This window comes from Paroedura picta, chromosome 3, assembly GCF_049243985.1.
Source record: "Paroedura picta isolate Pp20150507F chromosome 3, Ppicta_v3.0, whole genome shotgun sequence".
Classification (NCBI taxonomy): Eukaryota; Metazoa; Chordata; class Lepidosauria; order Squamata; family Gekkonidae; genus Paroedura; species Paroedura picta.
In genome coordinates, this window is record NC_135371.1 from 4,643,790 (window position 1) to 4,923,271 (window position 279,482).

Sequence of the window (279,482 nt, forward strand, 5' to 3'; positions counted from 1 at the left end):
TAAGGCATGAAGTAATCTCTGGCTCTCGAAGGTTGCCAGCAGGCCTGGAGGAGAAACTGCCCTCTCCTTTTTAGTAAAAGCTTTGTGGGCTTCTTTTTGACCAGGTGCTGTTATTCTCCATGACATGAAAAGCTCCCCTTTTAGAAGAAGAAGAGTTGGTTCTTATATGCCGCTTTTCCCTACCCGAAGGAGGCTCAAAGCGGCTTACAGTCGCCTTCCCTTTCCTCTCCCCACAACAGACACCCTGTGAGGTGGGAGAGGCTGAGAGAGCCCTGAGATCACTGCTCGGTCAGAACAGTTTTATCAGTGCCGTGGCGAGCCCAAGGTCACCCAGCTGGCTGCATGTGGGGGAGTGCAGAATCGAACCCGGCATGCCAGATTAGAAGTCCGCACTCCTAACCACTACACCAAACTTAGCCTCTGCACAGGAGAGGGAGTATTTTTTTTTATATCCAGGACTGTTGGCAACCGTGGCAAAGACTTCTTCTGCAATGTGTTTTGTGAGTCTTGACGATGGGCAGCCCCGCTAGTCTCCCTGTAGCCGCAGAGAAGAGCAGGAGGACCCTCAAACCCGGCAGAATCCGCGGCCGGGGCGGCGCCTTCGTGGCTCTCCGCTCACTGCTCCTGAGCCTGGAAGCTCACCGCCTTCCCCCCTGTTGGGTCGGTCCTGCAGGCGCTGTGGGAGCCCTGCCGTGCTTTGGCTCCCCCGCCACACCTCCTTCCGGGGATATTTTTTTGCAAAGCGCCTGAAGCCTCCCCGCCCAGCTGCCCGCGAAGCCAGCGCCTGGCCCTCGGGTCTTCAATGGTTAACAGGACCATAGAGACTCGGTTCCTAGAGCGGAAGGGGGGGAGAGAGAAGAGCGGAAACCGGAAGTGTCTTTTCCTGACCCTCAAGCGAGCCGGACACAAAGCGGCCACGTGAGTTTCCTGGCGTAGGTGGAGGTGAGTTGGCGCCGGGGTGGATTTCGGGGGTCTGGCCCCTGGGGGAGGGAGAGGGGGAAGAAGCAGGAGACCCTCCCCCCAAGAGAGCCGAGAGGTGGAACTCTGCCCAAGGACCGGCTCCCTTGGGAGGGATCTATGCTCGGGATTACTAGGAAGGAGAGCGAGTGTGAAATGCCTTTGCTCTGTGCCTGGAAGGTACTTATTTACTTATTTTATTTCTCCTATTTATTAGCCGCCGCTCCCAGAGGCTCGTGGCGGTTTACAAATGTCCAGCTTAAACCCATTAAGACCCCCATTAAAGTGGACTGTCACAACATCCATAACAACAACAATCAAAGCAGCAAAGGAAAGATGGCGGAACCCTCAACCCCCTCCCCCCACCACCACCACCACTCATGGAGAAGAGAGGAGAGACAGGTCAGAATGGTATTCGTTGTTGGCATCAGATACAATTCCATCTTTTCTTGCCTTGCAGGGAGAGGACTGACAGCAGAGGCGCTGAGTGGAGTGGAGAGGAGAGACAGCAGAGGAGCTGTTTGGAGTGGCTCTTCCTTACTCAACAGTGAAGCCTACCAGTCATGCAGCAAACGCAGGTGAGGGGGAAATTGCACCGTGTGGGAATGCCTGGGAATGTTTGGTTAAACATTTTTCAGCTACTCTTAGCAAAGAATAATTTTAGGAGCTGCACAGGGTCCCTTGCGGCGCAGGGTGGTTTACATTGGAATTTGGAAGCATTCTTGCTCCTACATGGGTGTCTCCGGAAGACCCCTAAAAATTCACCAAAACATAGCCCCAGTTCATACCTACAAAACAAATATGCATAATAGAATAATATAAGGTCTAATATAATATGCATCTTGATTTGAATGATTTGAATTTGAACATTCTGAGATTTGCAGACCCAGATCCTCAATCTCTCCATGCAAAGTGAGAAGAGCAGCAAGCTGCCCAAAAGAATTAATAGTTTCATTTAGAAGAGAAACAGCTTTGTGAATATGGAAGGAGATATAATCCGAATTGGCCTGTCATTCATTCATTCTGCCTGTACTGGAGGCAAGCAGGGAGGACGTGTGCTCCAAGGAGCAGGAAGTCTGCCGTTGAGCTACTCAGGACCTAGGAAGAGACTCTATGAAAAATATCAGGATGTTCATATTAGGGTGAGTGCTTTGATGCAGCTTGGCCACCTCAGTGATCACTGAAGCCCAAGGTGGCCAGCACTGTAGAGAGGAGGGGCAGCGGTGGTGCACCAACACTCTGTTCCTGTGTGTGGCTGCCAGCTGGCATGCCAGCTGGTGCTCCTCCCCTCTGCGGTGCAGTGCTGGCTGCTCTGGACTTCTGTGATCTCCGAGGTGGCCGAACTGCACCAAAGAGCTCACCCCTAGTTCATATTCTAGCTATGCTGACACATCTTTTCCAATGCCCCCAGTAGGATAGTCTTCAGATCCTTTTGAATCGTGCCCAAGCGAGATTGTGCATATTACAACACCACAAGGGGAGGGAAGGTTCTGGTCCCTTCCTTTCTGGAACGATTCACGAGGATGCAAATTGTTCTTTGATTTCAGAGTCTGGTGTCTTTCAAGGAGGTGGCCGTGTACTTCTCCACGGAGGAATGGGCCTTGCTGGATCCCTGCCAAAGAGCACTGTACCGGGAGGTCATGCTGGAAAATTATGGGATGGTGGTCTCCATGGGTAAGGATCCTGTAAATGCTTGTTCAAGGGACAAATTGCTTTGATGAATCAAAAGTTGGGGAAATTCCATAATGGCACCTGCCTCTGAATTTTCTGTTGGTAATTTTCTCTGCTCTCGTGGTGAAGCTGGAGCCCTGGCTTGGGAATGTCTGGGATAGAGTGCAGCTATCTTTTCTTTAAAGCCTCTTAGTCAGAATGGCACTTAGGCGTTTTTAGTTTTTAATTCCTGTTTAAAGGCCTTTACAGAAGTTTACAGGCTTTTCTTTCATGTATTACAATCCTTTTAAGTTTGAGTTTCTTTGTGTGTGTGTTTATCCCAAAACATGTTTCTGGTCTATCATCTTAGACTTTTGAAATTCCCCTGAAGCCCTTTCCTGGTTCTTATAAAGAGGGCACACTTGATTTGTGCTACAACTTTCTCCCTTCCTAGATGACCCAGCCTCCCATTCCCTTCTGAGGTAACTGGCCTGTCTCCCAGGAAATTCACCCCTGATTTCTCCTCACCAACTCAGCAGGGATCCACCTGACTACCCAAATTCTCTCTGCCAAGAGGTCTGCTCTAGCTCAGAGGTAGTCATCCTGTGGTCCACCAGATGTCCATGGACTACAATTCCCATGAGCCCCTGCCAGCAAACGCTGGCAGGGGCTCATGGGAATTGTGGTCCATGGACATCTGGAGGACCACAGGTTGACTACCCCTGCTCTAGCTGACCAAATGTTGCATGGTTTATTTTACAATCGAAATCTCAATCATCTCTCTAGAGTTTTTCTTCCAACGAGTTTATCAGGATCGACTAGACACAGGATCTGAACCAGAATCTGAATGAACTAAATTGCCTTTCTCTCAGCAGGCAGCCTGGAATAGCCATGCCCCCTCAGCTGTTGCTGGCCAATCACAGGTCTCAGAGCAGCCTGTAGCCCTGCCTTTTATCTGCCTAGTGAGGAGTTTTTAACTTTTCCCTCAACCTTGCAGTTATCTCAGCACTCGGAGCCTCCTTTTTTCAAGTCCTCTCCATCACAGGCAGTTTCTTATCCTTACCTGTTTTTGCTTTGGAAGGACGACAGGATTCTACACCTGCCCTCATTGCCTGGCTGAGGGAAGAAGGTGACCTTCTGCAGAGCTCCACGGAAGAGGTCCAGTCAGCAGGTAGGTGCTTCCTTTGCTTCGGGAGGGCAGCTGAGGCAAAGGGATCCATCAGGCTTAGGGTTCCCTCGAGTGTCCTCTCTTTTGATTTGTAATGCTGTTACAAAGGTTGAACACAATGCAGTAAGAGCAGGATACCACGCAGGGAGCAGGAAAGGTACAGTTGATACAATTCACAATCTTCCAAAATCTTTCCATTATCCTATTGCCTTTATCAAAATGGCCTCTTGAACTTCTTTGTTTGACATAGTTGGTGGAATGACAAGAAGCTGGAGTACTGTGTGCAGTTCTGGAGGCCTCACTTCAAGAAGGACGTAGATACAATTGAAAGGGTACAGAGGAGAGCGACGAGGATGATCTGGGGCCAAGGGACCAAGCCCTATGAAGATAGGTTGAGGGACTTGGGAATGTTCAACCTGGAGAAAAGGAGGTTGAGAGGGGACATGATAGCCCTCTTTAAGTATTTGAAAGGTTGTCACTTGGAGGAGGGCAGGATGCTGTTCCCATTGGCTGCAGAGGAAAGGACGTGCAGTAATGGATTTAATCTACAAGTACAATGATATAGGCTAGATATCAGGAAAAAATTTTTCACAGCCAGAGTAGTTCAGCAGTGGAATAGGCTGCCTAAGGAGGTGGTGAGCTCCCCCTCACTGGCAGTCTACAAGCAAAGGTTGGATACACACTTTTCTTGGATGCTTTAGGATGCTTTGGGCTGATCCTGCGTTGAGCAGGGGGTTGGACTAGATGGCCTGTATGGCCCCTTCCAACTCTATGATTTTATGATTCTAAGCATGGAGGCTTTCCTGACTTCTCCAGAAAGGTCGTTCCACAAATGAGAGCCACAACAGAAAATATGAGTGTGCAGTTGCTGATTTTTCCCATTGGTTGGGCGGCAGCATTAGAAGCCTTGAGTTAGTAAATTCCAGAGACAAGAAGGTAGTGTTTTCAGTGTAATCTATAGACCGCTCCCTCCCTGCAGAGCACACTTGGGGCAGCTGTGATCATAAAATGGATTTAGACAAGACTAAAGTTCTAAACTATCATGAGCCTCTTGTGGCGCAGAGTGGTAAGGCAGCGATATGCTGTCTGGAGCTGTCTGCCCATGAGGTTGGGAGTTCAATCCCAGCAGCCGGCTCAAGGTCGACTCAGCCTTCCATCCTTCCGAGGTCGGTAAAATGAGTACCCAGCTTGCTGCTGGGGGGTAAACGGTAATGACTGGGGAAGGCACTGGCAAACCACCCCGTTTTGAGTCTGCCATGAAAACGCTAGAGGGCGTCACCCCAAGGGTCAGACATGACTCGGTACTTGCACAGCGGATACCTTTACCTTTACTACCTTAAAGTTCTAAAATTAGATGCTATCCAACCATTAGTCATTAAAAATATAAGATCGGAGCAAGATGGGAGAGGCCAAAAATTTATCAAATCAATCACGTGGGGGAAGCAGAAAGGGGTGGAAGGAAGCCCAGTTAGCTGTTTCATGGCTCATGTTGGCCTCAACGATATAGGAAAATATATACCGGGAGATTTTGAGCAAGCAGGACCCCGTCTAGGTGAGACTGGGAACAAATCCGTACCTAGCTTGGCTGGTCCTGAAGATGCTGATGCAGACCCTGGTGCCCAGCCCATCTGCTCCGGTAAGAGCTAAAACACCGGCAGTGTTTGTGGGAGGAACTCCCATCATGGCTCCAACTGGAGCAGAGACGCCATAGCTGTGGTTACTGTGGGCAAAGGTTAGAAGCGGTTGCTCTTAGCCAATACAGCATAGAATCATAGAGTTGGAACGGTCCTCCAGGGTCATCTAGTCCAACCCCCGCAGAATGCAGGAAGTGCAGACCCACCTACCCACCCCAATTCCATGCCCACAAATGTGACGGTTGCGTCTGTCATCTGCCCCGTCCCTTTCCCTTCTTAGGGGGTGCGGAATTGGGTTAGCGATAGGTCAACGATATGCCTGGGAGAATAATGACAAGGACAACAGCAACGTTGCTTTCATCGCCTGCCCTTCCTGGTTGGCTCAAAGTAGGTAACAGCAAGCCACGTACACGTCATAAAGTGATATTGGTGAATCTACCTGAATACTCAAGGAGAAAATCGGCAAGTAATATTGTATAAATAAATTTAGAAATAAATAAATAATAAAAGACTAACCACCATTTGTACTCATTTCCCCCCCTCCCCAATAAAAATGTTCTGGCCATGGGCCTGTGCTCCAGCCACCCTCCAGGATCAAAAGTTGACAGCGTCCTTCTATGTTGAATAGTTAAAAGTGCCCCAGTCTCTCCCAGAATCTGCCAGTTCCGCACTCTTTCCGAGTAACAGAAAGAGCTGCTTTGTATTGAAGCACTGGGGTGCTCTACCGTTAGTGACTTTTGTCCTAGATTTGCTCAAGTGAAGGAGAGCCTGTATTGGGACACCCGGGTCCTAATGAAGTCCCTAGCCGGGCCTGGCGGGGTCAGCCTTCTTAGTATATTTCAGACATCAGTGGGAGAGGTGCCCTCTGGGTTTTGCTTGTCCTTGGACACAGTCGAGCGGTATTTCCCAAATGCTTCGATATGCAAGTACCCAGAGAGAAGGGAGAGCTTTTGAAATTTCCAGGCAGGGTTTTGCTGTAGTGATTAGATATTTATTTGTGGTATGCTTTGTTAATATTTTTATTTATTGTATAGACTTATTGCCCGCCACTCCCATAACTGGCTCATGGCGGGTTACAATTGTCCATATTAAAAGCCCCATTAAAACAATTCCAAACGTTCATCCATATAGAGTAACAGACTCCTAAAAACTTTTTTAAACCACGGTGGTCTACAACCCACTACCCCCCCCCGAAATCTACTACAGTGGGAGGAGGGAGTGCAGATCACACTGGGGGGCCCATCAGATCTTTCTCGCCACGCCAGCCTCAACCATAGACCTGGCGGAAAAGCTCTGTTTTGCAGGCCCTGCGGAATGCTGAAAGGTTTTGTCAGAAGTATCCATATGCTCGGCTCTGATGCTGTCAGACAAATTGTAGGTTCTGAAGTGTTCAAGCCTGTAATTGATGCCTTTGAAGATGTCCCTACTAACCGTTGTTTACCTCCTGGTTATCTGGTGTGCATCACCCATAGATGGCTGGGCCAAGAGGCCTTACACACCAAATTATAAATAAAATAAAGAAATACAGGGTGTTACATGTGTGAATTTAAAGCTGGCTAGCTTTACATCATCAAAGGGAGATGCCCTTGAAATGTAAGAGGCCAAGGGAGGTGGCCCATCATGGCCCTTGGAAGAGCCTTGGTGTGAAATGGCAAAACAGTCCCAGACAGTGGTGTTCCTTTTTGTTTGCTCATGAACAGAGAATCTCTTTGAGGCTTAGTCACTTAAGAAAACCAATTGAGCCTTTGGGCAAGAACTGGAGATTCCAGGCTGGAGAAAACTTGGGACACCTGAATTTCCATTGAATTGTTACGGCCCTTGGTTAAGGGTCTATTGACGGTCATTGTGCTAGTTTGGTGTAGTGGTTAGGAGTGCGGACTTCTAATCTGGCATGCCGGGTTCAATTCTGCGCTCCTCCACATGCAACCAGCTGGGTGACCTTGGGCTCGCCACGGCACTGATAAAACTGTTCTGACCGAGCAGTGATATCAGGGCTCTCTCAGCCTCACCCACCCCACAGGGTGTCTGTTGTGGGGAGAGGAATGGGAAGGCGACTGTAAGCCGCTTTGAGCCTCCTTCGGGTAGGGAAAAGCGGCATATAAGAACCAACTCTTCTTCTTCTATTGTTTTAATAGATATTTTCCGTTGCTAAAGGTATGAATGTTTATGGTGTAAAAATATCTGAGGGGATTAGTCTGCGTGCTTTTTGAAACATTCATTCATTATATTTATATACCACCCTCTCCAAAGGCTCAGGCCGGTTTACAGGGAGCAGGAAAAGATACAGATAACATATGGTAACAGGTGATCACAGTAATAACATTATAACAACAATAACTTAACATGATCATAACAATAACATTAGAAAATGGAATAGCAAGAACCTCAGCTTAACTCTTACTGGGACCCAGTGGGTTGGGCAGATTGGTGTCAGTCGTAGTAGGGGGGGGGCTTGGGGGCCAATTGGAAGCGAGAATTATCTGGCAAGAATACCATGGTTCCCAAACCTGTATGGCTTTGGAACCATTGTGTACCAAAATTATAGACTGCTTCTGGTGAGAACCAATATGTTTGCATAGATCAGCCTTTCTCAACTTTTTTTACTCTTACGGACGCCCTGAAACATTCTTGAGGCTTTGAGAAACCCAGAAGTGACGTGATCGTGCAGAATATGGTTGGTCCAGAATATGGTACAACTGTGTACATGGCTCACATTAGGCCCCTCCCCACCCACTCCAGGCCCATCATTAACCATTTTGGGAGGAGCGAGTGGGTCGACATGACTCACCCAATAAATGTTTAATAAATTTTGAAGATATATTAAAAAATTAACTAACTCCCACCCATTCAGGAAACCCTTCCAGGGCCGTCCAGAAACCCCACGACTTCTCAAAACCCTGGTTGAGAAAGCTTGGCATAGATGTTGTGAACCGTTTATCCAAACCCTCATCCTGCTTATTTTGTGATGCGTTGATGTATTTACTTATTTTACACTTTTTCTGGAAGTAGTCTGGGTGGCATAAAAGTGATGTCTGTTTATAGAAAATCTTTCTTCAGCAACCTAGGTCTTTCAATATTCCCGTTCTTACTTTGCATTTCCCAAATAAATCTCCAGCCGCTTGCCACATAATGGATTCCTTTTTTGACTGAGTGCATGAATGGGGCAGAGTCAACATAACACTTTTCTTTTTCTCCTTTCTTTGCTTCAGATGATATTTTGGGAAATGAAATTAAGGAGGAAGTTTCCGAGACGTCACTCAGGGAAGTTTCGCACAGACAGAAGTCGGGCCATGAAGATGGAGAAAAGAAGCAGATAAAGATGGAAGATTCCTCTGGAGATGGCAAAATGGAAATTCAAGGGAAAATATACAATGGAAAAAGGAGGGTAAAAGTCACTGACAGTATCCTCAAAAGAAAGAAACTTTACCGATGCCTGGAATGTGGACAGAACTTCAATTGCATCTCGCACCTGATTTCCCATCAGAGAAAACATAAAGAAGAGTGTGCAAAGAGCTTCAATCAAAGGGCTAACCTCACTTCCCATCAAAGAATTCACACTGGAGAGAAACCATGTGAGTGTGCACAGTGTGGAAACAGCTTGAGTCAGAGTGGCCCCCTCACTTCCCATCAAAGCATCTATACAGGAGAGAAACCATATCAGTGCTTGGACTGTGGAAAGAGCTTCAGTTGGAGTTGCAACCTCACATACCATCAACGAATCCATACGGGAGAGAAACCCTATCAGTGCTCCGAGTGCGGAAAGCAATTCAGCCAGAGGGCACACCTCACTTCCCATCAACGAATCCATACGGGAGAGAAACCCTACCAGTGCTCCGACTGTGGAAAGAGATTCAGATGGAGTAACAGCCTCGCTTCCCATCAAAGAATCCACACGGGAGAGAAACCGTACCAGTGTGCCGAGTGTGGGAAGAGCTTCCTTCTGAGTAACGCCCTCAATTGCCATCGAAGAACCCACACAGGAAAGAAACCATACCAGTGCTTCGAGTGTGGGAAGAGCTTCAGCTGGAGTAACAGCCTCACTTCCCATCAAAGAATCCATAAGGAGCAGAAACCCTATCAGTGCTCAGCGTGTGGGAAGAGCTTCAGGGACAGCAGCTCCTTCACTTCCCATCTAAGAATCCATACAGGAGTAAAACCATATCAGTGCTCGGACTGTGGAAAGAGCTTCACTCAAAGCGGAGCCCTCATTTCCCATCAACGAATCCACACAGGAGAGAAACCCTATCAGTGCCCAGAGTGTGGGAAGAGCTTCAGGTACATCGGCTCCTTCGCTTCCCATCAGATAATCCATACGGGAGTAAAGCCATATCAGTGCTTAGAGTGTGGAAAGAGTTTCAATCGGAATTATAGTCTCACGTCCCATCTAAAGCTTCATACAGGAGAGAAACCATATCAGTGCCCAGAGTGTGGGAAGAGCTTCATTTCTCGTGCGCGCCTAACTATCCATCAAAAGATCCATGCAGGAGTAAAGCCATACCAGTGCTTGGCATGTGGAAAGAGCTTCAGCCGGAACGATAGTCTCACTTCCCATCAAAAAATCCATACAGGGGAGAAACCATATAAATGCTCAGAGTGCGGGAAGAGCTTCACTCACAATTCCTACCTCACTTACCATCAAAGAATCCATACTGGAGAGGAACCATATCAGTGCTCCGAGTGCGGAAAGAGCTTCACTCAAAGTGGCTCCCTCAGATCCCATCAAAGAATCCATACTGGAGTAAAACCATATCAATGCTCAGAGTGTGGAAGGAGCTTCACTCAGAGGAGCACTCTTATGTCCCATCAAAGAATCCATACTGCTGTAAAGCCATATCAGTGCTTAGAGTGCGGAAAGAGCTTTAATCAGAATTATAGTCTCACTGCCCATCAAAAACTCCATACAGGGGAGAAACCATATCAGTGCCCAGAGTGTGGGAAGAGCTTCATCCATCATGCGCGCCTCACTTCCCATCAAAAGCTCCATACGGGAGAGAAACCATATCAGTGCTCAGAATGTGGAAAGAGCTTCAGTTACAGTACTGACTTAATTTCCCATCAAAGAATCCACAAGGGAGAGATGCCACATCAGTGCTCAGAGTGTGGAAAGGGCTTCAAGCATAGATCACACCTCACTTCCCACCAACGAGTCCATACGGGAGAGAAACCATACCAGTGCTCGGAGTGTGGGAAGAGCTTTTCTCGGCTTGACACCCTCGCTTCCCATCAAAACATCCACGTTCGTGAGAAATCTCATCAATGAGCAGAATGTGGAATGGGTTTCAAAAGTAAAAGAGTTTCTCTAGGAAGTCAGACTTTAATAAACATCTAAGAATCCACATAGGAATTAAGTATGGAATGTGGAAAGAGAAATGCTTCAACAGCAACGAATCTCTTCGTGTCAAAGAATGAATACTGGGAAGGGAGTATTTAAGTAGCCGTTCCAACTTAGGCTATTCTCAGAAAGCAAACCCAGCTGGACGACTAAAACTGCTAAGTTTGAGAACCATACAAATGCTTAAGCATGGGGAAAGCTTCATAGTACCTTGCTTCTTATGTCAGCATCTCAGTATCCATATCAGAGAAGGGTGAGGAAGTCTAGCTTTCGAAAACTAGGTCTGAAAGAACCTCCTTGCTTTTTCAGTGATGAGAGACCTTTCAAATCTTGTAGCAAGGTTTCTTAGGAATTGTCTCCTCTACCATCATGAAAGGGCTCTTTGAGGACCGTATCATGTAGTCACTGCTTGTGGGAGAATCTTTGTGCTCAAATGTTACGTTCAAAACTAAAAAGGAGAAAATATCCTGACCCAAACTAAAGTCAAGAACCTAAGAAGCTCAACCAAGGAAATGTACCTACACCTATAAAGGGTTAGACCACAAATTTTAAAAGTATAATAATAAAATACCAGTATTTATTAACCGAGTTATCTGAGGGACCGCCTATTGCCCTATGCCCCCTGCAGGGCTTTGCGTTCTGCGGGTAGTAACCTGCTGGTGATTTTGGGCCCCAGGGAAGCTCAGTTGGCTTCGACCAGGTTTGGGGCTTTTTTGGTCCTGGCCCCGACCTGGTGGAATGAGTTGAGGGCCCTGCGGGAGCTTTTGATATTCTGCAGGACCTGTAAGATGGAGTCCTTCTGCTGGGTCTATGGTTGAGGCCAGCCCAGGAAGATCTGATAGCCTCCTGGCAGAGAAGAACGAAGATCTTGAATTGGAAGTCCCCACCAGCCGACCATTGCTGTGGGTGCTGGGTCAGTGCTCAGGGTCCCCCCTGCGACCAGATGTTAGCTAGCACCATGGGATTTGAATTGTCACTGCCAAAGGGGTTTTATAAATGGGTGTTGTAATGGGACAATAAGTTCAAAACCCAAGGCTTTTTGCATAAAATAAAATCAATAAAATAAAATCATACTGATGCCTCTACTAACTAAATGCATTTCTGCATTGCTGTCTTTATCAATCAAATAAAACAAGCGTACATATACAACGAATACAATAAATGCTTTAGGCAGTTGACTCCTTTACATTAAAAGATACATTCCGAATACTGTGGACCTGTAGTCAATTCTATGGACCAGAAGGCCAGATAAACAATGGGAGACCTCTAATATTTCAGGAAGAGGCCCCAGTCAAAGCAAGCTCTTTCAGTGTCCAGTAAGTGTCTTGTAATCATGAGCCAACCATCAAAAAGAAGGTTGGCTCCTGATTACAAGACATTTATTAGACTCTGCTGACTCCTTGTTTTGTCTTCAAGCCCATCATGGATCATTTTTCTTTTGGAATGTCGCTCGTGTGCTTTGGACCGAAATACTTTCAGATGGTTCAGGCTGGGCTTGTGCCCAAATCACTGTTCATACAGTGTGCCCTTGGCACATTTTTTTGGGTGGCTTGTTCTACAGATAAATATGGTACCAAATAATATTAGAATGTATAGTGAACTTTTTGAGTAGGGCTAATATATGCATCAAGATGGGGAAAAAACACTAGATGAGCTCCCTGAAGAGATCAGGGCCCTGTCTGAACTTCCACAATTCCACAGGGCCTGCAAAAGGGAGCTCCTCCACCAGGCATTTGCTTGAGGCCGACTGATTCAAGACATCTACAGGTCCCCGCACCCCCAGGCTGAGAGGTCATACCTACCTAGGGAATGTCAATTTTATTGTTTGTTGAAATACAGTTCTAGTTTTTACGCTATATCATGATTGGTATCCATTAGATGTTCTATGTAAACGTTCAATATTGTTTTACGTAAACTGCCTAGAGCTGTAGGGAAGGGCGGTATAAAAATCTAAATGAATAAGTCTTATGAACTGGCAAAACAAGATGGCTACAAACACTACAATGGCAACACATATCTGATGCACAACAGACTAACATCAGACTTCAGAAGAAAATGGAATCCTATCTTAGACTGCATTAACTATACTGATCAGGAAAATGTTATAGAAAGGAATAACTGAGTTTATACAATGTAGTAGTATTAGTCTTTTCTCCTGTATTCAAGAAAGAGATTTTTTCCCTTTGTTTTGTATTATAGAACAGTAGTTTAATGTTTTTATGGAATAATAGTTCTATAATATGGAGTGTATTACTTTTAAATAAAACTTGCCTTCTGTGTGTGAGCTTATCTGACATATAAGTCTGTTGAAGGTTGTAGACGGCAGCCGTTTTTCTTCTCTGCTTGCTGGTCTATCCTTGCTTTCCTAGCTGAAGAGCTCCTGCTGAGCCCATAACCCTGTTGGCAGAGTTTCACTATGACCGTTTATGCACTGGCCACTTTACTGCCCCAACTCTCGTGCAGGAACACAAATAGGGGGCAGATGAGGTGCACTGGGCCAAATGCTCCCCTGTGTGGGTGCAGGAAGAGGTGGGGCCACCTGTCACGACTAAAACTCCAGCCTGCAACCCAGCATGAAACCTCCAGTGCATAAACGGTCTATGCAGTAAAGCTGAGCACAAGCTGCTTAAGAACAAAACAGATTTATAGAACAAAAGAACATACTTTATAGGAAAGGGAAGAGATTGAAGCCTATCTGTCTATACTAACTAGGAGAGAGGAAGTAACTCTGTTCTCAGAAGAACCAGAAAAGCCTCAATAAACCTATCGAAGACAAGAAGGGAGGAATTTGAAGTGATAGGTCCTTAACCTTGCTAAGCTAGCTGGCTGTTTCCTTTACTGCCCCTGCAGGATTTTCCAGTTATCTTTCTGTATTTATGCTGAGTGGATCTTGTATATTCTAACAGTAGAGACTTACAATCTTGACCTGTAAAATCTGCTACCCTCCCCTTTTTAATGTCCAACCTGATGAAGTGTTCTAAGAAAGCCAGCTTGGTGTAGAGCCCAAGGTCACCCAGCTGGTTGCATGTGGGGGAGGAGTGCAGAATCAAACCCAGCTCGCCACATCAGAAGTCCGCACTCCTAACCACTGCATACCCAAATGGCCTCCCTCAGACCACCCTCCCACAGGAATCTGTTCCTTACCTTGGCAGCCCGGTTGCTTGCTCCACTGCAGCATAAGGAGGCGATCCAGGAAGGTTCTCTGCCACCATTTTGCTGCCTGCCAGGGGATAAAAGCTGGGCTACTGACTAAATAAGGAATGAGACCATCAGATCCTCCTAGGAAACTGATGAAAAACAAAAAGGGGACAAAAAAATCCAACCTGAGAAAACCAGTCGCGAACCCAAAGGCTGAGCAACAAAATATATTAAAATTAAAATACAAATACTTATGAAGTTCACATTAAGAAGATTAAAAAGGACATTAAAACGTAACAATCTGAGTCTGTCCAATATTGCACATACAGTCTCAATGGTTGCACGCCGGATAGCCTTATACCAGTGGTTCTCAACCTGGGGGTCGGTACCCTTTTGGAGGTCGAACGACCCTTTCACAGGGGTCGCTGCAGGGCAAGCAGCTTGGCTGGGGGGAGGTGTGCCATCCACACAACAACCTTGCGGGGTAGATCGAGATAGAGCCTTTGTCTGTCTGGAGCAGTGGAAAAGAGTGAGATCAGCATGGTGGGACAGGAGGCAGAACTGGACTGAGAAATCCTGGGGAAAAAAACAATTTATCTTGAACAATGGATCTTCACGCCATTGGTCAGTTTTGGTTTAATTTCTGTTAAAAATGGTTGGGGGTCACCACAACATGAGGAACTGTATTAAAGGGTCACAGCATTAGGTAGGTTGAGAACCACTGGCTTATCCCAAAGGTTTTCCTACCCACAGGGTCATTATACGCACACATATAATGATACAATATTACACGATATTACAGTAAGACTTGGGTTGTTGGTGTAAGAATCATAAAATGTGAAGCTTCCCAAAAATAGAGTAATAATTCTAGATGAGGAAATAACAGTACAAAAAAATCAGAATTGTCAAGAACGACCACTCTGTCCAAGGCCAAGATTCAATCGCATCACTTTCTTTTGGTTTACACGTGAGGAGGCACACTCACAGCAAACGAGGGAGGGGGAGGATCAGGAGGGATGAGGTCATTTTTCTAGAAGGTGCCGGAAAGGATACATCGTAATTGGTAGGTTATCATTGCCTGGTCTCACTTGGCCAAAAAGTTCTCACTGGGCCCACAAATTAGAACTGGGTTAAGAAGTGTAACTAGAGAACTGGTTTGGGTTTTGGTGAACGAGAGGCCTACACCTATGGACGGCTTATTCCTGAACAAACCACGTTACTTGAGCTGAAATTCCACAACCGGATAACACACTTTAACATGTCAGGGAGTCTGTGTCGCTCACTAATAAATTTATGTCCTAAATAAAATGTGTTTTTTTGTTCCTGCCAGCCCTGGGAACCCAGCTTGGGACTCCTTTGATCCCCAGTGGATCAAAGGGTGAGGTGCTCAAGACGCGGATGGATCCCCTGGAGTGGAGAAGGTGGGCATTAGGGGCAGTCACATGGTTCCCTTTCGGCCAATGGTGCCACCTCCTCCCGGAGAGAGGGCTGCTGAGAGATGCTGTGCAGCTTTGGGGGGAAGGGACTGTCCTATCGTGTTTTGCAGTCCTTATGAAAAATACAAGTTTATGTTATGTGAGAGATTCAACCCAGTTGAAAAAGAGCCTGGTCTCTTCTGCTTTCGTCCAGTGGAGGCCCAGTGCTATATTTTTGGGAGTGCTGGCCAAGTGTTTCCCCAGAAAAGTGGAAATTTGAACCTGGTTTTGTGAATCCTAGTCCATACTCCCAGCACTCCCTCACAGACAAGGGTCGAAGGTGGAACTCTTCCCCAGCCAGAGTGAACTCAGATAAATCCCACCAGAGTGGTGTAGTGGTCAAGAGCAGCAGCTTCTAAACTGGCAAGCAGTGTTCGATTCCCTGCTCCTCCACATGCAGCCACCTTGGGCTCAACGCAGCCCTGATTCTGTTCTGACTGAGCAGGAATTATCAGGGCTCTCTCAGCCTCACCTCCCTCCCAGGGTGTCTGTTGTGGGGAGAGGAAAGGGAAGGCGATTGTAAGCCGCTTTGAGCCTCCTTCAGGGAGAGAAAAGCGGCATATAAGAACCAACTCTTCTTCTTCAGTAATCTCAGGGCTCTCTCAGCCTCACCCACCCCAAAGGGTGTCTGTTGTGAGGAGAGGAAAGGGACGGTGACTGCAAGCCGCTTTGAGCCTCCTTCGGGTAGAGAAAAGCGGCATATAAGAACGAACTCTTCAGTAATATCAGGGCTCTCTCAGCCTCACCTCCCTCACAGGGTGTATATTGTGGGGAGAGGAAGGGAAGGCAATTGTGAGCTATTTGAGATACCTTCAGGCCAAGAAAATGTGGTATAAAATCCAACTCTTCTTCTTATCAGTCAGATAAATCGCCACAAAAAATGGGGCGTGGGAAGTGTTCTCCCTTCTGATTGTATGCAGAAGTGATGAATCCAGGGCCCTCACTTCCCAAGACCTCAGCAAGGCTGTTTACGATGGGATGTTTTGGATGTCATCCATTCTCACATGGGAGTCACTGTACACCAGGATAGCTTGACTGTATTTAGATTTTTATACTGTGCTGTCATAAATGGTCATAACACATGCAAACAGTTCCTGTTGTTATTTTTATATTTATTAAAAAAGAGATTACATGATATAGAATATAGAAAAGAAAAATAAATTACAAGTTTCATTTACAGAACTATGAATATTAAGCTGATCCCACAAAATTGCCCATATTTTCCCAGAATACCTACTGTTCCCCCCTTCTGAGTTCATATTTTCATTGTTGACATATGCCTCACATAAATCAATGATTCCTTTCCATCTGATTTTATCAATCAATGTAGTCTAATACCGAACTCCATTTTATATTAAAATCTAATCGTGATTTTATTTTTGTCGTATATGAGTTTTGCCCCTTACCGGTATTCCATTGGTTTATGTAACCACTCTGTAAGTTTATTTTTTCCATTTTGATGCACATAACAACCTGGCAGCTGTTGCCGTATACTTAAAAGGTTCAATCCCTGAGAAAGACTGTTCATGATGGGATGTTTTCGAGGTCATTCACTCATACGTACGATCAACACACTATTGCAGATAACACATATAAACAAGCCCTGTTAAACTGGGGCCTAATATTTCACAGCTTCTCTTTAAAACGTATCCTAATACGTATGAATTGATGTTGAACTAAAATTCTCCGAATTTCTTCCCCTATGTGGAGTCTTTGACATAATATTTCTGTGGTACTCTAAATGAAGCTGTTTCGTCATTCTGAGCATAGATATGGTTTCTTTCCAGTATGGATTCTTCTAACGGAAGTGAGTGAGCCACTGAGACAGAAACGTTTTCCGCATTCTGAGCACTGATATGGTTTCTCCCCTGTATGGGTTCTTTGATGGAAGTGAGGGGGCCACTCTGATTAAAGTTTTTTCCACACATTGTGAGCACTGATATGGTTTCTCCCCTGTATGGGTTCTTTGATGGGAAGTGAGGGGGCCACTCTGATTAAAGTTTTTTCCACACATTGTGAACACTGATATGGTTTCTCCCCTATATGGGTTCTTTGATGGGAAGTGAGCTTTGAACTCTGACTGAAGCTGTTTCTACATTCTGAGCACTGATATGGCTTCTCTCTTGGTATGGATTTTTTGATGGGAAGTGAGGGCGGTACACAAACTGAAGCTCTTTCCACACTCCGAGCACCAATATGGTTTCTGTCCTGCATGGTTGGTTTGATGGGAAGCGAGGTCGCCACTGTTACGGAAACACTGTGCTGTATATTAGAAGAAATACGCAGTATCAATGGTTTATTCGTTTTTAGCATTTTGGTTTCCAATTTCTGTCATCCTCTGCGACACATGCAGATTATCCTCTGCGACACATGCCGATTATCAAAAATAAGGAAGATGTAACAGAACATAATTCTAGATTCAAGTGGGCATCCATGTTGGTCTGAAGAACAAATTTTGAATCCAAGGTCACCTTTAAGCCCAGCCCAAATTTTATGCAAGGTGTGAGCTTTTTGTGTGCATGCACACTTGCTCTGAAAGCTCACACCTCGAATAAAACCTGGTTTCCCTTGAAGGTGCCATTGGACTCCGATTCAGAACATTATTAATTAGTTTTGGCCTCAAAGCATCTAGAGAAGTTGCCTGCTGAATCTCTTTACAACTATGTTCTGCACCTTCTTCTGATCAGCCACTCTGTAGCAATATTTTGACGGTATCCTAACTTCTCTTGATGATCATGCAAGGTTTCGTACCGGCAAAGGAGAACCCAGGAATCATCTAAACATTTACCTGCTGTTCAATGGACGTCAGGATAAAAACAAGACAGTCTCAGAAAACTCAGAACAAGAAAAAAAAAAGACCTATCCTTATGGCATTAAACAATAATAAATAATAAAGAATATTTTCAAACAATGTCCTTTCTTGAGTTTACTTTTAGAAGAAGAAGAAGAGTTGGTCCTTATATGCCACTTTTCCCTACCCGAAGGAGGCTCAAAGCGGCTTACAGTCGCCTTCCCATTCCTCTTCCCATTCCCATTCCTTAGTTTATTTCATTCCAAGGACGTCAGCCAGAACGATTTTCCGGATAAACTCCATTTCCTACTACCTTTTCTTCAGTGGCAAGTCCTAAATTGTAAACAATCACAATTAATAAATCATTTTAAGTTTTGTTACAAATAAATAATATTTAATATAATTCATCCATACTTATACCATACCTCTCTTCCAAGGGACGTCTGCAGAGCTCCGGAGAAAGAGGAACCCTTCTCTGAGCCAGGAGATGAGGCATGGAACTGCAGAGTCCTTCTGGAAACAAAATGAGAGAAGGATAAGAAACTGCCAGGGATTGACCACTGGCCCTTCCTGCCCAGCTCTGAGGACTACCCTAAAGTCATGGAGAGTTGCGGCATTTCCAAGTCATCTTCTCTGTGATCCTTCTTACTACAGATGCTGAGGATGTAATTGGGGACTTTCTAAGAGCAAGCCAGGTTCCTCACCCCCAAGCTTGGGCCCCTTCTCATAACCACTGTTTGTTTCTTGCAATCTAGTTTAGTATGGGACTCAGAGAATCTGATCCTTCTTTGCTCTCCCCCACATGCAGCCAGCTGGGGTGACCTTGGACTCACCACAGCCCTGATAAAGCTGGTCTGACTGGGCAGAGATACCGGTGCTCTCTCAGCCTCAACCACCCCACAGAGCGTCTGTTGTGGGGGTGGGGGGAGCAAGGGAAGGTGATTATAAGCTGCTTTGAGACTCTGCTCAGCCCCAAAAACTCTCCACTTGTAATATGGGGGCAGTAATGGTAGCCTACTCTGCAGGGTACTTGAAGAACTGCAATATGATCCATGTGAGGGATGAACTCTCAAATGTTAATTGGCAGATGCCTTGGATCTTACATGGAAACACAGGACCAGGGCTCCCCTCCACTCTAAGACACTTCAGGAAATGGCTGGCCAGAAAGGCCAGAGGAGGAAAAGCCTTTTTCTTACTAACTCCCCCCCCCCTTCTTCCCAGACAACCATAACAAGAGAAATATGTCTCCGGAGCAAGCATTCCAGGGATTCTTACCCACAGAGAACACCATCCCATAATTCTCCAGCATGACCTCCCTGTAGAGCACTCTCTGGCAGGGTTCCAGCAAGGCCCATTCCTCCTCGGTGAAGTACACGGCCACCTCTTCAAAAGACACCAGTCTCTGGAATCAGAACACAGTTTCCTTCCTGATGCATCTGGATGGGTGGGCTATGTGTGACCAGGATGTCCCACCCACACACAAGGAGGATGTTTCTTGGCAGGGTCACCTCATCAGTGGGGAAGACCAGAGGAGATCACACCAGGGACCCTTTGCAGCCCCCAATATCAAGACAGGAGAGGGGTTTCTCTAAAGCAGGGGTAGTCAAACTGCGGCCCTCCAGATGTCCATGGACTACAATTCCCACGAGCCCCCTGCCAGCATTCGCTGGCAGGGGGCTCCTGGGAATTGTAGTCCATGGACATCTGGAGGGCCGCAGTTTGACTATCCCTGCTCTAAAGGCTGTACCTGAGAAGGGACTCCTAAAATCATGGGCCCGCCTCCCAGAGGAAACCTTCCCTTACCTGAGCCGGCTGCCCAGATGTTGGCTCCTCTGCAGCATAAGACAGAGGCGATCCAGGCAGGCTCTCCCCCAGCATTTCACTGCCTGCCAAGGAAGATAAGGTGGGCCAGTAATTTGCATCTTTCACATATACGGTATTCGCATCGGTTCGTCTCCATCAGTCTGGGCAGTTCCCCTTCGGAATCGGGTGGGAACGGCACATCTCCAACTCTCCCTCTATACAGAACAGGTTTCTTTCAAGACTGCCTGACTTCGACATAAGAACGGAGAGCAAACTGGGGTGTGATCCTGAATGGATCAAAAGGGAGAAGTGCTTGAGAGGCTGAGGGATCCCTCTGGGTGTACAGATGCTCTGGAAAAAACAAAGAACTCTGCCCTGAAATGCTGAACTAATTCAGTGGTGTTGGGCGGCCTTCCCCGCCCCCCTCCATCCTGGTATGCTTATGTATCTGTCAGGGTTTCACCAGCTCATCTCTGTCCTTTACCTTTACTGTGTTGAAGTTGTGGGAATAATCCTGCAAAGAGTCATGGGTGGGTGAGAGAGTCCAGATTGCTCTTGTCCCCATTCCAGTTTCTGCTTTGCCCTCCGCTTCCTCAAGTAGGGGGGTTTCCTAATTTTTTTTAATTGACTGATGAATCTGTCAATCAAGTTTCCTGAATCCCCAGCTTTTCTGTAAGAAGGAACAGTATGCCTTCGCCCTTCTCTCTCTCCAAGTCAAGGGGCTATAGAATGTCTTTAAAATTAAAAACGGGAAATCCAAGTTCTTGGGACATTGATCAATCTAACGTTCCCATAATTTAAGGATATTCAAACAGTAGAAGAAAGCAAGAATCCAGGAGCACTTTAAAGACTAACAATATTTGTTGCAGGGCAGGGGCTTTTGTAAGTCACTGCTCATTTTTCAGAAGCATCTAAAGAACTCAGCAACAACTCACAGAAGCATCTCCCCTGCCATATATTTGGTTCATTTTAAAGATGCTCCTGGAGTCTTGCTCTTTTCTACTGCTAGTGACAAACTCGCAAATACTGAGAAATTAAAGAAAACAATGCCCCTGCGGGGTAGGAGAGAAAATGACTGGTGGGGGAACCTTAAAGACATCATGTGGGTGAGAAAATATCCCCACCCCCAATTTTAGCCATCCAAGTTTTCCGGAGCTCTTCCTGCAGCAAACCAGGTTTGGGGAAGCTCAGAAAGCAAGCCCTCTGCAGCTTACCTTTTGGTTCCCCATTTCCAGTTCACTAAAAGCCTTTCTAGGAATCCAAAGAGGGGGAGAGATTCCCCTGCCAGGGGTCCCCCCCCCCTCCATTTGCTGCTGGAAGCACAGGACTGGTGGGCAGAGGAAAGGGGGAGATACAGCAGGGCTCGCAAAAGGGTTTGGCCTCCCTCCCTCTGGGGATGCCTCTTCAAACTTGTGGAGGGGGGTCTCCCATCTCTCACCCTTGGAGTGAGCAGAGGAGGCTCCTTCAGGGCACAGAGCAGGGGGAGGGGCTACCTTGCCAATCCCTTGGCTGACTGGGTGGTCCAGCACCCTGTGGGATGGAAAGGGGGGAGGACAAGGGTTCCTGGGCAGTCAGGTGTTCCAGTCATGGGGGGGGGGGGAGGACCCTGATCAGGATTGCATGGGTTACTCCAGCAGTCCAGGAAAGGAGTGGGGAGGGAATCCTTGCTCTCTATCCCATTTTCTCCTCTCTTCTGTTCTCCCCAAGAACACCTCTCTCCCCACTCATCATCTTCAAGACCCCTCCAGAGCCTGGAGGCTCACGTGGTCACTGTTTTCTTCCCAAGGGGAAGGGAGGGGAAACGGCACTTCCTGTTTTCTCCCTTCCTTCCCTCCCACCTGCTCACTCTAGGACTTGCACTTCTGTGGTTGTATGAAGCCTTGAGAAACCAACCCACACCTCTTTATTTTCCTTGAGAAGGGAGTGTGTGTGTGTGTGTGTGTCAGGGGGAGGGGGTGTCACTGAGACCTATTTCTGTAACAGACCAAAGTTTGAGTCCACCACCACATTTAAGATCACGGCAAGCTTTATTGGGAACCAGCTTTCCTTTGCATCTGAAGCACAGAAAGTGCGAATGAAAGGCTCCACCAGAAAATAACCCTTGTTGGCCTTAAAGATGTCATTAAAGGGATTCTTACCCACAGAGACCACCATCCCATAATTCTCCAGCATGACCTGCCTGTAAAGCGCTCTCTGGCAGGGATCCAGCAAGGCCCATTCCTCCCCGGTGAAGAACACGGCCACCTCCTCGAAAGACACCGGTCCCTGGAAGCAGAACACTTCCTGATGCACCAGACAAGTGGCCTAGGTGTGAGCGTGTGACCAGAGTCTTCCACCCATACCGAAGAAGATTAAGTCCATGAGAATGTCTCCAGGCAGGATTACCTCTTCAGGGGGGGAAGACCAAAGGAGATCACACCAGGGACTCTCTGCAGCACCATAAATCATGGCAAGAGAGGAGTTTCTCTAGAGGTTGCACCTCCCCTGACATCAGGGACCCCCTCCCACAGGCATCCTTCCCTTACCTGAGCTGGTCGCCTGCCTGTTGTTTCCATTGCAGTGTAAGAAGACCTCTGCTCAGGGAGCAGAGTCTCTGCCTTTTGGGGAGACACTGCATGCCTGTGTGCAGCCTCATCCTGTGTTCTCCTTCGTCGCACCTCACGGCGTCGCTGGTTTTCGGCCTCGACCTGCTCCGGGGTGCGGGCGGCACGGCGTGCCCTGTCATAGGCTGCCTTGCGGCGTTTCGCCTCCGCAATCTCTTTCGCAGTCCATCGTCGTTTTGGTCGGGCCATGTCAACATGAGGTGCGCGGCCAGTTTGTCCGTGCCATGGAGCAATCGCGTTAGCCAATCCTGCCAATGACAGAAGTGGAAGCATATATAGTGGATGTGCTGGACAGCCAGGGAAAGCTGAAGGGAGGGGGGGGGGGAGGCACAGGCAAACAGACCAAACCGCACCTGGTCCCGGGAGCCCCCTGGTGTAGGTGGGCTTGCGCCGAGCAAAGGCAAGCAGGAGAAGGGGCGAAGGGGCAGGGGGATTAGAAACCACCACAAGAACCAGCTTGGTGTAGTGGTTAGGAGTGCGGACTTCTAATCTGGCGAGCTGGGTTTGATTCGGCACTCCCCCACATGCAGCCAGCTGGGTGACCTTGGGCTCGCCACGGCACTGATAAAGCTGTTCTGACCAAGCAGTGATATCAGGGCTCTCTCAGCCTCACCCACCCCACAGGGTGTCTGTTGTGGGGAGAGGAAAGGGAAGGCAAATGTAAGCCGCACTGAGACTCTTTCAGGGAGAGCAATCGGCACATAAGAACCAACTCTTCTTCTTCTGCTTAGCCACTCCACCAAGCTGACTATTCCACCATCCCCTAATATAAGGGTATCCACATACTTACAGCAGAAGAGAGCAAGAGGCCAGGAGCCCCTTCAAGGTTATTTTGGCAGGCGACGAGCTTCCATCGCAGCTGCTCTCTCCTTCAGAGTCAGGAGAGCTCCCGCCCTGCCCCAAAGCCTGCCGGATCAAGGGGGAGGGGGGGAGCCGGAGAAGCCCCGGCGAGGCAGGCAAGAAAGCAGCAATAGCCCCTCTGCCCAGATCAGGGGCCCTGACTGGAAATGCCCCCTGCAGCTCCCCGCTTCCTCCCCAGTTCCCAAGATCCCCTTCCAAGTCCCCCCCATTGGGTGCGGGGGGCATTCAGGACTGGGGGGGACGGAGGACCGGGGGGGGGGGCTCCAGCTGAGGCCAGGCCCGAGGAGACCCCGACTCTCCGCCCCGCTCTCCCCCTGCCGCCTGGAGGCTCAGGGCACCCGGCCTTCTTCCCCAGCGGAAGTCGCTGGAAAGGGCACTTCCTGTTTGCTTCCTCCTTCCCCGCTCTTCCGCCCGCTCTAGGACTCGCGAGTCTGTGGTTGTTTGGAGCTCTGAGAAGCCCGTGAGTGGCGCAGATCTGTGGCTTTAAGAGCAGGGGGTAGTCAACCTGTGGTCCTCCAGATGTTCATGGACTACAATTCCCATGAGCCCCTGCCAGCGTTTGCTGGCAGGGGCTCATGGGAATTGTAGTCCATGAACAGGACCGGGCAGCTCATGGTGTGGCTGTTTTCCAGCCTCGACCTGCTCCTGGGTGCGGGCTGCATGGCGCGCCCTGTCATAGGCTGCATTGTGACGACGTTGTGTGACGTCTCTTTCGCATTGTGACGTCTCTTTCGCCGCTTTGGTCGGGGCATGCCAACACGGCAGGTGTGGAACAATCACGCTAGCCCCTCTTGCCGATGACAGAAGTGGAAGCCTATATCGGGGGTAGTCAACCCGTGGCCCTCCAGATGTCCATGGACTACAATTCCCATTAGCCCCTGCCAGCAAACGCCGGCAGGGGCTCATGGGAATTGTAGTCCATGGACATCTGGAGGGCCACGGGTTGACTACCCCTGCTCTGGATGGCCACTTAGGATCGTGGCTGGAGTCGTGATCCCTGCAGATTGAGCCAATGTGGAAGCGTCCCAACAGAGAGAGAGCGAATCACTGGACTGTGACTCTGTTAACGAGAGAATATGATCTGCATGCACCTGGGGACCTGTCAACAATTGCTCTGCATGGTGAGGACATGCTGCTGTCATGCTTGTTGTCACAGGGGAATGTCCAGCTTGGCAGGTGGCCTGCAGCCACTGGGGGGTGGAGAATGCAGGGTGGAAGAAAAAAGAGAGATGAGAAGATTCAGAGCACTCAAGAAGTAGGCCCTTGCCAGTTAAGAGTCTCTCCGAAGGCACCCAAGCACTGCGCACCTCCCACTTAGAGCACCGTCCTGGCAAGGAGAGGACAAAAGCCTGATTTCTCCTTTGCGTTGAGATGATGGCTTCTGAGCCCCCGCCCCCAAAGGAAAACTTGCAGTGTCTGGGTGTTATGGGGGAATAAAGGCAGAAGCAAGCTGTTTGGGGGGCTGAGTTGCTCGGCTTCTGGAGACAGTCACTCCCGCTCCCTTCCCTCAGCTTGATGCACTGGTTAAAGACGAGCTGGGTTTGATTCCCCACTCTCTCCATATGCAGCCAGCTGGGTGACCTTGGAATTGTCACAGTCCTGATCGTGCTGTTCTCACTTTGTACAATGTGTGTGGAAGGCTGCTTTGTGCAATGTGTGTGGAAAGTACTACCTGGATGAGAGAGAGAGAGAGAGAGAGAGAGAGAGTACCTTTTCATTTTCTATCCTTCCCCACCCCAACCTGAAACACAATATTTTTTATATTCTTCCTGAATACCTTTTGTTTCCGCCCCTCCAGCTCATATTTCCATGGTTTCTATATACCTCAGATAGATCCACTGTTTCTTTATCAATCAATACAGTCTAATGTTGGGCTCCATTTTCTGATAAAATATGATAGCAATCTGTTTGGCATCAAATATGTGCATTTTCCCACTGACCCATTGGCTTACTTAATCACTCTGTAAGGTCAGGTAAGGATTATTTTTTTCCATTTTGGGACGTATAAAATCCTGGTGACTTTTACTATGCATTTAACCAATTCAAGCCCTCACTTCCCAAGACCTGAGCAAGACCTGGGATGTTTGGGAGGTCATTCATTCGGACGTAGGGTCACCAGGATAGCTAGACTGTTGCACATAACATATACCAACAGGCCCTATTAGACTGCAGACTAATAGTGAAACTGATTCTCATTAAAATGAATCCTAATATGTATGGATTGATGTTGACCTGAAATTAGTCTGACTTCACAAGACCCTATTGTCCGTTCGCTGGAGTACCCGAGAACTGGCAGAAGGGAGTAATCTTATCTGCTCTCAGGTGGTGTACAGATTTCTGAAGGGGGCACAAGAGGTTTCCTAGTTAGGGCATGACAATCAAAAGGGGCAACATGAATACATAGCACATTCTTATTTATCTTTAAACCGCCCGTGGCGCCACGGACTTAATAATTCGCTAAGGCCTGCCGAGGCGGGATGTGTCCGTGATGAGGAAGGGTCCGGATTGGACCCTTCCTCACGACAGACAATCGGAGGGACCAATCGGCAGGTGCGAAGCGCCTGCCGATTGGTCCCTCCGATTCCCAGTTCCAGGAACTGCGATCCGCGCGCTGCGCGGCTCGCAGTTCTTCCCGGCCTGACGCAGCGAGAGGCGCGAAGCGCCTCTCGCCGCATCAGGCCACCGACCCAGGGAGCCCCCGGCAGTCGCGCAAAGCGCGGCTGCCGGGGGTTCCCTGCCTGGCGGCCTGACGCGGCGAGAGGCGCAAAGCGCCTCTCGCCGCGTCAGGCCGCTGCCCGAGAGAGCCCCCGGCAGTCGCGCAAAGCGCGGCTGCCGGGGGTTCCCTGCCTGGCGGGCTGGCGCGGGGAGAGGCGCGAAGCGCCTCTCGCCGCGTCAGCCCGCCGCCAACGAGAGAAGCTCGCCGCCGCGGACCAGCCCGCCGCCGCCACGGACCAGCCCGCAGCCGACCAGCCCGCCGCCGCCGCGGACCAGCCCGTCTGAGGTTAGGACCTAGCGCCCGCTGCATTCCCCTGCAGCGGGCTTGATTACTAGTTTAGTATATTTGGGAGGTGGTGAAGATAGACACGCTGAAATAACAGCAGTTGTAAATCCAAGCCCCACGAGCCAACTCTCCCTCATGGGAACAGATAGAAAGAGGGATGCAGAATGACACCCAATTCCCTTTCTCCTCCGCAGCCTCCAGTCCAGGGCTGAGGGTGGAGCTCATACCCAGGTGGAACCAACCCAGTCAGATAAAGCCCACCCTTCCCTTCCCGACAGGTCTGTCAGATGTGAGGTTTCTGGAGACTGCTCAATTAACAAATCCTTGATTTGGTGCAAAGATCGATTTAATGAAGATCAACAAGTAAACCAGGCCAGTACTTTGCCAACACTGGCAAACAACAGCAAAAACAGGTTCTAACAGTCCTCCAGGCCTGCCCCCCTCCCCCGCGATCCAGTTTCAAGAGGGAAGATGGCCTGGGAACATGAAACACACAATAAACAGGCGCCTTGCCAAGGACAGGGTGCCGTCCAGTATGCAGCATTTGTAAGACAAATGGAGTAGGGGGTCAGGACGGGCAAGAAGGGCAACCTAATAGTGGGGCAATAAAGAAAGGCCCCCTGTAAATCTACATACCAAAGACTAGATCTACATTGCAAACTAGAGCAGGGGTAGTCAACATGTGGCCCTCCAGATGTTCATGGCAAACACTGGCAGGGGCTCATGGGAATTGTAGTCCATGAACATCTGGAGGACCACACGTTGACTACCCCTGAACAAGAGGATATATGGCAGAAAAGGCACTTCTGACTTCAGGCAAGCCAGATCCGTCTTCTCCCCTTTTCTCACCCCAGACAGGAGCACAAGGCTTCCCCCTTCTTGATCTGGCATGATAAAGTGCCGATGGGGGAACTGAGCACAGTCTGAGGGGCCTGAACCTTCCCTCAATGTATTTCTACCCTGCCTTCCCTCTTGGCTCAAGGAAGCTCATGGGAAAGAATGTAGACAGTAGAGTTTAAGGCTAAAGCAAATGTGGTTGATAGTCAAAACCTGCAAAGCATGGCCCACTGAAGAGTTTCTCTTTGCCTATTAGTCCACAGTAGTGTGTGTCTGCATGTGACAGACACAATGGATGTGTTTGTAGGGGAGAGTCATGTGCACGTCAAAATAACTGACTGTTTCTGGATGTTGTGCGAGTGAAGCGAAGGGGACAGGGAGTGTAACGGAAAAAAGGACCAGGTCTTCTGCAGAAGAAACAGACTGACATGACCTCCTCCCAATCAACCCAGAAGGGTGGGACAACCCACAGGGGGAAGGGAGAGAAGGGGCTGTTGCACTGTCTGTCAAAAGGGCCAGGGACTCAAGCCTGGGAGGACAGGTTAACCCTTCTGCTAGATAAGCAGCGTCAGATGTGGTTTCTATTCTGTATGTATTCTTTCATGGTAGGTAAGGTATGAACTGTGGCGGAATTTCTACCACATTTGGAGCATTTATATGCTTCAATTCTTGTATGGATCCTTCAATGTCTACTAAGGACTGACTTCCAAAAGAAAATCTTGCCACGCACTGAAGAGCCAGGGATGGGCACCAACTCCGTCTTGGCAACCAAGAACCAAGCCATGAACTTCAACTAACCAGGAGGTTGGTTTGTGAACCAATATTCTTTGCATGAACTCATAACTCTTCCATTAAAACCCTGCTTTCTGCTGGCGGCTGAAAACTTACAGCGATCAGTCAGGAGCTATTTATTCCAAACAACTCAGCTGTTGTCCATGAAGAGCAGAAAACTCTCTGCATTCTCTCCTTCAAGAACAGCCACAAACTCAAAAATCATAGATGTTTGAGGCGATTCTTCAATTTGCAAATGTCACTTCCTAAAAAGGTCAAGATCTGGGACAAACTTTAGTATATCAGCCAGTATGTGCTCATTCCTACAAGCAGGTCTGCATTTCTTCCCGTGTGGAGTCTTTCACATAATATTAGTATGACACTCCAAGTAAAGCTACTTCCTCATTCTGAGTATTGATTCTGCCCTGCATGTCTTCGTACATGGGAAGTGAGGGAGCCACGCTGACAGAACCTTTTCCCACACTCTGAGCACTGATATGGTTTCTCCCCTGTATGCATTCTTTGATGCAAAGTGAGGGAGCCACGCTGACGGAACATTTTCCCACACTCTGAGCACCGATACGGTTTCTGTCCTGTATGGATTCTTTGATGCAAAGTGAGGGAGCCATTGAGATGGAACCTTTTCCCACACTCTGAGCACTGATACGGTTTCTGTCCTGTATGGATTCTTTGATGGTAAGTGAGGGAGCCACTCAGACGGAAACTTTTCCCACACTCTGAGCACTGATATGGTTTCTCTCCTGTATGGATTCTTTGATGGTAAGTGAGGGAGCCACTCAGACGGAAACTTTTCCCACACTCTGAGCACTGATACGGTTTCTGTCCTGTATGGATTCTTTGATGGTAAGTGAGGGAGCCACTCAGACGGAAACTTTTCCCACACTCTGGGCACTGATATGGTTTCTCTCCTGTATGGATTCTTTGATGGTAAGTGAGGGAGCCACTCAGACGGAAACTTTTCCCACACTCTGAGCACTGATATGGTTTCTCTCCTGTATGGATTCTTTGATGGTAAGTGAGGGAGCCACTCAGACAGAAACTTTTCCCACACTCTAAGCATCGATATGGTTTCTCTCCTGTATGGATTCTTTGATGGGAAGTGAGGGAACTACTCACACGGAAACTTTTCCCACACTCTAAGCACCGATATGGTTTCTCTCCTGTATGGATTCTTTGATGGGAAGTGAGGGAGCTACTCACACGGAAACTTTTCCCACACTCTAAGCACTGATATGGTTTCTCTCCTGTATGGATTCTTTGATGCAAAGTGAGGGAAACATTCAGACGAAAACTTTTCCCGCACTCTGAGCATTGATGTGGTTTCTCTCCTGTATGGATTCTTTTATGGTAAGTGAGGGGGCCACGCTGACGGAAACTTTTGCCACACACTGAGCACTGATATGGTTTCTCTCCTGTATGGATTCGTTGATGGGAAGTGAGGGGGCCACTCTGGTTAAAGGTTTTTCCACACTGGGAACACTGATATGGTTTCTCTCCTGTATGAATTCTTTGATGGGTGGTGAGGCCTACACTGTATCTAAAGCTCTTTCCACACTGTAAGCATTGATATGGTTTCTCTTCTGTATGGGTTCTTTGATGGGAAGTGAGCTTTACACTCTCACTGAAGCGTTTTCCACACTCTGAGCACTGATATGGTTTCTCTCCTGTATGGATTCTTTGATGGGAAGTAAGCTTTGCACTCTGACTGAAGCTCTTTCCACACTCTGAGCACTTATATGGCTTCTCTCTGGTATGGATTTTTTGATGGGAAGTTAGGTATGAACTCTGATTGAAGCTCTTTCCACAGTCTGAGCACTTATATGGTTTCTGTCCTGTATGGTAGCTTTGATGGGAAGCGAGTTCGCCACTGTTACGGAAAGACTTTCCACACTCAGAGCATTGTGCTGTACGTGAAAATAAATACGCAGAATCAATGGTTTATTCATTTTCAGCATTTTGGTTTCCAATTTTGTCATCCTCTGCAACAAGTAGGTAGCCATGTTGGTCTGAAGAACACATTTTAAATCCAAGGTCACCTTTAAGCCAACAAGTTTTATTCTAGGCGTGAACTTTTGTGTGCATGCACACTTGCTCTGAAAGCTCACACCTCGAATAAAACTTGGTTTCCCTTGAAGGTGCCATTGGACTCCAATTCAGAACCATATTAATTAGAGAATTAATTATAAGCTTCTAGAGAAGTTGCCTGCTGAATCTCTTTAAAATTATGTTCTGCAGCTTCTTCTGATCAGCCGCTGTATAGCAATATTTTGATGATATCCTAACTTTTCTTGATGATCATGAATGTTTTCGTACCGGCAAAGGAGACCCCAGGAATCATCTAAACATCTACCTGCTGACCAAGGAATGTCTGCAGAGCTCTGGAGAAAGAGGAACCCTTCTCTGAGCCAGGAGATGAGAGGAGGCATGGAACTCCAGAGTCCTTCTGGAAACAAAATGAGATAAGCATAAGATACTGCCTGGGATGGACCACTGGCCCTTCCTGCCCAAGTCTGAAGACCACAAAGGGCTCTGTTTCCCCAACATCTTGGAGAGATTGCAGCATTTCCAAGTCATCCTTTTTGTGATCCTTCTTACTACAGATGCTGAGGATGTAATTGGTAACTTTCTATGAGCAAATCAGGTTCCTCAACTCAAGCTTGGGCCCCTTCCCATAAACTCTGTTTGTTTCTTGCAATACAGTTTAGAATGGGAACCAGGGAATCTGATCCTTCTCATCTTCAACACAGTCTAGATAGCATCGATCTGATCTTTACACAAGTAACATGGTAGGAATGCAGAACTAGAAAACCAGGGGTTCAACCTCTGGCACATCCAGTTAAGAGAAGTCCTGAGAACTGGCCCCAAAGATGGACGCAGCCTTAAAATTTTCAATAGAAAAAAAGGTGAAAAGGAGCTAAAGAAACAAAAAAGGAGTTACATGACACAATTATGGGTGAACCAGAAGCATGAAATTACAATGGCATTTGCTTCTGCTGATATACATTCACCTCTCAACCACAAAGTGGCAATTGGCATTTCCCTGAGCATTTGGCAATTGGCATTTCCCTTTTATGCATTTACTAGCTTCAAAGAACGGGCCTTGAAAGGGTCCCCTCCCCTAGCCCTTGGCCAGGCAGCTTACGGTGGTTTTGGGCGGCAGCTCACAGCCAGATCAAGTGGGGTGGGTGGGGGCTGGGCAGCTTGTTAGCAGGGCTCCTTAGCCATCAGCTAGTCAGCTCCTTAACAGTCCTCAGCAGGCCCAGCCTAGCATGCCAGGAGGCCCTCGTTAGCAAGCCCTCCACCATGACCCTTTGCCCAGGGCCCTCTCACCTGCTGCTGGCTCCAGGCACTGAGGCATCTGAGAGCAATCAGGCTAGAGTCCAGGGACAGAAGGTGGGAGCTGCAGGGGCAGGGCCAATCAGGACAAAGCTGGCTGCACCCTGATTGGGCCAATTCCAACTTGGACAGCCGGACCCCCTAGGCTGTTTCATAAATATATAGAGGAACAACAATGGATAAGGATAATAATGATGTTCCATTTAATGCTGATTCTCATTCTACCTCTGCATTTCAATATATTTAGGTACTGAAATCTTGTCCGGTTCCTGTCCAACGGACTGCGTAGGGCTGGTTAGGATCGAGACAGTTTGACTTCTACCAACTCACAAATGGCTTTTAGCCAAACTCGTATTCCCAACATCCCCCCAAAACTCTCCACTTGTAATATGGGGGCAGTAATGATAGCCTACTCTGCAGGGTACTTGAAGAACTGCGATATGATCCATGTGAGTCATGAACTCTCAAATGTTAATTGGAAGATGTCTTGGATCTTACATGGAAACACAGGACCAGGGCTTCCCTCCACTCTAAGACACTTCAGGAAATGGCTGGCCAGAAAGGCCAGAAGAGGAAGAGCCTTTTTCTCACTAACTTCCCCCCCCTTCCCCTTCTTCCCAGAGAACCATAACAAGAGAAATATGTCTCCGGAGCAAGCATTCCAGGGATTCTTACCCACAGAGAACACCATCACATAATTCTCCAGCAAGACCTCCCTGTAGAGCACTCTCTGGCAGGGTTCCAGCAAGGCCCATTCCTCCATGGTGAAGTACACGACCACCTCCTCAAAAGACACCGGTCCCTGGAAGCAGAACAGTTTCTTTCCTGATGCATCAGGATGGGCGGGCTATGTGTGACCAGGATGTCCCACCCACCCACAAGGAGGATGTTTCTTGGCAGAGTCACCTCATAAGCGGGGAAGACCAGAGAAGACCACATCAGGGACCCTTTGCAGCACCCAAAGTCAAGGCAGGAGAGGGGTTTCTCTAAAGGCTGTACCTGAGACAGGACTCCGGAAATCACGGACCCCCCTCGCAGAGGAAACCTTCCCTTACCTGAGCCAGCTGCCCAGCAGCTGGCTCCACTGCAGCATGAGAAGGAGATGATCCAGGCAGGCTCTCCCCCATCACTTCGCTGCCTGCCAAGGGAGATAAGGTGGGCCAGTGAGTTGAATCTTTCACACATACAGAATTTGCACCGGTTCTCCTCCTCCTCTGGGGAGTTCCCCTTTGGAATCGATTGGAATGGTACATTTCCAACTCTTCTTCTGTATAGAAAAGGTCTCTTTCGAGACTGCCTGACTCATTCGAGACTGCCTATACCTCCAGAAGTGTGCTACGCTCCGCCACGCCACTTCCAACGAGCTGTGGATCCCTGGCTCTAAAGAGGCACATCGGACCTCAACACGGGCCAGGGCCTTTTCAGTCCTGGCCCTCACCTGGTGGAATGAGCTCCGCAAAGAGATCAGGGCCCTGCCAGAACTTCCACAATTCCACAGGGCATGCAAAAAGGAGCTCTTCCACCAGGCATTTGGTGGGGCCGACTGACCCATAACATCTACAGGTCCCCCGTCCCCCCCCCCCAGACTGGGAGATCGAACCTACTGAGGGAGTGTCAAAGTTAGTGTTGAAATACTGTTCTAGTTGTTCTAGTTGGTATGTCATTGTTATATTGTTATATTGATTTTGATAGTGTTCTATGTAAATGTTCCAAAATGTTTTATGTAAACCGCCCAGAGCCATAGGGAAGGGCAGTATAAACAAACAAACAAACAAACAAACAAATTTGGAGTGGCAGACTTGGAAAATAGGGTGATCCTGAATGGATCCCAGGAAGAAGTTCAAGTTCCCTGAATACTCAGCTTTTCCTTAAAAAGGGATGCTATGCCTTTTCCCTTCTATCTCTCCAAGGAAAGGGGCTATAGAATTTATTTACAATCCAGGAGCACTTTAAAGACTAACAATACTTTGTTTCCCTTGAGCAGGGGGGTCATGAGACCCATTTCTGTAAGAAGTGAATGTGCGAATGACAGCTCCTGCCAGAAATTAATCTTTGTTGGCCCTAAAGATGTCATTAAAGGGGTTCTTACCCACAGAGACCACCATCCCATAATTCTCCAGCATGACCTCCGTGTAAAGCGCTTTCTGGCACGGATCCAGCAACGCCCATTCCTCCCCAGTGAAGAACAGAGCCACCTCCTCGAAAAACGACGGTCCCTGGAAACAGAACACTTTCTGATGCACGAGACAGGTGGCCTAGGTGTGAGCATGTGACCTGAGTCTTCCACCCACATACAAGGAGATTAAGACCATGAGAATGTCTCCTGGCATGATCACCTCTTCAGGGTGAAGACCAGAGGAGATCACCTCTTCACCTCTTCAGGGTGAAGACCAGAGATCACCTCTTCACCTCTTCAGGGTGAAGACCAGAGGAGATCACACCAGGGACTCTCTGCAGTACCATAAATCAAGGCAGGAGAGGATTTTCTCTAGAGGTTGCACCTCCCCTGAAAACAGGGACCCCCTCCCACAGGCATTTCCCCTTACCCGAGCTGGCCGCCTGCCTCTTGTTTCTACTGCAGCGTTAGAAGACCGCTGTTCAGGAGGCTTAGCTGCCGGCTTTTGGGGATACACTGCATGCCTATGTGCAGGCTCACTCTGAATATAGTTCGGTCTTGACCTGCGTCGCCGCTCACAGCGTCTCTGGTTATCAGCCCTGACCTGCTCCGGGGTGCGGGCAGCACGGCGTGCCCTGTTATAGGCGGCCTTGCGGGATTTCTCCTCTGCAATCTCTTTCTCAGTCCATTGTCGCTTTCGTCGTGGCATGCCAACACGAGATGTGTGGCCAGACAGTTTTTCTGTGCTGTGGAGCAATCGCGCTAGCCAGTCCTGCCAATAACAGAAGTGGAAGCATGTTTTGTGGAGGTGCTGGACCGTGATCCAAGTGGGGAGGGGAGTATCGACTGGGCTGGGGAGGACTTAGCATGGTGTCCTCTGGATGGCCACTTAGGGAGGATCATGGCAGGCAATGGACACCTGGCAACCCAATCTATTGAGGCAGCACAGCTCCCCCCCCCCAGACACGTAGAGAAGCTGAGAGGGCAACAGACACACGTGCACACTATATGGGGGCTGAGAGAGGGCACGATATGGGCCGGCCACCTTGCCAAGGAGAAAGAGGCTGCAGGGAAAGACAGAGGGCACAGGCAGGTGGCAGCAGACGGTGGTTTGCGCTGGCAGGAGCCTTTTTCTGTCCCCCACCCCAGCAGGCCACAACGCACTATTGGAGGTGGCTTGCTCCCCCCCAATATGTAAATAGGAAGCTGGAAGAAGCTTCCAGTGGTGTGAAGAGACAACTGCGACTTCTCCCTGTGGGCACACCCCCTTCCCCTGAGCCAGGGCAAACTGCAGGAGGGGGGGGAACACTGGCAAGCAGCCCAAGCTGCACCTGGCCTCAGGAGCCGCCTGGAGCCCCCTGCCACAGGAGGGCTCACCCGAACAAGGGCAAGCTGGAGAAGAGGGGAGGGGGGGGAACGCAGCCAGATTAGAAACCACCGCTCTGAACCACTCCACCAAGCTGATTATTCCACCTATACCTAATATGAGATTATCCACACGCTTAAAGAGCAGGAGGCCAGCAGCACCTTAAAGCCCTGAGCCTTCGGGGAGGGCGGTATATAAATCTAAATAAATAAAAGGCGGTTATGGCAGGGAGCAACCTTCTGTCAGTGCTGCTCACCTCTTCAGACTCTGGGAAGCTCCCGCCCTGCCACTAAGCCTGTTAGATCGGGGAGGGAGGCCGGCGAGAGAGCAGCAGAGGCCCCTCTGCCAAAAAAAAACCCCCAGGAGAACTGCGTGGGAATGGCCTCTGCAGCTCCCCCCAGTTTGGGTTTCTCCCCCAGTTTCGGTTTCGCTTCAGGCCTCGGCCCCTTTGGCTGCTTGAGGCATTCAGGACTGGGCGGGGGGGGGGCAAAAGAAGGGGGAGGGGCTCCAGCTGAGGCCAGGCCTGAGGAGACCCCGACCCTCCCCACCAACCGCCGCCTGGAGGCGCAAGAAGCCGTTGCCTTCTTCCCCGGCGGAAGTCGCTTCAAAGGGCACTTCCGGTTTGCTCTCTTCCTTCCTTCTTTCCTTCCCGCCCGCTCTAGGACTCGCGACTCTGTGGTTGTTTGGAGCACTGGGAAGCCCATCGGTGGGTGGGTGGGTGGGTGAGTGGGGGGGGGGGGCGGGAGTCGCACAGATCTATGTCTTTAATGGTCCAGTAGCGCTTCTAGCACCAGCGGAGTTCAATTTGGGGGGGAGAGAACTTGCAATGGATGTCTGGGGGTGCCCAGGAGAGCTTCTACCCCAAATTAGGGTTTGTTGTTTGCCAAGGTGCCCGCCGGACCCCAACTTGCAATGTCAGCTGTGGCTGGGTGGGTCTGATTCCCCCGTCTTTCGCCACACGCAGCCAGCTGGGTGACCTTTATCCAGTTAGTCCTGTCAGGGTTGTTCTCAGAGCAGTTCTATCAGAGCTCTCTACCTCCCAGGGTGTCTGTAGCAGGGAAAACAATAAAACCAGAGTCCAGGGGCACCTTTAAGACCGACAAAGATTTATTAAAGGCTTGAGCTTTCGAGTGCAAGCACTCTTGGTCAGGAGAGGAAGGGAAGGTGATTGTAAGCCACTCTGCGACTCCTTCGGGCAGGGAAAAGCGGGGTATAAAAGCCAACTTTTTCTCATCAGTCATATAAATCTCAAAAATGGGGGGTGGGAAGTGTTGCCCCTTCTGATTGTACTTGGAAAGTGATGAAGCCACGGCCTCACGAGACCGGAGAAATGGATCAAAGCAGCACCGTTAAGATCATGGCAGGTTTCATGGGGACCCAGCTCTCCTGCGCATCTGAAGATGTGTGAGCACACAGGAAAGCTCCTGCCGGAAATGAGACTTTGTTGTCCTTACAGATGACCCGGACTCTGTCTTTGTTTAGTTACTTGGGACGAACACGGCTCGCCACCAGAATCTGTTTCTGCAACAGAACACCATTTGAATCCAGGGGCACCTTTAAGACCAACACAGATTTTTTCAAGGTAGTTTTCCTATGAATGCCATATCTGAATAAGGACTCAGGCTAGCCTGACCTCATAGGATCTCAAGATACCAAGCAGGGCTGACACTGGCTAGTATTTGGATGCTATCCTGACGTGGAGACAGGCAATGGCAAACACCTCCGAATGTCCCTTGCAGAGCTACACTACACATACCACATGAAAAAAAATATTTATTTAGATTAGAAGATTTATATATCGTCTCCCTTATGGTTCAGGGCGATTTACAAGGAACACAAATTACACAATAGAGTGCAATATAGTTTGGTAACGGTGTCATTAACGATGCTGCAGCTTCAACAATCATAACAGAATGTGGGTTACAGCAGAACATTTAGTTGCAGCAACAGTATGGTCACACTGCCATAGAATTAGCGTATCTGGATGGGAGTTCTGGTGGCTCAATAGTGTTATTGTTGGCCTCAAGCAAATGCCTAGCGGAAGAGCTCCATTTTGCAGGCCCTGCAGAATGTGGTAGCTCTGGCAGGGCCCAGATTATTTCTGGGAGCTCATTCCACCAGGGGGGGACGACAGGAATTATAATAACCTGGCTCTGGTTGAGGCCAACCATGCTTCTTTGGGACCAGGGATTATTAGCTGGTTGGCATATTAAGCTGTTCAATAAAATTAGAGAGAGGAACACGCCCTGTGTGGTGAAATGGTAGCAATTTATCTCCAATTGCTACCCTCTGTCTGCGACCCTAGAGGAAGGAGATCGGCCACTTAAGGGCTGTCCCCTGTCTACAGCGTCAGCGAGGCAACAAGCTAAGACTTCACGATTGACCACGTCAAACACTGCTGTGGGGGCAAGCTGCTGTCAAGTTGTCCGTCAGGGTGACCAGTGCTGTTTCTACCCCATGGCCAGGCTGGAAACTTGACTGGGATAGAGCTAGGACTGAAGCTCCATCCAGGAATGCTGGCAGCCAGTGAGACTGGATGGTAGTTAGTAGGCTCCTGTGGATCCAGAGATGGTTTTTTCCAGTTGCGGACGTACTACTGACTCTAACTATCCCTCCAAGAATTCTCCTGTTGGGAAAGAGAAGTATAATATGTCCCAGAGGGAAGCCCTGATCCTCTAATCTTGCATTTTCAGTAGCCACGGGGAGTGGGGGGGTCTCTCTAGTGGGCATGTGGTCAGCCTTACCTAAGCTAGCATGCTGTCCGCGTCTGTCAGCGTGAGTCGTCTGAAGTCACTCGGTGTTCCCTCCAGAGGTGGCCAAGGGGCCTCTAGTTCACTTTGTCCAAGGTTGGTAGGAGGTCACGGAGGAGTCTCAAGATTTTATCCGTGAAGTAGCTCGCAAATGCCTTACAACTGATTTCAGATTGGCTATTATTTTGGTGCCTTTCCCCCCAAGGCGGTGAGTGAGCAAACTATTAAGGATACGATGGAAGTTGAGTAAAAGCTAAATTTCACTGACTTTTCCGCCGTCTCATAGGCTTTCATAAGCGTCTTATAAGATGTTCTTGATGCTTCATTGCGAGCCTTTCTCCAAAGTCGCCCTACTTATCTCAGTTCCCGTTTTTTCAGTGCCCAACTGTGAGGGTGTTGGCGTTTGTAGCAGAGCCCTCAAGGCACAATGGCGGGACCATGGGACAATGTTTGCCACTGTCAGCTTCACATCCATCCCCATGCCAAAAATGAGGTCCAGGGTGTGACCTGCCTTATGGGCAGGGCCAGTGACAAACTGCAAGAGCCCTAGTGTCGCCATGGTTGACACGGGGTCCCACCCATTTCCACAGGACAGCCACTGAGCATGGACATTAAAGTCTCCCAGAATTAATAGTTTGGGGAACTGTAATGACCTGGCTGCCGCTGCTTCCCACAGGGCATCCGGTGGCCGTTCAAATACATTTTTTTCTCTTGCTTCAGATCAACTCAGCTGCCCCTTTGAATCTGGGCACATTCACACGTACCAAATAATCCTAGATTTCATTGCGACTGGATAAGACTGTGTGAACTGGCCAAATCCACTTGCCAACAATCACTGAAGTGGATTTAAATGGTGTCATTTGCCATGTGTGAAATTGCCCACTATTGTTTGTAAAATCCTGCCATGGAGCAAAAATTTCATGTTCAAATAGTAGGATGTCCTGGGAAATATTTTCTCATTCCCTGCTCTTAAGGTGCCTTATACTGAGTCAGACCATCAAGGTCAGTATTTTCAACTCAGACTGGCAGACTGAGGTCCTTGGTATCACCTAATGCCAGCGAGATGTTAATTGGCCTCAACCCAATGCCTGGCGGAAGAGCTCCATCTTACAGGCGGAAGTGACACAGTTCCGTCAAATCCTTCAGCTACTCTTGGAGCTTATTCCACCAGGTTGGGGCTAGGGCTGAAAATGTATTTCTTTGGGCCAGGGATCACCAATATATTTGCACTGGGTGATCTTAATGTCCTTTGGGGAGCATAGTTAGTTAAGCGGTCCCTCAGATACACTGTGCCCTGACCACATATGGCCTTAATATCTGATTAAACATAATACAGTATTGTTCTGACCAATAAAGACCCGAATGGCATATATATATATATAAACAGAAACTAAACCAAGGATAAAAGGAACTAAAGGAGCTTCCATCCAAGTTGTCATTCGTTCTACATAATTTAATCCAGTTCTAAACAGTATTACATACATCGCCCTGATTCAATATATAGACAACCACTACAAGCTACAGAGGAGAGTACGATAAGACCTAGAGTGCTCTTAACCCCTCCTCCATCAATCTGAGGCCTGTCAAGGTCTCCAAAAGAAACACTGGAGGTGTATTTGCACTGCCCTGAGGGTGTGGAAGATCCTCCCATTGGCTTACCAGACTGCCAATCATGGGTGGCCATCACCCAACCCCAGTTGAGCAGAGGCTATGCTTCTAAAGGGGCCTGTACAGGTAGGGATCCGATCTTCCTGGCTGAACCTCAACCAAATGAATTCCTGGCAGAAGAGCTCCATCTTACAGGGCCTGCAGAATGCTGATAGTTCTGTCAGGGCCCTTAGCCCTTCCAGGAGCTCAGCCCACAAAGTCAGGGCCAGGACTGAAAAAGCCCTGGCCCTGGTCGAGGCCTGGTGTGCCTCCCAAGGGCCGGGGATAACCAGCAAATTCGAACCCGCGGAGCAAAGAGCCCTAGAAGAAGAAGAGTTGGTTCTTATATGCCGCTTTTCCCTACCCGAAGGAGGCTCAAAGCGGCTTACAGTTGCCTTCCCATTCCTCTCCCCACAACAGACACCCTGTGGGGTGGATGAGGCTGAGAGAGCCCTAATATCACTGCTCGGTCAGAACAGTTTTATCAGTGCCGTGACGAGCCCAAGGTCACCCAGCTGGTTGCATGTGGGGGAGCGCAGAATCGAACCCGGCATGCCAGATTAGAAGTCCGCACTCCTCACCACTACACCAAACTTGCTCTCCTATTGGGGGGCATAAGAAAAGCAGTCCCTCAGATATGCAAGGCCCAGGCCACGGATGACCTTAAACGTAAGAACCAAAACCTTGAACCTGATCCGGAAGCTAATTGGCTGAAGCAATGAAGCCACAGCCCGCACTTCCCAAGACCATTGTTAATGATGGGATGTTTTAGAGGTCATTCATTCATAAGTAGGGTCAGTGTATGCCAGGACAGCTTGGTTACTGTACAACACATATGAGCAGGCCTTGTTAGACTGGGGGCTAATAGTTACACAGGTTCTTATTAAAATAAATCATATGTATGTATGTATTGGCAACATTAACTTATTATGACTGCACAAAGCAGGCTCAAAGCTGCTACCAAATGACAATCCAACAAAAGCATCCAAACATACTAAAGCAGTCCAGAAAATATCCTTTTGCTGGAACACTTGAGAGGTGTATAGATTCTCTCTAGAGAAGTGATTACCTCTCTAGAGAAGAAGAGTTGGTTCTTATATGGTGCTTTTCTCTACCCGAAGGAGTCTCAAAGCGGCTTACGGTCGCCTTCCCTTTCCTCTCCCTACAACAGACACCCTGTGCGGTGGGTGAGGCTGACAGAGCCCTGATATTACTGCTCTGTCAGAACAGTTTTATCAGTGTTGTGGCGAGCCCAAAGTCACCCAGCGGGCTGCATGTGGGGGAGTGCAGAATCAAACCCAACTCACCAGATTAGAAGTCCGCACTCCTAACCACTGCACCAAGCTGTTTCCAAGCTAGAGTATGAGAATTGTAACAGCAATAAGAGTACACATTCTAATTTAAGCCCTTTCATGCCAGTTGAGACAGCCTCTTGTGGCATAGAGTGGTAAGGCAGCAGACATGCAGTCTGAAGCTCTGCCCATGAGGCTGGGAGTTCAATCCCAGCAGCCGGCTCAAGGTTGACTCAGCCTTCCATCCTTCTGAGATCGGTAAAATGAGTACCCAGCTTGCTGGGGGGTAAACGGTAATGGCGGGGAAACGGGGAAGGTACTGGCAAACCACCCTGTATTGAGTCTGCCATGAAAACGCTAGAGGGCGTCACCCCAAGGGTCAGACATGACCCGGTGCTTGCACAGGGGATGCCTTTACCTTTATGCCAGTTGATGAGGCATTTGCTAAGAAACCATTTCCCAACTGCGGAAATGTTTATCAGAACTTTCCCGGTCATCTTCAGGGGCCAAACATCTTGGCCCTTCGTTGGCATGGAGAATCAGGCTAGATGGGTCACTTCTAGCACACTCCAAGCATTTCTATGATTTCCTCGGTCAAAGTGTCCAGTTAAGTTTTATTTCTGAGAAAAGCCTTGATCACAGCAGTTATATGGCTCTTCCCCAGTGCACCTGCTTGGCTGTGAAGGAAGATTATCTGCCATTGAAGCACATCGGTCCTCGACGAGGGCCAGAGCGTTATCTGGCCTGGCCCCTACCTGGCGCAACGAGCTCCCTGAAGAGATCAGGGCCCTGCCCAAACTCCGACATTTCTGCAGGGCCTGCAAAAGGGAGCTCCTCCACCAGGCATGTGCCTGAGACTGACCACAGGTCCCCCCTCAGACATCCCCTCAATAGGCTGAAGCAGTCTGACCTCTCTAGGGGGTTTAGCTAAGTTTCTGTTCTTGTTATGTTGTTATTGTTGGGAATACTGAAGTTGGGTTGTTGGATTGTTATTGTTGTATATTGACTATGTTGTATGTTGACTTGTTCCATGTATCCCCCTATGATGTTGTATGTAAACCGCCCTGAGCTATATGGAAGGGCAGTATAAATCAAATAAATAAATAATAAATACATTGAACTCCACGGAGATTCAGACCTTGCACTGCCTGGAGGCCCCACCTCCCACTCTCCAGAAACATTCCCTCCAGGGATGCTGTTCTTCAGGTGGGGCCACTGGATTCACTGGAATTGCAGGTCATCTCCAGCCTAAGGAGACAGGTCCCCCTAGAGAAAATGGCTCATTTGGAGAAGGGACTACATGGAGTGAAACCTGAAGAAGGCAGGCTACAGGAGGGATGCGTTGGGGTCCACCCTCCAGAGCATCCATTCCCACCCATCCCCAGAATTGATCTCTGCAGTCTGGATGGGAGGTGTGATTTCTACAGACCCATGGTCCCCACTGGAGGCTGGCATCACTATCAGAAAGGCAGAAGGTCGGGCACACGCATACACAGTATTATTATGTGAAATGATTTCAAGTTTTTGATGTAAAATTCAGTATGTCAATCCAGAGTTCAATCCAAGATCTTTCCACTGAGTACCAGTATGGTTTCTCTCCTGTATGGATTTATTGATGCAAAGTGAGGTTTAAACTCTGCATAAAGCTCTTTACACACTCTGAGCACTCCTTCCTGTATGGACACATTGATGAGAACCCAGATAGCTACTCACAGGAAAGCGCTTACTACAGTCTGTGCGCTGATATGGCTTCTCTCCTGAATGGATTCGTTGATGGGAAGAGGGGGCACCACTCTCACGGAATCTCTTCCCGCACACTGAGCACTGATATGGCTTCTCTCCATTATGCATTCTTAGATGGGAAGTGAGGTGGTCACTCCGGCAGAAGCTCTTTCCACATTCTCAACAGTGATATGGTTTCCCTCCTGTATGGATCTATTGATGGGAAGTGAGGGAGCCGCTGTCACAGAAACTCTTTCCACACTCTGAACAATGATATGATTCCCTCCTGTATGAATACTGTAATGGGAAGTGAGGCTGTGATGTTGATTAAAGCACTCCACACTCCATGCACTGATATGGTTTCACTTCTATATGAATGTTTAAATGGGAAGTGAGGTGCCCACTCTGGCAGAAGCTCTTTCCACACTCTGAGCACTAATTTGGTTTCTCTCTTGTATGGATTCGTTGATGGGAAAAGAGGTGGTCACTCCGACTGAAGCTCCTTCCACACTCCGAGCACTGATATGGTTTCTCTCCTGTATGGATTCGTTGATGGGAAAAGAGGTTATCATTCCGACTGAAGCTCCTTCCACACTCCGAGCACTGATATGGTTTCTCTCCTGTATGGATTCGTTGATGGGAAAAGAGGTGGTCATTCCGACTGAAGCTCCTTCCACACTCAAAGCACTGATATGGTTTCTCTCCTGTATGGATTCTTTGATGGGAAGTGAGGCTCTGACTTTGACTAAAGTGCTTTCCACACTCCATGCACTGATATGGTTTCTCTCCTGTATGGATTCGTTGATGGGAAGTGAGGCCCCCATTCTCACTGAAGCTCTTTCCACACTCTGAACATTGATATGGCTTCTCTCCTGTATGAATTCTTTGATGGGAAGTGAGTTTATTATTCCGACTGAAGCTCTTTCCACACTCTGAACACTGATACGGCTTCTCTCCTGTATGGGTTCTTTGATGGGAAGTGAAGTTGCTAGGGTGACGGAAACTTTTTCCACACTCTGAGCACTGATATGGTTTCTCTCCTGTATGGATTCGTTGATGGGAAATGAGGGAGCCACTGTCACAGAAACTCTTTCCACACTCTGAACATTGATATGGCTTCTCTCCTGTATGAATTCTTTGATGGGAAGTGAATCTATCATTCCGACTGAAGCTCTTTCCACACTCTGAGCACTGATATGGTTTCTCTCCTGTATGGATTCGTTGATGGGAAAAGAGGTGGTCACTCCGACTGAAGCTCCTTCCACACTCCGAGCACTGATATGGTTTCTCTCCTGTATGGATTCGTTGATGGAAAAAGAGGTGGTCATTCCGACTGAAGCTTTTTCCACACTCCGAGCACTGATATGGTTTCTCTCCTGTATGGATTCGTTGATGGGAAGTGAGGCCCCCATTCTCACTGAAGCTCTTTCCACACTCTGAACATTGATATGGCTTTTCTCCTGTATGAATTCTTTGATGGGAAGTGAGTTTATTATTCTGTCTGAAGCTCTTTCCACACTCTGAACACTGATACGGCTTCTCTCCTGTATGGGTTCTTTGATGGGAAGTGAAGTTGCCAGGGTGACAGAAACTTTTTCCACACTCTGAGCACTGATATGGATTCTCTCCTGTATGGATTCGTTGATGGAAAGTGAGGTGTTCACTCCGAGTGAAACTCTTTCCACACTCTGAGCACTGATATGGTTTCTCTCCTGTATGGATTCTTCTATGGGAAGCGAGACTATCATTCTGACTGAAGCTCTTTCCACATTCCAGGCATTTGTAACATTTTCCTCTTGTGAGAGTGCCCTGATATCCTTCAAGACTGAAATGATTCCTGCATTTAGTACTTTTTCTGCTCTTCTTTGCATTGTAATTTTTGGCTTGTAGTTCATTTTTCTGATCTTGTAGAGCTCTGGATAGATCTCCCTTCTTCTGAGTCCTCTTCCCCTCCTGCCTCTTTTCTCCATCACTGCTCAACTGTTCTCTGGCTCTTATTCCACCAAGTGACAACCTTGAATGTTCCCCTTTCATCTTGATATCCCAAACCTCACCTGAAAGAATACAAGGAACAGAATTAAGTGAATGGAAAGAACTGCCCCAGGCCTGCTTGAAGGGAGAGGAGGTAAATAATACAATAAAAATAAATTAATTAATACATTTCTTACCAGGAAATAATGTCAATTTGTTACTAATGAGGATAACAGCAATTTTTAAAAAGTAATTGTTTATGGCCAATTTTCAAGAAATACCAAGGCAGAACTTCTAAAAGGGACAGATATGAACTAGGGCTGCTAGTTAAACATCAAACTGTATATGTCAGAATAAATACACAGTATTAATGTTTTCTTAGTTTGTATAATTTTGGTTTCTAATTTTTGACTTCCTTCTGCAACAAATGCTGAGTTTTCACCAAATAAGGAAGACATAACATACCATAATTAATTTGTATCTACTTTGGCCTCGAAGCACCCATCTATAGAAGTGGCAATGTGCATCTATTTGCAGTTATGTTATCTGGCTTCTGATCAGCCTATGGTGAGTAATATTTTGATTATACCGACTCTTCTTGATGAAGACACATGTTTTCCTGCATGGAAAGGGGTTCCCAGGAAGAAGAAGAAGAAGAAGAAGAAGAAGAAGAGTTGGTTCATATATGCCGCTTTTCCCTACCCGAAGGAGGCTCAAAGCGGCTTACAGTCGCCTTCCCATTCCTCTCCCCACAACAGACACCCTGTGGGCTGGGTGAGGCTGAGAGAGCATCCAAGCATCTACCTGCTGAGTGAGGGTCTGGTGAATAGCTCTGGAGAAGGAGCCATCCTTCTCTGAGCCAGGTGACTACAGGAGACATGGAAGTCCAGTGGCCTTTTGGAAACAAAGAGATATAAGAATCAGACTGTGAGGCATCTCCTACTATGAATTGCATGAGCAAAGTCTGAGAACTCCCCACGGGGACTTGTCCTGAAGTTGCTTTGCTCACCTCACCTCACCACCACCACCCTGCCTTTCTGTTCCCACGCTCTGGACCACCTGGGCTCCCTGTCACACCCTTCTTTTGGCTGTTTCATCCCTGCCAGAAAGTGTTAGCTGTAAACTGTACCTTTGATGATGAGGATCGCATTGTGTGAAACTGAACTGTGTACAGATGAAGGGGCGGATTTCCCTCTCTAATTGCTCTTCGCTTCCTATTGCCCTCCACTTTGCCAACACAAGAGACTTGTTGTGCCATTGGTGCTCGTCTGAATCAACTGCTGAGATTCTAGTCAGGACTTTTTTTGCCAGAACACATAACATAGACTGCCGGCCCATCCTGTCCAGCACTAAGAATTCTAAAGGCCTCTGTCTCTCCAACATCTCAGTCGGAAAAGCAGCATTTCCAAGTAATCCTCATTGTGATTCTTTTTATCTAATGATGCTGAGGATGGATTTGCAGACTTTCTATATGCAAATCAGGTGCTCTGTCCACCAGCTCTGGCCCCTTCCCATAAATGCCCACTATTCCTTGAAATTTGGATTAGAAAATTATACAGGAAATCTAAACTTTCTGGCCTGCATTACACTCTAGAAAATCAAGATAAGAAAGCAAATAAATAGGGCAAAAAACGTAGGGCTCAATAAATCTTGTAGTTAAATAGCAGAAGAATTACTGTCTTCCAACTATGTTAACATTAAAACACACATTCAGAAGTCCTTGTCTTCAGATTCTTTAACAATATGCTCTGTATTCTGGCTTTTGAACTCTGATGCTGGAGAAGACTCTTGCGGGTCCCTTGGACTGCAAGGCGGACAAACTGGTCAGTCCTAGAAGAGATCAGCCCTGACTGCTCCTTAGAAGGCCAGATCCTGAAGATGAAACTCAAATACGCTGGCCACCTCATGAGAAGGAAGGACTCCCTGGAGAAGAGCCTAATGCTGGGAGCGATCGAGGGCAAAAGAAGAAGGGGATGACAGAGAATGAGGTGGCTGGATGGAGTCCTGAAGCAGCCGGTGTGAGCTTAAATGGACTCCGGGGAATGGTAGAGGGCAGGAAGGCCTGGAGGATCTTTGCCGATGGGGTCGCGATGGGTCGGACACAACTTTGCAACTAACAACAAGAACAAAAATTCTATTCCCTAGAGATCTTGAGCTGTGTGTGAATTTTTGGGTAATCTGCAATATATAACATATTGTTATATGCCTGTTAGGATTATACAGTTGGTTTTGACCTGTTTCTGTGATCTGTTTCCTTTTTGTTCTATACATGGTGGTATCTTGTTCATATTTTGTTGGCCCCAATTAGCTATACAGTAAGTTTCCACAGAATCCTGTTCCATGTTATCGTCTTGCTCCGGCCTTGAGTGGCTGAAGTAAATGGATTAGAATTTTGTGCGGACTAGCATCACTTTTTGTGGGCTTCTAGTGTGGGACTACTGCTAGACTTTGGCACCTGGCCTTTACACAAAATGCAATGTTATTTACTTCTGTTGATGCAGATTTATACTCTGTAACAGAAAACAGAACCTATCCTGGGCTATACTAAACAATTTCACAATAAATATAAATAAACGTTTTTTATCTCTTCTTTTATATATATATGTATATTAGAACAACCAGAACGGCCTCTAGATTGAACCGTTTTCAACTGGGTTTTCCTCAGTGGTTGTTTTTCAACTTATTGTATTGTTAATGAAGTCCTTCAAAAGGATCAAGTTTTCCTCTCAGAATTTAAATTATATATATGTGGCCTTTGGCTCCCAAGTCCGGGGAGGCCTAGTCAAAAGACTCTTCCCCAACTTGGGAACTTCCCCAACTTGACTAGACCTCCCCGAACTTGGGAGCCAAAGGCCACATATATATAATTTAAATTCTGAGAGGAAAACTTTTGAAGGACTTTTGAAGGACTTCATTAACAATACAATAAGTTGAAAAACAACCACTGAGGAAAACCCAATTGAAAACGGTTCAATCTAGAGGCCATTCTGGTTGTTCTAATATACATATATATATATAAAAGAAGAGATAAGAAACGTTTATTTATATTTATTGTGAAATAGTTTAGTATAGTCCAGGATAGGTTTTCTGTTACAATAATTTTGAACCGTCCTTTTTTTCGTGGTGCAGATTTATACTCAACATTTTAGATTTCATATTTTGTAACTAATCTATTTTAAATCTACATTGGTTACATCTTAACTACATATTTGGCATTATATATTTTGACACCTTTATTTACTCACTGTAACTTTTCACAATAAGTATTCTATGAAAGTACAGAAAATAAATCTATTACATATCTCGTGAAAAGAAAGTAGAAGAAAGCAGAAGGAGGAGGAGGAGGAGGAGGAGGTTCTTATATGCCATTTTTCTCCACCCAAAGTATTTATGTTTAAAACTGATTCTTCTTCTACTTGTATATTTTAATACATTTAGGTGCTGAAATCTAGTTTAGGTTATGCCCCCTGGAGTGCGTGGTGCTGGTTTGGATAGAGACAGTCTGGCTTCTACCAACTCATAAGCTGGCCAAAGTAATGTTGGTCTACCCAGCAGAGTTCTTAAAGAACTGCAATATGATCCATGTGAGGCATAATGAACTCTCAAAAGCACCTCACAATCTGGGAACAGCCAGGACACTTTTTCACGAAACGTTTCTCTTTTTCTTGTTATCTTAAACTTTAAACTTTTCATTTTATTATTTCTGCTCTTTCTTGAATAATGAAAAAACCTGTCATAAAAAAAACATTTTTAAAAAGTTTTTTTTTTTACTTCTTCTGCAAAAAAAATATCAAGAGAAATCTGTCCCCTGAGCAGGCATTTAAGGGATTCTTACCCACAGAGACCACCATCCTGTAATTTTCCAGCATGACCTCCCTGTATAGAGCTCTCTGGCAAACATCCAGCAAGGCCCATTCCTCCACGGTGAAGTACACGGCCACCTCTTCAAAAGACACTGGTCTCTGGAAGCAAAAAACAGTTTCTTTTCTGAACAATCGAGACAGGTGGGCTCTGGAAGTGTTGTTCCCTATTTATGGGATCCAGAATCCTCTCTCTTGAGAGCCTCTGCCCTGGCGTCCACGATTGCAGATTGGGAAAAGGCAAATAGAGGGCCGCCCACCATGTCTGAGCTGGCCAGAGAGAGAAGGGCAGGGCCCAACCTGAATCCTGAGTTCAAAGGCTAACCCTCCACCTGTGGATCCAAGACTCAAGGTTTGTGACAGCCTGTCTGCTGTGCCGTGACGGACTTCCTTTTCCACGACACTGAAGCAAGCAGGAGTGGACAGATCTCAGCCCCGTGTGCTGACGAGAACTTATATCTCCCTGTGAACGGCGAGCCAGGAGGACTTGGGAGTTTTCTTTTCCAGCTTACATTGATCCTGTTACCACTGATTCCTTTTGACATCGCTCTGCTCTTTGCATCTGGACCAAGGACTTGCTCTTTATAGGCTAGTTTTATGGCAATGCTGTTATACATGTAGCCCAAATTAATATTTTTTTTTTGTTTTCTCCCTGTTTATTCTCAGAACAGAAATTCTGAGTGGCACGGGTGTGAAGAAGCACAATAAAAGAACCCTTCTGCATATTATCTCACGAAGGGGGGCGGGTAGCACAGGGTATTTGGGCTTCATTGTATGTCTCTCATGTTACAGTAATAGAATTTTTATCTAGTAAAAAAAAAAAAGGTAGGTGGGCTCTGTGTGCGTGTGTCTTACCAGGATCTTCCACACAAGGGGGAAAACCAGAGGAGATCACACCAGCCCCAGAAGTCAAGGGCAGGAGAGTGGTCCTCTAGAATTTGTGTCCAAGAGAGGACCAACCAATTCCCCCCTTCAGATCCCCTTCCCACAGGAATCTTCTCCTCACCTGAGCTGGCCACCCGGCCACTGGATCCATTGCTGCATAAGCAGGAGGTGATCCAAACAGGCTCTCTGCTGTCATGTCACTGCCTAACAGGAGAGAAGAGGAGGGACAGCGATTTGCATTGTTCACACATACGGTATTAACTAAATCTACCATAGGCCGTGAGTGTAATTCAGCAGAAGATCCAAGATACAGGCAAACAGCGGGATATAGCTAGAACTCCTGGATTCCAGGGGCCAGCTAGAAGTAAATATTTTATTGCCCCAGCTTCTTATTTACTTGGTCTGAAGAGCAGCAAATACAGAAAAGGTTTTTCTCTAGCCAGATGTTTAGCCCTGCCCACAGCAGTATTAGAAGGCTGTTGTAAGAAAATCCCTTTATCTCAAAGATTCTGTCCATGTGCCAGTGGGCAGACAAAAACAGTCGAGCACTTTGACTTTATTGCCCTGTATATGGAAGAAGAAGAAGAAGAAAAAGTGTTGGTTCTTATATAAGGTGACCAGATTGTCCCACATTTGGAGGGACATCTGGGGGCACCTGGCAAATTGTACTTATGTGGAAATTAAATATATATATATATTGCAATACTATTTTTGCATTCTATGCATTCTATGAAACTTTTTGTTCCCCCAGGTAGACCAAATTTTTAATCAAGAACCCCCTCCCCCCCCCGGGTCAATGGTGTCCCGCTTTGCCAATGTTGAAATCTGGTCATCTTATTCTTATATGCCACTTTTCTCTACCTGGAGTCTTAGTGGCTTATAGTCGCCTTCCCTTTCCTCTCCCCCCAACAGAACCCTGTGAGAGAGGAGGGTCTGAGAGAGCCCTGAGATTACTGAAGAAGAAGAGTTGGTTCTTAGATGCTGCTTTTCTCTACCCAAAGGAGTCTCAAAGCGGCTTACAGTCGCCTTCCCTTTCCTCTCCCCCCAACAGAACCCTGTGAGAGAGGAGGGGCTGAGAGAGCCCTGAGATTACTGAAGAAGAAGAAGAGTTGGTTCTTATATGCCACTTTTCTCTCCCTGAAGGAGGCTCAAAGCGGCTTACATTCGCCTTCCCTTCCTCTCCTCACAACAGACACCCTGTGAGGGAGGAGAGGCTGAGAAAGCCCTGATATTCCTGCTGGGTCAGAACAGAACCTGGCAATGCAGAGCACCTGAGGCACTCGTTTTGACAACACTATTTAGACAAAAAAAGCCCCGGGATGTGTTGAGGGGGGGCGGGGAGCGAGGGGCACATCCTGCTCCCCAACAGCCTCCAGCCCGGAGCAGGTTTCTCGGGGTGCAAAAAGGGCCACTGGGGCGCCCCTCTTCGCCCCCCTCCCGCCTCCTTTTCCCCAAAAGCCCCCCCGGGAGCCCTATGAGTGGCGTGGGGGGGGGGGTGACGGGACCCCCTCCCAACTTCCCGGGTCTGCAATTTTGGGCAACCGAGGACTGGGAGGGGAGGGGGTTTCGTCTTCCTCCCAACAGCCAAAGGGGGGAGGGAGGATTAGCCTCCCCCACACAGAGGACGGAGGGGGGTCCTGGGGCTGCAGGAGGCGCCAAGCGGGGAAGGGGCGGGGGAGCAACACCTTTCCCCCCCCCCGTTCCCACCTCCCGCGCCCAGGTGAGGCCGACCGGGAGGCCCGCCGGGAGGGTTGGCACCGCAGCAGAGGCGGGGAACTTTGATTAAGGCGGGGGGAGGAAGAGGAGGGGGTCTGCCCTGCCCCCTCTTCCCTCCAAGGGCTAAGAGGCCGAGCCCCCACCCCTCCGCCCCCCACCTGCAAGGCGCCCCGCTCACCTGGCTCACGCGGCCACTTTCGCTTTCCCAAGGGGGAGGGGCACACAAAAGAGGCCCTTCCCCCCCTTGCCATCCTCCCTCCCACTCTAGGAATCGAGACTCCGTGGTAGATGGAACCTTTGGGAAAGAGAAAGGACTAGAACAGGGGTAGTCAAACTGCGGCCCTCCAGATGTCCATGGACTACAATTCCCAGGAGCCCCCTGCCAGCGAATGCTGGCAGGGGCTCATGGGAATTGTAGTCCATGGACATCTGGAGGGCCGCAGTTTGACTACCCCTGGACTAGAAGCTTCTAATCCACTCTCCCCCCCCCCACACACACACACACACATACACACCTGTTTTTTTAAACGTGTCTTCGGATTGTTTCCACGGGAATAATTCCCCCACGGGGACAGTGCCAGGGAATGTTTTGCTAACGCCCTGTTCATAGAAAGCCAAGCTCTCAGGTTTGGGCTAGCCACCCCCCCCCCCGAGGAATGCCAGCCTCCAGGTGGGACCTGGGGATCCCCCAGCCTTACAAGTCATCTCCAGAATAATTAGGCCAGTCTTTCAGGAGAAAATGGATGCTCCAGAGGGTGTGCTCGAGGGCACCGTGTCCCTCTGCCCTCCCTAGGGTCCATGCCCAAATCTCCAGGAGTTTCCCAGCCGGCATCTGCCAGCCCTGTTTCCCACTCCCACCCCTTGCTGGGGGCCAGGGAGGATCATAGACAGCCAGCATGCCACAGTTGATGCAGCATTGCTACAAGACTTACTATGGAGAAATGCAACCCCACTAAAGGAATCACCGTAGAACAGGGGCTCATGGGAATTGTAGTCCATGGACATCTGGAGGGCCGCAGTTTGACTACCCCTGCCATAGAACATCTTAGAGCTAATATAAGGTGACCAGATTTTAACATTGGTAAAGCGGGACACCATTGACTGGGGGGAGGGGTCTTGATTAAAAATTTGGTCTATATGGAGCAACACAAAAGTTTCATAGAACACAGAGAACGCAAAAATAGCATTGTAATATATTTTTAAAATTTCAACGTAAGTACAATTTGCCAGGTACCCCCAGATGTCCCTCCAAAAGTGGGACAATCTGGTCACCTTAAGCTAATACTGTACACGCTGGAGCGAACACAAAAGCTTCTCCCCGGACTTAAGCTGTTTTGGTTTTCAAGGTGCCACTGGGCTGAAATTTCATTGTGCTGAATCAGACCTATACTGCGACCCTGCTGATTGTATCACGATGGAAAAGAAATTCAAGTCACTAAGAAAATCAGAGCAGAACCCCACTTCCCTGTCAGATATTATTAACTGATGTCCAACACTTATACCACACTTTCCTTCCCACTGGTGACCCAAAGTCTTCATTCTCTCTCGTCTGTGCTATCCTCACAACACTCCTGTGGGTAGGCTCGGCTGAGATAGTTTGGCTAACCCATGCCAGGCAGCGAGCTTCTAAGCCAGAGCAGCGACTCGAACCAGAAGTCCTCCAGGACTCATTCTAACTGAGATATAAGGATTCAAACGCTCTCTTTGACACCCCATTTTCTGGTCTCACAGGTTTTGACCTTGTCTGCTGTGCATTGCTCCCCTCTTCTCTCTGCCCCCGGGTATTTTTCAGCTTTTGGGTCTGTGGCACTTCCCACAGAGCTGCTTTCAGCCTGGCTGAACCTGCTTGGGCCTGCATCATCCGCTCCCGCAGCCCAAGGGGCAGGGGGACCCCAACTCTGTCTCGTTTCCTCCTCCCCCTCACCCGCTTGTAGACATGGCCGCGGCCTCCTTCCCAAGTGGAAGGGACAGAAAGGGGCACTTCCAGTTTTCTCCCTTCCCTCTGGCTCCCTCGCCCGCTCTAGGACTCGTGCTTTTGTGGTGATTCTAACCTTTGGGAGCTGCAAAGACTGGGGGAAATTTCCATAAGTTCCCAGCAGCACCACTGGGGGGGAGCGCTGCTAGCGCCCGTTGCATTCCTGCATGCAACAGGCTTAGATGCTAGTAATAATAATAACGATCATGTTTAATGAGGCTTGATTTGCAAAGAAAAGGCTTCAGCCTGAGAAGCTCAGAATGTGGACAAACTATATTTTTGTGTTTCAGTTTATGGTTGATAGATGAACATTAGTTCGTCAGCTGGTTTGTGCCCATTTCAATGAGCAGTTATGAAGTCACTCCCTTAAGTGAAATTATTTCTGCATTCTGGGAATGGATATGGAGGTTCTCCCATGTTGGTTCTTTAAAACAGTGGTCCCCAACCTTTTTATCACCGGGGACCACTCAACGCTTGACAATTTTACTGAGGCCCGGTGGGGGGGGGTAGTTTACTCCTCTACTCTCAACCGCTGCCCTAACGCTCTCTGATCGCTATGGTAATGTTTAAACATCCCTTCAAAATAAGATACAGACACGCCACAACAATGAACATAAGGAACATTTTATTTTCATGGAAATTTTGACTCATGACCATGACAAATCAATGGGAACCCTGAGCTTGTTTCTCTGAAACAAGATAGTCCCATCTGGGAGTGATGGGAGACAAGGACACCCAAAGTGTGTTGTAAAGGGCTGGGGGGGGGGGGGAGAAGGCGCCCTTCACGGCCCACCTCCAATTAGTTGACGGACCACATGTGGTCCGCAGCCCACAGGTTGGGGATCGCTACTTTAAAACTCTTTCCACAGTCTCGGCACCGATTGGCTCCCATCCTGCATGGATTTGTTGATAGTGAGGTGAGGTGGTCACTCTGACTGAAGTTCTTTCCACACTCTGAGCACTGGTATGGTTTCTCTCTTGTATGGGTTCTCTGATGGAAAGTGAGGGAACCATTCACATGGAAAGCCTTTCCACACTCTGAGCAGTGGTATGGTTTCTCTCCTGTATGGATTCGTTGGTGGGAAGTGAGGATGTTAATGTGAATGAAACTCCAAACACTCAAAGCACTGGTATGGTTTCTTTCCCTCATGGATTTGTTTATGGGAAGTCAGGCTGCTACTGCAACTGAAGCTCATTCCACACTCCGAGCACTGATATGGTTTCTCTCCTGTATGGATTCTTCGATGGTAATTAAGGGTGTCACGCTGACTGAATTGCTTTCCACACTCCAAGCACGGATAGGTTTTCCCTCTGAGAAATCCATCAAGTCTGACATGATCCCTGCCCTTAGTATTTGTTCTCTCCTTCTTTCCACTATATTTTTTGTCTTGACTTTCCTTTGGCTGATCTTGTAGGGCTCTCAATGGATATCTCCCCTTCTTCTGCATCTTCTTCCCATCTGGTCCCTTTTCTCTCCCTTCACAGCTGAACTCTCCTGATTCGGCTCCTCCACCAAATGACATCCTTGAATGTTCCCCCTGAATCTTGGTCTCCCGAAAGTAACCTGAAAGAACAAAGAGAGAATAAGGAAGTAAGTGGAAAGAAGACCTCTCCCTTTCTCATTAGGAAAGAAAATGGATTTCCTATTCTAGGAATAGCAGCATCCCTTCTTATAGTAATTGTTTCGGTCTTTCAAACAATAAGGGGGCTGCAGCTATGAAAGGGACAGGTGGGAACTTTAAATTCACCTTACAGAAAATTGGTAAAGTTGCAAAGATGAGAAGACTTAACCCCCAATCTGTACTATAAGAATAAATACACATCATGAATGGTTTCTTAGTTCTTAGCATGTTGCTTTCTAATTTTTGTCATCTTCGTACAGGAAAATAACAAAGAGGTAGGAAAGCGTAATTAATTAGTTTCTCCTTTGGTCTCAAAGCATCCATCTGGAGAATTTGCCTGCTGCTTGTCTTGATCACTATGTCCTGTGGCTTCTTCAGATCAGTCGAATATTTTGATTATATTCTAACTTTTCTTGGGGACCATGCAGGTTTTTCCTGCAGGCAAAGGGAGTCCACGAAGCATCTAAGCACCTACCTGCCGAACGAGGCTCTTCTGAGGAGTCCTGAACTAAGAGGATTCCTTCTTGAAGGCAGGAGATGAGAGGAGGCCTGGAACTCTGACATCCTTCTGGAAACATAAAAGGTAAGGGTAAGAAACTGCCCGAGATAGACCCCTCCCAGTCCTGCCTGTCCAGACTCCCCCACTCTCCCACCTGCAACAAGTTTGCCGGAGTTTGCCACCCTAACCACACCCATCATCAAAGCCGCCCTGAGTCACTTTGCCTGCCTGCCATACCGGCAACCTTGCTCCCTTTCTAATCTCTGTCCTAAACAAAAAGATGCAGGAAGAAAGCCTACAACGTCTCCAGCATTGGTGTTATGAAACTCCAGGTGAAGCAAGAACAAAACGGCCACTCTAAGAAATTGCTTCATGTAACGTGAGGTCAACCTGGCCTGGGTGATCAAGATCTGGATAAAATAGTGTGACACCATAAACCTAAAAGAACTAACCCTGCCTGGCTTTTCCTCCTCCATCAATTGCGGACCAAGAACTTTAACCGTTCCATAGGGCCTGGGAAAAAGAGCTCTTCTGCCAGGCTTTCAGCTGAAGACCAACAATGGAGGGCCTCCTGTAGCCTGGATCCAGCCCTGTCAGGCAGCCCCACTGCCCCAAGCTCATGGTCTCCACCTTCTCAATTGTTGCAGTTGCTCCTGTTCCTAAGTTATGTCATTGTTGCCTATTAACTGAAATGATTCTTAAGTTCTAGGCTCAATTGTTTTATTGTACATTCTGTTTTATTGGTTCTATGTACACCACCCTGAGATGTCAAACTGAAAGGCAGTATAATAGGGAGGGAGGTTGGTAGACAGATAAATGGATTCTTACCCATAGAGACCACCATCGCATAATTCTCCAGCATGACCTCCTTGTAAAGCGCTATCTGGCAGGGATCCAGCAAGGCCCATTCCTCCATGGTGAAGTAGATGGCCACCTCCTCAAAAGACACCAGTCTCTGGAATCAGAACAGAATTCCCTGCCTGATGAATCTGGATACACAGTCTATGTGGGAGTGTGTGACCGGGATCTCCCACCCACACACAAAGAGATGCAGACAAGGAGGAGGTTTCACATCAGGCTCACCGCTTCAAGGGGGAAGACCCGAGGAGATGACTCCTGGGACCCATAATTCTAGAGTATGGACTCTTCTAGAGGTAGTCCTTGAGAATGGACCACCTAAATGGCTCCTGCGGACCCCCTCTCACAGGAATCTTTCACTTACCTGAGCCATCTGACCGACTGATGGCTCCACGGCAGTGTACGAAAGAGGTGATCCAGGCTGGCTCTCTGTTTTCATTTCACCGCCTGCCAGGGCTAGTGATTTATATCTTTCACACATTTGGTATTCAGACTGATTCTTCTCCTGGAGCTCCCCTCCAGAAGCACTTGGTATGTTCCACCTGGAAAACAGGGCATGAGGCAAATTCTTGTAGTCACAGCTCTGTTCTGGCTTCAGCTCATCGGTCCTGACTTTTCCAGGCCACCAAAACTTCTACAGAGGCTTAGAGGTGACTGGACTCTGCTGTAGTGGCAAGGAAGACCTGTGAAGACCAAGGAGACCAGGGTCCAAATCTATGCAGGCCACCAATCTTCACTACTGGAGTGGTCTTAGGCCAGTTACTCTTGCCGTGAAAACAGGGTGAAAGTGAATGGAAGCAAACCAACTGGGAAACTTCAACTTGATGCTTCTGTAAGTTTGTATACATATAGCCCAAATTACCTATGTTTTTTAGAATTATAGAATAATAGAGTTGGAAGGGATCTCATGGGTCATCTAGTCCAACCCTGCACTATGCAGGGCACTCACATCCCAATCACTCATCTGCTGTAATCTGCCACCGCTCTGCCTTCACAGAATCAGCCTCTCCCTGAGATGGCTACCCAGCCTCTGTTTAAAGATTTCCAAAGATGGAGAACCCACCACCTTCCGAGGAAGCCTGTTCCACTGAGAAACCGTTCTGTCAGGAACTTCTTCCAGATATTTAGATGGAATTTCTTTTGAATTAATTTCACCCCATTTGTTCTGGTCTGTCCCTCTTGGGCAAGAGAGAACAATTCTGCTCCATCCTCCATATGGCTCCCTTTTAAATACTTGGAAGATGGCTATCAGATCCCCTCTCAGTCATCTCTATAGGCTAAACAGACCAAGCTCCCCCAGCCTTTCTTCATTATGTCTTGGTCTCCAAACCCCTCACCATCTTTGTTGCCCTCTTCTGGTTTGATTGCCCTCCTCTGGTTTTTGTTTTCTCGCTGTTTACTCTCAGAAGTCCTGAGTGGCAGGGATGCAAAGAAGTACAATAGAAGAAAACTATTTATTTATTTATTTATTTAGATTTATATACCGCCCTCCCCGAAGGCTCAGGGCGGTTTACATTAAAACTAGTCAACGATACATGAAACAGTCTTCGCATATTATCTCATGAAGGGGGGGGTGTAGGTGGCACAGAGAATTTTGGCTTTATTGTATGTCTCTTTAGTTACAGTAAAGAGCCTCTTGTGGCGCAGAGTGATAAGGCAGCCGTCTGAAAGCTCTGCCCATGAGGCTGGGAGTTCAATCCCAGTAGCCGGCTCAAGGTTGACTCAGCCTTCCATCCTTCCGAGGTCGGTAAAATGAGTACCCAGCTTGCTGCTTGGGGGTAAACGGCAATGACTGGGGAAGGCACTGGCAAACCACCCCGTATTGAGTCTGCCATGAAAACGCTGGAGGGCGTCACCCCAAGGGTCAGACATGACTCGGTGCTTGCACAGGGGATACCTTTACCTTTACCTTAGTTACAGTAATTGAACTTTAATCTAGTAATTCTTTGAAGTGTGCCATTTATCCAGGTTAATATGCCAGAGTGAGGCTCAAAAGGTGTTTTGTGTAGCAGCTCTCTGAGAGAGGTGTGTAAGAGGCAAACAAATCTTTTTGAACCTTTAATGGGGAACTTTAAAAGTGAGTGGTTCTTGTTTCCCTTCCAGTTTTGTATTCAAACTCCTATAACAGTACCCCAACTGGCTCCATTAGCCAATAAATCTGTTTCATATGTGCTGAATCTATGGGGATATAGGGGAAGCTGCTATTCCCCACACCCAACTTTTGATCATTTTCTGGGTCTTGGTATTGTATTGGTATGATATTGTTTGCACAGTTAATTGTGTTTAGGCAAACATCTTTCTTTTTGTATGGGATTCCCAGACTCCACCTAATTTGAAGTAATAGTTACCCCCCATGTTTATATTATTGAAGAATCCTCTGAAGTATGTTTTGGCAGTGGCCAGCAGCGGCTTACAAGTATAAAATATAGTAAAAAAAGAAAAACAATGCTAACCTTTAATAAAAACCTCCCCCACCACCCCACCCCAACAAACTCCATCTGAATTAGTGAGCAGTGTCTCACAAAAACTTCTACCCTGGCATCAATTTTACCAGTTTAAACATACTCCTGCTCTGTTCTTTTCTGCTGCTACGGACAGACTTACAGACCTATCTAGAAAACAACGTCCTTTACTGGTGGGGGAGCTTATAAACACCACCCTCCATGGCAGCCATCCAGGCTTTTCTGCAAGAAACCAGGTCAAGGGAGCATTAGACAAAGCCTGGGAACCCCTGGAAACACCCTCTGCAGCTTCCCTCTTCTTTCCCCATCTCGGTCTCACTAAAAGCCTCTCCGGGAATCCAAAGTGGGCTGGCGGGGAGAGATCCCCTACCAGGGACTCCCCCCCCCCCCCAAATTTGCTGCTGGAGGCCTTCTCAGGACTGGCAAGCGGAGGAACGGAGTATGGGGGGGGCTTCCAGCTGGGCTGGGGAAGGGGATCGGCCTCCCTCCCTCCCCCTGGAGACGCCTCTTCTAAGTGTGGGGTGGGGGGGCTGCCGAGTAATACCCCCCCCCACGGGGAAGAAGAGGGGGAAGCGCCCAGTCTCCCACCCCGGGCGGGGTAGGGGAGGCTCCCTTAGGGGGCGGAGGGGGGGGGGTCCCTGCCATCCCCCCCCCAGCCGACTGGGAGCTCGCGGGAGGGGCTCCGGTCCTGGGGAGGGGAGATCCCGGCTCCTCCCCACCGCCCCCCCCTTGACTCCCTCCCGCCGCCGCCGGGACCCTGGAAACTCACGTGGCCGCAGCCTCCTTTCAAAGCGGAAGGGAGAAAAGAGCACTTCCTGTTTAGTCCCGTCTCTTCCGCCCACTCTAGGAATCACCGTTCTGTGGTTGTTTTAACCCTTGGGAAGCCCAACGGTGCAAAGCGCTTTGCTTGGGGAGGGAAGGGCGATCGCACATATCTTTAAAAGTCGAATCGTGAATTTAGCTGCCGCCTTAAAAATCAACGAAGTTTCCTGTGTACGTGAAAAAGCGCGCAGCACAGAAGAGTTCACGCCACATGGAAAAGAAATAACCGGACTCCAATGTTGTTCTCTTGCTGCAGACCAACTCAGCCGCACACTAAAAAGTCTAATTTCCAATTTCACTGCAACTGGTGTTTACTGGCCAGATCCACTTGCAAACAGTTGCTGAAGTGGCTTGAAACTGCATCATTTAGCATGTGTGAAATCGCCTTATTTCTGTAATGGGTGGCTATAGCTTGTTTGAAAGATCCTGCCACAAATTAGGATTTTTCTGGGAATTCTTTTCTCATTCCCTGCTCATAGAAAGCTAGTATCTCAGTTACCAGTGCTCCTCCAGTTGGTGATGCAAAGCTTGCCTTATACCGAGTCATACCATCAAGGTCAGTCTTGTCACCTCAAAGTGGCGCACTGAGGTCTTTCCCATCACCTACTGCCTCGTCCTTTTCACTGGAGATGCTGGGGATTGAACCTGGGACCTTCTGCATGCCAAGCAGATGCTCTACCGATAATTGCTTTAGGATGCTTTGGGCTGATCCTGCTGTTGAGCAGGGGGTTGGACTAGATGGCCTGTATGGCCCCTTCCAATTCTATGATTCTTTGATTTAGTCCCCAGGCCCTGAGTGCACTGGATAGCTCTTGGAATATTAACAGATGGATACCAGTGGAAGCAGGGGACCTATCACACTGGTATTATGGACTTTAGGTAAGGACATGGCTGAACTGAAATTCAACAAATGCTGTCTGGAGAGAAGGCTTCTTGTTCCAGTTACTTCCAGTGAAGTTCACCATCCTCTGATTCTCTGTAGGTTAATCACCCACGCATCCCCACACAGAAAGACATTGGAAGTTACTGGTCCCAGCCATATGCTCAGGCCCGTTAATGACATCAGGCCATTCAGTTGTGAATGTGGTTCAAAACAGCTGCTTTCACAACCTGGAAAGTGCTAGGAATACCCCTGAACAAGGAGGAAGGTACACAGCTTAAGTCAGATACCAAACCAAAATGCAAATGGTTAGGCAAAATCAAGATTCATTTACTGGGAGCTATCACTTAAACCCTGCCCTTGAGCTTCAATGAGCCTCTTGTGGCGCAGAGTGATAAGGCAGCAGACATGCAGTCTGAAAGCTCTGCCCATGAGGCTGGGAGTTCGATCCCAGCAGCTGGCTCAAGGTCGACTCAGCCTTCCATCCTTCCGAGGTCGGTAAAATGAGTCCCCAGCTTGCTGGGGGGTAAACGGTAATGACTGGGGAAGGCACTGGCAAACCACCCCGTATTGAGTCTGCCATGAAAACGCTGGAGGGCGTCACCCCAAGGGTCAGACATAACCCGGTGCTTGCACAGGGGATACCTTTACCCTTTCCCTTTTATCACTTAAAACACCACACATTTCTATATTCAGGAAGGATAAGAATGTTACCATAGTCCCCAAACTGTACATAGTATGATTTCAAAGGGAAAAACAGCGCTTCAGACAGCATGGCACCACAAGAGGCTCACACAAGGATAAGAATATAGTTTAGAACAGTGGTCCCCAACCTTTTTATCACCGGGGACCACTCAATGCTTGACAATTTTACTGAGGCCTGGGGGGGGGGGAGTTTACTCTACTCTCAACTCAAAGTGTAAAGGGCCGGGGGGGATGAAGTAAAGGGCCGGGGGGGGGGGAAGGCGTCCTTTGCAGCCCACCTCCAATTAGTTGACGCACCACATGTGGTCCGCAGCCCACAGGTTGGGGATCGCTAGTTTAGAATAAAGAAGAAGAGTTGGTTCTTATATGCTGCTTTTCCCTACCCGAAGGAGTCTCAAAGCGGCTTACAATCACCTTCCCCTTCCTCTCCCCACAACAGACACCCTGTGGGGTGGGTGAGGCTGAGAGAGCCCTGATATTCCTGCTCGGTCAGAACAGTTTTATCAGTGCTGTGGCGAGCCCAAGGTCACCCAGCTGGCTGCATGTGGGGGAGCGGGGAATCAAACCTGGCATGCCAGATTAGAAGTCCACACTCCTAACCACTACACCAAACGTTTTTCAGTCATAGCAATAAAGGAGGTTTTCATAAATGTGGACTGTTTGATGAGAGGAGAACACCTGTTTGTCTTTCCACACACTTAGCACTGATACGGTCTCTCTGCTGTATGTAACATTTGATGGAAGGTAAAACATGGACTCTGCCTGAAGTTTCAACCACACTGTATGAATTAATTCATGTGCATGGATTAATTCTGTATGGATTAATTCCTGCAAAGTGCAGGGGGTTGTACTAGATGACCCAGTAGGTAACTTCCAAGTCTATTATGATATGCTTCTATGTATAATGAGGCTTGATTTCCAAAGAAAAGGCTTACTCCAGCCTGAGAAGCTAGGGATGTGGACAAACTACATTTTTGTGGTTGGGTTTATAGTTGATGGTTTATGCCCATTCTAATAAGCAGAAATGAAGTCACTCCCTTAAGTGAAGTTATTCCTGCATTCTGAGAATTGATACGGAAGTCAAAACTCTTTCCACAGTCTGAGCACTGATCTGGTTTCCTGCATGGATTCGTTGATGGGAAGTGAGGGAACCACTCAATCGGAAACTCTTCCCACACTCCAAGCACAGGTATGGTTTTTCTCCTGTATGGATTCGCTGATGGCCAGTGAGGTGTGCATGCTGAATCTGTTTCCACACTCTGAGCACTGATATGGTTTCTCACCTGTATGGACTCGTTGATGGGAAGTGAGAGGGCCAAACTCACGGAAACTCTTTTTACACTCTGAGCAATGGTATGGTTTCTCTCCTGTATGGACTCGTTGATGGGAGGTGAGGTGTGTTCTCTGACTGAAACCCTTTCCACACTCTGAGCACTGATATGGTTTCTTTCCTGTATGGATTAGTTGATGGCAAGTGAGGTGTTTGCTGACAGGGGCTCATGGGAATTGTAGTCCATGAACATCTGGAGGACCACAGGTTGACTACCCCTGTTCTAAAGGACAGGAAAGAGCGAGAGACCAGGAGTATCTGATAGTTTCAGATGGTTGGAATGATCCTGCCGCAGAGCAAAACATAGTGAGGTGTCTTGGGAATTTCTTTGCAAATCCCCTGCTCTAGAAAGCTAGTACCTCAGTTCTGAGTTACCAATGCTCCTCCAGTTGACTGTGAGAAACTGCCTTACACTGAATCAAATCGTAGCCAATCAAGACCAGCATTGTCTACTCAGACTGGCAGCAGCAGTCCAAGACCTCAGACTGAGTCCTTTCCACTGCAGATGCTGGGGATTGAACCTGGGACCTTCTGATATTGATAGGAATAAAAAATCCAGTATTACCCTCAGTATTTTTAACAGTAAACCAACCTTGTCAAAAGCCTTACTGAAATTCAGATAAACACCGTCCCTTGACATAATAAGTCTGTCACTTGGTCAAAGAAAGAAACCAGGTTGGTCTGGCAGGCCCATGTACAAATGATCGCATTTTGAACCAGTTGCAGTTTCCAGAGTAGGGATAAGGGACGGCCCATGTAGAGCGAGATACAGTAATCCAGCCTAGAGATGACTGTTGTGTGGGTCTCAGTGGCTAGGTGACAGGTAGGGTGCTAGAAGTTTAGCTTGGCAGAGATAGTAGAACCCCAGCTGAGCTACTTTCATGACCTGAACCTCCATTGATACAGACAGCACATTAACGCAATTACATTCAAATACTTGTAAGAGCAGAGAACAGCAAGAGTCCAGTAGTACCTTAAAGACTAGCATTTGTGGCAGGGTAAGAGCTTTTCCAAAGAAGTGAGCACAGACTTGGGTAAGCCTCTCCCCTGCCGCTTTTCAATTTCATTGCAACTGGTTTACTGCAACTGGACGGGCCAAATCATCTTGCAAACAGTTGCTGAAGTGGATTGAAACTGCATCATTTAGCATGTGTGAAATCGCCCTCTCTTTCTGGAATGGGGGGCTTCAGGTGGTTTGAGAGACTGTGTCACAGAGCACCTACTGCCTGGTCCACTTCACTGGAGATGCTAGGGATTGAACCTGGGACTTTCTGCATGCCAAGGAAATGGTCACTGTTCTCTGATTCTTTGTAGGCGTAAGTCACCCTCCCACCCACCCTTATTGGAGGTTACGACTGGTTCCAGCTTGTTAATCACGCAATTGCCAGGGATTCTCCGAAACAACAAAGGAGAAACATAGTGTAAATAAGACAGACACAAAAACAAAATAGAACACCGTGTATGCAACATTGAAATTCATTTATTACAAGCTGTAATACCACACAAGTATTTATTCAGTAAGTAAAGGATAAGGACATTAAAACATTCCCCAAACTGTCCATAGCATGACTTCAAATGGTCAATTGTTGCTTCAGCATTTCTGCTATGTCAGTCAGGTGCTGAAACTGTTGATAAAGAACAGCATCCAAAATGTACAAATTTAAAGATGGACTCCAGATAAAGGCTGTCTTAGAAATTGTCAGTTTGTCACTAGTTCTCTTAGCCAACGTTCTTCTTCAATAGAGGCATTTCAAGCACTGTGGTCAACTTAAGTGGGATTCAAGCCTTCCGTGCTGGTCTCAAGCCTTAACCTTTATGACAGGAAAATGCCTTCTTAGCTTCTACACAGGCCAGCCTTTCGATATTCTTCACTGACACACCCAACCTCATCAGGGTCAGGCAAGGGAGGAACTGTGAGTAGCCCTTTAAGCAGCGTGCTGGAGGAGGCAAGGCAGCCATTTAAAGAAGGCAGAGAGGAAGGCTAGAGGGCAGCCTAGGCCAGTCATACTCAGCTGGCATTACCTCCTGTCAATCAACCCAGGAGGGTGGGGCAACCTCAGGGGACAGAAGGAGAAGGGGCCATCGCAGGCGAGACAGTGTATTTCAGAAGGACAGGGGACTCAGGCCTGGGAGGACAGGTCAGCCCTCCTAGTGTTATTTTTTAAAGTTATATTACAGACAAACAAAAAACACACCAGAAAAACACAACAGGGCAAATCCATCCGATTACACAGATGGATTGTTCTGACCACGAAATTCACAAGCAGCATAGAAATAAGCAAGACAAAACCACAAACTAAACAAAAAACAAAAGGAACTAAGCTTTTGTCCAAGCTGGCATTCTTTCTACGTAAAAAAACTGAATCCAGTTCTAAACAATGTCATATACGCCAACTGGATCCAATATTAAAAAAGACACCACCACCTGCTACAGAGGAGGGGAAGAGAAAGAGAAGGGGAAGACTATGTCCATTCTCCTCCTTCCCCACCCCAAAAGCTGTTGGTTAAATAGCCAGATTTTTGCCTTGTTGGAAGTACTTCTTCCTGCAATTTAATCCAAACAGCTGAGTGGTGGGGAGCTCCCCACTAGAAAGCTCTCTTCCACCATGAACTACATCAAAATACATGGCTGTTGCGTCTTCAGTTTGCAAACTTTGCATTGCAAACTGCAAAACAGATAAATTGATGGACGAACACTATGCCCATTCTTACAGTTTTATGAAGTCAGTTCTTTACACAGCATCCTTAAAATAATATTGGCATGCTATTCCAACTGAAGTTTTTTTCTGTATGCCGAGTATTCCTATGGTTACTCCCATGTGGTTTCTTTGAAACTCTTTCCAAGCTCTGAGCACCAATTTGGTTTCTATCTTGTATGAACTCCTTATGAATTCTTTAACGGGAAATGAGGGTCAAAATGTGAGTGAAAGACGTTCTATACTGATATTGATATTGGTATTGATATGGTTTCACTCATGTATGAATTCTTGGATGGGAAGTGACAGCATCACTATGGCAAGGATTAGTAGAAATTCACTGAAATTATAGGAAACGAGATTCCACTTAAAAATTAGAACGCATTTCTGATCAACGCTGTTCACAGATGGAATATGCTGTATACTTCTTTGAATGTTTTTAGAAGGAAAATGGATGAGCACATGTCAGAAATGTATGGTTTTTAAGTTCCCGAGAAGTTGAGGGGCTACACTGGATGACTAACTGTGGTTCTCCAGATTTTAATAGAATATAATTTCCATAAATCTCTGCCAAGTTGCCACAGTTTGGCCACCCTTACCCTTCTAGCTCTTACTCTTCTAGCTCTGTGTGATTATGGGACTCTAATTTGTTCTCATAGAAACTCTTCCCACAATCTGAGCACTGATATAGTTTCTCTCATGTATGAATTCGTTGATGGGAAGTGAGGTTGCTCTTCCGCCTGAAACATTTTCTACACTCAGAGCACTGATATGGTTTCTCTCCTGTATGGATTCTTTGATGGGAAGTGAGCTTCGCATTCTGACTGAAGCTCTTTCCACACTCTGAGCACTGATATGGCTTCTCTCCTGTATGGATTCGCTGATGGGAAATGAAGTTGCAACTCCGACTGAAGCTCTTTCCACACTCTGAGCACTGATAGGGTTTCTCTCCTGTGTGGATTCTTTGATGGGACGCGAGGTATGAACTGTGACTGAAACTCTTTCCACAGTCGGAGCATTTATATGGTCTCTCTCCTGTGTGGATTCTTTGATGGGAAATGAGGGCATCACCCCGAAGGAAACTCTTCCCACACTCTGAGCAGGAATATGGTTTCTCACCTGTATGGAGTCTTTGATGGGAAGTGAGGCCACTACTTTGAGTAAAGGTCTTTTCACACTCTAAGCACTGATATGGCTTCTCTCCTGTATGGGTTCTTTGATGGGAAGTGAGGGAGCTACTCACACGGAAACTCATTCCACACACAGAGCACCGATATGGTTTCTCTCCTGTATGGATTCTCTGATGGGAAATGAGGGAGCTAGTCTCACGGAAAGTCTTTCCACACTCAGAGCACTCATGTGGTTTCTCTCCTGTATGGATTCTTCGATGGGAAGCGAGGGCACCACTCTCACGGAAACTCTTTCCACACTCTGAGCACTGATACGGTTTCTCTTTTGTATGGGTTCTTTGATGAGAAGTGAGGATGTCTCTCCGACTGAAGCTCTTTCCACACTCTGAGCAACAATATGGTTTCTCTCTTGTATGAATTCTTTGATGGAAAGTGAGTTGTGTACGCTGACTGAATTTCTTTCCGCAGTGGGAGCACTGATATGGTTTCTCTTCTTTATGGATTCTTTGATGGATAGTAAGGCTGTCACTTCGACTGAAGCTCTTTCCACACTCTGAACACTGATATGGTCTCTCTCCTGTATGGATTCTTTGATGGGAAGTGAGGTGTGCACTCTGAGTGAAACTCCTTCCACACTCTGAGCATTGATATGGTTTCTCTCCTGTATGAATTCTTTGATGGGATATGAGGTTATAATGCTGACTGCAACTCTTTCCACACTCTGAGCACTTATATGGTTTCTCTCCTGTATGGGTTCTTTCATGGGAAGAGAGATGCGTAGTGTTACTGAAGCTCTTTTCACACACTGAGCATTGAAATGGTTTCTTTCCTGTATGGAGCCATTGATGGGAAATGAGGGGAGATCTGTTACTAAAGTGCTTTCCACACTCTGCACACTGGTATGGTTTCTCTCCTGTATGGATCCTTTGATGGTAAGTGAGGGCATTATTTCTACGGAAGCTCTTTCCACAGTCTGAGCACTGATATGGTTTCTCTCCTGTATGTATTTTTTTATGGGAAGTTAAACTTGAACTCTGACTGAAATTCTTTCCACATTCCAGGCATTTGTAACATTTTCCTTCTCTGAGAATGCCCTTATGTCCATGTTTTCTGCTCTTAGTGCTTTTTCTTTTCTGGTGTTGGACAGCACTGGATGGATCTCCCTTCTTCTGACTCTTCTCCTTCTCCTCCCTCTGTCCTCTGTCTTCACTGCTCCACTGTTTTCTGTCTGTTACTCCACCAAGTGACATCCTTGAATGCCCCCCCTTTGTTGTAATCTCCAAAGCATCACCTGAAGGAATACAAGGTTAAGAATGAAGTGATGGGATGGAAGACTTGTACATCTCTCTTCAGGAAAACAAGTGATTTTTAAACTATATTTTTTACTATATATATCATGATATATGATATCATTTCTAAAGGAAAGGAAGTGAAATTGGCCAGCCTTGGTCCCAGTCTGCTGGAATGCTTTGCCAAAAGACAACAGGGCCCTACAGGACTTAAACCAGTTCTGCAAGGCCTGTGAGACAGCAGTTCTACCCAGCATATCATTGAGGTCTGGAACTTTCTAGAAATTCTGAACACCTCAATCCATTTGAATATACATTGTTTAGAAGACACAAATTGTTTTAGATTTTTGATGTTCATAATGTTTTTAATGGGTTTATTATTGTATTGTTACCTGCCCTGAGCCCCATAAGAAGGACAGAATAAATTTGTTCATATTGTATTTACGGACAATTTACACATAAATGGAAGGAAGCAGCTCCAAGAGGGACAGAAGTGAGCTAGGTCTGTTTTAACTGCTCCAAACAGAATAGTAGATAGCTGGAAAGGTGAAAAGTGTTTCCACCGTGCCTGGGGGAATGAGCTCCCAGAAGAGCTGAGGGCCCAGACGGAGCTATCAACGTTCCACAGGGCCTGTAAGATGGAGCTATTCCTCCAGGCTATAGGTTGAGGCCGGGGGTGGGGGGAGAATCCCGGGGCTGATTGATCGATCTATGACACCTGACTGCCTTTATTTCCATCAGATGCTGTTAATGGCATGATACGAGTGGCGGCATTGGAACTGGGGAGTTGTTTTTAATTTTCGTCCGCCATCTGCCTTGCTTGGTCATTAATGGGATTTGATTGTTATGTTTTAATTGGTGGTGGTGGTGGGAAATGTTGTTTTTAGTGTTTTTATTGCATTTATTATTGTAACGGCTGTTTGCCTTTTATTGTAAGCCACTCTTAGCTGACTTGTCGGTAGGGGCAGGGTATAAGTTTAATAATAAATAAATTAAATAAATAAACTCGCAAGCTGTACTGCATTTGAAAATAAATCCATAGTATTAATGCTTTGTTAAATTTTATCATTTCGGTTTCTAATTTTGATATCCTACTACAACAAATGCTGAGTATAAACAACATATGGAAAAGGTAACAACATAATTAATTAGTTTCTTCTTTGGCCGTCAAAGCATCCCTTGAGAGAAGTTGCCTGCACTGTGTGTGTGTGTGTGTGTGTGTGTGTGTGTGTGTGTGTGTGTGTGTGTGTGTGTGTGTGTGTGTCTGTCTGTCTGTCTGTCTGTCTGTCTGTCTGTCTGTCTGTCTATCTATCTATCTATCTATCTATCTATCTATCTATCTATCTATCTATCTATCTATCTATCTATCTATCTATCTATCTATCTATCTATCTATCTATCTATCTATCTATCTATCTATCTATCTATCTATCTATTCATTATATTTATATATCGCTCTCCCCGGACGCTCATGGCAGTTTACATAGAATGTAGAAACCATACAAGAAACAATCCATAACGTATAAATAACCATAACATTAATACTACTAACTGATAATTGTAAGAGTGGTAACATTACGAAAAGTACAACAGTACAAACACGTCCAGAAGCAGAACACAGCTATGTTCTGTCGATTCCACAAATCAGCCGATCTTTAGAAATATTTTGATCATTTCATGATCGTGTTAGCAAAACGGTTCCCATGAAGCATCTAAGCACCTACCTGCTGAATGAGAGTCTTCTATGGTGTTCGGTAGGAGGAGGCTTCCTTCTTTGAGCCAAGAGATGAGAGGAGGTGTGGAGCCCCAGTGTCTTTCTGCAAACAAAAAAAGTCAAGGATAAGAAACTGCCTGAGACAGACGCCTGGCCAATCCTGCCCAGCACTGAGAAAAGGACCCCCTTCTGAGCTAAAGAAGCTGAGAATGACTTTGGGGACCTTTTGTGTGCAAACCAGGTGTCCCACCTCTAAGCTCTGGCTCCCTCCCATAACCACTGCTTGTTTCATGGAATCTCAATTTAGTAAATAATTCAGTGAATGTGAACCTTCTTGTCTGCAACACAGTCTAGATTAGCGATCCCCAACCTGTGGGCCGCGGACCACATGTGGTTCTTCGACTAATTGGAGGTGGGCCCCGAAGGACACCTTGTCCCCCTCCCCCGGCCCTTTACTTCATCCCCCCCCCAGCCCTTTACAACACACTTCATTGTTGTGGCGTGTCTGTATCTTATTTTGAAGGGATGTTTAAACATTACCATCGCGATCAGAGAGCGTTAGGGCAGTGGTTGAGAGTAGAGGAGTAAACTACCCCCCCCACCGGGCCTCAGTAAAATGCGTTAAGCGGTCCCCGGTGAGTGGTCCCTGGCGATAAAAAGGTTGGGGACCACTGGTCTAGATAGTATCACTCTAATCCTTATACAGGTAACATGGTAGGAAGGCAAGACAAGAAAGCCCCAGGCTCAATTCCTGACACATCCAGTTGAGAGGAGTTGTGAAAACAGGCCCAAGAAAAAACTTGGCCTGAAATCGTGTCGAGTTGCCCAATGGAGTGCATTGTGCTGGTTGGATGGAGATGGTCTGGCTTCTATCCACTCAGAAGCTGGCCTTAGCCAAACTCGTAGTTTACTGCCCCCACCCAAAAACCCTCCACCGGTAATATGGGTACAATAAAGGTGGCCCATTCTGCAGGGTTCTTAAAGTACTGTAATGTTATCCATATAAGGCATTATGAACTCTCAAAGGTTCCTCATTAATTCATAATAGTCTTGAGCCTTACACGGAAGCAAGAGATCAGGGCTCTCCTCCGTTGGAAGAAACTTCAGAACATGGGTGGCCAGAAAAGCCATAGGAGGAACAGCCAGGGCATTTTTCTCAACAACCTTTTGCCACTTCTTCTCACACAACCATAACAAGAGAAATCTATGTTGGGATGCTTGTTCTTGCATCCTTGCATGCACACACACAGATATTCAAGTGATGCATAATGGGAGAGTTCCGTTTCTGTTAGCTTTGGCAGGTAATGAATGCCTTGTGTGTTAGAGGTGGGAGCTAGACTGAGAGCCTGTTCAGGTTTATAAATCAGTCAGAAAATGTAGAATAATCCCTGCTTCTGTGTTGTGAATGTTACAAAGGAAACAGTATAACAGTACCAGATTTAACTTGATGTAAACGGAAAGAAAAATGTATCTCTGAAGACCAGTTTTACCTTTATGTTTGAGAATGTTTTACTAGTATGCACTAGGTAAACACTTAAACTTAATATCAGGGCTCTCTTAGCCTTATCCACCCCACAGGGGGTCTGTTGTGGGGGGGAGGAAAGGGAAAGTAACTGTAAGCCGCTTTGAGCCTCCTTCGGGTAGGGAAAAGCGGCATATAAGAACCAACTCTTCTTCTTCTTCTTTAAAAACATACAGGCCCAGAGGGAGGTCGCAAGATGGTACGGGGGCCACCTGAGGGGGGGGGGCTAGATTTTAATCCTGGCCTCAACCGAAGACCTGGTGGAAGAGCTCCATTTTACAGGGCCTGTGGAACTTTGACAGCTCCATCAGGGCCCTCAAATCTTCTGGGAGCTCATTCCACCAGGTCGGGGCCAGGACCAAAAAGGCCCTGGCCAGGGACCTCTAACAGATTAGCTCCTGCAGAGCTAAGTGCCCTGCGGGGGGTATAAGCCAACAAGTGGTCCCTCAGATAGGTAAGGCCCAAACTGTGGATGGCCTTGAAGGTCAAACCCAAAATCTTAAAAGGACTGTAGATTTAAAACTGAAATTACCTGCTAACCATAATCCTGTGGTTTGTTATACTGATGCAGACTGGACAGATGATTGTATGAACTACACATCAAGAAGCAGATATTTATTTTTGTACAGAGACAGTCCCATCTCATGGCCCAGTACAAAACAAGAAGCAACACCTTATCATCAACTGAGTCTGAATACATTGCCACAGCAGCGGTGTGTAGAGAACTACTAGGGCTGAAAAAAATTGCAAAAGGACTTTGTAATATGTGAACTAAGTCTCATAATCGTGATAGAGGATAATCAAAGCTGCATCACATTCTCCCAAACAGAAAAAAATACAAGTGCAATAACACTTTGTACGTAATCTAACAAAACAAGGCATCGTACAGATGAAAGATTGTCCTACCAGTGAAATGACGGCTGGTATTCTGAACAAGCCTTTACCAAAACCCAGATTCAAGAACTTGCATACAAAGCTTGGACTTACTGGGTCCAGCATGCAAGTCTGAGAAGGGGTGTTGAGATTCTTGTTCTTGCCTCCTTGCATGCACATCCAGAGATGCTGAAGTGTTGCATGATGGGAGAGTTCCATTTCTGTTAGCTTTGACAGTTAGTGACTGTTTAGTGTTGGAGAGATTGGGAAACTGTGTTCCGGTTTATAAATCAATCAGAAAATGTAAAATAATCTTTACTTCTGTGTTGTGAAGGTTAAAAGGCAACCGTGTAACAGTACCAAATTGTAACTTGATGTAAGCAGAAAGAAAAAAAAAACGTATCTCTTGAAGACCAGTTTTACCTCAGAAGAAAATGACTGTTGAAGCTTTGTTTGTATGTTGTATGTTGGTAAGCACTTAATCTTACTAAAGAAGACTATATAGTTTATTTTCAATTAAGAAAATAGCCAAGGAAGAGCTATTGTCATCTGGCAGTGATAACACGCAATTTTCCTCATTGCGCTCAATAAACTGGGAGGTTAGTGCGAGTTAACCTTCACAAAATGTTATAATATTTGTTTACAATTAAGGTATTGATAGAATTGAAATTCCTAATATCACCCTCAAGATTAACCATTCGACAAGAATCTATCTCCCGAGCAAGCAGTCAAGGGTTTCTTACCCACAGAGACCACCATCCCATAATTCTCCAGCATGACCTCTCTGTAGAGCACTCTCTGGCAGGGATCCAGGAAAGCCCATTCCTCCACGGTGAAGTAGATGGCCACCTCCTCAAAAGGCACTGGTCCCTGAAATCAGAACAGTTTCCTACCTGATTAATCTGGATAGGCAGTCTGTGTGTGAGTGTGTGACCAGGATGTCCCTCCCACCCACAAGGAGATGCAGACAATGAATAGGTTTCCTGGCAAGTTCACTTCGCCCACTTCAAGGGCGAAGACCAGAGGAGATTACTCCAGGGATCTATCATTCTAGAGTAGCTCCTCTAGTGGTTGCCCCTGAAAAGGAACCACCCAAAGGGGCCCTGCAGACCCCCCTCTCTCCGGAATTTTTCCCTTACTTGAGCCGTTTGCCTGACTGGTGTCTCCACAGCAGCATAAGGAGGTGATCCAGGCAAGCTCTCTGCCATCATTTTGCTACCTGCCAGGGGAGAAAAGGTGGGACAGTGATTTGCATCTTTCACACACACAGTATTCAGACTGTTTCTCTTTTTTTTATGTCTGGTGAGCTCCCCCTTAGAATGGGAAGTGAAGTCTCCATCTCCATCCCTCCTCTGTACGTAAGATGCCTCTTTCAATACTGTATGTCTCCACACTTCAAAGCCATTGGGGTGTTAGGCTTCGAAAACAGGTTACGAGGGAAAGGACTCCCTGATTCCTCGGTCACAGCTCCGTTCTGGCTCCAGCTGATCAGTCTTAAAAGCTTCAGGCCACTGGAAGTTCTACATGGGACTGCCTTTGAAGGTGATTTGAACTCTGCTGTATTGCAGTAGCTACACCTGAACAAAGACCAAGGAGACCATGGTCCAAATCCTTGCAAGCCACTACTGAAGTGGTCTTAAGCTAGTCACTCTCTCAGCAAAAATGAACTGAAACAAACTCACTGGGAAACTACAAATGGATGCTTTAGCACCTTTTCCAGTCGTCTCAACATTCAGTGGGGTTAGGAAACCTTTCCCCCCCTCGTTCCCACAGCATTATGGTACGTCCATGCACCTCCCAAGGATTCACCAGCTTTTCTGTCCTTAACTTGTGTTGTGGAGAAGTATACGGAAAGGTCCATTAAACTTTCATGGGTGATGCGTGGGCGAGAAACTCTGGATTGTCTTGTGGCTGTACATGTTTCTGTCTCCCCACAATGCCTGAGGGTGTGTGTGTGTGTGTACAATTTTAAGACTGAAGATACGGAGGGGGGGGGGAGCTGTACGTATCAGATTAAGGCCTGTACATTTTGTATAATATAATTACAAAATAATCGGCAAGCAACCAGATTCGCCAGTTTCTCCTCCTCATCAAACTCAACATAATTCTCCCTGCCTCCTCCTCCTCTATGTCTGAATAATAGCCGATATTAGTAAAAATTGTTGTTCCCACTATGGTAATTTCTTTATCATTACAATTCATTTCATGGTGCATCTTATTGCGTTCTGTGAAACTTTTGGTTGCTCCAATATAGACCCAATTTTTAATCAAATCTCCTCCCCCCCCCCGGTCAATGGTGTCCCGCTTTACCAAGGTTAAAATCTGGTCACCTTAGGTCTCGCCAACATGGAGCCTAATACACCCCCCCCCAAAAAAAAACACACACACAAAAGCTTCCCCCCCACCCCACCCCCACTTGCTGCTGGAGGCCTTCCGAGGGGAGAAAGCTCCGCCTGGGCCGGGCAAAGGGCTTATCTTCCTCCCTCGGGAGACGCCGCTTCCAGGCCGAGGCGGGGACAGGCTCCTGTTGAATCAGCCCCAAAGGGAAGAGGCACTCGCCCTGCGCTTCTCTGGAGGCCTCCGCTCATGGACAGGGGGAGGAAGGGCCCTGCTCGGACCTGCAGCGCCCGCCCGACTCTCCGTCCCGCTTCTTCTTCCTCCTTCCGCCAACGGACGACCCCCTCAACGGCTTGGAGACCCCACCGGAACCTGGAAACGCACGTGGCTTCCGCCTCGTTCTCGAGCGGAAGGGACGCAAATGGGCACTTCCGGTTTGCTCCCTTACCCCCCCTCCCGCCCGCTCTAGGACTCGCGGCTCTGTGGTAGTTTGAAGCCTTGGCTGCGGGGAGCTCCTCGCTGGGAGCCTCGTTGCTTCTCTTGGCTGCGGGGGGCGGCGGGGGGGGGTATTTCCTTCCCACAGACGTCTTTCTTGGCTAGGGCAGGCTGAGCCCACGAGGCACCTCCAAGCCCAACCGGGTCGGATTGGGGGGAAGATTCAAATGAGGGTTGGTCTGAAGTCGCCCAATAAAATCAGAGTCCAGTCAGGCACCTTTAAGACCAACAGAGATTTAATTAAGGTGTGAGCTTTCGAGGGCAAACACCCTTCGTCAGACTATGATCTTTTTACATGACAGGGAATATATAGCAAAAATCAGTTCTGTTACATCTGTGTCACAGCCAATGGTAATCCTTTGTCGAAACACCCAATGAATCCCCTAGAATTCAGTGTACTTTGCAAAGAGAAACCAAAGGGCCATTCCGCACAAAGTTAAAAGTGGCTATTTGGTTGCCGTTTGTGAAATCGCTAAGTAGCGAAAATTGCCCGTAATGCACAGCTTCGGTTTTTGCGGAATTTGACACTTTCACTTCTCATCAGTTTCGTTACCCACAGGGTTCCGGTCTCCGTCTTATCGCCACAAAGTGTTGCTGGTAGAGAGATCAAAGGCTATCACCTCCCCATACCATATGTTGCTTGCTCCATACCAAAATTCCATTACAATGCCATATCATGCAGTGATTGGGGGAAATCAGCTTCCGGGTGCATCTGCGCAGGGAAGTTTATCCCTCGAGTGAAACCTTGTGGAGAGGTACCAGCGGACTCAAACTGTGTTCAGTGGCTTCAGAGCAACCCAGCTGCCTGGTGGAATCTTTGTTTTCTGTCAGAGGGCAAATGTTGAGGCCAGTGGTGCCTGTCAACCAATTTCTATTCAAGGTTCCATGTCCATGATGTCGCTGAAGAAGTGCGCATGCACATTACTGTACAAATCAATACAAAAACCTTTAATGGCATCCAAAATATAAAGCAGTGTACAAATTAGTTCTGTAACACAGATCCATAAAACCATAGAAATCTCAGCAGACTGGGGAACAGCAAATACAAGAGAAAGCCAGTGATGTTTACTGTTTTATGCGCATGCACATTAAAGTGTATCCCTTTGATAAAATGTAGCTGGTCTTCAAGCTGCCACTGCACTCAGATTTCCTTCGGTTGCTTCAGACCGACAGGACTTCCTCACCTGAATTGATTTCCGGAATGGGTGGCTTCGGATTGTTTCCACGATCCTGACAAAGAGCAAACATTCCCTACAGCGCTAGTGGATTGTCCTGGGAATGCTTTGCTAATTACCTGCTCATAGAAAGCTAGTATTAGGCAAGTGTTCTTTCACAGAAATTAAACCAAAAACTGACCAATGGATTGAAGATCAGTTGTTCATGATTGTATGTAAATTGTTTCCCCCCCCCGGGGTTTCTCAGCTCAGTTCTGCTTCTTGTCCCACCATGCCCTTCTTGCTATTTTCTGCTGTTCCAGACAGACGAACACTCTCTTGATCTACCCTGCAAGGCTGTTGTGTAGACGTTGCCCCCCAACAAAGCTCCTTGCCCGGCAGTGACCCCTGTGAAAGGGTCGTTCGACCCACAAAGGGGTCCCAACCCCCAGGTTGAGAATCACCGCTCTAGAGGGTCAGCCAGTGGCGCAGTGGTGCAATTCATTCTCAAATGCCTAATAAGGTCTGATTTCTGATAGAAGGCTGAGCAGCTATGCTCTCAATGTATGCCTTCTTTGATGTTCATAAAGGGCAAAGCTGAAGTCCGTCACCAGGAACAAAGTCAAGAACCAAAGCCAGGAATCAACCAAGCGGAACTTCACTGGAGCAACCTGGAACAAGTGAGCATCTAGGTAGACAGGCAGGGAATGCACATGCTGCACTCCCAGAGAAGGTTGCCTTAAGCCTCTCCTTAAGTACTCTAAGGCTGGGTGAAGTAGCCTTCAGCTGGAGGGCTTGCAGCTGGGTCTGGTCCTCAACTTAGGAAGGAGCCCCTGCTGGGCCCCATTGAAGCTGACTGCATGCTGACAGCCAAGCTGATCTTCTGACAGCTGTCAGATTTGTGTGACACCGTCATTGCTGAGGTGAGTCTTCCTGACTGGATGGGGTCTTTCCTCTAGGTCTAGAGCAGGGGTAGTCAACCTGTGGTCCTCCAGATGTCCATGGACTACAATTCCCATGAGCCCCTGCCAGCAAATGCTGGGAATTGTAGTCCAAGGATATCTGGAGGACCACAGGTTGACTACCCCTGGTCTAGAGGGTGATGGCAGGTAGGGCTGGGCCCAGGCTGTTCATCATCTGATGGGTTGTGTGGGTGTTGATCATCCACCAGATCCTTAACTGGAGCTGACACTGAGAATGATGCATTGGTGCCGAGTTCCTGCTCTGGCTCAATTGCGTCTTCTGGCGGTGTGTCCAGAGGCATGGGCAGCACGGATATGACAGATTCTCAGTAGTAATACAAATCTGATGCTGTTATGAAAAAGCCTTTTCATGTCAGTCATTTGCGAAGGAACCAATTCCCAAATGTTGAAAGGTTTGTAAGATCTCCCTTAATTGGTTATTTCAAGAGGTTCATTCAGATATGATTTGTAGTGGACAAATTTCCTGGCCCTTCTCTATCATGGAGAATGAGGTATTGACTGAAATGCATGTTCAGTGTGGCCCTTTTCTGTGGTTTGTCTGCCTTCTGCAATTCTAAGTGTCCTGTATCGCTTGCTCTCTAAGAAAGGCCTCAGTCTGAGCATCTATATGGTTTCCCCAGAGTACCTTCTTGGATGCAAAGAAAGAAGCAGTCCTTAGTCTCATGTGCAGTCTTTAAATATCAATTGAAGCTACTTCCACATTAGAATAATAGAATCATAGAGTTGGAAGAGGCCATACAGGATCAGCCCAAAGCATCCTAAAGCATCCAAGAAAAGTGTGTATCCAACCTTTGCTTGAAGACTGCCAGTGAGGGGGAGCTCACCACCTCCTTAGGCAGCCTATTCCACTGCAGAACTACTGACTGTGAAAATGTTTTTCCTGACACATTCTGAGTACTGACATGGTTTTCCCCATATCAACTATTTCCACCCTGCGCACTTATTTGGTTTCTACTCTATATTGTTTCTGTGATGGGAAGTGAGGTTGAAAATGTGTCTGAAATATTTTCCACATTCTGAACTCAGATATGCTCATGTAAGAAGTTTTGGGAGAGAAGTAAGGTGTGAGTGAGTGAAGTTTATTCCACACTATGGGCACTGCTACAGTTTCCCTCCTGGATTGATTTTTTGATAGGAAGGAAGGGATCTACTCTCACGGAAACTCTTTCCACACTCTTAGCTCCGATATGGTTTCTCTCCATTATGGATTACTTAATGGGAAGAGAGAGAAAATTCCCATTTATACTATTATCACATAGCACTGATATGGTTTCTCTCCTATATGGATTCTTTCATGGTCGGTGAGGTTGTCATTCCGATTGAAAGACTTTCCACAAGCAATATGGTTTCCCTCCTGTATGTATTCAGTGATGGGAAGTGAGAGTGCTACTTTCATGCAACGTCTTATAATCTTAGCATTGATACGGTTTATCTCTTGCATGGATTTTTTTATGGATCGTGAGGATGTCTCCTCGACTGAAGCTCTTCCCACACTCTGAGCATGGATATGGTTTTTCTCCCGTATGTCTTCTTACATGGTAAGTGAGGTGTGACCTCTGATTGAAGCTCTTCCCACACTCAAAGCACTGATATGGTTTCTCTCCTCTATGTCTTCTTTCATGGGAAGTGAGGACTGAACTCTGAATGAAACTTTTCCCACACTCGGAACACTGATATGGTTTCTCTCCTGTATGGATTCTTCGGTGGGAAATGAGGTTGCAGTTGTGTCTGAAGCTCTTCTCACATTCTGAGCACTGATATGGTTTCTCTCCCGTATGGATTCTTCGATGGGAAATAAGAGAACTATTCTGAGTAAAGCACTTTCCGCACACTAAGCACTGATATGGTTTCTCTCCTGTATGGCTTCGTTGATGGGAAGTGAGAGCATGACGAACGCGAAAACTTTTTTCACACTGTGAGCACTGATACGGTTTCTCCCCGGTATGGCTTCGTTTATGAGAAGTGAGGGTGCCAATTCGACTGTAGCTCTTCCCACATTCTGAGCACTGATATTTTCTCTCTCCGGTATGGATTTGTCGATGGGACGTGAGACCATGACGATCACGAAAACTCTTTCCACACTCTAAGCACTGATATGGTTTCTCCCCTGTATGGATTCTTCGGTGGGAAATGAGGGTCTTATTGTCACATAAATTCTTTCCACACTCTGAGCAATGATAGGGTTTCTTTCCTGAATGGATTCTTTGGTGGGAAATAAGGTCCGAACTCTCACCAAAGCTTTTTCCACATATCAAGCTCTTGGAACATTTTTCTCCTCTGAGGATATCTTTCTGTCTCTCAAAATTGACATGACCCTCACACTTAGTACTTTTATTCCTCTTCTGTCTATTGCAAGTTTTGACTTGAATTTCCATCATTTGATCTTGTAGGACTCTGGACAGATGTCCCCCGTTATTCTGTGTCTTCCTCCCCTCTTGCACCTTTTCTCTGTCTTCACAGTTCAACTCTTCTCTTTCTGTTAGTCCACCAAGTGACATCCTTGAATGTTCCCCTAGAATCTCCCAAAAGTCACCTGCAAGAATGCAAAGAGCATAAGGAAGTGATTGGGAAGGAAGACCTCCACATTTCTCATTAGAAAAGGAAATGGATTTGTAATTATGGGGATACCAGCATTTCTTTTTAAAGTAATTGTCTTTCAAACAATAAGTAGCTCTGAAAGGGACAGTTGTGTACTGAGGTCACTTCAGTAGGTCCAGATAGCTGCAGAGGTGCTAAGAATTAACCCTTTAATGGTGTGTTTCTTTTACTATTTTTCTGTCTAATTTTTGTCATCCTCCTACCACAAATGCTGAGCATCAACAAAAAAAGGAAGAGGTAACAGAACATAATTAATTAGTTTCTCCTCTGGCCTCAAAGCATCTATCTAGAGAAATTGCTTGTAGCATATCTTTTTGATTATGTTCTGTAGCTTCAGTACAACTATGATCTGTGGCCTCTTCTGATCAGCCTATCTGTGGCAATATCTTTATTAGATCAGGATTTCCCTTCATGATTACGCATGATCTCCTGTAGGCAAAGGGGCTCTTATGAAGCAATTAATCATCTACCTGCTGACTCATGGTCTTCTGTGGTGCTTTGGAAAAAGAGGCATATTTCTCTGAGCAGGGAGATGAGAGGAGATATGGAACACCAACATCTTTCTGGAAACAAGAAAAAAGGATAAGATTCCAGCTCTGAGGACTCCAAATGCCTCTGTCTCTCCAACGTCTCCAGTAGACAGCAGCATTTTCAAGCCATCCTTTTGTGATTATTACTGTTTATTTATTTAAATTATATATTGCCCTCCTATACCGTGTAGAATAATACATTAATAAAATCTTAAACCAATAAATATCAGAGTATTAAAATCTCAACACGTTAGAATCTCAGCATCTCAGCAGTACCTATCAGATTACATTCTCCCTGGGGGGGGGTTGTCTGGGGGAGGTCCATTTGATGTTATGGAATCACTGGACCCAACCACATGCATGGTTTAAGAGCTCTCTCTAAGACAGGCCCTGAGGAACTGAGACAGCTCTGACATGGCCCTGGTCTCCTCTGGGAGTTCATTCCACCAAGTGGGACCCAGGACAGAAAATGGCAGAGGCTAGATGTATTTCCTTGGGGAAGTTAATTTTAACTAAAGATGCCCAAGATGGATTTGGGAAACTTAAATGTGCTATTGAGTTGCCACACCCTGAAACTATGGCTAATTTTCAAAACCATTTCTTGTTTCTTGTCGTTTGGAGTAGGAAATCCTTCAGCAAGTCCAAGCCTTCTTGCCTGCAACACAGCCTAGAAAGCTTCACGCAGGTAGCATAGTAGGAATGCAAGATTAGAAAGCCCCAGGTTCAATCTCTGAAGCATCCAATTAAGAGGAATTGTGAAAACAGGTGCAAGAAAGGCATTCAAGAGATTCTTACCCATAGAGACCACCATGACATACGTTTCCAGCATGACCTCCCTGTACAGTGCTCTCTGGCATGGATCCAGCAAGGCCCATTCCTCCATGGTGAAGTACACGACCACCTCCTCAAAAGACACCGGTCCCTGGAATCAGAATACAGTTTCCTGCCTGATGAATCAGGATAGGTAGCCTATGTCTGAGTGTGACCAGGATCTCCCACTCCCAAGCAGGGAGATGCAGACAATTCCCTGTAGGTTCACCAAATCAAGGGGGAAGACAGATCAAGACAAGGAATGGGACTACTCTCCAGGTTGTCCCTGAAAAGGAACCACTCAAATGCAGACCTCTCTCTCACAGAAATCTTTCCCTTACTTGAGCTGTCCCCCTGACTGGTGGATCCAGTGCAGCGTCAGAAAGAGGCAATCCAGGCAGGCTCTCCGCTGTCATTTTGCTGCCTACCAGGAGAGAAAACATGGACCGGTGATGTGCATCTTTCACACACAGAGCATTCAGACTGGTTTTATTTTTTATTTCATTGTATTTATATCCTGCCACTCCTGGCCAGGCCAGCTTGCGGGAACTCTCAGCAATTTAAAACAATATAAAAGAAAATATACAAAATCAATAAGCATAAAAACAACCTACCAATCCCCTTAGAAATCTACCCCATTGCCTGCCAATCCCCCAGTTCTCTTCAAGTCTGGGAAGCTTCCCTTCCGAACCTGCTCTTTCCAATCGGTCAGTCTCCATTCTTCAAAGCAATTTGAATGTTAGACTTGGAAAACGAAGCGTGAGGCAAAGGACTCCCTGATTCTTCCAAGGGGGAATGTATGTGGTCACAGCTGATCTGTCTTGAGTATTCCAGGCCCCTGGCACTTCTACATGGGATTGTGCTTGAAGGTAGATTCTTCTGTTCTCTTACCCTTTTCTACTGTTACAGGCAGACTAACAGGGCTACCCACCTCAACTACTTAGTAATAAAAGAATGCCTTCTATTGGTGAGAGAGGAAACGGTGGAGGGGGGCTTTTAAGAACCATTCAGGTGAGAATATCCACCCCCCCCCCATCCATACCAGCCATCCAGGCTTTCCTGAGTTCTTCCTGCAACAAAGCAGGTTTTGGGAAAATCAGGAAAAAACCCCAGAGAAGGCCCTGGAAATGCTTCCTGCCGCTTCCATGTTCGCGAAAAGCTTCACCAGGAATACAAGAATGTGTGTGTGTGTGTGTGGGGGGGGGGAGAGATCCAGGTCGTCGTCCCCCTTTTGCTACTGGAAGCATCCAGGACTAGCGCATGGAGGAACGGGATGGGGTGGGGACTACGGCTGGGCTCGGCCAACCTCTGTCTGGAGACTCCTCTACAAACAGGGGTAGTCAACCTGTGGCCCTCCAGTTGTCCATGGACTACAATTCCCATGAGCCCCTGCCAGCAGGCAGGGGCTCGTGGGAATTGTAGTCCATGGACATCTGGAGGGCCACAGGTTGACTACCCCTGCTCTACAAACCCGGAAGGAGGCGCCTGATGCAAAAACCCCGCGGGGAAGAAGAGGGGAGGGGGGTCACCAGCCGGCCTAGGGAAAAAACCCTCCGTCTGTCGCCCTGCGTAGGCTCGAGGGGAGGGGGGGATGTCCCTGCGCTTCCCTTCCCTCTCCCCGCCCAATGGGAGCCCGCGGAAAGGACCTGGGTCAGCCTGGTGGCTTCGGCCATGGAGGGGGTGGAAAGCAAGGCAGGACTCTGCTCAGAATTGCATCGGGGGCTCCAGCAGACCCGTTTTCTCCCCCCCTCCCCCCTCCCCCCTCCCCACCCCCCTCCCCACTCACCGCCTTGGAGTCCCCTCCGGAGGCTGAAAAGGGCACTTTCTCTTTGCCGCCTTCCGCTCTAGGACTCGCGCGTCTGTGGTTGCTCGAAGCCCAACCCCCCTTGGGCTTTGCACACGGCGAAGGAGGCGCGAGGCCCCCACCAGCTCCTGCGCGACCCGGGGAGCCTGACCCGGGGGGGGGGGGGGAATGAGCTCGCGCGCCGCTCTGCAGAAGCGCGCGCCCACGAACGCTTTTGCCCTTATAAGGCGCCGCTGGACCCCAACTGCCTTCCCTCAGACCCACGAGCGTTCAAGAACAAAGCTGCGCCGCAAACGGAAAGTGGGAGGTGGCGGAGGGTGTATAACCCGGAGCCCACTAGGGGAGCTGAAGAGGCGGGGGTCTTCCTTATAAGGAAAAAAAGGCGGGATTTTCCCTGAGGGTGATGAGGTCCGTTCCGCACGACTTTTAATATAGCGCTAGTCTTGCATTTTGTTTTCGCCACTAAAACTATGTTCCGCGTGACGTCGTGAGCAATCTGCGACACTCCTGCAACACTCGTGCCAAAATCGCTTCGTTGTGGTGATTTCCGGGGAATCCGGAAAAGTGGATACGCCCTCAGAAAAGCGCTACACTCCTGCCAACAACCTGCAACATTTGCGGAAAAGACCTGTGCGTTCTCAATGTAGCGGTTGCAACAAAGTCCCTCCCCCTGGCTCTCTCCTCTGAACTTCCGGCGAAGCTATCGCCATTTTTTCCCCCTCGGAGCAAGCGGGAAAAGCAACGAACCAGCGAGACTTCATTCACCCAATGAGGCTTCTCTGGCTACAGTACCTCCACAGAAGTGCTTTAAAGCTCCCCCAAGTCCCCAAGCACAACACAGCCCCCTGTTTGCCAGTTCCCTTTAATTTCGGCCAAAAAAACATGCCCAGGCGGGGGGGGGATTTTTTCCCCACTCAGGGGAGCATGGTAATGACTCGCCAGCTCACACGCCAGCTAGATGGGTCTCCACTATATTTCTAGATATCAAGGCATATTCGTTGAAACATGTGTTTTTTGTTTTTTTTTAAACCTGTGCTTAAAGGGAAAGGGGCTTTTCGGGAGCATGATAACAACCGGCCATTGGCTGTTAGTTTGATTGACGGCCAGGGGCGGGAACAAGCAGAGAAAAAATCACTTCCTTTCTAGCGATTCCTGTGAGACCGAAAACCTGTGGGGAACGAATGAAACACTACTGGATTCCACTATAAATGAAGGTATGCGGAACACCGAGATTCCACAATTTAAAGTAGCGTTATTGCTTTGTGAAACCAATTGGCAGCATTGGTCCTTGTGCGGAATGGGCCTGAGGGCTGGAATTTGCTGCGGGTAGCGGTCTCCCCTCAGAAGCGCCCCTTAATGGAATACTATGTATTTGTATTTTAGGCATGAGAATGTCTTACACTAATGACTGCAAGGTTGAGTTTATATGAATGGGGTGAAAGATTGTATTTTGATTTCGGGGACTATTTTAAATGGTCATTCTAGGCAATTTCTCTTGAGGAATCGGAGCGCCTGAAGGGGCCACTGGACCCCAACTGCGTTCCTTCAGACCCACAAGTGTTCAAGATCAAGGCTAAGACTGCAAATAAAACGTGGGAGGTGGGGGAGGGTGTATAACCCAGAGCCCACTAGGGGAGCTGAAATGCGGGGTCTTCCTTATAAGGAAAAAAAGGCGGGATTTCCCCAGTTTTGAGGGCTGGAAGTTCCAGGGAACAGCTCTGTCTCCTCAGAAGCGCTCCATGTATTAACATTTGAGGTGAAGAATTTTAGCATCATCTGTATCCTGATCCCATCGATCTGGAGCATTCCACAATACCAGAAACGATACCCGAGATGAACAGAAGACTTCCCAATGGAGGGCCCCGCTAACTGCCAGTCAGTGCAGCAGAGACGACCCGTCAGCCGAAGATGAATAAACAAAGGAATTTCCAAGCTGACAATGGCAAAAAACTTTATTTTTTTCCCTCGGTATAAAACCTTGTTTTCGTATTTTACTTCTTCAGTAAACTTATTTCTGAATTGGTTGTTTTTTTTTCTTCAGGGATACAAACAAAGTCTTCAACCCACTACCTAATTCTTATATTTTAAGCCATATAACTGGGGTCTATTAGTATCAAAGGACCATAAAGGTAACTATCTTATAATTCTGAGGACTGAAAGGGAGAATGATTCCATTCAGCAGTGTAATCACAGTGCTGCTGGTCTTCCCCAGAGAGAAATCCCACAGGGGAAAAGAACTATGCAGCGCTGTCCACTGAACAGATGGCAGAACAAGCCCTCTACACAGGTCTAGGAATATCCACCGATCATGCAACATAAAGAAACCCCTCTGAGTGGACTAGGCAGGTGCCGCCAATCAGGCCCCCTTCCACTTCCACCATCCACCGAAAACCAGCATTCAGCTTTTCCAATATAGCAGACAGCCTTCCAATTTTCAGTTGGGACCTATTAATCTCTCAGAATTATAACAAATCAGTTCCTGAGGAGAAACTGTCGCCTCTGGAGGGTGGAGTCTTCGGCATTTTACTTTGCTGAGGTCTGGATGAAATCACCATAGCTAGAAATCCCAATTTGTTCCCAGAAATCAAATTTACTACCCAGCGTTCAAAGTGGAAACTCCATAGTATAGTGCTGAACAGAATAGTTCAAGGCCCAGTCATAATTTTTTTTGCTTTCTTTCCGTTCTTAGAGGCCTTGAACAATAAGACCAAACAATTTAAATAAAACTCATGCTTAAAAACACCTACATTTCTCTGTATAACCAGACAGATGAGTAGAAATCCACTCTGTCTTTCTGCCTGCACCCCAGGTTTTTTCTATAAATTAAATTACCCCTACTGGAGTACCCCCTCTGGGGTTCTGGAGCAACTCTGGTTGAGAATAACTGATCTAGAGCGAGGGAAATTATGATACCACTCGATTCTGTATTGGTTAGACCTTACTTGGAATATTGTGTCCAGGTCTAGGCACCATTCAAGAAGTATAGTTTGAAAATGTTCGGAGAGAGGCAAACAAGGATGGTAGGAGAGTTGGAATCCATGCTTTACAGGTATGTGTAGCTTGGAGGAGCAGAGAGCTAGGAGTGATATGATAGCTGTGTTTATGTAAAAGGTAGACATGTTGAAGATGGGACCAACTTGTTTGTTGCAGCTGTAGAGACAAAGATGAGGAGAAATGCATTCAAAGTACAGGAAAGGAGGCTCCACTTAAATATTAGCAAGCATTTTCTGATGGTGAGGATTTCATAGAAGGAATACGCTGCCTCAGAAGGTAGTGGAGTCTCCTTCATTGGAAGTTTTTAGGAGGAGATTAGATGAGCATCTGCCAGGTATGTGTGATTATTAAGGCCCCAAGTGGGGGGAGGGGAGCTGGACTGGATGCGAATTCATGCTGTGTGTGCTTCTGAATCTCCAGCTCTGTGTGCTTCCGATTCTCCTTGATGTGCATCCTTGATGTGTTTACTACGGAGTGCTCTCCAACAAAAGCTCTTCTCACATTGTGAGCACTGATAAGGTTTCTCTCCCGTGTGTATTCTTTGGTGGGAAGTGAGAGTAGAATTCCGAGCGAAGGTCTTTCCACACTCTGAGCATTGGTACGGTTTCTCTCCTGTATGGATTCGTTGGTGGGCAGTAAAATTTGTTTTCTCAGTGAAGCTCTTTCCACACTCTGAGCATTGGTATGGCTTCTCTTCTTTATGGATTCTTTGATGAACAGTCAGTTTAGAAATATGGCTGAAGCTCTTTCCACACAGTGAGCATATGTATGGTTTCTCACCAGTGTGGATACTATAATGGGAAGAGAGAGCAGATCTCTGCATGAACCTCTTCCCACATTCTGAGCATATGTATGGTTTTTCACCAGTGTGGGTTCTTTGATGGGAAGAGAGAGCAGACTGCTGAATAAAGTTCTTCCCACAAGTTGAACATATGTACGGTCTCTCACCAGAGTGGATTCTTTTATGGTAACTGAGGGAAGAATGCACAGGGAAACGCTTTCCACATTCTGAGCATACGTATGGTTTCTCACCCGTGTGGGTTCTTTGATGGAAAGTAAGGCTGTAGCCCCGACAAAATCTCTTCCCACACTCTGAGCACTGGTATGGTTTCTCTCCTGTGTGGATTCTTTCATGGGAAATGAGGCTAGAATTGTTACTGAAGCTCTTCCCACAATCTGAGCACCGATATGGTTTCTCTCCTGTGTGGGTCCTTAGATGGGAAGTGTATGTAAAACGCCTACTGAAGCTCTTCCCACATTCTGAGCACTGATATGGTTTCTCTCCCATGTGGATTCTTAGATGGGAAGTGAGTGCAGAACTGTCTTTGAAGCTCTTCCCACAGTCTGAGCACTGGTATGGTTTCTCACCTGTGTGCGTTCTCTGATGGAAAGTAAGGGTGCTATTCCGAGTAAAGCTCTTCCCACACTCTGAGCACTGATATGGTTTCTCTCCTGTGTGCATTCTTCTGTGGGAAATGAGTGCAGAACTGGCTTTGAAGCCCTTCCCACAGTCTGAGCACTGGTATGGTTTCTCACCTGTGTGCGTTCTTTGATGGAAAGTAAGGGTGCTACTCCGAGTAAAGCTCTTCCCACACTCTGAGCACTGATATGGTTTCTCTCCTGTGTGCATTCTTTTGTGGAAAATGAGTGCAGAACTGGCTTTGAAGCCCTTCCCACAGTCTGAGCACTGGTATGGTTTCTCACCTGTGTGCGTTCTTTGATGGAAAGTAAGGCTGTAGCCCCGAGAAAATCTCTTCCCACACTCTGAGCACTGATATGGTTTCTCTCCTGTGTGGATTCTTTCATGGGAAATGAGGCCAGAATTGTTACTGAAGCTCTTTCCACATTCTGAGCACCGATATGGTTTCTCTCCCGTGTGCATTCTTTCATGGGAAATGAGGCCAGAATTGTTACGGAAGCTCTTTCCACATTCTGAGCACCGATATGGTTTCTCTCCCATGTGGGTTCTCTTGTGGGAAGTGAGTACAGAACTGTTTGTGAAGGTCTTCCCACAGTCTGAGCACTGGTGTGGTTTCTTACCAGTGTGGAGTCTTTGATGGTAAGTGAGTCCATTATAATGTCTGAAGCTCTTCCCACAGTCTGAACACTGGTACGGTTTCTCACCTGTGTGGATTCTTTGATGGAGAACAAGGCTGTAACCCTGAGAAAATTTCTTCCCACAGTCTGAGCACTGATATGGTTTCTCACCTGTGTGCGTTCTTTGATGGAAAACAAGGCTGTAACTCCGAGAAAATCTCTTCCCACACTCTAAGCACGGATATGGTTTCTCTCCCGTGTGGATTCTTTGATGGTAAGTGAGTCCACTATAATGTCTGAAGCTCTTCCCACAGTCTGAGCACTGATATGGTTTCTCACCTGTGTGGATTCTTTGATGGAAAACAAGGCTGTAACCCTGAGAAAATCTCTTCCCACACTCTAAGCACGGATATGGTTTCTCTCCCGTGTGGATTCTTTGATGGTAAGTGAGTCTACAATAATGTCTGAAGCTCTTCCCACACTCTGAGCAGTGATATGGTTTCTCTCCTGTATGCATTCTTTGATGGGAAGTGAGGTGTTCACTCCGAGTGAAATTCTTCCCACACTTTGAGCAATGATATCGTTTTTCTCCTCTATGGATCCTTAAATGAAAAGTAAGTTGTGATTTCTTATTGAAGCTCTGTCCACAGTGCAGGCATTTGTAATGTTTCTCTCTTCTGATAACCCCACGAAGTCTCAAACGATTGCTACTGTCGATGCTTTTCCCCCTCTTTCCATTGTGCACTTTCACTTGAGTTTCCATATTACAATCTTTAAAGCCTCTGGAGGTCTCTTCGTTCTTTGACCTCTTTTTCTTCTGCATCATTTCTCTGTCCTCATAGTCCAACTTCTCTATGTAGATAACATCCCTGTATGGAACGCCTGAAGGTTCCCATTGAATTTTTCTTTCCAAAATATCACCTGCAAGAATAAACGGAGAAAAAGAGAGGCATTACACCAGTTCTGGAAAAAAACGACAACCGGTTATGGTAAGCAATCCTCTGATTTCTTTAGGAGTTCTTTTTACGACACTGAAAGAGGCATATCCCAAGAGAGACCAGAGCTCTTTTAATGGCTTGACACAGAAGAACGTTGTTGTTTGTTGATATTGGTGAACAACTGTAATGTAGCCCAGCCAACAGGGAGAGGTTGTGGGGCTTTTATGTCTAAAGTAGCTCCTCCTCCTTCCATTAAATTTTTTTTTTGTGAACAGGAGGAGATGAAGACATACCAGATGGGAAACCAGAGGGAGGAGGAGAGTGAGCAAGCGGCATGCAAATTATTTTGATTACAGCACTGGGGTTGTTGTGTATTCCTTCACTAGTATCACTGCCTTTCTATGCTGTTTATTTAACAATCCCAATTTGTTTTAGAGCTTTCTTATAATCTCAGTTGAATGCACATCCTGCCCAAATCTGAACACAGTAGGAATAGGTTGTTAACACAGTCCCTAAATATTTTTGGGCGTCTCATCACAAGCTAGTTTTACTATATTATTATTAAAATAAAAACAAACACCCCCACCAAAATTATCTTATAATATGCCCCCATTCCTTTTATTTGACAGGTTCCCTAACCATATCATTGATGCTGCAAGATATTTCCATTGTTTCAGTGTCGCTCCTTAAAAGAAGGCGTTTCCTCTGCTCAAGTCTTAGTCCTGGAGATTTATTTCTTTATTCTTTATTCTTATTCTTCTTATTATTAGAGTAGATGAAATGCATAGGCTGCCCCTCTCTGCAATTTATTTACATTTGAACTTTTATTCCTCCCTCATCTCAGCCAATTCAGGGCGGATCACAACACTGGTAAAATCACGCAAATAAAACTCTAAAAATACAAAAAATAAAAATCTAATTCATTTTAAGATAATACATCATAAGATTAAAATACTACTATTGCCCGTAGAAATGTGTTTATCATATGATGAAAAAAGAGGTGGAACAACTCCGTCTTGCAAGCCCTGTGGTTCCGCAGGGCTCTGCTGTCACTTGGCAGAGTGTTCCACCAGGCTGGGGTGGAACACTCTGGACACATCTGGTCATAAGGAGGGGTGAGCAATTGAAGGAAAATATATGGTACCCTCAGACTTGGGGGAGAGTTTTAGGACATGCCATGAGTTACAGGAACCAAGGCCATTAGCCTAGGGATCCCCAACCTGTGGGCCATGGACCACATGTGGTCCGTCGACTAATTGGAGGTGGGCCGCGAAGGACGCCTCCCCCCCCCCCCCGGCCCTTTACAACCCACTTCGGGTGTCATTGTCTCCCATCACTCCCAGATGGGACTATCTCGTGGCAGAGAAACAAGCTCAGGGTTCCCATTGATTTGTCTTTGTCATGAGTTAAAATTTCCATGAAAATAAAATGTTCCTTATGTTCATTGTTGTGGCGTGTCTGTATCTTATTTTGAAGGGATGTTTAAACATTACCATAGTGATCAGAGAGCGTTAGGGCAGTGGTTGAGAGTAGAGGAGTAAACTACCCCCCCACCGGGCCTCATTAAAATTGTCAAGTGTTGAGTGGTCCCCAGTGACAAAAAGGTTGGGGACCATTGTCTTAGCCCATGGTGTGAGGGACCAAGCAGTTGAGGATCCAGCAGATTCACACAACAGACTTCAGTCTTGGGCTTCAGGATGAAGCTTTAAGTAAGTCTTTATTTGGAGAATCAGGACAAAGATCAGCACATCGCATAAACTCTTAGACAGGGACCTTGACAGGGACGCTGGGGAAGGGGACTGCAAAGCTTATATACCTTGGTTTGAGCAGGGGGACAAGGGGCAGCATTTGGCGGGGATATAGAGTCACACAGAAAGGGCAATATAGTTTTCTCTGGTCTACAAGGTGCCAAAACATCCCATCTGGCCAGTTAGGCCAGACTTGTGAGAAGAGATAAGACAAGGAATGCTGGAGGAGACTTTGATATGCAGAGGGGAATGGGAGAGGCACTACCCAGCAGGCTCAGGAAGTTGCCAAAACTTAGCAGGAGATCCGGGAGTCTAGAAAAATGAGGCGAACCTCAAAGGTGACAAAAACCACGAGTCAGGAACGAGGGGTTCATGACAAGTGGCTGGAGAGTCAGGGATTATTCCATGTGTCATTCCTCCTTCTCCCCCCCATTAGTTCAGCAGTGGAATAGGCTGCCTAAGGAGGTGGTGAGCTCCCCCTCACTGGCAGTCTTCAAGCAAAGGTTGGACTAGATGGCCTCTATGGCCCCTTCCAACTCTAGGATTCTATGATTCTATGATGCTAAACTAGCTTCTTTGCTGTAGGGATGGGAAGACCCTGAGGGAATTTGATACCTTCAGGAGGCACAGGAAGGGCTAGGAGATAGAGAGCATATTCCCATGGGCTTCATCTTGCAGATTTGGGTGGGTTTGCCAGAGAAGAGTTCATTAGAAAATCCCAAGAAAACTTATTCAGCAGTCATGGTCTTTCACCAAAAATGACATTTCTCTCTCTGCCCTAGATCAACCCCCAAAGAAATTGATTTCCAGAGCAGTCCCTTTTTGCTCCCAATGAAGCATCAGTTATCAGTACTTGCTCTCTTTCCCACCTTGAGTTGGGAAGGAGGAAATCTTTGCTGGGGATACTCTTGGTGGGGTTGCTGGTTCTCCTTCTAACATGCACCTTCTCTGTGGATTTTCGGATGTGCTGGCCTCCGTGACCTTCTGACTCTCTTCATTATACATTTGGAAAGACGAAAGAATGAAAAAAGGGAGGCAAATTTCAGATGTGGCCAGAAAAAAAGTTGACATCCTCTCGAACTGTTTGGAGAAGTCTTGAGCCAAAGGCCTGCAACTTCCAAACACAGAAAAAGAGATCCTTTCAGTCCTCTGTTCCCGTCCCACTTTCTCTGAGGTATGGGGGGCCCAGAGTGCTTCATGAGAAAAACTTTGAGCCAGAAGACAAACCAGATGAGCGAATGGTAAGCCTACTAGATCACTTCCTTCGGGGTGACGTCAAAGAGGAAGGGAGACAAGGACACCTTCAATCTGACACCTCAACTCCTTCCTGAGACAGCAGATTTCCATGATGCACGTAAGCCCCTACCTGCGGACTGAGCCTCTTCTATGGAGCTCTGGAGGTCACCTTCTTCCTTCAGCCAAGCAATGACGATAGGCATGGAACCCCAGCATCCTTCCCAAGCAAAAACAGATAAGGATAATGTTGGAATAGGCAATGTGCACAAAGATAAGAAGAGAATAAGACCCTGAAGGGGACAGCAAGAAGGCTGTTAGGTCAATGAGTTCAGGACATTTCTCTCCTGTTGCTTCTTGTCTGTCTCTAGATTGCTACTCTTAGGGGCAATGTCCTCCTCCTTCTTGGAAGCTTCTCAGATTCTCTCTCCTAGGCAGCCATGTAGACAGACACTATCTCTATCTCTTCTCTGCACTATCACAGTATGTCGGTCCATAAATAAATCCTTTTAACTCCTTTACGTTAAAATACAGCGCATGCATATCTAGGACTTATTTACCCTTCTAGCAAATGAGAAACCTCCTGGGACAGACAGGCTCTAAGTGCTGAGGTATCAGCAACAGTGAGGGAAGAGTTAAAAAAAAATCCTTACTAGGCAGATAAGGGGCAGGGCTACAGGCTGCTCCGAGTCTGTCAACATTTCCTCCTAAATGCTCAATGCAACAAACCCCAGCCCCTTGGCCCACTCCTTTGGATCTAACCAACGAGCTTCCAGGTCACGACTTCCCCTTCATCAAGAAACCAGAGACAATGGCTCACCAGGAAATTCAGAGCAAGGTGATTAGGGAGTTTCCCCAAATGACCTTTTTAATTCATCCACATACAATAATAAGAATAATTTGTCCATTGGAACAAGCAGAGATCCTTACCCAGGGAAACCACTATCCCATAATTTTCCAGCATGACATCCCTGTAAAGCGTTTTTTGGTAAGGATCCAGCAAGGCCCACTCCTCCATGGTGAAGTACACGGCCACCTCCTCGAAAGACACCCGTCCCTGGAATCAGAAAACAGTTTTCATCCTCATGGATTGTTCCAGAAAGGAGGGGCCAGAATCCGCCCTCCCCTTCTGGTGTTGTAATAAGCAAGATCTGCCGTGTACATTAGCAGTCCCCAACCTTCTTGTAGTCGGGGACTGCCTCTGAGGGTGGGAGAGAGCTGGCGGCCCGGCCACAGCAGTTGCACGTAAACGCGCACAAGCAGTGGCCACGCATGCGTGTTTTCACCACTAGGTGGCACTAACACGCACGCGCAGAACAGCCGCACGTGCGTGTTTTCGCCAGCAGGGGGCGCAAACACGCATGCGCAGCGGCTCCGCGCGTGCGCATTTGTGTCGCTGGCGTGCCAGCGGCCGCGCCTGCCTCTTCCCCCCTCTCGCTGCGGGGGGAGGGGGAGTCAGGCACAGCCACTGGCAACCCCGTAGCATGGCCTTAGCGGCCCGGTACCGGGCCGCAGACCAGGGGTTGAAGACCCCTGGTGTACAAATGGATTCAAATGGATATGAAGAGTATCCTACAGGGGGCATTGGAAGAGATGTGTATTCAGCATTATTAGAATATGAACTTCCTGATACTTTTCAAGGAATCTCTTCCTAGATCCTGATTGGCTCAACTGCAGACTTCCTGCTCCTTGGGGCACACTTCCTCCCAGCTTGCCTCCAGTACAGACAGAATGAATGAACAAAAGAACAGACAGGACTATAGCTCCTTTCGTATTCACAAGGTTGTTTCTCTTCTAAATATATATATATTTAATTTTAAGCACCTTGGTGCGCTTCCCTTTTTGCATGTTTAAATTCTGCCAGCATGGGGAACTGGTAAAAGAAATGTAGAAACTAAGAATTTGGGCCTGCATATTTCACAGTTTAAAGGGGATTCGCGCAAGCAACCCCTTGCTGTTCCCAAAATTTCTCTTTAGTAGGAGTAGCTGGAAAAGAGCCTACCAAACATTCCCTGGCATTCCACCCCACCCAGTGCCGACTTTCCCTCACCTGAGTGGGCTGCATGGCTGTGGACTCACGGTTGACGAAGGAGACAATCCAGATAGCCCCTCTGTCGTCACTCCTCTGCCTGCAAGGGAAGAAAAGAGGGGGCAGCGATCTGCATTGTCTTAGACTAGGGGTAGTCAAACTGCGGCCCTCCAGATGTCCATGGACTACAATTCCAACGAGCCCCTGCCAGCGAATGCTGGCAGGGGCTTGTGGGAATTGTAGTCCATGGACATCTGGAGGGCCGCAGTTTGACTACCCCTGTCTTAGACACACATGAAGTACTGGTTCTTAAGGAGAAGGCGAGAGCTTTTAAAGGGGTTGTTTACCTGGGGGACAAAGAAGTACCCAGTTACAGATTCGATCTTCGATCCTAAAGGGAGTAATATCAAATTAGAGACAATGGATACCAAAGAAGGAATTCATAATTACCTATTAAGAAATCACTCATTCAAAAGCAAGAAGGAAAACATAGCTTCTTAAGCACAGTTTAAAGGCAAAGAAAGAGGATAGTTTTATTTATACGTGGTGGACTTGCCAGATAGCTGCCAGGATTTTATATGAATCAAAATGGGGAAAAGTCATTCTATAAGTCTGAATAAAAATATATATCTAATATACTTTGGCCACAGGCTTTTAGAAAGTTTTGGGGACCTGGAGAAATGTTGCATAGGAGATGGCAAAAACTAATTTTATTTATTTGTTTATCTATCTATTTATTTATTTATTCAATTTTTAACCCAGAACTGGCTTGCAGCGGGTTACATAAAAATTAAAAGAAAACTAACCATAAAATAAAACGGATAAAACCCATTAAATCCCCATTTAAAAAACCCAACATTACAAAATTCAAAATGGCGAAGAATCAAATATACTACATAACTTCAGAGGCAACAGGGGACCGGACATTCAGAGCAGATGTAAATTACTCCATCCGGGAGGGACCCCAGAACAGTGATTCTAGCACTGGCTCTGACCATAGACCTGGTGTAAGAGCTCCGTTTTGCAAGCCCTCCAGAAAAAAAGACATTACAGAAAAAAAGAGTACGTATTTCATCTACAGAACTATGAAGGAATATTAAGCTGATTCAGAAGACAAAATTACAGAAAAGGGTGGATATGGCATTTGCAGAACTATGAAGGAATATGAAGCTGATGCATCACAATATATTTTATACATTTTCAAAAGTACTTATTATTTCCCCCCGAGTTTATACTTCCATCGTTTACATATAACTCATGTAAATCTGAGAGATCTTCCTGCTTCTTTTTCTGAATAATTTGCGTTTCTCAGTCCCCTCGGCCACCAGCGGGCGGATTGGGTTGCCAGATTCAGGTCGGGAGACTGCTGGAGGTTTGGAGATGGAGCCCTTGGGAGGGGGGCACAAAGCGGGGTATAGTGCCACAAACAGCATCCATTTTCTAGATAGGCTAGATATCAGGAAAAAAATTTTTTTCACAGCCAGAGTAGTTCAGCAGTGGAATAAGGAGGTGGTGAGCTCACCCTCACTGGCAGTCTTCAAGCAAAGGTTGGATGCACACTTTTCTTGGATGCTTTAGGATGCTTAGGGCTGATCCTGCGTTGAGCAGGGGGTTGGACTAGATGGCCTCTATGGCCCCTTCCAACTCTGTGATTCTATGATTCTCCAGGGGAACTGATCTCTGTTGCTATAATCCCAGAGGATCCCTATTGCCTGTCCACTAATTCTTCTCACTATTGAAAGGGGAGGGGGGGTCCCCAGATTCCAGGCCCAGATTCCTCCGCGGGATCCCTGAAATCGGCCCCGCCGCCCACTCACCTGCAACCCAGCCGGGAAAACCCACGCGGCCGCTTTGTTGCTTTCTTTCTTGCTTTCCCCGGGGAGGAAAGAGCACTTCCGGTTTGCCCGCTTCCCCCCCTCCCGCTCTAGGAATCAACAATCTATGGTCCGGTTAACCATTGAAGAGCCGCGGGCCAGGCTCCGCGCTTTTGGCTCTCGCTCTGCCCGCCTTCAGGCGCTTTGCCTGGTCCCTTTGCACCAATTTCTCCGGGGAAAGAGATCTCCCGGGGACGTCAGCTGAGCAGGAGTCCCGCAGCGCCTGGAAGGGGGATGGCCAGGCAGTGAGCTTCCAGAGTCAGGAGCAGTGATCTGAGAGCCACGAAAGCGCCGCCCCGGCCACGAATCCCGTCGGTTTTGGGGGTCCTCCCAAATCTCCATCAGGGTTGCAAACAGGCCAGATTTCGAAATCCGGCCTCCACTGTGCACGGGTGGAAAGGACAATAAAACCAGAGCCCAGGAGCACCTTTAAGACCAGATCCTAGAGGGGGACGGGGAAAAGAGGCAAAAAGGAAGTGGCGTTTGCTTCTCCTTTCACTTTGGAGGGGGAAAAGGACAGTGGCCACGTGAGTTTCCGGCTTAGGGATGCTGGTGAGTCGGAGCAAGCGCGAGATTATGGGAATCTAGTCTCGGGGTGGAAGAAACTGGGGCTCCCCACGCCCAGTGTGATGGGGGAAGAGTTGGACCCTCGGTTGGGGTATCCATGCCTTTGTGTAGCTCTCCTCCATATATTTGGAGGCCACCTAGGGCAGGGGTAGTCAACCTGGGGTCCTCCAGATGTGCATGGACTACAATTCCCATGAGCCCCTGCCAGCAAACGCTGGCAGGGGCTCATGGGAATTGTAGTCCATGAACATCTGGAGGACCCCAGGTTGACTACCCCTGATCTAGGGGAGCACCTCTTTCTTTGTCGAAGATCTGCAAGGGGTCCCTGATATGAGTTCCCCTGTGCTCCCCTGGTTAATCAGTGAAGCCAGCAGGTAAGTATGCTTTGTGTCTGCATCTCCTTTGAGCCTGAAAGTAGACAGAGAGAAGTTCCTGCTCCCTTTCTCTCTGGAACCATTTATGAGGGAGGTAATTGTGTTGATTCCAGGGACCGGTGTCTTTCAAGGATGTGGCCGTGTACTTCACCAAGAAGGAATGGGCCTTGTTGGATCCACACCAGAGAGGGCTGTACAGGGAGGTGATGCGGGAGAATTATAGGATGGCGATGTCTGTGGGTAAGAATCCCTTTCACAGGTGCCCAAAGGACAAGAGGCTCTTGTCTATGACTGAATAGGATGAAGGTCAGTTTAGGAAATCCCCTGCCTTTGAATTTTCTGGTGAGCCATTTTCTGAAGTTTCTTTAAATAGGGTTGCTCCATGTAAGATCCAAATGAGAGGGCCTAGAGATTTGGGTGTAGCACTAGTTGGCATTTTGAAAAAAATCTTTCTGTGTCTTCTGAAGAGCCCTGCAGAGTAGGCCACCATTATTATCAGTTGGTGGAAGAGTAAGAAAACAGTGGCTTGGCTATGGCCACCTCATGAGTAGGTAGAAGCCAGACAGGGCCCACCAAACCGAGCATTCTGATTGCCAGCCAGTCTCCAAATACTAAGGCTCTTATTGGGGGTGTTTTCAGGAATCATTTTAACAGGAGGTTGCAGGACTTGAACCTGAAGGCTCTGTGCATTATCACTTGAGTTTTGTACATTGCTTCTGGCTGTTTTTTTAGAGGTGGCTTTATTGTGTTAATCCTTTTAGTGTGACTGCTAGACTGCATTTCAAGCAGGAACGGTCAGATTCTATGATCCAGACTCCCAGAATTAATTGATACTGGGCAGGGGAGGGGCTACAAGGAGGAGACTCTGAAGGCAAGGTCTAGAGCAAATGTTTTGCATGCAGAACCCCCTTGAGTAGTTATTTAGCATTTCTAGCTCCTAAAGGTTCTCAAAGATAAAGATCGGGGAAGTCCACTCTCTGTGACCTTGGAAAGCCAAATGGAGTCCTCCATGCTGGGTAGGATGGACCAGTGGTCTGACTTTGGTTGTTTTTTTTTTTTTTATCCTTCTCTGTTTATGCTTGAGAAGGATGCCAGGATTCCACACCTACCCTGATCTCCTGGCTGAAGGAAAAAGCCCTCTTTCTCCCGAGCGCCACAGAAGTTACTCAATCAGAAGGTAAATGTTTCGATGCATCATGGGAATGTCTTCTTCTCACTCCGTTTCCCCCCCCCCCATCCTCTCCTTCTCCATCTCTGACCACTTGTAGCAAAAGGCTGCATGGAGGGGAAAACGTGAGAACGTTCCTTATAGTAATGTCAAAGCCTCCCACCCTCAGGTCCTGATAATCAAGCCACCCAAGAGGGAACATCCTTCTACCTGGAGCAATTAAAGCAGCTCTAGTTAATATCAGTTGTTATCAGGATCTGCCTGCTCTTTCTCTGGGATTAGTCCACAAGAAGTTACTTTTTAAATTGAAAGCACTAGAGCAGTGTTCCCCAACCTTTTTATCACCGGGGACCACTCAACGCTTGACAATTTTACTGAGGCCCGGTGGTGGTGGGGGGGTAGTTTACTCCTCTACTCTCAACCACTGCCCTAACGCTCTCTGATCGCTATGGTAATGTTTAAACATCCCTTCAAAATAAGATACAGACACACCACAACAAGGAACATAAGGAACATTTTGTTTTCATGGAAATTTTAACTCATGACAAATCATTGGGAACCCTGAGCTTGTTTCTCTGCAACGAGATAGTCCCATCTGGGAGTGATGGGAGACAATGACACCCGAAGTGTGTTGTAAAGGGCCGGGGGGGGGGGGAAGGCGTCCCTCGCGGCCCACCTCCAATTAGTCGACGGACCACATGTGGTCCGCAGCCCACAGGTTTGAGATTGCTACACTGGAGTACTCTCTAATAACCAACTCATTCTATTTCCTGATTTGATTTCAGTGGCTTCATTTTTCTCTTATTTCTCAGATGATGTTTGGGGGAGTCAGACCCAGGGGGGATTTTCAGGGTTGTCATGGGAAGGAACTACAGAAAAAGAAGAATTGGGCAGTGGAGAAAAGATGCGGAAGGGGAACCAGATACAGAAGAAGGTTGGTTCATCCAGAGCGTTTCAAGATGGAAGAATGGGAATTCAAGTCAAAACACACAATGGAAAGAAGAGAAAAAACAGAAAGTCTAATAATGGTTTGAGCTCCCACAGTATCCTCAGAGGACAGAAATGTTACACATGCCTGGAATGTGCCAAGAGCTTCAGTCGGGGTTCGAAACTCACCCGCCATCAAAAGATCCACACAGGAGAGAAACCGTATCGGTGCTTGGAGTGTGGACAGAATTTCACTCGCCAGGACTCCCTCACTTCCCATCAATCGATCCATACCGGTGAGAAACCATATCAATGCTCAGAGTGCAGGAAGTGTTTCAGAAGAAGCGATAACCTCAGTCTGCACCAAAGAATCCACACAGGGGCAGATCTGCACTGCTGTTCAGTCTGTGGCAAGAGCTTCCTTTGGAAATCAGCCTTTATCTATCATCTGAGAATCCACACGGAAGCCAAACCTTATCATTGCTCCGAATGTGGAAGGCGTTTCAGACAGAGGTCCCACCTTAGTTCCCATCGAGTGATCCACACTGGAGAGAAACCCCATCAATGCTCAGAATGTGGGAAAGGTTTCAGTCGAAGAGATAGCCTTCTTCAGCACCAAAGAATACACACAGCAGAGGGGCTGCGGAACTGCTAAATCTGTGACAAGACCTTCTTTAGCAAATCGTGGCTCACTAAACATCTTACGAATTCACAGAGCGTTGAAGCTATATAACAGCTGAAAAAGTGCAGAGATTTGGTTAAACCACGAGCCTCAGTCAACATCAAAGCGGGGAGGGGGGAACAGTTCAAATGCTCAGAATATGCAAAGTGCTTCCATTGACAGGCATGCTGAAGAAGAGAATTAGAGCTGGGTTTTTTATACCTCAATTTTCACCACCTGAAAGAGTTGCAAAGCACCTTTCCTTTCCTCTCTTTTCCTCTTCCACACAGAAGAATCCAAAGTGGTATGAAACTGCACAAGCGCCCATACTGTGGGAAGATCTTTTAGGGATCAGATGATGTTCAAAACATTTGTACAGCAGTGAAAATATAACACAACACAACCTAGAAAAAGCTTCAAAGAGGTCAAGAACCGCTGGTCAATATTAACAAATCCACATGCGGGGGGGGGGACAACACAAATGCCCTGGTCTTGGGCTGCCCACCACCCTAGATCATTCCTGGGAGCCAGAGAGACAGCCAGAGGGGGCAGAAGGGAAAAGACGGGGGAGGTTTATGGCGGGAGCCTGGCTGAACCATCAGTGACTTCCTCTGGCCAGCCACATCTCAGGACTGGATTCTGTATTGCAGTCTGGGGCTTGTTGTCAGTCCACCCCTCCCTTTGTCAGTTGAATGGCTCAGAAGTTGAGAGGGCCTAGATATTTGGGTGTAGCACTAGTTGGCATTTTGAAAATCTCTTTCTGTGTCTTCTGTAGAGCCCTGCAGAGTGGGCCACCATTATTATCAGTTGGTGGAAGAGTAAGAAAATGATTCTGTCAATGGGGTAGACTGTGATGTTCCTCCATAGCAGAAAAAAAATCTAACAACCCTCTGCACACAGTACCTGTTTGGTTTAGTGGTTCAAGGATTGAGCCATGGAGTCATGGGTTCAAATTCCCCATAAAATTGTCTCAGGCTAGTCATATACTTTGAGTCTAACCTACTTGACAGGATGTTGTGAAAAGGAGGAACTCTGTGCTGCAGCCCAAGATCAAAAACCGGTTAGAGCAGAAAACTGGGGTATCAGAAAGTTGTTCAATGTGGCAGTTAAAATTAGATCTGGACGATCTAGGTTTGAGCCCTACTCCAGCATGGAAGTTTGCTGGCCGGCCTTGAGTCAATCACACAGTTGCAGCCTAACCCACCCTGCAGGGTTGTTATGTGTATAAGGGTGAAGATGTAGACCACTTTGGGCCCCCATTGGGAAGTGGGATACAAGTGGAATATATCAATATAATCTGATAGGAAAGTGTGGGGTCTCAGAAGGGTCTTACGTGTTTGTTTTATATTATTATTTCCTGTTAGATGTTCATTTCAAACCTTCCTAATAAGCATCATAAATAAAATGTATTTTTGGAGAAAATTGTTCTTCTGCCTATCTGTCAAGGGTGACTCAGCCTTGAGTTTAGTTGTACCTTTCAGTTCAATGAAGGTTTTATTCCAGGTATAAGCTTTTGTATGCATGTAAACATGGGAACTGCCCATGAGGCTGGGAGTTCGATCCCAGCAGCCGGCTGAAGGTTGACTCAGCCTTCCATCCTTCCGAGGTCGGTAAAATGAGTACCCAGCTGGAGGGCGTCACCCCAAGGGTCAGACATGACTCGGTGCTTGCACAGGGGATACCTTTACCTTTACCTTTAAACATGGGAACAGACTTCCACAACCATTACATCAGGCTCTCTCAGTTGGGGTTTTGTGAAACTCTGGGGGCTTATGGTGGCACCAGAAGGGTATTCCTGACTGGGTGGGAATCAATATTAATTTTTTAAATTTAAAAAACAGTGATATGATCATATATGTTCTTGTGGCTTCTTCCCCTTCCCCAAATGTATTTATTATATTTATATACCACCCTCCCCGGAGGTTCAGGGTGGTTTACATTGAACTTATGGCCCATACATGAAACAATCTGCATTAATAATCATACAATAATATTAATAACAGTGGTTGTGACAGTATAACAATATAATATAACAGTGCAACAGTGCAATGGCACAACAGGTCCAGAGAATGTAGAAAGAGATTTAGTCACAGTGGCTCCCTCACTTCCCATAAAAGAATCCACACGGGAGAGAAACCTTAACACCCCTTAATACCATTAACAAGACAACAGTTGATAGATAAAGGTAAAAGGTAAAGGTATCCCCTGTGCAAGCACCGAGTCATGTCTGACCCTTGGGGTGACGCCCTCCAGCGTTTTCATGGCAGACTCAATACGGGGTGGTTTGCCAGTGCCTTCCCCAGTCATTACCGTTTACCCCCCGGCAAGCTGGGGACTCATTTCACCGACCTCAGAAGGATGGAAGGCTGAGTTGACCTTGAGCCGGCTGCTGGGATTGAACTCCCAGCCTCATGGGCAAAGCTTTCAGACGGCTGCCTTACCACTCTGCGCCACAAGAGGCTCTAGTTGATAGATAGGAATGCCCCCCCCAAAAAAAGAAAGAAAGAAACACTACCACCACACCCACCCTGTTCAGCACATGGGTCAAAAGCTCTTTCCCTGGGAGTGAAGGCTCTGACCTGACACACACTGGGGATCCACGGAGGCTAACTCTGGGACCCCGTACTGATAGAAACCGATTCAGGTGGGGAGCGTGTTGGTCCGAAGCAAGAGGACAAAGTCTGAGTCCAGGGGCAGGTTTAAGGCCAACCAAATTTAATTTCGGGTGCAAGCTTTCGTATGCACTCGCCTTTCCTCAGGCACACAGGAAAGCATATTAAACCCTCCCTCCCCCCCATATTAAACTCCCTTGATTTTTAAGGGAGCTGCTGGAGTGGTCTATTCAATAAAATCAGAGTCCAGGGGCACTTTTAGGACCAACAAAGATTTATTCAAGCTGTGAGATTTCGAGTGCAAGCCCTTTTCCTCAGACTATGAACTGAACCTCGTGACAGTGGCAATGTCAAGCAAAAATTGTGTTAAATCAGTAAACTGCGTCACAGCACCCAAATACAGCCATGGGATAATCCTTTGCCAAAACAGCCAACCCATCCCCTGGAATTCAGTTGCAGTTCACAAAAACATAGGAGAAAGTGTCTGTGTCAGTCATCAAAGGCTCCCACCCCACCCTTTGCTGCTGGCCCCACCTGCCAATTCAAGTGGGCAGCCGTGTGGGGCTGCAAGACAAAAATGGAGTCCAATAGCCTAAAAAGTACTAAAAGCCTAAAACACGGGTAGTCAAACTGCGGCCCTCCAGATGTCCATGGACTACAATACCCATGAGCCCCTGCCAGCATTCGCTGGCAGGGGCTCATGGGAATTGTAGTCCATGGACATCTGGAGGGCCGCAGTTTGACTACCCCTGGCCTAAAATGTGCTAATGGACTCTGTTTTTGGTTTGGTCTACTGAAGAAAGAGGTCTGTGTTAAGCGCCCCCCCCCCTTCCCCAAAGCGAAGTCGCTTCTCCCAAGGCTGAAAACAACCACAGACGCGCGAGTCCTAGAGCGGGAGGGAAAGGGAGAAAACCGGAAGTGCTTTTACCCGTTCTTCCGGTTGGGAAGGAGGCAGCAACCACGTGAGTCTCCAGGCTCCGGAGGGTCCTGAATGGGGGGGGCGCCCTTGGGGGGGGAGGGGGAATGGGGCAGGGTCGGCTGGGGAAGGGACCCCCCTCCGTGCCTCGAGGAGCCTCCGATGCCCACCCCCAGGGCGAGAGACGGGGTGATTCCCCCCCAGGTCGGCTGGCGACCCCTCCTCTCTCGGGGCAAGGGCAGATAGGCAGACCCCCCCCTCCCCACCCACCCCCCTCGACTTTGGAGAGGGAGGGAGGGGAGCCCTTTCCCCCAGCCCAGATAGAGCTCCGCCCGCCAGTCAAGAATGTCCCCAGCAGCCATTGGGGGGGTGGTGGCGGGGGGGGGGTGCTTGGCAGGGGATCTCCCCCCACTCCAAATCGCCTTGGACTCCTGGTGAGGCTTTCAGTGAAGCCGAGGTGGGGATAGAAGAGGGAGGCTGCAGAGGGCATTTCCAGGCGGGTTCTCTGGCTTTTGAATGAATGAATGAATGAATGAATATGAATGAATGAATGAAGAAGAGTTGGTTCTTATATGTCGTTTTTCCCTACCCGAAGGAGGCTCAAAGCAGCTTACAGTCGCCTTCCCATTTCTGAATGAATGAATGAATGAATGAATGAATGAATGAAAATGAATGAATGAATGAATGAATGAATGAATGAATGAATGAATCTTTCCCGAACCTGGTTTGCTGCAGGAAGAGCTCAGGAAAGCCTGGATCACTGCCATGGGGAGGGGGGACTTTGTCCCCCACCACTTCAGGGCATTTAAAAAATTGATTTGAGACGCGGCCGGTGGACGTGTTGGTCTGCCAGTAGCAATAGAAAAGAGCAAGAGTCCCGGAGCATCCATAAAATGAAGCAAATGTATAGCAAGGGAGCAGCTCACTTCTTTAGATACTTCTGAAAAGGGACCAGTGACTCGCCAAGGTCTCTGCCCTGCAGTAGGTTGGTAGTCTTGGGCTCTTGCTCTCTTCTACTGTCATAAGTTTTAGGAGTGATCAATGATTTTGTTGAAGGATAGAGAGTGTAAAAAAAAACCTTTTCTCTACAGAGGCGGGATGTATCGCTACCACATGATTCCCAGACTTACGGAGGAGAACTGGTCCTAATATAGTATTTGTGGAAGATGCAAATCAGAGGCTCGTCTTTCCCCCCCTGGCAGGCAGCAAAATGATGGCGAAGAGCCTACCTGGATTTCCCCCTTTTTATGCTGCAGTGGAGCCAGCAGCTGGGCAGCCAAATCAGGTAAGGGAAACATTTCGGGGAGGGGGGGTTGTGTGCAGGGGCTGATTTTGGGAGTCCTTTCTCAAGGACAACCTCTAGAGAAATCCCTCTCCTGCCTTGACTTTGGGTGCTGCAAAGGGTCCCTGGTGTGATCTCCTCTCGCCTTCCCCGCTTATGAGGTGACCCTGCCAAGAAACATCCTCCTGGTCTGCATCTCCTTGCGAGTGGGTGGGAGATTCCGGTCACACACTCAGTCATAGCTCACCCACCCTGATGCATCAGACAGGAAACTGGGTTCTGCTTCCAGGGACCGGTGTCTTTTGAGGAGGTGGCCATCTACTTCACCGTGGAGGAATGGGCCTTGCTGGATCTGTGCCAGAGACTGCTCTACAGGGAGGTCATGCTGGAGAATTATGGGATGGTGTCCTCTGTGGGTAAGAATCCTTTTAATGCTTTTCCCAGGGGACGCATTTCTTTTGTTATGGTGGTCCGGGAAAAAGTGGGAAAAGGTTAGTGAGAAAAGTGCCCTGGCTGTTGCTTCCTATGGCTTTTTGGTGGCTACAAACAGACAGGGGATGGGATAAACATTTGAAGTAGCGATCCTTCAGGGGCTCAGTGTTATGTTAACACCATTGACAAAAGTTAACTTCTTGTTTTGTTTAACCCTATGGGGAAAGACCATAAGGAAGTCTGAGCGTCAAAGAATTGAGGCTTTTGAACTCTGGTGCTGGAGGAGACTCTTGCAAGTCCCTTGGACTGCAAGGCGAACAAACCGGTCAGTCCTAGAGGAGATCAGCCCTGACTGTTCATTAGAAGGCCAGATCCTGAAGAGGAAACTCAAATACTTTGGCCACCTCATGAGAAGGAAGGACTCCCTGGAGAAGAGCCTAATGCTGGGAGCGATCGAGGGCAAAAGAAGAAGGGGACGACAGAGAATGAGGTGGCTGGATGGAGTCACTGAAGCAGTCGGTGCAAACTTAAATGGACTCTGGGGAATGGTAGAGGACAGGAAGGCCTGGAGGATCATTGTCCATGGGGTCGCGATGGGTTGGACATGACTTCGCACCTAACAACAACAACATGGGAAAAGAGCAGGTTCACACGGAAATATAATACCTCTCAATCTGCACATTGCAACCTGTAAGTAAACGGTGGCAGCGAATGAAGGGAACTGTGTGTGAGCTTCATGCCCAAGGACTCTGAGCAGGGACTTGATCTGAAGGGGATGTGGACGACCAAGCCTGTGGGTGCTTCTGACCATGAGAGAGAGGAGCTGAGGCGGGGAATGGGCATGACCAGTGGTGGCGAGGGTGACGTCCTGATATTCATGTGCCCCCAAATCCGAGAGGTTTAAGAAGGCAGGAGGCACTCTGTGTGAGTGGAGAAGGGTGTGGTGGTAGGTTTGATCCCTGTAACCCCCTGAGTCACACACCCCCTAAAGCTAAAAAAACTTTATGGAAGAAATCCCAGAAATATCATAGAATCATAGAGTTGGAAAGGGCCATACAGGCCATCTAGTCCAACCCCCTGCTCAACACAGGATTAGCCCTAAGCATCCTAAAGCATCCAAGAAAAGTGTGTATCCAACCTTTGCTTGAAGACTGCCAGTGAGTCTTCAGTGGCATTATTAGTTCAGTGGCAGCATAAATGCAAAAACCCTAAGAGAACTGACTGGCTATCTTGAACGCGTTGAAACTGCCTTCTGCAGATTCAGACCCCTGGTATTGTCTACGCAAACTGGCAGTGGCTCTCCAGGGCAGGCTTTCTCAACCAGGGTTTCCTGAAACCCTGGTTTTGTTTTGTTTTTTGATGGACCAGGAAAGGTTTCTCGAATGGGTGAGAGTTAATTAATTTGTATATATATTTTTTAAATATGTTAAACATTTATCAGGAGATATGACCATATATGGTTATGTTGACCTGCCCTCTGGCCCCTCAGCTGGCCAATGATGGGCCTGGAGGGGGGGAGGGGCCCCTGGTGGACATATACACAGCTATGCTTCCCAACCGTGTTCTGCACCATTGCGACACTTTTAGGGTTTCTCGAAGCCTGAAGAATCTTTCAGGGGATTCTCAAGGGTAAAAAGGTTGAGAAAGGCTGGTCTTTCACATCCCATAGAATCATTGAGTTGGAAATCTTCTCCAGGGTCATCTAGTCCAACCCCCTGCACAATAGAGGAACTCACAGTCTCCTGGCATATCTTTTTAACTTGAGATGTGGGGGATTGAACCTGGGGCTTTCTTTACCCCAAACCCCATCTGCCTCATAGGGTATCTGTTCCGAGGAAAGGAAGGGGTGGGGATTGTAAGCCGCTTTGTTACTCCTCGTAGCGAAAAGAAGGGCATAAAAACCACCCCCATCTTCCTCAGGGTGGCTTCTTTCCTGGCACCATCTGTTGAATTTCATACATTACAGAAATTGTTTCAGGTAGGCAGCCATGCTGGGCTGAAGCAGAAGAACGACGTTTTAGTCCAGTATTTTCTTTATGGTATGTGTCGTGTAGCCAGGAGATATGAGGATTGTAGCAGAAACGGGAAGAAAATGGACAGACTCAGGATTCCCTCCTGCAACAACTGGTCAGCCAAGGGCCGGGCAGGGACCTGTTTGCTGGCAGGGTCTCATGGGAATTGTAGTCCATGAACGTCTGGAGGACCACAGGTTGACTACCCCTGGCCTAGATGCATGATTGGGGTATTTCCCAAGGGAAGCCCATTTGATGTTGATCTATTGATAGATTTTAAGGAGGAGGCCATTCTTGGGTCTGTTTTCAGGACTCCTCTTAACTGGATGTGCCAGGGATTGAACCCAGATTTCCTAGTTCTGCAATCCTACCATTTTACCTGTGGAGCAATGCTATCTAGACTGTGTTGGCAGTCAAGGAGGATCGGATTTCCTGAATCATTGTCTAAACCAAGGGTAGTCAACCTGTGGTCCTCCAGATGTTCATGGACTACAATTCCCATGAATTTGCTGACAGGGGCTCATGGGAATTGTAGTCCATGAACATCTGGAGGACCACAGGTTGACTACCCCTGGTCTAAACCAAATGCAAAGAGACCGTAGTTATGGGAAGGGGCGTGAGCTTTGGGGTGAAGCACCTGGCTTGCACATAGAAAGACCGCAAATCTATCCTCAGCATCTTTAGCTAAGAAGGCTCACAAAAAGGATGACTTGGAAATTGAGAGACAAAGGTCTTTGGAGTCCTCTGTTCCCCAGGCAAGATTGGCCAGTGGTCCACCCTTGGCAGTTCATTATCCTTATCTCATTTTGTTTTCAGAAGGACGCCGGGATTCCACGCCTCCTCTTATCTCCTGGCTCAGAGAAGGATTCCTCTTTCTCCAGATCTCAGAAGAAGTCCCTCGGTCACCAGGTAGATGTTTCGATGCGTGCAGGAAATTCCTTTGCCTGCAGGGAAAACATGCATGATCACCAAGGAAAGTGATGATATCATCAAAATATTGCTACAGAGATGCTGATCAGAAGAGACCACAGAACATAGCGGTAAAGAGATGCAGCAGGCTACTTCTCTAGATGGATACTTGGAGGCCAGATTATTTTTAATCTGATTATTAATTAATCTTGTTCTGAATTTGGTCTAATGGCACCTTTCAGACCAACCAACGTGTGAGCTTTCAGGGGAAGTGTGCATTCAAATAACAGCTCACACCTTGAATGAACCTTGGTTGGTCTTAAAGATGCCATTGGCCTCCAGTTTTGACCTGGTACTTCAGGCCAACATGGCTACCCACTTGAATCTATATTTATATTTTCTTGGATGCTTTAGGATGCTTAGGGCTGATCCTGCGTAGAGCAGGGGGGTTGGACTAGATGGCCTGTATGGCCCCTTCCAACTCTTCTATGATTCTATGTTCCGTTGTCTCTTCCTTGTTTTCTTGATACGTAACCCTTTTTCGTAGGCGGATGTCAAAAATTAGAAGCCAAAACATAATCCATTGCTATAGTGTGTGTATACTGTCACATCATCATCAATGTAAATCACAAAATTTATTTTTATATCCCGCCCTTCCCATGGATCTCCAGACAAATAACAATACAGTGCAGTTTGAGGGGTATACCACCACCTCCACAACAAAAAAAGCGTTTACTGGCATATAAAGTTTGAGGGTTAATTCTTAAGACCCTTGCAGTTAACCAACATTCTGTTTTGTGTAGTTACTTCACGTCTGTCCCTCTCAGAGCTGCCCCCTCCTTCTGTGTTGTAAATTGGCCACAAACAATTATTTTAAATAGAACTGCTTGTATTCCCTCTAATAAGGCATCAATTTTCTTTCTTGATGAGACAGGTAGCATCTGTCATGTAGCCCCCCCAGTGCTCCATGACTGGGTCATTACCTCTTCCTGCACCTGTCTTGCTATGCTTTGGTTTTCTGGTGGTTCTCACTCTCCGCCCCCTCTTCATCACTTTAATTTGCTTCTGGGGCAGCTGGAATCTGGCTCTGTCAGTACTGTCCTTCAAAGCAATATCTCTGCTGCTTGCATATTGTGCCTTCCACCCAATGGTTTCATCCGCCTGTTTGGTGGTTATGAGCTATACCTTTGTTCTGACTTTCTTTTGTAGATCAAAGCTGACTCTCTGTGGGAAAGGACTTTGGCGGGGAAGATGCCACTTACTGGGATGTGGGAACTACCAATATGAATCTCTGATTTGACTTAGCAATTTGTTCTTAACAATAGACTCCTTCAGTGCCCAAATGTACCCTCTTTGGATTAAATAAATAGCTCTGAATTCTTTCTGACAAGGGATGTCTCAGCTATCTTTGTATGCAGTGGGAGATTATTCCAGGTGTGTGACAGTATCCTCTTTCCCTTCAGGTGACACTTGGAGGACTAAGACTGAGGGAGAACATTCAAGGATGTCACTTGGTGGAGTAACAGAAAAAAAACAGTTGAGCTGTGAAGATGGAGAAAAGGTGCAAAGCGGGAAGAAACAAAAGAAAGGAGAACCATCCAGAGATCCAAATACGGAAATTCAAGTCAAAACCTACAATGCAAAGCAAAGGATAAAAAGTACTAAGGGCGGGAATTCTTTTGGTCCTGATGGACATAGGGACATTCTCAGAGCAGAAAAACGTTATAAATGCATGGAATGTGGAAAGTGCTTCAGTCAGAGTTCACATCTCACCTCCCATCAAAGAACCCACACAGGAGAGAAACCCTATCAGTGCTTGGAGTGTGGAAAGACCTTCAGTCAAAGTACACACCTCACTTCCCATCGACGAATCCATACTGGAGAGAAACCCTATCAGTGCTCAGAGTGTGGAAAGAGTTTTCATGACAGGCGCATTCTCACTTCCCATCAAAGAATCCATACAGGGGAGAAACCCTATCAGTGCTTGGAGTGCGGAAAGACCTTCAGTCAAAGTGCACCCCTCACTTCCCACCGACGTATCCATACTGGAGAGAAACCTTATCAGTGTTCAGAGTGTGGGAAATCCTTTAATCGGAGGGGCCTCCTCACATCCCATCAAAGAACCCACACAGGAGAGAAACCCTATCACTGCTTGGAATGTGGAAAGACCTTCAGTCAAAGTGCACAGCTCACTTCCCATCAACGTATCCATACTGGAGAGAAACCCTATCAGTGCTCAGAGTGTGGAAAGAGTTTTCATGACAGTCGCATTCTCACTTCCCATCAAAGAATCCATACAGGGGAGAAACCATATAAATGCTCAGAGTGTGCAAAGAGTTTCAGGCACAGTTGTAACCTCACTTCCCATCAAAGAATCCATACAGGAGAGAGACCGTATCACTGTTCGATATGTGGAAAAACCTTTAACCGGAGGGGACCGCTCACATCCCATCAAAGAATCCATACAGGAGAGAAACCGTATCAGTGCTCAGAGTGTGGGATGAGTTTTACTCACTGTGCCTCCCTCCATTACCACCAACGAATCCATAAAGGAGAAAAAACCTACCTGTGCTCAGAGTGTGGGAAGAGCCTCTGCAACATTGGAGCCCTCACTTCCCATCAAAGAATCCACACAGGAGAGAAACCTTATCAGTGCTTGGAATGTGGAAAGAGCTTCAGTCAGAATTCGAACCTCAGTTCCCATCAAAGAATCCACACGGGAGAGAAACCTTATCAGTGCTCGGAATGTGGAAAGAGCTTCAGTAGGAATTCAAACCTCACTTCCCATCAGAGAATCCATCATGGAATGAACCATATGAATGCTGAGGATGTTGAAAGCGCTTCGGTCAACACTCACACCTCAAGTCCCATCAATGAAACCATAAAAGAGAGAAATGATATCAATAATCAGAATGAGGAAGAACAGTATATGGAGTGACACTGAACATCACCATAACTGAGAACTGTGGTGTATCTCATATCATGCCAACCTGGTCCAGAGGTGGCCTCAGCACCCCTGAAGAGGCCCGGCCAGAACAGCTTGCATCACTGAGTGTTGGATCAGATCCAACATTGTTATCATTATTGTTATTATTGTTATTATTATTTATTCAACTTGTTTCCCGCCACTCCTGGCAAGCTGGCTTATGGTCGCGGGTTACACAATAAAACCCCCAAAGACAATTAAAAAACCATTAAAATTTACATTGTAAACATAATAGTCAACATTAAAGGGAATGCTTTGTGTTACATACATATTCCATATATTATTCTTCCATACCGAAATCTGGTTAGCATTGTAAATACCACACAGCTCCCATGCTAGAAACATTCATAAGGGTCTTAAAATTGCTACAGCAATGCAGGATTCATCACATACAATCCGGTGGTCAAAAGCTGGATACCGTCGTGCATAGCGTTTGACTTTTGTCACGTTCAGGATGTCTGCAAAGTTTATTTTCACACGTATCTCCTTGGCAAGCGCCACATGACTTTTCTTTCCTATAAAGCTCCCCTTATCTTCTTATGAGCGCCTCTTGTGGCGCAGAGTGGTAAGGCAGCAGACATGCAGTCTGAAAGCTCTGCCCATGAGGCTGGGAGTTCGATCCCAGCAGTCGGCTCAAGGTTGACTCAGCCTTCCATCCTTCCGAGGTCGGTAAAATGAGTACCCAGCTTGCTGGGGGGTAAACGGTAATGACTGGGGAAGGGAATGGCAAACCACCCTGTATTGAGTCTGCCATGAAAACGCTAGAGAGCGTCACCCCAAGGGTCAGACATGACTCGGTGCTTGCACAGGGGAGACCTTTACCTTTTTATCTTCTTATGAGTGGAGCTGTGCAAAAGAGCTGGCTGAAAAGGATCTATTGGTAACCAAAACATCTCAGTTACCGGAAAAGGAACCCAATTTAAAAGTTCAATGGGAAGCAAAATGTTACTTGTATTTTCCATTCCTCAATGTTTGCTAATACAGTAAATAAAGGTTAACTCCTTGTTTCGTCCAACCCCATGGGCCCCCACAAAATATGTGATACCTCAATATCTCTCTCTATTACAGCCTATGTTTCAATGGTGGCAGCTAGTAGGGGGCTGTGCCTGAGTCCCAAGCCCCATCACTCTGTGTGGGTGAGGGCTTGATACGAAAGGAGTTGAGGAGGATGCTGGCCGTGAGACAGGACCTGGGGGTGAAACGGTCATGCCTCTCTGGTTATTTTCAAAGAGGCCATGGTGGTGAGCAGGGGTAGTCAACCTGTGGTCCTCCAGATGTCTATGGACTACAATTCCCATGAGCCCCTGCCACAAATGCTGGCAGGGGCTCATGGGAATTGTAGTCCATGGACATCTGGAGGACCACAGGTTGACTACCCCTGGTGGTGAGAGTGACGTCCTGTTGTCCGTGTGGCCCCTAACAGAGACAGAAATTCCAAATTTTAAATATACGCTAATTTTTTTTTTTGTTAGGTGCGAAGTTGTGTCCGACCCATCGCGACCCCATGGACAATGATCCTCCAGGCCTTCTTGTCCTCTACCATTCCCCGGAGTCCGTTTAAGTTTGCACCGACTGCTTCAGTGCCTCCATCCAGCCACCTCATTCTCTGTCATCCCCTTCTTCTTTTGCCCTCGATCGCTCCCAGCATCAGGCTCTTCTCCAGGGAGTCCTTCCTTCTCATGAGGTGGCCAAAGTATTTGAGTTTCATCTTCAGGATCTGGCCTTCGAAGGAGCAGGCAGGGCTGATCTCCTCTAGGACTGACCGGTTTGTTCGCCTTGCAGTCCAAGGGACTCAACAAGAGTCTTCTCCAGCACCAGAGTTCAAAAGCCTCAAAAACACTAATACCCCCACTTTACCTGGAACAGTGCGTTTTCTTCAAGGGCCAACCTTCCTTAGGGGGACAGTCGTGGCCTGGCTGCCTGTCCTTTGGAGTCAACATAGTTCTCTGCAGTTTTAAGAGTCCAGTTCTGAAGCGGCCTAAACTTGGGTGGCCAAACTGTAGTTCTCCAGCTGTCTATGAACTACAATTCCCATGAGCCCCTGCCAGCACGTGCTGGCAAGGGCTCATGGGAACTAGCCCATGGACATCTAGATAACAAGTTTGGCCACCCTTGGCCTAGCAGGAGCCTGCTCTCACCCCTGCTAGTGAAATTGCACACCCCTGAAAGGCACCAAGTCCGGCTACCTCCCTGAGGTTTTCCACCAAACTCAAGATGTGTCAGCAAAGTGGCTCCATGTACAAACACATCTGATCTGCTTCTCCTCACAGCAATCGCTTGTTTGTAAGTGTTTATGTCCTGCATGGTGAAGGGGGTTGAACTAGATGATCCAGGAGGTCCCTTCCAACTCTATGATTCTATAAGGTTTCTCCCCCTGTGGATTATTTGGTGGGAAGTAAAGTTTGAACTCTGACTGAAGCTCTTTCTCCATTGCAGAAATTGATCATATTTCTCTCCTCTGTGGATTCCCTGATGTATATAAAGACCCGAACAACTCCCAACTCTTGGACCGTTTTCTCCCCTTTTTTACTCAGTTTTGGACGGATCTCTGTGCCTTCTTGGTCTGCTTCCCCTCCTGCATTTTTTTCCCTCCCTTTGCTGCCCAGTTTTTGGCTCCTTGCCATGACAGCCCCGTAAGTTCCCCCTCCACCTTCCTCCCCCAAATGTCACCCAAGTAAATTAAAAGGAGGCAAGGGGATAAAATGATCTTTATTGTTTGTAAAAAATTGCCACCATTCTTCTAAAATAGCAATTAAAATTTGCAATGAAAGAAAAACGGCCTTACTTTGAACTCTAGGCTTAATGGAGAACTTTTTTGTTTCCCACACTGACTTTGACACCCCACTGAGATAATTAGAATTGCTTGTCCTCGCCCATCCCCCAAAAGTACATCAATCAGAAACAGAAACTGGATAAACTTCAATATCCTCCACTCCTAGAAACCAACAACTGCAGACACACGTACAACACAATAACAACTGCTCCCTACTGCCCCATTCTGAGATCCAGCGGTAGTCAACCTGTGGTCCTCCAGATGTTCATGGACTACAATTCCCATGAGCCCCTGCCAGCATTTGCTGGCAGGGGCTCATGGGAATTGCAGTCCATGAACATCTGGAGGACCACAGGTTGACTACCCCTGCTGTAGCCTACAGCAGGGGCTGATGATAACCACCTGTGAACATCTGGAGAATTTGGCTACCCCTGCCCGAGCCACGCCAGTGAGTCCCGCAGTGCGGCTAGCTCTGCGGCAAGGACATCGATCTTCTGCAGCATTCGCCTCTGCCTCACCTCCATGTCTCTCAGCTGTAACGTCGTGGCTTGGACTGTGGGGCGGGGAGAGAGCAGAATACCGTTAGCATCTACGAGCAGTTTGGATCGTTCGCTGCGTGGCTCAAAACACCCCTCCCCGTCTCGCCATTTGCACGTACAGGCTTCCAGGAAGTGCTCTTTCAGGGACGCGATGGAGGTCAGCAGTGCCGCCAAGGTCCCCCCTTCCGTATCTGCTGCTGGGCCCGCCGGCTCGCTCCAGGGTGCTGCTGCAATGGAGATTTGCTTCGGTGTTAGTTGAGGGTCGTGCTGCTTTTTGCAAACGGTGCTACAATTCAGTGCTACAATTCAGTCTGCGGTACCTGAGGCAGGTGGCGAAGGAGCTGGCGGACGGATGTCCCCTGCTTCTCCTGGTTCTGGCTCCGCCCCCTCTTCCCGAAGCTCCTCCCCTGCCTGCGATGGAGGCGGCAAGGAGGGTGCTGCTGCTACGGCTGGGGCCTCCCCCTCGTGGGAACGGCCGGAAGCTGGATTGGTGACGGGAGAACAAAGCGGAGATGCTTGAGGCTGATCCTGCACTGAGCAGAGGGTTGGACTGCCAACTCTAGGATCGCATGAAAAGCTGTATCGAGGGCACTACGTTCGTTTTGGCATTCCATTCCCGATGTGCATGTTGGTAATGATGTACTGTTTGTTTGGGGCAACTGGTTTGGGTAATAACAGGCAGTTTGGTTTGAAAGCCTGTGTGGTGTAGTAGTTAAAAAGGAGGCCATGTTTAGAAGAAGAAGAGTTGGTTCTTATATGCTGCTTTTCTCTACCTGAAGGAGTCTCAAAGCGGCTTACAATCACCTGCCCTTTCCTCTCCCCACAACAGACACCCTGTGAGGAGGGTGAGGCTGAGAGAGCCCTGATATTACTGAAGAAGAAGAGTTGGTTCTTAGATGCTGCTTTTCCCTGCCCAAAGGAGTCTTAAAGCAGCTTACAATCTCCTTCCCTCCCCTCTCCTCACAACAGACACTCTGTGAGTGGGGGGAGGCCGAGAGAGCCCTGAGATTACTGAAGAAGAAGAAGAATTGGTTCTTAGATGCTGCTTTTCCCTACCCAAAGGAGTCTCAGGGTTGGACTAGATGACCCAGGAGATCCCTTCCAACTCTATGGTTCTATGGCACATGATACGTCCAAGCATTTACCTGCTGCTTGCGGCAGTCCAGAGGTGCGCGGGAGAAAGAGGTCTTGTCTCTTCAGCCAGGAGATGAGGGTGGGTGTGGAACCACGGCTTCCCTCTGGAAGCAAAAACAGAGAAAAGCATAAGAAACCAAGAGAGTCAGTTGGTGGATCCACCTCACCCAGCATGGGCCACCCCAAGGTTCCTCTGGCTCTCAGGCAGACAAGGACGGTCCCAAGCCTTCTCCCCTGAGTTCCTTCTTAGCTGAAGAGGCTGACAGGATGGATTTGCGAATCTGCGATGTGCAGAAAATCCAGCTCTGGCCCCTTTCACTAACTATCACTTCTTCCTTGGAGTCTGGATTAGATTAATAGATTGCTCAGGGAATCCAAAGATGCTTGCCTGTGATACAGTTTAGAAAGCACTGCTCTGATATTTACAGTCGTGACATGTACAGATTCCTGGCACATCCAGTTAAAGGGGTTCTCGAACACAGGACCCAGAAAGGCCTCAGGCTGGATCCTTGCTGCTGCCCGTCACAGTGGTGAACGCTGGGTCTGATGGAGACTCCTTCCTACTCACTAGGTGACCTCAGCCAAGCCACTGTTTCTGCACCCTGGATCATCCATCTTCAACACAAGGGCAGCGATGCTTACCAACCCTGCAGGGTTGTTGGAAAGATTAGAATATCATCTATGCGGATCTTCCAGAGAGCCATCTTGGTATAGTGGTCAAGAGCAGTGGCTTCTAATGTGGAGAGCTGGGCTTGATTCCCCACTCCTCTTCCACTTGCAGCCAGCTGGGTGACCTTGGGCAACTCACAGTCCTGTTAGTGCAGTTCTCTCAGAACTCTTTCAGCCTCACCTCCCTCACAGGGTGTCTGTTGTGGGGAGAGGAAGGGAAGGCGACTGCAAGCCACTTTGAGACTCCTTCGGGTAGTGAAAAGTGGAGTATAAAGACCAGCTCTTCTTCTTTCAAACACCACACCCTTGTCTTTTGGACCTTTCACCTCGATCTGACATTCAGCTGCTGGATCCGGGCTCCCATCTCTGGAAAGACACCTTAACAAATGGGTTGAAACACTATCAAAGGGACACTTACCCACAGAGACCACCACCCAGTACATTTCCAGCATGACTATCCTGTAAAGGGCTCTCTGTAATGGATCCAGCAAGGCCCATTCCTCCAGGGTGAAGTACAGGGCCACGTCCTCAAAAGTCACCAATCCCTGGAAGCAGAAAATGGTTTCCTTCCTCTTAAATGGCTCCAGAAAGGAGGGGAACTAGAATCTTCCCTCCAGATGAGAAATGGTAAGGGAGATGCACATGCTGAGGCTTTGGGCCTGCAAACCTCACAGCGTCAAGGGTGGAAGGCACCGTGGATTCACACCAGGAACTCTGTGCAGCCCCAGCAGTCAAGGGAAAGGAAAGGAAGAGACTCCTCTGGAATGAGTAACTCAGTGAGGACCGTCTAAAATGTTCCCCAGCATTTCCCCCTTCCATGGAGATCTTTCCCTTACCTTAGCCGCCTGTGTGGCTGTTGAGTTCACTTCAGGGCAAGTAGGAAGCGGTCCAGATTGTCTCTCTGCTGCCATTTTGCTGCCTGGGGTCCTCTACTCATGCAGTTAGGCCTCGTTTGCCCCGAGGAGTTAAAGAAATGTCTGTGGTATTCCTTTCCAGACCCACAGGACTGAACTTTGACCTGACCAAAGCCACAAGAAAAGCACCCAACAGACAAAACAATAGAAATATGGTCCCCCATATCTGAAGGGCTGCCTCTCCCGGGTGTTGTTTGTGTGTTTTCTCTTTCCCCCTTCCCCTCAGCCTCACTCTGTCATGGGCGTGGTGTCCAAAGAGTTTGGTTCTCCTGATGCATATCTTGAGTGATGCTCTTTTTGTGGATTGAGCTCTTGCATTCAGTCGGTTGGGGGTCCAGGGTCCAAGCATACCTACGTAAGATCACCTTTCCACAGAGAGATGGATGAAGGGCTTTTCAAATCAGGCATTCTTCATCCCATCCCTATTGCAGAGTGAAAACTTTGAAAGGAGAGGCAGTCCAGAGAGTCTCTTAATTGGGATTGTCCATATTGTAATCAATTTCCCCCTTTTTCATCTCCCTTTCCCTTTTCATGAAAGGGGGGGCATGAACAGGTGGTCTACGGTTCTGAGGATTTTTTTGGAGGGGGAAATATGAGTTTATAGAAAAGAGAGAGACTTCAGTTTTTAAAATAAACTTAGGGTAACTGAGAAGTATAGAATCATAGAATAATAGAGTTGGAAGGGACCACATGGGTCATCTAGTCCAACCCCCAAGTAATTTGATACATATTCACTGTAGATTGTCAGAAGCTGTTTTATATATATATATATTTCCCTTTTTCTCTTCTTTCATGGCTATTTTTATTCTTGTTATATATCTGTAGCTTTTGAATATTACGTTAAACACATTTTCCAATACAATTTTTAAAAAAAGGACTCCAATTGTCATATGTTTCACCAAAGCCAAGGTTGCACCATAGGACTAATTCCCCTCTCCACCCTATCAGGGGATCCCCACTTTCTCCCCCCAAGAGAACCCTTCAAATTTGCAGCCGCTCCAAACTCACCTCCCACCGAGCCAGGAAACGCACGTGGCTGCCTTCAAGCTCGCTTCCCTCCCACTGGGAAGGGCGGGATATGGCACTTTCCCGTCCCACTCTAGGAATTGCAATTCAGTGATTCTGTTAACCATTAATGACCCGAGAAGCAGCCGCTTGGAGCGCTGGCTCACGCAGGCGACGAAGGGTGCGCGGGGGAGTTCTTATTCAAGGTTGGTCTAGCCCAGGGGTAGTCAAACTGCGGCCCTCCAGATGTCCATGGACTACAATTCCCAGAAGCCCCTGCCAGCATTTGCAAATGCTGGCAGGGGCTTCTGGGAATTGTAGTCCATGGACATCTGGAGGGCCGCAGTTTGACTACCCCTGGTCTAGCCTGTACTCTTCCAGATGTTCATGGACTACAATTCCCATGAGCTGGCAGGGGCTCATGGGAATTGTAGTCCATAAACATCTGGAGGACCACAGGTTGATTACCCCTGGTCTAGAGCAGGGCTAGACACATCGCAGTTCTCCAGTGCTGGCAGGGGCTCATGGGGATTGTAGTCTATGGGCATCTGGAGAGCCGCAATGTGGCCACCCCCTGCTCTACAGCAAGGTCGGCCAAACTGTGGCCCTCCAGATTTCTATGGACCTCAATTCCCATGAGCCCTTGCCAGCATGGGAATTGTCGTAGGTGGAGATCTGGCAGGGGCTCATGAACGTTGTAGTCCATGGGGTACAATTTAAGGCAGGGCTCGTGGAAATTGTAGTCCATGGGCAGCTGGAAAGCCGCAGTTTGGCCACCCCTACGGGGTGTGTCTCCCAATGGTCCTGCAGAGAAAAACGCAGGAAATCAGGGTTCTGAATGGGGCTGCTCCGCCCGTTCCCTGCTCGTAGAAAGCCAGCCCCTCAGCACAGAAGCCGGTGCGGCAAGACTGTCACTTCTGTGACCGCCTTCCAAAAACGTCACTGCAGAATGGCCATCCTGTAGCACAGGGGTAGTCAAACTGCAGCCCTCCAAATATCCAAGGACTACAATTCATGAGCCCCTGCCAGCAAACGCTTTCTCTCGCCTCGGTCCGGTGGACGGCTGAAGAGGAAGGGAGCTGTGAATCAGGAAAACTCCCCTCCATCGCCACACATTTCTCAGTCATTAAGGCGCTGCAGGACTCTTTGCTACTCCCTGTCTGGCTGAGATACTCCTAAGAGTTAAAGCGAGCGATCTTGCAGGCCTAGAGAGGCACGGGGGGGTGGGTGGGGAAGGGGTCGATCTAGGCGAGCCAGTTTCTGCCCCCCCTCCCTTTGCAGGATCCCCCCCTCCCTTTGTTTCTCAGGCTGCTGCAGGAACGGCTAGGAGGGGATCTGGTGAGCTCAAGGGGCTTGGGGAGGAGGGGATGCTGTGCAAGACCCAATGCAGGGAGGGAAGGGGAGGGAAAGCAAGGAGACCCCCAATTCCCGTCTTCCAGCCCCTCTGGAGGTTCCCTTTCTTGCATCGCAGACACCCCCTCTGTAGGTCTCCCCAAGGTCTCTGGAAGGGTTGCCAGCCTCCAGGTGGGGCCTGGAGATCTCCCGTGATCACAATTGATCTCCAGGTGACAGCTCAGATTCTTTTGGAGAAAAGAGCTGCTTTTTCCTGTTGCTTTTTTTTTAGCTGTGGGCGGGGGATGGAGGTCTCTGGAAGGGTTGCCAGCCTCCAGGTGGGGCCTGGAGATCTCCCGTGATCACAATTGATCTCCAGGTGACAGCTCAGATTCTCTTGGAGAAAAGAGTTGCTTTTTCCTGTTGCTTTTTTAAAGCTGTGGGCAGGGGATGGAGGCTTAACGTTGCCGGATCTCCGGGTGGGAAACTCCTAGAGCAGGGGTGGGCAAACTGTGGCCTTCCAGATGTCCATGGACTACAATTCCCATGAGCCCCTGCCAGCGTTTGTTCGGGAGACCACCTCCAAAGCATCCATTTTCTCTAGGGGAGTTGATCTCTGCAGCCTGGAGATGAGCTGGAATTCAAGGGGATCCCCAGGTCCCACCTGCAGGCTGGCATCCATAGCTGCTTTGGAGGATAGACTTCTATGGCAATGTCCCCTCTCTGAGGTCCCTCCCTTCCCTAAGTCCCACGTTCCCCAAGTGCCACCCTTAAAATCTCCAGGTATTTCCCAGCCCAGAGTTGGCAAGCCTAAGGCTTGAGTACAGAATCTGAACCCAGCACCTTCTGAGGCTGGCTCAAGTGTCTCCAAGGTTTCCTTTAGAAAGACACAGCAGCTGCAGGGGGGGAGGAGTGGAGTAGGAACTAGGAGGAGGGGATGCTCACAACCAGAGAGAGAATGATCTCGTTTTGTGTACTCTGCTTTTTGCTACTAGAAGGAGTCTCAAAGCGGCTTCCCTTCCAGAGTCCAGGAAAAAGGTTCCTCTCCTAGAGAGGCCGCATTCCCAGAATCCTCCAGCATGATTTCCTTGTACAGAGAGACAGAGAGGGGTGTGTGCATGTTACCAAAAAGTGTTTCCCATCACTGTTCTTTCTCACCCTCCCAGGCAGCTGCAAAAAGACACCCTTGATGCTTCTTCTGCCCTGCTGAAAGCCACCATGCAGACCGCTCAGGTAAGGGGCCGGGTCAAGAGGAGATGGGGGTCAAGGCTTCCTTTTTTGTTGCAAAACTGAGAGGATGGGGCACAAGGGAGGCAGGAAAAATTGTGTCTTGGGGGCACGTGCAGAGAAGTCCAAACAGATGATAAAGCAGTACTTTTATCACGACCAACTTCAAATCTCCTTGTGGGATATAAGTTTGCTGGCCTCCAGGTGGGGCCTTCCAGAATTACAACTGATCTACGGACTGCAGAGATGGGGAGACCTCACTACAGCTTCTCATAAACATCTAAGAAGAGCCCTGCTGGATCAGACCAGTGGTCCATCTAGTCCAGTGTCCTGTCTCACCCAGTGGCCAGTCAGTTCCTCCGGAGAGCCAACACAGGGCAGAGAGACCGAGGATTTGGGCCCACCACTATAAAGGCCCTTCTGGAGCTGGCTGCTGCTGTTCAGGAATTTAATATCCATGTTTGGATTTTATTTTAACTTAGGAGCCCATTTCCCATTGAAATAATGAAGGGCTTTCCCCCCTTCGTTTCCCAGGGTCGTCTGTCCTTTGAAGAGATCGCTGTTTATTTCACGGAGGAGCAGTGGACCTTGCTGAGCCCCCCTCAAAGAGCTCTGTACAAGGAAGTCATGCTGGAGAACTTTGGGAATGTGGCCTCCCTGGGTGAGGGACCTTTTTCTCCTGGGCTCTTTCCAGAACGCTGTGAGGTGCAGTGGTTAGGAGTGCGGACTTCTAATCTGGTGAGCCGGGTTTGATTCCCCGCTCCTCCTCCACATGCAGCCAGGTGGGTGACCTTGGGTTTGCCACAGCACTGATAAAGCTGTTCTGACCAAGCAAGAATATCAGGGCTCTCTCAGCCTCACCCACCTCACAGGGTGTCTGTTGTTGGGAGAGGAAAGGGAATGTGACTATAAGCCGTTTTGAGACTCCTTCAGGGAGAGAATAGCGGCATATAAGAACCAACTCTTCTTCTTCTTCAGTAATATCAGGGCTCTCTCAGCCTCATCTCCCTCACAGGGTGTCTGTTGTGGGGAGAGGAAAGGGAAGGCGAATGTAAGCCGCTTTGAGACTCCTTCAGGGAGAGAATAGTGGCATATAAGAACCAACTCTTCTTCCACTTCTTCTTCCCCCCCAATAGGAAATCAGAAAATAAACTCAGGTGCCCTCAGGAAGTCTACCAGCCGGGCCTGAACTCCAAAAGACCTCCCCCTGTTGCCCCCCCCCAAGCACCAAGCATCCCTTTCCCACACAGAGTGTCCTTCTTTAATATGGGGGTCCCAGCCACAGATGGACCTCTGCTCCAGATGTTTCTCTAATCCCCTCTGGAAACTGGTAGTAAGAACCCATAATAGCCAAGGCCAGATGAATGGCCTGTATTCCACCTGCTTTTGTTTCATACTGTCAGCATCTGTGCTGAAAAATCTCCATGCAAACAGAAGAGCCATAATTGTACTTTTTGCTTTCTCCCCACAAAAAGGACCTGCAATAGCCAAACCTGACCTCATATTGTGGCTAGAAGGAGGAGGAGGAGAGCTCTTTGGTAATGGCTTTGATGCCGTGGGAGAATGGGCAGGTAGGTGCCTTGCTCTGTAGTGTTTCTCTCATAAGAAAACCTAAAAGGGGAGAGTGTTACAAAAAAACCCAGTTATTCTTGAAAGTCAGAAAGTAAGTTAGCAGCAGGAGAAATGTCTTCAGGGAGAAGTTATAGGAAATCACAGTCCAATATACTGATCCATATGGGATCAGGCGAAAAGAATAAGGGCCTTCTCCCATGTTGTTAACATTAATTTTTTTTTCAGCACCCTTTTAAGGATGACAGGACAGGCCATTCCTGTTACACTAAGGAAGAAATTTGTGGGCCAGACACCGCAGGCAGAAAATCCACACTGCGTTTTTAGCTCTGCCATAATTCTGTCATTCCCACAGACCCAGGAAGAGCCACTAATCAAACAAAAATCATTGTTTTGAGGCTAAATACTGTACAAAATACTGTCCCAGTGAAATGCTATTCTCTGTTGAAATGCCACAAGCTAAGAATTGGTCACATTCCCCACTGAAAAAGATGTTTGAAAGCGTGTCCAGACATCTCACCTTTGAAATCTTGCATTCAAGACAGCAGTTGCTTTCTTGTGGTCCATAATTTAGGACTGTATTTTCTCCCTGGTATATTTATGTCAGGTTTCTTTTTCTTTTGGCAGATGTGTGGGAGTCAGCAAATGAAAGGAAAGGTCATCCAGAGACGGAGGAAAAAGATACGTATCCAGATTGGAAACAGAAGGTGCAGCATTATGATGCACCGAGGAAGGAGGAGGGAAAACAACGACATAAAGGAAGGCAAAATCTTGGCCTTTTCCATGGTGATAACACTTATGATGTTTTACTGCTTCAAGAAGTATATAAAGGGAGCTATAAGTGCCCTGCAAGTGGGGAAATGTTTCCTGAAAAATCAGGCATGCAATGGAATGGCCAGAAGGGAAAGAAAATATTTAAATGCCTGGAGTGTGGAAAACTCTTTTGGCGGAAGGATAAGCTAACTTCCCATCAAAGAACTCACACAGGGGAGAAGCCATATAAATGCCTGGAATGTGGGAAAAGCTTCAGTCAGAGTGCACACCTTAATGCCCATCAAAGAATTCACACAGGGGAGAAAAAATACAAATGCCTAGAATGCGGGAAAAGCTTTACTCAAAGTGGAAACCTTACTTCCCATCAGAGAATTCATACAGGGGAGAAAAAATATAAATGCCTGGAGTGTGGGAAAAGCTTCAAACACAGTGGAAGCCTTACCACCCACCGAAGGAGTCACACAGGAAAGAAACCACATAAATGTCTGAAGTGTGGAAAAAGCTTTGGGCGGAAGTATATCCTAACTTACCATCAAAGAATTCACACAGGGGAGAAACCATATAAATGCCTCAAGTGTGGGAAAAGCTTTGGGCGGAAGGATGAACTAGTTTCCCATCAAAGAATTCACACAGGGGAGAAACCATACAAATGCCTGGCATGTGGAAAAAGTTTCAGTCATAGTGGAAACTTTACTTCCCATCAAAGAATTCACACAGGGAAGAAAATATACAAATGCCTAGAGTGTGGGAAAAGTTTCCATCGGAGTGGAAACCTTACTTCCCATCAAAGAATTCACACAGGAGAAAAACCATACGGATGCTTGGAGTGTGGAAAACGCTTTGGGCGGAAAGATAATCTAATTTCCCATCAAAGGACCCACACAGGTGGAAAAACATATAAGTGCCTGGAGTGTGGAAAAAATATCGGGAAGAAAGATGCTCTGACTTTCTACCAACGAATTAATGCAGGTGAGAAATCATAAAAATGGAAAGAACTTCAGTCCCAGTGGATGAAGGTATATTTCCTATTGAAGAATTCACACAGGGGAGAAACTGGAAATGCTAGAGGTCTGGTTTCATGTATTGTTGATTAGTTTAATGTAAACCGCCCTGAGCCTTCGGGGAGGGCGGTATATAAATCTAAAAAATAAATAAAATAAAGAAATAAAAGTGCTGCATCAAATAAATTGTCTTCAAAGATTACATCCCTCCCCACCCCAGTTCTTTTGGTAGAAGGAGGCAGCTTTTATGCAGCTTTCAATCTTAAATTCTAAATGTTGACAGTTTTGAACCCTAAAATGTTTGATTAATGTGTTTAATTCACTGTGGCCCACAGTTGAGGCTTAGAAACAGCTTTATAAGTGGCTGGCCTCCCTTTTGATAACCCATCCAGATAAATTCAATCCAAATGAATTTTATTTCTCCGCTCTCTCTTTTACACTTGGAATAAGAGGCTATTAGAATTAACTCCTTTGAATTATTTCATATTGAGCAATTAAAAAAATTCTAAAAGCTTAATATTTAATGTCAATTCTTTTGTATTTTAATCTTCTTGTAAGCTGCCCTGAGTCTCTGGGGAAGGACAAAGTATAAATCCAATACATAAACAACTAATAAATAAATATGTTTAATATTTTCATGTCGGGGGCCCAGAATTGGGACAGAAAGATGACATGGAAAGGTTTCAAATACATAAAATTCCTGTCTTCCTGCAGCAGTCGATTCCATTCCATAATTTCGGGCTTTGTTTCTTTTTGCGTGTTCACGTCACTCTTCTCTTTCTTTCGGCAGTTGGCGTATGGGAGCCAGCAAAGGATCAGCCAGAGACGGACAAAGAAGAAGCATATCCTGACGTGAAAGTGAATGCTGAATTTTCTGATGTGCTAAGGAAGGAAGGGGCAAAGCACTCACTTAAAACAAGAGCTAATTCTGGTTTTTTACAGGGCGATGATTCTCATAATATTCCACTACATAAAACATACCAAGGAGACAATAGGAATGAGTGCTCAGATGGTGGGAAAATTTTTCCTGAAACATCAGCTGTCGATATGCATTTGAACCCCCACAACAGAAAGAAAATATTTAGGTGCCTGGAGTGTGGGAAAAGCACTGGTCAGTCTGGCACCCATACTTCCCATGAGAGAATTCACACAGGGGAGAAACCACACAAATGCCTGGAATGTAGCAAAAGTTTTAGTCAGCGTTCTTACCTAATTTCCCATCAAAGGATCCACACAGGGGAGAAACCACATAAATGCCTGGATTGTGGGAAATGCTTTGGGCGGAAAGATAACCTTACTTCTCATCAAAGAATCCACACAGGGGAGAAACCATACAAATGTCTGCAGTGTGGGAAAAGCTTCCGTCAGAGTACGTACCTTACTTTTCATCAAAGAATCCATACAGGGGAGAAACCATATGCGTGCCGGAAGTGTGGAAAAAGCTTTAGGAGGATAGATAATCTAAATACCCATCAAAGAACCCACACAGGGGAAAAACCATATAAATGCTCGGCGTGCGGAAAAAGATTTGGGGAGAAAGGTGCCCTAACTTCCCATCAAAAAATCCACACCGGAGAGAAACCATATAAATGCCTTGAGTGTGGAAAGAGCTTCAGCAGGAAAACATATGTTATTTCCCATCTAAGAATTCACACGGGGGAAAAGCCATATCAGTGTCTGGTGTGTGGGAAGAACTTTGGGCGGAAGGATTACCTAACTTCCCATCAAAAAATTCACACTGGAAGAAACGCATAAATGTTTGGGTCATTGAAAAACTTCAGTTCGTGTGAAGACAGTCCCATGGAAGAGAACAAGTATAAAACTGTACCAGGACCGAAGAGTGTGTTATACTAAATGTGCAAAATGGAGACACGGGCACATGGGGGAAGGGGTATTTCTTTGTAAACCTGAAGGGAGTCATGAGTTTGCAGGAAAATATGAAACGTAAATACAAATACAACTGGAAAATTAAAGCACGCATACCTACAGCTTTTCCATGTCCTTTGTGGAGGGAGAGGCCATCCACAGAGTTCTTCCATCCCATCCAATCTAGCCTAGTATCTAAATAAATCCTGTTTGATCTTTGTGTTATTGATTGGGCTTTATTTGTATTTTATTAAAGCTTTTTCTGTAGAGTCTCTTGTGGTGCAGAGTGGTAAAACAGCGACATGCTCTCTGAAGCTATCTGCCAATGAGGCTGGGAGTTCAATCCCAGCAGCCGGCTTAAGGTCAACTCAGCCTTCCATCCTTCCGAAGTCGCTAAAATCTCGGTGCTTGCACAGGGGATACCCTTACCTTTAATGCTTTTCTGTACATAAGCAAGTACACAGATTTTGTATTAAATTAAATGACTGGAATAACCATTGTGTAGAATTGCACCATCCATGTTACCTGTTAATTTCTCATGGTTTCTTATGCCCAAGGAGATGAATAACTCCCCCTCACTGGTGGTCTTCAAGCAGCGGCTGGACAGATACTTATCCCGGATGCTTGAGGCTGATCCTGTATTCAGCAGGGGGTTGGACTAGATGGCCTCTATGGACATTTCCAACTCTCTGATTCCATAATTCTAAGATCATTACAATGAGAAGGCGGCTTTTAACTTAATTTTAAAACCTAAACCAAATTTATCTGATTAATGTTTTATCGTTTAGGTCAGGAAGAAAGCAAGCCACTGTTTCGTCTGTTTCTTAAAGTTTGCACGTTTTCATTTCCCGTGACCTTATTTGGTGGATATGCTCCTTGCCCTGATGCCATCTTGGCTGAATTTGCCTTGGCAGCCATTTTAGGAGGCTGTAATGCTTCCCTTTGACACATCCAGGTAGGCCCCACATTGGTCTGAGCAGCCGAACTAAGTTTGAGGCCAGGGGCAGCTTGAAGACCAACAAAGTCTTATCCTGGGCAGAAATAAAACCTAAGTTTTAGTTCCTGTACAGATCTGAAGAAGGGTGCATGCATAGGAAAGCTTGAACCCAGAATAGAACTTTTTTTGGGGGGGTCTTAAAGGTGCCCCTGGCCTCCAATTTTGTTCTTTGCCTTTGGAAAAGGTGAGGTCAGGACTCTTCTTAATCAGGCTACACTCATGATCAGCCAAAACCAGGGGAGAGGAGAGTCAGTTTGGGGTAGTGGTGAAGAACACCTGTTTCTAATCTGGAGAGCCAGGTTTGATTCTCCACTTCTCCACCTGCAGCCCACCAGGTGACCTTGGGCTAGTCACAATCCTGACAGAGCTGTTCTCACAGAGCAGTCCTGTCACAGCGTTCTTGGCCTCCCCTCCCTCACAGGGTGTCTATTGTGGGGAGAGGAAGGGAAGGCGACTATAAGCCGCTTGGAGACTCCTTCTGGCGGTGAAAAGCGGGGTATAAAAGCCAGCTCTTCTTCTTCTTCTAGTACTGTCAGAGGTCTCTCAGCCTCACCCACCTATCTTCTGATCCACTCAAATATCCTCAGGGGGGCTTGCAAAGCCAGGTGGACACAGTTATCTGCTCATGCAAGTCTTTCTGAGCCCAAAATCTAATTACTGTCAAGAAGCCAGGTGGGCTTGATTACTTTTGGGGACCTTGCCCAAATATCCCCTCCCAGCCTGCCTCTGGCAAAGGCTCCACCCTGCCTGGGTGGCCTCACCTTTTTTATGCAGCCCCTCCTTGTGACTCAATTAGAGCCAAGCAAGCTTCTCATCCTGGACTCTGCGTTAATTCTTGGACTTCACATTCGATCTGTGGGGGCTCTTATAACTCCTGCTGTTTTGTCATCCCAAAATGGGCTGTTTTCCCCTCTGTTGTATCTAGCAGCTGCCATTTCTTATTTATTTTATTTATTATATATTTATATACCATCCTCCCTGGAGGATCTGTTTTTCTTCTCTAGAACTAGCGAATTATTTTCCTCTGGACTTTCTGGAGTCGTGTCTAACCCTTTGCTCTTCCCATCTTGGCGGCCTGAGGATACTTAAACTTCTCTCTGTGAATTCCTTTTTTCCTTAAAAAACAACAACAACAACACTTTCTTCTCTAAATCCCTCTTTTTCTCCCATGTCCCCACGGCCACTCTCTGGCACAGAATTCTCACTCTGCTTGGGGCTTGGCTTGGCTTGTCTTTTTCTCTTCTCAGGTAACTCTTTGTATGCCTAATGCTCCGTATAAGCTCTTGTGTGCAGGCAGAAGCGTTGAAAGCTTCTGCCCAGAATTATACTTTGCAGGTCAGGGATCCAAACATTCTGCTGCTGCTTCAGACCAACCCCTGAATCTGTCTTCGCAACATGCCTGTCCTCAGGGCAACAGTCTTACTCTTCTTATGCTTGATGACCTGTATTAGAAGCATCTTCAGTTTACAATCCAGGTAAAGATCTCTAAACCACAGGATCCACTCCCCTTAAATGGCAGGCAAGTCCATTTTCTAAACCAGGGGTAGTCAAACTGCGGCCCTCCAGATGTCAATGGACTACAGTTCCCATGAGCCTCTGCCAGCATGTAGGCCATGGACATCTGGAAGGCCGCAGTTTGACTACCCTTGTTCTAAACCAGGGGTAGTCAAACTGTGGCCCTCCAGATGTCCATGGACTACAATTCCCATGAGCCCCTGCCAGCATTTGCTGGCAGGGGCTCATGGGAATTATAGTCCATGGACATCTGGAGGCCCGCAGTTTGACTACCCTTGTTCTAAACTAATCAAGCTGTGGAAGTGGGAGGAGATTTCCCCTGAAACTGAGCTGAACTCTCCTAAATTGTTTACAGTTCTGGGTAAGAATGACTTAGGACGTTTTTTTTTTTTTTCTGTGCGGTGAAAAGAGTTGTGCTGTACTGATTTACAAAGTCATGTAGAACAACAACAAAAAAAGTAGGGAACGGGGGTTTAAATTACAGGAGTGGCCAAACTGTGGCTCTCCAGGTGTCCGTGGACTACGATTCCCATGAGTCCCTGCTCACGGACATCTGCAAAGCCAGATTTTGGCCACACCTGGTTGGTGTATTGCTTGATGAAAGGAGTTTTGCCTCCTTTTATGTGCCACCTTAACACTTACCTTTTGCCTCAGATTGTTTTAGACTCCTGGTTTGTCCTACAGCTGTAATACCATCGTTTATTGAATGCCTTCCTTGTTTGTTGAACTGATTTGACTCTGTAATCCAGGGGTAGTCAAACTGCGGCCCTCCAGATGTCCATGGACTACAATTCCCAGAAGCCCCTGCCAGCATTTGCTGGCAGAGGCTTCTGGGAATTGTAGTCACTGGACATCTGGAGGGCCACAGTTTGACAACCACTGCTGTAATCCATCTTGAGTCCAGGTGAAAAACGGTGGGTGATAAAGTAGAAGAAAAGGAGTTGGTTTTTATACCCCGCTTCTCACTCCCAGAAGGAGTGACAAAGTGGTTTACAATCACCTTCCCTCCCTCTCCCCCCCCTTCCCCCCCCAACAGACAACCCGGGCAATCCAAATTTAATGCCTGATGCGAGAGTGGAAGCTTTGAAATTACAACACCCACAACAGCGCATTACGCTTCTATTAAAGGTACGGTTGCCAGCCTCCCGGTGGGACCTGGGGATCCCCGGGAGTTTCAGCTCCTCCAGGAAACAGCGCTCAGTTCCCCGGGAGAAAAGGGCTGCTTGGGAGGAGGAGGAGGAGGTCCCCCTCCCACCTTGTCCCAAATCCCAACCCCCGAAGCTTCCAGGTATTTCCTGCCCCTTAAATTGTCTTATGGGCACCTCTATTGGCCGGCGGTTCTTAAAGTGGGAGGGGACTCCTTCCAATAGGAAATGCACCTTTTTTGGCCCCGCACAGTTGGGAAACGAAAGTGAGACGCGTGCGGATCTGGGCTTGGAGAAGAGCCGAGGAGCGGGATCAACTGCAAGGTAAAGGGACCCTTTAGGGGCGGGGATCTCCCCTATACGGGGCTGGAGAGATGTCCTCCTTCGCAGGGACCCCCGGGGACCTCCCCAGGGCAAGCAAGGGGAGGGGGCTTGTGGACAAGACCCCTCTCTGCCCCCCAACCCCACTGAAAGTTATTATAGGCATTTATGGGTGGCTCTGTTTTTATTGATGTTTTAGACCAGGGGTAGTCAAACTGCGGCCCTCCAGATGTCCATGGACTACAATTCCCATGAGCCCCTGCCAGCGAATTCGCTGGCAGGGGCTCATGGGAATTGTAGTCCATGGACATCTGGAGGGCCGCAGTTTGACTACCCCTGATGTAGAGTTTCCAGTCTGAGAAATTCCTGCAGGTTTTGGAATGAAGTCCAGGGAGGAAAGAGACCTGGGGGGGGGGATTTCCAATGCTACAGAGTCCACCCTCCAGAAACTCTCTTAACCTGGAGTTGAGCTGCAGTCCCAGGGAATCCCCAGGTCCCACCTGGAGGCTGGCATCCCTATGCCTGGACATGTCTTCCCTCCCACTCTTTGATTTCCCTGCGAATTTTTGCTCACGCAGATCTTGACATCTTCCGGGGATTAGCCGCTGCAGGATTAAGCAAATTATTTTGTTGAGAAGAAACGTGCTATTTATTTTATTATTTTTTTTTATTTATTTAGATTTATATACCGCCCTCCCCGAAGGCTCAGGCACATTTAAAAATGTTTTTATTTTCCTTTTAATTTTTCAGGTATAATAGTTCAGTTCCTTTTTTTTTTGGGGGGGGGTTCTTGTCTAAAAGACAATATGGAATAAATGTAAACCTTTCCGGGTTCTCTTCTTGCTCTGCAGGGGGTGGAATGACCTTAAAGACGGCACCATTTCTTTTCCGGGTGAAAGAGGGGACAACCACAATGCAGCAAGTTCAGGTAGGAGAGAGATCATGAGAGTGTCTGACCAGAATCTGGCTGACCCAGGGCCAAATATATACCTGTTGTGCTTGTCAGGTGACTTTGGGTCACCCCAGTCTCTGCCTAATCCTACCTCACAGGGTTGTTGTGAGAATAAAATGGAAGATGGGGGGATGGCAAGAAAGGCAGGGTATAAACAAGAAGAACAGTTGGTTTTTATATCCCGCGTTTCTCTACTCAAAGAAGTCTCAAGGCGGCTTACAGTCACCTTCCCTTCCTTTCCCCCCAACAGGCCTCCCTTTGAGGCCAGTGGGGCTGAGAGAGCTCTGACAAAACTCTTCTGTGAGAACAGTTCTAACAGGACTGTGAGTGGCCCAGGGTCACCCAGCTGGCTGCGTGTGGAAGAGCGGGGAATCAAACCTGCTGCATTTAACCGCTTCACAAAGCAAATAAATAATAATAATAAATAAAGATCATGGTAGATGCATGTTAAGGACTGCTGTGTGATTGCGTTGGGGAACCTTTTTCTTGGTTGCAGAGCCAGGAGGAGCTGTTTGACTTCTGGGTCCTTTGACTTGTGGGTCTGCAATAAGTCCACGCCTCATCTTTGGGAAGGCTCCCCCCCCAAAGCTTTGAAATCTCTAAACCAGCCTTCCTAATGCCACGACCTTTTAATACAGTTCCTCATGTTGTGTTGACCCCAAACCATAAAATTAGGCAAGGGTTCTTTCACGGAAATTAAACCGAAACTGACCAATGGCGTGAAGATCCATTGTTCATGACTGTACATAAATCGGATTTTTTCTGGGGTTTCTCAGTTCAGTTCTGCCTCCTGTCCCATCATGCCGATCTCGCTCTTTTCCGCTGCACCAGACAGACGAATGCTCTCTCTCGATCTACCCCGCAAGGCTGTTGTGTAGATGGCGCCCCCCCCCCCCCCGGCCAAGCTGCTGGCCCTGCCGCGACCCCTGTGAAAGGCTCGTTCGACCCCCAAAGGGATCCCAACTCCCTGGTTGAGAACCATTGTTCTAAATGCACAGAGATATCTGCTCCTTTCACCTTGGGAGAGGTGAGCACAGATTGGTCAATGTCACTGCCTGTGTTATGTTTACTGAGGAAGGAAATTGTCTTATCATTCCAGGGCCCTGTGACTTTCGAGGAGGTGGCCATTTATTTCACCAAGGACGAAATGGCTCTGCTGGATCTGGCCCAGAAAGCTCTTTACGCAGAGGTCATGCTGGAGAATTACATAGCCGTGGTCTCCCTGGGTAAGGCTATTGTAACAGGCTTCTTTGGGGAATTGCATGGAACTCTTTACCTACAACATTTCACCTGTCCTTGAGTGGTGCTCAGGTGTGAATTGGCATTGCTTCGTACTGACTTAGACCCGTGGTGTAAAGGTAAAGGCAAAGGTATCCCCTGTGCAAGCATCAGGTCGTGTCTGACCCTTTGGGTGACGCCCTCTAGCGTTTTCATGGTAGACTCAATACAGGGTGGTTTGCCAGTGCCCTCCCCAGTCATTACCGCTTACCCCCCAGCAAGCTGGGTGTTCATTTTACCGACCTCGGAAGGAGGGAAGGCTGAGTCAACCTTGAGCCGGCTGCCGGAATTGAACTCTCAGCCTCATGGGCAGAGCTTCAGACAGCATGTTGGCTGCCTTACCACTCTGCGCCATGGTGTATCGAGGAAAGGGAAGGTGAATGTAAGCCGCTTTGAGTTGAGAAAAGCAGCATATAAGAACCAACTCTTTGTCTTCTTCTTCTAATGGCCCTAAAAGCCCTTCTCGGGATTTTTCTCCTCTTTTGCTTTTTGGAAGCGTTTTCAAACTTTTTGAAAAGCACTGGTGTTCTCTACAAGACCCTTTTTGACCTTGACATGGAGTGTCTTCCTGTCGTATCACGGTTCTCCTTTCATCTCTCCAGGTGACGTGTTGGGGAGCAAGACTGAGGGAGAACTTCCGCAGCTGTTATTGGGAGGAGCCAAAGATGCAGAAAAGATGGGCAGTCAACACAGAGCGAAGTTATTGGGCAAGAAGCAGACACAGAAGGAAGATCCAGCCGGAGCTTGCCAAGATGATAAAACCCTGTTTCAAACCCAAACTTACGAAGCAAAAAGGAAGCAAAGCACATGGGCTGGGAAATCTTCGATCCCCTACGGAAATCGGGGAACCCACAGAGGAGTTAAATGTTTTAAGGGTCCAGGATGTGGGAAAGGTGTCAATAAAAGTTACCTCCTTGCTCCCCGTCAAAGAAGCCACACAGGAGAAACGCTCTATCCGTGCTCAGACTGTGAGAAGAGCTTCTCTTGTAAAGCCAGCTATAATCGCCATTTAAGAGTCCACACAGGAGAGAAGCCGTATGATTGCTTGGAATGCGGAAAGAGTTTTGGTCAGCGTGTGAGCCTCATTAGGCACAGGAGGATCCACACAGGGGAGAAGCCCCACGGCTGCCCGGACTGCGGGAGGGGCTTCGCTCGGAAATCAAGCTTTATTCGACACTGCAGAATCCACTCGGGACTGAAACCGTATCTTTGCTCAGCCTGTGAGAAGACCTTCACGCAAAGCACGAACCTGAAGCGGCATCAGGAAACCCACAGGGGAGAAGAGGGGCTGTACGATCCTTTGCCGTGCGGAAAGAACTTCCGTGAAAAGAAATACCTTATTAAGCATCCGGGAATCCACTTTGGGGAGAAACTGTAAGAATGCTCAGGACGCAAGGAGTGGTTTGACCAAAGCGAGAGCCTTATTACTGATTATAAAAGAAGAATCCACAAATTGTAGTGTACTATTATTATTATTATTATTATTATTATTATTATTATTAGATTTATTTCCCGCCTCTCCCGACAGGCTCGAGGCGGGTCACAACAACTAACCCCATTAAAATTCCCATTAAAACATCAATCTACTAACATGATGGCTAAAAATCCCATCCCTCCCCCAATTATTAAAGAGGTGAAGAGGAAAGGATAGGGGAGTAGCGTACACTCCAACTCCTATGCTGGATTATATTGTCTTGGGGGCAGAGATATGCGTGTGTGTATATTTCTCTGTGTGTATACGTACACATTAAATTTTGTAAATTGCTTTGGATTCCGCGTCGTGGGAGAAGGGGTGTGTGTTAAATATCCTTAATGTCAGATAAAAAAGAAAATGGAAACACAATATTGCTCGCAGGGCTCCGTCTGTAGCACAAACCTTAAGTTGGCAAGAAAACCAAAACTGGTATCAGTACTTGAAATGGGTAAGGTTTTTGGTTGAGGCAGGGTTCTTAAGCTGATAGGGGGCCCCCTCGGGCTCCGCTTAGACCCCCTGGTGGTTGTTTGTAGAGGGGAGAAGGGAATTTTTGCTATCTTGGTGTATTCTAGGGGTGTTGGTTTTAGGGGAGAAGTTTTTTATTGGGGGTATGACTGTAACCTGCCTTGAGCTTTGAAGTAAGGTGGGCTATAAATTCAATAAATAAATAAGGCGCTTTTGCAGAAGGGGATTAGAGCATATACGTTTGGGGGAGGGGGAAGCCTAATAGCTATTCTGACTGATGTTGACCTCTGTCAGAAATGAAGTCTTGCCAGAGAACTAAAATGGTCAGAGCGGAAATACTGGATGAATACCTGGGTGGTGGCAAGAGCTTTTTCCATTTGGTTATGCCTGCAGGCTTGGGGCAGTACATATGCTCATCGTGGCCAGAATGCTTTTTATTTATTTACTAGCTTCAAAGCCCATTTAAAGTTGATTGGGCCCGGCTGCTGTCAGTCCGGGGCCAAGGGGCCAATCTGCTGATTTCGATCCCAGACTCGGCCCACCCCCACCTCCCTTGGCCTTTTATTTATACCGCAGAGCGCGGTATACAGATGTTTCAATTTTTCTTTGCTATTGACGCCTACTTCTGCATATCCTAGTGAAGGGGGGGTCTTAAATGTTTTCAACTAATGGGAGAGCTGCATTAGTAATTACTCATGAAAGAAGTTTTTTGAGGGGTCACAACCATGTTATTACTGCAAAAGGAACTTGCAGGTTAAACTGTCATTTTGGATAGTCAATCCCTGTTCCTGACAAAATCATCATCATCAGCGTATAATATTTGGCTTCAGGATTTGGCTAGGCCTTTTATACTGTCCTTTCTAAGCTCTGGAATCCCAGCTGAGAAATCATTACAGCTTCAGAATGAAGATAAAAAAGGGTGTTTCATCTGCCAGCTTTTTATAGCTCTGGCTCATTGGCACTTTTGTTGTCTTAATATATATGTTGCAGTGATCTTGTGATGTTTTCATTTGTAACAAATGTTCATGGTTGAAGAAGACTTTTGGGTCTTTTAAAATTCTCTTAAAGATCTACAATACATCCAAGAGGAGTGAGGCAGAGGTAAATACCTGTAACATTCCGGTTAGACTAGAGATGTGGCTTCCTAGGTCTCTTCCAACCTACTGCACAGAGTAGTCCTGTTGCCTTGTATTGTGCTCTAGTACAGGGGTAGTCAACCTGTGGTCCTTCAGATGTTCATGGAATACAACCCCCATCAGCCCCTGCCAGCAAACGCTGGCAGGGGCTCATGGGAATTGTAGCCCATGAACATCTGGAGGACCACAGGTTGACTACCCCTGCTCTAGTATGTTAAACTGTAGTAAATAAACTCCTGCTTAAGAAAGCAGGCTGTGTTTAAATACCTTCCAGGAACTCAAAAGCTGAGCTATAAAACAATATAGAATTTTAACATTTATTAAACTGCACCAATATTTCATTAAAAACAAAGTAAAAACGGTATATAAAAATATACAGATCTAATTGCACCTGGTTTTGTTAAGCTTGGGTTTTTGTTCCCTTTTTGGTTTTGCATTTAAATACCTTTCCACGTGCAAAGAGGCTCACCTTGGCTTAAAGACTGCCAGCAATCACCACCTGTTTAGTCAGTCGATTCCACTGATAAACTAGGTTTATTTCACAGGTAAAATTGTTAATATATCAATGGCATGAAAGTTAACACTTGCCTGAATTCTCTTTTTGCCTAGATAGGGATCTGTACTGAACACATTGTCAGTCATTGTTCAATCTCAAGACCATTTGTGGTGCTATTGGACTTGAATATAGCTCTTCGACTGTAGTAGAGCTGCTACCTTCCTAAAATTATTCATCATAAATCCCCCAAAGTGCAGTAAGTCACAAATATAAAAGCCTCTTACAGCACTATGGCAGTAATGTCAAAGTATCCGGAGCCATCGTTAAAAGCTGCCAAAATTTAAACAAAAATAAGGTTAAGGGCAGCCGTGCTTGAACAGACCGTCTAATTCAGGGGTAGTCAAACTGCGGCCCTCCAGATGTCCATGGACTACAATTCCCATGAGCCCCTGCCAACTTACCATCCATGATTCTATCTAATCACCTTGCAAGGCTCTATTTTCCTATAGCCAGCAAATTCCAAATTTTAACCCTGCTTACAATAATAGAATTCATAACCTAGAGCAGGGGTAGTCAAACTGCGGCCCTCCAGATGTCCATGCTGGCAGGGGCTCATGGGAATTGTAGTCCATAGACATTTGGAGGGCCGCAGTTTGACTACCCCTGCTATAGGGCAAGGGTAGTCAAACTGTGGCCCTCCAGATGTCCATGGACTACAATTCCCATGAGCCCCTGCCAACATTTGCATTCGCTGGCAGGGGCTTCTGGGAATTGTAGTCCATGGACATCTGGAGGGCCGCAGTTTGACTACCCCTGATCTAATTGAACCTCCTGTTTAAATGTGCAAGATGCCACAGAGACGCCCATAATAATTAGAACTTCCCCTGCCCTAAGGCACTGATGGCCAATGCACGCGCTCTCCGACGGAACTTCCGGGCGTGGAGGGAGGCTTGGGAAGAGCCGTTAGCGCTCCCCGTAGTTCGCGAAGGGTTAAATCCAGCGACGGCGGCCGGATTCCTAGAGAGGCAGGAACGGCGCGCGGATGAGGCCCGCACCTTTTCCTGCCCCGCCCACCGGGGAATGAGCCATTGGCCTTCGCGGGGGGGGGGGCGGCGAAGAGATGCTTCTGCAAGCGGAGCTGAAGTTTGGCGGGCCAGAGGAGCACCGACTGCCGGGGGATAAAGTCTGGGAGGTGGGTGCAAAAAATGGTGGTCTTGATGGAGGGGATTGGGGAAAGAGGGGGGATTGGGGAAAGAGTGGCGTCCTCCCCCCCTTCTGAAATGGTCCAGACACACCCCATAGGCATCCTTTTAAGGTCCAAGCTTGCAGCTGTGCTGCTAGTCCTCATGAATCAGCAGAGGGGGTGGAAAGGCTTTGCAATTTTGCTGGCTGCTTATTGGGGTTTTTTGGGGGTGGGTTAATGCTACCAGCCGGCCTGGAGAACATGCCCTGTCTCTTGGACAGATGTTATTTCTCAGGTTGGAAGGACAGCCTTTGACTCTGCCATGAAAAGTAACTCTTACATAGAAGCATGGAGCTGGAAGGGATCTCCGGGGTCATCTAGTCCAGCCCCCCGCACAGTGCGGGAAACTCACAACTAGCTGCCCACCCACAGTGGCTCCAGTTCCATGCCCAGATGATGCGTGGCCAGACTGACTCTCCAGATGTCCCTGGACTAGAATTACCATGAGCCCCTGCTCATGGTCCTTCGTTTGCCAGGCGGCAGGGGCTGATGGTAACTGTAGTCCATGGACATCTGGAGAGGCCCAGTTTGGCCACCCTGATCTAGATTTTGGCGATCAGCATGGGAGGGTGCTGTGAGAGAGGTCCGTAAGTGCAGGACATGGACGTTGGTTTAGAATTTAATAGCTTTTAATCACATTGTTTTAAGGTGATGTGCACTGCTCCAAGGTAGCTGGGCTGAGAAGGGAGGGCTTATAAATAAATAAATAAACCGTGTCTGTAAAAGAAAGAAAAATAAATTGTTAGTCTGTTGCAACGAAAATAAACAGGCGTCGTGTCCACTGAAAGACTAACAAGGTTTTATTTGCAACCTTGGAGTGTCCTCCCCCCACCCTCGCTTCAGTGGTGGAAAGTACTGTCCAGTCACGATGACTTACGGCCACCCCCAGGGCAGGGGTAGTCAACCTGTGGTCCTCCGGATGTCCATGGACTATAATTCCATGAGCCCCTGCCAGCATTTGCTGGCAGGGGCTTCTGGGAATTGTAGTCCATGGACATCCGGAGGACCACAGGTTGACTAACCCCTGCCCTAGGGCACTGATGGACAAATTGTGGCTCTTCAGTGTGCCACATCAAGCTGCTTTGTACTGTCAGACCTCTGCTTGGCCAGGCCTCTCCAGGGTCTCAGGACAAGGTCTGAGCTCATTCTTGAAGCTGGAGTGGCCGGGGATTGAACCTGGGACCTTCTACAGGCCGGGCGGATGGTTAACCACCAAGCCGTGGCCGCTTCCCTTATGCAGAGTTAGACTCTTGGCCTACCTCGCCCTTTCAGCTGAAAATGCTGGGGATTGAACCTGGGACCTTTTGCGTGGCAGGCAGGTGCTCTGCCCCTGAGCCCTATACTGAATAATTTTCCTCCTCCTCCACGAACAGGCTGAGAAAGCAAGCTTGCCACTAACTTCTGAGCAGCGAGAATTCTGTTCATTTATTTCATTTATCCTCCCCACCTTTCTCCCCAATTGGGGGGGAGGGGGAACTCAAGGATTACAACCTGCTTCCCTCCTTCTTCCATTTTATCCTCACAACAATCTTGTGAAGTAGGTTAGGCTGAGAGTCTGTGCCTTCCCTGTGGCTGGCAAGCTTCCATGGCAGTGTGGATTCGAACTTGAGCCTCCTAAGCCCTTGTCCAGCACTCTCTAACCACTAGGCCACACAGAAGAAGAAACAGAACTTTTTTTGTATCCAGCTTTTCACTACCCGAAGGGGCTCCAGAGCGGCTTAAAAATACCTTTGCATTGCTCTCCCTACAGTAGACACCCTGTGAAGTTGGGGAGGGCTGAGAGAGCTCTGAGAGAACAGCTCTGGAAGAACAACTCTTAAGAGAATTGTTGACTAGCCCAAGATCACCCAGCTGGCTGCATGGGGAGGCGTGGGGAATCTAACATGCCTCTCCAGATTAGAAGCTGCTGCTCTTTAGCCACTACACCAGACTGGCTCTTGTGTCACTGCAGCAGTATTCCTGTTTCCACTGGCCTCCTCATCTGCTCTCATGAAGAGTTCTGTGTTGTTCAGAATTTAAGACCACACTGTATCTTTGTTTGGGAAATCTGTACACCGCCTTCCAGTAACAGCCATCCTCGCAGGTATCTCCGAGGCAGATCTCAAATCAGACTCCCCGTATATGTGTTTGCGGTTGGTCTCTTCGAATCACCCCACGCTAGTCGGAACTGACTTTCCTTTTCTGGTCCACAGAGAGAGACGCAAAGGAGCAGATCTCGACCGTCCTGGAAAATGCAGAGCTGGGGGAAAGAGTGCGGGCCGGATATCTGTGCCCAGGTGGTAGCCCTGGCTGAGGATTTCCTCCTGAGGCAGCAAGAGCCGGGGAGTGAGGAGGAAAAGGTGAGAGAGTTTGGGTCATGCTGAGAAACTCAGATTAGAGAGAGAGATGGCTGCTCCCACTCTCCCTCAGAACAGAAGAAGGGTCCTCTTCAGAGTGCAGCTAGATGTATTGGTTTGTTTAGACCAGGCCAAACTGTGGCACTCCAGGTGTCCATGGACTACAATTCCCATGAGCCCCTGCCAATACATGCTGGCAGGGGCTCATGGGAGTTGCATTCTATGGACCTCTGGAGCTGGCAGGGGTTCATGGGAGTTGTAGTTCATAGACATCTGGAGAGCCACAGTTTGGCTACCCCTCATTTAGACAATTCGTATTCCCCCTCTCCTGGAACCTTCTATTCACCTGGAGGGTAAATAAAGACCTTCCTTGATAGGCCAACACTTGACTAAACTTATACCTTGAATAAAACTTTGGTTGGTCTTGAAGGTGCCACTGGACACAAACTGGGTTCCACTTAGTTTTCTCTCAATGAACCAGGATTTTTATCACAGGTCACGGGAAAACTATATCTTGTTAACACATGTGCCTGCCTTACATATAGGATTCACCAGGTTGGAGGCTACCACTCCTACTGTCTCTACACCACGCTGGTTCTAGTAATGTGAATGATTTCTGGCCTAGAGAGCCAGTTTGGTGTAGTGGCTAGGAGTGTGGACTTCTAATCTGGCATGCCAGGTTCGATTCTCCGCTCCCCCACATGCAACCGGCTGGGTGACCTTGGGCTCACCACGGCACTGCTAAAACTGTTCTGATATCAGCGCTCTCTCAGCCTCACCTACCCCACAGGGTGTCTGTTGCGGGGAGACGAAAGGGAAGGCGACTGTAAGCCGCTTTGAGCCTCCTTCGGGGTAGGGAAAAGCGGCATATAAGAACCAACTCTCTTCTTCTTCCTCTTCTTCCTCTTCCTCTTCCTCTTCTTCCTCTTCCTCTTCTTCTTCTTCCTCTTCTTCTTCTTCCTCTTCTTCCTCTTCTTCCTCTTCTTCTTCTTCTTCCATCCGGAATAGAACCTGGTTACCTGGGTGTAGTTTTCAACTCGCCCTAGACAACCAAGCACATGGCTTCTGTCATCTTGCGTCTTCTTCTCTTCCAGGAGCCTCGCGTCTCTGCCCGGGACCTGCCGAATGCCATGAGGTTTCCGGAAGCCAAGCGAGAGGAAGACGGGGAGGCTGTCGGGCTTGGTAAAGATTCCTACACCTGGATTATTGTATATTTGGACATTCTTTTGGCCATAGCGGCTCCTTTCCACTATGCTGGGTGTCACGTGGTTTCTTACACTTCGATATTTTGATGGATCTGTGTAGCGGGGCTGGGAACGGCAGCCAAGCTGCCTCTGAACAGAAACTCATTCGGTGAATCGGGGTCATGGTTAAGAGCAGTGGCTTCTAATCTGGGGAGCCAGGGCTGATTCCCAGCTCCTCCGTAGGCAGCCCGCTGGGTGACCTTGGGCTTGTCACAGTCCTGATAGTGCTGTTCTCACAGAGCAGTCCTGTCAAGAGCTCTCTCGGCCTCACCTTCCTGCCTGTTGTGGGGAGAGGAAGGGAAGATGATGGGGAGCCGCTTTGAGACGCCTTCTGGCAGTGAAAAGCGGGGTATAAAAACCAACTATTCTTCTGTAGATTCATCTCCAAACTAATGAAAAAAGTTTGTTTTGATTCAGTCTGAGTGAAGTTACTAGAAGGGGTAGGCAAGCCGAAAAGTACCCAAATCAGTACTGATTCGGGTGCATTTCAGATCTGTCTGAGCCGAACTAGGGGGAGCATGTGCATCGTGCACAGAAAAAGACCCTCAAACCCTTTTGGATTCGCCTGAATCTGATAATTGCATTTGGGCAATTTTGATTCGGCCTGAATTGCTTCTGGCGGAATGTGAAATGGTATGTTTTTTTTTCTGTGTACCTGTCTAGTAACTGGTTCGGACACTTAATTTGTCTCTCTCTCTCTCTGTGCACTGGGGTTTGACTCGTGGTGGTTGTCTTTTGCAGAAGTGGACGAGCTAGGAGAGGAGAACATGGAGAGACCTGACCCCATAGACCCCAGCAAAATATCCTTGGAAGAGGTCGTCGGGAAATGTTTCCACGTCCCCGAAGAAGCAGCCCGCGAAAACACCTATCAAGCTACCTTGGTGGCAGAGAAGCCCTTTGAATGCTTGGAGTGCGGGAAGCACTTTGCCACCAGCTCCCACCTGATCAACCACAAAAGGGTCCATACGGGGGAGAAACCTTACAAATGCTTGAGCTGCGGGAAGAGCTTCACCGAGAAAGGAAACCTCCTGAAACACCAGCGGACGCACACGGGAGAGAAGCCCTACGAGTGCTCCGACTGCGGCAAAGCCTTCGGCATCAGCTCCCAGCTGATCAGCCACAAAAGGGTCCACACGGGGGAGAAACCCTACGAGTGCCTGGGCTGCGGGAAAAGCTTCTGCACCAGCTCGCAGCTCGTCCGCCACAGCCGCGTGCACACGGGGGAGAAACCCTACGAGTGCTCCGAGTGCGGGAAAACCTTCAGCCAGAGGTCGTACCTCGTCGGGCACGAGAGGACCCACACCGGAGAGAAGCCATTCGAATGCTCGCAGTGCGGGAAATGGTTCTCTCACCGCTCCGACCGCCTGCGGCACGAGAAGATCCACACGGGCGAGAAGCCGCACAAGTGTTCCGACTGCGGGAAAGGCTTCAACCAGAAGGGCTCCCTCGTCACGCACCAGAGGACCCACACGGGAGAGAAGCCCTACGAATGCTCCGAGTGTGGGAAAAGCTTCAACGACAGGGGCTACCTCGTCACGCACCGGAGGACCCACACCGGCGAGAAGCCCTACGAATGCACAGACTGCGGGAAAAGCTTCAGTCGGACTTCCCATCTTACGGCGCATAAAAAAACCCACGTAGGGGAAAGGGTGTAGAGTTTTCCGGAACGTGGGATTTCTCCAGGGTTCATGAATTCCTAGGACAGTTTCTGCAGGAAGGTGAGAATGCAGGAGATGCTCAGAAGAAAGGGAAGACTGGACTTCAGTCATGGACGCGAGGTGGAGGGGGGTGTTGTTTCTCCTGGAGCTGAAAATAAATGAGCATCAGACAATCCCGCAGGAGACAAACCTGGGCAATTGTACTCCTGGCTGAACAATCTACCTTGCAGGTTGGATGTTAGAAGATGTGGACAGGGTACGTGGCCATTGGTGGTAGTTTTGGGTACACCTAAGAAAACCCCATTGGGTCAAGCCGAAGGCACGGTTTCTAGTGGAGGATGTGCCCTTGCAACCATGAAGAACACAGCATGAAGCCCAGTTGTTCCCTCCCCAGATGCTGGTATGGAGATACACTGCCTGTGAACATGGAGGTTCTATCTGATCAGATCTCTCTTCTGCGCCTGTTTTTGAAGTCATCTAAGCCCGCATCCACCACTACGCAATGCGTCAGTTAATTCCGTCCACGGATGGTGTTGTGTGAGGAACACGCTTTTGTTTGTCCTGAATTCACTATTAATTTCATTGTGTGACCACTCTTCTTGCCTCATGCAAAGCTTGATGAAGTCATTTGCTGCTTGGGCGGTGGGCAACGGTGAGAGGGCTTCTGGAGTTCTGGTGGATCTCCCGCTGGGTCCTCCGTTTTGGCCACCGTGTGTCACAGACCGCATGGGCCATTGGCTCGATCCAGGATGTTTATGTTTCTGTGTTTGTTCATCTCTTGCTGCCCCGGTCATCTTTATCCTTTGTGTTGTGCACCATCCTGGGATGACACGTGCAGGGTGATATAGAAGCTCCAAAATAAATAAAATAAAGCAACAGCTCCAAGCTCCGTAGCCTTCCCTCCTAAGGAGAGTATTTCATTCTGATTGCACTTTTGCACACTAGTTTGTACACTAGTTTGAGGTTGATACTGTGAAGGCTCAAGGGGGTGGCGGGTGACAGTGGATGAGCAAGAGGGTTGTGAGCGTCCTGCATAGTGCAGGGGGTTGGACTAGATGACCCAGGAGGTCCCTTCCAACTCTAGGATTCCCTGGAAACTTCAGATGCTGTAACCAGAATTGTTCTCAAGGCTTCCAGCTTTTGCTACACCCTCTTGGCCAGGGTGTTCTACTACCTACTTTCACTCCAGTTGCTAGTAGCATTAAGCCTACCATGTTTCCAAGCTCTTTTCTGGGTTTAGATTCAAAGTCCAGTAACATCTTAAGAAACTAATAATATTTAGGGGGGGGGGGAAGTGCTACGGAATCAAAGTTCCCTTCGTCAAATGATTTGTATCTGACAAAGGGAGCTTTGACTCTCAAAAACGTATGCCTGGAGCAACATGGCTACACTCTGGGGGGGAAAAGGGGACAAAGTTATTCTTCCGATTCTCCAATGCTTCGGAAACAAGGTTGCGGATTTTAAAATATGGCAAATTATGCTCGGAACAAAAGGAATACTGGACTTCAGTCAAGGATTTGGGGGGGGGTAGTTTCTCCTGGAGCTGAAAATAAATAAGCCATCAGACAATCCCGCAGGGGACAAACCTGGGAAACTCTACTCCTGGCTGAACAATGCCCCTTGTGGGCTGGATATCAGAAGATGTGAACAGGCATGCTGGAGGAAAATAAGTCCTATCCGTTGGTTGTCCCGGGAGGTTTTAGACAGGCTTCCCCTGAGCTCTGTACCCCTTGCCATATTCTACAGACTCAAGGTTGCCCGCCCGCCAACTCCTGCAAGAAGACTAGGATTAGAACCCGAAATCTCATTTTGCAGGAACATCCTTGGGCAGATGGTGAGTGGATGGGCAGGCAGGAAGGGATGCGCCAGTGTCTGTCTCTTGTAGCCCTTCCTTGCATGCCCAGGGAATTGCTGATCACCACTGTGGGATGGTAGGTGAATTTCCTCCAGGCCAGGCTGGATTCTGGAGATTTTTGGTGGGGGGGATCACTTGGGCATGAAATTGGGGTCACCGTGGGTGGGCTGGTAGTCATGAATGTCCTGCATTGTGCAGGGGGTTGGATTAATTCATTAATTAATTATATTTCTATCCCGCCCTTCCCGAGGGCTCAGAACCCTGGAGGTCCCTGCCAACCCTATGATTCTATGATCCTGCCCCCAAACCTAGAAAAACAGGCCAGGCTCTGGTTCTCCAAAAATCCATGTGCCTCTGCAAATCCAAGAAGTACTGTGCACTCGCTGGAAGGGAATCTGATTTATTAAATGGGTAACGGTGGGGCCTGTATATATTCCCAAACACAGATATAAGTAAACATAACTTAACAAGGGCCATTTACAACAGAGAATCAAAAGGCGGGCTCCAGACAGACGTGAAAATATAAGATCTCTTTTCCAAGCACTGATCACTACCAACTGAATGGGTGCCGAAGCACACAAGCCTACTACCGAAAGCCCAACATACTGATAATTCTCCGGGCTAATTCCCCCAAATATAGTACATAGTTACATCAGTGTCCACTTCACACAAGCCGGAGATTCCACTAAGAAAAGCTAGATTTTATTTCTTTAAATCGAGGGCGAGTGGCACGGGGCCTTAACTTTTTCAGCAGGATCGGGTGGGCGGAGAGGATCGTTGCTCGGAGGACATCACGGTCATCTTGTTGAAGCAGCTGCAAAGTAGCGAGACGCCAGAAAGGGACACGATCTCTGCAGATTCTATTGAAAGAGGCTCTGCTACGGCGAGTGAAAATCTATAAATGAGGTGGGGTGGAGTGGCCAGGTTCCAGATTCCTGCAAAGGAGAGAACGGGAATATTGGAAGGGAAACTCTAGTTAATTTAGTGGTTAAGAGCAGTGGACTCTAATCTGGAGAACTAGGTTTGATTCTCCACTCCTCATAGAATCATAGAGTTGGAAGGGGCCATAGAGGCCATCTAGTCCAACCCCCTGCTCAACGCAGGATCAGTCCAAAGCATCCTAAAGCATCCGAGAAAAGTGTGCATCCAACCTTTGCTTGAAGACCGCCAGTGAGGGGGAGCTCACCACCTCCTTAGGCAGCCTATTCCACTGCTGAACTACTCTGACTGTGATTTTTTTCCCCCTGATATCTAGCCTATATCGTTGTACTTGAAGTTTAAACCCATTACTGCGTGTCCTCTCCTCTGCAGCCCGCTGGGTAACTTTGGGCCAGTCCCAGTTCTCTCAGAGCTCTCTAAGCCTTGCGCACATCACAGGGTGTCCTGTTGTGGGGAGAGGAAGGGAAGGCGATCTGCGACTCCTGCGGTGTATGAAAAAAACAGCTCTTCTTAGGAACTGTGGGCCTTACAGGAACTACCTTAATTCCCGAGGGCCTGCAAAGCCTGCCTTTGGTTGAGGCCCAGGAGCTGACGGGACACCGCCTACGGCCCCCCTCCAACACCCTCTCCCATCCTGGACCCGAAGGGAGCAGTTCAGAAGGGGCAGCTACTGCAACTTGATATACTTTCATGTTTTTAATGGTGTCATTTTTGTTGGAATAGGCAATGCCTGGCGTACAAAGAGAAGAAGACAATGAAGGGGGCAGCAAGAAGACTGTTAGACAGGTCAAAGAGTTCAGGACCTTTCTCTCCTGTTAAGTGTTGCTTCTTGTCTGCCTCTAGATTGCTATTCTTAGGGGCAATATCCTCCTCCTTCTCGGATGTGTCTCAGATTCTCTCTCCTAGGCAGCCATGTAGACAGACACTGTCTCTATCTCTTCTCTGCACTATTATAGTATGTCGGTCCATAAATAAATCCTTTTACCTCCTTTATGCTAAAATACAGCGTGTGCATATCTGGGACTTATTTACCCTGCTCACCATTTTATTATCTTGGTATGCCATTTCTGTTGTGAACCGGCCCGAGATGGCCGTGTTGAGGAAGGCGGCCACAGAAATAGAAATCCAGTAAATAAACAGAGGGGAACAAGAGTGCCCTGGGCCCCCTCCGGATCGGGTTCTCCAGGCATTTCAAACATCACTTCGAAACAATGATATCCAACTTGCGGTGGCCACGAGGACGCAGCTGCATCTAGTTTGGCCCCAGGTCTGCCCCACAGACTGCCCCGCCGCTCCGGCCCTCTCCAGAATTCATCTTACTCACATTCAGCTTTTCCCGACCGTCCCGGTTCACACAACAGTGGTCAAAATAAACGTATTGCAATCCAAATTCATCTGAAAGAAGAAAAGAGACAGATTAAGGGAGAGCTCCGGTTGCGGGCCGTCAAACGAGGCAAGCTGGCTCAGGCCTGACAGAAGCCTGAGTTTGGGATGGCCAAACCCAGCTTTGACGTGGTTCAAAACAGCCTAGCAGGGACGGCGTTGGGGTTCAGGGGCAGACCCTCCTTGCCTGGCATGCCAAGGGCTTTTCTTTCCAAGCTGCAGCTGACTTATGGCGCCCCCTGGTGGGGTTTTCAAGGAAAGAGACTAAAGAGACTCCTGTGCTCTGTCCCTTTAAAAGCATTCGGACTGAACTGTCTTGCTTGGACAAGGTGTTTAAAGGGACTCCGAACACCTTTAAAGGCCTTCGGAGTTCACTTGTGCCGCAGCAGCAGCGGTTTGCAAAGAGGCATTTAAATATTAAATGGACCACAGCCCTTTAAAGTTTAAATGGCTTTCCCTCTGCATTAGAAACGATGTCACAGCACATTCTTTGGGGGCCCATAGTATTGGACCCCCTAGCCCAATCTTTTTCAACTTCGGGGAGTTTTTTTGCAGATAGGAACCAGCAGCTATGCTGCAAATTTAGTGTCCCTGTTAAAAAAAAAAAAAAAGACCCCCCCCAAGCCCAGTTAGGTTTTAATTAATTAATTAATTAATTCAGTTTGTATACCACCGCCCCCCCCCCCCCGAGGCTCAGGGCAGTTCACACGGAACATAAAGAAAACATTAAACTTTGTTTCCGCATAACTTGACAAGTAAACGGACTGTAACAACAGAACAATAACAATAGCAACCATGACTGAAGGTAACAGTCCAATTCATAATAGTTCAAACAGGTCCAACATTCTCCAGGCATTGAGAAACCCCAGAAGTGGCGCAATCGTGCAGAATACGGTTGGGAAGCATCGCTGTGGACAGGCCCACCTGGGGCCCCTCCCCTCCAGGCCCATCATTGGCCACTTTGTGAGGGGGGGGGAAGGTCACAAGCTGAACTATTGTTTCTTACAACGATTCAAAATGGTTACTTCTTCCTTACCACGGCTGTGTTTATTTCTTCCACGGAGAGTTCTTGAGGTGCAGCGACAAAAGCTGAAACTGACAAAACGAGACAGTTGATTGCAAAAGCAGGAAACCGGGGCAGGGGGAGGAGGCACTACGGGGTCACTGACAGATGAGCAGTACTTGGAACTAGGCTTGGGCACTTTGGCCTCCGAAGCAGCCGTTCCAGCCAGAAGCAGCCAGTGCCGCGGCTTTTTTACCACTGAGAAGCCCCCGAAACATTCTTCAGGCTTTGAGAAATGCCAGAACTGGTGTGATCACAGAACCATAGAGTTGGAAGGGGCCATAGAGGCCATCTAGTCCAACCCCCTGCTCAACGCAGGATCAGCCCAGAGCATCCTAAAGCATCCAAGAAAAGTGTGCATCCAACCTTTGCTTGAAGACGGCCAGTGAGGGGGAGCTCACCACCTCCTTAGGCAGCCTATTCCACTGCTGAACTACTCTGACTGTGGAAATGTTTTTCCTGATATCTAGCCTATATCGTTGTAGTTTAAACCCATTACTGCGCGTCCTCTCCTCTGCAGCCAACGATCATGCAGCATATGGCTGGGAAGCCATATATATACAAAAATATAAATAAAATTAGCCCCCACCCAGGTCTGTCACGAAACCCTGGTTGAGAAAGCCTGCATGCAGGGAAAGAGTGTAGAAAAACTACAGAACGATTAGCCCATTCAGTGCAGGAGTATACAAGAGAGTTTTACATGCATTTTGTGCTCCTCCGGGGATCAGCGTTTGACCTCCAGGGAATAAGCATCCATTCCCTACGTGCCGCTTTATCCCCAAGTGGATTCTACAATTATTATGAAGGGCAGGGTGTTGTGGGGTGGGTGGAGAATCTCTCCTCCTGTTCGTAACCACAGTTGTACACATTCTCACCTGTGTGCGTGCTTTCATGTTCTGCAAGGTGGGAACGTCGGCTGAAGCTTTCCGAACACTTTGAGCATTCGTAGGGTTTCTTTCCCGTATGGGCAGCCTTGTGCGTAATAAGGGATTTTTTCCAGCTGAAGCTTTTCCCGCACTCTGTGCATTTATATGGTTTCTCCCCGGTGTGAGTCCTCTTGTGCACAATAAGGGCTACTTTTTGATTAAAGCTTTTCCCGCATTCGAAGCACTCGTAGGGTTTCTCGCCCGTATGTATGATTGCGTGCCGAGCAAGGTGGTCTTTCTTATGGAAGCATTTCCCGCACTCCGAGCATGCATAGGGCTTCTCCCCCGTGTGGATTCTCATGTGGTTAATGAGGCCGACTTTCCAGTTGAACCCTTTCCCGCACACAGAGCACTGGTATGGCTTCTCCCCCGTGTGGGTTCTCTTGTGCGTCATCAGGCGATCTTTTTTATAGAAGCTCTTCCCGCAGTCGGAGCACTCGTAAGGTTTCTCTCCAGTATGCGTCCTCATATGAGCCACAAAGTTTGCTTTCACGCTGTAGCTTTTCCCACACTCGGAACATTCATGTGGCTTCTCCCCCGTGTGGGTCCTTTGGTGCGCGAGAAGAGAGGATTTCGCGTGGAAGTTTTTCCCGCACTCGGGGCATTCGTATGGTTTCTCTCCAGTGTGGATTCTCTTGTGCTGGATGAGGACCCACTTGCCGCTGAATTGCTTCCCGCACTCGGAGCACACGTACGGCTTCTCGCCCGTGTGAGTCCGCATGTGCACGGCGAGGGCAGAGGTCCAGCTGAAATTCTTGCCACAGATCACGCATTCGTGAAGGGGCTGCTCCCCCGTGTGCTTTCGCTTGTGCATAATGAGGGAACGTTTCCAGTGGAAGCTCTGGCCGCACTCGGAGCAGGTATACGGTCTCTCCCCCGTGTGGGTTTTCTCGTGTCTCAAGAGGTATGACGAGCAAGAGAAGCCTTTCCCACACTGAGCGCACTGATAGGGCCTCTCCCCGGTGTGGATTCTCTTGTGCACGTCAAGGTAGGACTTCAGGATAAAGCGCTTGCCGCAGTCTGAACATTCGTAGGGTTTCTCTCCGGTGTGAGTTCTCCGGTGCGTAATGAGGCCCGAAATCTGCTTGAAGCTTTTATCGCACTCGGAGCACTCGTATGGCTTCTCCCCCGTATGGGTTCGTTTATGCGTGACCAGAGTGGCACCGTGATTGAAGCCTTTCCCACAGACGGGGCAGACGTAAGGTTTCTCTCCGGTGTGTATCCTCCGGTGCGTGATGAGGTAATCCTTGCGCCCGAAGCCCTTGCCGCATTCGGGGCATTCGTACGATTTCACGGCGGCCCCTCTGGCGTGAGTCTTCTTGTGCCTCCGGAACGAGGCGGTGTAGCTGAAGCACTTCCCGCACTCGGAGCACTGGTACGGCTTCTCGTCCGTGTGGCTCTGCTTGTGGATGTTAAGGGTCCCTTTCTCACGGAAGCTCTTCCCGCACACGGAGCACATGTAGGGCTTCTCCTCCGAGTGGGTCCGCATGTGAACGTTAAGGGCCGATTTCACGGTGAAATTCTTCCCGCAGTCCGAGCACTCGTAGGGCTTCTCCCCCGTGTGGATCCGCCTGTGGACGGCGAGGTGGGGCTTCCGGTTGAAGCTCTTCCCGCAGTCCGGGCACTTGTAGAGCTTCTCCCCGGTGTGGATCCTCTCGTGCAGAATAAGGGACCCTCGGCGGAAGAAGCTCTTCCCGCACTCCGAGCACTCGTATGGCCGCTCTCCCGTGTGGATCCTCCTGTGCTGATCGACGTAGGCCTTCTCGCGGAAGCTTTTCCCGCAGTCCGAGCACTGGTAGGGCTTCTCGTCGCTGTGGCTTCTCTCGTGGCTCTCGAGGTCCGACTGGTCGGAGAAAAATTTCCCGCACTGCGAGCAGATATGCCTCTCCCCGGCGTGACTCTTCTCGTGCACCACCAACTGCGACCTCTTGGGGAAGCTCTCTTCGCAATGGGCGCACTTGTACGGATTTTCCCTTGGCGTTTTCCCGCGGGAGGATTGCCGGGAGCTTTCCGTTCCCTCGACGTTTTCGGGCGCCTCTTCCGCATTCGGGCTCTGGAGGACTTCCCCTGTGCCCGCGGATAAATCCCCTTCTCGGGGACAGCTCTCGCATTCATCCGCTTGAACTTGGCTCTCGCCTGCCAGGAGGAAGAGAACAAGGGCACAAAACAGCATTTAAAGCAAAACAAGGGCAAAACGACACCAGGATCTACTCAGGTGGGGAATCTACTCAGTTGGTCTGAAGCAGCAGAACAAAGCTGGAGCCCAGTGACACCTTTAAGCCCAACGAATCTTTAAGATCAACACAGTTGAGAACCAGCATGGTGTAGAGCAGGGGTAGTCAACCTGTGGTCCTCCAGATGTCCATGGACTACAATTCCCATGAGCCCCTGCCAGCGTTTGCTGGCAGGGGCTCATGGGAATTGTAGTCCATGGACATCTGGAGGACCACAGGTTGACTACCCCTGGTGTAGAGTTCAAGAGCAGCTGTTGCTAACCTGATGAGCTGGGTTTGATTCCCCACCCCTCCACATGCAGCCAGCTGGGTGACCTTGGGCCCCTCGCAGCCCTGATAGTGCTGTTCTCCCCGAGCAGCAATATCAGGATTCTCTCAGCCCCACCTATCTCACCAGGTGCCTGTTGTGGGGAGAGGAAAGGGAAGGCGATTGGAAGCCGCTTTTGAGACTCCTTCAGGTAGTGAAAAGCGGGGTATAAAAACCAAGTCGTCTTTTCCTATTTGAGGCAAGAGCTTTCACATGCAAGCATGCTTTTTCAGATACAGTATGCACACGGAAGCTTATACCCCGAATAAAACTTTGTTGGTCTTAAAGGGACCACTGGTCTCAAATTTTTTTCTCCCTGGGGATCTGTGATCAGAATGGCCGATGGGCGATTTAGAGCAGTAGTGGAGGGAGGGGCCTGATCCAGACTGGAGATGGAGCACAAGGAAATTGGGGGGAAATGACGGCCCGTTTCATTCCCTCACTTTAAAAAAATGCCCTATTGGGACTGATTTGAGTGCCTGCCTGGACACAACAACAGGTACGATGCAGTTTAAGGAGGGAGATCATGCAGGAGTTCAGAAACCAACCTGCATGGCTTGCCCCTAGAGGCATGCAACCCCTCCAAAACAACAACAACAACAACACCCAGTATTTTCCAGCTTGGGTACACCAATCCTGAAAAATACTGGTGTTTCCTGAAATTCCCTGTATGCCAATGCTGTATGGCAGTGGTCCCTAACCTTTTTATCACCGGGGACCACTCAACGCCTTTTACTGAGGCCCGGTGGGGAGGGGGTAGTTTACTCCTCTACTCTCAACCACTGCCCTAACGCTCTCTGATAGCTCTGGTAATGTTTAAACATCCTTTCAAAATAAGATACAGACACGCCACAACAATGAACATACGGAACATTTTATTTTCATGGAAATTTTAACTCATGACAATGGCAAATCAATGGGAACCCTGAGCTTGTTTCTCTGCAACGAGATAGTCCCGTCTGGGAGTGATGGGAGACAAGGACACCCGAAGTGTGTTGTAAAGGGCTGGGGGGGATGAAGTAAAGGGCCGGGGGGTGGGAGAAGGCGTCCTTCGGGGCCCACCTCCAATTAGTCGAAGGACCACATGTGGTCCGCAGCCCACAGGTTAGGGATCGCTACTGTATGGTACTATTGGGTAAAATTCTGTCATGCTGAATCTTTTCAGCTCTCTTACAGCCTATATAGGGGGACCATTATAGGCAAAGCTCCATATAGGTTGTAACAGAGTAACGCTTGCATCATTTCTCGTTCCAGGGAGGGAATACCATTATTTAATTATCTGCTATATTTTTTAAAAAAGAGGTAGGAGGGGAGCCCCCCTTCAAGGATCGCTGCCTTGTTGTGGCAAGGGGGCTTGCGTAGTTCAGTGAAGCTATGAGCTATGCCGTGCAGGGCCACCCAAGACGGACAGGTCATAGCTGAGAGCTCTGACAAAAGGTGATCCACTGGAGAAGGCAATGGCAAACCACTCCAGTATCTTTGCCATGAAAACTCTATGGACAGTTCCAATAGGCATAACGATATGACGCTGGAAGATGAGCCCCTCAGGTCGGAAGGTGTCCAACATGCTACTGGGGATGAGCAGACGGCTAGTACGAGTAGCGCCAGAATGAATGAAGCGGCTGGGCCAAAGCCGAAAGGACGCTCAGTTGTGGAAGTAACTGGTGGCGAAAAGACAGTCCGATGCTGTAAAGATTTTTATTCCATAGGAACCTGGAACGTCAGATCCATGAATCAAGGCAAGCTGGACGTGGTTAAACAAGAAGTGAGAAGACTGAACATCGACATTTTAGGAATCAGTGAACTAAAATGGACAGGAATGGGTGAATTTAATTCAGATGACCATCAGGTATACTACTGTGGACAAGAATCTCGCAGAAGAAATGGAGTAGCCTTCATAATCAATAAGAGAGTAGGAAAAGCAGTCTTGGGATACAATCCCCAAAATGACAGAATGATCTCAGTTCGAATCCAAGGCAAACCATTCAACATCACAGTGATCCAGGTCTACGCCCCAACCACTGCTGCTGAAGAGGATGAAGTTGATCAGTTCTATGAAGCCCTACAACACCTTCTAGAAGCAACGCCCAAAAATGATGTGCTTATCATCATGGGGGATTGGAATGCTAAAGTAGGAAGCCAAAAGATAACCGGGATAACAGGCAAGTTTGGCCTTGGAGTACAAAATGAAGCAGGGCACAGGCTGGTAGAATTTTGTCAAGAGAATACAATGGTCATAGCAAACACTCTTTTCAAGCAACCCAAGAGACGACTCTACACATGGACATCACCAGACGGTCAACACAGAAATCAGATTGACTATGTGCTCTGCAGCCAAAGATGGAAAAGTTCTATCCAGTCAATAAAAACAAGACCAGGAGCTGATTGTGGTTCAGATCATGAGCTTCTTGTTGCAAAATTTAGGCTTAAATTGAAGAAAGTAGAGAAAAGCACTAGGCCACTCAGGTATGAACTAAATCATATCCCTGACGAATACACAGTGGAGGTGACAAATAGATTTAAGGAATTAGATCTGATAGACAGAGTGCCTGAAGAACTATGGACGGAGGTTCGCAACATTGTACAAGAGGTAGCAACTAAAACCATCCCAAAGAAAAAGAAATGCAAGAAATCAAAATGGCTGTCTGAGGAAGCTTTACAAATAGCTAAGGAGAGAAGGGAAGTGAAAGGCAAGGGAGAAAGAGAAAGATACACCCAATTGAATGCAGAATTCCAGAGAAAAGCTAGAAGAGATAAGAATGCCTTCTTAAATGAACAGTGCAAACAAATAGAAGAAAACAATAGAATGGGGAGGACCAGAGATCTTTTCAAGAAAATTGGAGATATGAAGAGAACGTTTCATGCAAAGTTGGGTATGATAAGGGACCAAAATGGTAGGGACCTCACAGAAGCAGAAGAGATCAAACAAAGGTGGCAAAATTATACAGAAGAACTATACAAGAGCGAGCTTAACATCCCTGATGACCACAATGGGGTAGTTACTGACCTGGAGCCAGACATCCTGGAATGTGAAGTCAAATGGGCCTTAGGAAGTCTGAGCAACAATAAAGCTAGTGGTAGTGACAGCATTCCAGTTGAACTATTCAAAATCTTAAAGGACGATGCAGTAAAAGTGCTACACTCAATATGCCAGCAAATTTGGAAAACTCAACAATGGCCACAGGATTGGAAAAGGTCAGTTTACATTCCAATCCCAAAGAAGGGCAATGCCAAAGAATGTTCAAACTACCGCACCATCGCACTAATTTCTCATGCTAGCAAAGTTATGCTCAAAATCCTACAAGCTAGGCTCCAGCAATATGTGGACCGAGAACTTCCAGAAGTACAGGCAGGATTTCGAAGAGGCAGAGGAACTAGAGATCAAATTGCCAACATACGCTGGATCATGGAGAAAGCTAGGGAGTACCAGAAGAACGTCTACTTCTGCTTCATTGACTATGCTAAAGCCTTTGATTGTGTGGAGCACAACAAACTGTGGCAAGTTCTTAAAGAGATGGGAATACCAGAGCATCTTATTTGTCTCTTGAGAAATTTATATGCAGGTCAAGAAGCAACAGTGAGAACTGAACATGGAATCACTGACTGGTTCAAAATTGAGAAAGGAGTTCGGCAAGGCTGTATACTGTCGCCTTGCCTATTTAACTTGTATGCAGAGCACATCATGAGAAATGCGGGATTAGAGGAGTCACAAATTGGGATCAAGATTGCAGGGAGAAATATCAACAACCTCAGATATGCAGATGATACCACTCTAATGGCAGAAAGTGAAGAGGAACTAAAGAGCCTGTTGATGCGGGTGAAGGAGGAGAGTGCGAAAGTTGGCTTGAAACTCAACATCAAGAAAACAAAGATCATGGCATCCGGCCCTCTCAATTCCTGGCAAATAGAAGGGGAAGAAATGGAGATAGTGACAGATTTTATTTTCCTGGGCTCCAAGATCACTGCAGATGGGGACTGCAGCAAAGAAATTAAAAGACGCTTGCTCCTGGGGAGGAAAGCTATGGCAAATCTAGACAGCATCCTAAAAAGCAGAGACATCACCCTGCCAACAAAAGTGCGTTTAGTCAAGGCTATGGTCTTCCCAGTTGCAATGTATGGCTGCGAAAGTTGGACCATAAGGAAGGCCGAGCGTCAAAGAATTGAGGCTTTTGAACTCTGGTGCTGGAGAAGACTCTTGCGAGTCCCTTGGACTGCAAGGCGAACAAACAAGTCCGTCCTAGAGGAGATCAGCCCTGACTGCTCTTTAGAAGGCCAGATCCTGAAGATGAAACTCAAATATTTTGGCCACCTCATGAGAAGGAAGGACTCCCTGGAGAAGAGCCTAATGCTGGGAGAGATCGAGGGCAAAAGAAGAAGGGGACGACAGAGAATGAGGTGGATGGATGGAGCAGTAGGTGCAAACTTAAATGGACTCCGGGGAATGGTAGAGGACAGGAAGGCCTGGAGGATCATTGTCCATGGGGTCGCGATGGGTCGGACACGACTTCGCACATAACAACAACAACAAAAGGAGGGGAGCTGTTCTTTTAAGCAACCTAATCTGCAGCATAGCTGCTAGTCCCCATCCTCAAAAAACTACCCAAGTTTCAAATGAATTGGACGAGGGGGAACAATTTTATGAGCCCTCAAAGAATGTGCCCCCATCCGTTCCAATGGAGTGGTGGTGGTGGGGGGAGGCATTTAACCATTAAAGGGAACGCAGTCCCTTTAAAATGTAAATACCTTTTGCAAGATGTGGCATCGGTTCGGATTAACTCCCTCTCTGCCACCCTCTTTTTAAAACTAGGACATCACATCCAAAGGGTCTAGCCTAGCTTTTGGCCTGCTCTCTTGGCTTCCTCTTCGCAGGGAGCTCTTAATATAGGGGAGCCTCTCAAAACTCACACACGGAACATCCTTATACCGAATCGTAGAACCCCCGAGTCGGAAGGGACACCCCAGGGTCATCTAGTCCAACCCCCTGCAGAATGCAGGAAACTCACAACTCCCTGCCCACCCACAGGGACCCCAATTCCAATCTTTGGTCCATCCAGGTCAGTATGGTCTACTCAGACCGGCGGTGGCTCTCCGGGGCTTGAGGCAGAGGACTTTCACGTCTCCTACTGCCAAGTCTTTTTATCCGGAGATTCCGGGGATTGAAACGGGGACTTTTTGCAAGCCAAGCAGATGCTTTGCCACTGGGCCGCTGTCCCTCCTGCTGCGTCCCCGTCTCCCACCAGATTCCCACTTGATTCCCAAAGGACACTCCTACTTCACTCTGCTGCCAGGACAGAAGGGTATCGAAAACGGGTGGCAAAGGAGCTACCTCCTAGCCGCTCGGCTGGTTTCTTTTCTTCCTGGACCTTGGCTCCATCTCGATTCCCAGAATTCCCTTCTGCGCCAACGCAAGCGTTTCCGACTGACACGCCACACGGCTCCCCTTCGAAGTCGCTCTCCCACACGTCGCCGGCTGAAAGAAGCCCCAGGCGATGCCCGGTCAGCGCACGCAAAAGAAACAAGAACCGCAAACCAAACTATAGGAAATCAAAGAAGAGGATAAGCCAGTGGCTCTTAACCTTCCTGATGCCGCAAACCTTTAATCCAGTTCCTCATGTTGTGGTGACCCCCAACTATAAAATAAGGCAGGTGTTTTTTCACAGAAATTAAATCGAAACTGACCAATGGCGTGCAGATCCATGGTTCATGATGGGATATAAATTGGTTTTTTTCCCCTGGGGTTTCTCAGTTCAATTCTGCCTCTTGTCCCACCACGCTGATCTCACTCTTTTCCACTGCTCCAGACAGACAAATACTCTATCCCGATCTACCCCGCAAGGCTGTTGTGTGGATGGCGCCCCCCCTCCGGGCCAAGCTGCCTGCCCTGCCACAACCCCTGTGAAAGGGTTATTCGACTCCCAAAAGGGTCCCGATCCCCAAGTTGAGAACCATTCGGATAAGAGCTCGACCTGCCTACATTAAGGGGGGGGGGGAAAGAGTGGTGCATCAGACCGGATTTTGAACGCCCCCCTCAATTTCAAGGGGGCGTTGTTCTTTTTCAGCCTAAGTTGCCTCATAGAAAGTCAGGCCCGCAATATGCCCAATTCCAACTGCGGTGGCAGAAGTGTGCTGGTATGTGGGTCGTGCTGCTGCGGTTGTGGATCACGTGACTGATCCCACCCTTCACACAATGCAGTGCCCTGCACTGGCCTCCCTGATTTACCCACTAACTTGCTACTGCCCGTTTTCACACGCTGCAGTTTCACCAACGAGCTCAGAGCAGCTGACCCGGCTCTCACATTCCCTCAGTCCATCTTTACAACCCCCCTGTGAGGTAGGACTGCCCGGGGGGGGAGCAGAAAGCTTCTCAGAGATCACCGACTGAATGCCCCAGCCAAGCAGGGGCTTGAGCTGCCTTAATCTCCCCTTTCCTGGCCTCACATGCTAACTACCACCCCACACTGGGTGGCTGTAACCCTCTGAAAGAAAGGGGCAGAGATACAGTTTGTTCGATTGATTTCAAGACCGTAAGCCACTTCCTGGGTCCAGAAAGGGAGGCCGAAAAAGCCCAACGGTATCCTGAAACACAGAATAAAAATGGATCTTCCTTTCTTCGGCCTTGCAGAGCCCGAGAAACAGCAGGTCTGATGCTTTCCTGGCTGGAAATTCAATTGGGAGGCTTCCTGCTTTTTGGGTCAGCCCTGATGCCCCACCTGCTCCTTTCCCCCCTCCCGTACATCTCCATGAACGGGTACCTACTCTCGATGGTCACGGAGGAGGCGATCTCCTGGGACATTTCTTCTTCGGACAGGGGGGCTTCCGGGCGAGGGTCCTCTGCCGCCGTCTCTCTTGTGCTCCTGTCAGCTGGAGGACAGAGGGAAAAAGAGGCCTGAGGACAGGGTTCAGTCCCTCTTGCAGAAAGAGGTACCCTTCCAGGGCCAACTGAGACTGAGTCAAACAATCTCCTCTTGTGTCCTGACTGTCTCAGTGGGAAACTTCCTGCTCCTTTGAGCACCCTTTCTCCCTGACCTCTGCCAGAACGGAATGAAGAACAACAGTTAGTCAGTTAGAACTCTCTCTCTCTCTCCCCTCTTTCTATCTAAAGTTTTTATTCTCAAGGATAATGCTATTTATTCTTTCATCAGCTCGGTGCTCGGCTCTTTTGCTTATTTAAAATCTCCCACCCAAAAAGGCCCACAATCCCTATCGGTGCAGAGGGAAAGAGGGGCAGGTTGGCCTCCACGTTCTTGTGACCTTTCAGGAGAAAGCGTCTGTGAATTGCTGACGGCTTCCATGATCTCAAACATCTCAAACAGGACACCTGACACAAAGCCTTTTCAAGGGTGCGTGGAAAGGAGAAACCTCCAGCCGTGTCCCTGGCCTTTGACCCGTTTCTCCTTCAGGGAACCAGGAGCCCAGAAGCCTCCTGACCCAGGACTAGAGGATGACACAAGCAACCCTCCAAACCTCAGGCCACCGTGAGGAAGAGACCCGAGAAACGTGTTCCAGGAGCCATCTGATGTCCCGAAAGGGAGGCTAATTTACCCATTGAGGTGGCATTCTTGGCCTCTGTCCGTGGGCTGTCCTTGAACCGAAGCTTATACCGGGTGACCGGTGGAGACGCCTCTGCTGCCGGCCTCCTTGCCTGAAATGACAGGGAGGGTGAAAGAAACAGTGCAAGTGGGGAGGGTGGAGTTCACTTCCCCGGCCTGTGGACATGACAGAAGCCAGGATGGATCGGGTCGAAGGCCCTTCCCCGTCCAACGTTCTGCTTCACGCAGTGGCCATCAAGAAGTCCACCAACAAGGCCACAAATCTAGAAACCCCCCAACAACAAGAAGAAGACAAGCGTGTTCCATCAAGACCTTGTGGCTAAGAGCCACTCAGGAAGCTCTTAAAGAGCATAAGGGAAGCCATGTTGGATCAGGCCAGTGGCCCATCTAGGCCCAACATTCTGCGTCACACAGTGGCCAAAGCCCAGGGGCCACCAGGACGTCCACCCGTGGGGCCAGAACTCCCGAAGCCCTCCCACTGTTGCCCCCTGTTACGGCCAGCACACCCTCCCCCCCGGCCAAGCACTAAGAAGACAGAGCATCCCTGCCCCAGACAGCGTTCCATCTAGACCAGTGGTTCTCAACCTGGGGGTTGTGACCCCTCAAGGGGTCGTTCGGCCTGTTCCCGGGGGTTGCGGCCACAGCCGAGGCATGGCATAACTCCTTCTGGAAGAAGAGCTGGGTTTTTATACCCTGTTTTTTCACTACCCAAAGGAGTCTCAAAGCGTCTTACAAACACCTTCCCCTTCCCCTCCCGACAGTAACCCTGTGAAGTGAGGCCGAGAGAGCTCTGAGAGACCTGCTCCGAGGAAACAGCTCTACAAGAACTATGACTGGCCCAAGGTCGCCCTGCTGGCTTGATGTGGAGGAGGAGTGGGGAATCAAGCCCAGTTCTCCAGAATAGAGGCCGCTCCTCTTTGTCCACCCCCTCTCGGGAAATGTCGCCCGAAGGACCGGTGATCCTGGTGCACACGCCCGGCGCCCTGGATGCCGGGACGGTTCTCTCACCTCTCCCCCTTGCTGATTCTGCAGGAAGCCCTCTGCCAGGGCCACGGCCTGGTCGCAGCTGGCGGGGTCCTCTCCCCGGACGTAGCTCTGCATCTCCGGCGGAAGGACGGCCAAGAACTGCTCCAAGACCACCAGGTCCAACATCTGCAGCTTGGTGTGCTTCCCGGGTTTCAGCCAGCGGTGGCACAGCTCCCAGAGTTGTCTGTAGAGTTCGAGGGGCCCGTCTACCTCCTGGTAGTAGAGCTGCCGGAAGCTCTGGTGCTCTCCGTCGGAACTGGCCGCGGGCCCGTCTGGGAAACTTGGCCTTGTCCTTTCCCGGCATTCCCTCTTCGGCCTGGCCTGGAGGAGGCGAGGGCCTCTTCCTGCTTCGGGGTCTGCGGGGCCTTGCTCCCGGAGAGACGCCAAGCGAAGATCCAGGGCTGAAGGGACAGAGAACAAACGCTACCCTTTAGCCCCCACCCCAATGCTGGCTCTCAACACAGCCCTATTCAGGGCACAGACCTACTGCCCACTTTAAGGCTACGGCAGTTCTGTTCTGCTCACAAGGTGAACAGCTCCGATCCTTAAGGGAGAAAAAGCCAGGGGGAACACTGACCCACCACCAGCATTCTTGAAGACTTCGGCTCACGCTTCGGCACGTTCGTTTACCTGGGCTTGCCGGGAGGGAGTAGGAATGTTCCAGACCGACGACATCGTTCCCAGGAGATGGCGCTTCTACACCGCTGGACTTGGGCCTTGACGGGTCAGCATCGGGGGGCTTTCGCCGGAGCAGGGGTCTTCTCTTTTTAGGGCCCTGGGGAGCAAACATGTTTTTTCAAAACTACAGGCCAGCCAGGACTTGGGACTGCTTTAGTCAAACGCACCCCAGTTAGCATGGATGTCGGAACGTAGGCCACTCCACCAACGACGCTGAGCTTAGGGTAAAGTCTGAGAATCTGCAGTTGAAGTCGGCTTGGTTTGAAGTTGGCTTGAAACTGGCCTGGTTGGAGTCGCAGGCTAGGCGATCTGTGCTCGAATATCACTCATGCCACGGAAGCTTACTCAGGCTAGCCACAAAACAGATTCGGCCTAACCTGCTGGACTCCGCAAGGCCTGTAGTGCAGTGGTCCCCAACCTGCGGGCCATGGCGCCGGGCCGCAAGCTTGCAGCCCGGGAAGCTTCTTACTGCGGGAGGGCGGGGAGAGGAAATCAGGGCCGCGCCGCACATCGCGCATGCGCGAATGCACCGTGTGCGGCCGAAATCGCGCATGTGTGACACTTTTGCGCATGCGCGAAAGTGCCGCGCATGCGCGATTTCGGCCGCACACGACGCATGTGCGATGCGTGGGCATGGCCCGCTGCCCTACCGGTCCCCAGCCTCAGAAAGGTTGGGGACCACTGCTGTAGTGGGCGAGGTTTAAAAATATACGAAGAATATCCTGCAGGTGCTATTGGAGGAGATGTGCATTTAGCAGAATTGGAATAGGAAATTCCTAATATTTTGCAAATAGTCTCCTCCAGCTTCCTGACTGGTTTCTGCTCTTGTTGTTACTTTTGGGATTATTGAAGCTGTGTTGTTTAGAACCACTGTTGGGTTGTTATTGTTGTATATTGACTATGTTGTATGTTGACTCGTTCCATGTACGATGTTGCATGTAAACCGCCCTGAGCCATATGGAAGGGCGGTATAGAAATGAAATGAAATCAATTGGATTCTTCCTTGATCACACTTCCTCCTTGCTTGCCTAAGGAACATGATGGAATGAAGAAGCAGAACGGGAGGGCCGACAACAGGGCAGAAAGGCCAAGGCCTTCTCCTGCTAGGAACATCGGAAGAGCCCTGCTGGATCCAGTCCAGCCTCCTGTCTCACACAGAGGCCAGTCAGTTCCTCTGGAGGGCCGACAACAGGGCAGAAAGGCCAAGGCCTTCTCCTGCTAGGAACATCGGAAGAGCCCTGCTGGATCCAGTCCAGCCTCCTGTCTCACACAGAGGCCAGTCAGTTCCTCTGGAGGGCCAACAACAGGGCAGAGAGGCTGAGGCCTTCCCCTGATAAGAACATAAGAACCTAGCTGGATCAGATGTGTGTTGTTAATCTCTATTGCACTTTCCTCTTCTCCTCCCAGACGGAGGCTCAATTCCCACCAGAGGGGGGAAATTAAAAGCACCACCTCCCCCCTCTTCAGGCCATGCAGCTCTAAGAAGTGACTGACGGAGAGATTTACCCTTTTAAGCCGCTCTGGTATGTTGAACACCGTGGGAACAGCGTCGGGCTTTAGGTACCGCCTCCCCGACGCCACGTTCTCGAGGTAGTCCTCCTCCTGGAAGTGCTCGGAGCAGATGACGTGGTGGCGCGTGGGAGAGAAGTTCTTCGGCCGAATGTTCCAGACCCACTTCTTTAAGAGGTCTTTTCTCCCAAGAGGGAATCTGTAGCCAGTTGGGAACGGATAACGGAGAGGGAGTCACAGAATTGGATGGGACCTCTAGGGTCATCTAGCCCGACCCCTGCAGGGAACTCGCAACTATCTGCCCACCACAGTGACCCCAATTCCATGCCCAGATAATGCCCCCCCCCCAAATCCCTGGCCTGGAAGAACTTTGCCTGCTGATCCCAAAATGGTGCTCAACCTTTCCCTCGGCATGCAGGAAAGGGTCCCAAGAGCCAAGCAATTAGATTAGGTAAAGGTATCCCCTGTGCAAGCACCGAGTCATGTCTGACCCTTGGGGTGACGCCCTCCAGCATTTTCATGGCAGACTCAATACGGGGTGGTTTGCCAGTGCCTTCCCCAGTCATTACCGTTTACCTCCCGGCAAGCTGGGTGCTCATTTTACCGACCTCAGAAGGATGGAAGGCTGAGTCAACCTTGAGCCGGCTGCTGGGATCGAACTCCCAGCCTCATGGGCAGAGTCAGACAGCATGTTGCTGCCTTACTACTCTGCGCCACAAGAGGTTCTTGAAGCAATTAGATTCTGTTTATCCAAATACGGGGACTGCATACAAATGGCTTGGCAGGTCCAGATTCAGCATCTGTTAGTTGATTTTATTTATTGAAAGCATTGATTGGCTGTCTTTCTTCCCTACGGTGCTCAACGTGGCTCCCAATACACACAAAATACATTTTATAAAAAGTTAAGAGCTCGAGATTGTTAGTACCTTATTCAGATGTGGTCCTAAATAAAACCATCTTCAACTGCCCCCTACAGGTGGAAAATGGGGGGGCGAGGGACACTGTTCCGAGAATTGTGGGGCTGCCACAGAAAAGGCGCTCTCTTGAGTACCCATCAGACAAGCTTCTTTGATTTGTGGCACAGGCAGGAGGGCCATTCCCTGCAATTAATTCCTGGGCAGGAACGTACGGGAGAAGACGTCCTCCTTAAGAAGAGTTGGGTTTTATCCCCCACTGCTCACTCCTCGAAGGAGTCCCAAAGCAGCTGTTGTGGGGAGAGGGAGGGTAAGGCCTTGGCAGGGGAGCTGGTCTCATGGCTTAACACCCACTCAGGGCGGCTGTTCCGCTCCTGAGTCCTGCCTCCTCCTCCAACCGGCTTGCCTGTCTGTCCGGCAGCCAGCTCACTGCGGGTTACAATTTAAAACCACAGAAGAACGCAACCATAAAACAGAACAATACAATGGAACCCTTACCACAATACAAAACAGCAGCAAGTATTTAACCAATCAACGCATTAAGAAGAAGAAAAAGAAGAAGAAGAGTTGGTTCTTATATGCCGCTTCCCCTATCCAATGGAGTCTCAAAGCGGCTTACAGTCGCCTTCCCTTTCCTCTCCCCACAACAGACACCCTGTGAGGTGGGTGAGGCTGAGAGAGCCCTGATATTCCTGCTCGGTCAGAACAGCTTTATCCGTGCCGTGGCGAGCCCAAGGTCACCCAGCTGGCTGCATGTGGGGGAGCGCAGAATCGAACCCGGCATGCCAGATTAGAAGTCCGCACTCCTAACCACTACACCAAACTGGCTCTAGACAGGACACAGGAAAAACACAGATAACACCCCAGAGAAAGGAGCAGGAAAGTGACCTGGGAGCCAAACAGAGAACAGGAGGTGGAGGACGGGGAAGGGCTGGGCAGCCCTGGAGAACCAGGAAACCAAAATAAACACCGAGGAAAGATCAGGCATGTAGCACATTCAAACTCCACTACAAACAATAGGAGGGAGGGGTGTGTTTACATGGCATGACGTTTTTCCTGGCCTCAGCCATAGGCCTGTTGGAAGAGTTCTGTCTTGCAGGCCCTGAGGACCTCAGTGAGCCCTGACATGGCCCTGATTTTTTTTTTTCTGGGAGCTCATTCCACCAGGCTATTGTATCTCAAAAAGGACTGACCAAAGGAAATACCACTTTACACAGAAAGTGATTAAAATGTGGCATTTGCTACCAGAAGCTGTAGCGTTGGCCACAGAAATAAACAGCTTTCGAAGGGGATTAGCTAGATTCATGGAGGACAGGTCTATGGGTGGCTACCAGCTGTGGTGGCTGAGGAGAACCTCCACAATCAGAGGCACTAAACCTCTGAGTCTCAGAGCCAGGAGCCAATGTTGGAGAAAGGTCTTGGCCTCTACGCCCAGCTGCTGGCCATCCAGGGGAAGTGATCAGCCACTGTGGGAGACAGGATGCCGGATTAGATGAATCACTGGTCTGATCCAACAGGGCTCTTCTTAGGTTGGTTGGAAGGTGTGGGGCTGGAGTCACAGCTGGTGCAATCTACCTTGAGTTCTCAGAGAATGTCAGAGTACAATTGTAAAAACAAAGAAATAAATGCAACCTAGGTGCCAGCAAAAAGACTAGCCAGAGAACGTTTTTTCCCTGATAGACTAGCTTTCTACATGCAATGGAGTTTGTTTTTTTTTTTGCCTTCTGATCTATTCTGCTTAAGTCACTTAATAAAGTCCTCAGGCCCTGATGTGAGACGGCTACAGAGGGAATTCAAAGACTCACCTGTGGAATGAGATGTTATTGCCGAGCGAAAATTTGTTGTTGCAGTTGATGGCGCAACAAGACTTCACCATGGTGGCAAGCGGGCGGCTCCTGTCCAAAAACTGGGAGGGAGACAGGTAAAGAACCCTTAAGGAGGGAGAAACTAAGTGAAAGACATTAGCTATAAAATTTTATTTAGTACATTCTCGTCCCATCTTATCTGTCTCTTGAGAGACAGGTTGAGAAGCAACAGTGAGAACCAGGCATGGAATCACTGATTGGTTCAAAATTGAGAAAGGAGTTCGGCAGGGCTGTATACTGTCGCCTTGCCTGTTTAACTTGTATGTGGAACACATCATGAGAAAGGCGGGATTAGAGGAGTCACAAATTGGGATCAAGATTGCAGGGAGAAATAACAACCTCAGATATGCAGATGATACCACTCTAATGGCAGAAAGTGAAGAGGAACTAAAGAGCCTGTTGATGCGGGTGAAGGAGGAGAGTGCAAAGGTTGGCTTGAAACTCAACATCAAGAAAACAAAGATCGTGGCATCCGGCCCTCTCAATTCCTGGCAAATAGATGGGGAAGGAATGGAGATAGTGACAGATTTTATTTTCCTGGGCTCCAAGATCACTGCAGATGGGGACTGCAGCAAAGAAATTAAAAGACGCTTGCTCCTGGGGAGGAAAGCTATGGCAAATCTAGACAGCATCCTCAAAAGCAGAGACATCACCCTGCCAACAAAAGTGCGTCTAGTCAAGGCTATGGTCTTCCCAGTTGCAATGTATGGCTGCGAAAGTTGGACCATAAGGAAGGCCGAAGGTCAAAGAATTGAGGCTTGGGATGAGCTGTACTATGTCACCCCAAACAACCTGGAGGAAGACTGGGATCTTTTTTTTTTTTAATGTTGCCAAGGATGCATTAAAGCTTAACATTCAAACCTTTCGCCTACGTTATGATTGTAGGGAAGAAAAAACATGATTATTCTCCCAGTTACCGCTGGGCGACTGAGACACTGTTGCTACCCTCCGAGAGACACTCTGCCGTCTCATGAGCGAGGAGGGAAGATCTGAACCCAGAGCTTCCCGATCCCTAACCTGCCTGGCTCAACTGGTCCGGAGAGCTGTCAAACGCGTCCCCAGTCCACAGCACCCCAAGATCCAGCAAGGAAAACTTTGGCTGCCACAGACATAAAACCATCATCCGCAGTGAGCATAGCCCTCTTCCCCCCTTCCCCAATTCAGAAGAAGAAGAGCTGGTCTTTATATGCCGCTTTTCTCTACCTGAAGGAGCCTCAAAGCGGCTTACAATCCCCTTCCCTTCACAACACGTGGGTCCCACCGCCAGCCTACCGCAGGGAGCCAAAGGCGGCTCCCCCCCCCCGATCAAAGCGCACAGGAGCCCTGAAGGCTCTGCAAAGGGGGCAACCGCCCATTCACACGCACAGACGCGTGTCGGGTCAGCCCAGGCGTGCAACTCGGGCTCTTCCCCGGGGAGAGCAAGCTGGATCCCAAACGCTTTCCCCCTCCCGAGCCTTCCGCCTTGCACCTGTCCTCCCCCCCTCCCCACCTGCTCACCTGGAGCCCTTCCCGGGGGCTTCTCCCTCCACGCAGCCGCCTACGGTTGGCTCTCCCCGGGCAATGCCACTTCCCTCTGCGCCCGGGCGGAACAGGAAGTGACGCTGGCCGCGGGGCTTCCCTGCCTCTCTAGGAAAGCAGAACTCGCTCGTGGGCTTGGCTAGCCAAGGACACGCCCCCAAATGGCGCTGATATGTTTAGGGCAGGGGTGGGCGGACTGCGGCCCTCCAGATGTCAGTGGACTACAATTCCCATGAGCCCCTGCCAGCATTTGCTGGCAGGGGCTGATGGGAGTTGTAGTCCATGAACATATGGAGGACCACAGGTTGACTACCCCCGTACTAGAGCACAATACAAGGCAACAGGACTACTCTATGCAGTAGGTTGGAAGAGACCTAGGAAGTCACATCTCTAGTCTAACCAGAATGTTACAGTGGGCTCATGGGAATTGTAGTCCATGGACATCTGGTTGACGACCCCTGGTTTAGGGCAAGCCCAGGGCATTTATGCAACAGCTTCCCTTGCCCAGAGAAGGAGGGGAGGGCTTGGAAGAAGTATATTATGCAGGGTGGGGGAAATAGAGATTGCAGGGAGGAGTTATGCGGGGTCAGGGAGGGCGGGAATCCGGGAGAATCTCAATTTCTGGGTGGTGCCCTAAGGGTGCCAGCCTCCAGGCGGGACCTGGGGATCTCCAGGCAACAGAGATCAGCTCCCTTGCGGAAAACAGGTTGCAGGTTCTGGGTTGGGAGATGCCTGGAGGCTTTGTAGGGTGGGGAGGGACCTCAGTGGTGCATAGAGGGGTGAAGGCTCAAGGGGGTGGCAGGTGACTGTGGAGGAGCGATGGGGTTGGGAGTGTCCTGCATAGGGCCAGGGGGTTGGACTAGATGACCCAGGAGGTCCCTTCCAACTCTATGATTCTGTGATTCTATGATAATGCTATGGAGTCTACTTCTCGGAAGCAGCCATGTCTCCTTCCCCCAGCCAGTTCTCGGTCATCTGGAGATGAGCTGTAGAACTAGGGGATTCCTACCTAGAGGTGGCCTCTATGGTATTGCACCCCCACTGACGTCTCTGTCCCCCCCCCCCCCAGATCTCCAGATGATCTCCTACTCTGGATCTGGCAACCCTATGCCTCCCCCCCAGCTCCCACCCCAGTGGCCAGGGGGGGATCTGGCATCTGGCAACCCTAACTGCATCGCAGCAATGCATACTTTTTGGGGGAGCCAGGGATCACGTTCAATGGGATGGGGTTACCTTTGGGTCAAACTCAATTAAAAAAAAACTGAAGAAAATGCATTAAAAACTTTTTGGGTAGATTTCTGTATTTTTAAAATTATTACATTTATTATAAAGATTTTATTGATTTCTACAGAGGGGCTGCAAGTCTTGTGAGTAAGTAGCCACATTAAACTGAGCGGGGAATTAGATGCACTCACACTTTACAACTTCCCTGTCATAGAGTTGAGGGAAGACCAAACATTGCCTGTTCCACACTTCCGGCTTCTGGAGGAGAAAGGGGAAAGGGGCCTGTGGGGTGGGAACATTGAGGCATACCCAAGTCTATGTGGGGGCCTGCACATCCATTGGGGACCAGCATGGAGTTTGTGATCCCCCCCTCTAGGTCCATGGACTACAATTCCCATGAGCCCCTGCCAGCATGGACATCTGGAGGGCCGCAGTTTGACTACCCCTGCTCTAGGTTATGAATCCTATTATTGTAAGCAGGGTTAAAATTTGGAATTTGCTGGCTATAGGAATATAGAGCCTTGCAAGGTGATTAGATAGAGTCATGGATGGTAAGTCCATCGGTGGCTTCCAGCTATGGTAGCTGAGGGGAACCTCCACATTCAGAGGCACTAAACCTCTGAATTCCAGAGCCAGGAGGCAACATCAAGGGAAGGCCTCGGCTTCCCTGCCCTGTTGTTGGCCGTCCAGAAGAACTGGTCAGCCACTGTGTTAGACAGGATCCTGGACTATGTGGACAATTGGTCTGATCCAGCAGGGCTCTTATGGCTGAGTGGAACCTCCACATTCAGAGGCACTCAACCTCTGAATCCCAGAGCCAGGAGGCAGCATCAGGGGAAGGCCTGTTTTTGACCTTCCAGAGGAACTAGTTGGCCACTCAGATAGATTCAGATGGGTCGCCATGTTGGTCTGAAGCAACAGACCAAAATCTGAGTCCAGAGGCACTTTTTAAATAGGGTTGCCAGCTCTGAGTTGGTGGGAAATACCTGGAGATTTTGGGGGTGGAGCTGGAGGTGGGGGGGGAATTGGGGCAGGGGGACACACCACCTCATTGTTGTATAATGCTAAGGAGTCCAACCTCCAAAGCAGGGGTAGTCAAACTGCGGCCCTCCAGATGTCCATGGACTACAATTCCCATGAGCATTCGCTGGCAGGGGCTCATGGGAATTGTAGTCCATGGACATCTGGAGGGCCGCAGTTTGACTACCCCTGCTCTAAAGCAATCCTTTTCTTTTGGCTGGAGATGAGCTAATTCTAGGGGATCCCCAGGTCCCACCTGGAAGCTGGCATGCCTACTTTAAGACTAACCCAGAATGCAACTTGGTTGGTCTGGACTCAGACTGGGTAGTGTGAGACAGGCTCCCGGACTAGATGGACCATTGTCCCGATCCAGCAGGACTCTTCCTAGGTCCTCAGCCTTCTCATTTTCAAATTGCTGCTCAAGAATTTCCCAGTCATCTGGAGGGTTAACTTGACCGAGCATCTGTGCCTAGAGAGGCCTTGCCGAAAGAAGAAGGGAGGGGGCAGGGGCAGAGGTGTTTCCTGCCAGCCCGGCCCCCTACCCTGTGAAAGCGGCCTTTGAATTTCCATCACATCTTGCAAAAGACTGGGTAGGTCGACAACGTGGGTAGGTGGGTGGGTGGGGGATAAGGGGAGTCTAGCTTTGCCTGGCAAAGGAGGCAAGCTGGTGGAATTTAGAGGCTGGGAAAACCCAGTCTGGGTTGCCCACCCTGGCCAGCAGTCGGTTGCCACAGAGGGCACTGGAGAATCTCACCCTGCGGCATTTTAATAGGGCTGCTATGGGCTTGAACGGTTTTGACCTGCTGTCAGGGCAAATAGATTGCTGCATTCCTGAAGGATCAAGATATTCGTCTCTCCGTAGCCATGGGAAAGAGCCAAGAGCACCTTTAAGACTAACAACATTGGGGAGCAGCCGATGAGATTTCGTGAGTCGCTGCTCCCTTCTGAGTGTACCTGCATGTTTGAAGGAGCAAATATGTGGCAGGGTTTTGTGAGTCACTGCTCCCCCTTCTTCAGATATTTGCATATTTGAAGATCCAGGTGGTATCTGAAGAAGGGAGCGGTGACTCACGGAAGCTCCTACCCTGCCACAAATTCAGCCTGTATGGTGCCACTGAACTCTTGGTCTTTTCTCCACGATTCCAGAAATGTGGCTGCAACCAAGGCTTCTTGTGGATTTATCAATTTGCTGAGAGTTGAAATGCCCTAAGACTGTGTTTGGTTTGTGCTTTTGCTCCACGTAGATAACACGGCGACCCCCTCGAGAAAATGTGTGATCTACGTTGTCGTCCTGTCCGACGGCAGGTGGCCCGCTGGTTGTGCCGATAGCTGAGATGTCTAAATGGAACCTCCGTATTCAGAGGCAGTAAACCTTTGAAGGCCACTGGTGGAGAGGTAAGAGTTGCAGGAGGAAGCTTGTAGGCTTTCTTGGGGCTGCAGGTGGGAGGGATCAGGCCCTTTGGAATGCCGATGCCTTTCCAGAACAAAGTTAGAGTCCAGTGGCACCTTTAAGACCAACAAAGTTTAATGCTTTTGTGTGCATGAGCGCCATTATGCGCCATTATGTGCCACTGGGTCGGTCCTAATGAAAAAGCTGGAAGAGGATTTTTCTTTGGGGCTTATGGAGTTTCCGGCTGTTCACTTAGCATGATTTTAGTGTCAGGCACTGAGTTAAATCTCCCCAACATCCTTTCTCAGTCTTCCTCTGTCTCTTTCTCTCCCATGACGTAGAAAACAAAGTGAATGGTTACACTGATTTTTATCGCATTTCTACTTTTACTGTTTAGTTAGAGTGAATGGCCTGTGGGGGGCAGTCTGGGTTCATTGGGAAGTGCAGGGGTGTCAGGAATCAGGCTGAGCCCAGCTTGCGGAGCCCGTGATAAAGACACATCCGAGATCCAACAGCCAGTTGAAATCCAAAGAGAGCTATATTAAACAGAGTCCACAGAATGCTAAAGCAAGCCAAGATCTTCCTAAGCAAAGATCTTGATAATAACAAAGAGCACTTGGCAATACAAGGCAGATATAGGGAGGGGTACTAAGGCATTTTGGTGGGAGAGCAAAAGGGCACCAAACGTGCCGGGGTTCACAGGATGCCAGATGGCCAGGAATCTAATCTAAACTGCTACAGCCTTGTTGAGACTAGGCTGTCTAAGCAAGGACGCTTATAGTGAGATTGATACATCAACAGTGGACAACTCCCACTGGGAAAAGAAGGGAGGCTGGGAGCCTGAGGACAGAAGCTGGCAGGGGCCCATGGTAACTGTAGTCCATGGACACCTGGAGAGCCACAGTTTGGATACCCCTGTGCTAGACCATCCTGGCTGCCATGAGACAAGAATAGAGGAAGGGGAGCCCTTCTGTCCCTTGAAAATATGATGGTTTGTTTCTTAATCCGAGGAGGAAGAATGAGTATCCCTTCTGGCCCCAGGGTTCATCCTTGGCATTTCTGTTGCTTCCTTAGAAAGAAATCCTCAACCCAGATTCGTATCCTGCCTTATTTGCAACCCGTCGGCCTTTCTGAATACCGTGGGTCAGCACAAGATCCTCTGACTTCCAGGACCTGGGGGGGACACCTCAGAAAAACTCAGGGCAATGGAGCACGAGGCCCTCTCGGTCCTGGGTCCCCCCGTGGAGGCAGAGCTGGGAGAGGAGGCGGAAGAGCACGATGCAGCTGACCTCGAGGCGAGGGAGAGCCCAGGACGAAGCCCAGGCAGTGCCGTTGAGAGGGGATTCTGGGAAGGGTCCACGCAAAGCTTCTCTGATGAGGACACGGTCGGCGCTGACGTCTGGCGCCGGCACTTCCGGTGGTTCCGCTACCAGGAGGCCGACGGGCCGCGTGAGGTCTGCGGCCGCCTCGAGGAACTTTGCCATCATTGGCTGAGGCCCGATACGTTCAGCAAGGAGCAGATTCTGGATCTGGTGATCCTGGAGCAATTCCTGAGCACCCTGCCGAGGGAAATGCAGAGCTGGGTCCGTAAAGCGGGAGCGGAGACCTGTCTCCAGGCGGTTGTCCTGGCGGAGGATTTTCTGCTGAAGCAGCAAGAGGTCGGGAACCGGGAAGCGCAGGTGAGAATGCTTCTTCCTGCTTGTTCAAGGGGGGGCCAGGAGGCATCCATGGACTCCCCCCCCTAGAGTATTACTTTAGGACAGGGGTAGTCAAACTGCGGCCCTCCAGATGTCCATGGACTACAATTCCCAGGAGCCCCCTGCCAGCGTTTGCTGGCAGGGGGCTCCTGGGAATTGTAGTCCATGGACATCTGGAGGGCCGCAGTTTGACTACCCCTGCTTTAGGAGTTCCTTTTAGAGCCTACAGGTTAACCAGAGCCAGAGCTTTTTCGTCCCAGGCTCCGGCCTAGCAGAACGTTCTGCCAAAGGGGACCAGAGCCCTGCAGGACTTAGTTTCTGCAGCGACTGCAAGGGAGAGTTGTTCCACCACACATATGGTTGAGGCCTAGTAAGAACTATCTGATCTCACAGACCTCTCCACCAGCATCTGTATCTGCCGTACTGTACCCCTCAGGGAGGTTTATATTATGCCCCCACCCCCCGAAAACACCACAATACAACTTCGTGGGCAATTCATAGAATCATGGAATCATAGAGTTGGAAGGGACCTCCTGGGTCATCTAGTCCAACCCCCTGCACTGTGCAGGACACTCACATCCCAATCGCTCATCCACTGTCACCTGCCACCCCCCTTTGCCTTCACAGAATCAGCCTCTCCGTCAGATGGCTCTCCAGCCTCTGCTTAAAAATCTCCAAAGATGGAGAACCCACCACCTCCCGAGGAAGCCTGTTCCACTGAGAAACCGCTCTAAATTCAAATTTAGTTTGAAACTTTAACTTAAACTAGGTTTCGTATTGTACTGTAGCATATCATGTGATATTATGTGCTTTAAAATTACGTAGTGACCTGCCCTATGTTGGCCGAGACAAGGTAGAATAAAAGTCTAAGGAATAAATAAATTTAGTAAATAGAAATTATCTCCCCTTTCCCCAGGCAAAGAAGTCTATAGCAAGAGAGCAGCCGATTGAGGGGATCCAGCAAGAGCTTGAGGACGACGATGTCTCACTGGGTAAAGCCGTGAAACGGCTCCAGCTATGGTGCAGTTTGAAATTTCTCAGGCAACATTTCACCCCTGGCCTGAGGCGGAAAGCTGGGTGGGGAACCTTCTTGAGCACTCTTTCATTCAATGAACTCCCTCCAGACACAAAACTCAAATCAGCAGAGTGTAGCCTGAAGTCGCCCCTGTTCTATTAAAGTGTTTTTGTTTTAAAAATGTCAGGGGGCATTTTATTTTACATAGGAGATCATACAAAGTTCTGGGCCCTGCGTATCTGAGGAGACCAAACGTGGTCTGGGCCCTGTGTACCTGAGGGACCACCTTTCCCAGTTTGCCGTCAGAAGAATATTAGGATCGCCAACATGTTGGCCAGAGCCAGGGCTTTCTCGGCCTTGGCTCCAACCGGCTGAGTTACCGGCTGAGATCCATGCCCTGATGGAACAACTCAAGTTCTGCAGGCCCTGCAAAACTGAACTGTCCCTCCAGGATTATGGTTGAGTCCAGAACAAGTAAATAAAATGACATGGGCCTCCCTCCATCCCTGTCCCACTGCAGAACACACAGTGGAAAAACAGAGCATTAGTCAGGATTTATTGATCTCTCCTTTTTATTGTAGTTAAACTCAATTTTAAAAAGCTGCAAGCCTGTTTGCAGAGAAGGGTGGTCTAGAAATTTAGGAAACGAACCAAGAAGTAAATACGACTTATTCCCCGTCTACAGAAGTGCCATCCGCTTGGGATTCTGCCTCCTCATTCCGCTGTGTGTGAGATCTCCGCGTCTCATTTTTAGAGGGTGGGGAAGTTTAATGGGGGGTGGGGGGAACGACAGAAGACCCAGGGCTAGGAGGTTGACGATAACGCCTTTACTCCAGACCTTCCCAATACCCTTGTCTCTCTCTCACAGGCGCTGGCCTGACCACTCTGAGGCCTTCTGGATCCCATCCTCTTCATGACGGGATGGAAACAGCGATGCAGCTCTGGAATCCCGTACCCCTGGAGGTCTGTCTGACGCCCTCCTTTCGATTTGGTTGAAATGTTATTTCGAGAAGGAGACAAGGTTCTTGTCCGGGGGATTGACCCTCTGTATTCTTGGCGCTTGGAGGGCAGCAGTGGGAGGGCTTCTGGGGGTCTGGCCCGATTGGTGGGACCTCCCGACGGCTCCAGAGTTTCAGCTACTGCGTGAGACAGAGCGTTGGACTGGATGGGCCGCTGGCCCGATCCAACGTGACTCCTCTTGTGTATGTTCTCATCTTGTCACGGAGGCCTGCGTGCTTCCTGTCCGATCTTGAACCAAGGAGAACTTTCGCCCTCTAAGATGAAGGGAATTCACTTCTCGGACTTTTCCTTGCAGAAGCTGGCGACCTTTGAGGACGTGGCCGTGTGTTTCACGGAGGAGGAGTGGAGCGTGCTGGATTCCGGCCAGCGGGCCTTGTACAGGGAGGTCATGGTGGAGAATTATAGGAATGTGGGTTTGCTGGGTGAGTGTTCCCTTTGTGGAAACCTCCTGAGGGAAAGCCAGGGAGGCGAGGGGGTGCCCCTGTTCTTGCTTACAGTCTCTGGGTCTTTTCCTTGTCCCTAGAAATATTCTCAACAGGTATAGCCTCATCCATGGTTCGTCTGTATATTTGTGAAACAGCCTGGGGGGTGGGATATGCCCGGCTGTCCAAGTTGGAATAAGGCCAATCAGGGTGCAGCCAGCAACCCTGGCTGCACACTGATTGGCCCTGCCCCTACAGCTCCCACCCTCCGTTCCTGGATGCTAGCCACATTCCTCTCAGATGTGCCAGAGACAGAGAGAGACACACAGAGCCCTGTCAGACTGAACACAAGCCCTCATTCCCTCCTATCCCTCCTGCTGCGAAGGAGGCAGAGAGAGACACAGAGAGAGCTGCCCCAAGCTGCTGACAGAGACACAGAGAGAGCCGCCCCTGCTGTGACAGATGGAGAGAGAGACAGACGGAGAGAGCTGCCCCAAACTGCACACCAGCCCTCCTTCCCTCCTACAAACCAGCCCTGATTACCTGCTATGCTTCCTGCTGCAAGGCACACCGAGACACGCAGTGAAAGGGAGACATACACACACACAGATCTGCACTTCCCGGTGTCCCTTGGGTCCTAGCGCCCCTTGCATTCCGGCTTGCAATGGGCTTTCTAGCTAGTATAGAATAATTTTGCTTTGAAAATTAGAGAACCATCCCCCAAAGCCTACAAAATAAGATGGATAAGAGCTGAGCATGCTTATTCCCCTCCAACAGCAACCGAATGTCATTGAAAGGGAAAGGAGCTAAACCAGGCAGCAGAGCAAAGGACGCTTCCGCACCTGCTAAGTAATCCCGTTTCACTCCACTTCGGCGACCCTTTGCAAGTGGATCTTGCCATTTCACACAGTACAATCCAGTCGCCAAGTGGATTGGAAGTGCCGTATTGAGCGTGTGTGGAAGCGCCCAAAGTCATCGGAAGGGGGCAGATTTGGGCCAGGGGTGGGGTTTTCCAGGGATTGATGCCTTCCTTGTGGGCCCCCAGCTTGTCTACATGGAGGGACAGCTGTCTCCTTAGCCGGCGATGACCCACTCTGTTGATTTCTTCATCAGAACATCTTCTGATCCCCAAACCGGAACTCATCTGCTGGCTGGAAGAGGAGGAGCTACGTGAGGGCTGCACCGACACAGGAGAGAGATCGGCAGGTAGCTTTGGGGCTGGGGACTCTTGTGTGGTCTGAACATCTTGCATGGAGCCTTCAGGGAGGGCGGTATATAAATCTAAATAGATAAATAAAATAAAATGGCACAGACTCTACTATTTAGAGCAGGCTTTCTTGCCTAGAAAGAGCCTCTTGTGGCGCAGAGTGGTAAGGCAGCCACCTGAAAGCTTTGCCCATGAGGTTGGGAGTTCAATCCCAGCAGCCGGCTCAAGGTTGACTCAGCCTTCCATCCTTCCGAGGTCGGTAAAATGAGTACCCAGCTTGCTGGGGGGTAAACGGTAATGACTGGGGAAGGCACTGGCAAACCACCCCGTATTGAGTCTGCCAAGAAAACGCTAGAGGGCGTTACCCCAAGGGTCAGACATGACTCGGTGCTTGCACAGGGGATACCTTTACCTTTAACCTTCTTGCCTAGAGGTTTGTGACCATGAGCCAATCATTCCCCCTCAGGCTGGGGCAGGATTGCTCTGTGTTTTTGGTGCTCGAGGGGCCAAATAAGGGAATTTCTGGAGTTCAGGCCCTGCTGGTGGACCTCCTGATGGCCCCTGGGTTTTTGGCCACTGTGTGACACAGAGTGTTGGACCGAATGGGCCCTTGGCCTGATTCAACATGGCTTCTTATATGTTCTTAATGTTTCTAATGCACGCTTTTATTTAGGCATTTCAATTAAGGGGAGAAAACGCATCCATATTAAGAGTTGATTTTTGCAGATTTTTTCCAGGGGGAAGCGGGGTTTAAAAACTTCAGTAACTAAAAGTTATTTGGGAGGGGGCACGACAATATGTTAATATTTTTAAATGGCATTCTGATCTTTTTTGCAAGCCTGATTTTTTAAAGGCAAGAGAAGCATTTTTAGCATGGTTCGTAATTAGTTTTAATGCTTTCTCTTTACTTGGGTTTCAATGGTTTTTTTAGGACGTGGGTTTGTTTCCTGCGTCTTTAATATGTTTGTGGCCCTGATGTGGGCAGAAAGGTGGCGTATACATTTTGTAAATAAATAATTGAAGTAAATAAATACATAGTTTACATTATCTTTAGTGCTAATATAATCACTGAGCGCCTTAACTGTTGAGCCAGCTTGGTATAGTGCAGGGGTAGTCAAACTGCGGCCCTCCAGATGTCCATGGACTACAATTCCCATGAGCCCCTGCCAGCATTTGCTGGCAGGGGCTCCTGGGAATTATAGTCCATGGACATCTGGAGGGCCGCAGTTTGACTACCCCTGGTACAGTGGTTAAGACAGGGTGGAAAGAAAGAAAGAAAGAAAGAAAGAAAGAAAGAAAGAAAGAAAGAAAGAAAGAAAGAAAGAAAGAAAGAAAGAAAGAAAGAAAGAAAGATGGAGAGCCATCTTGGGTTCCCCACTCCTTCACATATAGCCAGCTGGTTGACCTTGGGCTAGTCACAGTCCTCTTAGTGAGATTCTCACAGAGCAGTTCTCTCAAAGCTCTCTCAACCCCACCTATCTCACAGGGTGTCTGTTGTGGAGGGAAAGGCAATAGTAAGCCGCTTTGATATTCGGGTAGGGAAAAACAGGTTATAAAAACTGACTCTTCTTCTTCTTCTACTACTACTACTACTACTACTACTACTAATTATTATTATTAATAAATAATTTCTGTTATTTAGGGGAGAAGCACGAAAATGTGGAGAAACCGTGTGAGATTTGGGCAGAAAGAATAAGGCATCAAAATGACGGACAGATTTTTGGGCTCCACGGTGGGCTGAAAATGCAGGACAGGGAGCAAGCAGAGAAATGGAAGAACGAGTTTTTCTATCCTCAGGATGCGGACCCGTACGGAACATCCCTCCAGCAAGAGCAGCAGAAGGCCAAGAAAAGGAACGAGTGCACCGTGTGCGGCCAGATCTTCAGCCACAAATCCAGCCTCGTGACTCACCAGAGAATCCACACCGGCGAGAAACCCTATCAGTGCGCGGAGTGTGGGAAGCAGTTCAACCGGCGGACACGGCTCACCTCTCACCAGAGGCTCCACACGGGGGAGAAGCTCTACAGTTGCCCGGACTGCAGCAAGAGCTTCTGCGAAAAATCCAGCCTCAAAGCTCACCAGAGAATCCACACCGGGGAGAAACCCTACAAATGCCTGAGCTGCGGGAAAAGCTTCAGCCGCAGCTCGAATCTGATCACGCACCAGAGGATCCACACCAGGCAGAAGCCATGCAAGCGCTCCAAAGGCAACCGGGTCATTTCGGTTCAGTCGGGCTTCCCTCCCCGCGGGGTGATTCAGACGGGAGGCGACCTGCGCGACCCCACGCCCTTTGGCGGGAACCTCGGCAACCCGCCGGCCCAGCTCGGGGATACGTCCCCCGCGGAAGAGCCGTATAAATGTTTCGACTGCGGGGAAAGTTTTAGCGAGAGCGCCGGCCTTTTTGTACACCAAACGGCCCACCTGGACGAGAAGCCCTACAGCCTCTGCCGCGGGCCGTTCTGCCACGGAGCCGGCCTCGCGAGCCCCCGGGGAATCCACGCGGCCGAGAAAGCCTTCAAGTGCCCGGACTGCGAGAAGACCTTCAATCGGAGCTGGAGCCTCGTCACTCACCAGCGCTACCACCGCGGGGAGAAGCCGTACAAATGCGCGGACTGCAGCGAGAGCTTCTGCGACAAGTCGGGCCTGGTGCGGCACCGGCGGATCCACACGGGGGAGAAGCTGTACGAGTGCTTCGTCTGCGGCAAGAGCTTCAGCCAGAGCACCAACCTCTTTACGCACCAGCGGATCCACACGGGCGAGAAGCCGTACAACTGCTCCGAGTGCGGGAAGAGCTTCAACCAGAGCTCCCACCTGATCAGGCACCAGAGGCTGCACACGGGCGAGAAGCCGTATAAGTGCTCCGAGTGCGGGAAGAGCTTCACGCAGAGTCCGAACCTCATCCGGCACTGGAAGACCCACACCCGCGAGAGCACGTAGAACTGTAGCCCCGCCCCCTCCGCCCCCCCCCCCGACCACAAGCGCAGGGGTAGTCAAATTGCGGCCCTCCAGATGGCCATGGACTACAATTCCCATGAGCCCCTGCCAGCGTGCTGGCAGGGGCTCATGGGAATTGTAGTCCATGGACATCTGGAGGGCCGCAGTTTGACTCCCCCCCCGCCCAAGCGCATTGCACATAAGAAAGCTCCCAGAATATGTTCGGGCATAAAGAGATCACCAAGGAAGGATAAAAGATGGATGGGAAGGGTTCTCACCCGCATGCAATGTTTTATTAGATTCCGCACAGCTCCCGAGATAACTCACAAAATAAAATAAAGCGCTCTAAAAATGAACACAATTTTATTCCAGCATGGTTTAATTCGAGTCCAGTAGCATCTGGGACGCCGACAAGGTTTTAAAGATCGATCGAGATGGGTCGCCGTGTTTGTCTGCGGCAGGAGAGAAAGAGAAAAGAGCCCAGGGCTGATTCTGCACTTCCTTTGTCCCCCCCCCCCCCCCCCGTTGCGGATCCTGCTGAATTCAGATCGATTTGGACCCGGGCCTTCCTCTATTCGCCCCTCCCCAATCGAAAAAGAAAGTGTTCTGCACTCGATTGGGAACGCTCAGAGCGGGGAGGGGAGCCAAACGCAGCAGGAGTCTCTTTCTTTTCTTGAAGGGGGTGGGTGGGGAAGGATTGGAGACAGCAGAGGAGGGGGAATAAATCCAAGAGGCAAATCTCTGCTGAGAGAAATTACGGCTTCTGGAGCGCAGTCACTTTAAGGGAAGCCTTGCAACCAGATTCCAAAGGTAGTCAAAAGAGAGAAACCGTGTAGACAAAAAAGACTCGGTGGAAGTCAGTCAAAGCAGGGTGTAGTACGGCCGCTTTGAAGTTCCTTTGTCAGCATTTCTAAGGACAAAAGAGGTTATACAGAATCCACACAAAGAGCGGTTTGTCTTGTAATGATCCTAAGAGACATGGAACATGAACAATTGATTCTGCATAACCTTTTTCTTAACACCCGAGGAAGCATGCTCAAAGACAAGAGGGCGCCTACACCGACATGTAGTTGGCAGGGGCTCATGGTAATTGTAGTCCATGGACATCTGGAGAGCCACAGTTTAGACCCCTCTGATCTATGGTTAGACTATGGTGAATATTATACTATGGAGTCAAGCCTCCAAAAGCGACCATTTTTATCCGAGGAATGAATCTCCGTTGCCTGGAGATGAGCTATAATTCCAGGGGATCTCCAGGTCCTACCTGGAGGCTGGCATCCCTAGGCCCAAGCTTCTTTCCCAAACGTTTTGTACAGTGCAGCCGTATTGTCTGTGCTGAAAACCCCTCTTGAACAATTCAGTGTTGCCAGTCTGGTGTAGTGGTGAGGAGTGCGGACTTCTGATCTGGCATGCTGGGTTCGATTCTGCACTCCCCCACATGCAGCCGGCTGGGTGACCTTGGGCTCTTCACGGCTCTGATAAAACTGTTCTGACCAAGCAGTGATATCAGGGCTCCCTCAGCCTCACCCACCTCACAGGGTGTCTGTTGTGGGGAGAGGAAAGGGAAGGCGACTGTAAGCCACTTTGAGCCTCCTTCGGGTAGAGAAAAGCGGCATCTAAGAACCAACTCTTCTTCTTCTTCCTCTTCTTCTTTCTTCTTCTTCTTCTTCCTTCTTCCTTCTTCTTCTTCTATCATTTGAGGACAGACCGGAGGTGGGATTCTTCCTGATCTCCTCAGGCCGGCCGTTCTACAAGGAGGGTCTCCGTACAGAGAATACATGCGTACAGGTGGTTGTTGGGTTTGCCTGCATGCAGGGTGGGGGCTGCAGAATGCCCTGGCTGGATGAATGAATGAATGAATGAATGAATGAAGCTGTCATAGCAGAATACAGGGGAAGGGGCGGTCTTGCAGATGGGAGGCACCAAGTGGTTTTGTATGGTGTTAAGGGTTTTGTATAGCACAAGCTGTTCTCTTAAAGTCCTCCTGGTAACTAGGAATTATTTGAACCAGTCTAACACACATTCTAAGAGCCTTTTGTGGCACAGGGTGGTAAAGCAGCCGACGTGTTGTCTGAAGCTCTGACCATGAAGCTGGGAGTTCAATTCTAGCAGCCGGCTCAAGGTGGACTCAGCCTTCCATCCTTCCGAGGTCGGTAAAATGAGTACTCGGCTTGCTGGGGGGTAAACGGTAATGACTGGGGAAGGCACTGGCAAACCACCCCGTACTTAGTCTGCCATGAAAACGCTAGAGGGTGTCACCCCAAGGGTCAGACATGACCCGGTGCTTGCACAGGGGATTTCTTTATCTAACACACATCCTCTGGTACCTCCTTCTGCCTCAATGGGAAAGCACGATCTATCGTATCAAAGGCCACAGCTAGATTCATGTAATCATAGAATCATAGAGCTGGAAGGTGTCACAGAGGCCATCTAGTCCAACCCCCTGCTCAATGCTGAATCAGTCTCAAGTATATCCAGGATAACTATCTGTCCAGATGCTGCTTGAAGACTGTCAGTGGGGGGGGGGGGGACCTCACCACCTCCTTAGGCAGCCAATTCCCCTGCTGAACTACTTTGTGGATGTTTTTTTTTTGTGTGAGGAGGAGTAGCAAAGAGCACTCAGCCTCTGAATTCTAGAATCAGGAGGCAACCTTGGGAGATCCGTAAGGATGGAAGCCGGTGACTTTCTTCTACCACTCCTCCACATACAGCCAGCTGGCTGTCCTTGGGCCAGTCCTGTTAGAACTGTTCTCACAGAGCAGTTCACTCAGAGCTCTCTCAGCCTCACATGGTGTTTGGGGTGAGGAAAGGAAGGGAAAGGTATCGGCAAGCTACTTTGGGCCTCCCTTGGCTAGAGAAAAGCAGGGTATAAAACCAACTTTTTATCTTACAATAAACAGTAAATCACTCAGTACAAACACTCAACACAAACAATTACGATGATGATAATTTTATTTAGAGCCCGCCCACTCCTCAAAGCTCAGGGCAGGTAGCAACATATATAAAAAACAATAAATCACTCAGAGCAAACAATAATAATTATAACAGCCTGTCCTTCCTTCCTTCAAGGCTCAGGGCCCAGTCACAACACATCCAACAAGCGGCAAATCCCTCAATGCAAACAATAACGAATAAAAAAGGATACTAAGAATTTGATGCATAGCCCACCCTACCCCGAAGGCTCCGAGCAGGGAACCCACACGTGCAAAAAACCAATGCAATCCCCAGTACAGCACTCAGTACAAACACTAATTAATAATACCGATCATAAGAATTCCATGGATAGCCCGCCCTTCCCCAAAGGCTCAAGGCGGGTAGCAACATATATAATCCACCATCAGCCACTCAATGCAAACCCCTGAGCTTCCTTGGAGGGGGCGGGCGAGAGATCTCCCCTTCTGCCCCGCAGGGGCGCCCCTGCTTACGCCGACCCTCCAGTGTAGGCAAACAGGGCGCGCGCTTCTTTGCTCCGGCTCCAGCGCTTTCGGCTCCCTTGCAAGAAAAGGGTTAACCCGACCGAGTCCGCCTTCCTAGGGTGGCATCCAGGAAGGAGGGCTGTAAACGGGCTGAAGTCACTTCCTGGCTTTCCCCCTTGCACCCCCCTCCTTTCTGCCTGGGAAAGAGTCCGGTCTGGGGGAGCCCGTCCGCGGCGGCTCCCAGGGGGGGCCCGGGTGAGCTGCGCTTGCAGAGAGCAAAGGGCCAGAGGCGGCGGGAGGGGAGGCTCCCGCGGGGATCGGGGCCGGTGCAGCCCCGGGGTTGCTCCAAAGGCGCCCGCAGCCGTCCTCTCGCCTGGGCTGGCTCGTAGGGTGCGGTGGGAGGGTGCAAACACGGGGGTGGGGGAGAGAGGGTGAAGCCCCCCTCTCCCCAAAAGGAAGGAAGTTGGCTTTGGTGACTTAACCCAGGGGTAGCCCACCTGTGGTCCTCCAGATGTCCGTGGAGTACAATTCCCATGAGCCCCTGCCAGCATTTGCTGGCAGGGGCTCATGGGAATTGTAGTCCATGGACATCTGGGGGAATCGCAGGTGGGCTACCTCCGGACTTAACCCACCGAGATCCTTTCCACAAATGCAGAGGGAGAGAGGTCCTTGGTGGCCACGAGCCTCCTTGTATAGGGGCAGTATACCCCTGCAAACGAGAAGTCTGGATGCGAAGGATAATGGGGGGGGGAATCAGGGTTCCCCCCCCCCTTTATTTATTTTATTTTATTGATTTTTATTTATGTTTATATTTTAATACTGTGGCTCCCGGCAAGCCGGCCTGCGGCGGTTTGCAGAAAAGAAAAAAACATAATATCCATGTTAATAAACCTTTTAAAAATAAGCCCTTTATGCCCTTCCTTTCTTCCCGAGGGAGATTTGGAGCAGCTTTCTTCTCTCTTTATGTATGTTTTGTTTATTTAAGAAAGAGACTGCTGATTTATTTCGAAAATGCTCCTTATAGTTACGTGTCGCAACCTCTGCGTAGAAGAACAACGCTCCTGTGAGGTGGGGCAGACGGAGAGCGTGCGACTGGCCCCGAACCATCGAGTGAGCTTCTGTGGCAGAGTGGCCAGTCTGTTCTCAACAGAGCGTTTCTGTCAGAGCTCTCTCAGCCCCACCTCCCTCGCAGGGTGCCTGGTGTGGGGAGAGGAAGGGAAGGGGATTGGGAGCCGCTTTGAGACTCCTTCGGGCAGAGAAAAGCAGGGTATAAAAACCTTCTTCGCCTGTAGGTTGGTGATGCTAACTGGGAGGTGGATTATGACTATTTCCCTGTAAACTTGTTCCTGATTAAACATATACAGGCTCAGGATGCACAGTTCCTTTTAAGAAATTCAGGTATTCTCATGGCATGATTTTAAGGGTTCAAAGTTCCCCCATTAGTTTAGCTTCCTAACCTTTAAACCAGAACAAAGTTTTTTTGGGGGGGCACCTTGAAGACCAAAAATGTTTCTAGCCAGAATTCAACTTCTTGGGCCTTCAAGGTGCCCCTACACTCAAATTTTGTCCTGCTGCTTTGGACTGACCCGGCGACCCACCTGAATCTAACCTTTGAGATAACGCAGTGTTATTTTTTTTTGTAGATGGGAGCTGGCTTAAAGAGAGGCGGGGGATTGCTGGTGCCTGAGCAGGTCTCCTCGAAAGCAAGTCCCGTTTTATTCAATGGGACTTACTCCCAGGGAAACGTTCTTAGGATTTCAGCCGCCAGGTAAGTATTTCCGAGATAAGATTGCGGGTTCGTGTTCTTATGTGGTTCGTATTCGGGAAGTGACGGCAGGAAGTGAATTGAAAAAAACAACAACGATGGGAGTTGTTTTAGGGCATTTTCTGGAAAATCTTGAACCCGAACAAAACTCCAGATGGTTTTTCCTGGAAAATCTTCCAATGCCCTGCGTTAAGTTCTAATGTCCCGTATTTCTTAGACTTACACTAAGTATGCAAAACGTTTCAAAGTGTGCGATGTTAATTTTAGTTGACTATCGCGACAGGTTCCCCACCTCCTAATAACAACAGAATTAATTTTAAGGGGTAAGTTCTAGACCAGGGGTAGTCAAACTGCGGCCTTCCAGATGTCCACGGACTACAGTTCCCAGGAGCCCCTGCCAGCATTCGCTGGCAGGGGCTCCTGGGAATTGTAGTCCATGGACATCTGGAAGGCCGCAGTTTGACTACCCCTGTCATGGACTGGTGCTTTCCTGCTGTGTTTGAATCAATTTAGAGCTTCATTCAGAAATTATTTTGAGTGGGGTGTTGGTCCATGCTAGCATATCTGATTAGGATTTGGGAGTCCCCGATTCAGATCCTTTCTCTAGCCTGGAAGCTAGTATCCTAATTCGGTGCAGAGAGCCAGCTTGGTGTAGTGGTTAAGAGTGGCAGCTTCCAATCTGGTGAGCAGGGTTTGATTCCCTGCTCCTCCACCTGCAGCCAGCTGGTGGGTGACCTCGGGCTAGTCACAGTCCGGTTAGGGTTGTTCTCACAGAGCAGTTCTCTCAGAGCTCTCTCTGCCTCATCTACCTCACAGGGTGCCTATTGTGAGGAGAGGAAGGAAGGGGAGGCATTTGTCAGCTGCGTTGAGACTCCTTGGGGCAGTGAAAAGCAGGGTATTAAAAAAAAACCCACTTTTCGTCTTTTTCTTCTTCTTACCTGGACCTTGGACCTGTCACACAACGTCAAATTGACCTACCTTGTAGCGTTGTTGTTGCTGTGAAGTTGAATGTGGAGGAGGGGAGAATGTCATAAGAAATTTTGAGTTCCCACCGGGAAGAAAAATAAATAAGGGTCTCTACTTCCTGGTGGTGGTTTGGAGAGTTCCTGGGAGTATAGCAGGTCTCCAGGTGGACGGAGATGAGATAATCTGGAGAAAAATGGCCCCTCCATGACATTATATCCCACTGGTCCCTCTCCTCCCCCAAATTCACCCTTCTCAGGTATTTCCTAGGGCATCTAAAAGGATGAAGAATCACAAAGTTGGAAGGGACCTCCTGGGTCATCTAGTCCAACCCCCTGCTCTATGCAGGACACTCACAACCCTATCGCTCATCCATTGTAACCAGCCACCCCCTTGAGCCTTCACAGAATCAGCCTCTCCCGTCAGATGGCTCTCAAGCCTCGGTTTAAAAATCTCCAAAGATGGAGAACCCACCACCTCCCGAGGAAGCCTGTTCCACTGAGAAACTGCTCTGACTGTCAGGAACTTCTTCCGGATGTTTAGACGGAATTTCTTTTGAATTAATTTCATCCCATTGGTTCTGGTTCGTCCCTCCGGGGCAAGAGAGAACAACTCTGCTCCATCCTCTAAATGGCAGCCTTTGAAATACTTGAAGAGGGTGATCAGATCCCCTCTCAGTCGTCTCCTCCCCAGGCTAAACAGACCAAGCTCCCCCAACCTTTTCTCCTACGTCTTGGTCTGCAAACTCCTCACCATCTTTGTCGCCCTCCTGTGGACACGCTCCAGTTCGTCTACGTCCCTCTTCAGCTGCGGTGCCCAAAAGAGAATGGAAGAAGATGGGACACCTTCCTCTGAAGAAAGGATAAAGAGATTGGGGTTCTTCAGCTTGAAGAAACGACAACAGAGGGGGTAGCAAGATAGAGGTTTCCCAAACGACCCATGAGAGAGAGAAGGCCGAGACAGAAGTACTTTTCTTAGAACAATCAAAGGAAGTGCTCATTTACCAAAGGAGTTGTGAACATTTGGAATTCACAGCCGCAGAAGTGGTGGTGGCTACACGCCTAGACAGCTCCAAGAGGGGGTTGGATAAATGAACTGAGCAGAGGTCCTTCACTGGCTCTTAGCCGTAAGCGAGAGGGAACTTGGTTTTCGGGGCAGTGATGCTCTGGCTTCTTGGTGCGTGGAAGAGCCACAGTGGGAAGGCGTCTAGAGTTCTGGTTCTGCTGGTGGACCCTCTCATGGCACCTGGGTTCTGGCCACTGTGTGACGCAGAGTGTTGGACTGGACAGGCTAGAATCCTAGAGTTGGAAGGGGCCATACAGGCCATCTAGTCATAGAATCCTAGAGTTGGAAGGGGCCATACAGGCCATCTAGTCATAGAATCATAGAATCCTAGAGTTGGAAGGGGCCATACAGGCCATCTAGTCCAACCCCCTGCTCAACGCAGGATCAGCCCAAAGCATCCTAAAGCAAAGGCTGTTAGCCTGTGATCCACCATGGGTTCTCTTATATTCTTATGACTGTGACAGTAATGCTCGGTATTCCTGGGGGGGCGGAAGGGCACGGTGGGAGGGCTTCTGGGGTTCTGGACCTGATGGTCCTGGGTGTGACATCGACTGGATGGGCCACTGGCCTGACCCAACATGGCTCCTGTGATGTTCTTAACCTGGAGTTGGAATTGACGGTGGAGTTGGAAATAAATGAAGCAAATAAACGCCTAAATAAAAGCGCTGAGCTACAAGGATGGAACGGCAGAACTTCCGGGATGTGTGCTTCACTTGGACAGCAGCAATAAAAAAATGACGGCACTGAAAGATCTGTGCCTGTGATGGCATTCTTGAGGGGAAGAGAGGATGATCCTGGGTTCAGATCTTACCAGCTTGGAGTAGTGGTTAGGAGAGTGGACTTCTAATCTGGCGAGCCGGGTTTGATTCCCCACTCCTCCATGGGCAGCCAGCTGGGTGAACTTGGGCTCATCACAGCACTGATAGAGCTGTTCTGACTGAGCAGTAATATCAGGGCTCTCTCAGCCTCACCTCCCTCACAGGGTGGCCGTTGGTGGGGAGAGGAAAGGGAAGGCGAAATCAGCTTTGAGACTTCTTCAGAGAAAAGTGGCATATAAGAACCAACTCTTCTTCAGTAATCTCAGGGCTCTCTCAGCCTCACCTCCCTCGCAGGGTGTCTGTTGTGGGGAGAAGAAAGGGAAGGTGAATGGAAGCCGCTTTGAGACTCCTTCGCATACAGTGGCTTGCAGGCAGCCAATAACAGGTCATAGAAGCTGAATTCTTCCCTTGATAAGAACATGAGAAGAGCCCTGCTGGATCAGACCAATTGTCCGCCTAGTTCAGCATCCTGCCTCACACAGTGGCCATCCAGTTCTTTGGAGCAGGGGTAGTCAACCTGTGGTCCTCCAGATGTCCATGGACTGCAATTCCCATGAGCCCCTGCCAGCAAACGCTGGCAGGGGCTCATGGGAATTGCAGTCCATGGACATCTGGAGGACCACAGGTTGACAACCCCTGCTTTGGAGGGCCAAGGCCTTCCCCTAATAAAAACATTATTAGGGTCCATCTAGTCCAGCATCTTATCCCATGCAGTGGCCAGCCAGTTCTCCTGATAAGAACATAAGAAGAGACCTACTGGATCAGCCTAAAGGTCTACCACAATGGCCAACCAGTTCCTCTGGAGAACCAGCAACAGAGCATAGAGGCTGAGGTCTTCCCTTGATACAACCATAACAGGAGTCCTGCTGGATCAGACCAATGGTCTACCTCAGCCTTTCTCAATTTTTTTTACCATTAAGAAACCCCTGAAATGTTCTTCAGGCTTTGAGAAATTCCAGAAGTAGCACAATTACGCAGAATACGGCTGGGAAGTGTAGCTTTGTACGTTCCCACCTGGGGCCCCTTCCCTTCCCACCTCCTCCAGGCCCATCCTTGGCCATTTTGGGAGGGGAAAACAGGTCAACATGACCACATATGGTCATATCATCTGATAAATATTTAGCAAATTAAAAAATTGAATTAACTCCCACTCACTCAGGAAACCCACCCAGGGTCCTCAAGAAATCCCAGGGTATCATGAAACTCAAGTTGAGAAAGCCTCTTTTAGCTAGAGATGCTCAGAACCTAATCCAGATGCATTACAGATGCTGTCATGGCCCTCCTCACCGGCACAGGCTCACCGCTATTTCCTCTTTAGGAGTACTCCTCCTTAAAAAAGAAGTCAGCTGAAGATCTTATATCCATCCACCTGCCTGTCTGTTTGAAGTTGCCTTTATTATATTTAATTAATTACAACATTTATACCCTACTTTCCCTCATGGTTCAAAGTGGCTTCTACTGAATCGGGCCTTCTACTGAAGTCAGACGCTTGGTCCATCAAGATCAGTTTTGTCTCCTCAGACGGGCAACAGCTCTCCGGAGTCTGGGTTGGGGGTCTTCCACATCAGTGACTACCAAATCCTTCCCAATGAAGAAGTTGCTTTTCATGGTTCGCTTTTCTCTCCCCGAAGGAGTCTCAAAGCTGCTCCCAATCACCTTCCCTTCCTCTCCCCATAACACACACCCTGTGAAGTAGGTGGGGCTGAGAGAGCTCTGAGAGAACCGGGACTGGCCCAAGGTCACCCAGGTGGCTGCATGCAGAGGAGTGGAAAATCAAACCCAGTTGGCTGCCTTGGAGGGTGGACTCCATAGCTTTATACTCCACTGAGGTTCCCCTGGAGAAAAGAGCTGCTTTGGGAGTGGGACTCCATAGCTTTATACTCCACTGAGGTCCCTCTGGAGAAAAGAGCTGTTTTGGGAGGGGAAATCCATAGCTTTATACTCCACTGAGGTCCCCCTGGAGAAAAGAGCTGCTTTGGGAGTGGGACTCCATAGCTTTATACTCCACTGAGGTTCCCCTGGAGAAAAGAGCTGCTTTGGGAGTGGGACTCCATAGCTTTATACTCCACTGAGGTCCCTCTGGAGAAAAGAGCTGCTTTGGGAGTGGGACTCCATAGCTTTATACTCCACTGAGGTCCCCCTGGAGAAAAGAGCTGCTTTGGGAGGGGGACTCCATAGCTTTATACTCCACTGAGGTCCCCCTGGAGAAAAGGGCTGCTTTGGGAGGGGGACTCCATAAACATACTCACCTGAGGTCCCTCCCTGCCTCAAATGCCGCCCACTCTCAGCTCCGCCCCCAAAGTCTCCAGGTATGTGAAGCTGCCTTCCACACCGTAGAGGTCAGTCTTGTCAAATCCAACTGGCAGCGACATTTTTCCAGGCATTCAGGCAGACGCCTTTTGCCTCGCCTCCTTCCTGATCCTTCCAACCGGAGAAGCTCGGGGTTGAATCTGGGAGCTCCTGCAGGCAGTGCAGAGGCTCTAACCCTGAGCCGCAGGGTTTATGTGATGTCCGGATGCGGTCTCTCCTTTCCTGCAGGGAGAAGGCCGTGTTGCTCCACGGAACCTTCGTCTGCCCGGATCTCGGAAGCCGCCAACGGGTTCTCCTCCTTGACGCCCCGGGGCTAAGAAGCTGTCCCCCTCGCAGGCGGTCCCTACCTTGAGAATGAGGGCCGACGAAGGGGACCCTCTGGCCACAGGCCTGCAGCTGGAGCGCAAAGCGCCAACAGAAGAGCAGGACACGGTCGCGGAGAAAGGCCAGCCTGCCACCCAGCCAAGGGGCAGCCAGGGACGCAGGGGGAGAAACGGAGCTTTCTCTCAAGAGGACTGTGGCTACTTAGATGCACGAGGGCCCCCAATGCCGAATCCAGAGGGGCCCGCAAAACAGAACGCCCCAGAGCGGCTGGGGAGGCAGGACAGCTCGAGTCGGGAGAGCGGCTCCCAGATCTGTGCGGAAATTTTGTGGCAGGAACAGCGAGACGAAGAAGAGCCGGAGGAACTGGTGAGCGCCCTGTGTTTACTCGAGAGGAAATTGGGGTTTCGAGGAAGGAGCTCTGCCAGGGGCCTGGTCCAAGCGTTGCGTAGATTGTGCCTGGAAACAAACCGTGTGCCTTTTTTGGGACCGAGAAGCGATGAGAGAAACCCACTGGACCTGTTAGCCCTTCTGCAGAATCCTCTGGCCCTAAGCTCTGCCCGAATGTTTGCAGGGAGAGTTTTGTGTGTGTGGAGGACAGAGGAATATCTACTGCTTTCGCGACAAAGGCCAAATGTGTTGGGATATTTGGCTCCTAAAGCAGGGGTTTGTCCAGGCGTAGGGGCGTGATGCTGAGCGCAGGAAATAAATCGCCCAAGAAGCACATGGCCAAAAAAGATGAATTTACATTTCTTCAAGTAGATCTGTCTTGCTTTCACACTGCAGCTGAAAGCCGAGGAGAAACCGAACCCAAAGAATGTTTGCCCTACCACAAATGGGCAGCCAGTCGGGCAAGGTTTGTGTATGCCTCTTTTTACTACCCGAAGGAGTCTCAAAGGGGCTTCCAGTCGCCTTCCCTTTCCTCTCCCCACAACAGACACCCTGTGAGGGAGGGGAGGCTGAGAGAGCCCTGATATTACTGAAGAAGAAGAGTTGGTTCTTATATGCCACTTTTCTCTACATGAAGGAGTCTCACAGCGGCTTAGAATTGCCTTCCCTTTCCTCTCTCCACAACAGACACCCTGTGAGGGAGGTGAGGCTGAGAGAGCCCTGAGATTACTGAAGAAGAAGAAGAGTTGGTTCTTATATGCCACTTTTCTCTACATGAAGGAGTCTCACAGCGGCTTAGAATTGCCTTCCCTTTCCTCTCCCCACAACAGACACCCTGTGAGGGAGGTGAGGCTGAGAGAGCCCTGAGATTACTGAAGAAGAAGAGTTGGTTCTTATATGCCGCTTTTCTCTACCTGAAGGAGGCTCAAAGCGGCTTAGAATTGCCTTCCCTTTCCTCTCCCCACAACAGACACCCTGTGAGGGAGGTGAGGCTGAGAGAGCCCTGAGATTACTGAAGAAGAAGAAGAGTTGGTTCTTATATGCCGCTTTTCTCTACCCGAAGGAGGCTCCAAGCGGCTTACATTTGCCTTCCTTTCCCTCTCCCCACAATAGACACCCTGAGAGGGAGGTGGGGCTGAGAGAGCCCTGAGAGAAACTGCTCTGTGAGAACAGCTTTAACAGGACTGTGACTGGCCCAAGGTCACCCAGCTGGCTGCGTGTGGAGAAGTGGGGAATCAAGCCCTGCTCTCCAGATTAGAGGCTGCCGATCTTAACCACCACACCGAACTGGCTCTTTTAGAGTGATGTAGTGCCCCCCCAATTCCAGGCATGCTAAGTCTTTCATGCCAACTCTCCCCCTCAGATCTGTAAGCTTCGCAGTGTTCTTTGCAGAGTTGCTCACTCCAACAAAATGGAACCTCCCTCCTCAGAAGCAGTATACCTCTGGATGTCTGGGGAGGGCAACAATAGGAGGAGGTTTTGTCCTTCTTTGGGGCTCTCCTTCAGCTCTCAGTTGGCCTTGCAAAGGAATGAGGCAAACATTTGAAGGCTCACTAGAGGCAGTGGAACCTCCTTGTTCAGGGGAAGTGTACCTGAATCCTTCTTAGGCCAGGTTGCCCAAGCAGACGAGGGTCTGCTCTGCCTTGTACAGCTAGTGCCCTTCTCCTCCTCCTCCCTTCAGGGACTGGTGACCTTCGAAGAGGTGGCTGTGCGCTTCACGGAGGGAGAGTGGGGCCTGCTGGATCCGAGCCAAAGAGCGCTGTACAGAGAAGTCATGGTGGAGAACTATGGCAACGTGGCCTCGCTGGGTAAGCAGCCCTTCGCTCTGCCTTGACGGAGCCTTATTTGCTTTCTACTCTTCGGGTTGCCCACTGCCTTGGTTTAAAAAGAAAAATGCTCAGAGGAGAAGAACATCAGGGAAGCCATGTTGGAACAGGCCAACGGCCCAACCAGTCTGTCTGTGTCACGTAGGGGCCATCAGGAGGTCCACCAGCCGGGCCAGAACGCCAGGAGCCCTCCCACTGTGGCCCCCCGAAGCACCAAGGAGACTGTCCCACACAGAGTGTTTGCTCGAGACCAGGGGTAGTCAACCTGTGGTCCTCCAGATGTCCATGGGCTACAATTCCCATGAGCCCCTGCCAGCATTTGCTGGCAGGGGCTCATGGGAATTGTAGTCCATGGACATCTGGAGGGCCACAGGTTGACTACCCCTGCTCTAGACCTTGTGGCTAAGAGTTGCTTCTGAGCCTCTGCTCCAGATGTTAATCCATGCCACTCTTGAGGCTATCTATGCCTGTAGCTACCACCGCTTCCTGCAGCAGTGCAACCCCCAGGTTAATAATTAAGAACCTAAGAGAAGCCATGTTGGAATGGGTTAGGGGCCCATCCAGTAAAACACACACAGTAGCCAAAACTGAGGGGCTATCAGGAGGCCCACCAGCAGGGCCAGATCTACAGGAGCCCTCCCACTGTGGCCCCCCAAGAACCAAGATGACAGAGCATCCCTGCCCCAGACCTTGTTCCACCGAGACCTTGTGGCTAAGAGCCACTCATGGGCCCCTGGACTTCTGTCTTGGCCTTCTCTGTCTCATGCATAATTTGGTAAACTTCTGTCACATCCAGCCCCTCAGTTGTCGTTTCTTCCTGCTTGTTATGTTGTTAGGTGCGAAGTCGTGTCCGACCCATCGCGACCCCATGGACAATGATCCTCCAGGCCTTCCTGTCCTCTACCATTCCCCGGAGTCCATTTAAGTTTGCATCGACTGCTTCAGTGACTCCATCCAGCCACCTCGTTCTCTGTCGTCCCCTTCTTCTTTTGCCCTCGATCGCTCCCAGCATTAGGCTCTTCTCCAGGGAGTCCTTCCTTCTCATGAGGTGGCCAAAGTATTTGAATTTCATCTTTAGGATCTGGCCTTCTAAGGAGCAGTCAGGGCTGATCTCCTCTAGGACTGACTGGTTTGTTCACCTTGCAGTCCCTGCTAAAGACCCCTGTCGCTGGAGAGGTCCAGCGAACGCTGGCAGGGGCTCATGGGAATTGTAGTCCATGGAAATCTGGAGGGCCGCAGTTTGACTACCCCTGGTTTAAACCGTTCTGCTGCACGTGTTAAAACCTAGGATGGACTTAGATCCTTTTCTTCTTAATGGGAAGGCAGGGGGAACTGTTCTGTCTCCCAGCAGCCTGTGTGCTAACTGATGTATGTATTTCTTTATCCAATTTATATACTGCTCCTTCTCCCCTGAACAATCGCGATCAAGAGAAGAACAGAAGAAGAACCGGGTTTTTGCCTCCTGCATTTCACTACCTGAAGGAGTCTCAAAGCAGATTACCATCACCTTCCCTTCCTCTCCCCAGAGCAGACACCCTGGGAGGTAGGTAGGGCTGAGAGAGCTCTAAGAGAATTGCGACTGGGCCAAGGTCATCTAGCAGGCCTCATGTGTTTCAAAGCGGCTTCCAATCGCCTTCCCTTCCTCTCCCCGGAGCAGACACCCTGGGAGGGAGGGCTGAGAGAGCTCTGGGAGAACTGGGATTGGGCCAAGGTCAACCCACTGGTTGCATTTGAAGAAGGAGTGGGGAATTAAACCCAGGTCCTCCAGATTACAGGCCACTGCTCTTAACCCCTCCACCACACTGGCTCTCTTAAGCTGGTTTGAATGTATGGATGGCAAAGACACAGCTACCAATGGTGGATCCCATTGGCCCAAAGGCCGCTTGAAAAAGAGCACAGGGGAATCCCTCAAGGCAGGAGTCTCTTTGGGTAGCTGGTTTCATGGGATGGGGGCCATTACTGAGAAGACCCTCACCCTTGTTGACACATGGCAGGCAGCTTGTGGCCCAGGGACCATCAATAAACACCGAGATAAAAGCTCAGAAAAGGGAGGGAGTGAGGATCGTGCTGGGAGATTTGTATCCCTTGAAATAGCTTGGGACACCCAGACGGACCCTTGTATCTTCGGGGAATTTTGCCTCCTGAGAGTGGGTAGCCGAGCTCTAAATAAGCTAGCTTTCTCTCCCGGAGTGTCTTTTCCGCACTGGAAAAAAGCCAGGAATCATTGCTCTTGTTTTCCTTCCTTAGAAGGACCCCCAGTGGCCAAACCTGACCTCATCTCTTGGCTGGAGGAGAAAGAAGAGGTATTTGAGGGAGACGCTAAAGAAAGGGGGAAACCAGCAGGTATGCTGTTATCCACTCATTCATCCCCTTGCTCTCATCTCCTCTGTTTTATCCTCCCAAGAACAACCCTGCGAGGTGGGTTAGGCTGATAGCACATGAGACTAGCCTAAAGTTACAGGCTCCATCAGTGCCACCGGGAAGGAGGGCAGGGCTGGAGAGATCTCAGGTGTTTTCTTTTTGAAAAATAGGCCCCAGGATGAGACGTAGCATACGGTGAGGAGGAGATGGCTACTGCCCTGGATGCCAGCCTCCAGGTGGGGGCTGGAGATCTCCCAGAATCACTTATTTCTTTAAAGCATTTCTTCCCCTTCCCCTTCCCCTTCTCCAGCCTCTGTTTAAAAATTTCCAAAGACGGAGAACCCACCATCTCCCGAGGAAACCTGTTCCACTGAGAAACCGCTCTGACTGTCAGGAACTTCTTCCGGATTCTTAGATGGATTTTCCTTTGGATTAATTTCCTCCCATTGGTTCTGGTCCGTCCCTCCGGGGCAAGAGAGAACAACTCTGCTCCATCCTCTACAGGGCAGCCTTTTAAATACTTGATGGTTATCAGATCCCCTTTCAGTCATCTCCTCTCCAGGCTAAACAGACCAAGCTCCTCCAACCTTTCCTCATACGTCTTGGTCTCCAAACCCCTCACCATCTTTGTTGCCGTCTTCTGGACCTGCTCTTCTGTTCTTAAAGTACAAATTAGGTTAAATATGCTGGGAGATGCAAGCTCTACTGTGCCTAAATCGAGAAAGATGATTAGAACATCCACCAGGGGGCAGTAAAGGAGACAGCTAGCAAAAGTTAGAGACCTCCAATTGTTTCAAATTGTTCCCTTCCTGTCTCTTGATTGGCTTATTAAATTTTTTTTCTGGTTCTTCCTCTCTTCCAGCTAGATGAGACAGACAGGCATCTGTATCTGTCTGTTCTTTCCTATGGTGTTTGTTCTTTAATAAGCCAATTATATCCTGTGCTCCACTTTACTGCCCATTTAGACTCTGCCCACATAATATCGGTTTGCCTGTCCTGCAGAACAAAAAGATGATTATCTAAAGCAATATCCATCCGTAGGAGCCCACCGTTTCCGGGAAGGGGTTTGTTCTGAGGCTCTGCTTTTCCCTTGGCATTCCCGGCAGGCGGCGTTCCAACTGGTGGGGCGTGGGAAAGCGAAGCTGCCGCAGGACCCCTTGAGCTGTTATCCAGCAGGAGTGGCAGAGAAGAGGCGGAAAACTTGGGGGATCGAGGCGAGGCGACAATGCAGGAGGGAAACCAGCTGACCAAGATGTGGAGGAAGAAATCCAATGGTACATCCGTGGGAGGGGCCCGCTGGGGCCCTGAGCATTGTGGGATTTTTTTGAGGGCGCCCGTTGTCTGTCGGTGGAGCAGCTCATGTCTCTTTTCGAGAACTCGGATTGCCAACTTTGGATTGGGAAATTCTTGGATTGGCATTTTTGCCTGGAGATACCAGGGCTGGCAGGTTCTGTGAGTCTTCCGAAGAAGCGAGAACTTGGCAAAATGAGGCTTCATCCGGGTTTTTGCGTATGGACAGCAGCACTTTATATGCATTTTTTTCCTATGCACTTGAAGGTTATATGGCAATGAGCAGGAGGTTTGGGGTGGGGGGTGGTGATGTCACTTCCAGGAAAACCCACAAGTGGCAACAGGTTGTACCATAGAGTTTCCAGCGATTCCCAGAGCGACCTGATGCCACTTCCGGGTTTTTCCCGGAAGGGGCATTGCAGCACTGAGGTTGTGGATAGGGACCTTCATAGAATTTTTGATAGAAAGTGATAAAGACATTTCTGCCCAAGGGTTTGTTTTCAAGGTTCTCTTTCTCTCTGTCTCCTGAAGATGGCGACGTTGTGACAGTGATCGGGGAAAGGAATTCTCAACAGGACGGGCTCATGTTAGAAGCGTCACCAGAGCCTTTACCTGGAGGATCCCAGGAAGTCGTTTCCGTCCCAACCAAAGCTACAGAGAGTAAGTAATGCAGAAACGGGAGAAAGTCAGGGCCAGTCCCTGAGCGGAGGCTTGTGGGCTGTTTCCTGAAGCAGCAGTAGAAGAAAATTCACAGGCAGTCGCACCTTAAAGACCGACCCAAATTTCCAGGTTGTAAGCTTTTGGGAGCCCAAGTTCTGCTAGATATATAACATATGCAGGGATAAGATTTTTGTATCTGACAACAGTGAACATTGGTTCATGAAAAGCTCATCCCCTGAAAAATTGTGTTTGTCTTTACATTTACTGGGCTTCGGCTTGGTGGTCTGGTGTGCTTTTATCCCAAGCTTCCTGCAAGGACCTGTCTCCAAGGTTCTCCTGTCCTCCATCTCATCTTCCAAACAACCCTATGAGGCGGGTTAGGCCGAGCGTGATTAACTTGAGGTCACTCAGTGAGCTTCAGTTCTTGGTTGAAGGGGAGAACTGAAGTTTGGTCTCCCCACTTCTAGTTCAGCATTCTCAGCACTGACTCTCAATGGTGGAATGTTACAGAAAGACTCCCTGCACATAGAAAACAAGAGAAAGGGTTAAGCTAGAGGACTGAAATGCTAGATTTCTATGTTCAGGAGGGCTTTTTTGTTTTTGTTTATTTTTAGTAGCCCACCTCCGCTGGGTTTTATAGACTTATTTTTTTTATATCCCGGCTTTCTCCCCAATGAGAATCCAAAGCATTTGACATTGTTCTGTCCTTTTGTCTTCACAACAACCCTGAGAGGTTGGTTAGTCTGAGAGTATATGACTGGCCCAAGGTTACCCAGCCAGTTTCCAGGGCAGAGTGGGGATCTGAACCTAGGTTTCCCAAATTCTAGCCCAGCATAAAATCATAGAATCATGGAGCTGGAAGGGACCTCCAGGGCCATCTAGTCCAACCCCCTGCCAATGCAGGAAGCTCACAACTACCTGTCCACCCACAGTGACCCCAATTCCATGCCCGGATGATGCCCCCCACTTTAACGGCTACATGTTAACTACTATGCCACTTTAACTACTACCACACTGGGTCTTTGACAAGTTCAGGGGGCTGTGATGCAGCAGTTAGCATGCTGAAGGCCCCAGGTTCAATCACCAGTATCTCCAGTTAAAAGATCTGTCAACAGGTGAAGTGAAAGAGCGCTACCTGAGATCTTGGAGAGCAGCTGCCAGTCAGAGTTGACAATTCTGATTTTGATGGACCAAAGGTCTGATTCAATATGAGGCAGTTTTGTGTGTTCTCAAAGGATTAGGAGAGATTTTTTTTCAGCTCCTTTGGTGCTCTCTCTAGTTTTGCATCTTGACATCCCACCCTTGTCAATTTCTGCCTTCCTTTCACCAGCTGACGACAGCGAGAGCGAGTGGGAACCCGGGGAGATGCTGTCCGAGGAAACGGAGGACGAAGACGCCGAGGAGAACTACGGGAGTCAGGATGGACCAGAGAGACCGGAGGAAAACTCAGCGACAACGTGGAGAAACCCGTCTACCGATAACCAGGCTAACAACCTCCACGCGACGTCGGCTCAGCAGAAAACGCACAAGGGGAAGCGAAAGAACCAGTGCAAAGTTTGTGGGAAAAGCTTCACGCGCAAATCAAGCCTTAAGGTGCACCAGAGGATCCACACGGGTGAAAAGCCGTACAAATGCACCGTCTGCGGCAAGGGCTTCTGCGACAAAACCAGCTTCCTCCGGCACCAGAGGATCCACACCGGCGAGAAACCTTACAAGTGTCCTGATTGCGGGAAAAGCTTCAATCGGACCACCAACCTCATCACGCACCAGAAGACCCACGTGGAGACCCGGGAGAAGACCTTCCACTGCTCCAGCTGCAGCAAGAGCTTCTACAACAAGTACAGCCTCAAGACGCACTGGCGCAGCCACACGGGGGAGAAGCCCTACAAGTGCTCGAGCTGCAGCAAGAGCTTCTGCGACAAGTCCAACCTGGAGGCCCACTGGCGGGTGCACACGGGCGAGAGGCCCTTTGAGTGCACCGAGTGCGGGAAGACCTTCAGCGACCGCCGGACCCTCCTGCGCCACCAGCGGATCCACACCGGGGAGAAGCCCTACAGGTGCTCGGAGTGCGGGAAGAGCTTCAACGACCTCGCCACGCTCCTGCGGCATCAGAAGATCCACACGGGCGAGAAGCCATACCGGTGCACCGAGTGCGGGAAGAGCTTCAACCAGAGCTCGCACTTGATCCGCCACCAGGCCACGCACGAGCAGCGCCAGAGGAGCAACTCACGCGGGGCCAAGGCGGCGTCCCTCGCCACCAACATGGGAACCAATATCTTTTTGGACATCGGTGATTTCTCCCAGGAAGGCTACTACAGGTACACTCACCCGACGGAAACCTTCCACTGGCCGCTCGCGTCCTACTCCCCTTCCCCGGATACTGGAGGCGGCGGCGGCATTACGAATGTCTGGACTATCGCGGAGTCTCCCGTCGGAGATCAAGCCATCTTAGTTATGAAAGAACTCCCAGAGGACCGGACCATCACCCTGTGAGCGCTTGGTATACACAAGGGGGTTTCCTTTCTTCCTTTTAGCGGAGACTCCCCCTGCCCCCTGTCGAGTGTTACAGTCCGGTCAAGAGAAGATTCCGAACGGCATCTCGATGCTCCTACAAGTGGCCGAGGTTACAAGATGAAATTTCTCGACCTTCGGCGAGGTACAAATGGATCTGCCACCAGGTCTTGTACAAATGGTTCTGCCACCAGGGACCGGCATGAATGGAGGGGGAAAAAATGAAGATGGCAGACTCTCTAGTGAAAGATGGGCACAAAGTTTGGTGGCTGGCATCCGTTATCTATATTTATTGGGGTGATGGGCTTCTCGACAGTCCCTGTAGCAATGCTTGCCCGGGAAAAGGAAACGAGACAGATCAGGGAGTGTTGGAGATTATGCAATTTTGAACGGCCTTCGATGAGAGGTTCAGACTTCCACAACACTATTTAGATGGACTGATATTTGACAACCCATGGAGTGACTTTGTACGTTGTCTCCCCAAGAAGACCCATCCCTAGTTCGAGGGCTGTTAAGCGCCTTTCCTCCTCCTCCCCTTTGTCCTCAGAAGATTTTAAAATTGAGGCCCCTGTAATTTGAAGGAAAAAGGACACGTTTGAAATGGGTATCTCAGATTTGTTTCTGATTGACGCCGCGTTTCACAGGGGTATCTAAAAAGGCTTGTTGTTTCTTGGCTGATTAGGTGGGAGGAAACAGGCTGTTTAATCTGAAGTTTAGATCTCGAAAAAGTTGGCAGGAATAGATCGGAATGCAGCTTCCCTTATCAGAAGAGATTTGCTTTTTAAAAAATGACGTGGGTGGAGGGGCAAATGGAAATGTACCAACCTAAATCCCATAAGGAGGTTCAGTGAAAGAGATTAATTTTTTTAAAGCAAATCCATACAATTCTTTTAAGTCTTATATTCCAAGCTTAATAGCCTGGACCTAAAATTTCATACAGGCCTAGGAACCCTTTGAATTGAATCGAACCGCTTCCAGTTTTGGGATAAGAACTGGCCCCTGTTAAATATATTTCTGAAAACTGAGTATACAGATATTGGTGCATGTATGCGCGAGAGATTGTACGGGGTTTCTCAAGGCATTGGCATGTTTTTTAATACATAAGTAAGATTTTTATGAATGTGTTTCAGCCACGATTCGCTAGAGATTTAATGTAAAGTTGTCAAGCTGGAGTTGGGCGTGGAAATCATGGGTTGTCCTTTGCCCTTAAAAACAGCCTCCTGGAAAGAAAAGGGGGGAAAGAAAAGGGGGGACTGTGATTTGAGGGAGGGGTAATATTTTCCCATTAGGTTCTTAATGTGACATTTCTCATCAGAGAAACAGTGCAGGTGTGTTCCCTTGAAAATTCGTCATAGCGGTATGTATCTAACCATCTATGGACTTCACAGAATGCTAATCTCCCATGACTGCCGTCTGAGACTCCCTTCTGCCAAATTTGTTTTGTTCCTGGGGCTCAGCGGGCCCTAAGAATCGCAGCGGAGGCAAAAGGGGGGGGTCTGTAGTAGGGCTGTGTGGTTCGGGCGCCGAGGTAACAGCTTTGGGCTGGAATGGCTACCTTGATGCCCGAATTGCCTTGATGCCCGAATCGCACAACCTTAGTCTGTGGTGAGAGCAGAAAAGTTGCAGAAATTGCCCGAAATCCAAAGACGTGAGTGCCATTTTAGTGTTCCGAATTGTGCTGGTGGATACAGAAACAAGTCCAGTGAGACTCCTAGTCAAGCTACAGGTGCTACTTGAAGAGTCGGGACTGAATCTCCAGGTCTGCAATTTAATTATTTAAAAAAAACCCTTGTCCTGGATCAGAAACCTGATCGATGAGGTGGGAAAGGGGGTGTGAGCCTGCCCTTTAGAATTAAATCAGGTGGCCACCGTTTTGCCTGCAACTCAGCCCAAAATCCTCTTGGAGTTGCTGTGGTCTGCTTTTGAGTTAGCACACCTGGGCTGAGGCCACAGAGTCTGTTGGTATCAACAGACTTAATGCTGCAATCCCGAACACGGTTATTGGGGGACGAATCCCATCGAAATCTACGCTGAACAAAACATAGTTGCGAACGGACTCGGACCGCGTTCCGTTTGGCATTGGATCGTGACCGTTGGGTAAGGACACTAAATGAGCACGTTTTGGGAAATAATTTATGCTGGAGCAAAAATAAATAAATAAATTGAGAGTCGGTTCACACCTGCCCGAAAATGAGATTGGGAAAAAAGAATAATGCTCTACTTTCCGAAAAGATAAACAGCAGAGTCCTAAATAACAATTGGCGACAAAATTTTGAACAGTATCCAGGATAAACTGTTTTCAAGAATATGCTTCAACAGCAGATCTAGTAATAAAATGTATGAAAATTAATTTAAAAATCTACTAACTTGAAAACAATTTGTACCGGTTACTATTCAAACTGCTACAGGAATTCTTATAACAACTTTCCATTTGGAATTTTTGTGAAAAGTTCGAGAATAAATGCCTCAGTTCTCATGAATATTTCGGAAGAGGAATGAATCTCCTGATTGAGTCTCTGCTAGTTCTTCTTGATTATTATTTTGGACTTTGCTGTTTCAGAAAGTAAAGCGTGAAATATTCATTGTGACTTTTTGCCTCTCATGGGTTATCATATTTTATGTGGCCTATTCTGTGAAAGCGAATGCCACGGACAACCGAAATTACCAACAAGATGGTTTTGGAGAGGAGCAGGCGCAACTGTATCATTGGAAGAGAAGATGTTGCAGCTAAAGCTCACTTACTTTGGACACATCATGCGATCAAACGCGCTAGAAAAACCATTAATGCTCGGCATGGTCAGCGGCAAAGGAAATGCGGTCGCCAAAGGATCCGCAGGCTCGACACGATCGAAGCTGATACAGGCATGTGAGTGTCCTGCATAGTGCAGGGGGTTGGACTAGATGACCCACTAGGTCCCTTCCAACTCTATTATTGTATGATTCTAGGGATGACCATGAATCAATTAAAAGAAGCAGTCAAGAGACAGGGGCGCGTGGCGAAGACTTTCCTATAGAATCGCCGAGGGTCGGACACGACTGAACGGACAACATCATCGTCATTTTGTGAAAAACGAGAGGGGGCAGACAATGGAGACCTGAACTGAGTATTGCTCTGCATTAAAAAAAGAAAAATCTCTGCAAGCAGAAAAGTAGCACCGAAGGAAAAAAAGGTTTCAGCTGCCCCGATTGGCTTGCAGAGCTGGTTTTTCCATTGATGGGGATTTTGACATGGGGGAGCTTTCCCACCTGTGTTCCACTGCCCACTGTCAGAAGCAGAGCAGCATATTCTGCCCCCTCCACCACCTCCTCTTGCATGCATGCACCGGCCTTGTGGAGGATCCAGTACATCCAAGAATTCTGGGATTGCAAACAGGCCTAAGAAGAACCCGCTAGGGGTGTTGTGGACAGAAAGAAGCCTTAAATTCTGCCAAATTAACCCTGTATCTGGTGCTCTCTTTTGTAAAAAGCATGAAAACATGATTATTTTGACCCCGCTCGGGCCAGCTTGGTGTAGTGGTTAGGAGTGTGGACTTCTAATCTGGCATGCCGGGTTCGATTCTGCACTCCCCCACATGCAGCCAGCTGGGTGACCTTGGGCTCACCACGGCACTGATAAAACTGTTCTGACCGGGCAGGAATATCAGGGCTCTCTCAGCCTCACCCACCCCACAGGGTGTCTGTTGTGGGGAGAGGAAAGGGAAGGCGACTGTAAGCCGCTTTGAGCCTCCTTCGGGTAGGGAAAGCGGCATATAAGAACCAACTCTTCTTCTTCTTCGGGCGGGGGCGCTCATGTCTCTCCTTCATTTTAAGGTCTCGATTTGTAAAATAGGCTAAAGCAAAGTTAAGGGGGGGGGAGGAGACACAAAGGAAGGGAAATGCATGAGATTTTTTTAAATCGTACTAAGGGGCAGAGGAATATAATAAGAGAGGATCCCCGGGAGGGAGGGAGGGGATGTATCCTCACCCATGAAAGCCTTAGATGAAACTTGTGAAACACTGCAAGATCTTATAAACTTCGTGTAAGTTTAAAACGAAAACCTACAAATATATGCGGAGCTATAATGCATGGTCTGAACTATTTATGGGCCATCTCTCGCCGAAGGGACCTCTAGAGTAGTAAATTTGAAAATGGATTCTTTCCTTCCAAATGCTGTAAGCTTCCAAGGGTGTTATAGTAGATGCTCACATTTACTTCCTCACATTTATTTAACTAGAGAATAACCAGGATATTTTGTTTGTTTGTTTGAAGTCCTTTGGCATTTTCTTACAGCGATCCATTGAATGCTGGAAATGCAGATCTTTGTCACGGTTAATGTCAACGTTCCTCCAGTTCTGTTTCATGTCCTGACAAAGCTTGGCTCATCTTGAGATTTACCAGAATGCACCAGGAAATGTTTGGATTGTGAAGCTTGTTCTGTAAACAAATCATTAGCAAAGGTTACCCTTTTAACTTGCAACTGACAATGGAAATCACAATGAGATTCCATCGTTCACTGAAGGTGCTGGTTGATCTTGAGATTTGCCGGCCAATGTCACCGACCTTCTGACTTTTGACTGAAACCCAATACCTTCTGTATCTACCTTTTATTTTGGGTCTTTTTTATAATACTATTTTTAATCATCCTTGCCTAGTTTGTATTGTTAACTATTTATACCCTTTTGAAATCTCTTTTTAATGCCATTTCACTCACATGGTTTGAATATGCTTGTTAGTTGTGTGGCAATGAGCGTCTGTTTAGAATACACTACACAACGAAATATGAGAATGCAAGCAAAAGCCGATGAGAAGGGCGGGGGGGAGATGGATAAATTGGGGTGTGGTGGGAGTCCTGGAAAGCTGAAAGTTAAACTTCCTGCAACACTTCAAAGACCAGCTGAATGAACAGCTTTAAAGGCCATGGACTGTGGTTTTGTCAGCAATTGGCAAATGGCTCTCTACTGGCTCCGCCCACTCTTTTCTCCGCGTAGTAGCACAACGCCAGCGGAGGAGGCCATCTCTAAATGGGCCCGGTTGTGTCCCATTTTGTCCCCACTGCAGGTACTTTTGTGTGTACATCTTTTTACCCACCTGGATGTCCTAAGGGACTGGCTTTTGTTATGCATGGTGATTTTAAGAGGACTGTACTGTATCCATATTTTGTGTATTGGTAAATAAACAGTAAGGAATAGTAATTCCTGTCCCCTATGGCCTAGTATTAAAAACGTCAATTTTTATCCTATGTTTCCTCCCACGAGTTTAGAGTTTTATATGGTATTCATTCCTCTTTCATAAGGGTAGGCTGGGTGAGAGAGAGCAGTTAATAACCAGGAGACTTTATGGTTGAACAGAGATCTGAACCTGGGTTTAACAGCTCCTCTGTCAACAGGCAGCACCTACAGATCTTCCACGATTACAATTGATCTACAGATGACTGAGATCAGTTTCCCTGAAGAAAATGGCTGCTTTAGACTCTGGCATTAAACCCCATTGAAATCGCTCTCCTCACCTCCCCAAACTCAATCCTTCTCAGGTCCCCCCCCCCATTTCCAGGTACTGGCAACACTACCACCACACTACACATATATAACAGAGCTGGCCTCTCCCCTTCAAGGATCATTGCCTTGTCGTCGTGTAGGGACTTGCGTAGCTCAGTGAAACTATGAGCTATGCCATGTCGGGCCACCCAAGATGGACAGGTCATAGCAGAGAGGTCTGTCAAAAGGTGATCCACTGGAGAAGGAAATGGCAAACCACTCCAGTATCTTCGCCATGAAAACTCTATGGACAGTACCAAAAGGCAAAACGATATGATGCCGGAAGATGAGCCCCTTAGGTCAGAAGGTGTCCAATATGCTACTGGGGATGAGCAGACGGCTAGTACGAGTAGCGCCAGAATGAATGAAGCGACTGGGCCAAAGCCGAAAGGATGCTCAGTTGTGGAGGGAACTGGAGGTGAAAAGACAGTCCGATGCTCTAAAGACTTTTATTCCATAGGAACACACTTTTCTTGGATGCTTTAGGATGCTTTGGCCTGATCCTGCGTTGAGCAGGGGTTGGACTAGATGGCCTGTATGGCCCCTTCCAGCTCTATGATTCTGTGATTCTATGATTCTAACCTGGAATGTCAGATCCATGAATCAAGGCAAGCTGGACTTGGTCAAACAAGAAATGACAAGACTGAACATCGACATTTTAGGAATCAGTGAACTAAAATGGACAGGAATGGGTGAATTTAATTCGGATGACCATCAGGTATATCACTGTGGGCAGGAATCTCACAGAAGAAATGGAGTAGCCTTCATAATTAATAATTATGGTTGGAGGTTAGCGACATTGTACAAGAGGTAGCAACTAAAACCATCCCAAAGAAAAAGAAATGCAAGAAACAAAATGGCTGTCTGAGGAAGCTTTACAAATAGCTGTGGAGAGAAGGGAGAAAGCAAAGGAGAAAGAGAAAGATACACCCAACTGAATGCAGAATAAGGCCTTCTTAAATGAACAGTGCAAACAAATAGAAGGGAACAATAGAATAGGGAGGACCAGAGATCTCTTCAAGAAAAAGGGAGATATGCAAAGATGGGTATGATAAAGGACTGAAATGGTAGAGACCTTACAGAAGCAGAAGAGATTTTAAAAGGTGGCAAAATTATACAGAAGAAGTATGCAGGAGCGAGCTTAACATTCCTGATAACTGCGGTGGGGCAGTCACTGACCTGGAGCCAGACATCCTGGAATGTGAAGTCAAACGGCCCTTAGGAAGTCTGAGCAACAATAAAGCTAGTTGTACCCTCAATCCTATTGTTCCAGTTGTGAGAATTATCCCACCAAGTTTCTGTAATGCCTAACAGATCATAGTCCCCTTCCTTTATTAGGACTTCTAGTTCTTCTTGCTTGTTTCCAGTAGTCTGCACTTTAGTATAGAGACATCGTAATCCTTCATACAAGTACTCCATGCACTTAGTTTTTGAACTGTCCTGTAAGTTAATAGTTCCCTTGATATGTGCCATTCCCTTTAAATCTGCAGTGTTCCCACCTACAGTTAATGTCATCGACGTATGCTTTGAATGGATGTCTAAGTCCCGCATTGAAAGCCCTCATCAGGACCGCAAGACTCTTTGCAAGGACATTTTCCCCCCACCTCCGTGAGGTGCACACCATCTTCCGATAGGAGAGCCTCATCACAGTAGCATGATCCATGGTCCAAAAACCCCAAACCTGCCCGATGATACCAATGACCAATGACTGCACCAATATCTGCATTATTTTTCATTCCCTTCCAAAGCCTTAGCCATTACCAGGAAGAACTGATGAAAATACAACCTGTGCTCCCAAGTCCTTCACTTTCCCCTCCAAGGACAAATTCGAGAGATTGGACAAGATGATCTGCTTTAATCAGGCTTTTCAAGGGTTTTCCAAATACGTAATTTTTAATATCTTTTTAATATTTGTTAAAAATTTATCAGGAGACACGATCATATATGGTCATGTTGACACCCCCAGTGACTAATGATGGGTTAGGATTAGGGTTAGGGACCTGGCCTTCCCTCCTATTTACACAACAGATCTGAACAACTGAGCAGGCAGTGTGATGCAGCAGTAAAAAAGGCAAATGAAAGGGTCCCTAACCCTAACCCATCATTAGTCCTTGGGAGTGAACACAATGAAAAAATGGGCAAATGAGAACAAGATGCAGTTTAATAAAGATAAGTGTAAAGTTCTGCATCTGGGTCAGAAAAATGAAAAGCATGCCTACTGGATGGGGGATACGCTTCTAGGTAACACTGTATGAACGAGACCTTGGGGTACTTGTGGATTGTAAACTAAACATGAGCAGGCAGTGTGATGCAGCGGTAAAAAAGGCAAATGCCATTTTGGGCTGTATCAACAGAGGCATCACATCAAAATCACAAGATGTCATAGTCCCATTGTATACGGCACTGGTCAGACCACACCTGGAGTACTGTGTGCAGTTCTGGAGGCCTCACTTCAAGAAGGACGTCGATAAAATTGAAAGGGTACAGAGGAGAGCGACGAGGATGATCTGGGGCCAAGGGACCAAGCCCTATGAAGATAGGTTGAGGGACTTGGGAATGTTCAGCCTGGAGGGTGAGAGGGGACATGATAGCCCTCTTTAAGTATTTGAAAGGTTGTCACTTGGAGGAGGGCAGGATGCTGTTCCCGTTGGCTGCAGAGGAGAGGACACGCAGTAATGGGTTTAAACTGCAAGTAATAATAAACTCATGTTGATGCCCACCATGACTAATGATGAGCCTGGAGTGGAAGGGAGGGCGAGGGAACCCGGGTGGACATTTCCAGAGCTATGATTTCCAACCATATTTTGCTTGATTGCTCTACTTCTGGGGTTTCTTGAATCCTGAAGAATGTTCCAGGGGTTTCTTAATGATTAGAAATTTGAGAAAGGCTGGCTTAAATTAATAAAATTGAATCACTTAAAGAAAACTTGAGGACTTATGGAATCAAGGGGAAGTGTGACTGTGTGGTGATGGGATGTATAAACTATCGAGTGGGTAGGAAGAAACGAAAGCGTGATTGTCGTGACTTTAAGGAATGCTTTGTGCTTAAGTCTGATGGGACTTCTGATCTGTCTGATCTGCTCCTCAAGGTGACAACAGGCCATCCCTGCTGGGACCTTGTGGTAAAAAGGTCCTCCTTCCCCCAGCAGCACTAAGCTCCTCTGGCTGATGGATGCTCAAGGTGAACTCTGGTTCTGGGGTCATGACTCTACTGTTGCCTGGTGTGAGTTATTGTGGCAGCTAGTGAGAAAGCAAAGGACCCCTGGGTCTTAACCCAACCTCCCATTCCCCTGGTCACAGCTTCTTCCATGCCGACCTTTTCTGAAAGTTGTTTTTCCTGGAAAGTTAGGCCTAACTCAGTTGCCTCTTCTTGGAAACATGTTTTCTCCCTCTCTGCACAGGTGGTCAAACACCGAGTCCAGGGCAGGGCAGATTCTGTCCGTTATAATTATCCATATCATGGTGATTTATTCTGCAGATCAGCAAAGCTTCTGGGATTTCTCGAATGTTCACTCCGAAACCTGTAAACATGAGGACCAACAGCAGGGTGATGCAACATCTTGCAACAGGCCAACCTCTTTTATGGTGCATAAAAGACTTTTCTCCCAAGGTGTTCAGGGGTTGCCTGGGGAGGTGGGTGAGGACACTGCGTCGGTGTGATGCTAGTGATCCTTCCCTTTCAGTCTGGTCAAGCCAGGGCAGGACTGCTCAAGTGACTACAGCCCCGGTCTTACCAGGCGATGCTGCAGCTCCTTCTGTCGATCCCTGAGAGCTGGCTCCTGGGAGGGGAAAAGGTGCACACAGGCAAAAATGGTCTTGCTTTGGTTTTTCTTGCTCCTTCTTCCAGCCTGCAGGGGGGTGAGTGCCAAATGCCCATTCACCGGGACTATGGATGAGTTTGAACCATATAATATCTTCCGGAGAGGAGACAGTGTCATTGCCGGGCTCACCACTTTTGTGTATGAGAAACGTCCGTCGCCAACCTTCACGGAGCCTCCCTTTTTAAATCAGAAAGCGTAAGTCAGTCCTTGGGGGGTTTTCCAATGTATGTGATGGGATAGAATTCTGGGTTCTTTCTTATTACCAGATTTCAGAAGCCGTTTGCTTCTGTCTCCTGCATCTGTGAAGTGAGCCACTTTGGCTGTTTTCCCACTGCCAAGAGTCCGGGGGTGAAGCATCGTACTTCGGACTCTCCAAGTGGCAAAGAAAGCCATTGATTTGGTGAGCTCAGCACCGAATTCTCAGGTCTTTGAACACTAAAATGTATAACCAGCCGAGACCCCTAGCAGGGTGATTTGTAAGCATTGTTCTTCCGAGGAAAAACGAGGACTCAATGAGTGTCCTTGCGGAATGAGTGGGGGAAGAAGGAAAGCCCCATCCCTTCTCTTGGAATCAAGGGGACTTGCCTTTCTTCAAAGGATAACATCAGATTCCCAGTTGTTATTTGAGAGAAGATCTTTCAGTTGAAATTTCAACCCCCCTTTGATTGGCTGGGCAGCCCTTGTATGCCCGACTGTAAACAAATCAAAGCTGCAACGATTATAGTAAGAAGATACTGAATTTTGACAGGTACCCCAGCACTTGGATACTGCCCCTGGCCAGTGTCAAAGTCATGTAGGGTCAGGAGTTTTTCCGGATGAGCGGTATGTCGGGCCGTTGTCCCCGTGCGGAACCGGCTTCTCAATGTTTGTAGACAGTCCTGACTTTGATGGGGCAGAGGTCTGCTTCACTAAATGACAACTTTGCTCATACATATTCTCTTTCCTGGCTGCCACCTATTAACCCAGTTAGTGTGATCATCACTGCAAACAATCAGAAGCCCTTCTGCCCACACTAGGTAAGGCCTCAGCAAGGCCCACGTTTATCGACTCCCTAGACAATGTGTATATTTGTACATGTGCTTTTTGGCAGGGAATTATCGTTGCCATGGCACCTCCTTGCCTTCTCTTTAGCCATTCAAGAGGTGAACCTGAATCCCAGGCTCTTACCGCAAAATATCACCCTGGGCTACACCATCTACGAGAACATTGTGCATCCCAGGCTGAGCTATGGAGCTTTGATAGACCTGCTAAACTCTGCCCAGAAGACTGTTCCAAACTACAAATGTGGCAGACAGAATAATCTCTTGGCTGTTCTTGAAGCATCTCATTCTGTCATCTCCAGTGACATTTCAGCACTCTTGAGCACCTACAAAATCCCTGAGGTAGGAATCAAGGATGGGGAAGTGACTCTGAAGAAACATGGGTGGACAACAAAATGTTTCTGGTACAAATCAAAACTAATTTTCAGGAGAGTTGAGAGGGATGTGAGAGAAGATTTAGGTCCTCTGGTTTTCCATCTGCACGAGTTTTTGGAACATACTTTTTTGACTTGGGAAGCAGCAGGGAGACAAAGTGAAACTCTCTCTGCAGAAAGGGACAATCTTTGGAAGAACCCTTTGAAGCAGAAGATATTTTGTGAGGAAGAAAATGTTTATATCAATGTAATTTGGATTGATTCTAAGTACCCATAAGGGATCTTTTCCTAATAAAAACTTCAATGTTGTTTCCAGGGATTCTTGACCAATGATATGGTGAGGGTTACAAGTCTTGGGTTGTTAGAGGATGAGTTCAACCGTAGGATAGAGTCCTCCCTCCATTTTGGATGCTGGAAGGTCAGATCCCTCACCCCCAATTAAATGGCCCCCACAGCGGGTGCAATCTCTCTCAGAAAAGGTCTGGGGTGAAACTGATCCCTACCGTTGAAGAGTTTGTTTTTTTGGATCATCATCACAAAGCTTTATGAGGTACTTTGCTTTTGACTGACACTTACTGAATGTGATAAATTTAGAATGTGTCCTTTCCCCCATTAGGTCAGTCATGATTTGGATTTGATTGTTTTTAAGGATCAAACTCGGTTTCCTTTTTTTTACCAAGTGGTTCCCAAGGAAGAAGTCCAATACCGGGGAATTGTCAGGCTGCTCCTGCATTTCCGATGGACGTGGGTTGGTCTCCTTGCTTCAGATTCTGACAGCGGGGAAAAGTTCAAGGGCACCTTGACCCCTCTCATGCTCAGGAGCGGCATCTGCGTTGCCTTTGAAGAGAGGGTATCCATGGAGGGCTTGTATTCAAGTGCTTGGTCTACAGAAAGAAGGCAGCGCTTGAGGTCATTCCTCCGTCAGGACCAAGTTAAAGTATTTGTGTTCTACGGAAATTATTTCCTCTTAATATATCTTGAAGATCTAATTATACTTATTGAAAATGCCATGGATGTCAGACTTGGTAAAATTTGGATCACAACTCTTTTACTGAACAATCTGCTTAGCTTGTCATGTTGCCCCCCCGTGGAGCTGTTCCCTATGCATGGATCTCTCTCCGTCAAGACCCAGACACAGAAAAGAAGGATGTCTCTCTATTCACAAGCATGTCACCCTCTTCTTGATGAGTTTATTAAAAAAGGATTTGATCCTGTCTATTCAAAGCCCGTTTTGTCTGGGAGAGGGGGCCGGAGATACAGGGAGAAAGAGGGGCTGCAAGACAGGCCCTGGGAGGTCCTCAAAGAACTTCTGCCCCCCAGGGCCTGCACTGTTTACTCCTCCATCCAGGCAGTGGCCCGTGCATTACATGATGCCTACTCTTCCAGGTCTGAGAGGACAATGAGGCCTGGAGGAAGAAGAGGAGAACATGAGCGAATCCAGCCTTGGCAGGTATCCATTATCTTTGAATTAAGAATACCAATCAGCAGTTTCTCTTTGAAAGGATTATTGTGCATCTAGTCTACGTTGGTTGTCACACAGACTTTAGCACGTCCAATACCTGCCTCTCTTGGGGAACTCCCTCATAGAATTGTAGAACCCTAGTGTTGGCGGGGCTCATAGGGCCATCTAGTCCCACCGCTTGCTCAATGGAGGATCAGCCATAAGCATCCAAGATAGGTATCTGTCCAGCCACTGCTTTGAGATTCCCAGTGAGGGGGAGCGCACCACCTCCTTAGACAGTCAATTCCACTGCTGATCTCAGATTGTAGAGATGTTTTTTTCTTTGGTGAATTTAAGAGAAAACATTTCCTGTAGTTCCCATTGGGGGCCCTCTTGCTCATCCTTTTAACCCTCCTCCTTACCATATTCAATTTTGTCTGGGCTGGAGTGATGGGCATGGAGAACAAGACCTGCCGGTAGGAAAATAACACCCCAATGTAAAGTATTTTCAGAGGGTATCTGTGCTGGTCTTCAGTGGTAGAGGCCTGAGGGGGCCAAAAAGAGTCAAGAGTCCCTCGTCCTTCTTGTATAGGGGTAAAGTAACTTTGACTCTCGAATGGTGATGCCTCCTAAATCTTCTTGGTTCTCCGGTGCTGCTAGACTAGAATCTGCCAAATAAAAAACAGGGCTCTGATCATAGGTTGAGAAATCCATCGTTTGAAGGAAGTTGATGCTTTCAAAATGTACAGAATTCTTAATCCCAGAGAGTATTAAGAAGAAGACTTGGTTTTTATACCTTGCTCTGAGTCTCAAAGCAGCTTACAATTGCCATCCCTTCCTCCTCCCACAACAGGCAGGAGAGAGCCCTGATGTTTCTGCTTCTAACAGGACTGTGACTGGCTCAAGGTCACCTGGCTGCTTGCGAGTGGTTGGGTTTGAATCAAACCCAGTTTCCTGCTCTTACTCGCTACATCATCCACTCATATTACTGCACTTTAGAACTATATTTTATTGTATTCCTATTATGTCAGAGTAGTTCAGCAGTGGAATAGGCTGCCTAAGGAGGTGGTGAGCTCCCCCTCACTGGCAGTCTTCCCTGGCTGCTGCCTTGGGGGCTGCCCTGCCACTCTGCCGCCAGCTCACCTTTGGTGCTCTCCGGTGGATGCCATGGCCGAGGCTCCCCCTCGACGTGGCACTGCAGAGCTGCTGCTGGTATCACCCCCCAGCAGGCGGCAGGAAGTCAGGGGTGCCAGTGGGAAAGCAAGTGGAACGTCCCTTGGCAAAATACTACCCCGCCCTGGGCCTCAGTAAAATTGTCAAGCGCTGACCGGTCCCCGGTGATAAAAAGGTTGGGGACCACTGATCTAGTTGATCCCCCTGCACAATGCAGGAAACTTAAAACTAAAAAATTTCAGAAACACATCTATGCTCAGTTTAATGATTCTTCCCAAATAGTGAGGACTTCAGAATAGACATCATGATTGGAAAAAGTCTTGGTTGGTTCAGGGTCCCTGGTGGTGGTGCATTTCTTGTATTAACCAGCATGAACTCTGACCCTCGATGGGCAGGGAAGTCCCTCTAGATTTGAGGGTGAGGCCTGGGTGTGGAACATTTCATGGAGGGCCAACACAGTTGAGTGGTTCATGGGCTCACAAGGGATTGGGGAGATGCACATTTGGGTCCTCAGTCTGCCAGGGAGCCTTCAGTTACTTATTCCCTCTGAGCCTAACGTGCCTCAGTTGTTGGGAGGTAGAGATAATTGTGGCCTGTTAATAATTTTTTGCTACTACTTATTTCTCATAGAGGAGGATGACTCACAGGAAGCACGTAATACTACAAAATATGTAGTGAAGTAGGCAGAATGGTCATGCATACAGATTGGGCAAGAGCCTCTTGTGGCGCAGAGTGGTAAGGCAGCAGAAATGTTGTCTGAAAGCTCAGCCCATGAGGTTGGGAGTTCAATCCCAGCAGCCGGCTCAAGGTTGACTCAGCCTTCCATCCTTCCGAGGTCGGTAAAATGAGGACCCAGCTTGCTGGGGGGTAAATGGTAATGACTGGGGAAGGTACTGGCAAACCACCCCATATTGAGTCTGCCATGAAAATGCTGGAGGGCATCACCCCAAGGGTCAGACATGACTTGGGGCTTGCACAGGGGATACCTTTATCTTTACCTTTTTACAGATTGGGTCTTCCTCCTTAATGCAAATATCTACTCCATTGCAGCTGGGGATAGGACAAAAAACTCTCTCAAGTCTTTCTGAAAAGCAGAACACCCCCATTCCTGTGGAAAATAATGTGGCAGGCTGCACCTCAATCGCATTAGGGACCTGGCATCATCCCCTATTTGCACAACACATCTGCTCATCTGCCAAAGTCTATTATTCTATTAGCCATCTTCCAGCTTACTATCAAGCTGCAAATGTATCAAGCTGCAACGAGTACGTAGGAGAGTCATCTAAAGAGTGTTATTCTCTCTGTGATTCTAGCTTCATCCTTTCCTGAGACGTTACCAGTTTCAAAACTCTTCTGTGGGTGGAATCGATTTGGGTGAAAACGGGGCTCTGGAAGCCAACTTGGACATTGTGAACATGATCATGTTGCGCAACCTTTCCTTCCGGAGCATCAAAGTTGGGAGCATCGAAAGACAGGCCTCGGGGGAGATGAAGCTGACCCTGGATCAGGCTGCTATTGTGTGGCCCCCCTGGTACAAGCAGGTGGGGAGATTGGTTGTGTTAGCTCTAAATATCTATTTAGTCTAATCAATGAAACCTGCTTGAGAGTCTTCTGAGCCTTTATTTTAGACAAAAGTTATCAACAGTTGCCAGCGATAAGTGCGTGGAATGGACCATTTCATCATATCCGCCTTCATAAATCTTACAAAATTGCCCTTCCCCAGTGAATGAGACCTCCTTTCCCCGGATAACGCTCCTTGTCTTTGTCTGCAGAGGATGCCTGATTCCAGGTGTGCCAACAGCTGCCTCCCTGGATATGTGAAGGTGGCCCTGGAAGGGAAGCCCATTTGCTGCTTTGGCTGTTCTCTGTGTGGGGAAGGAACCATCTCCTCTCAGGAAGGTGGGTGAGGGGGGAAAAGGTCATCCTCCTGGCTATGGGGCCAAGGGTCAGTTTTTTATTTTCTCAGCATTGTTCTAGAATTTCATGCACTAACCTTTCTTTTCCAGTTTTCAAAGGAAAGTAGAAGTAGTAGTGTTGGTTCTTATATGCCGCTTTCTCTACCTGAAGGAGCCTCACAGCGGCTTACAGTGGCCTTCCCTTTCCTCTCCCCACAACAGGCACCCTGTGAGGGAGGTGAGGCTGGCAGGGCCCTGATATTGTAGGCTCCTGGGAATTGTAGTCCATGAACATCTGGAGGACCACAGGTTTACTACCCCTGTACTAGAGCACTCAGCCCGATATTAAAGCTGAGGCCTATCGAGGCCACAGGACGTTACAGCAGCTCTCCCATATCTGAGGGAATTATGTTTTGATCCCCCAGGAACCCCTTGTGGTGGGGATATCCAGGTTGAACCAGCCAGGCTGACTTACAGTGTGTGTCATCTACCCTTCAGCATCTGTTGTTCTTCTGTGTAACTGGCCCTTTCACTCAGTCCTATTTTTGATTTCGGCGACTTTTGAACAGAAGCCTGTCTGAAGCTACAACACTTTTGGCCATCCTGATGATCCTTATTGGGTGAGTGACAAGGGGAGCACCTCCGTGTAGATCTTTCAGGTCCTCTTGGTGACATTCCGCACCAGTAACAATGAAATCCAAAGAGAGAACAGACAGTTATTACTATAAAGGTACAAAAACCCCAATTCTCACCTGGAATTTGGCTGTATGGATTGGAAAGGAATCCGCTTTGTGGTGGATATGAATTAGATCAATATGATGCTGAAGTCTCTCCTTTTCCCTTCCAGATGCAAATCGTTGCACCAAATGCCCAGAAGATCAGTATCCCAACCCTGACCACACTCAGTGCATTCCCAAAGAAGTGACTTTCCTTTCTTATGAGGAGAATTTGGGGGTTACCTTCATCGTTTTGGTCCTCTTCTTCTCCATAGTCACACTTCTCATTCTAGGAATCTTCATTAAAAATATGGATACCCCAATAGTCAAAGCCAACAACCGAGACCTCACCTACATTCTTCTCATCTCACTCCTGCTTTCCTTCCTGTCCTGCCTTCTATTCATCGGCCGGCCAAGGAAGGTGACCTGCCTTCTCCGACAAACAGCCTTCTGCACCATCTTCTCAGTTGCTGTCTCCTCTGTGTTGGCTAAAACGACCACTGTGGTGGTGGCCTTCATGGCCACTCAGCCAGGGAACAGGATGAGGAAATGGGTGGGGAAGAGTCTGGCAAAGTCCATTGTCCTTTCTTGTTCCACTGTTCAGATTGGCTTCTGTGCCCTCTGGCTGGGCATCTCTCCCCCTTTCCCAGAGTTTGACATGCACTCCCAGCATGGACAGATTATATTGCAATGCAATGAAGGGTCTGTGGCCATGTTTTATGGTGCCCTGGGCTACATGGGATTCCAGGCTGCCATCTCCTTCACAGTGGCTTTCCTGGCCAGGAAGCTTCCTGGGACCTTCAACGAAGCCAAGCTGATCACCTTCAGCATGCTGGTTTTCTGCAGTGTTTGGGTGTCCTTTGTGCCTACCTACCTGAGCACCAAGGGGAAATACATGGTCGCCGTTCAGGTCTTCTCCATCTTGGCCTCCAGTGCTGGGCTGCTGGGCTGCATCTTCCTCCCCAAATGTTACATTATTGTAATCAGGTCTGGTCTGAATATCAAAGACCATCTCAGGATGAAAGGTCAAGGTGGAAGTTGATTCTCTGGGGATATTTTTCATTTTAAACCTGTGTTGTGTGTGAAGATCTGGCTCCGCCTCAGATGGTCCCCCTGAGGCATTGGTATCGGAAGATCTGTTGAGCCAGGAATGCAGGATAGAGTAGTTTCCATTATGGGCTAGTTTTTACTGGGGTTTTAATGAATGTCATTGAAGTTTTAATTGTTGTTTTATGGGGCTTTATGGTGGGGTGAATTCTTGTAAACCCTCACTAGCCACTTGGGAGAGGTGGTATAGAAACTGAAGTATAAATAAATAATATAAAATAAATAAGCTTGTGCTCTGCTTTTTAGTAAGATACCTTAACTATTAAACCAATCCCAATCATTGAGCAGGCTGCTAGCTAGCAGATGCAGTGGAGGGGGCTAAACAACTTTTTATGGTTTTCACAGCCTGCTCAGTTAAGCGTTTCATGTTATATGGGACCCAACATTATTGCTGGAGAAGCAAGTTAAGGGAGTTTTTTTTTAAGGCTTCTTCTGACCCAGCCTAGCTCAAAAACTAGGCCTTTTATCTTAGAACCATAGAGTTGGAAGGGACCTCCAGGGTCATCCAGTCCAACCCCATGCACAATCCCCTACCTGCCCACCCACTCACAGTCTGCCTAAGTTCATAACATCAGCATTTCTGTCAGTTGACTATCTAGCCTCTAGTTTAAAACTTCCCAAGAAGTTGAACTCACTACCTCCTGAGTAAGTCTATTCCACTGAGGAACCACTCTGGCAGCACTGAAATGGTTCTGTAATCTTATAATTAGCTCTTCCGCCCGTCAGGGGAGAGCCCACACAATTGGAATGAATGAATGAAATCAATCAGCCCTCTGACTGAGCAGGCCTATTTATTCCAGGTATGAAATTGAGCAGGCAACCAGCTAAGGATCCCTGGTCCTAAAGAAGTCCGCCTGGTCTCGACCAGGGCCAGAGCATTCTCTGTTCTGGCCCCTACCTGGTGGAATGAGCTCCCCGAGGAGATCAGGGCCCTGACGGAGCTTAAGCAGTTCCGCAGGGCCTGCAAAAAGGAGCTCTTCCACCAGGCATTTGGCTGAGACCAGACATAATCAACAGCGACCAAGGGCTCCTGCTCCACCCCTGCCCCCCCCCCCACAATTCAATCAATGAGCCCTGGACCTGTTTGTACTGCCGTTATGCTGTTATACTGTGCTGTTGTATTATTATCTGGTTACAATTATTAGTTATTAGTATAAGGTTATTACATGTTTTATAGACTGTTTTATGTATTGTTCCTCGTTATGATGTAAACCGCCCTGAGCCTCCAGGGAGGGCGGTATATAAGTATGATAAATAAAAATAAAATAAAAAATAAAAATAAAATGAACACTTTAGGCTTTTCCGCACTCATTAAATTTAGTGAAATGCTCACCTTAAGTAGTCGTTATGTTCCGGCCCCTCCATATGATGTCGCCAACATCCAGCGTCTGGGCAGTAACCGGCTCTCTACATCCTCCATTTTAAAGTGCAAGTCGTGGAATCGCATAAAGTGGATTCACCAACCTATTCCGCGCGTGCTACAGGACAGCAACCAGTAGGCAACCGTCAGAAGGAAGGCGTGGAGGCTCAAACGAGCTAAAGGCACCTGCCTCATCACGCCCTCGCCCCCTCCTCCCTCTCCCTTGTTCCTGGGGACAGGAAGGTCACTAATACATGGACAAGGGTGCAAGTGTTGACAGAAATAGAAGATTTTTTCCCCTCCAAAGTTGTAACACAACGCGTGCCTCTCTAAAGCCCACCCTCCAATCAGGAATGAGATTAATTTTTTAAAGTATCAGGATACCATAAGGGATTCTTTTAAAAAATCCCATAAGGGGTTCTGTTCACCTAATCTATGATTAGATGCATAGGCATTGCAACGGAGAAGTATGAATTAAAAAAAAATTAGTGGGCATCGCTGGACCTTTAATATATGGGAAAAGGGGATTGGTTGCCTGAATTGATTGACAGGCAGAAGTGTAATGCATATAAGGCGTGTTTGCCATTTCAAGCAGCAGATGTGGAGGGTAAGATCTGTGAAAAGGAGGCAAAGGCAGGACAGCAAAAATGTGAGGAGGGGCTGGGGAGGCATGATATGATTTAGCGCTGCGCTATTCAGTTGGCCTAACACTATTTTTTACATATGTGTGGAAATTGCCTTCGTGTCCCAGGCAAGGATCATTCAGGTTATGGTTTAAATTTGTGGACAATCAACTGGAGAATTCTTTAAAGGATTGAATATTAAAGAAAGGTTCACCAAATAGTTGCATGTTTGAATTCTATCACAGAAAAGTCACCTCCAATCAGGTGGAAAAAGGCATGTTAGGCATTGAATTCATTATACTTAAAATCAGAAAAAAATGACATGTATCAGATCCCCAACAAAAAACTCTTAGGAATACTAGAGAGTCTCCCACCACCTCCACTGAAGAGCTCTGGGGTATTTTGGGCACAATTCCCTTACATGGAGCCTGTTAAGTGTAAGTGACTCAACGTTTTCTTTGAGCCATTTGATGTGTTGCTTTTGAGGGTGTGATTTCTCGGGCTCTGAAGGTAGGATGGGTTCTTACAGAATAATTTTTTTTCAGTTATATGATCTGCCATGTTTCAGTTAGTTCTGGGCATGAGTGAACAATAAAGCTCATGTAACCTACTCAGTTTAAACAACATCAAAAATAATTTCTTTTTTTTATTATAGAAGGGAGAGACTTCACATCTACGACAATGTGATCCCACCTTGTGACACCTGCATTTATGAAAATAGCTATAACCTAACTTCAACAGATATAATCTTTGGAACAATATCCCACACATCTAAAAGCAACCATGGCTTCACAATTCAGGCCTGTTGTATTTGGGCAGACCAGGGCCTCAGTCTTTCTGACTTCTGTCCAGGCAGTCTTTTCAAGAAGCACCAACTTGCAGCTGGGCTGTCTTGGAAGATCTGTCCTTCACAGAAGTCTCTGGTATCTTTTCATTCGGATGGAAGGCAGGATTCTTTACTTAAAATATTAATAGTTTTCATACCAAGGAGTGCTTCCCAGGGGAGAGGGCTTCTCCCTGCAGCTTCAGGCCTCCAGTCCTTCTGGGGAAATTGCATATAACATTCCTTTCAAATAATCCCCACAACAGTCAAAACCCAAAATTATAGACAATTTATATAAACATAATCCCCCCATCCAGTAATTAGTGTAATAACCTTTCCTACCTAAAATATTAATAGTTTTCAAACAGAGGAGTGCTTCTGAGAGGAGAGGGCTTCTCCCTGCAGCTTCAGGCTTCCAATCCTTCTGGGGAAATTGCGCCTTTTCTTCCTTATAAGGAATATCCTAACTCTCTATCTCCCTCTAGTGGACTCAGGGTTACACTGACCCAGCAAGGAATAAAATGTTTGCAGGAATGGTCCAGCCCTGCTCTGCTCTTTCAGCACTTTCCACTGGCATCATGTTTGGCAAAAGGGGCTCCTCTGCAAAGATGCACATAAGGATGTGCCATGCCTATCAGGATCTTCTGTGGCTGACTATTCCTTCTGACCCAATAAACATGGGGGGTAAGGCTGCGTTGGGACCTGCACGGCAGTGGGGTTAATTCCTGCTTACGGATGATGTCACCATTGGCCCATCCCCCTCCTGGGCCTTGTTCAGTTTAGGGCCTCTGATGCCCTGTTGCAAGGGAATGCAGATAGCTTCCTCCTTCCCTTTTACGCTGTGGGCGCCATCGACTGCCATGCTGGGTCAGGCCCTTACGCAGAGGGAAAAAATGGCCCTTCTAGGCCTGACTCCTCCCCCACCTCTGGTTTTTCCAGCAAAGATTACTCAGCAGGCTGCATTCTAATGAATGCAGTGGAGGCAATGAGACAATCCCTTTTTATTGCTTTCATGGCCAACTCAGTTATGGGACCCGGTATTATTACTGGAGAAACAAGATAACGGCCATCACAAAACCAAAGTGTCAAAATTCCCAAGAAAATCAGGCATGTAGACCACCATGGACATGCCATCAGAATAAAATTTGTGTGTGTGGTGAAGGTACATGACAGTTGGGTATTGAGTTGCACATACAAAGCCCTTCATGGCATTGTGTTCTCAATCTGAGAGTCTGTCTCTGAGCCAGCTTGTAGTGGTTAGGAGTTCTAATCTAGTGAGTCAGGTTCAGATCTGTGCTCCCCCACATGCAATCAGCTAGATCAGTGGTCCGCTAGATCAGCCTTCTTCAGGCTGCGGACTGGCGGCGGCGGGGAGGGCGATTGCCCGACCGCACATGCACGCATGCGCAAATGCGCATGCACGGCCCAGCGCATCTCTGCGGAGGCAGGGAGCCGCGGCCCATTGGATGGGGACCACTGAGCTAGATGACTTTGGGCTCACCACAGCACTAATAAATCTGTTTATCTTTGGTTTCTCAAAACCTGAAGAATGTTTGAAGGATTTCTCAATGGAAAGAAAGTTGAGAAATGAATAAAGTTCAGTCTCTTAAAGAAAACTTGAGAACATATAGAATTCAACGAAGTGTGACTATGCTGAGTGGGTTGTAGGAACTATTGAGGAGGTGGTAAAGGTAAAGGTAAAGGTAAAGGTATCCCCTGTGCAAGCACCGGGTCATGTCTGACCCGTAGGGTGACGCCCTCCAGCGTTTCATGGCAGACTCAATACGGGGTGGTTTGCCAGTGCCTTCCCCAGTCATTACCGTTTACCCCCCAGCAAGCTGGGTCCTCATTTTACCGACCTCGGAAGGATGGAAGCCTGAGTCAACCTTGAGCCGGCTGCTGGGATCGAACTCCCAACCTCAAGGGCAGACAGCTTCAGACAGCATGTCACTGCCTTACCACTCTGCGCAACAAGAGGTTGTAGGAAGAAAATAAAACGTGATCGTCATGACTTTGTGCTTAAGTCTGATTGGACTTCACATCTCACTGATCTGCTCCTCAAGGTGGCAACCGGCCATTCCCGGTGGGACCTTGTGGCTAAAAGGGTCCTCCTTCCCCCAGCAGCACTAAGCTCCTCTGGCTGATGGATGCTCAAGGTAAACTCTGGTTCTGGGGTCATGACTCTACTGTTGCCTGGTGTGGTTGTCGTAACAAAAATAATGAACTGGGAGGGATGGGTCCCAGTGAAGAAACAAATATAGAAAAAATATAGATCCCCTGGAGAACCAATATGGCAATAAAATATCCAAAATGTACTTATATAGAGTCTTCTCTCTTCAGTGTTTCTTTATTCTTATAATACCACATAAGTCCTGACGCGTTTTGCCTTACAGCTTTTTCAAGGGACAATGTTTTTTTTTATTTAAGGACCAACTTCAACTTTATAAAGGAATCTATTAAACAAAGTATAAGGTCATGCTAACAATAGCTAGGCTTAGCTGTTGGTTGTCGTGGCAACCAATGGGAAACAAATGAGCCCCTTGGTCTGAACCCAGCCTCCCATTCCCCTGGTCAGAGCTTCTTCCATGCTGACCTCTTCTGAAGGTTGTTTCCCCCCCTGAAAGTTAGGCCTAACTCAGTTGCCTCTTCTTGGAAACATCTTTTCTCCCTCTCTGCACAGGTGGTCAAACACAGAGTCCAGGGCAGGGCAGATTCTTTCCCGTATAATTATCCATATCATGGTGATTTCTTCTGTAGATCAGCAAAGCACCAGGGATTTCTTGAATGTTCACTCTGAAACCAGTAATGTAAACATGAAGACCAACGGCAGGGTGATGCAATATCTTGCAACAGGCCAGGAAAGTCTGGTGCATAAAGGACTTTTCTCCCAAGGTGTTCAGGGGTTGCCTGGGGAGGGGGGAGAGGACACTGCGTCGGTGTGATGCTAGTGATCCTTCCCTTTCAGTCTGGTCAAGCCAGGGCAGGACTGCACAAGTGACTACAGCCCCGGTCTTACCAGGCGATGCTGCAGCTCCTTCTGTCAATCCCTGAGAGCTGGCTCCTGGGAGGGGGAAAGGTGTACACAGGCAAGAATGGTCTTGCTTCGGTTTTTCTTGCTCCTTCTTCCAGCCTGCAGGGGGGCCAAATGCCCATTCACCGGGACTATGGGTGAGTTTGAACCATATAATATCTTCCGGAGAGGAGACAGTGTCATTGCCGGGCTCACCACTTTTGTGTATGAGAAACGTCCGTCGCCAACCTTCAGGGAGCCTCCCTTTTTAAATCAGAAAGGGTAAGTCAGTCCTTGGGGGACTTTCTAATGGATGTGATAGAATTCTGGGTTCTTTCTTATTACCAGATTTCAGAAGCCGTTTGCTTCTGTCTCCTGCAACTGTGAAGTGAGCCAATTTGGCTGTTTTCCCACTGCCAAGAGTCTGGGGGGTGAAGCATCGTACTTCGGACTCTCCAAGTGATAATGAACACCTTGGCTATGGTGAGCTCAGAACTGAGTTATCATAGGTCTTTGAACACCAAAATGCCCATCATGGTTCCTGCAGCAGAACCTGGACTGTCTGCTGACAGATTCAAATAGGTCGCTGACACCCGGCCATGTGTCGGCAGAGGCCCCATTGGAGCCCTGGCTCCCTACCAGAAAACTGGAGATATCTGTGTTCCCCTGTTCTACAGCTTCTCCATGCCTGAGTCAGGCTGGTGGCGGGGAAGCCCCTGGCCAGTGTCGAAGTCATGTGGGGTCAGGAGTTTCTCCGGATGAGCGGTATGTCAGGGCATTGTCCCTGTGCGGAATTGGCTTCTCAATATTTGTAGACTGTCCTGACTTTGATGGGGCAGTGGTCTGCTTCAACTGTGCTCATGTATATTCCTTTTCTTGGCTGCCACCTATTAACCCAGTTAGTGTGATCATCACTGCAAACCATCAGAATGCCGCTTTTTTCTTCTGCCCATACTAGGTAAGGCCTCAGCAAGGCCCAAGTTTATCGACTCCCTAGATAATGTGTATATTTGTATATGTGCTTTTTGGCAGGCTACTATCGATGCAATGGCACCTCCTTGCCTTCTCTTTAGCCATTCAAGAGGTCAACCAGAACCCCAGGCTCTTACCGCAAAATATCACCCTGGGCTACACCATCTATGAGAACACACTGCATCCCAGGCTGAGCTATGGAGCTTTGATAGACCTGCTAAACTCTGCCCAGAAGACTGTTCCAAACTACAAATGTGGCAGACAGAATCATCTCTTGGCTGTTCTTGAAGCATCTCATTCTGTCATCTCCAGTGACATATCAACACTCTTGAGCACCTACAAAATCCCTAAGGTAGGAATCAAGGATGGGGAAGTGACTCCGAAGAAACATGGGTGGACAACAAAAAGTTTCTGGTACAGATCAAAACTAACTTTCAGGAGAGTTGAGAGGGATGTGAGAGAACATTCAGGTCCTCTGATGTTCCATCTGCATCCCTCCGTAGATGATTTTACGAGATTTCGGAACAGACTTTTCTGACTTGGGAAGCAGCAGGGAGACAAAGTGAGACTCTCTCTGCAGGAAGGGACAGTCTTTGGAAAAGCCCTTTGGAGCAAAAGCTAGTTTGTGAGGACGAAGTTTGTATATCAATGCAATTTGGATTGATTCTAAGTACACAGAAGGGATCTTTTCTAATTAAAACTTCAATGTTGTTTCCAGGGATTCTTGACCAATGATCTGGTGAGGGTTACAAGTCTTGGGTTGTTAGGGGATGAGTTCAACCGTAGGACAGAATCCCACCTCCACTTCGGATGCTGGAAGGTCAGATCCCCCACCCCCACTGAAATGGACCCCCACAGCGGGTGAAATCTCTCAGAAAAGGTCTGGCCTGAAACTGATCCCTGCCGTTGAAGGGTTTTTTGGGGATCATCATCACAGAACTGTATGAGATACTTTGCTTTTGATTGACACTTATTGAATGTGATGAAATCCGAATGTGTCCTTTTCCCCATTAGGTCAGTCATGAATCGGATTTGATTGTTTTTAAGGATCAAAGTCAGTTTCCTTTTTTTTACCAACTGGTTCCACCAGAAGAAGTCCAATACCGGGGAATTGTCAGGCTGCTCCTGCACTTCCGATGGACGTGGGTTGGTCTCCTTGCTTCAGATTCTGACAGCGGGGAAAAATTCAAGGGCACCTTGACCCCTCTCATGCTCAGGAGCGGCATCTGCGTTGCCTTTGAAGAGATGATGTCCATTGAGGGCTTTTATTCCAGTTCTTGGTCAACAGAAAGAAGGCAGCGCTTGAGGTCATTCCTCAGTCAGGACCAAGTTAAAGTATTTGTGTTCTACGGAAATTATTTCCTCTTAATATATCTTGAAAATGTAATTATACTTATTGAAAATGCCATGGATGTCAGGCTTGGTAAAATTTGGATCACAACTCTTTTACTGGACAATCTGTATAGCTTGTCGTGTTGCCCCCCCATGGAGCTGTTCCCTATGCATGGATCTCTCTCCGTCAAGACCCAGACACAGAAAAGAAGGATGTCTCTCTATTCACAAGTATGTCACCCTCTTGTTGAGGAGTTTATGGAAAAAGGATTTGATCCTGTCTCCACAACACCCGTTTTGTCTGGGAGAGGGGGCTGGAGGTACAGGGAGAGAGAGGAGCTGCAAGACAGGCCCTGGGAGGTCCTCAAAGAACTCCTGCCTCCCAGGGCCTGCAATGTTTACTCCTCAATCCAGGCGGTGGCCCGTGCATTACACGATGCCTACTCTTCCAGGTCTGGGAGGACAACAAGGGCTGGAGGAAGAAGAGGAGAACATGAGCGAATACAGCCTTGGCAGGTATCCATTACCTCCTGAATGAAGAATACCAATCAGCAGTTTATTTTTGAAAGGATTATTGTGCATGTAGTCTAAAATGGTTTTCACATAGCCATTAGCCAGTGTTTGAGGCATGCCCAGTATCTGCCTCTTCTGGAAACTGACTCATAGAATTGTAGAACCCTAGTGTTGGAGGGGGCCATCGGGCCATCTAGTCCCACCCCTTGCTCATTGGTGGATCAGCCATAAGCATCCAAGATAGGTATCTGTCCAGCCACTGCTTTGAGTCTCCCAGTGAGGGGGAGCGCACTCCTTAGACAGTCAATTCAACTGCTAATCTCGGACTGTAGAAATGTATTTTGCTCCAGTGAATTTTTGCTCTGGTGAATGTGAGCATAAACTGTGACCCACGATGGGCAGGGAAGTCCCTCTAGATTTGAGGGTGAGGCCTGGGTGTGGAACATTTCATGGAGGGCCAACCCAGTTGAGTGGTTCACGGGCTCACAAGGGATTGGGGAGATGCACATTTGGGTCCTCAGTCTGCCAGGGAGCCTTCAGTTACTTATTCCCTCTGAGCCTAACATGCCTCAGTCTTTGGCAGGTAGAGATAATTGTGCTCCTGTTAACCATTTTTTATTACCACTGATTTCTCGTAAAGCAGGGTTACTCACAGGAAGCACATAACCCTACAAAATACGTAGTCAACTAGGCAGAATTGTCATGCATGCAGATTGGGCCCACCTCCTAAGTACTTATATCTACTCCATTGCAGCTGGGGATAGGACAAAAAGCTCCGTCACATCTCCCTGAAACTTGATGCCCCCATTCCCGTGAAAAAGGGAAAATAGTGTGGCAGGCTGCACCCCAATCACATTAGGGCCTTTCTCCCTGTTTACACATCTGCTCATCGGCCAAAGCCTCTTATTCTATTAGCCATCTTCCAGGTCGCTTATGTAGAGGAAAGCTTACTATCAAGTTGCAAATGGATCAAGCTGCAACGAGTACGTAGAAGAGTCTTCTGTCTTCTAAAGAGTGTTACTCTCTCTGTGGTTCTAGCTTCATCCTTTCCTGAGACGCTACCAGTTTCAAAACTCTTCTGTGGGTGGAATCGATCTGGGTGAAAACGGGGCTCTGGAAGCCAACTTGGACATTGTGAACATGATCATCTTGCGCAACCTTTCCTTCCGGAGCATCAAAGTTGGGAGCATCGAAAGAGAGGCCTTGGGGGAGATGAAGCTGTCCATGGATCAGGCTGCTATTGTGTGGCCCCCCTGGTATAAGGAGGTGGGGAGATTGGTTGTGTAAGGTCTAAATATCTATTCAGTGTAATCCATGAAACCTGCTTGAGAGTCTTCTGAGCCTTTCATTTGAGACAGTAGTTCTCAAAGTGGCCAGCGATAAGTGCGTGGAATGGACCATTTCATCATATCCACCATTATGAATCTTACATAATTGCCCTTCCCCAGTGAATGAGACCTCCTTTCCCCGGATAACGCTCCTTGTCTCTGTCTGCAGAGGATGCCTGATTCCAGGTGTACCAAAAGCTGCCTCCCTGGATATGTGAAGGTGGCCCTGGAAGGGAAGCCCATTTGCTGCTTTGACTGTTCTCTGTGTGGAGAAGGAACCATCTCCTCTCAGGAAGGTGGGTGAGGGGGGAAAAGGTCATCCTCCTGGCTACGGAGCCAAGGGTCAGTTTTTAAAAATGTTCTCAGCATTGTTCTAGAATTTCATGCACTAACCATTCTATTCCAGTTTTCAAAAGAAAGACGAAGAAGTAGCATTGGATCTTATATGCCGCTTTTCCCTACCCGAAGGAGTCTCAAAGTGGCTTACAATCCCCTTCCCTTTCTTCTCCCCACCCTGTGAGGTTTGTGAGGCTGAGAGAGCCTTGATATTCCTGCTTTGTCAGAACAGTTTTATCAGTGCCGTGGCGAGCCCAAGGACACCCAGCTGGCTGCACGTGGGGGAGCGCAGAATCGAACCTGGCATGCCACATGAGAAGTCTGCACTCCTAACCACTATACCAAAGTGGCTCTCTCAAACAGACCTCTGGGGGGGAGGCTTCTGGGTAATTGCTGGTGAGTGGAAAGAGAAGTTCAGCTCTATCAGCGTTTGTTGCTTTCAGTGGCATTCATGTTTGTGTTTGCAATGACGTACAAGGCAGTCTTTCATTTGCAGGGTCATAGAATCAAGGGGCCATACAGGCCATCTAGTCCAACCCCCTGCTCAACGCAGGATCAGCCCTAAGCATCCTAAAGCATCAAAGAAAAGTGTGTATCCAACCTTTGCTTGAAGACTGCCAGTGAGGGGGAGCTCACCACCTCCTTAGGCAGCCTATTCCACTGCTGAACTACTCTGACTGTGAACAATTTTTTCCTGATATCTAGCCTATATCGTTGCACTTGAAATTTAAACCCATTACTGCGTGTCCTCTCCTCTGCAGTTAGCAGAAACAGCATCCTGCCCTCCTCCAAGTGACCTTTCAAATACTTAAAGAGGGTATCATGTCCCCTCTCAACCTCCTTTTCTCCAGGCTGAACATTCCCCAGTCCCTCAACCTATCTTCATAGGGCTTGGTCCCTTGGCCCCAGATCATCTTCGTCGCTCTCCTCTGGTCAGTTCTCTTGGACTAATGAGGCTTCAGTGGAATACAACTGACAATACAACTTTAAGCATTGTTGTGTCCCCTTTCCTGCAACCCATTGAAGAAGAAGAAGAAGAGTTGGTTCTTATATGCCGCTTTTCCCTACCCAAAGGAGGCTCAAAGCGGCTTACAGTCGACTTCCCATTCCTCTCCCCACAACAGACACCCTATGGGGTGGGTGAGGCTGAGAGAGACCTGATATTACTGCTCAGTCAGAACAGTTTTATCAGTGCCATGGTGAGCCCAAGGTCACCCAGCTGGCTGCATGTGGGGGAGCGCAGAATCGAACCTGACTTGCCAGATTAGAAGTCCGCACTTCTAACCACTACACCAAACTGGCTCTCCCAGGTGGTAGCTGAATCAATTTGAGCCACTTGTGCTTTTACTGGTTTGGTGTGAGGATGTAGTGGGAGAATTCCATGTACTATCTGAAAGAGAATCCTCAAGTCATGGTTTACTCCTTGGCATAATTTCAGCTATTTGTTTCTACTAGAGAACTCTCCCCTATATTAAAGCTGAGGTCTATCAAGGCCACATGAGTTTACAGCAGCGCTCCCATATCTGAGGGAGGTTTGTTTTGATCTCCCAGGAACCCCTTGTGCTGGGGATATCCAGGCTGAACCAGCAATGCTTAGGGCTGATCCTGTTGAGCAGGGGGTTGGACTAGATGGCCTGTATGGCCCCTTCCAACTCTATGATTCTATGATTCTGTGAATGCTGCCTTGTAATGTGTTCCATCTACCCTTCAGCATCTGTTGTTCTTCTGTGTAACTGGTCCTTTCACTCAAGTCCTATTCTTGATTTCGGTGACTTTCTGTCTGAAGCTACAACACTCTTGGCCATCCTAACTGATGGTCCTGATTGGGTGAGTGACATGGGGAGCACATCCATGTTGATCTTTCAGGTCCTCTTGGTGACACTCCACACCAGCAACAATGAAACCCAAAGATAGAATAGACAGTTAGTACTATAAAGGTACAAAAAAAAAATTCTCACCCTGATGGAATTTGGCTGTATGGATTGCAAAGGAGGTCACTTTGTGGTGGATATGAATTAGATCAATATGATGCTGAACTCTGTCCTTTTCCTTCCAGAAGCGAATAGTTGCACCAAATGCCCAGAAGATCAGTATCCCAACCCAGAGCACACTCAGTGCCTTCCCAAGGAGGTGACTTTCCTTTCTTATGAAGAGATTTTGGGCATAATCCTCATTGTTTTGGTCCTCTTCTTCTCCATAGCCACACTTCTCATTCTACAAATCTTCATAAAAAATATGGATACCCCGATAGTGAAAGCCAACAACCGAGACCTCACCTACATTCTTCTCATCTCACTCCTGCTTTCCTTCCTGTCCTGCCTTCTATTCATCGGCCAGCCAAGGAGGCTGACCTGCCTTCTCCGACAAACAGCCTTCTGTACCATCTTCTCAGTTGCCGTCTCTTCTGTGTTGGCTAAAACAATCACTGTGGTGGTGGCCTTCATGGCCACCCAGCCAGGGAACAGGATGAGGAAATGGGTAGGGAAGAGTCTGGCAAAGTCCATTGTCCTTTCTTGTTCCACTGTTCAGATTGGCTTCTGTGCCCTCTGGCTGGGCATCTCTCCCCCGTTCCCAGAGTTCGACATGCACTCCCAGCATGGACAGATCATATTGCAGTGCAATGAAGGGTCTGTGCCCATGTTTTATGGTGCCCTGGGCTACATGGGCTTCCTGGCTGCCATCTCCTTCACAGTGGCCTTCCTGGCCAGGAAGCTTCCTGGGGCCTTCAACGAAGCCAAGCTGATCACCTTCAGCATGCTGGTCTTCTGCAGTGTTTGGGTGTCCTTTGTGCCCACCTACCTGAGCACCAAGGGGAAATACATGGTCGCCGTTCAGGTCTTCTCCATCTTGGCCTCCAGTGCTGGGCTGCTGGGCTGCATCTTCCTCCCCAAATGTTACATCATTGTAGTGAGGCCTGATCTGAATATCAAGGACCATCTCAGGGTGAAAGGTCAAGGTGGAGGTTTTTCATTTTAAACTTGTGTTGAGTGTTAAGATCAGGCTCCCCCTCAGAGGGTCCCCCTGAGGCATTGGTATCAGAAGCTCTGTGGAGCCAGGGAGGTGGAGGACAGTGGTTGCCGTCATGGGGTGGTTTTTACTGGGGTTTTAATGACTGTGATTGGGGTTTTAATTGTTGTTTTGTAGGGGTTTTATGGTGGGGGAATTCTTGGGGGTTTTATGGTGGGGGAAACCGCCAAAACCACTTGTGAGTGGTGGTATAGAAATTGAAACCTAAAATAAAATAAAATAAAGAACCTTGTGCTTGCTGTTTCAGTGAGCTACCTTAACTATTGAAACAATCTGATTCTTTGAACAGGATGCAATCTGTTGGATTTGGTGGAGGTGGCGAAACATCTCCTATTTTTTGCCTTCACGGACAACTCAGTTAAGTGTTCCATGTTATATGGGACCCAACATTATTGCTGGAGAAGCAAGTTCAGGGAGTTTTTTAAAAGGCTTCTTCCATCCCAGCCAAGCTCAAAAACTCTTCTTCTTCTTCTTTCCTTAGTCCTCAGTATCCTGCAAGCTGAGAATTTGCAAGCTGGTGGTTTGAAAGCTGGGTTGTGACCAGATTCAGATCTACCTGCTTAGCTTCTGCAAACCTGTAGGGCATCTAGTGTGGCTAACTTCACCACTAGCCAGACTGAGGGGCTTTTCGCACGCCTTCAAAATCGCACAATGGTTGCTAATTGAAAACGCTACTGATTTGCCATTATGCACAACGTCGTTGACAATCTGCCACACACCTGAAACCGATCCGCAAAAAGCGCTTCGTTGTAGCGCTTTCAGGGAAATCCCCAAAAGTGGATTCACCCTCCGGAAAGCGATACACTCCTGCAACCAATCTGCAACACTAACGAAAAAGACCTGTGCGTTAACATTGTTGCGGTTTCTACAAAGTCCCTCCCCCTGGCTCTCTCCTCTGATCTTCCGGCGAAGCGATCGCCATTTTTTTTTTCTCCGAGCGAGCGGGGATAAACTAACCAGCGAGCCTCTTTCTGTTTAGAGGCTTCCCCGGCTTCAGTCCCTCCTCTTCAGTCACTAAGCACAAAGAACAGAAAAGCCCGTTTGCTGATGTATTTTCCCTTTATTTTTTACACATTCATTCAGCTGAAAATCGGGCCCATGAGAGGGGGGGGGAATTTTTTTTTTCACTCGGAGGGAGCGTGGCAACGATTAAACGACAGCTCAAACACACCAGGCAGCTGGATGGGTCTCTCCGTTGCAACGAATCAACACAGATTCGTTGCAACAGGTGCTTTTTTTTTTTTAAACTTTCTTAAAGGGAAAGGGGCTGTTTGGGAGCATGCTAACGGCTGCCCATTGGCTGCTTGACGGCCAGGGGCGGGACGAGCTTGGCAATAGCGCTTCCTTTCTAGCGATTTTGGCCGAGACTGGAAGCCTGTGGGAAACGCTACAAAACGCAACTGGATTCCACTACAAAGGCAGGTATGCATAACGACGAATTCCACTATTTTAAATGGCGATTTTTCATTCAGCAACCAATTTGCTACAAAGATCCCGGTGCGGAAAGCCCCTGAGTTCTGGGCAGGAGGAAATACAATCAGGCAGATCCTCCTTTCTAATTTAATTTCAAGATTCCCCCTCCATCTTATTTTAATCATGCGCTTCATCCTTTCAAATGATACAAAGGATGAAGGCAGAAAGGAACTCTTGCAAACGATGGGAAATAATTACGTCTCTAAAGTCCCAGATTTCCTTTGCGGCCGCAGGCGCAGCTGGCAAATACAGGCTTGCAAAAAACTCCACACTCTGATCTCACACTTTGCTTAGTTTCCTAGAAACATAATTTAGAAGAAGCAGGAACATGGATTATTCCATAATAATCAGTGGCTATGTTACCTGGAGACTATTTTGAAAGAGTATTATCCCTCAGAATAATGCATTGTGTGGCCCAGATAAGCACCTCTGGTTTTGAAAGAGGTGTGTACTGCCTTGGGGCAGGGGGACAGGTTGCAACTTGTCTTTCTGGGCCTCAAAGGATTTGACCCGTGACAGAATCTAGCCATCCGCTTGGTTCACTCGGGTGAACCATGTCTGCATTTCTGAGGAACAGATAGCTGTATAACACAACTGTTTGCAACTTTTTTTTTACTGTTGAAACCCCCCCTGAAACATTCTTCAGGGTTTGAGAAACCGCAGAAACGGTGTGATCATGCAGAATGTGGTTGGGAAGTATAGCTGTGTACCCACCCACCTACCCACCCAGGGCCCCTCCCCTTTTACTCTCTCAAGGCCCATCATTGGCCCTTTTGAGAGGGGTGAGAGAGTTGACATGACCACATATGGCCATATCACCCTCTAAATGTTTAACAATGTTTTTTAAAAAAATAAACATTCTCAACCTTTCAGGTCCTCACTAGAACACCTTTGAGGGCCCACATTCAGCCGTTGCTTCGTCATCTGCACTGGTTACCAGTCTGTTTCCGAATCAGATTCAAGGTATTGGTATTGACCTTTAAGGCTATACGCGGCCTGGTTCCCGTCTACCTGCGGGACAGCTTGGTTGCTTATGCCCCCCGCAGGGCACTCCGCTCTGCGGGTATGAATTTACTGGTTGTCCCGGGCCCACGGGATGTTCGCTTGGCCTCGACCCGGGCCAGGGCCTTTTCAGTCCTGGCCCCAACCTGGTGGAATGAGCTCCCAGAAGAGCTAAGGGCCCTGCAGGATCTACCAGCTTTCCGCAGGGCCTGTAAGACGGAGCTCTTCCGCCAGGCATATGGGTGAGGCCAGGGCAGCTCTCCCACTAATCCATCAGAGGATCCCCTCCAATATGGAGATCTCTAACATCGAGATCATGGTTAGATCTATTGTATTGGTGCCACCCTCTTCTGAACATTATTCTCTCCACCAGGCTGAACTAAGATCAGAATTGTGACCACCGCCGCTATATGTTATATGTTATATGTAACTTTTAATTGGGGGTTTTATGGGGATTTTATTGTGTTTTAACTATTTATGTTGTAAACCGCCCTGAGACCTATTGGGAGAAGGGCGGTCTAAAAATTAAATAATAATAATAATAATAATAATAATAATAATAATAAAAAACCCTTTAAGAGCCATCAAGAAACCCCAGCGTTTCACAAAACCCTGGCTGAGAAAGCCTGGTATAGCATGTTGAATCAGGATGCCTTTTTTTCAGGCTTAAACTTATCCTTGATCTGGAAACTACAACTAGTGCAGAATGGCATAGCCAGGATCCCACATCCAGCTGGTACTCCAACAACTTGGCTGGCTCCCAGTTGAATTCCGGATTAAGCTTAAGGTTTTGGAGAGCCAGTTTGGTGTAGTGGTTAGGAGTGCGGACTTCTAATCTGGCATGCTGGGTTCGATTCTCCGCTCCCCCACATGCAACCAGCTGGGTGACCTTGGGCTCGCCACGGCTCTGATAAAACTGTTCTGACCGAGCAGTGATATCAGGGCTCTCCCAGCCTCATCCACCTCACAGGGTGTCTGTTGTGGGGAGAGGAAGGGAAGGTGACTGTAAGCCGCTTTGAGCCTCCTTCGGGTAGGGAAAAGCGGCATATAAGAACCAACTCTTCTTCTCCTCTTCTTGCATCTGTCGTTTTAGGACAAGTAGGCTGAACGGACTGCCTCGGACCCACAACAAGCTTTCCTAGAGGAAGCATCATTATTGGACCCATTCCAGTCCGTTTTCCAACCTGGCCATGGGGTGGAAATAGTTTGGGCCGTCCTCGGGGATGACCTTTGGCAGCAGCTGGATTAAGACCGCCCAGGACTGCTGGTGCTATCAGATCTTACGGCAGAGTTTGACACTGTGAACCATGAGCTTTGGGCTCACTGCCTCACCAACCATATTCTGCATGGTCGCACTACTTCTGGGGTATTTCAAAGGCTGAAGAATGTTTCAAGAGTTTCTCGATCGTAAAAAAAGTCAAGAAAGGCTGCTCTAAAGAAATCTAACTGGCCTCCATTAGTGCCAGGGGATTTTTGTTCCTGGACCCAGCCTAGTAGAGTGAGTTGGTGGTGGCCTTCATGGCCGTCCAGCCAGGGAACAGAATGAGGAAATGGGTGGGGAAGAGTCTGGCAAAGTCCATTGTCCTTTCTTGTTCCACGATTCAAATTGGCTTCTGTGCCCTCTGGCTGGGCATCTCTCCCCCTTTCCCAGAGTCAGATAAGCACTCGATTCATGGACAGATCATATTGCAATGCAATGAAGGGTCTGTGGCCATGTTTTATGGTGCCCTGGGCTACATGGGCTTCCTGGCTGCCATCTACTTCACAGTGGCTTTCCTGGCCAGGAAGCTTCCTGGGGCCTTCAACGAAGCCAAGCTGATCACCTTCAGCATGCTGGTCTTCTGCAGTGTCTGGATGTCCTTTGTGCCCACCTACCTGAGCACCAAGGGGAAATACATGGTCGCCGTTCAGGTCTTCTCCATCTTGGCCTCCAGTGCTGGGCTGCTGGGCTGCATCTTCCTCCCCAAGTGTTACATCCTTGTCGTGAAACCTGGCATGAATATCAAGGACCATCTCATGATGAAAGGTCAAGATGGAATTTGATTCTTAGTACAATGTTTCTCACTGTTCCTATTCTACTGCCTGTATTGACAGTGAAGCCGTCCCACAAGTGAACTCTTTTATATATTAGATTTAAAAAAATACCTGTCACATACATCATGATAGATACTAGTCACCCATCAAAGAGGAAAACATTTAACGCCATAGCAATGGCTTCAGCTGATTCCCTTAATATTAGGGTGTAAACTGCACGGAGCTTTTATTCCAACCCCAGATCGATTCAGTCCCTGCCCTCTACACAGAATGTGATTTCCGTTTGGATTTTGGGCGATTTTAATTTTCCTTCTGCAGCAAGAAGGATTGATCCGGAGTGACCCTACCTTTATTGTGCGACATCTCAGACTGCTTTTAAGCCTGAATATCCAGCTTGGGAAAGAAAGCTCCGTGGTAGAGAACCTCTGATAGGCTACACCTGGTCATGTGACACGCTTGCCTTAAAGGAGAAGCCCCTAATTTCTCTCAACTTCTCTCGGTCCTGGATTTTTCCTCCTTCCTCTGCTTTTCGATCCTCTCCCCCTCCCCTCCAAGAAAAGAAAGAGGCTCCCTGCTTGGCTCCTCACCCCCCCTTCAAGAAAAGAAAGAAAGAGGCTTGGCTCCCCCCCCTCTACTGAACTACCCTAACCACATGCAGAAGACTTTCCTGTTTCAATGGTGAGGGGGGGGGGAGAGGAAGACCCGAGTTCAAAGCGATCTGAATTCAACAGGATTGACAATGAAATAAAGAAAGTAAGTGCAGACTCTGCCCTGGTCAAACTTGGAGAGAAAGGGCCATGAAGTCTAATTCTGACTCACCGCAGGACTGATAATTATCCGCATTTCCAGTTAACCACCTCCAGCGTCATGGAGCTTTACGTCTTCCAGGTGAGACACGTCCCCTTTGAAACAGACCTTTGAAACGAAGAGTCTCCCTTTGTTGCAAAGCAACACGTTAAGCTAAGCGCTAAGCTCCAGGGCCGACCTGCAAATAGCGAAATGATTATTTTCTCTTGCAACTTGCCTCTGACAGTGAATCAGCTCTTCTGAACAAACCGTTTCTTTATTCCAGTTATCAAACACACACCTTGTATCTCAGCCAAAGGTCACTCAGGTCATGCTTTCAGTGTGTTCACAATCCATCTGAGAATTCTTGAAATGATGGATTATTAAAGAATTGCAAAGCGACAGCAATCTTTTGCACGTGTGAATTCCTCCCCCCCCCCTGGCCCTCCACACTCAGGGCTCAGTGTAACTTGACTGGGGAAAGCTGCCTTGGGACAGAGCTACTGGTAAAACCAGATCGAAATATAATAATCGCTTTAAAAACACCGGAAACCAGCTCACTGCAGAGAAGATGTGAGCTTGTGGCACTTTCTCGACGATGGAGGTATCACGCCACTATTTTCTGTCTCCGATGGATCTGTTGTTCCCTTCTCAGCCTGGAGAAAAGGAGGTTGAGAGGGGACATGATAGCCCTCTTTAAGTATTTGAAAGGTTGTCACTTGGAGGAGGGCAGGATGCTGTTCCCGTTGGCTGCAGAGGAGAGGACTCGCAGTAATGGGTTTAAACTTCAAGTGCAACGATATAGGCTAGATATCAGGAAAAAAATTGTTCACAGTCAGAGTAGTCCAGCAGTGGAATAGGCTGCCTAAGGAGGTGGTGAGCTCCCCCTCACTGGCAGTCTTCAAGCAAAGGTTGGATACACACTTTTCTCGGATGCTTTAGGATGCTTAGAGCTGATCCTGCGTTGAGCAGGGGGCTGGACTAGATGGCCTGTATGGCCCCTTCCAACTCTATGATTCTATGACTAGATGGCCTGTATGGCCCCTTCCAACTCTATGATTCTATGACTAGATGGCCTGTATGGCCCCTTCCAACTCTATGATTCTATGATTCTATGATTCTCAGTCACTTGTTAGATCTAGGGACAGTATCACCAAGCGCTACATAGAAGGTCTTTGAATAAGTTCAGCCTGGAGAAGAGGAGGTGGAGAGGGGACAAGGTGGCTCTCTTCAAGTGTTTGAAAGGTTGTCCTGTTGGCAGCAGAGGAGAGGACCCACAGGAATGGGTTTAAGCTACGTATACAATGATATTGGCTAGATGTCAGGAACATTTTTTTCACAGTCCGAGTAGTTCAGCAGTGGAATCGGCTGCCTAAGGAGGCTGTGAGCTCCCCCTCACTGGCAGTCTTCAAGCAGCAGCTGGACTGATACTTATCCTAGACGAGAGGCAAAGCCCGGTGCACCCAGGAATGCACCAGGCGCTAGGAGGCACCCCTGGACTATGGCCTTCATGGGTGATGACCACATGGTATAAGCATAAATCAGGGTTTTGACATCCTCCTACTCCTGATTCCCACTTGATCGTAAGATTCAGTGTTGTGTAGTGCAGTGGTCCCCAACCCGCGGGCCGCTGCCCAGTGCCGGGCCGCGAAGGCCTTGGCGCCGGGCCGCGGCTCCTTCCTCCCTCCCCCCCCCGAAGCGAGAAGCTCGCCAGGCCGCAAGCAAATCGGCTGCCAAAGCGGCCAATTAGCTCTCGGCCCGGCAAGCTTCTCGCTTCGGGGGGGGGGGAGGGAAGAGAAGCTTGCCGAGCCGCGAGCTAATTGGCCGCTTTGGCAGCCGATTTGCTGGCGGCCCGGAGGGGCTGGGAGGGGGAGCCGCGGCTGCCGGCATGGCAGTGGCGCAAACGCGCATGCGCGGACTGCCGCACACACGCGTTTGCGCCCCTGGGCGTTTGCGCTTGCACTGGGGCTGCCGCGCGGGCCCCGGGCCACCCTCTCCCCGGACTCCGGAGCAGCGGTCCGCAGCGGGCACAAGCTTGCGGACCGCTGGTGTAGCGGTTAAAGAGTGGCGGGCTCTAATCTCAAGAGCTGGATTTGATGCCTCCTCCATGTGCAGCCAGCTGGGTTGCCAACCTCCAGGGGAGCCAAGAAAGAGCAGTCAATAATTGGCTGTGCAATAAAGTCTCTTTTGAATAAATTCAAAATCAGAGTCCGGTAGCAATAAATCTTTGTTGGTCTTAAAGGTGCGACTGGATTCTGATTTGGTTGTGCTACTTCAGACCAACACGGCTACCCACTTGAATCTTGAATAAATTCAGTCTTTTACAGCCCTTGATGAAGGACGTTAAAATTATTCGCAGTTAGCTGTGAGGCTTTTGTGAGCTTTTTTGTGGATAAAAATTGGTTGCTCCGCCACAACCTCCCTCCAACTGTTGATACAATGAATGAGCTGGAGGTCCTTTGCCTATCTCCAAGAATGGTCCTTGACAGCTTCAGGGGGGTCACAACAACCAATGGGAAAGCAATGACCATTGGGTCTTCGCCCAATCTCCCATTCCCCTGGTCACAGCTTCAGCCATACCAACACCTTCTGAAGTTTGTTTCCCCCTGAAAGTTAGGCCAAACTTGTGTGTTCCATCCATGACCCAAGTCACATGGGCCATGTGGATGAGTTATAGGAAACATGTTTTCTCCCTTTCTGCACCTGTGTTCAGACCCAAACTGAGAGTCCAGGATGGTGTAGATTCCCTCACTTATAATTATCAAAATCATGGTGATTTATTCCACATCTCAACAAAGCTCCAAGGATTTCTCTAACGTTCACCTGGAAACCAATAATGTAAATACGAGAACCAAGAGCAAGAAGATGCCACGTCTTGCAGCAGGAGTGGAATATCTAGTACATAAAAGCCTTTTCTTCCACTGAGTTTAGGGGGTGAGATGTTGGGGGATCTCTGTGTGAAGTCTGAGATCCTTCCCTTTAAGCCTGATCAAGCCAGGGCAGGACTACTCAAGTGACTTCAGCCTCGACCAAGGCCAGGGGATGCTGTGTCTTTTGCTGACAGACTTTGAGATCCATCTCCTGGGAGAGGGAAAAGGCACACAGACAGAGAATGGTCTTGCTTCTGCTTCTGGTGCTGCTTCTTCCAGCCTGCAGGGTGGGGAGTGCCAACTGCCCATTCACTGTGACAACAGATGAAATTGAGCCCTTTAACTACTTCCGGACAGGAGACCACCTCATTGCTGGGCTCCTCACTATGATGATTAGTGATCTCACATCACCAACCTTCCAGGAGCCTCCCTTTCACAAATACGCACGGTGAGGCAGTCCTTGGTGAATCTTTAAAGTTGATATGATGGTTCAGAATTTTGGGTTCTTTCTTATGCACAAATGCCTGTGTGTCTCTTTGCTTCTTTCCCCTGCATTTAATAAATGAGTCAATATTTGCCAAGAAAGTGGGATTGATTCTGGTTGGGGTTGCCATGTCGGTCTGAAGGAGGGGAACAAAATTTGAGTCCAAAGGCTCCTTTTAGATCAACAAAGCTTTATTCAAGGTGTGAGTTTTCATGTCCGTGCACACTCCCTCAGATATCATCAGGCTACATATATAAGGGGAGAGTAAATTAGCAATAAATTAGTAAAGATATCCAATGAGTGTGCAGCATAATGAAGTTGTTTAGCATGATCAAATGCATTGCTAGAATAACAGGCTGGGTTCATCAGTCCTTTCGATTCAGTTCCCACTCACAAAAATATATGAGGAATAAAAAATTTTAAGGTTAGTGATTAATGGAAGAAGAAGAAGAAGAAGAAGAAGAAGAAGAAGAAGAAGAAGAAGAAAAGTTGGTTCTTATATGCCGCTTTTCTCTACCCAAAGTGGCTTACAGTTGTTTTCGTATTAGTGATTAATGGTTGATGTTTTCCCAGTTAAAAGAAGTATTAGTGATTAATGGCTGATGTTTTCCCAGTTAAAAGAAGTGGTTCAAAGAGATTTGTTACAAGAATTGAGGCCAAAGGCACCTTTAAGATCAACAAAGATTTATTCAAGGTGTGAGCTTTCGAGTGCACGCACTCTTCCTCACACTAAATGAACAACCATCATAACTGTACAGATACAAGGCAAAAGGTAATTGCGGCAAATTAGTAAACTGTGTCATAACACCCAAAATCAAGCCATATGATGCCATATGATAATTCTTTGCTAAAACAGCTAATCGGAACTCAAAGGTTCCACAGGGCCTGCAAATTGGAGTTCTTCTACCAGGCTGAGTAACATCTGTTGGACCCCCAGAATCTTTCCCCACACAGATGTACCCATTGAGCAAACAAAAGGACAACCCTGGATGGGCCAGCGATGAGATTCAGTTAACTATTAATGTTACTGTTTCAATTAGGATAACCAACCAAACAAATACATTTCAATATAACCTTGGAATGGTATGCTCACCAGATAAAGTTTCCTATCTGGTCATCAGCCATCCAGCTTGGTGCAGTGGTTAGGAGTGTAGACTTCTGATCTGGTGAGCTGGGTTTGATGCCCCGCTCCCCCACATGCAGTCAGCTGGGTGACCTTGGGCTTGCCACAGCACTGATAAAGCTGTTCTGACCAAGCAGTAATATCAGGGCTCTCTCAGCCTCACCCACCTCACAGGGTGTCTGTTGTGGGGAGAGGAAAGAGAAGGTAAGACACTTTCAGGCTCCTTCGGATAGAGAAAAGCGGCATATAAGAACCAACTCTTCTTCTTTTCCTTCTAATATATTTCATGCTTTTGTGGGGCTTTTTTTGGACCTTCAATGGTCTCCTGCTATAAAAATAACACAATGAAAATAACACAATCTTTTGAATTTCTTTTTTTTTTACAAAAGACAAGGAACCTTAACTTTACAGAGCACATTAAGATACAAAGAACATAGTTACATACAGAATTTTTTTATTTTAATTTTTTATTTTAAACCTTCTCCACCTGAGGACCCAGCCTTCAAGGTGACAATCTCCTAGATGCTCCTGGTCCTCAGAATAGGAGTTAAAATGGAATGTTATAAATGCAAATGATACAATATGTATCAGCTGGTTACAATCATAGCAAGACCTAAGGATAGGGCATCCCTAGACAATTTGACATGTGCATATATTTCCTTGCAGGGGGTTAAGGCTGGGTTGGAACCTCCTTGCCTTCTCATTGGCTATTCAAGAGATCAACCAGAACCCCAAACTGTTACCAAATAATATTACCCTCGGATACACTGTCTATGAAAATCATTTGCATCCCCGGGTGACGTATGAATCTTTGCTAGACCTGCTGCCATCTGGCCAGGAGACCATTCCGAACTACCAGTGTGGCAGACGTAATAATCTGTTGGCTGTTCTTGAAGGATCTCAGACTGACATCTCCATTGATGTTTCAACATTCTTGACCACCTACAAAGTCCCTCAGGTATGAACCCGTGGATGGGGCCCATTTTCTGGTACAGATGAAAGTCAATTTTCATGAGAGTTAAGAAGGATTTGAGAGAGGATTTTGGTCATAGAATCATAGAATCATAGAGTTGGAAGGGGCCATACAGGCCATCTAGTCCAACCCCCTGCTCAACGTAGGACTAGCCCTAAGCATCCTAAAGCATCCAAGAAAAGTGTGTATCCAACCTTTGCTTGAAGACTGCCAGTGAGGGGGAGCTCACCACCTCCTTAGGCAGCCTATTCCACTGCTGAACTACTCTGACTGTGAAAATTTCTTTCCTGATATCTAGCCTATATCGTTGTACTTGAAGTTTAAACCCATTACTGCGCGTCCTCTCCTCTGCAGCCAGCAGAAACAGCATCCTGCCCTCCTCCAAGTGACAACCTTTCAAATACTTAAAGAGGGCTATCATGTCCCCTCTCAACCTCCTTTTCTCCAGGCTGAACATTCCCAAGTCCCTCAAGTCCCTCAACCTATCTTCATAGATAGATAAACCTCTGTGGTTCATCTACATCCCTGCTTATGCTAGTTTTACAAGGTTTTGGGCCAGTCTTTCTTGGCTCGAGGAAGAACAGGTACACAGCAAAGTAACTCCCTCTGCAAAAAAGGTACCTAATCTTTTTCAGATGGCCCGTATGCATCTTTTTTTCTGAAGCTCAAAACTTCTTGACAAGCCAGAGTGGTGGAGTCATTGCAATGCCAGTTCGGATGCCTCCTCATGAGTCAGTCGGTGTGTCAATGACTGGTTGGGGTGGTAGACTATGGAAACCTGGGAATATTGACTTTTAGGGCAAAAGTCATTTTGTGAGGGAGACATTTTTATAGCAGTATCATTTGTAGTTCTCTCTCCACCCCTCCAAATTCTTCCATTTACTGAAACGTTGATGTTATTTTCCAGAGCAAGTTCTCAGTGACTTGGCAAGATTTACAGACCTTGGGTTTTATGAGTCAAGGTCATCCCAAGGGCAACACCCTTTGTCTACTTGTAATGCTGCCAGGTCTGTCCATCATTGAAAGGGACCATTGAAAGTGAGCTCTCCATCAGAAATGTTCTGGGCTGAAAACAAACTCTGTCATCTAAGGCAGGGGTAGTCAACCTGTGGTCCTCCAGATGTCCATGGACTTCAATTCCCATGAGCCCCTGCCAGCAAATGCTGGCAGGGGCTCATGGGAATTGTAGTCCATGGACATCTGGAGGACCACAGGTTGACTACCCCTGATCTAAGGGTTTCCTCCCCCACACTGTGGGGTTGGGATTGGGTTATTTGTTGCTGCTGTGGGTGGGGTTTTAATTGGTTTTATTATTTTAGGGGGTTTTATTGTGGGCATTGTATGTTGTTACCCACCACAAGTCCTTTTGTGGGAGTGGTGGGTGGTATAAATCAAATCAATAAATTGATATAGTGTTAAGATAAATAAAGTGTTAAGATTCATAAAGAATAATGCGTTGTAACAAGAACGAGACTGTAAAGGGAAAAAATCATGAACTTCCCCTCTACCTTCTCCCCATCCATAATTGACATTCTATCCCTGTGTCTTCTACTTTCTTTTGTATAAAAAATAGCACAAATATTTAAACAATAAATAAACAAATTGATAAATACAGTGAGACGCAGAATTTTACTGTCTGTTGAAATTGATTTAAGATGGAATCCAACTGTGACTTCCCCCCCCCTTAGGTCCGACATGATTTTGATTTCCTCATTTTTAAGGATAAAACTCAGTTCCCTTTTCTCTATCAAATTGCCCACGAAGAGGAAGAAGCCCAATACCTGGGAATGGTCAGGCTGCTCCAGTATTTCCAGTGGACGTTGGTTTGTCTCTTTACGCCAGACAGTGACAGTGGAAGAAAGTTCGTTGACACCTTGACCCCTCTCCTGCTCAAGAGCGGCATCTGTGTTGCTCATGCACACAGCTTCTCAGCTCTTGTTGTGGGTTTTACGGATTGGTCCTCTGCAAACATTAGACGCTTTGTTCACATCTTCAGCCAAGACCACGTCAAGGTCATTGTTTTCTATGGAGATATTTTATCCATATCAGTTCTTGAACGACTCAAAGAACGCTATGAAGATTTCGTGCAACGCAAACTGGGTAAAGTTTGGATCACAACTATTTTGATAAATTCCCTCTTCACCTTGGCATGTCTTGGCTCCCTCGATGGGTACCCCGCGCATATATCTTTCTCCGTCATGGCCCAAAGAAAGAAAAGGCAGGTGTTTCACCACTCACAAGTTTGTCCCCCTCTTCTTGACGAGTTTGTGAACACAGCGTTTGATCCCTTCTACTCCAAACCCATGTTGTCTGGGAGATGCCACCAGAGATACAGAGAGAAAGAGGGGCTGGAAGACAGACCTTGGGAGGTCCTTAAAGAAAACCTTCCTCCAAGGACCTACAGTACTTACTTCTCCATCCAGGCGGTGGCACATGCGTTACATACAGCCTACTCATCTAGGTCTGAGAGGACAATAAGAACTGGTGGAGACAGATTGGAGCATGAGCAAATTCAGCCTTGGCAGGTATCCATTTCCTGTGAAGTAAGATTACCAATCAGCAGTTTCTTTTTGCAAGAATTACTGTGGATCTAGACTGAGGTGGTTGTTGCACAGTGTTTAGCAAATTTCCTAAGCAATCCCAATTTCTGACTCTCTAGGGAACATTGTCCTTCTTCTTCCCTTTGGGGGAATTTAAGGTCTCTGTTAGTTCCTGCTACTAGTCATGCTTCTTTCCGAGCTGGCACCCTCCAATTTTCCCCATTCCATTCTGTCCACAGTCCAAACTGGACTGACTGGGATGAGAAGCTGAACTAAGACCAGCCAACTATCCGTAGTGAAATTGCCTCATCTCTCAAGAAATGTTTAAAGACACAATTCTTAATAAGAGGTAACTGTGTCTAAATCTGTCAGCATTTTCATCATGGCAAATTGCTCAGAAGGAATTTGTTCTGGGCTAAGGAAGATCACTGGCTCAGTGGCAGATGTTCCCTTTTGTGTGCAGGAGGTTCAGTTCCAATCCTGGGCTGATTCTGCACTTACTTTTTTTTTCCTGCTGTCGATCCTGATGAATTCAGATTGATTTTAACCCGAGTCTTCATACCTCCCCCCCCCCCAACTTGGAACAGGAACCCATCTGCACTTGAGCATGAGGCTGCTCTTCCTGAGCCAAGCCAAGCTAGCAGCAGCCTCTCACAGAATGAGGCAAATCTCTGCTGTGAGAAGTGTGGATTCTGGAGCACAGTCACTTTAAAGCTTTTAAAAATAAATCTTGGGAGTTAAATCTTGCAACCCGGAACTAGGGAGACTTTGAACTGGCGGCCAGCCAATCAGGGACAGACTGCTCTCTAACTCAACGGGGGAGGACATTATTCCGGGAAAACACAGATCTGCACCTTAATACTGGGAGCTCTCAAAGCGGCTTGATCGATTAGACAGAGTTTTCTCCACTCCTAGATATTGCGGGGGAAAGGTAGGGTCACTGCGGCTCAATCAGATTGGTTGCAGATGGGAAATTTAAATCACCCAAAATCAAAATGGAAATCGCATTCAGTGTAGACAGCAGGGATTTAATTAACCTGGGACTGGAATAAAAGCTCTGTGCAGAGTCTTCCCTGGAAGGGTGGCTTGAGACCTTTGAATTCCTGGGAAGCTAAAAAGAACATGTGTTTTCAGGGGCAATCTAGAGCCATTCAGCCATTGTCAAGATCTGATGATATCCCTCAGCCATCCAATTTTCCAACGCAGCCCTATCTGCGTTCATGTTACCATACCTATTAATATAGAAGTCTTTTCAAAAAAGATACTTGAACTTTCTCTACTCCTTCTTTTAGCCATAAACTTCTACCAGCTGAAGAGGGTGAGGCATGCAAAGGTGGCAAATTCCCAGAATGGTTTGCCTGGGTCATAGATGTTGCCAAAAAGGAATGGTCAGCACCTTTCAGCCCATGCTTTCACCATCAGGCAGAGTAAATTAAAAGGGAGGGAATACCCCCTACACACTGGAGAATGGGTTATGGTAGAATGGTAGAAGGATGGGCGAAGGGAGAAATGATAATGCAGAAGTTCACATAATATTTTATTATTTATTTATTTATTTCCCGCCACTCCCTAACCGGCTCGCGGTGGGTCGCAATGTCTTAAAACCCCATTAAAACTCCCATTAAAAGACTTCAAATATCCCCCACATGGCGGAAACATCTCATTCCCCACTACTACTGAAGGGGGGTGGAGAAGGAGGTCCAACGATGTACACTTCAAACCCCCAGGGGGGGCGATAGATCTACTTTGCCAATCCCAGCCATAAACCTGGTGGAAGAGCTCTGTTTTACAGGCTCTGTGGAACGCTGAAAGATCCCACAGGGCCCGTAGTTTACCCGGGAGCTCATTCCACCAGGTAGGGGCTAGGACCGAGAAGGCCCTGGCCCTGGTTGAGGCTAGGTACAGTTCCCTAGGGCTGGGAATAACCATTTGGAGTGGAACACCCAAGATCAGAGAATGCTTTCATCCCACTGGGCAGGTTTCATTACTGAAAGAATAAGGAAGGGCCCTATAAAATACCCTTCCAACTTCCAACTTCCAACCCTTCCAACTGTGGCCAACTTTCGGGAGATGTTCTGTTGAGAGCCATGCCTTCTTTTGCTCCTCAAATGATAGGCATAATGCAATTTAGTTTTGAAGCCTCCTCAGGTGCATTGATAAGCTCCATTGATGAGGCATGACCATCCTCTAAGGAACTACAAGATTTGTATCGATCAAATTAAGAAGATGCCAAGGGCTTAGATTTAGAAGTTCACTGACTGAAGAAGAAAGCCATTTAAAAAACAAACAAATGAACAGAATTCTAAAACAAAAAGAGCATTAAGATAAATACTGGCAATTCATTTGTTTCATAAACCAGTTTGGTCTCTTCTCTCACAGACAGGACCTTAATTGTCCAAAATGGGAACCACCAAGTAGAAATGATTATCCAAGAAAGGCTATGGATGGTTTGGAGTTGCTCGAATTTTTGTAATAACCAACTTAAAAGCATTGCCCACAGTGGGAAGATAAATACCCGTAGATCTGAGGGAATAGAGTAGCCCTGGACCATTTCCTCGAGAGCCGATGCAGTTTTGTGGTTAGTGTGTTTGACGGGGATTTTGGAAATGTAGGTTTGAGCAAGGTATAGCCATCTGAATGTATCAAACTGATGAGGAAGAAGAAAACCACAGCTGCCACCAGTTTGTAGAAGAGTCTTCTGTCTTCTAAAGGCTGCTGTCATCTCTGTGATTCTAGCTTCATCGTTTCCTGAGACACCTCCAGTTTCAAAACTCTTCTGTGGGCGGAATGCGTTTGGGTGAGAATGGAGACCTGGAAGCCAATTTAGGCATTGTGAACACGATCTTGTTTTCCAACTTGTCCATTTTGAGAACGGAAGTTGGGAGTATCGAAAGACAGGCCTCAGGAGAGATAAAGCTGACCATGGACCAGGATGCCATTGTGTGGCCCCCCTTGTTTAAGCAGGTGGGAATGTTTATTCATCACTTTCTATATTTCTCAAGGTTGCATAAGATATATAGATCTGTGTGGTACCAGAGACCTCCATGAGAGTCTTAGGAGCCTTTCATTTTAAACTAGTTTTTGTGGTGGCTAGCAATAAGCACATGTAAACTAACATTTAATCATGTGGATATTCCATAGAGACATATGTGAAACTAGGGACAAAGCCCGTTGCATTCAGGAATACAATGGGTACTAGTTTGGGGGGTGGGGTGGGAGAACTCTGCAGATGGCCTCTCCCCCCAGGATCTGGAAAGCCTGTGGGCTGGAGGCCCTGGGCAGGGAACTCACCAGCAATGTCAGCTCTCACCTCAGGGATCTGCAGCCTCCGAGCCTTGAAGTGGGAGGGGTTGTTCGGGGGGGGGGGACAGACAGCTGCCCTGAGTGGGTGTTAAGTGCCGAGTGGCACTTAAGCCATGAGACCAGCTCCTCCTCCAAGCCCTTACCAGAACTACTAAGTGGAACAGATATTATTACCCAGGGAGTCAGTTCTCCTTTCCCTAATAATGCTCCTTGTCTTTGTGCACAGACGGTTCCTGTTTCCAGGTGTACTGAAAGATGCCTCCCTGGATATGCGAAAGTGGTTCTGGAAGGGAAGCCTGTTTGCTGCTATGACTGTTCTCTGTGTGCAGAAGGGACCATCTCCACCCAGGAAGGTGGGTGATAGGGAAAAAGGACACCCTTTTGGGTATGGACAAAAGAATCAGTTTGTAGATTTCTGAGCATTGTTCTAAAACTTGGTGGACTCGTCTTTCTTGTTCCAGTTTTCAAAGGAAAGACCTCATGGGGAGAGGTCACTGAGTAAACAGTGGCATGGAGAAACGTTCATAATCATTGGCTTCTGTTGTACTCTGTGGCTCTCACAGTTTTTAGTAATTTCTGGTCCTTTGTGATGGTTGTTGGTACCTGGTAGTTCTTAATTATCGGGATCAGTCCTGTTAGGCCAATCAGGCATCACTGGAGTCTTGGAAGACCCAACTGTATGAATTATTAAAATTCCACCAAATCTTCTACAATCTCCTTGGATCCCTTGAGAGGCATACAGAAGTTCCTCGGGATACCTCTATATTTTCACATAGGTTCTAGCTGAGTGATGTTGAGTCATTTCTGACTTCATTGGGTTGGCGTGAGGATAATGGGAGAATTCCAGGCCTTTCTAACTGAGAGGTGACATTCCCATGTGTGTTGGGCATGCCAGAAAGGGCCACAAGACCCAAGGACTGGCAAAATCCCTTCTGCCCAGCCACTTACAATCTGCCTAAATTCATAGAATTGGCATTTTTGGCAGATGGCTGTCTACCCTCTGCTTAAAAACTTCCAAAGAAGGAGAACCCACCACCTCCCAAGGAAGCCTGTTCCTCTGAGGAACTGCTGGCAGGAATTTCTTCCAGCTGAAAATTCTTTTGGATTAATTTAGAATAATAGAATCATAGTGTTGGGACAAACCTCCAGTCCAGCCCCTTGCAGAGTACATACATTTCTTCCCATTGGTTCTGGTCCAACCATCTGGGGCAACAGATAACAACTCTGCTCCATCCTCCATGTCACAGCCCTTCAAGTACTTGAAGATAGCTATCATATCACTTCAGTTGTTTTCTCTCCAGGCTAGGCAGACCAAACTCACTCAACCCTTCTTCGTTCGACTTGGACTCCAAACCCCTCATCATTTTTGTTGCCCTCTTCTGGACGCACTCCAGTTGGTCTACATCCTTCCTCAATTGTGTTGCCCCAAACTGAACACAGTACTCCAAGTGAGGCCGAATCAAAGCAGAGTAAAGCAGTACCATCACCTTGTGTGATCTGGACACTGTACGTCTTTTGATACAGAAGATTTGGGGCTCTCAAATGGGTTTTTATATTAAGAATTTTAAAAATTACTGCTGAATGTCCTTATGTCTACTTTGTATATCTGTCTTATTGATGTCAGCCGCCCCAAGTCTGTCCTAGGGAAAGGTGACCAATATATCCAATTATTATTATTATACATGAAAAATCTTACCCTGATAGAATTTGACTCTATGGAATCTAAAAGAATTCACTGTCTTGAATATGAATGAGCTACAGATGATGCTGAAGTCCCTCTTTATCTTTCCAGATGCTGCTCATTGCACCAAGTGCCCAGAAGATCAGTATCCCAACCTGGACCACACTCAGTGCCTTCCCAAAAATATTACTTTCCTTTCTTATAAGGAGACTTTGGGGGTTATCCTCATTGTTTTGGTTCTGTTCTTCTCCATAGTCACCCTTCTAATTCTAGGAATCTTCATTAGAAATATGGACACTCCGATAGTCAGAGCCAACAACTGAGACCTCACCTACATTCTTCTCATCTCACTCCTGCTTTCCTTCCTGTCCTGCCTTCTGTTCATCGGCCAGCCCAGGAGGTTGACCTGCCTTCTCCGACAAACAGCCTTCAGCACCATCTTCTCAGTTGCCGTCTCTTCAGTGCTGGCTAAAACAATCACTGTGGTGGTGGCCTTCATGGCCACCCAGCCAGGGAACAGGATGAGGAAATGGGTGGGGAAGAGTATGGCAAAGTCCATTGTCCTTTCTTGTTCCACTGTTCAGATTGGCTTCTGTGCCCTCTGGCTGGGCATCTCTCCCCCTTTCCCAGAGTCTGACATGCACTCCCAGCATGGACAGATTGTATTGCAATGCAATGAGGGGTCTGTGGCCATGTTTTATGGTGCCTTGGGCTACATGGGCTTCCTGGCTGCCATTTCCTTCACAGTGGCCTTCCTGGCCAGGAGGCTTCCTGGAGCCTTCAATGAAGCCAAGCTGATCACCTTCAGCATGCTGGTCTTCTGCAGTGTTTGGGTGTCCTTTGTGCCCACCTACCTGAGCACCAAGGGGAAATACATGGTTGCTGTGCAGGTCTTCTCCATCTTGGCCTCCAGTGCTGGGCTGCTGGGCTGCATCTTCATGCCCAAATGTTACATTATTGTCGTGAAACCTGGCATGAATATCAAGGACCATCTCATGATGAAGAGTCAAGATGGCGTTTGATTCTTGGCACAGTGTTTGCTTTTTTAATTTTAATTATTGTGTTGCCTGTGAACTCACTGCACAATTGAACCCTCTCCTATAGTAATAAAGAAATTTATTTTGTATTCATGGTGACAGTCACACATTACAAAAGCAAATGCTTAACATCGAAGTTGTGACTGCAGCTATTCTCCCTTAGTTTTAGTTGCTGATTTCCACTTGCTTCCCATTGGATTTCATTTTCATATGACCTTAGCCAATAACAATGAACATCTGATGGTATTTTGGCTTTTGAGTTGGACTGGGGGTCCAATTGGGGACGATCAGCTGCTCTCTCATTGATTTGTTCATTTAGAACAGGGCTAGTCAACCTGTGGTCCTCCAGATGTTCATGGACTACAATTCCCATGAGCCCAGGCAAGCAAATGCTGGCAGGCGCTCATGGGAATTGTAGTCCATGGACATCTGGAGGACCACAGGTTAACTACCCCTGATTTAGAACATCCTTGTAATGCCTTTCTAGCCAATCAGGTTCCTGAAGGCAATCAACAGGAGAAGATGAAAACTATTTTGAGGAAGCTCAGTCATCCCAGAGAGGGAAAGGGCAGTGATGTCTAATTCTGACTCGACCACAGCAATGGTGAATTGCCTGCTGTTCCAGATAACCACCACCATGGATATATAGTTTTGTGTCTCCAATGTGGAACACGTCCCCTTTAGAACAGGCATGACTACGTAACACTACGGGCATGACCATTTTAATGATTTATTGTTCTCCGGTGCCATGGTTCAAAGCCCCCTCCCTTTTGGTCGATCCCAAGTTCACGTGTTCAATGCAGCTTCTTTGTCTTTTCCTACCATTCACCTTCCCTTTCCTCTCCCCACAACAGACCCCCTGTGAGGGAGGTGAGGCTGAGAGAGCCCTGAGATTCCTGCTCAGTCAGAACAGTTATCAGTGCTGTGGCGAGGAGGTAGATACCAATGATGAAAGGGGCCTACAATCAATCATAAGCCCAGCAGAAATATAATAAACTCCACAGGGCCCAGATCTCGGTTGGCAGAGTGTGCCACCAAGTTGGAACCATAACTGAAAGGGGTCTGGCCCAGGCTGGCAACAGGCACACTTGTTACAGACGGGGGACCACCAGGAGATTCACTGTTTGAGAGCATGAAGCTCTGACAGGGATATATCGGGGAAGGCAGTCTTACAGATCATTGAGTCCAGTCTATTAAGGGTGCTGAAGGTCAAGGTCCAGATGTTGAGCTTGGTCAAGTGCTCCACTGGAAGCCACAGCAGTCGAAGAAGCATTGCTGTATGTGTGCTCAATACGGGGTCTTGGACTGAAAGTTGTTTCCCCCTAAAAGTTAGGCCAAGTTCACATGCCCTTTCCATGACCCAGGCCACGTGAAGTTGTGTTGCTGAGTTCTCGCAAACATGTTTTCTCCATCTCTGCACCTGCGTTTAAACACAAGGAAAGAGCCTGTGGGGGTTCAGATGCTTTCCTTTATAATTATCAAAATCCTGGCGATTTTTTTCTGGATCTCCACCGAGCTCCAGGGAATTAGGGAAAAGTTCTCTCGGAAACCATGAGAACGACGAGCAAGATGACGCAATCTCTTGCAACAGGACCAGAAAGTCTGATGGATAAAAGCATTTTGTTCCACTGAGTTCAGCGGACAAGATGTCTGGGGGGTGTTGTGTTGGTGGAAAGCTTTCAATCCTTCCCTTTCCGTCTGATCAAGCCAGGGCAGGACTGCTCAAGTGACTACAGCCCTGGTTTTGCCAGGGGATCCTGCACCTCTCTCTGTCGGTCTCTGAGTTCCGTCTCCTGGGAGGGGAAAAGGTGCACACAGGCAGAGAATGGTCTTGCTTCTGCTCCTGCTGCTTCTTCTTTCAGCCTGCAGAATGGGGAGTGCTGAATGCCCATTTGCTTTGCCAGTGGATGAAATTCTACCCTTTAATATCCTCCGGAATGGGGACCACGTCATTGCTGGGCTTGTCACTTACATGGTTACTGATGAGCTATCATATGGCTTCAGGGAGTCTCCTTTCTTTAAATGGAGGTGGTAAGTCAGACCTTGGTGCGTCTTTTCAATGTATGTGATGGAACAGAATTCTGGGTCCAAATGTCCGTGTGACGCTTTGCTTCCATCTATTAAGGGAGCAGATATTGCTACGTGTTTTCCACTGCCAGGAAGCTGGGAGTGAAGCATCTCACCACAGCCATGATCTGCTGGATTATGGTTTTGTGAGTTGTGTGGGTTTTGTGGCGGGCTTGGAGCCGTATTTTAATAATAACTAATCCTCAAGCATCTGACAAAGTCCTCTCAAACAGGAGGTATTTTGAATGAAGCCAAATAAAACAGCTTAAAAAAACAACCAGTTTAGACCGCTTTATTATACTACAATCGTTGTTCTGCATTGAACATAGTCTATTGAAAAACTACGTTGCTGTGCTGTCTCCATGGAACAATTCATAGTCCTGCCCCCTGTAGTTTTGCTAACTCCGCTTTGTTCTGTAATGCCGTCACTAATCTGCACAACTAAGGAGCTTCTCGGCAGGACTAATAGAGTATCTCAGGCAGGAGAGAAATGAATTGGTGCAAAGCCTCTTTCGTAAACAACCCTTAAAAGACGCTTAAAGCGCCAAAGAGGCAGTTCCCCATGCAGAGCAAAATCAGTTTTGCGGAGTAAATTCACTCTTCTATGTAGAGACAAGAAAAACAACGATGTATTTAGTGAGTTTTCATCTGCTTTTCCATCATGCACAAGGGGCCCACGAAAAGAAAGACATGGATTTGGTGAGCTCCCCACCTAACTACCATAGGCCTACCACAAGTCTTATGGCAGGATGATTTGTAAGCATTGTTCCTCCAATGAAAACAGACGACCCAATTAATGTCCTTACACAATGAATGGTGGGTGGATTGAAGCCCCATCCTAGGTAGGCACTGTGGACTGTACTTTTGTTGGAATCAAATTTTGTTGGACTTGCATTTGAAGGGGGGGGATGTGTATGGTCAGACTGGAAATTTCACCTCTTTCTGGTGAAATTTCCGTCCCTCTTTCTCTGGCTAGGCAGCCCTGATAAACCTGACTGTGAACCAATGCAAGCTGCATCAATCCTAAGGAAGAAGATTCTGTATTTTGATAGGCACCCCAGCCCAGGGACACTGCCCCCAAGGCAGTGTGATAGAGAATCCAGGTGCTGGAGTGTGGCTCAGTGGAAGAATCTTTGCTTTGCGCACAGAAGGGCCCAGGTTCAATCCCTGGCACCTCCAGGGATGAGGGAAGAGGCAGAAAGGCCACAGCCTGAGATCCTGGGGAGGCACTTCCACTCTATGTAGGCCAGTAGTTCTCAACCTTCCTAATGCCACAACTCTTTAATACAGTTCCTCATGTTGTGGTGACGCCCAACCATAAAATTATGCAAGTGTTCTTTCACAGAAATTAAACCAAAAACTGACCCATGGCTTGAACATCAATTGTTCATGATTGTATGTAAATTGTTTCCCTCCCGGGGTTTCTCAGCTCAGTTCTGCCACTTGTCCCACCATGCAGATCTTGCTTTTTTCCACTGCTCCAGACAGACGAATGATCTATCTCGATCCACCCTGGCCAAGCTGCTCACCCTGCTGCAACCCCTGTGAAAGGGTCGTTCGATCCCCAAAGTGGTCCCGACCCCCAGGTTGAGAACCACTGGTGTATGTAATTCTGACTTTGTTGGAGCAGAGTGTTCAACATCTTGGATGCCACAAATTCAACCAATCCCAAAACAGGACAAATTTCATCCCCGGAGAAGGGTTGGCTCTTATATGCTACTTTTCTCTACCCAAAGGAGCCTCAAGTGTCTTACATTCTCCTTCTCTTTCCTCTCCCCACAACAGACACCCTGTGAGGTGGGTGAGAATGAGAGAGCCCTGATATTACTGAAGGATAGTTGGTTGTTATATGCCGCTTTTCTCTACCCAAAGGAGCCTCAAAGTGGCTTATAGTCACCTTCCCTGTCCTCTTCCCACAACAGACACCCTGTGTGGGAGGTGAGGCTGAGGGAGCCTGAAGAACAAGAGGTGGTTCTTAGATGCCGCTTTTCTCTACCCGAAGGAGTCTCAACGTGTCTTATAGTCACCTTCCCTTTCCTCTTCGCACAATAGACACCCTGTGAGAGAGGTGAGGCTGAGAGAGCCCTGATATTACAACTCGGTCAGAACAGCTTTGTCAGCGCTGTGGCCAGCCCAGGTTCACACCACCTCAACTGCTTCTGGATTTTATTCAGGTGTATTGTTCAGATGACTTCAGGGTGTGACAATAAAATCAGAGTCCAGTAGCACCTTTAAGACCAACAAAGATTTATTCAAAGCGTGAGCTTTTGAGTGCAAGAAGAAGAAGAAGAAGAAGAGTTGGTTCTTATATGCAGCTTTTCCCTACCCGAAGGAGGCTCAAAGCGGCTTACAGTTGCCTTCCCATTCCTCTCCCCACAACAGACACCCTGTGGGGTGGGTGAGGCTGAGATAGCCCTGATATCGCTGCTCGGTCAGAACAGCTTTAACAGTGCCGTGGCGAGCCCAAGGTCACCCAGCTGGTTGCATGTGGGGGAGCGCAGAATCGAACCTGGCATGCCAGATTAGAAGTCCGCACTCCTAACCACTACACCAAACTGGCAGACTAAGGATGCAACTTATTGATAGGTGTTGCCCATGTGTGAAGGAACATATTGGAACCCTGTCTATGGTATCCCTAGAAATGTATATGTATATATTTCCTAGGACGTCTCCAGCAATGAAGTGGAACCACCTTGCCTTCACACTGGCCGTTCAAGACATCAACCAGAATCCCAGGCTCTTACCTAATAATACCACTCTGGGCTACGCCGTCTATGAGAACACTTTCAATCCCCGGGTGACATATTATGCTTTGATGGACCTCATACCCTCTGGCCAGGAGACCATTCCAAACTACAAATGTGGCAGACAGAATCAACTGCTGGCTGTTCTTGAAGGGTCTAATTCTGGCATCTCCATTGATGTTTCAATGTTCTTGAGCACCTACAAAGTCCCTCAGGTATGAACCAGGGATGGGTCTGTCTGTCTGTCTGTCTGTCTGTCTGTCTGTCTGTCAACCAACCAACCAACCAACCAACCAACCAACCAGCCAGCCAGCCAGCCAGCCAGCCAACCAACCAACGAACGAACGAACGAACGAACGAACGAACGAACGAACGAACCAACCAACCAACCAACCAACCAACCAACCAACCAACCAACCTACCTACCTACCTACCTACCTACCTACCTATCTATCTATCTATCTATTCTTTGATTTTTATACTGCTGTTCTCAGAGTCATTCTCCTTTTATCACCATACAGCTAGATATAGATTTTACCTCTATTAACAGTTGTAACTTTCTCCCCATTAGGTCACTCATGATATCCGTTTGGCAGTTCTTGATAAAACTCAGTTTCCTTTTTTGTACCAAACCTTTCGACCAGAAGAAGCCCACTTCCTGGGAATTGTCAGACTGCTCCTGCATTTCCGGTGGACGTGGGTGGGGCTCTTTGTCCCTGACAGCGGGCAAAATATCAAGGGCACTTTGACATCTCTCATGCTCAGGAACAGCATCTGTGTTGCCTTTGCAGAGAGCATCACAGAACACAGTGGTGGTTTTGCTGACTTTCCAAAGGAAAAGTACCAACGCTTGCTTTCATATTTCACTCAAGACGAAGTCAATGTTTTTGTTTTCTATGGAGAAATTGAATTCATGGTATATGTTGAAGCATTCATAAAAGGGATTGAACGCGACTGGAACTTCACAGTGGGTAAAGTTTGGATCACAGCTATTCTGTTGGACTCCCTCATCAGCTTGGCATGTAATTATGTCCCCTTTGTGCTCCCGATGCATGGATCTCTCTCTGTCATGACCCAGACAAAGAACAGGATGACGCTTCCCCAAGAAATACTATGTAGCCCTCTTATCAATGAGTTTCTTTTGAATGGACTGCATCCCTTCTACTCAAAGTCCATTTTCTCTGAGAGAGGCCACCTGAGATCTAGAGAGAAAGAGGGGTTGGAAGACAGGCCCTGGGAGGCCCTGAAAGAACGCCTGCCTGCCAGGGCCCAGAAGACATACACCTCCATCCAGGCGGTGGCCCATGCCTTACATGCTGCCTACTCATCCAGGCCGGAGAGGATGATGAAGTGGGAACAGGAACGAATACAGCCTTGGCAGGTACCCATTACTCCGTGGATTAAGAATACTTATCAGCAGTTTTGCTTTGCAAAGATTATTGCAGATCTAGACTGAGGTGGTTGTCATGCAGCCTTTGGCAGATTTCTGGCCCAAACCCAGTTTCTGACTCTCTTGGAACATCTTGATTCTTGCTCCCTCTGCTGAATGTAAATGAAAACATCGCCATTGGTGCCCCACTACTCATTTCTTCCTGAACTTGCACTTTCCTCCTCATCACATTCAATTAAGTCCCCAGTCTGGGCTGGGCTGGGCTGGCTGGGATGCAGAGCGGAAATACGACCAGCCAGACAATCTTAGTGACCCTGCCATGTATCATAAGAAACATTGAAAGACATAGTTCTTAATAAGAGTTCCATGTCTAAATCAAGAATCCTGACAAACTTTTAAATCCACCTCCAGGACCTGTCAGCATTAAGAGGAGGAAGAAGAAGAGTTGGTTCTTATATGCAGCTTTTCCCTAACCGGAGGAGGCTCAAAGCGGCTTACAGTCGCCTTCCCGTTCCTCTCCCCACAACAGACACCCTGTGAGGTGGGTCAGGCTGAGAGAGCTCTGATATCACTGACCGGTCTGGAATATCAGGGCTCTCTCAGCCTCTCCCAGCTCACAGGGTGTCTGTTGTGGGGAGAGGAACGGGAAGGCGACTGTAAGCCGCTGTTGTGGGGAGAGGAAAGGGAAGGATATTGTAAGCCGCTTTGAGCCTCCTTCGGGTAGAGAAAAGAGGCATATAAGAACCAACTCTTCTTCTTCAGTAATATCAGGGCGCCGTCAGCCTCACCTCCCTCACAGGGTGTCTGTTATGGAGAGAGGAAAGAGGAGGCGATAGTAATCCGCTTTGAGATTTTGGGTAGAGAAAAGTGACATATAAGAACCTCCTCCTCCTTCGAATCACCATTGGTGGATTTCTTGGGCATGTCCAAACCTGTTAAATGTAGTGAAATACTTTCCTTATGTAGTCACTATATTCCGGCCCCTCCATGTGAAGTTGCCAACATCCAGTGTCTGAGCAATAACTGGCTCGCTATATCCTCCCTCTCCCTTGTTTAAAAATGGCGAACATCCTGGAGCAACGAATAGTTAGACCAGCATGCAAGCCATGCCAGAAATAAAACTATTTTTTTCAAAGTTGTAACACAAAGCATGCCTCCCAAAAGTTTTCTCTCCCCCATTAAAATATCAGATGTGTGAAAAGGCACAGGTAAAGGCGAGACAGGAGAAAAGGTGAAGAGAGGCTCGGAAGTGCAAAAAATTTAGCGCTTTGCCACTAAACTAGCATATCGCTATTTTTACTGAAGTGCGGAAATGCCCGTGTATTCACCAACCTATAAGCAGTGTCTGTTTGAGGGCATAGCCTGGCCGTGGACCATTTCACTGAGAGCCAACTCAGTTTAGTGCTTAGTGCATTTGACTGGAATTTGTGAGACACAGAGGTGAATCCTCAGTCCTCCGTCTACCATGGAGTCTTTGGCTAGTTACTCCCTCTTAGGCTCCTGTGCTTCAGTCACCAGGAGGAGGTGACAGTTGTGCTACAATTAAGAATTCTTCATCGCTTGCTTAGAGGAAAGCAATGAATGTATAAAAATGGATAAAACTGGTCAGTAAGAAGAAAACCACAGCTGGAAAAAGTTTGCAGAAGTGTCTTCTGTCTTCTAAAGGATGCTCTCCTCTCTGTGACTCTAGCTTCATCGTTTCCTGAGACATTCCCTGGTTGACAACACTTCCATGAGTGGAACGGATGTGGTTGAAAATGGAGACCTGGAGGCCAACTTGGACATTGTGAACACGATCATCTTTCCCAACTTCACCATCTCGAGAGTGAAAATTGGGAGTATAGAAAGACAGGCCTCCAGGGAGATACATCTGACTCTTGATCAAGATGCCATTGTGTGGAGCACCTGGCATAACAAGGTCAGAAAATTCTTTAATCACTTTCTAGATTTATTGAGGTTGCATAAGGTATGAAGATCTGCATTGTACCATACATGATGCCTCCATGAGAGTCTTTGAGCCTCTTATTTTAAACAATAGTTGTCAGGGTTGCTACCATGAAGCATATGAAGCATACCATGAAGCTCCCGGAGGAGATCAGGGCCCTGACGGAGCTTAAACAGTTCCGCAGGGCCTGCAAAAAGGAGCTCCTCTGCCAGGCATTTGGTTGAGACCATGCACAACCAACAGCGAATGAAGGGCCCCCGCTCCCCCCCGCTCCCCCCTTCCTCCCAGAACTCCATCAGAGCTGTTGGATCTGTTGTGATATTGCACTGTTCCATCGTTATATTATTTTATTATATTGTTATAGGTAAAGGTAAAGGTATCCCCTGTGCAAGCACCGGGTCATGTCTGACCCTTGGGGTGACGCCCTCCAGCATTTTCATGGCAGACTCAATACGGGGTGGTTTGCCAGTGCCTTCCCCAGTCATTACCGTTTACCCCCCAGCAAGCTGGGTACTCATTTTACCGACCTCAGAAGGATGGAAGGCTGAGTCAACCTTGAGCCGGCTGCTGGGATCGAACTCCCAGCCTCATGGGCAGTCAGCTTCAGAGAGCATTTCTACTGCCTTACCACCCTGCGCCACAACTGTTACATTATTCTGTTATATGGTTACAACCACTGTTATTAATTACTGTATGTTTTAACGAAGACTGTTTCATGTATCGTTGACTAGTTTTAATGTAAACCGCACTGAGCCTTCGGGGAGGGCGGTATATAAATCTAAATAAATAAATAAATAAATATGAAATGTAACATTTAATCACATTAATATTTCATAAAGTCATATAACATACTATTGCCCAATGAATGAGTTCTCCTTTCCCTAGATAATGCTCCTTGTCTTTGTCTGTAGACCCTGCCAGATTCCAGGTGCGCCAAAAGCTGCCTCCCTGGTCATGTGAAAGTGGTCCTCGAAGGAAAGCCCATTTGTTGCTATGAGTGCTCTCCATGTGGAGAAGGAACCATCTCCACTCAGGAAGGTGGGTTGCAGGAGAAAAGGAAATCCTTTTGGGTGTGGAGCAAAGATTCAATTTATTACTTTCTGAACACTGTTCTCCAACTAGGTAGACTAGTCCCCTCCCCCAGTTTTCAAAGGAAAGGCCTCATGGGGAGAGCAAATGGAGAAAAGCTCAGAAACACTAGCTTTATGGCTTTCATGGGGGTTAGTAGACAGTGGTCCTTTATCAGTGTGCAAATCAGGCTTCGCAGGAGTATTGGGAGAACCAACTGTATTCATTAGTACGGATCCCCCAAAATCTTCTGCAAGCTCCTTCGATCCTTTGAAAGGCATGCAGATGTCCTTTGGGACACCTGTTTATTGGCACACAGGTTATAGCCGAGTGATTCTGAGCCAGTTATAATGTCACTGGGTTGGTGTGAAGATAAACTGAGAGAAGTCCATGGATTTCATATTGAAACACTCAAGTGATGGTTTTCTCCTTGATTTAGTTCTTGCTCTGTATTTCTACTAGAATATCGAGCCTTAAAGCAGAAGTCTACTTAGGGAACAATACTTTGCTAGCACCTCTCCAATATCCCAGGCATTCAGGTAGTGATCATCCAGGACTTCCTGGGGGTGGGGTGAGGAACACTAGGATAAATCAGGAACACTATCCTGCAAAGCTCTTCATCTACCAATAAACTTCTGTTCTTCCACAATAATTCCATGTCATCAGTGCTTTGACTCAATCCTCTCTTTGTGTTCTATAACTATTGAGTAGAAATCTGATGGTCCTGATTGGGTGAGTGACATGGGGAGCACATTCCTGTCAAGGCATCAGGTCCTCTTGGTGGTGACAATACCACTAACCACGACATTCTTCTGGGTGTGGAGTAGTGGAATCAGACATTACTTGGTTCTTCTTCTTCTTGACTGAAGAACTCTGGAAAGTAGTGCTAACTGGGAGATTGCTGTTTGGCTCTCTTGCTTTCAAGCTATGGTGTCCCACAAGGTTTCACCTTGACTGGGAGAGGGAGAAAGATACTTCCAGTCATAAAGGGGAAGTCTTTGGGCCATTCCACACTCAATTAAAAAAGTGAAATTCTTATCTTTTGTAAATGCCATATTTTTGGCGTTTTGCACAATGTCGTGAATCTCCAGTGTTCTAGCAGCAAACCGGCATCTAAATCCTTCATTTAAAAGCATTTGCAGGGAAATCACAAACTGGATCCCCCCCCTGCCATGTTGCGTGAGCAGGATGAGAGCAGCCAGCAAGCCACTTGCAAAAGTCACGTGTGTTACCAAAGTGGCTGAAGTAGTAAGTTGTCCAGCTCCAGTGCCGGCCCTCGAACCCGCCTCCCACTCTTTTCACCTGGAAATGGGATTTCTTTCTTTCTTTCTTCCTTAAAAAAAAAAACTGCCTGGAGCAACAAATAGGTGCACAATTGCCCAGGCAGAGCTCATAATAAACGTTTCCCCATCAGTTTGCCCATAAAGCATAACTCTTCCCTACAAAAAAAAGAACCTATAAATAGATGCATACGTGTTTAAATGCATAAGTCTTGTTAAAATTTTTTTTTAGCTTGCATTGAAGTCCCTTTAGCAGAGGGTGAAGGGTGACTGGCTGCCTATCTTGATTGACAGGCATAAGAGAGGAGTGTGTATAGCACGTTCCTCTCTTCCATCATTTCAAGCAAGCGTGTGAGTTGGCAGCAGAGGAGCCAGCAGGTAAGGAATTCCCGGAGGTGCATTTCCCCCCCCCCCCTCTTGTCCACACTGCTGCCAGGTTGGGTGAGGGTCCCAGCCAAGAAGACTTGATTAATCTCTGTGCCTTCCTTGTAGTTGCCAAAATATGAAGGAGGCCTCCTTCCTCGCTTGGGTGCCTTTGGAATTGGACCCCTATAGTCCTCTCTTTTTGAAACCGGGAGGTTCTTTTGTGGAGAGACTTCCACAGCTACTCTGCAAGTTTGATGTCTCTACCTCAAAGCCCCTCCACCGTTTGTTTTATACTTGGGGTTCTATTGAGGAGAAACTCCCACAGCTATGGTGTATGGTTTTTCTACTCCAAAACTCCCCCAGCCCAAATCCTGGAAAAGATGGAAAAGCCAACTTTTATGAGAGTTTCTGTAGTGAAAGGGAAACTTTTATGAGATTCTTGTGGTAATAAAGAACCAAGAAGAAGAAGAAGAAGAAGAAGAAGAGTTGGTTCTTATAAGCTGCTTTTCTCTACCCGAAGGGATCTCAAAGCGACTTACAGGTGACTTCCATTTCCTCTCCCCACAACAGGCACCCTGTGAAGGAGGTGAGGTTGAGAAGGCCTGATATTACTTAAGAAGAACCAGCAGCATTGTTTCCTATATGCCGCTTTTCTCTACCCCAAGGAGTCTCAAAGCGACTTACAGTTGCCTTCCCTTTCTTCTCCCCATAACAGACACCCTGTCAGGGAGGTGAGACTGAGGGAGCCCTGATATTACTGCTCGGTCAGAACAGCTCAGTCAGGGCTTTGGTGAGCCCAAGGTCACCCAGGTGGCTGCATGTGGAGGATGAGCGGGGAATTAAATTGTATTGGAAGTTGCAGCTCTTAAACGCTACATCAAGTTGGCTCTTTGTAGTTTTAATAGATGAATGTTTTGACCCATCTCTTCATTTCAAAATCTAGATCCATCGAGTCACTGACAGAAAGGGCAGGGAATGCCATATATGTGTGCATGTAGGTTTTTTTTTTTGGTATACACATTTTAGAATTCCCACACTGCTGGAATTTGCTTGTATGACATATAAAGTAGCTCACATCGCTGTGGATATGAATGAGATAAAGCTGATGAGTCCCTTTTTCTCTTTCCAGATGCTGCTCATTGCACCAAATGCCCAGAAGATCAGTATCCGAACAAGAACCACACTCAGTGCATTCCCAAAGAGATCACTTTCCTTTCTTATGAGGAGAAACTGGGGATTGTCCTCATTGTTTTGGTCCTCATCTTCTGCATAGTCACACTTCTAATTCTAGGAATCTTCATTAAATACATGGACACACCGATAGTCAAGGCCAACAACCGAGACCTCACCTACACGCTTCTCATCTCACTCCTGCTTTCCTTCCTGTCCTCCCTCCTGTTCATTGGCCAGCCAAGGAGGGTGACCTGCCTTCTCCGACAAACAGCCTTCTGCACCATCTTCTCCATTTCCGTCTCTTCTGTGTTGGCTAAAACAGTAATTGTGGTGGTGGCCTTCATGGCCACTAAGCCAGGGAACAGGATGAGGAAATGGGTGGGGAAGAGTCTGGCAAAGTCTATTGTCCTTTCTTGTTCTACTGTTCAGATTGGCTTCTGTGCCCTCTGGCTGGGCATCTTTCCCCCTTTCCCAGAGGCTGACAAGCACTCCCACCATGGACAGATCATATTGCAATGCAATGAAGGTTCTGTGGCCATGTTTTATGGTGCCCTGGGCTACATGGGCTTCCTGGCTGCCATCGCCTTCACAGTGGCCTTCCTGGCCAGGAAGCTTCCTGGAGGCTTCAATGAAGCCAAGCTGATCACCTTCAGCATGCTGGTCTTCTGCAGTGTTTGGGTGTCCTTTGTGCCCACCTACCTGAGCACCAAGGGGAAATACATGGTCGCCGTGCAGGTCTTCTCCATCTTGGCCTCCAGTGCTGGGCTGCTGGGCTGCATCTTCCTCCCCAAATGTTACATCATTGTAGTGAGGCCTGATCTGAATATCAAGGACCATCTCATGATGAAGAGTCAAGATGGAATTTGACTCTCAGTAGAGTGTTAATCATTGTTGCGATTCTAATGCCTGTGTTGCCTCTGCACTCACCTCAAATTTGAACAACCTGATATGCTATTGGGGGAAATGTCATTAACATACGTAATGTAATGTATATACCTTGCTGTCCTGTTCCCCAAACATAACCTTTACCTATCTTATTTCCCCCTGCCACATGTGCAGTGTGATTGCTTAGTGTTTGCCTTGTGTGTTATTGCGTAAATAAAGCCACATCCTTATTTCAAAAGGAATTTGCTGTCGGCCTTGGATTCCTGAAGGTCAACTTGTAAACTGTGCGAAAACAGATCCGTGCTAGTTATCCCGCTTTTGATCAGGGCTTTTGGGTGGTGGTGTGGGAGATGGAAACAGGTGCCTTAGGTCAAGAAAAACCTTGTAAAGGCCCTGCGAGTCTTTTTTTCCCCTTCTGGGTGAAGGTGAGAAATGTGAATGCAACCTAGCCGTGTATTAGAACTCCGCTTCAAACCCGAAGGAGTCTTAAAATAGATTCCAGCCGCCTTCCCTTCCTCTCCCCAGAACAGACACCCTGTGATCAGCCCAAAGCATCCTAAAGCATCCAAGAAAAGTGTGTATCCAGCCTTTGCTTGAAGACTGCCAGTGAGGGGGAGCTCACCACCTCCTTTGTTATTGTTGTTATGTGCGAAGTCATGTCCGACCAATCGCGACCCCATGGACAATGATCCTCCAGGCCTTCCTGTCCTCTACCATTCCCTGGAGTCCATTTAAGTTTGCACCTACTGCTTCAGTGACTCCATCCAGCCACCTCATTCTCTGTCGTCCCCTTCTTCTTTTGCCCTCGATCGCTCCCAGCATTAGGCTCTTCTCCAGGGAGTCCTTCCTTCTCATGAGGTGGCCAAAATATTTGAGTTTCATCTTCAGGATCTGGCCTTCTAAAGAGCAGTCAGGGTTGATCTCCTCTAGGACTGACCGGTTTGTTCGCCTTGCAGTCCAAGGGACTCGCAAGAGTCTTCTCCAGCACCAGAGTTCAAAAGCCTCAATTCTTTGACGCTCGGCCTTCCTTATGGTCCAACTTTCGCAGCCATACATTGCAACTGGGAAGACCATAGCCTTGACTAAACACACTTTTGTTGGCAGGGTGATGTCTCTGCTTTTTAGGATGCTGTCTAGATTTGCCATAGCTTTCCTCCCCAGGAGCAAGCGTCTTTTAATTTCTTTGCTGCAGTCCCCATCTGCAGTGATCTTGGAGCCCAGGAAAATAAAATCTGTCACTATCTCCATTTCTTCCCCTTCTATTTGCCAGGAACCACCTCCTTAGGCAGCCTATTCCACTGCTGGACTACTCTGTGAAATATTTTTTCCTGATATCTAGCCTATATCATTGTACTTGAAGTTTAAACCCATTACTGTGTGTCCTCTCCTCTGCAGACAACAGAAACAGCATCCTGCCCTCCTCCAAGTGACAACCTTTCAAAAGAACCGTGGGTTGCTGTAGGGGAGGAGTTATCTGATCGCTTTGTGCCCCCATGTGAGGTTTTTCAGGGGGGCGATACTCTCTGAGACACTTTTCAACATGGACTTGCGCCCTCTAGCCCAGCTGGCCCGGGGCTTTGGGCTCGGATGTCACCAATCTGTGGATGACACCCAGCTCCACCTCTTGATGGATGACCGGCTGGACTCCCCCCACCCCGGAAACATCTGCCAGATGTTTGGAAGCAGTGGCTGGATGGCTCAGGCAGAATCGGCTGAAACTCAACCTCTCCAAGACAGAGGTCCTGCGGCTGGATTGAAGGGGGCAGGATCAGGAAGCATGTCTTCCCTGTCTGGACGGGGTACAACATACACCTGTGCCAGCAGCCAGGAATCTGGGGGTGACTTTTGATATCTCCCTGTCCATGGAGGCTCAAATCATGAAAGTAGCTCAGATGGTGTTCTTCCATCTACGCCAAGCATGGCTCCTAGCACCCTACCTGTCCTGGGAATACTTGGCCACAGTGATCCATGCGACGTTCACTTACAGCCTAGACCTCTGTAACTCGCTCCATGCAGGCCCAGCCTTCTCTTTGACCTGGAAAATGCAACTAGTGCAAAATGCAGCTGATCTCGCTATCATGGAAGCCAATAGGAAAACAAGGACCACCAGGCCATAACGCAGTCTCTCATTTGCCTGGTCACGGTTACAGCCATGCTGATTCTCTCTCTGACTCTGTCTCTGTCTCTCTCTGTGTCTCTCTCTCAATCTCTCTCTCTCAATCTCTCTGTCACTGATCCCACAAGGGGCTCAGCATGGCTTAGAATAATAAAGAAGAAATCTTAATAAAATTATTAAAACTAGTCTCAAAAAGATGTAGCTGGATAACTTGAAGATAGGAGGTAGATGGTGTGCAATGCCAGGTTGATTAACAACAACGCCTCCTGCAAGCTTACAATCAATCATAAGCCCAGCGGAATTGTAATAAATCCCACAGGGCCCAGCTGGGCAGAATGTCCCACCAGGTTAGAGACACAACTGAAAAGGCCCTGGCCCAGTCTGGCACCAGGCACACTTGTTACAGACCAGGGACCACCAGGAGATTCACTGTTTGAGAGCATGAAGCTCTAACAGGGATATATCGGGGAAGGCAGTCTCAGTACAGCCATGATGATGATCTTTCTGTCTGTCTGTCTGTCTGTCCATCTGTCGCTCATCCCACAAGGGGCTCAGCATAATACAGAAGAATAAATCTTAATACAATTATTAAAGCTAATCTCAAAAAGATGCACTTGGTAGTATATAGCTAGATGACTTGAGGCGAAGAGGTAGAGGCCAACAATGGAAGGGGCCTACAATTAATCATGAGATCAGATGAACTGTATAAATCCCACAGGGCCCAGATCTCAGCTGGCAGAGTGTGCCACCAGGTTGGGGCCATGACTGAAAAGGGCCAGGCCCTATCTGACAAAAGGCACACTGGTTATGGACCAGGGACCACTAGGAAATTCACTGTTTGAAAGCATTAACAGGGATATATCGGGGAAGGCAGTCTTGCAGTTCCATTGAGTCCAGTCTATTAAGGGTGCTGAAGGTCACGGTCCAGATGCTGAGCTTGATCAAGTGCTCCACTGGAAGCTACTGCAGCCGAAGAAGCATTGCTGTATGTGTGCTCAATACGGGGTCTTGGACTGAAAGTTGTTTCCCCCTAAAAGTTAGGCCAAGTTCACATGCCCTTTCCATGACCCAGGCCACGTGAAGTTGTGTTGCTGAGTTCTCGCAAACATGTTTTCTCCATCTCTGCACCTGCGTTCAGACCCAAAGAAAGAGCCTGTGGCGATGCAGATGCTTTCCTTTATAATTATCAAAATCCTGGTGACTTTTTCCGGATCTCAACCAAGCTCTAGGGAATTAGGGAAAAGTTCTCTCGGAAACCATGAGAACGACGAGCAAGATGACGCAATCTCTTGCAACAAGACCAGAAAGTCTGATGCATAAAAGCATTTTGGTCCACTGAGTTCAGCGGACAAGATATCTAGAGGGAGCTGTGTTAGTGAGAAGTTTTCAATCCTTCCCTTTCAGGCTGATCAAGCCAGGGCAGGACTGCTCAAGTGACTACAGCCCTGGTTTTGCCAGGGGATCCTGCACCTCTGTCGGTCTCTGAGTTCCGTCTCCTGGGAGGGGAAAAGGTGCACACAGGCAGAGAATGGTCTTGCTTCTGCTCCTGCTGCTTCTTCTTTCAGCCTGCAGAATGGGGAGCGCCGAATGCCCATATACTTTGCCAATGGATGAAATTCTACCCTTTAATATCCTCCGGAATGGGGACCACGTCATTGCTGGGCTTGTCACTTACATGGTTACTGATGAGATATCACATGCCTTCAGGGAGTCTCCTTTCTTTAAAAGGAGGTGGTAAGTCAGACCCTGGTGCGTCTTTTCAATGTATGTGATGGAACAGAATTCCGGGTCCAAATGTCCGTGTGACGCTTTGCTTCCATCTCCTCCATCTATTAAGAGAGCAGATATTGCTACGTGTTTTCCACTGCCAGGAAGCTGGGAGTGAAGCATCTCACCACGGCCATGATTTGCTGGATTATGGTTTTGTGAGTTGTGTGGGTTTTGCGGTTGGCTTGGAGCTGTATTTTAATAATAACTCATCCTCAAGCATCTGACAAAGTCCTCTCAAACAGGAGGTATTTTGAATGAAGCCAAATAAAACAGTTTAAAAAACAAACAGTTTAGACCGCTTTATTATACTACAATCGTTGTTCTGCATTGAATATAGTCTGTTGAAAAACTACGTTGCTGTGCTCTCTGCATGGAACAATTCATAGTCCTGCCCCCTGTAGTTTTGCTAACTCCGCTTTGTTCTCTAATGCCGTCACTAATCTGCATAACTAAGGAGCTTCTCTGCAGGACTAATAGGACGTCTCAGGCAGGCAGGAGAGAAATGAATCAGTGCAAAGCCTCTTTCATAAACAATGCTTAAGGCACCGAAGAGGCAGTTCCCCATGCAGAGCAAAATCAGTTTTGCGAAATAAATTCACTCTTCTGTGCAGAGATCAGAAAAACAACGATGTATTTAGTGAGTTTTCATCTGCTTTTCCATCATGCAGAAGGGGCCCAGGAGAAGAAAGACTTGGATTTGGTGAGCTCCCCAACTAACTACCATAGGTCTACCACAAGTCTTCTGGCAGGGTGATTTGTAAGCATTGTTCCTCCAATGGAAACAGACTGAATTAATGAGTGGTGGGCTCAAGCCCCAGCCTAGGTAGGCTCTGTGGACTCTACTTCTGTTGGAATCATAGGGACTTGCATTTGAAAGGGGGATGTGTATGGTGAGACTGGCAATTAGTTTGAGAGTGAACCTCTTTCTGGAGAAATTTCAATCACTCTTTCTCTGGCTAGGCAGCCGTGATGAACCCGACTGTGAACCAATGCAAGCTGCATCAATCCTAGGAAGAAGATTCTGTATTCTGATAGGCACCCCAGCACTGGGAAACTGCCCCCAAGGCTACTCTGTGATAGAGAATCCAGGTGCTGGAGTGTGGCTCAGCGGAAGAATCTTTGCTTTGCGCACAGAAGGGCCCAGGTTCAATCCCTGGCACCTCCAGGGATGAGGGAAGAGGCAGAAAGGCCACAGCCTGAGATCCTTGGGAGGCACTTCCAGTCTATGTAGGCCAGTAGTTCTCAACCTTCCTAATGCCACAACCCTTTAATACAGTTCCTCATGTTTTGTTGACCCTCAACCATAACATTATGCAAGGGTTCTTTCACAGAAATTAAACCAAAAACCGACCCATGGCTTGAACATCAATTGTTCATGATTGTATATAAATTGTTTCCCTCCCGGGGTTTCTCAGCTCAGTTCTGCCACTTGTCCCACCATGCCAATCTCGATCTTTTCTGCTGCTCTAGACAGTCGAATGATCTATCTTGATCCACCCTGGCCAAGCTGCTCACCCTGCTGCAACCCCTGTGAAAGGGTCGTTCGATCCCCAAAGTGGTCCCGACCCCCAGGTTGAGAACCACTGGTGTATGTAATTCTGACTTTGTTGGAGCAGTGTTCAACATCTTGGATGCCACAAATTCAACCAATCCCAAAACAGGACAAATTTCATCCCTGGAGAAGGGTTCGTTCTTATATGCTACTTTTCTCTACCCAAAGGAGCCTCAAGTGTCTTACATTCTCCTTCTCTTTCCTCTCCCCACAACAGACACCCTGGGAGTGAGGTGAGGCTGAGAGAGCCCTGATATTACTGAAGGATAGTTGGTTGTTATATGCCGCTTTTCTCTACCCAAAGGAGCCTCAAAGTGGCTTATAGTCACCTTTCCTGTCCTCTTCCCACAACAGACACCCTGTGTGGGAGGTGAGGCTGAGGGAGCCTGAAGAAGACTAGGTTCTTAGATGCCGCTTTTCTCTACCCGAAGGAGTCTCAAAGTGTCTTATAATTACCTTCCCTTTCCTCTCCCCACAACAGACACCCTGTGAGGGAGGGGAGGCTGAGAGAGCCCTGATATTACTACTTGGTCAGAACAGCTTTGTCAGTGCTGTGACGAGCCCAGGTTCACACAACCTTTACTGCTTCTGGATTTTATTCAGGTGTATTGTTTGGATGACGTCAGGGTGTGGCAATAAAATCAGAGTCCAGTAGCACCTTTAAGACCAACAAAGATTTATTGAAGGCGTGAGCTTTTGAGTGCAAGAACTCTTCGTCAGACTAAGGATGTGATTTATTGATAGTGTTGCCCATGTGTGAAGGAACATATTGGAACTCTGTTTATAGCATCCCTAGAAATGTATTTGTATATATTTCCTAGGGCGCCTGTAGCAATGAAGTGGAACCACCTTGCCTTCACACTGGCCATTCAAGACATCAACCAAAATCCCAGGCTCTTACCTAATAATACCACTCTGGGCTACACTGTCTATGAGAACACTTTCAATCCCCGGGTGACATATTATGCTTTGATGGACCTCCTACCCTCTGGCCAGGAGACCATTCCAAACTACCAATGTGGCAGAAAGAATCAACTGCTGGCTGTTCTTGAAGGGTCTCATTCTGGCATCTCCATTGATGTTTCAATGTTCTTGAGCACCTACAAAGTCCCTCAGGTATGAACCAGGGATGGGGCTAATATCTCTGAATTCCATTGATGGACTTTGAAAGGTTTCTGGTACAGACCAAAATAACTTCCATCCATCCATCCATCCATCCATCCATCCATCCATCCATCCATCCATCCATCCATCCATCCATCCATCCATCCATCCATCCATCCATCCATCCTTTGATTTTTATACTGCTGTTCTCAGAGTCGTTCTCCTTTTATCACCATACAGCTAGATATAGATTTTACCTTTATTAACAGTTGTAACTTTCTCCCCATTAGGTCACTCATGATATTCGTTTGGCAGTTCTTGATAAAACTCAATTTCCTTTTTTGTACCAAACCTTTCGACCAGAAGAAGCCCACTACCTGGGAATTGTCAGACTGCTCCTGCATTTCCGGTGGACGTGGGTGGGGCTCTTTGTCCCTGACAGTGGGCAAAATATCAAGGGCACTTTGACATCTCTCATGCTCAGGAACAGCATCTGTGTTGCCTTTGCAGAGAGCATCACAGAACATGGTGGTGGTTTTGCTGACTTTCCAAAGGAAAAGTACCAACGCTTGCTTTCATATTTCACTCAAGACGAAGTCAATGTATTTGTTTTCTATGGAGAAATTGAATTCATGGTATATGTTGAAGCATTCATAAAAGGGATTGAACGCGACTGGAACTTCAGAGTGGGTAAAGTTTGGATCACAGCTATTCTGTTGGACTCCCTCTTCAGCTTGGCATGTAATTCTGTCCCCTTTGTGCTCCCGATGCATGGATCTCTCTCTGTCATGACCCAGACAAAGAACAGGATGACGCTTCCCCAAGAAATACTATGTAGCCCTCTTATCAATGAGTTTCTTTTGAAAGGACTGGTTCCCTTCTACTCAAAGTCCATTTTCTCTGAGAGAGGCCACGTGAGATTCAGAGAGAAAGAGGGGCTCGAAGACAGGCCCTGGGAAGCCCTGAAAGAACGCCTGCCTCCCAGGGCCTACAAGACATACACCTCCATCCAGGCGGTGGCCCATGCCTTACATGCTGCCTACTCATCCAGGTTGGAGGGGATGATGAAGCGGGAACAGGAACGAATACAGCCTTGGCAGGTACCCATTACTCTGTGGATTAAGAATACTAATCGGCAGTTTTGTTTTGAAAAGATTATTGCAGATCTAGACTGAGGTGGTTGTCATGCAGCCTTTGGCAGATTTCTGGCTCAAACCCACTTTCTGACTCTCTTGGGAACATCTTCATTCTTGCTCCCACTGCTGAATGTAAATGAATCATCGCCTTTGGTTAGTGTGACCATTAGTCCTGTCTTTTGTGGGACTACCCCACCTTTGAGCAAATACTCCCACGTCCTGTCCGCGTTCTTAAAAAGTCCCACGTTGTTGCCTGGCTGCTCGGAGCGGCTCTACCCGGCCCCATCTGCCCCACCTTTACCAATCTCCACATAGCCTCCACATGAGCCTCTCTGCCATGGGAGAAGGTAATAAGAGGGCGCTGAAGCCCGGAGCCACTTCTCCTTCTCCTGCTGCTGCTGGAAACTGCTCCTGGGCTCCCCGCCCCCGGGTGCCTGGAGCCGGCCGGACGTGGGCAGGAGGAGGAGGATGAGAAGGAGGAAGGGGTCGAGGAAGCAATGAGGCGGGTTGGCGAGCTATGGCAGCCACCTTCTTTCCTCGACCCCTCATTACTAAATCTCACTTGCCATCTGGTGTCTTTATGTAACTTGACCATCAAATGTGGCAGCCTTTTATCAATGGAGGAACTGGCCAGCTTGGCCCACAATTGGTTTCTTCAGATGGTATCAAAAGCAGCCTTGAGATCGATGAAGGCTGCATATAGGGAGCCCTTATTTGTTATGACATGTTTATGAATTGCAAGATAAGGAAGTGATCCATGGTTGATCTCCCTGGTCTGAAGCCAGCTTGTTCATCTTCTAAGATTTTTTTCTTGTTCTAGCCACTTGCATAGTTTAAGGCATAGGTGTTTAGAGTACAGTTTAGAGATCACACTTAACAGACTAATTAGTCTGTAGTTAGATGGTTCAGATCTGAGATGGGTAAAATTATGGCAAGTCCCCAGTCATATGAGATTTGTGCAGTTTGATCTATATATGTAAAGAGTGGGGCCAAAATAGGGGCCCACCAATCAAGTCAGGGGAGACCTATTAAATTCTTGTATCAGTTGTTTGATTTCAGATATGGCGACCTGCGGCCATTGAGGAATTATATCTAAAGATTCAGGTGTAAACACTTCAGATGGGGAATCATTATACAGAACAGAGAAAAATTGCATCCATTTAGTTGCACTAATCGTATTGGATGTAAGAAGGGGATCTAGATTCGAATGTGAGGTCAGTCTCCAGAATTCTGCAGTGTTATTGGATTTAGCGGCTTCAGTGATGATCCTCCAATTCTCAATCGTCTTCTCCCTCTTTTTTTAAAATAATGATTTTAAAGGGTTTTTTTAATTTTCCAATACTCTTATTTTTAGCTGAGGAGATGGATTGAGTTTGAATTCATTAAGTTGTCTTAATACACTTTTTTTTGTAGCTACCACACATTCTTGGTCAAACCAATTTGCTGGTTGGGGCTTTGGGTGGTGGTATTTTGAGTTGGCTCTAGAGAGCAAAGGATTTAAAGTTTGTATAAGTTCCCCATATGTATCAAGGACAGAGTCATTGTCACTAGGGTTTGTCAAGTTGGCATGAATCAGTTTGGCTTGATGAGAATTTAACCCCCCATTTACGTTAACTTTTAGTTGGCAGCACCATTTGATGTTTTGTCTTCCTGGTACGATTGAGGTTTCTAGATAGCTAAGATCCCTAAGTTTTACAGGGATCCTATCAAGATTGCAATATAACGTAAGAGGTAATTGATCACTTTCGGATCTTGAAAGTATTTCAAATGTATTTACTCTTTTTGCCAGACCTGGGGCAACTGCAAAATAGTCAATGGTAGCGGTTCTGGATACCGTCCAGAAAGAGAATTGGTCAGGGTAGTCTCCAGGAGCTGAGCCATTTAAAATTGTAATATTTAGTTTGTTAAAAACACGCCAGAGACAAAGACCGGAAAAATTAGTAATCGGATCTAGAGATAAGCATGATGGAAAATACTGTTCATTTTCTGAAGGGGTGTATATTGAAATTTATTAGCCAGTGAGACATCTTTATGCCCTAGTCTGGCGTTTAAATCACCTCCTATAAGAGGCAGTGCAGTAGGATATTTGTTTATAAGGGAAGTTATAAAAGACTCTACTTCCTTCCAGAGAGCCTCAATTTGGGAGTGAATACTTAGAGGTGGTAAATATAGGCTGATACATAAGGTGGTTAGTTCTTTCATGGAGAGCAGAATAGCCACTCCCCAATTGGGGTACGGAGCTATACTGGTGACTTGTGCCTCTAGATGGGTGGAAAATAAAATGCCCAATCCTCCCAAGGGTCTCCCCCCCCCAATACTTGGGATTGCCATCTTAGTTATAGATTGAAAATTTGGAATGTTAAGCTCCCCAATTAACCAAGTTTCTTGGAAGAAAAGAATAACAAATTTTGAAATAAATTTTCTAAAGTCCAGATCTGAACACTTGTTTTGTCACCCCGCTATGTTCCAATAGAGAAAAGATAGTGAGGGGGCGATCTCCTGTAGTCATTTGGCAGAACCAACGCTGGAATTTATCACTGCTTTTATCTTATTTTGCGGAGGCGAATCATTTATGCTCTCATCCTGTTGAGGTCTTCTGTCTTTTAAGGGAGTGTTAGTGGAGATAAGTGGATCGAGGGTGGAGATCTTTTCTAATTCCCCAGAACAATCTTGAAAAATACAGCCATTCGATGGTCTCAAGTCGGGGTTTGTAGGATATTAATTTTTAAATGTCTTAAAGCAGTGGTCCCCAACCTTTTTGTAGTTGAGAACCGACTCCAGGGGTGGGGGAGAGTCGCACGGTAGCTGCATGCAAATGCGCATGTGTAGAGCTGCCGCACATGCACATTTGTGCCAGCAGGGGCTGCTAACACACATCCGTGGGAGATCCGCGCATGTGGGTTGGCATCCACTGGCGTGCTGGGGGACGTACCGCCAGTTGCGCCTGCCTCTTCCCCCCCCCCTCACAGTGAGAAGCGAGCCGGGTCACAAGTGAAGCAGCCACTTTGGCATACCCTTGGGCGGCCACTTTGGTGGCCGCTTCGCTCGCAGCCTGGCAACCTTCTCGCTGCGTGGGGGGGAGAGGCAGGCGCGGCTGCTGGCGGCCTGGTACCGAGGCCTTCGCAACCCGGTACTGGGCTGCGGACCGGAGGCTGGCGACCCCCATCTTAAAGGACTCATGATCCTTTAAGGGGTGGTGTTCAAAAAGCACCATGCAGCTATGATTGTATGCATAGGTATCTTGGCGGAGAAGAATGAATTAAAAATATTTTTAACGGGTATTGTGAGACTTTTAAAATATGAAGGAAGGGGATTGTTGCCTGCATTGATTGACAGGCAGAAGCACAATGTATATAAGGTATGTTGCTCTCTTCCACCATTACCAGCAGCAGTTGTGGAGGGTGAGACGTGCGAAAAGGCACAGGCAAAAGCAAGACAGGAGAAAAGGCGAGGAGGTACTCAGAAGTGCAAAAACATTTAGCGCTTTTTCATTAAACTAGCATATTGCTATTTTTACTGAAGTGCGGAAATGCCCGTTGTATTCACCAATCTAGAAAGTGTCTATTTGAGGGCATAGCCTTGGCTGTAGACCATTTCACTGACAGCCAACTCAGTTGAGTGTTTAGTGTGTTTGACTGAAATTTGGGAGACAGAGGTGAATCCTCAGTCCTCTGTCTACCATGGAGTCTTTGGCTAGTTACTCCCTCTTAGGCTCCTGTGCTTCAGTCAACAGGAGTAGGTGACAGTCGTGCTACAATTAAGAATTCTTCATCGCTTGCTTAGAGGAAAGCAATGAATGTATAAAAATGGGTAAAACTGATCAGTAAGAAGAAAACCACAGCTGGAAAAAGTTTGCAGAAGTGTCTTCTGTCTTCTAAAGGCTGCTCTCCTCTCCGTGACTCTAGCTTCATCGTTTCCTGAGACACTCCCTGGTTCACAACACTTCCATGAGTGGAACGGATGTGGTTGAAAATGAAGACCCGGAGGCCAACTTGGACATTGTGAACACCATCATCTTTCCCAACTTCACCATCTCGAGACTGAAAGTTGGGAGTATAGAAAGACAGGCCTCCAGGGAGATAAATCTGACTCTTGATCAACATGCCATTGTGTGGAGCACCTGGCATAATAAGGTGAGAACATTCATTAATCACTTTCTAGATTTACCAAGGTTGCATAAGGTATGAAGATCTGCATTGTACCATGCCTGACGCCTCCGTGAGAGTCTTTGAGCCTTTTATTTTAAACAATAGTTATCAAGGTTGCTAGCAGAAAGCATATGAAATGTAATATTTAATCACATTGATATTTCATAAAGACATATAACATACTATTGCCCAATGAATCAGTTCTCCTTTCCCCAGATAACACTCCTTGTCTTTGTCTGTAGACACTACCAGATTCCAGGTGCGCCAAAAGCTGCCTCCCTGGTCATGTGAAAATGGTCCTAGAAGGAAAGGCCATTTGCTGCTATGAGTGCTCTCCATGTGGAGAAGGAACCATCTCCACTCAGGAAGGTGGGTGGCGGGAGAAAAGGACGTCCCTTTGGGGGTGGAGCAAAGAATCAATTTATTACTTTCTGAACACTGTTCTACAACTGTTCTACAACTAGGTAGACTAGTCCCCCCCACCCAGTTTTCAAAGGAAAGGCCTCATGGGGAGAGGAAATGGAGAAAAGTTCAGAAACACCAGCTTTATGTCTTTCATGGGGGTTAGTAGACAGTGGTCCTTTATCAGTGTCCATCCTGTCTGGCAAATCAGGTTTCGCAGGAGTATTGGGAGAGGAATAGGAAGGCGACTGTAAGCCGCTTTGAGCCTCCTTCGGGTAGGGAAAAGCAGCATATAAGAACCAACTCTTCTTCTATTCGTTAGTACGTTCCCCCAAAATCTTTTGCAAGCTCCTTGGATCCTTTGAAAGGCATGCAGATGTCCTCTGGGACACCTATTTCTTGGCACAAAGGTTATAGCCGATTGATTCTGAGCCAGTTATAATGTCACTGGACACAAACCAGCTATATGTATGCTGGCATTTCTGATGACCAGATGTCAGATTTTTGCTTCCTGATCCTCAACAATTCTAGGAAATGGAGCTTTTCCCCTCTTGTCCACACTGCTGCCAGGTTGGGTGAGGGTCCCCGCAAAGAAGTCTTGATTAATCTCCGTGCCTTCCTTATAGTTGCCAAAATATGAAGGAGGCCTCCTTCCTCACTTGGGTGCCTTTAGAATTGGACCTCTCTTTTTGAAATCTGGAGGTTCTTTTGCGGAGAGACTTCCACAGCTACTCTGCAAGTTTGGTGTCTCTACCTCAAAGCCCCTCCATCGTTTGTTTTATATTTGGGTATCTATTGAGGAGAAACTCCCACAGCTATGGTGTTGGTTTCTCTACTCCAAAACTCCCCCAGCCCAAATCCTGGAAAAGATGGAAAAGCCAGCTTTTATGAGAGTTTCTGTAGTGAAAGGGAAACTTTTATGAGATTCTTGTGGTAATAAAGAACCAAGAAGAAGAAGAAGAGTTGGTTCTTATAAGCCGCTTTTCTCTACCTGAAGGAGTCTCAAAGCGACTTACAGGTGACTTCCATTTTCTCTCCCCACAACAGACACCCTGTGAGGGAGGTGAGGTTGAGAAGGCCTCATATTACTTAAGAAGAAGCAGCAGCATTGTATCCTATATGCCGCTTTTCTCTACCCCAAGGAGTCTCAAAGCAACTTACAGTTGCCTTCCCTATCTTCTCCCCATAACAGGCACCCTGTCAGGGAGGTGAGGCTGAGGGAGCCCTGATATTACTGCTCAGTCAGAACAGCTCAATCAGGGCTTTGGTGAGCCCAAGGTCACCCAGGTGGCTGCATGTGGAGGAGGAGTGGGGAATCAAACTCTATTGGAAGTTGCAGCTCTTAAACGCTACATCAAGTTGGCTCTTCGTAGTTTTAATAGATGAATGTTTTGACCCATCTCTTCATTTCAAAATCTAGATCCATCGAGTCACAGACAGAAAGGGCAGGGAATGCCATATATGTGTGCATGTAGGTTTTTGTGTGTATACACATTTTAAAATTCCCACACTGCTGGAATTTGCTTGTATGACATACAAAGTAGCTCACATTGCTGGGAATATGAATGAGATAAAGCTGATACTGGAGTCCCTTTTTCTCTTTCCAGATGCTGCTCATTGCACCAAATGCCCGGACGATCAGTATCCGAACAAGAACCACACTCAGTGCATTCCCAAAGAGATCACTTTCCTTTCATATGAGGAGACTTTGGGGATTGTCCTCATTGTTTTGGTCCTCATCTTCTGCATAGTCACACTTCTAATTCTAGGAATCTTCATTAAATACATGGACACGCCGATAGTCAAGGCCAACAACCGAGACCTCACCTACACGCTTCTCATCTCACTCCTGCTTTCCTTCCTGTCCTCCCTCCAGTTCATTGGCCAGCCAAGGAGGGTGACCTGCCTTCTCCGACAAACAGCCTTCTGCACCATCTTCTCCATTTCCGTCTCTTCTGTGTTGGCTAAAACAGTCATTGTGGTGGTGGCTTTCATGGCCACCAAGCCAGGGAACAGGATGAGGAAATGGGTGGGAAAGAGTCTGGCAAAGTCTATTGTCCTTTCTTGTTCTACTGTTCAGATTGGCTTCTGTGCCCTCTGGCTGGGCATCTTTCCCCCTTTCCCAGAGGCTGACAAGCACTCCCAGCATGGACAGATCATATTGCAGTGCAATGAAGGTTCTGTGGCCATGTTTTATGGTGCCCTGGGCTATATGGGCTTCCTGGCTGCCATCTCCTTCACAGTGGCCTTCCTGGCCAGGAAGCTTCCTGGAGGCTTCAATGAAGCCAAGCTGATCACGTTCAGCATGCTGGTCTTCTGCAGTGTTTGGGTGTCCTTTGTGCCCACCTACCTGAGCACCAAGGGGAAATACATGGTCGCCGTGCAGGTCTTCTCCATCTTGGCCTCCAGTGCTGGGCTGCTGGGCTGCATCTTCCTCCCCAAATGTTACATCATTGTAGTGAGGCCTGATCTGAATATCAAGGACCATCTCATGATGAAGAGCCAAGATGGAATTTGACTCTCAGTAGAGTGTTAATCATTGTTGCGATTCTAATGCCTGTGTTGCCTCTGCACTCACCTCAAACAATCTGATATGCTATTGAGGGAAATGTCACTAACATACATAATGTAATGCATATACCTTGCTGTCCTGTTCCCCAAACTTAAGCTTTTCCTATCTTATTTCCCCCTGCCACATGTGCAGTGTGATTGCTTAGTGTTTGCCTGGTGTGTTACTGCATAAATAAAGCCACATCCTTATTTCAAAAGGAATTTGCTATCGGCCTTGGATTCCTGAAGGTCAACTTGTAAACTGTGCGAAAACAGATCTGTGCTAGTTATTCCACTTTTGATCAGGGCTTTTGTGATCCCCATTGGTGGTGGTGTGGGAGATGGAAACAGGTGCCTTAGGTCCAGAAAAACCTTGTAAAGGCCCTGCGAGTCTTTTTTCCCCCTTCTGGGTGAAGGTGAGAAATGTGACTGCAATCTGGCCGTGTATTAGAACTCCGCTTCAAACCCGAAGGAGTCTTAAAGCAGATTCCAGCCACCTTCCCTTCCTCTCCCCAGAACAGGCACCCTGTGAAGAAGGTGGAACTGAGAAAGCTCAGAGAGAAACTGCTCTGTGAGAACAGCTCCAAGAGATCTGTGATTTGCCCAAGGTCACCCAACTGGCTGCATGTGGAGGAGGAGGAGAGGGGAATCAAACCTGGTGCCTCAGATCAGAAGCCACCGCTCTTAACCACGACCCCAATCTGGACGTGCACCAAAGAAAAATGTGGTATTTTTGGGATCAGCATACTGAAATAGGGGCTTGGATTCAGGCAATACGGTTATATGGAACTGAGAAAGCTCAGAGAGAAACTGCTCTGTGAGAACAGCTGTAAGTGATCTGTGATTTGCCCAACGTCACCCAACTGGCTGCATGTGGAGGGGGAAGAGTGGGGAATCAAACCCGGCTCCTCAGATCAGAAGCCATGACCCCACATTGGATGTGCACCAAAGAATAATGTGGTATTTTTGGGTTCAGTCCAAGTCAATTTGGACATACCGAAATAGGGGCTTGGATTCAGGCAATACGGTTATATCGAAATCGATTTGACTCCATTATAACCTATGGGGCCATTCAATTCAATAGGAATCATTGCCTGTATATTCAGGGGTCGGGGTTGGAGGTAAAAGCACCAGATTTGCAACATGGCTGCTGGAGCTGCTACTCAGAAGAACCCCCCGTTTCAAAAAGGTTGGACCAGGGGTCCGATGCTATGGGCACCTGAAGAGGATGTCCCCATCCCACCTGCATCGTTTCCTACGGTGGGAGAAAAGGGCTAGGCAATACATCCAGAGGATTCCTGTAGCCTTTTTTCAAGGCCACCTCAGGAGGAGGAGGAGCAGTGCCCAGCAGAACCAGTGCTCTGTAGCCCTGCCAACCGGGTCAAGTTCACATCAGAGGGGGAGGGGCATTTCTGCAGGCACAGCAGAACCAGGGCAACGAACAAGAATCCAGCAGGAGAAGCCCGTCCCACCCTAACGATGCCCAGAAGCCAACTGCAGGCCATCCTGCTAGTGCTCAACCAACCGCAGACATGAACACCATATCCCATCATGCCAGCTCAACGTAGGGCTGCAGAACAGAATCAGAATCCCTGGGAGAGGGAGGGGGCGAGCAAGAACCACCAGTGCCATAGTGCTCACTCCGGACAGAAGCAGAACAGCCCATTGCAACGTGGCACCAGTCCACCGACCCAACACACAGAACCAACCAATGTCACACGAGAAGAAATGGCCATTATATATTCACATTTACATTTCTATACCACCACTCTCAAATGTCTCACGGCGATTTACAAAATTAATAAAATACAATAAATTTTCCTAAAATAACCCATTAAAAATATTTAGAGCCACAACAAGATATCAAGATGGCGGACAATAAAATATAAATCCAATTATAAATAAATAAATAAATAGATAAATAAATAAATAAATATAAACCCACTCCCTCCGTTCAGCATGGATCAGTCATTGTTTATCTATCTGTCCTGGGGCAAGTCTCCCCCATCTTTCTGTGATCAATCTCACACAACATCAGCTGGGCAGAGTGTGCCACCAAGTTAGAGCCACAACTGAAAAGGCCCTGGCCCAGGCTGGCAACAGGCACACTTGCTACGGACCAGGGACCACCACGAGATCAACTGTTTGAGAGCATGAAGCTCTAACAGGGATATATTAAGGGTGCTAAAGGTCAAGGTCCAGATGTTGAGCTTGGTCAAGTGCTCCACTGGAAGCCACTGTAGCCGAAGAAGCATTGCGGTATGTGTGCTCAATACGGGGTCTTGGACTGAAAGTTGTTTCCCCCTAAAAGTTCTTTCACATGCCATTTCCATGACCCAGGCCACGTGAAGTCGTGTTGCTGAGTTCTCACAAACATGTTTTCTCCATCTCTGCACCTGCGTTCAAACCCAAGGAAAGAGCCTGTGGGGGTTCAGATGCTTTCCTTTATAATTATCAAAATCCTGGTGATTTTTTCTGTATCTCCACCGAGCTCCAGGGAATTCGGTAAGGTTCTCTCGGAAACCATGAGAACGATGAGCAAGATGACGCAATGTTTTGCAACAGGACCAGAAAGTCTGATGCATAAAAGCCTTTTGCTCTACTGAGTTCAGGGGACAAGATGTCTGGGGGGTGCTGTGTTGGTGGAAAGCTTGCAATCCTTCCCATTCAGGCTGATCAAGTCAGGGTAGGACTGCTCAAGTGACTCCAGCTCCAGTTTTGCAAGGGGATCCTGCAGCTTTCTGTCGGTCTCTGAGAGCTGTCTCCTGGGAGGGGAAATGTGCACACAGGCAGAGAATGGTCTTGCTTCTGCTCCTGCTGCTTCTTCTTTCGGCCTGCAGAATGGGGAGTGCCAAATGCCCATTTGCTTTGCCAATGGATGAAATTCTACCCTTTAATATCCTCCGGAATGGGGACCACATCATTGCTGGGCTTGTCACTTACATAGTTACTGATGAGATATCACATGCCTTCAGGGAGTCTCCTTTCTTAAAAGGGAGGTGGTAAGTCAGACCTTGGTGCGTCTTTTCAATGTTTGTGATGGAACAGAATTCTGGGTCCAAATGTCTGTGTCCCGCTTTGCTTCCACCTATTAAGGGAGCAGATATTGCTACGTGTTTTCTACTGCCAGGAACCTGGGAGTGAAGCATCTCACCACAGCCATGATCTGCTGGATTATGGTTTTATGAGTTGTGTGGGTTTTGTGGCTGCCTTGGAGCCGTACTTTAATAATAACTCATCCTCAAGCATCTGACAAAGTCCTCTCAAACCGGAGAAGAAAGACATGGATTTGGTGAGCTCCTCACCTAACTACCATAGGTCTACCACAGGTCTTCCGGCAGGGTATTTGTAAGCATTCTTCCTCCAAGGGAAACAGACAACCCAATTAATGTCCTTACACAAGGAGTGGTGGGTGGATTGAAACCCTATCCTGGGTAGGCTGAGTGGACTGTTCTCCTGTTGGAATCAGAGCGACTTGCATTTGAAGGGGGGGATGTGTATGATCAGACTGGCAATTAGTATGTAAGAGAGTTAATAGAGTTCCGCATGTTGTGTTGACCCCCAACCGTAAAATTATGCAAGTGTTCTTTCACAGAAATTAAACTAAAAACTGACCCATGGCTTGAAGATCAATTGTTCATGATTGTATGTAAATTATTCCCCCCCCCAGGGGTTTCTCAGCTCAGTTCTGCCTCCTGTCCCACCATGTCGATCTCGCTCTTTTCCGCTGCTCCAGACAGATGAATGAGACTCTCTTCGTGAAGGAGTCTCAAAGAGGCTTACATTTGCCTCCCTTTTCCTCTCCCCACGACACCCTGTGAGGGAGGTGAGGCTGAGAGATCCTTGGTATTACTGAAAAAGAAGAGTTGGTTCCTATATGCCGCTTTTCTCCATGCGAAGGAGTCTCAAAGTGGTTTCCAATCGCCTTCCGTTTCCTCTCCCCACGACACCCTGTGTCGGAGGTGAGGCTGAGGAAGCCTGAAGAAGAAGAGCTGGTTCTTAGATGCCACTTTTCTCTATGGGAAGGAATCTCAAAGTGTCTTACACTCACCTTCCCTCTCCTCTTCCCACAACAGACACCCTGTGAGGGAGGTGAGGCTGAGAGAGCCCTGATATTACAATTCGGTCAGAACACCTTTGTCAGTGCTGTGGCGAGCTTTTTAATTCAGGTGTATTGTTCGGATTTCAGGGTGTGACTTATTGATAGGTGTTGCCCATGTGTGAAGGAACATATTGGAACCCTGTCTATGGTATCCCTAGAAATGTATATGTATATATTTCCTAGGACGTCTCCAGCAATGAAGTGGAACCACCTTGCCTTCACACTGGCTGTTCAAGACATCAACCAGAAAACCAGACTCTTACCTAATAATACCACTCTGGGCTACGCGGTCTATGAGAACACTTTCAATCCCCGGGTGACATATTATGCTTTGATGGACCTCCTACCCTCTGGCCAGGAGACCATTCCAAACTACCAATGTGGCAGAAAGAATCAACTGCTGGCTGTCCTTGAAGGGTCTCAGTTTGACATCTCCATTGATGTTTCAATGTTCTTGAGCACCTACAAAGTCCCTCAGGTATCTATCTATCTATCTGTCTGTCTGTCTGTCTGTCTGTCTGTCCGTCCATCTATCCAATCTATTATTTGATTTCTATACTGCTGTTCTCAGAGTCGTTCTCCTTTTATCACCATAAAGCTAGATGTCGATTTTACCTCTATTAACAGTTGTGACTTTCTCCCCATTAGGTCACTCATGATATTCGTTTGGCAGTTCTTGATAAAACTCAGTTTCCTTTTTTGTACCAAACGTTTCGACCAGAAGAAGCCCACTTCCTGGGAATTGTCAGACTGCTCCTGCATTTCCGGTGGACGTGGGTGGGGCTCTTTGTCCCTGACAGTGGGCAAAATATCAAGGGCACTTTGACATCTCTCATGCTCAGGAACAGCATCTGTGTTGCCTTTGCAGAGAGCATCACAGAACACAGTGGTGGTTTTGCTGACTTTCCAAAGGAAAAGTACCAACGCTTGCTTTCATATTTCACTCAAGACGAAGTCAATGTATTTGTTTTCTATGGAGAAATTGAATTCATGGTATATGTTGAAGCATTCATAAAAGGGATTGAACGCGACTGGAACTTCACAGTGGGTAAAGTTTGGATCACAGCTATTCTGTTGGACTCCCTCTTCAGCTTGTCGTGTAATGCTGTCCCCTTTGTGCTCCCGATGCATGGATCTCTCTCTGTCATGACCCAGACAAAGAACAGGATGACGCTTCCCCAAGAAATACTATGTAGCCCTCTTATCAATGAGTTTCTTTTGAATGGCCTGCATCCCTTCTACTCAAAGTCCATTTTCTCTGAGAGAGGCCACCTGAGATGCAGAGAGAAAGAGGGGTTGGAAGACAGGCCCTGGGAGGCACTGAAAGAACGCCTGCCTGCCAGGGCCCAGAAGACATACACCTCCATCCAGGCGGTGGCCCATGCCTTACATGCTGCCTACTCATCCAGGCCGGAGAGGATGATGAAACGGGAACAGGAACGAATACAGCCTTGGCAGGTACCCATTACCCCGTGGATTAAGAATACATATCAGCAGTTTTGCTTTGCAAAGATTATTGCGGATCTAGACTGAAGTGGTTGTCATGCAGCCTTTAGCAGATTTCTGGCCCAAACCCAGTTTCTGACTCTCTTGGAACATCTTGATTCTTGATCCCTCTGCTGAATGTAAATGAAAACATCGCTATTGGTGCCCCACTACTCATTTCTTCCTGAACTTGCACTTTCCTCTTTATAACATTCAATTAAGTTCCCAGTCTGGGCTTGCCTGGCTGGGATGCAGAGCGGAAATACGACCAGCTAGACAATCTTAGTGACCCTGCCATGTATCACAAGAAACACTGAAAGTCATAGTTCTTAATAAGAGGTTTCCATGTCTAAATCAGGAATCTTGACAAACTTTTTAATCCACCTCCAGGACCTGTCAGCATTAACAGCTCTGAAGGAATCTCCTCTGGGCTGATGAGGGGCTGTGACTCAGTGGAGATCAGCCATTTTGTGTGCAGGAGATCTAGGCCCAATCCTTGGGATCTCCAGCAGGAAGGACCGAGCAGTAATATCAGGGCTCTCT

At 47.9% G+C, this 279,482-nt stretch overlaps 14 protein-coding genes, 1 long non-coding RNA gene and 3 pseudogenes across 25 annotated transcripts; 12 read left to right on the top strand and 6 right to left on the bottom strand.

Moving 5' to 3' along the window:
• The first annotated feature begins 870 nt into the window (after nt 1–870).
• LOC143833962 (uncharacterized) lies at nt 871–13,022 on the top strand. Its single transcript, XM_077330352.1, has 5 exons — nt 871–942; nt 1,418–1,535; nt 2,505–2,631; nt 3,689–3,778; nt 8,619–13,022. Exons 2-5 carry the CDS (start codon nt 1,521–1,523, stop codon nt 10,667–10,669), a joined length of 2,283 nt encoding a protein of 760 aa, XP_077186467.1. The 5' UTR covers nt 871–942; nt 1,418–1,520; the 3' UTR covers nt 10,670–13,022.
• Nucleotides 13,023–16,445: 3,423 nt separating this feature from the next.
• LOC143834164 (uncharacterized) lies at nt 16,446–35,445 on the bottom strand (annotated as a pseudogene). Its single transcript, XR_013229736.1, has 9 exons — nt 35,117–35,445; nt 33,925–34,266; nt 33,468–33,594; nt 32,434–32,516; nt 32,054–32,180; nt 30,393–30,485; nt 28,403–29,946; nt 27,890–27,953; nt 16,446–17,616 (listed from the first exon to the last, which is right to left on the bottom strand). The product of XR_013229736.1 is annotated as an uncharacterized LOC143834164 (transcript).
• Nucleotides 17,634–23,745, bottom strand: LOC143834115 (zinc finger protein 460-like). Its single transcript, XM_077330716.1, has 7 exons — nt 23,342–23,745; nt 22,474–22,799; nt 22,087–22,213; nt 19,949–20,031; nt 19,421–19,547; nt 18,571–18,658; nt 17,634–18,478 (listed from the first exon to the last, which is right to left on the bottom strand). The coding sequence occupies exons 2-7, from the start codon at nt 22,738–22,740 to the stop codon at nt 18,466–18,468; spliced, it is 705 nt and encodes a 234-aa protein (XP_077186831.1). The 5' UTR covers nt 22,741–22,799; nt 23,342–23,745; the 3' UTR covers nt 17,634–18,465.
• Nucleotides 35,446–39,044: 3,599 nt separating the features above from the next.
• On the bottom strand, nt 39,045–74,061 carry LOC143834171 (uncharacterized; annotated as a pseudogene). Its single transcript, XR_013229737.1, has 9 exons — nt 73,640–74,061; nt 72,220–72,299; nt 71,824–71,950; nt 68,696–68,788; nt 65,254–66,973; nt 61,634–61,979; nt 53,615–53,987; nt 49,537–49,541; nt 39,045–44,020 (listed from the first exon to the last, which is right to left on the bottom strand). The product of XR_013229737.1 is annotated as an uncharacterized LOC143834171 (transcript).
• Nucleotides 74,062–74,186: 125 nt separating this feature from the next.
• On the bottom strand, nt 74,187–82,115 carry LOC143834068 (uncharacterized). Of its 3 annotated transcripts, none has more exons than XM_077330635.1 (5): nt 81,774–82,115; nt 80,329–80,411; nt 79,973–80,099; nt 79,118–79,206; nt 74,187–78,582 (listed from the first exon to the last, which is right to left on the bottom strand). In XM_077330635.1, the coding sequence occupies exons 3-5, from the start codon at nt 80,050–80,052 to the stop codon at nt 77,462–77,464; spliced, it is 1,290 nt and encodes a 429-aa protein (XP_077186750.1). In that variant the 5' UTR covers nt 80,053–80,099; nt 80,329–80,411; nt 81,774–82,115; the 3' UTR covers nt 74,187–77,461. The 3 variants fall into 3 exon arrangements, with proteins under 3 accessions (XP_077186750.1, XP_077186749.1, XP_077186748.1); XM_077330634.1 differs by having other exon boundaries at nt 79,118–79,210; nt 81,774–82,114; XM_077330633.1 differs by lacking the exon at nt 81,774–82,115 and adding an exon at nt 80,679–81,303 and having other exon boundaries at nt 79,118–79,210.
• A 1,610-nt stretch (nt 82,116–83,725) lies between these two features.
• Nucleotides 83,726–116,619, bottom strand: LOC143833844 (uncharacterized). Its single transcript, XM_077330069.1, has 15 exons — nt 116,528–116,619; nt 115,442–115,941; nt 115,024–115,150; nt 113,948–114,040; nt 113,123–113,284; nt 112,922–113,029; nt 112,693–112,816; nt 99,345–99,378; nt 94,726–94,867; nt 94,588–94,639; nt 92,792–92,870; nt 91,672–91,798; nt 90,875–90,961; nt 90,378–90,500; nt 83,726–87,743 (listed from the first exon to the last, which is right to left on the bottom strand). Exons 2-15 carry the CDS (start codon nt 115,514–115,516, stop codon nt 85,177–85,179), a joined length of 3,900 nt encoding a protein of 1,299 aa, XP_077186184.1. The 5' UTR covers nt 115,517–115,941; nt 116,528–116,619; the 3' UTR covers nt 83,726–85,176.
• Nucleotides 101,849–109,757, top strand: LOC143834027 (uncharacterized). 5 transcript variants are annotated; one of them, XM_077330532.1, is made up of 5 exons: nt 101,849–101,915; nt 102,961–103,154; nt 103,441–103,567; nt 106,412–106,504; nt 107,968–109,757. In XM_077330532.1, the coding sequence occupies exons 2-5, from the start codon at nt 103,080–103,082 to the stop codon at nt 109,440–109,442; spliced, it is 1,770 nt and encodes a 589-aa protein (XP_077186647.1). In that variant the 5' UTR covers nt 101,849–101,915; nt 102,961–103,079; the 3' UTR covers nt 109,443–109,757. The 5 variants fall into 5 exon arrangements, with proteins under 5 accessions (XP_077186647.1, XP_077186649.1, XP_077186648.1 ...); XM_077330534.1 differs by lacking the exon at nt 101,849–101,915 and adding an exon at nt 101,959–102,073; XM_077330533.1 differs by lacking the exon at nt 101,849–101,915 and adding an exon at nt 102,139–102,854.
• Nucleotides 116,620–117,751: 1,132 nt separating the features above from the next.
• Nucleotides 117,752–124,678, top strand: LOC143833956 (uncharacterized). Of its 2 annotated transcripts, XM_077330337.1 has the most exons (6): nt 117,752–117,862; nt 119,023–119,089; nt 119,618–119,744; nt 120,559–120,654; nt 121,280–122,395; nt 123,218–124,678. In XM_077330337.1, exons 2-6 carry the CDS (start codon nt 119,075–119,077, stop codon nt 124,180–124,182), a joined length of 2,319 nt encoding a protein of 772 aa, XP_077186452.1. In that variant the 5' UTR covers nt 117,752–117,862; nt 119,023–119,074; the 3' UTR covers nt 124,183–124,678. The 2 variants fall into 2 exon arrangements, with proteins under 2 accessions (XP_077186452.1, XP_077186453.1); XM_077330338.1 differs by lacking the exon at nt 117,752–117,862 and having other exon boundaries at nt 119,022–119,089; nt 119,618–119,865.
• Nucleotides 124,679–128,152: 3,474 nt separating this feature from the next.
• On the top strand, nt 128,153–132,386 carry LOC143834097 (zinc finger protein 620-like). The gene is made up of 4 exons (XM_077330688.1): nt 128,153–128,274; nt 129,123–129,199; nt 130,323–130,449; nt 131,104–132,386. The coding sequence occupies exons 2-4, from the start codon at nt 129,131–129,133 to the stop codon at nt 131,877–131,879; spliced, it is 972 nt and encodes a 323-aa protein (XP_077186803.1). The 5' UTR covers nt 128,153–128,274; nt 129,123–129,130; the 3' UTR covers nt 131,880–132,386.
• Nucleotides 132,387–135,146: 2,760 nt separating this feature from the next.
• LOC143834081 (uncharacterized) lies at nt 135,147–141,438 on the top strand. The gene is made up of 4 exons (XM_077330660.1): nt 135,147–135,264; nt 137,508–137,654; nt 138,746–138,833; nt 139,637–141,438. The coding sequence occupies exons 1-4, from the start codon at nt 135,193–135,195 to the stop codon at nt 140,548–140,550; spliced, it is 1,221 nt and encodes a 406-aa protein (XP_077186775.1). The 5' UTR covers nt 135,147–135,192; the 3' UTR covers nt 140,551–141,438.
• Nucleotides 141,439–143,094: 1,656 nt separating this feature from the next.
• Nucleotides 143,095–164,417, bottom strand: LOC143833885 (uncharacterized). 2 transcript variants are annotated; one of them, XM_077330122.1, is made up of 12 exons: nt 164,300–164,417; nt 162,743–162,843; nt 160,021–160,222; nt 158,467–158,611; nt 157,819–158,237; nt 156,803–156,902; nt 156,017–156,121; nt 154,587–154,730; nt 146,669–148,855; nt 145,767–145,825; nt 144,672–144,742; nt 143,095–143,343 (listed from the first exon to the last, which is right to left on the bottom strand). In XM_077330122.1, exons 2-11 carry the CDS (start codon nt 162,811–162,813, stop codon nt 144,698–144,700), a joined length of 3,477 nt encoding a protein of 1,158 aa, XP_077186237.1. In that variant the 5' UTR covers nt 162,814–162,843; nt 164,300–164,417; the 3' UTR covers nt 143,095–143,343; nt 144,672–144,697. The 2 variants fall into 2 exon arrangements, with proteins under 2 accessions (XP_077186237.1, XP_077186238.1); XM_077330123.1 differs by having other exon boundaries at nt 164,292–164,375.
• A 2,373-nt stretch (nt 164,418–166,790) lies between these two features.
• Nucleotides 166,791–201,130, top strand: LOC143833845 (uncharacterized). The gene is made up of 15 exons (XM_077330070.1): nt 166,791–167,154; nt 167,809–167,959; nt 169,029–169,633; nt 170,568–170,643; nt 171,535–171,629; nt 171,982–172,108; nt 173,222–173,314; nt 174,958–176,248; nt 186,889–187,276; nt 188,979–189,105; nt 190,553–190,666; nt 191,371–191,466; nt 192,591–192,758; nt 193,306–193,434; nt 194,765–201,130. The coding sequence occupies exons 3-15, from the start codon at nt 169,160–169,162 to the stop codon at nt 195,925–195,927; spliced, it is 4,341 nt and encodes a 1,446-aa protein (XP_077186185.1). The 5' UTR covers nt 166,791–167,154; nt 167,809–167,959; nt 169,029–169,159; the 3' UTR covers nt 195,928–201,130.
• A 9,593-nt stretch (nt 201,131–210,723) lies between these two features.
• On the top strand, nt 210,724–213,202 carry LOC143833846 (vomeronasal type-2 receptor 26-like). Its single transcript, XM_077330071.1, has 3 exons — nt 210,724–210,849; nt 211,081–211,211; nt 212,031–213,202. Exons 1-3 carry the CDS (start codon nt 210,724–210,726, stop codon nt 212,959–212,961), a joined length of 1,188 nt encoding a protein of 395 aa, XP_077186186.1. The 3' UTR covers nt 212,962–213,202.
• Nucleotides 213,203–218,996: 5,794 nt separating this feature from the next.
• On the top strand, nt 218,997–226,299 carry LOC143833847 (vomeronasal type-2 receptor 26-like). The gene is made up of 6 exons (XM_077330072.1): nt 218,997–219,124; nt 219,540–219,607; nt 220,980–221,149; nt 222,698–222,925; nt 223,157–223,283; nt 225,380–226,299. Exons 1-6 carry the CDS (start codon nt 218,997–218,999, stop codon nt 226,297–226,299), a joined length of 1,641 nt encoding a protein of 546 aa, XP_077186187.1.
• Nucleotides 226,300–242,422: 16,123 nt separating this feature from the next.
• On the top strand, nt 242,423–245,641 carry LOC143833848 (vomeronasal type-2 receptor 26-like; annotated as a pseudogene).
• Nucleotides 245,642–247,365: 1,724 nt separating this feature from the next.
• On the top strand, nt 247,366–251,168 carry LOC143834196 (uncharacterized). Its single transcript, XR_013229753.1, has 3 exons — nt 247,366–247,687; nt 250,388–250,682; nt 251,039–251,168. It is a non-coding gene; the product is annotated as an uncharacterized LOC143834196 (long non-coding RNA).
• A 2,421-nt stretch (nt 251,169–253,589) lies between these two features.
• Nucleotides 253,590–258,556, top strand: LOC143833849 (vomeronasal type-2 receptor 26-like). The gene is made up of 3 exons (XM_077330074.1): nt 253,590–253,682; nt 254,714–254,840; nt 257,646–258,556. Exons 1-3 carry the CDS (start codon nt 253,590–253,592, stop codon nt 258,554–258,556), a joined length of 1,131 nt encoding a protein of 376 aa, XP_077186189.1.
• Nucleotides 258,557–272,363: 13,807 nt separating this feature from the next.
• On the top strand, nt 272,364–273,320 carry LOC143833850 (vomeronasal type-2 receptor 26-like). Its single transcript, XM_077330075.1, has one exon. The coding sequence runs from the start codon at nt 272,364–272,366 to the stop codon at nt 273,318–273,320; it is 957 nt and encodes a 318-aa protein (XP_077186190.1).
• Nucleotides 273,321–279,482: the final 6,162 nt, after the last annotated feature.

Excerpts from the sequence above, each read along its gene's own strand:
- LOC143834068 (XM_077330633.1), bottom strand. The coding sequence starts at position 80,706 with ATGGAGACTGACCGATTGGAAAGAGCAG. Across the intron at positions 80,412-80,678 it reads TGACCGATTGGAAAGAGCAG|GCAGCAAAATGACAGCGGAG; the intron begins GTTCGGAAGGGA and ends CTCTCCTGGTAG. Across the intron at positions 78,583-79,117 it reads AGAAGACCATGAGTCAGCAG|GTGACTTTTGGGAGATTCTA; the intron begins GTAGATGATTAA and ends GCATTCTTGCAG.
- LOC143833850 (XM_077330075.1), top strand. The coding sequence starts at position 272,364 with ATGAATGAGATAAAGCTGATACTGGAGTCCCTTTTTCTCTTTCCAGAT.
- LOC143833885 (XM_077330122.1), bottom strand. The coding sequence starts at position 162,813 with ATGGTGAAGTCTTGTTGCGCCATCAACTGCAACAACAAATTTTCGCTC. Across the intron at positions 160,223-162,742 it reads AATAACATCTCATTCCACAG|ATTCCCTCTTGGGAGAAAAG; the intron begins GTGAGTCTTTGA and ends AACTGGCTACAG. Across the intron at positions 158,238-158,466 it reads CTCCCTCCCGGCAAGCCCAG|CCCTGGATCTTCGCTTGGCG; the intron begins GTAAACGAACGT and ends CTGTCCCTTCAG.
- LOC143833849 (XM_077330074.1), top strand. The coding sequence starts at position 253,590 with ATGAGTGGAACGGATGTGGTTGAAAATGGAGACCTGGAGGCCAACTTG. Across the intron at positions 253,683-254,713 it reads CCAACTTCACCATCTCGAGA|ACCCTGCCAGATTCCAGGTG; the intron begins GTGAAAATTGGG and ends CTTTGTCTGTAG. Across the intron at positions 254,841-257,645 it reads AACCATCTCCACTCAGGAAG|ATGCTGCTCATTGCACCAAA; the intron begins GTGGGTTGCAGG and ends TTCTCTTTCCAG.
- LOC143834115 (XM_077330716.1), bottom strand. The coding sequence starts at position 22,740 with ATGGCCCGACCAAAACGACGATGGACTGCGAAAGAGATTGCGGAGGCG. Across the intron at positions 22,214-22,473 it reads CAGGCAGGCGACCAGCTCAG|GGACCGGTGTCTTTCGAGGA; the intron begins GTAAGGGAAGGA and ends TTCTGCTTCCAG. Across the intron at positions 18,659-19,420 it reads TGGGATGGTGTTCTCTGTGG|AAGGACTCTGCAGTTCCATG; the intron begins GTAAGAATCCCT and ends TTTTGTTTCCAG.
- LOC143833962 (XM_077330352.1), top strand. Across the intron at positions 2,632-3,688 it reads TGGGATGGTGGTCTCCATGG|GACGACAGGATTCTACACCT; the intron begins GTAAGGATCCTG and ends TTGCTTTGGAAG. Across the intron at positions 3,779-8,618 it reads GGAAGAGGTCCAGTCAGCAG|ATGATATTTTGGGAAATGAA; the intron begins GTAGGTGCTTCC and ends TCTTTGCTTCAG.
- LOC143833956 (XM_077330337.1), top strand. Across the intron at positions 120,655-121,279 it reads TGCCGTGGGAGAATGGGCAG|ATGTGTGGGAGTCAGCAAAT; the intron begins GTAGGTGCCTTG and ends TTCTTTTGGCAG. Across the intron at positions 122,396-123,217 it reads CTACCAACGAATTAATGCAG|TTGGCGTATGGGAGCCAGCA; the intron begins GTGAGAAATCAT and ends TTCTTTCGGCAG.
- LOC143834081 (XM_077330660.1), top strand. The coding sequence starts at position 135,193 with ATGCTTCTGCAAGCGGAGCTGAAGTTTGGCGGGCCAGAGGAGCACCGA. Across the intron at positions 135,265-137,507 it reads CGGGGGATAAAGTCTGGGAG|AGAGAGACGCAAAGGAGCAG; the intron begins GTGGGTGCAAAA and ends TCTGGTCCACAG. Across the intron at positions 138,834-139,636 it reads CGGGGAGGCTGTCGGGCTTG|AAGTGGACGAGCTAGGAGAG; the intron begins GTAAAGATTCCT and ends TGTCTTTTGCAG.
- LOC143833844 (XM_077330069.1), bottom strand. The coding sequence starts at position 115,516 with ATGGCAGCAGAGAGACAATCTGGACCGCTTCCTACTTGCCCTGAAGTG. Across the intron at positions 114,041-115,023 it reads CTGGGTGGTGGTCTCTGTGG|AGGGAAGCCGTGGTTCCACA; the intron begins GTAAGTGTCCCT and ends TTTTGCTTCCAG. Across the intron at positions 91,799-92,791 it reads CAGCCATGCAGCCCACTCAG|GGACGGGTGTCTTTCGAGGA; the intron begins GTGAGGGAAAGT and ends TTCTGATTCCAG.
- LOC143833845 (XM_077330070.1), top strand. The coding sequence starts at position 169,160 with ATGGAGCACGAGGCCCTCTCGGTCCTGGGTCCCCCCGTGGAGGCAGAG. Across the intron at positions 170,644-171,534 it reads GGACGACGATGTCTCACTGG|GCGCTGGCCTGACCACTCTG; the intron begins GTAAAGCCGTGA and ends TCTCTCTCACAG. Across the intron at positions 187,277-188,978 it reads AAGAAGAGCCGGAGGAACTG|GGACTGGTGACCTTCGAAGA; the intron begins GTGAGCGCCCTG and ends TCCTCCCTTCAG.
- LOC143834097 (XM_077330688.1), top strand. The coding sequence starts at position 129,131 with ATGACCTTAAAGACGGCACCATTTCTTTTCCGGGTGAAAGAGGGGACA. Across the intron at positions 129,200-130,322 it reads CCACAATGCAGCAAGTTCAG|GGCCCTGTGACTTTCGAGGA; the intron begins GTAGGAGAGAGA and ends TTATCATTCCAG. Across the intron at positions 130,450-131,103 it reads CATAGCCGTGGTCTCCCTGG|GTGACGTGTTGGGGAGCAAG; the intron begins GTAAGGCTATTG and ends TCATCTCTCCAG.
- LOC143834027 (XM_077330532.1), top strand. The coding sequence starts at position 103,080 with ATGATGGCGAAGAGCCTACCTGGATTTCCCCCTTTTTATGCTGCAGTG. Across the intron at positions 103,568-106,411 it reads TGGGATGGTGTCCTCTGTGG|AAGGACGCCGGGATTCCACG; the intron begins GTAAGAATCCTT and ends TTTTGTTTTCAG. Across the intron at positions 106,505-107,967 it reads AGAAGTCCCTCGGTCACCAG|GTGACACTTGGAGGACTAAG; the intron begins GTAGATGTTTCG and ends CTTTCCCTTCAG.
- LOC143833847 (XM_077330072.1), top strand. The coding sequence starts at position 218,997 with ATGGGTGAGTTTGAACCATATAATATCTTCCGGAGAGGAGACAGTGTC. Across the intron at positions 219,608-220,979 it reads GGAGTTTCTCCGGATGAGCG|ATTCTGACAGCGGGGAAAAA; the intron begins GTATGTCAGGGC and ends TCCTTGCTTCAG. Across the intron at positions 222,926-223,156 it reads GGCCCCCCTGGTATAAGGAG|AGGATGCCTGATTCCAGGTG; the intron begins GTGGGGAGATTG and ends CTCTGTCTGCAG.
- LOC143833846 (XM_077330071.1), top strand. The coding sequence starts at position 210,724 with ATGATCATGTTGCGCAACCTTTCCTTCCGGAGCATCAAAGTTGGGAGC. Across the intron at positions 210,850-211,080 it reads GGCCCCCCTGGTACAAGCAG|AGGATGCCTGATTCCAGGTG; the intron begins GTGGGGAGATTG and ends CTTTGTCTGCAG. Across the intron at positions 211,212-212,030 it reads ATCTCCTCTCAGGAAGGTGG|TCTCTCCTTTTCCCTTCCAG; the intron begins GTGAGGGGGGAA and ends ATGATGCTGAAG.